We start from the raw sequence: 243,793 nt of genomic DNA on the forward strand, positions 1-243,793 counted from the left end.
GTTAGTCCTCCTCCAGTCGTCCGGCACCTCACCCGTCTTCCATGATTTTGCAACAATAATAGACAAAGGTTCTGAGAGTTCTTCCGCTAGCTCCTTCATTACTCTCGGATGCAGTTCATTGGGCCCTGGAGATTTGAACTCATTCAAGGAATTAGGTGTTCTTTGACCATTTGTTTATCAATCTCAAATTGCAATCCTGCCCCCTCAACTTCTGCTTCACTTTCTCCAGGGGGGGTCATAGACCCGCTTTTGGGAAAAGATTGAGGCAAAGTAGGAATTGAGCTCTTCAGCCTTTTCTTTGTCATCTGTTATCAATTTGCCATCCTCATTAAGCAGTTGGACCACCATTTCTTTCCTCTGTCTTTTACTACTCACGTATCTGAAGAAAGCCTTTTTATTTCTTTTAGCATCCCTCGCTAATCTCAGCTCATTCTCAGCTTTAGCCTTCCTGACACCATTTCGGCACTTCTGCGCCACCTGTCTGTACTCTTCTTTTGTAGCCTGGCCTTCCTTCCACTTCCTATATGTATCCTTTTTTTGTTTTCAGGTCATCTCTAAGCTTTTCGTGGAGCCACATTGGTTTCCTCTGTTGTCTTCTATCTTTTCTCCTTGTTGGAATTGTTTATAACTGTGCCTTTAAAATTTCCTTTTTTAAATACTCCCACCCATCCTGCACTCCTTTTCTCATTAGGCTCACTTGCCACGGGACCTTACTTATCATAGTTCTGAGTTCATTAAAATCAGCTTTCCTAAAATCCAGAGTACGTGTATGGCTACACTCAACTTTTGTCTCCTTCATAATCAAGAATTCAAGTATGACGTGGTCACTTTCCCCCAGAGTTCCCGTAACTGCCACTTTATCCATTAAGTCATCCCTATTGGTCAATATCAAGTCAAGGATTGCCGATCCTCTAGTTCTTTCCTCCACTTTCTGTAGGAGAAAGTTATCACCCACACGTCAGAAATTTCTTGGAAGGGACGCTTTTGGCAGTATTTGTACTACATGTGAGCAATTTTCGGTCTGAAGCAACAATTTATGAACACCCCATTCATAAATTGTTAGTGTGATGTCTAAACCCGAACACTTTGGGTTGTTCATGGGTTAAACAGTCCAAAGCTGACCCTGGTTAGCTCTTTGGATAAGTTTGGGCCGTTAAACACACAAATAACCAAAGTGTCCAGATTTGGACATCACCATAACAATGTACGAATAGCACATTCTTAGGTATTACTGCAAAGGTATTACCTCACATCCCTGCAAATCATTAATTAACCCATATTTACCATAGAATGCCACCATTTCATACAAACGTCCCCATAGTGGAGGAATTCAATAAACCAGCTACAACAGTATGGGTTTCAGCAAAGTATCCACTGCTCTTCATAGGAGGATTGGCATTTTATTTTATTTTTAGAATTGAAGAAAATAGTACAACTGAGGATGCTACTTGGATCAAAACTAAATACTTCATTTCAAACAAAAATACGCACAATGGGTTGGATCCAGACTCAGCCATATTTAGAGGAGTCTCATTGAAAGCAATGAGGCTCCTTCTCTGGGGCCTTCTCTGCTGTGGCACCCCAGCTGTGGAATGAGCTCCCTAAGGAGGTTCGCCTGGCATCTACATCATATTCTTTCAGACACCAGGTGAAGACCTTTTTATTCTCTCAGCATTTTAACAGTCTATAAATTCAATTTTAACTTTGCAGTTTTAAATTTGTACTTCTGCACTGCTGCTGATTTTATCCTGGTTGTGCTTTTATATTGTATTTTATATCATGTTTTTATACTGTTTTATACTTTGAATGGTCATTTCCCATGACTAACTTGCCCAATTAATTTTAATTCCTCTATTTAAGCATGACTTAGGCTAGATTCAAACCAATATGTTGGTCCAGCTGTAATAATGGGTATTTACAGCAGAAAAATCTGAAGACGTGTTGTGAAAAAGACATGACCAAATGATACACTACAGTGCAACTCTGTACATGACTACTCAGAATCAGGTTCTATTGAGCTCAATGGAGCTTACTCCCAGATAAGTGGGTATAGGATTGTAATCTAACTATTTGATTTGTATCAGATCTTTCCCGCAAGAGTCAAGTAGTTAAAGCCTATTAATTCTGCCTTACAACAAAAAGCAACAGGTCCTAAATAGGTTTCCCCTTTGCTGTTGATTCCTTTTTCAGTAATCAAACTATATAAGTTTATATACACTGATAGCCCCATTCAAAATTAGTATGTAAATTGAGTCTAGTATATTTGCAATTCTCTGGGATTAATTTGCAGTGTTAGCTACTGACTTGTTAAGTGTGAATTTCTATTATCTTAGATCTAGGTCGACTCTGATGTTTGGTTTTATATTTTTTAAAAAGTATTTCCTGAAGTATCACTGCTATGCTATTAGCACATAAGCATATGTCCAAAGCAATCCTAGGTATAAAATATTTGATTTAAGTCACTGAATAAAGTTTAGACTCATCATCCACAAACTCTAACAGCAGTATGAGACTAACTTACTTTGCCCTATGCAGAAAATGACAATGGTCCAATTAAGATTTCCCTGTACTATTAAAAACGGGGGAAACCCTTTCTTGCTATCTCTTTTGTTACTGCCACGTGCCCCTTCTAAAGTCACAAGTACCTCAGTTACATAGACTAGCTAGAAATAACAAAGTTTTAAGCATATTGGTATCGCTATCTAAGCAGCAACACATTAAAAATAATTTTCCATTCCTTACTAGGCACTAAGATAGCAGATAAGTACCAGGCATGTCGAAGAATTTAGGAGGACGAAAGAGACATTTCAACCATGCAGAAATTACCATTATCATCATCTACTGTGTTGAAAAGAATTGGATTTCTCCCAGAAACAAAAATAATAAACTCACTCACACTGCCATCTGTGCATTCAGCTGTTGTTATTCATATGTGGTGAACTCTAAGACAAAGCCACTTGTTCTGCCTCAACTTTATTCATGTTCCAGCTTTTGCTACTGATTTTTTTAGTGTACTAAACATAGGAACTTCGTAGATTCAACCTAATGGATTCCTTACTTTGATCTAAACTCCCAGTTATTCAATAGTTTTGGCCACATTTGTTGAGGGCAACCAGACGCAAACGATGACATGGCTCCAGAAGCTTTACGAGCAGAAGAGGCATTTCAGCACAGGCGTCTTTCTTCCTGCAAAACAAGGTAATGCTGCCAGAAATTCTTATACTATAGAATTCCCTGTCTTTAGTATGGTGTCACACTCTCTTCTTTGCCCCGACTACCTCGCAGAAAAATCTTACTTTTAGCCTTTCTACACATTTGAGTCAGCCCATGCCAAACAGAATTTACTGCCTTACATTCAAAAATGGAATGAAAAGAATCATGCCCACAGACTTTTAGACATGTTCCATGCTCTTCCCATATCGCTTCCTAGCCTTCCATTTATGGGGCATCTCCAGCCTAGTGAGTTGTTACTTTAGAAATAGCTGCTGCTCTGCTAGATGTACCTTGCTGACTGAATGGCCAGTCATATTGTTTTGCCTGTGAAGTGTTGTGAGCTCCATCTCCTGCCACTATTCCTGAAGTCTGTAATGTAATCCCACATTTCCATTTAGAGATATTTCCTTGACAGTGATGGCATTATTTTAATATCTCAAGTCACTCACCTGACAGCACCAAGAAAATTAGTATAATTCACAGAGCCATTTGACAGCGAGGAATACTTAATACACACACACATTTTTGTAAGATTTAGTTCATATTTTTGTTAAAAATATTGGTTGCAGTACAATAATTTGTCGTACAGTATCAAGAAAATGCACTTAATTTTACATGCACAAACCAATAAACAGTACTAACTGAACTTGATAGAATTCAAAAATGCAGACTATTGCAACAGCTGACATTTGGTTTTTGTTTTGGTTCCCCCTTCAACAAAAAGTATGGGATAAAAATTTAGGTGCTCCAGTCAGCCTGCCAGGTCAAGTGACACACAGTTGATTACTGCCTGGATGTTTTATCACCACACAAATACCATATATATCAGGAAGACATGGAGGGCGGGGGAACCATAAGCACTTTTTGTATTTTAGAACACTCAGCAAGTTACTTCAATAGGAGTTGAAGCCAGAACTATTAAATGTATGCTCAACATTCAATACCCAATACGCAACTGTTTGAAACCATATAGGATCAATTCCAGCAAGCCCCATATCTTTACCGCTTGACACTGAATCTGGGGATTCATTGAGCTGTCATCTCCCTGCTCTTCCCATATGTTGTAAGCATGTGTGTGGGAACTCTTCCTGGAGAAAGGCAGTGTTGAATGGGAGAAGCACTGGGGCAGGCCAGGGGGTAGTTTAAGGATTCCAGCTTCTCCTTCCAGACCATGGCCTCCCATTCATCCCTTTTTAGGTGCTTGGGATTCTTATTTATGCTGAGGTCTGCTGCCAAACAACTAGTCTGACCCTGAAAGCCAAGCCACATCTAGGTTATCAGCATATCAGCAGAGTTCCATTCACCTAGAAGGTATAATATAATAAGAGAGTAGTCATTATAGAGGATGGCCATTCTCTTATTAAAATCATGATTTAAGCAGAAAGTTCAAACTGTTAGAGGACAGCAGAAGATAGAGCACATTATTTTACAACTAAGCAAGGAATTTAGGTCTCTCAAGACGTGTATTTAGTTTGGAATGGCAAGATAAGAGTGCAGATCTCTTTATTATATTCATTAATCCTTAAGTACATTTAGAAATACTGCTATGTGGTAATTTGTAGACAGCTTTTGCTTGGGTTGCCAACTTTTCAACTAACCTCTATAGCTGTACCTTTAACATAAGCATGATGTGCAGGCCATTTTGGATATGTTTTAACCCCACTATTAAGTATGAATATTCTCAGGGCAGCTAAAAATCTAAAAGAAAAAGATAAAACTATCAAATCAGTTTACAACAGTAAAACACAAATAGCTGCAACTATAACCAACAAGAAAGTAAAAGATCTAATAAAATACAAAGGTGTGGCATTTGAAAGACCAAACTGTAAACACCAGGGGAGCTTTGTTGAGAGGACATTTCAAAGGTGGATTGTCACAACCCAAGAGGCCCTTTCTACAGCATCCCCTTACCTAACTTCTGAAGGCAGAAGCAGCTGGAAAAGGGCTTTGGAAGACTATTTAATGTACAGGCAGATACATGTGGAAGATGAAAGTCCTTCAGTTGTTGGGTTTCAAGTTATACAGGGCTTTAAAAAGGTAAGCACCACATTAGCAGGTGGTAATGTATCTGCATGCAATGGAAAGTTTCACCTACTGATTTCTGCAGATCAAGTTTCTGTTAAAGACACAAGAGCAAGCCAAGCAGCTTTTTCATTATCAGTTGACAACCTGTGATACAGGGATGAAAGTCAGATTCCAAAGCTAGCTACTCTAGAACAGTCTTACTGAATTATTTATTTATTTATTATTATATTTTTATACTGCCCAATAGCCGAGGCTCTCTGGGCAGTTCACAATTAAAATTATGTGCTCAATCCTTACTATGCTTACTCAGAAGTAAGTCTCACTGATTTCAATGTGATTTGTGGGCTTTCCCACACTAGAGGCATTCAAGAGGCAGCTGGACAACCACCTGTCAGGGATGCTTTAGGGTGGATTCCAGCACTGAGCAGGGGGTTGGACTTGATGGCCTTGTAGGCCCCTTCCAACTCTGCGTTTCTATGATTCTATGTTTCTATGTATGCATCCTTGAGATTGCAGCTTGAACATGTCAATTCCCAAAGATATAGGAATAGGGTTGCAAATCCATGTTCCTGGCAGCCTCTCTTCCACATCTTACAGCTACAAACAAGCTATGGCTCCATAATGTAATGCCTGTCTGTAGGAAAAACAAAATCTAGGATACCAAAATGAAAAAAGTTATAAAATGGTGGTACAAGGTCTCACTGTTTTTCTACAGTTAGACATTCATTCTTAATTGTGCTATTTGTTCTATTTTAGGAAGTTGGATATTCAGTGCTATAGCTCAAGTTATAAATTCGTCATTTCTAACATGGAAAAGATTAATAGTTTCCACTTCAGATATCACACACAAAGCAGGACCAGAAAATCAATGAAGCAAAATGGAAAGAAATCCCTTATATACTTCTAATAAAAGTAAACTTCTTTATTTCTGTAAGTTACATTCTGAACAGAAGATCCATTCATCCAGATCAAGTCAAATTTAGACAATCAAAAGGCATTTGAGACACATCCAGATTAGCATTCCTACCCAGTTAGTATTCAAAGAGACAAGGACACTAAAACTATTACTTTTGAATTCCTAAAGCAGAAGTGGCACACTGAAATCTGTTTCACACTGAAGGCAACACAAATTAAAAGACAACATCCTTTCAATATCCAACCTTACTTTATTCTCATCCTAGACTCTCCTAGACTTATCTTAACACCATTCCCTTGGTCACTTGCACTCTATGCTGCTTTTTCTCTGCCTCTGCTCATCAAGTGAACACAGTATTGTATAAGACCATATTGCTTTTCAGCAACTAACAGAACCTTTATCTTGTTGCGGGTTTCCCAAATGCCTTGAATTCAGGAATGAAGTTCAGACAGATTGAAATTACGTTTGTGTGTTTCTTCTTTTTGGCAAGAGCGGGGAGGCAAGGAATGATAGCAGCACATACATGCCAAATGGAACTAAGCCTGACTTTCAAAAATACTGTTGCAAAACACACAACACAAAACTGGGTGACAGGGCTCAGGACTGAAAAGCCAAGTAAGGAGACTGACATGATTTTCCAAAGAGGCAAGATGTTTTGCACAGCTTTCCAAATCCAGCCACTGGGCAACCACTACCAACTTTTTTTTCTCATTATAGTCTAATTGCACTGCAGTGAGCTACTGAGATCCCAACTTTTATGACTCCCCAGATCTACGCAACCCTAAATAGGGACACATTCTGAACAGAGTCTACGGAATTTTGAGACTGAGGCAGCACCTGAAAATGTAACCAACCTAGAAGTGGCTTCACACAGTCACTGTAATTGCTTCACTGGTTCAACAAATCTCTATCAGACACTATTTTCAAGTTCTTGTTTCAGGCACATAGTGTGCAACTAGTGATTCAGGACAAATAAAAGCCACAAGTGAGCCAAGACATGATATCTCCTAAAGCCACCTGTCACCTAGCTTTACTAAAAGTCTGGACTGAAGGGTCTGATGAGCAGCAAGGGCAACTTGTGTCATGCATTTTCATATGCTAAGTAAATATGCAAAACCAAGACCCATACAGTACACTGATGGCAGGCAATTAAAAATAGTAATCCTGGTCAAGGATACAGGCAAAGAAGGGGAGGGGAAGTAAAGTCAACTGCCAGTGTAAGTGAAACACACACGTCAACACTTTACATTTAAAAAAGGAAAACCCCTTATAAAAAGATGTACTAAGACAAAGCCACAATAAGTTAGTGTTTCCATAAAAGAGCATGCTGTTTTGTTCCCCATTCTATACATTATTACTGCCTGCTAAATCCTAAATATTTCGACAGCATAGTTGTATAACTGAGGTACATTAGTTTATATGTATATATATATATTTATATTAAGCATTGTAAAAAGATTATTTTTGTCCTTCCAGTTTTTTTTCTTCTTTATCTTCCAAGAAGAACAATGGAAACATTCCTAAAAGGCAGCCAATGGTCACTCCAATAGCCTTACCCTAAAATACAAACAAACAAAAAATGGGATGTTCAGAATGATCAACTATGGGTCAGTTTCAATGCTTGAAAATCCTAGTGACATCTTTTATGTGGTTCAGGCCCAGGTTTTCAGTTTGCTGGCTCACCACCTTACACAGGAAGTATTGTATGATGAGGCTGATTTGTAATCCTTGTACCTCCCAAAAGTCTATCCATTATCTTGCCACTGATGTAGAATTTACATTCTTGTGAGCATCTACTTCTATTTTTTTAGAAGAGCGTATTCCCCCAAACATAGACTAGAAATATTTAGAAACATACATATAGTACCTGCACAATTTCTAGAGCTCAGAAGAAATCTGGGTATAGGAGTTGGTATTTCCCTTGCTCATGGCCATATTTCCCTTACAGCTGCCATATACTTACCCAAAGCGGCAAAATAGAGAAACAGTTGAATGCAGTTTTGGAAATATGTAACTTGTATCTATAAAAACTCTACTATGGCCATCCTATCTGCTGAACAAGCCAGGAGTTAAATAAATGCCCATATGCTCATAATGTTCTGAGAGCACTTGGTTTCTTCCAATGATGGATTTCAACTCTGTTCTGAGGTGCTACTGTGCACACATGCGCATCTACGTGCGTGCACACACACACATACACACACGCACACACTTATACTTACAAAATGTGCACTAAGACGTGTTTGCCACATGTCAGCTTGTTTGGGTGTTAATTCAGGAATGGAGAGGCCCAACCTGGAGGCCACAGCTTCAACATAACCTGCAAGTCTTGGAGGAAAAAAACAAGTATTTTGAGCACAAGAGTATGAAATATACCAGTTGTAGCATTTTGTTGGTTGTGCAGAAGCAGTGAGCGATTAAAGATTCTTTCCAAGAAAAGCTAGATTACCAAACCAGTACTTTGGCAAGCCAAGCCAAGCGTATAAAGCTGGATAGCTAGTATTTCAATGGTACTAACATAAAATTATTCCATGTACTTTTTAAGTGCACTAATGCCCTACACTCAGCAGAAGAATCTCTTCTGTACTGCTTCTCCCAGAGCAGTAATTTGGGGACATGACTACTGCAAAGTAAAGACTGATGGTGTTTTTCCAAAACCAGAGAACAACTCTGCCAATAGTTCCACACCATCACTATACCAGACTTACTTAAAGCATAATAGACATACCAAAAGTTTCAATTCTTCTGCATAACTCATTTGACCTTCAGAGCCATGACTGGTAAAAGTGACAACATTCATGTTTGAGAGGCTGAGGTGTTAAATGATTAGTGATTCAGACTTCTCTATGCAATTTTAGACCACGTTCACTGAGAAACATGGGCGTGAATGTTCTGTTGCACTCATATCCTGCTTGTGCGTTTCCTGTGGGAAGATGGTTGGCCACTGTGTGAACAGAATGCTGGACTAGATGACCTTTGGTCTCATCCAGCACAGCACTTCTTATGTGACTAAATGTTACACCACCATTCAGAGAATTAAGCAACTGTGTGAATGGTTTTCAAGTGAAAACAGAATGCATTGGTGTCTCTATCTAGATCAAAACATAGTGGGGAAGGGGGGTCCATGTGGCTATTGTCTGCAATGGAAGGAAAGCAAATAGGAGCCTTCCTTCCTGTGAAATAGCAGGTGTATGGCAAGTGACAAAGGGTTAACAACGCTTTCACTCACCAGTGTTCTGATCACACCATGCCCCCTACCATTTACACCATTTACTGTATATAATCATTAATTGCTTGTATGGTGTAACCTTCAACTTGCATAGAGAATATCTGAGCCATCAAGTGCTCATAATTTTAATACCTCAGTCTCTGAAATTCCCCCAGTTCACTCTACTCTGGGCAGTGTTCGCATATGTTGACCTGTCCTCCTATTTGGCACCTGGCAGGCCTCCATAGCACTGACATTCTACATATGAGATCTCACATGAGGACACCATGCAGCAGCCACTCTATCTCCGTATGGATAACACAGCAATAATCCATGCTCCTAGAGGTATGGTTCTTTGCTTAGTGTGGTCTGTAAGACGTTTTGATTTCTGTGTTCTGGAGCATACAGTTTCATTGCGGTCAAAAGTAGCTGAGCTGGAAATGCATTACTTCTATGTTCTGAATAGCACCATGCCCAATATTGGCATATGATGTATTACATAGTACTAGCTTTCTTTTGACTCAATTTTTTATTGACTTTTGTTGCTCTCTACTAAAATTAAGGTTGGGCACTAGACAATACTTAAAGCCTACAAAAATATAATAAAAAAACTTACCCCAATCCAGCTAAGTCCGAGACCAGATTTCCCAAGGCAGCAGCTAGATATTGGAGAAACACAAACGTTATATGAAGTAATCTACTAATAAAAGAATAAGAATGCATACATGCTAAGGGCTTTATTTCTAAGTCCTGTATTGCTCAAAACCAAAAAAAATCTGAAGACTATTATTTTCGGCAATGTATATCCCAAGTTTCTATAAAATATTCAAGGCATGCAAACATAAAAGAATATACAGTAATAATGAAAGTCATAAATAAAATAGGAAGGCTAAAAAATGCAGTATGAGCATATCACAACTTAAGGATGGAAAGTTATAAAATCTGAATGCAAGCAGCTAAGGGGCTAGGCAAATGTCCACTGGGAAGGAATTCCAGATAATGGGTGTCAGGACTGAAAAATCCCTTTAGAAATCACCTCACTGGCCCTGTTCAGAAGATACCATAAACCACAGCTTTAACCACAGTGAACAAAGCAAAAAGCCTTATTCACCATGGTTAAAGCCATGGTTTAAGGTGTCTTCTGAACACGGCCTGGCTTTCTGGCTTAACCACCATGGTTAAAGCCATGGTTTAAGGCGTCTTCTGAATGGGCCCACAGTATTTCTGTCAGATTAGGGTACCTGAAGAATGGCTTCAGAAGACGAGAAATGTTTTCAGACAGACTCACAAGGAGGAAGGCAATTCTTGAGCTATTCTGGCCCCAAGCCATTTAGGGTTTTTAAAGCCAATGAGTTGAATCCAATTGTGTTGTTCTGATGATGGAAGCAGTTCCATCAGTGGAACTCGGAGGGAGCAACTTGCCCTCCTCCCTGCAACCCCTTGCATACCCTCAAAATCTGTTCCAGAGAGCAGGGAAACCCTATGGAGAAGATTTTTGGGTGATGCCCAGGTGTGTATGGGGGAGGAGAGAGGGAAAACGTCATGTCGCATTCATAGATTTCTGCTAGCACAACGTTAGATCAGGCCCTTCAATTGAACCCAGAAACTAATTGGAAAATTGTGAAGTTAGTACAAAGTCAGTATAATTTGATTTGATCAACTGGCTCTAGTCAGAAATCTGGCATCTTCTAGTTTTGAACCAAATGAAGCTTCCAGACTCTCTTCAAGGACAGCTCCATATAGAGTGCATTGCAATTGTCAAAACTGTAGATGCCTTCAGGTTCATTGTCAGCTAACCAACCATATTGGATAAAATACCTAAAATTCAAGAGAAAACTATTTCAAATATTACTAATCTTTGGTTTTCTAGAACATTATATGCTACCATACTTTAAACTGAAAAGAAGGTATTTTACTAAGTGCAATGATACAACAATAGATGTTTCCTTGTTGCTTTACATACTTTAATAGCAACAATTTAGGTGCCAAAAAAGTGAAAATATGTTTGCGGAGTCATTTTAAGCTTTAAAAAAAATAAATAGAGGAAAGTAGGAAAGAGGTGTCTAAAATTATGCATGAAGTGAAGAAAACAGATAGGGATAAGTTTCTCTTCTCTCAGAATACAAAACCTGGGGCCATTTACCAAGGCTGAAAGGTGGGCCATTCAGGACAGATAGAAGGGTATACTTTTTCACAAAGGGAAAAGGAAAGGAACCTCTTGTGCAACCACTGAGTCATTGCTGACTCTTGGAGGGACGCCAGCTTTCGCTGACGTTTTCTTGGCAGGCCTTATAGTGGGGTGGTTTGCCGTTGCCTTCCCTGGCCATTATTACCTTTCCCCCAGCTAACTGGGTACTCATTTTACCGACCCCGGGAGGATGGAAGGCTGAGTCAACCCGAGCCAGCTGCCTGAAACCAGCTTCCGCTGGGATCGAACTCAGGCCATAGGGAGAGTTTCAGCTGCAGAAACTGCTGCTTTACCGCTGCTTAAATAATGGAATTCACTGCCACAAGATGTAGTGACGGCTACTAATTTGGGTGGTATTAAAGGAGGATTAGACAAATTCATAGAGGATAAGGCTATCTACAGCTGCAAATCATGATGGCTATATATTATGTCTAGTACTAATCAGAGCCAGCAAGATTTTGAACACAAGTGCGAGGATGCTATTGCATTCATGTCTTGATTCTGGGCTTCCCAAAGGCCACTGGTCAGCCACTGTGGGGACAGAATGCTGGACTAGACAGACCCCAGTGCTGATCCAGCACACTTCTTAGAGGTGAAAGCTAGGTCAAGATCAATTTTCTTCACAGTACGCCATCCTCTAAGGTTCGAATTACACAGTAGATACAGTTTATTTTATTTAGAGAATTTATATCCCTCCTTTCTGTTTCTCAAGAAATGTTCAAGGCAGATTACTGTACAACATAATGTCTGGGTTCGGACGATTGCAGCGGGGAAAGCAACCATCATGCCTGCTCCACACGTGTGTGACCACCATTTGCATTATTCCTCTTGATGCAGCATGGGTTGGCATGCCATCCAAACCTAGTGTGTGGCAGGGTGGATGTCATACCCGTTCTACAACCACAAAATGCAGTATAGGTTGTAGGATGGTTATGAAACCCTGGCCGTGCTGTGTACCAGCTCTGAACGACACACTGCAGCACGTGGAATAATGCAGATGGTGGTTACGTGGGAAGCAGCCATGATGGTCAGACACAACATGCCCCAGCCTGCTTTCAGTTTAAAAAGAAGAAAGAATCATGGAGCTCTGTTTAACATACCATTTCAGTTAAAGAGCTGAGTTTTTATAATGGTGACAAAGTTTCCATCTGGCACTACTAATATCAAACATTTGCTTTCCTCCAGCACCAGTAGCAGTTTGTTATATATTCCCTTGTGCACACAGATTCAATGATGGATTTATGAACTACAGCAAAACCCACATAGATAGTCAAGGAACATAGATTACTTGCCTGCCATAGTAGAAATTCCAAACACAATTCCTATTGATAGTTCTATTTGTGTGCCCTAAAAACAAATAAGAGTATTTTAACAGAAAGCTTCATTACTAGCTATACATTAACAAAGACAACATAATTGGTGTTGTTTATATATATAAAATGAAGATCTTAGGGACAGCAGGCTTTTTCTATTCGCAGTTGACTTGGAAAACCCCAAAAGGTAGCATGCACAGTATTACATCTAAAGAGTGGTATGTTAAGACGGAAGTGAAAATAAATAAAAGCCTTCCTGAAACTATTACTGTAAAAATATAAATATAATCCCAGACAACCCAAGTTTGATAACAAAGCGTTTCATGACTTACCGCAGCAATCATGATTGCATTATCAAAAAATCCAAATCCTACAAAAGGTACTGCATTGTGGAAGAACACTAGAAGAAAAGCAGAAAGATGTGTGAGAACTGCTTTTACAGGTTTGCAATTCACACCTGCAAACCACAGCTTAATTCTCTGAATTCCCCATTTATGAAATAATTCAAAGAAGCCTCTATATGAACTGAGATACGTTTAAGATCACAGGAATGGACATGGATTTTTTTCCTGAATATAATTCAGCAAACAGATGGCCCTTCAAGTTATCCTGTACAAAACGAACTCCTGGCCATGTCTGCAAAGTGCGGCAGATGAAGTTCATTTGGAAGTTTCTCCAGATAGTTCCATACATGGAGGGGATCATGTTTGGGCGGTGGGGAAAGCCATCTACATGTAGAACTCAACAACAATCACAAATGTTTGAACGGAATAGGTCCTTCCTCTCATGGTCCCATTCCATTTCTGCTCCTTCACCCCACTCTTTACTTCACTGATAAAGAATTGCTTTTGTACAGAAAGTCACTTTATGAAATCTAATGATTGCTGTAATTGATTCATAATTTGGGGGAAGGAAAGAAGAGGAGTTCTAGAATATCCTGATTAAAATGGCCCACTACGTCCAGTATATTCAGCTCCATAGAGATGTGAAAGCCCGGGAAAAAAACGGAAAAATTCGGGGGGAAAACGGGTTTTTTCCGGGGGGGTTCCAAAAAATTGAAAAAAATGAAAAAACGGATTACTGGATGTTTTATTTTAGCATGATGAATAAAATGTTTAAGACAAGGTGTTCAGATATTTACTTCTCGAAATGATTTCTAAAAACTGTACAGTATCAGATTATTACAATGTCTGTGCACCAAGGACAAGCAAGTCCTAGGTTGCAAACTGAGACTACAACTCTCAAACGCAAGAGCAAGATGTTTTTCTGCCTCTAGGGGGCACTGCCATTGAAGCAGAGTCTGAAACTAATAGTGATAGCTATAGGTCAGAAAATGAGTCTGATTAAATTTCATGCATATTCATTGAATCTTGGTTCCCCCTTTTTTCACAGTTCTTTTTATCGGAATGGGTGCTTTATGTCTTGACACTGGAGGACTAGAGGAAACATAAATAATTTTCTTTGTTACTAATGTTGGTGGTTTCTTCTGTTGTTGTTGTTGTTTTAAATTGATTTTTTGCCTGCTCATAAACTGGCAGAACCAAAGAAGTTCCTTACAATTCAGGTGTTCCTAATAGTTCAGGAGCTTGTAGCTCCATTTGTTACCAAAAAAAGTAAAAAAGTAAATTAAATTTGTAATAATTGTTTGAATACACTGTACTTTTAATATACAAAATGTAATACGTATGCCAAACCAACTTGGACATAACTACATTTTATGTTGCTAAAGTAACAAAGTGACTTTCAATCTGTAAAAAGTGCTAATATTGCATTATTTCAATTTTCCAAAAAATTCCGGTTTTTCCGGAAAAAAACCTGTTTTTTCCCCATGGCTTCAAAATTACCGGAAATTTTACATCTCTAGCCTTCCACTGGCTCCAGAAAATCCTCTTTAGACATGTCTTCCACACAGTTAAAGCTGCAGTTCTATGATCCCTGTGAGGACATTATAAAGGACTTCAGACCTTCCACCCCTGATGAGGGCCCAACTGAGTACTTATTATCCCTCCCATTAGTGTAAATGGGAGGGGGGAATATAATGCAGAACATGGAGGAACCTCACCCCTAGAAAATACAGCTCTGATTATTTTATTATGATTATTTCACAGTTTACACACTTAGAACACCATCTTGCGTACGTTTAGATAGAAAAAGTCCTACAACTCCCAGTATACTCCTGCCAGCAATGCTGGCTCAGGTATGCTGGGTGTTGTCGGATTTTTTCCCCTTAACAACTTACCATGTTTCAGCTGTCCAGTAGATGGTGGTGCAACCTCCAATTTCTCTAGATAAGTAAAAAAGATGATTGAACAAAAATATCAGCACATACATAACGGAACAGTTTACAATTGCATATATAGTTTTTTTAAAAAACAAAACAAAAAACAATTGCATATATAGGAGATGAAATACTAATTTCCCACAAAAAATGTTATTTTCATATTGCGCTTTGAAAAGCTACTGCATAAAAATCTGCAGCTAGGCAACCCATTTAGACTTCTGTGACAAATATTAAACCATGTTATGATTTAATTGTTCTGCTAAATCATGCTAGTAGTACTATTCACACTAGTAACAATATCCATCTCTTATGCATATTAACAAAGTAACATTTGATAAAACGTTCATTAATTCTTGTACTTTTGAGGTTGAAAAACTCTAACACAGAGGTCCATACTCACCACGCCCACACCTAATTCATCTTCAAAAACTCACTCTTTGGTCACAGAGTATAATAGGGTACTTAAAGATGATTTCATCACCTTTATTAAAATGCCACAATTGAAGTTCGTGGTGTTTAACCTATTTAGGGCACAATCCTATGCATGTTTTGGATGCATCCTGGGAGTTGTAGGGCTTTTTTCTGTCTAAGGATGCATAGGATTGTAGCCTTAAGGAACTTACCATACGAAAAGTATGGCTAAGATGTAGACTGTCCAGATAAAAAGACCATTTATTATCCTTAAGTGAGCCTGATAAAATCTATCCTGCGTCAGGGAAGGCAGAACTGTATGGGCCATGAGCTGAAGCTTTAAGCAACACCACAAAAATAGGTTATGCTGCTTATATGAAGAAATCTGTAACATTTGTTAGTGGCATTACTTGGTTTCCTGCCAACGTCCAGAAAATTCTTCAAGCAATGCTCAGCAATTTAGATATGGTTAATTTTATTTAGAGTAGAGTGAAATTATATTAGACTATAGGGCTTACTTAACTAGTAACCTACTGCTGCACAGTTAGTAAATAAAACATTAAATCACCATTATAAAAAGGAAATTGCAGCCTATGAACACACACAAAGCATTTTCAAATAATCCAAAAGCAGGAACTGGGATTGCAACATTAGAACATACTTTTAATAGTGACTGTTTGAAAAAGAATTTATTTATTTATTTATTTATTTATTTATTTATTTATTTTATTACTTTTATATACCGCCCCGCAGCCAAAGCTCTCTGGGCGGTTTATAACAATTGGTGACACAAGTGAGCTGGAAGTCACATTGTACACAAAGTACACTCAGTATTGTGTAGGCTATTGAGCGGTATAGAAATGCAAAAAATAAATAAATAGTTGATAAAGGCTTGGCTTGACTTGGGGAGACAGTTACCAGGTGCCCTGGGGTCAGTCACTATGCCTCAGCCCAACCTACATCACAGACACAGGGTTATTGTGGGTACCCTGTATATTCCTCCCTGAGCTCCATGGTGGAATGTGATACAACACAAGAATGTTTTTCTAGTCCAAAACCACAAAGCACAAACCATGATGGGGGGAGGACTGCATTTTATAAACAGTAATAATAGAAAGACAACTTGCTTTAAACAGATTAGCCTACATATACAGACTGAAGGATCATCTTACCTTAAGTTAGTTTCTGTGCGTCAGATCCATCAGTTCAGAACACAGTATATACAGTAGGTAGTTTCTCTCCAACCTGCCTGTCAAGGCAAAGCCAGCAAGTCACTTGCCAAGATACTATCAGGACAGTGAGAGTTTTAAATACACTACATTGAACAAATTATATTCCTGTCTGCATTAAAGAGGCAGCCTTTATTCAAGAATCCATAAAAACAAATTGCACTACGTTGTAGAGGACATCTGGACTGGTGGATAAGATGCACAGAAACCAGATCAGGTTAATTTCAGCAATTTATTGATTGAATAGATTTGTATACTGCCCAACTGGCAAATGACCTCAGGCTGGTTTACAATCATCAAATTGATTGAAAGGCGATATTACAATTACAGTATGAGAACTAGTTAAAGTTTTACCCAAAGGGCGAGTCTCGTTTCCAGGTTTTTCCACAAATAGCTCTGTAGTTAAAGCAAATAATCTATATTCAGTGAACATCTATTGATTCTCAAATGCTTGGTTTCTATTTTTCCTGTTGAAAGCTTTAGTAACAAGAAGAACTTTATCTGTGCTTTGTGTTGTACTTCATACAGATGTATCCATTTAACCCTCTGCCATTCTCCAGCCAAAGGTCCCCCCAACTCCATCTGCTATTTGCTCTTAACACCTTATAGGGTAAATAGCAAGTTAGTTATTATCCATGCATAGAAGAGAAATCTTGGGTGTTCAAATAACATTCTGGCTGGAAACACCTAAAAAAAGGGGGGGGAATGAAGCCATCACAAAATGAATTTATTACTTTGTACTAAATGTTGATGAGTATTTTTGATTGAGTATTGTTTTGCTTTAATATCTATATTTAATTTATGGTAGTACACTCTTTCCAATAAATTTATAGTGTTTGAAAAAAGTATCCATTCACAAACCAGCTGAACTCATGCATTATTAATCACCCTCAAGGCACCACATAAATAATTTGAATGGAATGTATCCATAACCATGTCAGGACATTTCCAGTTGACATACCAGCACTTCAGCTACTTTATCCATGTATAAGATCAGGTGTTAATATTTTAGTAACTATCTAAACTAACCTAGGTTTACCACTCCATTCTTATGTAGAAGAATGATATAGTAACTCCGTTCCAGCCTCTGAATAGGGGGATTAGAAAAACACAAAGACAGCATTGCTGCTCAGGAACTCCCTGTTTTCAGGGTCAATTTGGACTTTGTCTATAATACATTCCTACATGCATACTGCTTTCACAGGATATCATGCCTAATAGAACCAAACTACATCCTATGTTAGTAACATGTTTGAATATCATGCTTAGAACTGGGCAAACCTTTTAACATCTGCTCCTTCCCCTGCCATTCCCTTCTCTACATAAGGGATGTATGCGAATTTCACTGTAGTTTGAAAACAGCAGAATCCCAACCACGCTTGCAATTTTGAGCATTGATCTCAAAATGCCCCCTTTTTGAAAAATGTGCACCTTTCAATCATATTCCCAAAAGGAATAATATTCCCAAAAGGAATAAAACATAAATACGACAAAACAGCATAAAACAGTCACTAGGATTAAAATTGGTTTTTTAAAAAATTTCGGAAAATAAAAAAGTCTTTGCCTAGTACTGAAACGACAATAAGGTAGGCAAACGTCTTTGAAGAGAGCACTCCACAACTGGGGTGCCACCACAGAGAAGCGCTTTCTTTGGTAGCTACTCATCTCAGATGGCAGGGGCACCAGCACTGAAGATTTTAATGCACAGGTAGGTACAATTGGGAACAAGCGGTCCTTCAAGTATTCTTAAATTGCTCATCCTTATTGTTTGCCGTTTCTGCTGCATGAATTAGATTGGCACAGACTGAATTAATTCTGTCATTGAATTAGCAACTATTATCTGGTGAATACAAATAACTATTTCTACTATAAAAAGACAAAAACCAGTTTTTTCAGCTATTCTGTTTCAGAGTTTGATGCTCTCCTTTCAAAAATATGTAACTTTACAAGTATGTTACATAATATAAAAATGCTATTCAAAATATGTAACTTGGAAAGCCTTGCCAGAATTCGGAGCCAATTTTTTAATCATATTACTAAGTCCTACACTACAGACTTTCATTTAAGGAACTAACTTTTTTTTTTTGGATCTAGTACAACTCTTTAATATACAAATAACCAAGAGACAATTATTATGACAAAAGTATAAAAGAATCCAATTAAGAAAATAAAAACTATGCCAGCCAAGACGAGTGGCAGACAGACTAGACATTTGTGTGGTAGGATCCGACTGAGATTGAGGGGAGACATGATAGCACTCTTCAAATACTTAAAAGGTTGTCACACAGAGGAGGGCCAGGATCTCTTCTCGATCCTCCCAGGGTGCAGGACACGGAATAACAGGCTCAAGTTAAAGGAAGCTAGATTCCAGCTGGACATCAGGAAAAACTTCCTGACTGTTAGAGCAGGAAGACAATGGAATCAGTTACCTAGGGAGGTTGTGGGCTCTCCCACACTAGAGGCATTCAAGAAGCAGCTGGACAAGCATCTGTCAGGGATGCTTTAGGGTGGATTCCTGCATTGAGCAGGGGGTTGGACTCGATGGCCTTGTAGGCCCCTTCCAACTCTGCTATTCTATGATTCTATGAAATCAGACAAATTATTAAGCATCTCAGTATTTAGACAAGTAAATGCCCACTTATTGGGGAAAGCTCTGCAAAATAATCGATACCTTCTGGATTAAAACGGAGTTCACTGAGGAAAAAGATCAAATACACCTGATCAAATATTCGCTCTGAAAGTCTGTTAACACATTCAGACATCAAAAAGTTAGTTAGAACACAGAAAATATGACACATAACTCAACAGAGAAACAAGGCATGCCCAATTACATAATTTGTTTGAACACATCAACAACACTAAAGGCACTGCTAGAACTTTGTGCTTTTCTCGAGATTCTCTATCAAATATTGCCTGCATTATTGATTTACACAGTTATTGCCATATTACTATTTTTTAGTGTGCAACTAAGATTGCTTCTAAACAAAGGGCTCTTATCGCTAACAATCAAAAGGCATTATGCAGCAATACTGTCTTTTCTTCCTTAGTGGATTTTTTCTGGTAAGAAAAAAGATGGAGGAAATAGTTGAAAAACATAGGTGTGCTGCAAATTGAAGATGACATTGTCTGGACAGACACACAGTAACGTCTTGTGAACGAGGCAATGTGACTGCACAATAGGTACCTCGTCTGGAAGCACCCATATGCCAAGAAGCAAGCTCTGGTTTACTAAGCACCAAATTAGTAGCAACTAAAAATGTTGTGGTATGTATAAATTGGGATCATTTTTCTCCTATGCTAAAAAATATACATTGCTTACATTTTTTTTAAAAAAAAACTAGTTCAATAAAAATATAGAAGTCAACCACATATATCATGGCTCCACATACCACCACAAAGGAAACAATATTGACATTTAGGCACAATTCAGACAAACACCGAACTATGGCTTAGAGCTAAATGTATGAGGACATGCACACTATCCCTCCCTTGTTAACAGCAAACCAGCTTTTCATTACATCCAAATGGCTTGCATTTTTGTACAGCAAACATCGCTTGCCTGTTTGGAGATCAAGCAGGTCTCTTCTCATGTTTCTGGTCAAACTATGGTTTGCCATTACACCTGAACTAAGCCTTAGAGTTAGACAAATGATGCCAGTATTTCAGTTTTCTAAATTCAACCTTTTCCAGCATATTAGAGAAAGTCAATATATTACAGGTTTTATCAGAACATGCATGATTTTAATAAAGTAATTCAAAAGCCATCTGAACTGGCACATATCCTCAAATAAAAACACAAACACCTTTGACTCAAGTGGGACAACACTAATTTAAAATCCTGTTTAAGAATTTGTCCATGAATATTCCAGGGCATTTGTGTGGACTTAAGATCCTGGTCAATTGCGGTAATTTTGTGCCTGTAAGGGCACAAGCATCTCACCTCCTCCAAAACCTGCTGTGATCATGTATTGATGAAAATGAAAATGACCGTAGCGATTTCTATTAGGGAAACATGCCAACTTAATCAAACAAAATAGAGGTTAGCATGTTTATGTGGATATTTTTATGGAGCAAATACATCTATGCCAATTGCACCACACACTAGATCATGGTTCAAGCAGCATCTACTCAAGTCATGCATGCTTATGTAGCAAGTAGAGAAGATTACTGTACCCCAGGTACTAGTTGGCTCTGGTGGTGCTACCTGCTTCATTGGCATCTCAAATGGTACCAGTGGTTTAGGAAATCTGGATGCTAAAAGTTTTTCAAACATAAGAAATAAGTCATATTTCCAGTATTCAGGGTACTTAAGATTTGTGTATCAGTGTTTATATAATTAATACAACCACGTAATGTGCAGCACAATCCTATGTATGTTCACTCAGAAGTGAGACCCACTGAAATAATAGCGCTTTCAACTGTATAAGTATACATTCTCAGCTTATTTCTCTGTTGTGTTGTACCACTGGTAGATTTAATGTGTGGGTTGAGATATTAAACCGAAACAGGTGCTAATGTTCTGCCCTGCTTGTTGTGATTTTTGGACTCCCCATCCCCCAGCTTAATCACATTTAGCAGCAGTCTGATTTAGCCTGATTCAGTGTGGTGCAGTGTACTTTATATTACTTACATAGCATTATCTGTAGCCCCAAAAGGAGAAAACAGCTTGGGGTGTATGAGATTTGGAGCAGGGCAGAGATTATGCACCACCAACCCACCACTTCTCTCCTCCAAATTCCAAAGCAACAAGCTCTGGTACACGCTTTTATAATGTTTAGTATAGAGGTCCCTGACCTTTTTGGAAATTTGGAACTATGCTGTGGGCACCACTACAAAATGCCTGATTAGTGGGTTGCTACGTTGGAGTTTACCTGTTGCACCTATGGATCTTATGCTGCGTCTTATTCAGCAAAAACTTTTGTTTCATGTCTATTGGACACAATCTCTCTTTAAGTAGGCAATATCTAATTCGGCTAATTGCTGGTGGTGCAATACAGCTAATGTTTCTTTTAAACTTATGTTTTGTCATGTCCAGTAGTTGCTTCTTTTGGGGAGGAGGTCATTACACAGAAATTTTTGTATTGTAATAGTTTTTAATATTTGCTAATATACAAGCTTTTAAAAATTATTTACCTGCTTCATGGAAATTAACAAATGGTCAGCATAAATGGATTCTCTGCACTCTTTTGACAGCTAAAAGCCTGATAGTACAATATGGGATGGATAAACACTCACCTCGTGCAATGCAATGGATTAAGGACCTTACAACACTACCAATATTTGAACAGGTAGCATATAGATGCCACCTTCAAATGGATAATTATTTGGATATTTGTTCCACTTTTGTTGAACCTCATGTATGTGCTAGGAAGTTGTACACCTTTCATACAAATCTGTGTGCATATATTAAAAATGGGAAATTAAAAAAAATTTAAAAATGGACACCTGTGAGCACCATGCTGGGCACCCATTCTCAGGTGCCATTAAAGATGCCTATGGGCGCTGCATTGAGTACCTTTGGTCTAGTTACTCCATGCCTAACTAAACGTATTATGGGAGGAGTCTGGGGTAACAATAAGCAATTGATGACTAGTCCTAATTTGTAGCTCTCTTCATCTGTACCATACAGATATGCATCCCATAAGGAGCATGTGCCGACGTTCACAAGTTGGAATAAGGAAACAGATTTTGCAACTTCCCTGTACATTCTACAATCAACAAATTATTTTTCAAACCAGTATGTGTGACTCATGTTCTCCCAAAACATTACTTTAAGTAATGAAGTCAAGTAATTTCAGGGACATTGTAGGATTGCATTTAGCATTTAATTCTCTCCTATTAATCTAGCATAATTGGCATCACTATAAGAAGATAATTACTGCAACTTTTTTTATAATAACTATACATATGTCTGATATTTTGAATAAGGTACTATTGCCAAAAGAAAGAAAGAAACAATACAATATTACGAAATTAAGAGGTTTGTTAGTTGTATAATCAAAATTCTTGTTCTGAGTCATTGTCATGTCATTCCCAAAATAGCAAACTTTCATGAAACTGCAACTGTTCTCATTTTTCATGCTCAGAATAAGTGTTATTTAAATCATTTCTGAGCTAATCTAAATTAGAAATCTTTATTTCATGTGATCTGTTTTGCTACTCTTTAGTTATTTTGAGAGAAAATTAAAGATTTTATGGAAATGGCTGTGCAGCTTTATACATGCTGGCTAGCAGTAATTATATCCTACTTTAATCCCTTCATGCAAATGTGTTCAGAGAGATATGAATGCAGCACAGATTATTTAGCCAAATATCTGCCAGATAATCACAAACTCTGAAAAAGGTAAAAAACAAAAACCAACCCTAAGGTAAACACTGCCAGCTGCCCCCATCCCCCAGCAATTAGCTGGGTTACTGTGATGTCAAAGAAAACTGGAAGTTCAGCTGCCAATGTTTTAAGCTATATTTAACTCCACATACCCACTAACAGGGGTAGTACCCTCAGTACCAAACAGATTTGTACTTCAGAAGCCTTTTACTTGCTCAAACAGCTCAAATATTAAGAACAGAAGTTCCTTATGACCAGGAGAGAATTCCACTGCTTCTTACCTCTCCATACCCACATAAATGACGTAAGTCCCTGCCTCTTTCTTATGTCCTCTGACATGCCAGAGGACATGGGAAGGGGGTATTAGTGAGCCTATAAACAGTTGGCTAGGACACTAAGCCAACACTTGTGGACTCTCCAAAACGAACTTTGAGAATTTTAAGCATGTTCCCATGAAAGAAGACCAGTGATTTCACGGTGAGAGAGATGTAGAACTGAGACAGAGTTTGACACAGTTTCCATTAGAAGGAAACTGACGCCAGATCTCTCAGCCAGGATCCAATAATGACAGCCTGAAGAAACCCCTAGGGGAACAAAAAAAATGCTAAAAGCAAACATCAAGATGAAAAGCTCTTTACAAAGGCCATTTCCAAGTTCCAGCTGTGCTACATCGGTGCTGGAAGGAGGGGTGTAGACAGTACACAAAGCCTGGCTTGTAAATGTAAGTCAGGAATATTCTTTTCTTTCCTTTTTTTAAGTTTCAAGCAGAAAATAATTTATAATTGAGATTTTGGAGTTTCTAGGAGAGCTTAAATTATTTCAAACCTTTAGTTACAAATCTAGTAAGTAACACTTTCAAGAGATTCATAAGGCACAACAAAGTATAAATACAGCTATCTTGCAATTTATTTACTTACACATACACGTATCTGGAAATGGAAAAATACCTTCCATTAATACCAATACTTGTTTGTTATTAAAATATTTTTCCTGGAAGTACAAACTATAGACCATGCAGGGTGCCCTTTTCAAGGACATATTTACATAGACCAAAGATGATCGGAAGCTAGTTTCTAAATGGGTTGAGTAACCTCAGGCTTTAGCCATAAAGGCTTGCTGCTAATAACCTATAATAGATTAAGAAAACAAAGTTGCTGATTTAGCATTTGATTATTTTTCCATTTGAAAAGCTGAAACAGCTAGAGAATTGCAACCTTTAAACTATCAGACAGCTCTGGGTTTATCAGCTGGCAGCTTATCAACCACATACATGCATGCATACTGGAATTCATAACAGCTGCTCTCATTCACTATTGAAAAAGCTGAATGGACATGTTCACACTAGTCTTGTTTATAAAACAATGTTCCAAAACAAGCCATTTGATGCACTACTTCAATGTGATGGAATAATGTGCTGACATTGCAAATGGTTAATCATACTGTGCTAATTTAGACACACTATAAACTGAAGTCACAATTGTACATAAATCTGTGTAGATAATAGCAGGATCTCTAGAAGTTCCAAGTGTTCTAAGGTTTTCTGCAATTTCTTCCTAGTTTAACTCTGCCTTCACTTATTTTATTTATTTATTTGATTTGTACCCCGCTTTTCTATCAAGGAAAATGACACTTGAGCTGAGGCACTTTCCTCACTTCCTCTATTGCCTTCTTGTGTTGGACTATATACATAAACGTTCTAGGTAGGGACCTGTTCTCTTGCACTATGTAAAGCATCATGTCATTGATGATGCTATATAATAAAATAAACATTCAATAGGTTATATCATGAGTAATAAAAATCTTGTTATGCCTTTTCTCTTGTAAAAAGAGTTTTTCATCCAACCTATTAACTGAAGGAGCCAACATAAGCTGTAGTCTCAATCAAGCATGATCTCTTATTTCAATTCTACTGCTTCATTTCTTTGCAAATATACAAAGTAAAAACAAGTGTCTAAGTTCATACTTCATCCTCCACCCCAATGGTCAAGGCATTTACAGATTAAGAGTTTTGCATGCAGAAGATATGTTGAAATAGTGCACATGTCATCTGTTAGCCTCACAAAGAATCTAAGTAGCTATCAGCACAGAGAATTTAAGCAGCAAGAGAGGAATAGTCCAAGTTAGTGACTGTAACACTCAGCACCAGTGCTACTTGGTACCACTGAGTTATCTCCCCTTTCCCATTTTAGTACTTCACTTCAGTGTTACAGTCATCGAAAGATGCTGCCTTCTAGATACAGTCTCAGAAATATGAAGCAGATAGATCTAATCAGTTAAACTGAGGGCATGTAACCAACGTTGTCAATGAAAAACATCAATGCTGTTGTAACATGTACATTTCTGCTTGCTTAGAGAGGAGATGGCCCAGGAAACTCCCGAAAAAAGATATTTTTTCCATTCCCCTTCCCGCAAGACTTTCACATGCCTATGCTTGCTTCACTGCCACTATAGACTGTAAATATGCTGTCATGAATATACCTCTCATTAAGAGTAAACATTGGTTGCCTTTAATACCTAATTTAAACTGATTGACCAACTTTGTCAATACACCACAGTTCCATCAACCCAAATGTCACTGATTAAAATATCAGCAGGTGAAGTATCTCGCAGGTGAAGTATCTCGCATCTTAATTTATCATAATTGTACTCCTAGATAGAAATTTATCATGCCCTGCGTGCTACTTCATCCTGAACAACATCAGGCACACACTGCAAGCTAGCAGGATGGCAGGAATTGGGATCACACACATACCCACAGAATATGAATAGAATGCACAAAGTCTACTTGAAGACAACTGGCTCAAGACACTGGAAGTTAATTTTGAAAGATTTTACACCTCCAGAAATCTTTTTAGTAGTAGTAGTAAATATTCTTAAAAAGAGCCAGCCAGATTAGGAGTTGAAAATATACTTGCACAATCATTTGGCATAATCATAACTGTAACAGGACAAGTGCATATGAGACCATGCATGTTATCATCCAGCATGTGGAAGTCAGTCCAGCGCAAATGCTACCTTGCCAAATGCTCAAAAAGAAACATGGCCAGCTAAAAGCCACATCTGCATGCGGCGGTTGATACATGCAACCAGCAGCTAAGGGCTATACAGCAATAGCATAGGCCCACCATCACTAACTGGCAGGCCCATGTTGGATAGCCACACCATCTGACCTGGAAGTCTTCCCCTAACTTCTTGAGCTTAAAGATTGGGGTGGGTGGTGGGTTTGGCCACAGGTAGTGCTGTGTAGAGCTCCCTGTGAAATACTGGTATTTGACACAGCATTTGATTTTACTGCCTCAACCTGGAAACTTTGGCTTCTGCAGAGATTAAGCAGCTTCAGTGCAGCAAAAGATTTTATCAGCCTCCACAAACTTCTTTCTCCTCCTCTACTTTAATTTCTCCCACATAGCTGCAGGCAGCAAATCATACAAAAAAAGAGGATTAGTACTATGTGACGTTATGATCCAGGACATGCTGGAGCTTTTAACTATGTTTTACAGTTTTAAATGAAGAAAAAGCCCTCAGCTACCTCACTTTCTTCTAAACTCCTCTGAACTGCTACCCCTTTGAAAGGAGCCTCTTAGCTTGGGGAATTCTCTCTCTACCCCATCCATTTCCAATCACCAGTCTTCTTTTCCTCTTCTTCCCTCCCCTATACTGGTTTTTCTTTCTCTTTATTCCATCTAGAGCATATCTTGTGGAATTCTCCAGAGGGGAGGGTGGTGGGCAAGAGCAATCCTGATCTATACAAAAAGACAAGAGGATTTACTTTTCGCTTTCTCCTCCTCACCCAGGTCTTTGATTCGCATGGTTGCAGAGGAAGAAATCTGGGTTGTTGTTGTTGTTTTAATTACCATTATCCAGCAACAGGAAGGACCCTAGCTCAGTGGTAGGCCACATGCTTGGCATGCAGAAGGTCCAGGTTCAATCCAGTTTCTCTGGATTAAATTCTGCCTGAAACTTTGAAACGCTGCTGCCAGTCAGTGTCAACAATACTGACCAAGGGTCTGATTCAGTATAAGGAAACTTCCTATGTTTATTTATTTATTACATTTATATCCTGCTTTTTTTCCTCCCTAAAGAACCCAGGTGGCGTAAATAAGCCTCCTTCTTCTCCTTTTTATCGTCCCAACAACACTGCGAGGTAGGTTGGGCTGAGAGTCTGTGACTGGCCCAAAGTCATCCAGTGAGCTTCCATGGCCAAGTGGGGACTAGAACCCAGCTCTCCCGACTCCCAGTCCAACATTCTAACTACTACATCGCATTGGCTCTATGTTGCTCTGAATAGAAACCTTAAAAAAATAGGTGTTACTTTTGTGGTGGAAGTGAGATAAATACTACTCACTTATACAATTCTATGTATGTCTACTCACAAGTAAGTCCTGTTATGTTCAATAGAGCTTACTCTGAGGAAAGTGTAAATAGTATTCCAGCACAAGTTACTTTTCCAGGGAGTTTGTCTGTTTACAATACAAACAATACAATACAATACAATACAAACATGCAGATCCAGGGATCTGCATGTTTACTCAGAAATAAGTCCTGAGTTGTCAGTGTGTTAGAGCAGACTGAATAATAACAATAACAACAACAACAAGTGTGGTAGTGCAGATCCCATTCCAATTCAGTGAACTGACTACTCTTTCATCCCAATCCTATGCATATTTGAGTTCCCCGCCCCACTTTTTACATAGATTCTAGCTTCAGTGGGGAAGGAAAGGCACCTAGTACATGCTCAGAATTTTTTCATAACTTAGCTATAGTTTGAAAACAGATTCCTTCGCTGAATTCTTATGAAGTCTTGGCACAAGTTAAGTTATAGGGAGAATGAGACCTTGCACATAACAAGGAGCAGGTAGAAGAGAGTTGCACAACACAAAACCAAAACATGCTTTAATGGAGAGTTGCCGAAAGATAGGAGGGACTTTTCTGTGGAGGGGAACAGAATAGGGTTGTAAGTGCTCAGTGGTGAGAGAAAAGCATTCTGTATATGCTCAGAGCCACACTGCTAACACTGGTGAAATGAAAATGAATTATTAGAATTCCAAATTTGCATGCATATTTGCATTGAATTTGGTCAATGCCTGAAGCCTAAGCAGAACCAGGCAGACTTTATATCTTGAAATAACATATTTTGGTTTACTTTCTCTAAATGGTACAGGAGGAGGGAAGGAGTGTGGTAAATCACTGGCAGATCCACCTTCTAATCGTAGAGCACATTTTACAAGGGATTCCAATCACTGTGTTTTGTGGGATTCTTCCAATGCCCCCATGCTTTACTATGAAAACCCCTTAAACTGAATTTCATGCATCAATATTCCCTAGACCCTGCTCCTATTCTTTTGAAACTTCATCTATATGACCTGTGGCATTTTCATTTAAAAAAAAAACCTGTAGGAGGAGGGAAAATTAGAGAAGCCCCCTTTCAGGGGAAGTATCCAATGATAGTGAACCGCACAGAGTTAGAAATGTAATAAATAAACAAACAGTTCTAGGCCCATTCACTTCAAAGGGTCTATTCTGTGTAGGAGTATCATTGCATACTGTCTCAGGTGAACAGCTGCATGTATCCTTCTGAAACTTCGTTGATTTCTTAGAAACACCATTTTGCTGCCTGTAATTTTCAGAAAAATGGTCCCTAGGGAAATAAGTACGTCCTCTTTGGAGACCCTCAAAAGGTCAAGGCTCCTTTTGCACAACCCCCCATGGCTATCATTCTGAAATTGGCAGGTGTGATCCCCTCAGTTCGAGCAACCAATCCTGAAATTTTCATTCACTTCTGCCAAGAAATAAAAAAAAGTTATCAACAGTTCCCTTTAAAAGAAAATCAAAATTTAAAGGTACATAGCACAAAAAAAACTGCATCTATTTTTCTGACCTTCGGCAAGCTTAATCCCCTCTTACTATGCCTATCATCCAATTTTTGGGGGGAGGGGGATTGTGTTTCTTACTCCAAAAAGAGGGGGGGAAGGTTTGTTTGTTATTAATTTCCCATGATAGTCAATAGGAAGCAGAACGCCATAGTTTTCCAAACCTTGACTCGGGATTGGTACCATGTCAAAGCGGACTGACACCAAAGTGTTCCGAGCAGAAGTTGGATATTTTTCAAAGCATCAAATCAGAGTCGGAGCAGAGGAGGGAGGGATCAGTGGACACCTCCTATATATACACACTCACTCACTCAGTCATACACACATAGGCAAACTTGTGTTATGGGCCTGTTCCCTGGTTCTTTTTAAGAACCTAGCAACGTCCCTGAGGCTGGCAGTGGTTACACAGCATCCCAAGAAGGCCATTCTGCACGTGTTCAGAGGCACGCCCTTTATATTTCGTGGGTTTCCAGGGCTGTGTGATTGCAGCGAGGTAGGAACAAAGAGGGGACTCCCTTGGCCAGGGTTTGCTCGGTTTCGCGGCAGGGACGGGCTGCAATCGTAAGCAGACTTACTTGGCAGTCAAGTGCCGTTGAACTCCGAACAAGTGTGCCACCGGATCGAGGTACACGGAGGCACAATCAGGTCACGGGGAGAAGCCGATGGCGGGTCTCCTCTCTCTCTTTCTCTCATATACACACACTCACACGCCATCACTGTCCTTCCCTCCTTCCTCTCCCAAATGCCTCTGCCTCGCCTTACCTTGGGCGATGGCGATGGACTCGAAGCGGTGCAGCTCCCTCAGCAGGCAGCTGCGCTCGGTGGAGTGAAGGCTGTAGATGAAGTCCCGGGCTCCCTGCGCCGTGTTGAGCGCCTCCATGGGCTCCTTCTTGGGGTGGGTGCCCAGCCACCGGGGCAAGCCCGAGGAGGAGGAGGGCGAGGAGGAAGGCAGGAGCCGGGGTCTGTCTTCGGGGCTGGGGCCGCGTCGGAAGGTGCTGAGGCAGCGGCGGCGAAGGAGGCAGCAGCAGCTGCCGAGGGGCCTCCGCGTCGTCGGCGGCGTCTGGAGGCACAGTCGGGAAGCCAGCGCGGAGAAGCAGGAGGAGGAGGAGGAGCCGCCCGGCCACCCGGAGCCCAAGCGCAGCGCCAGGCGGCAGCTCAGCCACGTCGGAGACGACATGCCGCCCCCCTCAGCGCCCGGGGCCCGGCGGCACCGTCCGCGCTACCGGGGCTGGGGAGAGCAAGGGCGGCGCTGCCCTGAGGAGAGGCAAGCGCCGCTCATGGAGTCTCTGCCTCAGCCTTCCCCGCGCTCAACGCCTCTCTCCTCAGCGGCCGCTCCCTGTTCTCCTTTCCTCCTCCTGCGGCGGTCTCGGGATAGGGGAAAACAGACAGGAGGGCGAGTCAGTCACAGCGCCGCCTCAAGAAGGCTCCGGGCAGCCGCGGCATCCTCCTTTCCCCCCCTCGCTTCTCCGCCTCCAAAAGCTGGGCGGGTTCAGCGACGACCTCCCGGCTCGGCTCGGCTCAGGCAGGCTCGCTCGGCGGCAAAAGCGCAGCGTGTGAAAAGACGGGAGAACGGACCCTGCGCAAGCGCACTGGCGCCCCTCCGCGTGACAGACGGACTGGCGCCGCCCTTTGCTACTCCTCGCCCTCCCCCTTCGGCTTATAGAGAGAAAGTTCCCCCTCCCCGCCTTTCCCAATCAACGCGATACGGTTAGGGACAAGCCGTGGCTCCGCCTACCCCCACCAAGGGGCAGCAACGGCTATCGGACCCCCGGACTGTTCTGACAGATCTTGAGGCAACCAATCGAGGGAAAGGGGCTGGCAAGAGCCCGGCCTTCGCCTCAACGGACCCCCTCAATGACGATTTCCTCTCACAAGCACGCATGCATTGCCCTCTCAACCACCGTCTCTTTTGACTTGAATGACTGGATGGCTGAGTTCGGACGACACGCTAATCAACGGTTGTTTCCCATTATGTTCCTATTAACTCGCCCCCCCCCCCCGGTTGATTAGCTTGTTGTCCGAACTCAGGCTGCTACTTTTTAAGCCAGGGTTCATCAAAGTTCATTTCTTCTCATGAATTCTGGGACTCAGACCTCAACATCTAAATGAAAACGAATAATTTGTTCTGAGCATGTGCAGAGTGCATTTCCTACCTCAATACTTTTTGTTTGTTTGTTTGTTCTCCTAGACCTTTGAACTTCTTTTTTGATCCTTACGGGCTTTTGGTCATTTTAGCGCCTGTATTAAGGGTGCAATTCTATTGTTTAGTCAGATAAATTCAGTACGACTAGCTGGGGAACACTGGAAGTTATAGGCCTTTTTTCTGTCTAAAAATGCAAACGATTGCACCCTAAGAGATTTTAGTGCTTCGTTGGTTCTACAAGGACTAGTGGAAAATCACTTTTGAACAAAAAAGTGAGACCTGCAACAAAATGTTGCAGTGTGCAGTGATCCCCTACCCGCTTTTTCGGCCCACCCTACCTCCAAACAAAAGCACTGTGAGGCCACTGAGCCTCTTTGGGACAATTATGCTTCTTTGGGGCAATTTTGCCCCCTTAGTTTCTCTCTCCCTCCTCACTATTTATTTATTTATTTACTGTATTTAACAACATTTTCAGGGCAACTGGTGCAAAAAGTAACACAGTTTTAAAATCTAGAAGTGTGTTGAAGTTTAGAGGAATTTAGGGGAATATGTACCTAAAAGTACGGTGGAGGGGGTTTCATTTGGGAGAACTATAATTTCCACCCTGTGGGAGTTAAATTGCAGAGAACTGTGTTGTCTAAAGATTAGAGATGGGAGAAAGGTGTGGCAGGGTTAGGCTTAAACATGTACTCTTCTGAAACTGATGATGCTTGGCAAGTATGAATCATCAAAAACTTCTTCACTTTGTTATAAAGGTGGTTACTAAGCTATTCTCAAAAATGAATTGCTTGTTGCCCAAAGTACTTTTTTTGTTTAGCTATCAGTCCTGTAAACACTGAAAGGGGATGCTCTGCTTATTTCATTAGTACTTGCAGGAAAGAAACCGGATCTTAAATTCAATGAACAAAAAACCTACGGTTTATAAAACAACGTTAAGGATGTACACTTTCCCACCAAGCACCAAAAAACGGGGAAATTGGAAGTTAAGGCTCTCCAGCCTTAACGCCACATCCTCCCTAAGGAGGCAGAAAGTACCAGTGAAATTCTCATTCTGCCAAAGCAGATAAACCATGAGGACAGGATGGAGAATAGGATATGCAGAGGTGACTGTGGGGTTGTGGAAAACTGATGACGAACAACTTAGAGCCACCTACTTCTTTTTTTTGTTTAGAGCAGCCCTTCCCCAACCTGGTGCCCTCCAAAGGTGTGTCTCCTGTAATAACAGTTGTGACCCTAAACAAATCGTGTCTCCTGTAATTACAGTTGTGACCCTAAACAAATCGTGTCTCCTGTAATTACAGTTGTGACCCTAAACAAATATACACGTACAAATGTGTGTGAACTGTCTTAGACATATGTTTAGCTTTACTAACGGTGCAACCCTACGGTTGTCTACTCAGAAGAAAGGTCCAGTGATTTCAAAGGGATTTTATGTGATCCTATTCCCAATTACCTGGGAGTAAGCCCCATTGAACTCAATGGGACTTGCTTTTGAATATACACATATAGGATTATACTGTCAAAGATGTATATGATTCCAGCAACTCCTGCATTGAGCACCAACCAGAGTTTGTAAGGACTTCAGTTCTATAAATATCAGTCTTCTTATATTTTTCTTTTCTTTTAAAAGTTTATATACAGGAAATAAGAAATAACGCTTTGGGAGTTATCAGATAACCACTGAAAACAGCATTTTAAATCCAGTTTAATGGACTCCCTTCCCCGCTTCCTGATCCTATGGGATTGTTTATTTTTGCAAAGAAATGTCAAAACATGCACCCTGAGCCGATGTCATTTACTTAAGAGCGTCACTAATTTCAATGGGTCTTACTCCTTACATGGGAGCAAACCACATGCTTATATTTCACTGCTAAATTATAATTCCCAATTATCTCCTCTCCACTTTGGCAAGAGATAAAGAAGTTATCAAACTTCTTAGGCCCCAATATTGTTATTTTCTTTCAGAGCTACATTCATTAAGAAATCCTTGGAGAAACTTGGCTTTACCTTCTATAAATATTGGATACTTAAAACAGTTGTGTCACTAGCGTATAATCCAAAGCCAATGAGCATCCACACAATGTCTAGCCTTTGACTCCTTCTCTTCTTCTGCTACAGTCTGTGCTTATAAATTCAACACATACAGCTTTCCTATCATGGAGGTGCAATATAGAAAAGATCACACCTATTGGATTTCTGTCTGTCAAGCTACACAGAGGGGCTGTAAGGAAAACAGCTTCACACATCTGTACAATTCTCTAAGCATCTGGATTTTATTTATACATCACCATGATTTGTTTTATTTTTGAGTTCTTTAGAAAGGATTTTGGAGAACACACAGCCCATCCAGACGGTATCATCTTCAACAACTTTCTGCTGCTTTTATGGCCTTACATTTCTCATTTCACTCAGACAGATTCAAAGCACTGACTTTCAATCCTGCAATGGCATTGCTTTTTTCTTCCAAGTGCAACAGCTGCAGCGAATTAATACTGTGGATGTCACAAGCACTCTTTTTAAGTGGCTGCTGCTGGTAATTTTTCAGCCTTTGGGCTGAAAAAAAGAATGGGAGAAAAATAGTGGGTGTTGTCCTATGGCATCTTGACTTGAAACAAGTTTCTGTCAGGTACTTAAGTGAATGCTGGTTTGAAATGACCTTTTATATCACAGTAATCCATTTTTTCCAGCTCTGATTCTCAAACCATGGAGTTCAAGCCTTTGGTGATATGCCTTCATCTTTTTGGCATGTCTTTTCTTTCTCTCACAATACAGTTCTCCATGGCAGCTTTTGACTGCACTAATCTCTCTTTTTAATATATATCTAGGGAGATAGATAAGCACAATTAATAAGTATAATAATAATTTCTCCAACATAATTACCATTAATGAAAATGATAAAAACAATAATGCTAATGATAGTTGTAGTAACAGCAATGCATTGCATTAAAATTGATTAAAACTATAACATCAAATTTCATTTACTAAAAAGTGAGGTTGAGCTGCAGCCTGAGCTTTATTATTTCAATAATGAATTATTATTATTTATAATAATTCAATAATAATGAATTATTATTATTTCAATAATAAAGAGACTCAACTTCTCCATAAATTGATTATTCTGTTGCCTCCATTCCCTAACTTTTATCATGTTTATAAATCCGTTTTGTTGGAATACTGTGGCCATTTGCAGCCTGGGTACCTAAAATAGATGTCTCTGACTGCCATACGTGCTTGCCATGCGACAGCGTGGGATTCTTCTTTTTGTGTTCTAGCCTGCTCAGCCAGCACTGCTCTGAGATCTTATATAGAGGCTTGCTTGATTCTCATACATGTTATTTTCAAGCATTGTGTTAGGACAGGGTCAGTAAACCTTTTGTCCCCCAAGGGCTGCATGGTGCATGGATGGTGGGTCAGGGCCTCATGGGTGGCCTGATCCAGGGCCAGAAACCCCACACCCACACACTTTCACACACACAGCCTTCCCTCCACTCTCTCTCACACACAAGCACACAGCTAGGTGAGCCATGTGTCCTCACTTACAGAGGACAGTCCTCTATTTGAAGGCATCCTGGTCAGCAGACTGAGCAAGACACACAAGTCAACAGGTCAAAGTCCTCCCTGCTGTGAGGAGACATCCTGTATTTCTATTTCAATTATAGTATTTCTACATGTGCATCTATACATATAAATTAAACCAATGCAAATATCATGCAAATTTGGTGTCCTCTTTTGCAGGGGAGACTGGTGGCTCCGATTTCAGTGGGGCTGAGTATTCATTCTGGGTTTTAGGCCATAGCTAGATGGGGCTTTATCCCGGGGCAATCCCCATGATCGTCCCTGTGCGTTCACATGACGCACAGGGGATCCCAGGATCAGGGAGGGATGATCCCTCCCTTGCCCCGGGATACAGCCCTACACTTTAGGCCCGCCTTTTCTGCAGTCTCGGGATCATCCCGAGACTGCGGAAAGGGTGGCCCACTGTCACGGTTTGTCTGGGCTCCTAGCGGTTACTCGTGAGGAGCTGGGCATGGGGCACAGAGCTCCTCAGGAGCTCTGCACCCATCGGGGGTGGAGTGGGGGTAGTGGGGAAAATTAAAAAAAACAAAAAAACACTTACCTTTTGCTCATGAGCGTTCGTGCACTCCTTCCTCTTTAAAAAAAATGGTGGGCGCGATGTCTTCTCCTTCACGAGATCTTCACTCCTCCATCACGATAGATGGTAGGTCTAGCTGAGGCCTCAGTCAGAACCAGCCAGACTTCTAAAGGAGCTCTCTAAGGTGCTGAACACTATCCCCCCTCCCCAAATAGGTTCAGTGCCTTGGATAACTCCTTTAGCCAACACCCCTTACGTCCACCTCAGCTTGAGCTAGGGAACTCTCAGACCTTACAGGACACTCTTGAGGCTTAGGAAATAGGGATTTAAGCCACCATACCCTATTTCCAAGCCCCAAGCCTGAAACATTAAACAGTAGCAGTTAACCAAGTAGAAGGCTCTGAATTTAGTACCAAGACTAACCTGAAAGGAAGCACACACAACTTTGGAGGTAGGTGTTAAATTTATTTACAAGGGAAAAGCAGAGGAAGGGATGAAAAGGCACACAAGAACCAGAGTAACATTTGGGGGGGGGGAAACACTTCAGGTAAAAAATAGCAAAAGTTACCTTTAAAAAATGCTTTGTATTATCTAAGCATGGGTCTTCAAATAGGACAGGACGCAATCTGTGATCCAGACAGTCACAAGGTCCGAAGGCAGGATGATGTTAGAAGGTAAAGACAATGGACACCTACAGTCCCCTCTTTATGCTCAGGCCCCTGACAACTCTAAGGAGATCTCTGTTAGCAAATCACAGGCTGGCTGGAGCAGTGTTCTCAAACACCTAACCAGGGAGCAGGGGGAGAGTACCCAAAGGAATGCCGTTGAGATCATTCAGTCAAATTAATTGAGCCTCACTCTGGCCTTGGTGCTGGAGATATCACAAGATAACACACACCAAAGTGGTTGTATCACACTACATGCAACTTCAGCCTGGCCAAAAGGAATCTTGCAGACAGAGCAAGGAATGAAAATGGGGTTCTTGACAATACTGATCAGCGCAATCCTTAGCTGTTCCCAGCACCAACCAGCATTGAGGAAGAGCAGATGCGATGGATAGCCATGGGCTACCATGGAGACTTCTGCAGGCCGCATGCCATCAATGGACTGTGGTTTCGCACATGTATATTAGGAGGCCTGTTCTGTGGAAAGATTTTGGCCTGGATCCTAAGATATGTTAACTTAAGAAAGTTCAGGGAAGGAAAATTTCCCACTCTCTCTTCCCCCTGAAGCTATCTGTGCTCACTCACTCAAAGCCTCTCCAAAGAATCAGGAAGCCCTCCTGACTGCTGATTTTAGAGAATTCTCTCCTCTTCCAGAAACCTTCTGTGCCTCAACCTACATTGTTCGAGAGGGGCCCCATTTCCAGAGAGCATTTGCAGGTGGCTGCACAGTCAAGCACAGCTATCTCAAAATAAAAACACTATGAAGCATTCCAAAATCCATATAGTGCAATAGCTTTATCAGGCTAACTCAAAGATCACAAGAAATGTGCAAGCTTTCAAAAATGTTTCCTCTGTACTCATCAGCATATAGTATAGAAGTTTATTCTGGCACAAGCCTTGCTAAATATTAACCGTGAGTTCATGTACATGTTATGTACCTGCATGGGGCAAAGTTGGGTATTGGTTTGGCTCAGTTATGGCGCTATAAGAATGTCCAGGTTGCAGAAGATTAATCTTGAAGGCAGGGATGGGCAACTTGTGACCCTCCAGTTGTTTTGGCCTACCACTCCCATCAGACTTAGCTAGCATAGCCAATGGTGAAGAATGATGGGAGTTATAGGTCAAAATACCCATAATACAATAAAAGATGGATACACAGAATACACACATTAACCCTCAGACTAGTCTTCATGGTTGTCTTGAGAAGTTCTTGTGTCCCTCCATAGGTATAGTCTTATAAATTCATACCCTCTCCCCAAGAGATACTGTAAACATTGCTTCATATGTTATATAGGAACAAACTGCTGTGGGCTCCAGTGATGGTCTGGGACATCTGTTCTCCCTCTTTGGCCAGGGAATGAAACATTAAACTTACTTGCAGTAAGCCCCATTGACCTCAATGGAACTTCCTCAGACATGCACAGAATCATGTTGTAAGGATGACTTTTTATATGGGAAATGCTATTTGACTAGTACACAGCAAGAGCATGAGGGATCATGGTAATTCTGCTTCATGCACAGGGGTTGAAGGGTAGCTTTAGTAAAACTGTGACCCACAATGTGCTGGGAAGTGCTGAATAATCTAATGTCAGCACCCAACATCCAAGGTGTAATTAATTTAAGAAAGCTAGCGCTCTTTCCATTCCTTACCACCACTGTCGCTGAGGGCTTTATTTGTAAGCAAAGATGAAAGAATCCTCAATTGAGGGTACTGCCTTTAGGTAAGACATAAAAAGCATCTGCACAGATTAAATAAAAAGGTTACTCTGCGCAGCAGCAAATAAGCCCAAAAAGTAATTACCTTTTCCAGATGGAGAAATTTACCTTTAAAAATAAGATATTGCTTTTTTATTTCTTATATTTATGTCTTGCCTTCCTTCAGCAAGCACTGAATTGAATGGCACCTTTGTAAAGTCTCATCATAATGATATATTTTCCAACATGAAGCTGCTGAATGATTTCCAGAGAAGGATAGTCTGGCCAGGGTGATCCATACTTTGGTAACCTCCCGATTAGATTACTGTAATGTGTTACAGATGGGACTGCCCTTGAAAATGACCCAGGAGCTCCAATTAGTGCACAATTTGTCTGCCAGAATTTTTACTTAAAGTGCCAGGTTGGTTCACATTACTCTAATTTTAAAATAACTGTGCTGGTTGCCTATTTGTTTCCAGGCCTAAATCAAGGTGTGATCAGTTGCTGAACTTTAAAGCTCTAAAGTGTTTGAGACCCAAATGCTTGAAAGAGCATCTTCTGCCATACCAACCTGCTTGTGTCTTAAGATGTTTCATGGAGGACATACTCTAAGGGTAGAGTGACCAAACCATCCAGAAAATCCCAGTTCGACCCGGTTCTGGGCTTCAGAACCAGGGCTCTGGGCGGAGATTTACTCAATAGACAGTCCTGCTCTCCAGGTGCTAATCCTTGATGGACCTCTTCAAGACCCGGGTCTCCCTTCTTATGGTTCTTTTACTGAGCTTGGACTAGACAACCCTTCAAACAGAGGAGTAAATTATGACACATGGCCATCTCACTTCCTGGTTCATGGAACATAGACACTGGCATTTTCATATTACAAAATAAATTCACAGAAATTCATTGGCCGTGTGTTGTATTTTTAAAAGGACAGACCTCTGTTTGAAAGCATGCTCTGTTTGAAAGGTTCTCAGCCAAGTCCAATTGAAATATAAAGAATGGGGCTGCCCTTGAAGATGACCCAGGAGCTCCAAGTAGTGCAGGATAGCAGGGTCCTTAACATTGCCCATCAAGAGTTAGTAACTGGATAGCAGACTGCAGAAGCACACAGGCCACCTGGTTTTCCCCACTACAGTGAGATGTATTGTTATGTCTATTTAAATTATAATAATTATTTCAAAAGCTGCATCCATACATATGAATGAACATGAGCCAATTCTATGCAAATCTGTGTCCTTGTTTTTGGTGATGCATAAGTGGTCGTCCTGACATCCTCATACAAGTGTATATCAGCCATTTTAAGATCTGAGAGTTCTACATAAATTCAAGAGAAGCACCTTCAAACTCTGCTTCTACAAGGCAGCAATTTCCAGAAGGGTAGTGGTTAACCGAAACTACAAAGATACTAATAGCACCCTGAAGGTCTCATAAATTAAAGCTTATATTAGAAGAAATTCGCAAGTTGTTAAGCTGCCTGCCACAAGACTCTGTTGTTTTTGCAACAAAGTAACAGGAACTGCACATTACTATGGGCATTAATTCCATCCTAAGGTGATAATTAAAGTTCTCATTTAGTGACAGGGCATCCACCAGAACAAACTCTTGTATAACTGTGTGGGAAGCGTAGGTAGGGAACACCATATGGATGTAACCTGGTTGTTCTTTAACACCTCAAGAAAATCAGCACTTCTATAAAGAATCTTTCTCCTTTCCTCCTCCCCTGTCTAAAAATATGCTGTCGTTTAACAGGAGCACCAATGTGGACTTACGGTCCATATGATTCAAGTTTCGGGGATGGAGCTAGTCCACTCTTACCTTCCTACAGTAGAATAAAAGCTTTAGGAAACGCCCCTGCCTCAAAAGCAGCCAAATAAGGACTGAGGATGCTCAATGGCCACTGGATGCCACTGGACAGTAAAGGAAAAAAGTAGAGATGTTGGCAGAATCTGTCCGGGGGTGGAGCTTGCTGGGCTTTCATCAATTTGGCCCCCCAGACTTCAGCTTGCTTCCCCGTGAGCTGGGCCAACTTGATCTGCATAGAGTTGAATGAGCTCATAGAGTTTCCATTGTTTGTTTGTTTTCCATAAATAGAAAGTTTAGCAAATTGTGGGTGGAATTTGAGTGATTTCTGCAAATTTGCATAAATTCTAGCCAAAATTTGCAGAAATTACACAAATTCTGGGTGAGATTTGTACAACTTCCTATTTACAGTAATAAATAAATAAATCCTGGATTTCAGGAAAACTTGAGGTTTGGCCTGCAGATGCAAACTGAGCCAGTTGGGCAATGGAATTCTATCAGGCCCAAACAACGGATATCCTTAGAAAAAACTAGAAAACCAGGGATGGGGAATGGAATGGAGTCACTGGAATCCTGAATGGGAAGCATTTCGCACAACAACATTTTGCTGAAGGTCCCACTTGAACAATTATATTTTAGATGGATTATTAGTCAGGCCCATATGTCTCGCATGCCATTTCTCCAGAGACCCTCTTGCCCACCCTCTTCTCCCTGGTCTGTGCGGCCAAACCATTGGTTTCTCTTGCTCAACCAAGATTTCAGTTTCTGTTTGTTTGGATGCAAGGGTGGTGTTGTGGGTAGCGTGTTGGGCCAGGGTTCAAGTCCCCACTCAGCCATGAAGATCACTGGGTAACTTTGGGCCAGTCACTGACTCTCAACCTAACCTACCTCATAGGGTCGTTGTGAGGGTAAAATGGACAGGAGGAGGATCATGTACGTGGCCTTGAGGTCCTTGGAAGAAAAGGAAGGATATAAATGTAACAAATATTAAATAAAACAGTGAGTGACATTAGCTCTTCAGGGCAGGGCTGGATCAAGACAGTTTGCTGCTTGAGATGAAAGACAAAATGGCATCTCCCCTCCCCCTTCTATGTACAAAAGCCAGCTGGATAGGTAGTTGTTTCCTACTTCAATGCTGGCAACAGGACAGTATCGTCAACAGGAGACAGCAGGATTACTTATGGGCAAATCCAGCTTTATCCACTCCCCACCCTTCAGCATCTGCTTCCAGAGGGAGTTGCCTCACACTGCTTAACAGCCATGATCTCAGGCTAGGATTTGAGGTCCCTTTCAATGCAGATGTTAGGGACTGGATATTGTGCATTCAGTGCTTCAGCTCCTCTGTATCTTCTGAATTGTGGGAAATTACATTCACTTGTTCTTCTTGAGTGTGCTTGGGGAGGGAGCATGTAGGATGTCATTAAATGTTTCCTTTGAGTTATTTCTGTAGCGTCTTATGAGTATGATTTGTCACCTCCAATAATCTGAAGTTAATTTCTTTCACTGATGGTAATCCTATATTTCTCGATGGGCCTGACGAGCTCTGATACTGCAAACAGCCTCTGGAGATGTAGTCATGTGACTCAAATGGCTTCAGATATACCATATATTTACTATGCAAATGTGTTGCATCTAATCACTACAGCCATTCATCCTGAATGTGAAATTCCTGTGATGCCTGAATCTGTAGCAGAAGGATCACTGTTGATTAACAGGTAACATGATTGCTTTGCTTAACTATGTTAATCCTAGGATAAAATTGGGAAAACCCTCAAGGCTGACCTTGTCCAGCCTCCCCACCCCCCACCCCGAAAGAGAAGGACTCCCTAGAATTAATCTAACCATATCAGGCAGTCAGGGCTACTGGACAGATACAAGGAAGAATGGCTACTGATACAGGGTAATGGCTACCTTACCCTGGGCAAGGGAAGTGCACATGGATAGGGCACAAAGAAATACAGAGGGGCATTGTGGGAACCCATCATAGGGATGAATGTATAGCTCAGTCAACAAATCTCAAAGATTCAAGATATATGGGGCACTATTCAATGCTCCCTTTGCACTAGTGGGAATGGTGGCTAGTGCAAAGAGATGCTAGCAGTAGATAGGACAACTGGAAATTTGCTCAAACAAGTATTCCAGAGCTCTGCTGACCTTCCCTGTTCCAGAAGCACTGGGTTGAGCTTGTTTCTGGAGTTGCGCTATGACGAGCTAGCTGTTATCCCATTAGCGCATGGGTTCTCAACAAGGGGGGAATTTTAGGGTTCCCGGGGGGGGGGATTGGGACCACTATTCAGCAAAGTATGATGTCCTGTAGATTATGTCTTTCTACACATGTTATTAAAAACATCCCAGAAAAGTGTCATGTGGTCTGCAAAAGCTAGGCCTTTGCTCTCTTTTCCCTCCCTCCCTCGCAATCCTAGAAGTTTCAAGCTTCCCATTTAAAGGGGCAATGCAAAGCATGGGAGCTGAGAATCTAAAAGGGGGCATGCTTTGCGTTGCCCCTTTAAATGGGACTAATATCGAAAAAAATAAAAGATTTTCAATATTATATGCATATTATTTGGAATGCACCTTTTGAGTTAGACTATCTTGAGAAGGGGGGAATTATATTCTGAACAATGGTGAAAGGGGGGAATGGAGCAAAAAAGGCTGAGAACCACTGCACTAGCACAACATGATTGGTGCTGATGGATTGCCAGCATTAGATACTGCCCATGGTTTAGAAAAAGGCTCTTCCTAATATTATTAGCTGCCACAAGTGGTCTTTGAAGCATGTGGTAGGATATAAAGTGAGTGAGTAGGGCATTATTGTTTGTTAAACTTAAACTTGTTTTTTAAGCAAGCAGCCCAATAATTGGAGCAACAGAAAATGAAACAGAGAAAGCAAAAGTTGCAACAAACATTTTTGGATACTGAACATGTGAATGGGGAACCATTTAGAGAGGGCATGGCGTTACCAAGAATAACCCTGTGCCTTTGAAAAATTGGGGAAAGGGACGCTCATCTTCTGAATCTTTAAAATCTGACCATCTCTGGATGCTCACTATTCCTAAAATATAGTTTATTATATTATTTATTTTTATTTGTAACATTTATATACCGCTGAATATAATAGAATCTCTCACCGGTTCGCATTAAAATACAATATATAGTTTAGTCTCAAATCATAATCTAATTAAAAAATGTGGTGTTCATGATTTCAAGAGGTTTGTTTTGTTTTTAGAAAGATAAATCATTCCCTCTGCTGTATGTTCATAGCAAATGTTATTTGCTGACACAAATTGCGGGAGGAGGGAACCTATGTGTTCTATTTTTAAAACAGGCCTTTTTTGCCCTGGCAAAATGCTGATGTGTAGAGTGGAGGCCATCAGTATGTTGCAGCGAGCAGACTTACCATAATATGAATAAGGTATAAAATGCAGATAAGGTGTAAAATGCAGATTGTGTAAGCAGTAGCCATAATCCTTTCTATTTATTAGGGTTTATTAAATGGTTGCCGGCCATTTCACACTATAAAGAATTGTCAGCAGAAAGCACATATACACTGGAAATGTTTAAGTGATTCTATAACTCCTGGAATGTTGATCTTGCAAGGTGATAATCGACTGTGCAGATAGGAAATGGGGAGTAAACTATACTGCCCCTCTGCTCTTATATCCTGATTCATTGGGCTTTTTTAAACAAGCATTTTATAGCATGCTTGTGACTAACCACTCGCAGATGTTCGGGGGTCATTTTAACAATGCTGTGAGCCTCATGTGCATCTCCTGCCCCTTTCCCGTTTTATCCTCAAAAAATAAACCTCAGAAAATCCAACTCTTCTGAGATATGTGGGTTTTGTCAGGATTACCTGCTGTATGCAGACGAGGTTGCACTATAAAATGCCCACTTCAAACTCATTCTCTGTGTACCTCTCGTTCTGTATCTGTGCTGTTTGCGGCATGACTTCCTGGAATCATTTCATCATAGCAAACAGAGGAACCTGGGCATGGCTAAAGTGAATTGGTAGTCAGATGTCCACTTATAGACTACTAGGAAAAATATTGTGTGTGCAGATTGTACCGTCTGGCTGCTTCTGCTATCATTTGTGATCATAAGACACTTTCAAGACTTAGGTTATAAAACACTTCCCAGTTATGCATGTAGCATTTATTTGCATCTGCCTGTATTATAAGCACATTCAAACATGATGTACCATAATGAGACCATCTTTGTAGCAATAATAAAAAGGATGTGTTCTGTCAATTGGTTTGTAGGTATTAATAATGAAGACTGATGCCAATACATTAGTCTGGAGACACTAACGTAGGGACCTGCAGCAGCATAATCTTCTGTTAGGCAGGGTGGTGATATGCCAAATTAGGGAAATTGAATTTTTTGAAAAGAGCTAAAGCACATTTTCTTCAGCTCTGAAAGTGGCAGATGGTGACGAAACATTTTTTGTTTTTTTAAAACCTTCTTGGTGTTGAGAGCTGTTTGGGAGTAGAACATACTGCCTCAGGAGGTGCTAGGCTGTTCTTTGCCGGAAGTATTTCAGCATCACTCAGGGATGTTCTGGTTGCATCCTGCATTGCAGATCCTGCATTGAGCGGTGGTTGGATTAAAATGTAGGGGCCAGGGAAGGGGGAATTGCCATTTGGAGAACTTCAAACAGCTGGATTGGGATCCTAGGCCTCAGGTTCTGTCCCGCCTAGCTCCCTGAACTTCCACTCACTGGCACTGATGTCTTCATCAGGAAATCCTATACACAGTATGGGCAATTGCTTATGCATAAACTTCCACGTGATCAGAACTCCTATGGGATTGGGAATTCCAACCGCACAGAAGCCTACACACAAGCAAACTGTTCACACGGACTTTCGTGATGCAGATGTTTGCACCTACATAGGAGCACACAAAGTAATGCAGTAACACAGTTACGCTAACCCTTTTCCCCATGTGTAGCTTCTGCATGTGGTGAACAACTGAATCAGTGACATTGGCTCAGGATATCTTATTGCCACTTCTGTTCTCAGTGGGTGTACCAAGATCTTTGAGCTTGAGCGATTTTGTTTTTAAGAGGTGATTCTGGCATTAATTTCCCTGCTTGTATCTTTAAGACATATAAAGAAAAATTAGGATTGTAAGAAATGAAGGGGTTAATTGAACTCTAAGCTGCCCTTTGTGTTTTCTGTAGACCCTGCAGGAGGAAGTGGCTGACTCACACATTCCAGAGAGATGTGGAATGGCAGGGAAGGGAGATGGGATTAGGTAAAGGTATCCTGTTTAGCCCACTCCTCTCACACAGGTTTTATAATTGTATTCCACTCCCCTTTCTCTTTGTGCATCCCACCCCCTTCATTCCACTCCCCTTTTTCCATTGTCAGCTGACCCTATGTGAATAAAAGTGGTGTGCAAGCTCCGATCAGGGTCCGACCCTATTCGAGTCGCACCTCAGTATACTGATACGTGGTGTCCTCTGCAGTGTTTTTCTACGCTCGTCTTTCGTACCTAAGGTCAGGGACAAGAACCTGCCATATTTCTAACAATTTCTGGTGCCGTGACTCGGATCCGTCCCTGAGTGGGCTGCGGTAGTCCAAAGCTGCGAAGGCACGGTGGAAGAGAAGTCGCGACCGGCTGAGTTCAGCTGTCTCTCCAACGTGGGACCGCGCTTTGGAGCTCCGTAGAACCCACTGGTCGGAAACGGGCTAGGCTCGAGCCACTGCAGATGCGCCTAAAGGGTCGGCCGGGGGAACGGAAGGAGTGCACCGAGACCCGGTGAGTGTGATCTGTGAAACGCCAGACACATAGAGGGAGGGCAGGGTCTGCTTGTGTAGAGTTGATTGAAGGACACTAAGGAGACCTTCCGAGCAGGGTCCGACGGTCCGAGCGAGTGTGGAGCTCTTAGCCGCGGTTCTCTGATTGCAAGCTGAAAGGCGGATCAGGGCCGGCGAGGAGCAAAGCGATTGGCAAGAGTGTTTGGGAGCAGACCCTAGGACCCCGTCACGATGGGTGGTGCACAGTCCCGTTCAGGAGGGGCAACGCCCCTAGGATGTTGTTTAAAGAATTTTAAGGCTTTTTGTGGTGATTATGGTGTTAAGATGAAGAGAGATAGGTTGCAGCACTTATGTGAAAAAGAATGGCCTGTTCTGTGTCCTTCTTGGCCAAAAGGGGGGGTTCTTTCTCCCCGGCACTTGTTAGCGCTGTTCATGTTGTAGTGACAGACACAGGGAGACTAGATCAGTTTCCTTTATTAATCCTTGGCAGACTGTGGTCACCTCTAAGCCACCACCCAAATGGGTGTTTGCCTGCAACCCTGTCATGGTGATCCGTAGAATAAAACCTCAAGAAGAATCATTGAAACATTCTGTGAAAAAGGAAGTGTTTCAGCAAGGAGAAGATGATGATCTTGTGCCTACTCCATATACTATGCCCACGGCCCCCATGGCATCCGCGTCAGGAGAGTGAATCTCTCGCTGGTACCCACTGCCCCACATGGCATGACTCCCAAACGCTCCTTAATTCTTGCCTGCCGGAGATTAAGTCCACGATATTGGCAAGAGCAAGAGTGCAGTTTCTGTCCGGGAAGCCTGGGGCCACTGAAAATGAAATTACAGCTGCCCTTCCTACACAATACCCTGGTTGGGACGTGAATAGTGATGCAAGAAGAGAAAGGCACCAGAGATATTTTTCTCTGCTACTAGAAGGAATGCGAAAGTCAGCCAGGAAAGCCCCGAATCTCAGTAAGGCCCTTGATATCAGGCAGGAGAAGAATGAGACTCCAGCTGCCTTTTTGGAAAGGCTGAAGACAGAGTTCGAAGAAGAATATGGACCTTGATATGAGCCTACCAGAGAATTTGCATTTAATGACTATGCAATTTATCGGGCAGGCTGCCCCAGATATTCAGAGAAAGCTCCAAAAGACTCCAGGAGCTCTGAGATTGCCCCTGCTGGCCTTACTAGAGATAGAAAGGGGGGTGTTTGAGAGAAGAGACGAAGAAGAAGAAAGGGCGAAGGAAAAGAGAACTGTGAAGATGATAGCAGCATTTTAGAAGGAAGGAGAGGGGCAGAAGAAGGGACCAGGTGAATTGTGAAGCCAGACCTTGAGATGTTTGTGGATGGATCCAGCTTTGTTAAAGATGGACAGAGATATACCGGATGTGCTGTAATCATGATTAAACCTGCTTGAAAGTACCTAGAGAAATTGCCCAGTAATATTCAGCTCAAGCAGCTGAGTTAGTGGCATTAATGAGAGCCCTTGAACTTAGAGAGGGGCAAGAAGTGAACATTTATACAGACAGTTTGTATGCATTTGGGGTTTGCCACACCCATGCTAGACTTTGATCCACTCGGGGGTTTGTGTCTTCAAATGGACAGCCTGTACAACACCAGAGTTTGCTAGAACAACTGCTTTTGGCTGTCAAGCTTCCAGAAAAAGTCTCCATAGTGCATGTGCGGGCACACGAGAAGAGCACTGATCCATACCTTCGAAAAGGAAACCAGATAGCAGATGAGGCAGCGCAAAAGGCCGCTAGAAAAAGAGCTGACCGTGACGGACCTCCCAGATAGAAGAATTTGTATCCCAGAGGCCTTAGTACACCCCCTTGCTGTAATGATTCATGCCCAGTTGGGGCACCCAGGAATGACAGCCCTGATTGAATATGTTAAAGGGCAAATGTTTTGCCCAGGGATCACCATGGCAGTGAAGCGGGTCACCCAGAGTTGTCAAGTATGTCAGAAGGCTGGACCTTCTGCAAAGGAAGTGCCACCAGGTGGTCGTCCGCTTGCATATTACCCTTTCCAATGAGTGCAAATTGATTTTGCTGAGCTCCCGCCCTCCAAGGGATATAAATATCTTTTAGTTATTGTTTGCCAGCTTACGGGGTGGGTAGAAGCGGTTCCTTGTAGAAACTGTACAGCTTGCATTGTGGTTGTTAAACTGTTACAAGAGATTGTCCCCAGGTATAGAGTATCTGAATGTTTAGAGAGTGACTTAAGGTCTCATTTTACTTCAAAAGTAACACAGGCTTTTGCACAAGCTTTGCAAATTGAGTGGAAGCTGCATGCACCCTGGAGGCCTCAGGCCAGGTTGAGAGAATGAATAGGACTCTGAAGAGCACGTTGCAAAAATTACAAATAGAACTTCAGATGTCTTAGGTAGAGGCGTTACCAATAGCCCTGACAAAAGCTTGAATCATGCCCAGAAAGGGGATGGGGGTGTCTCCCTTTGAGATGCTTTTTGGATTTCCACCCCCCATTCCCCGGCCACATTCATTTGGAGTTACATGGGAGATAGGAGACAGCCAATTACGAGAACATTTAACTGGCCTTCAGTTATGTCTCTTACAGCTTCGAGAATATGCAGTGACAACCCAGACACTTCCCTTGGACACCCCCTTGCATCAATACAAGCCAGGAGACCGAGTGTGGCTGAAGAAGTGGAATAAAGTGACTTTGGGGGAGTCTTGGGAAGGGCCATATGTGGTTGGACTGGTGACGCATGCCTGTATAAAATTGCTAGGATCGGCTAAATAGACACATTGTTGTAAGTTAAAGCCATACATCCCTGAGGACACCAACGTAGGTCCCTCTGCCACAGTACCGGAAGCTGACAGAGGTCCCCACACAAGAAGCCAGCAAGGAAAAGACATACACGTCAAAGCACCTTGGGAAGGCTAAGCTTAAAATCTGTACCTATGAACAGTAGCACACAAGAAAATCTATTGGGGTTTGCAATTGCGAAATCATGAGAATGTGGGCAAAAATTGTGTTGTTCCTTACCATTCCTTCCCAGGTATATGCTCTTGAATATGAAGAAAAACATCTATGAGAGAAAAATGCATATTTTCAGGATATTAAGCAATTGTCAAAAACCCTAAATGTATCTGATTGTTGGATGTGTCCGCATGTTCCACCGGGAAGGGGGGGAGTAAAAGATTGGTAGTGCATGCTATCCCCTTTAATTATTCATCATAGGTCACAATCAAAAGAAGGCTTCGTAATCGAAGGGAACTCTTCCTTAAGATTTAATTGAGGGACGGAGGTTGCTAGAAGAATAATTCCAGGAGTGGGAGTTGCCTTTAATTATAGAGACTTACACCTATTATCCAATTGGACGGAGAGTTTGTTCAATGATACAATTTCTAGTGTTAAAATGTTGGCCAAGGAACAAAGTGAAATTAGGAATGTGGCCTTACAAAATCGCCAAGCCCTCGATTTTATTTTAGCCGCGAAAGGAAGTGTGTGTGTTTTGATCAAGTCCCATTGTTGTATGTATATTTCTGATTATGCACCAAGTATTGACCGCACTATCCATCATATGGAAACGCTGATTCAAGAAGGCCCTTAGAAGAACGAAGGAAGTGATTCTATCTTTTCTTGGTTATGGTCATGGTTGCCTGATATTAGATGGCTTCGCAGTCTAGTTCCTATAGTGCTTATGGTGTCATTACTGTTTCTTTTATTGCCATGCTGTATTCCCTGCCTTACTGTTTTGATTCGTAATGTGTCTGAGTCAGTCACTCAAAAGCAAATAAGAGTTACCTACATGGCCCTAAGCCAGCAAGATCGAGACTCGAGAAGAAAATACACCATGATACCTCGTGAAAGTAAAACAGATAAGTGAGACTTTACATCATTTTAAAGAAGAAGTGAGTCTCAAAGGGGGGATTGTAAGAAATGAAGGGGTTAATTGAACTCTAAGCTGCCCTTTGTGTTTTCTGTAGACCCTGCAGGAGGAAGTGGCTGACTCACACATTCCAGAGAGATGTGGAATGGCAGGGAAGGGAGATGGGATTAGGTAAAGGTATCCTGTTTAGCCCACTCCTCTCACACAGGTTTTATAATTGTATTCCACTCCCCTTTCTCTTTGTGCATCCCACCCCCTTCATTCCACTCCCCTTTTTCCATTGTCAGCTGACCCTATGTGAATAAAAGTGGTGTGCAAGCTCCGATCAGGGTCCGACCCTATTCGAGTCGCACCTCAGTATACTGATACGTGGTGTCCTCTGCAGTGTTTTTCTACGCTCGTCTTTCGTACCTAAGGTCAGGGACAAGAACCTGCCATATTTCTAACAAGGATCAAATCGGGTGGGCAGAACAAGACGACGTCTGGAAGTCAAACATGTTTTTTCTTCCAACTTTTCTACATAGAACAAGTAGGGCAGAATAACTTTGGAACTGTCCCTCATAACGTAAATATAATTAATTAATTAATTAACTTTATTAAATGCCTCATGAAATAAACGTCTTTAGGCATTTTGCAATATTGATAAAAAATAAAAATAAAACCACAATAAAATCAACAATATAAAACTAAAACTAATAAATTGCCAACGCATCATAACATACAACATCACAGTGCAAGGACTAGAATAACAAAACACAAAAATACTCAATTTTTTTAAAAAAAAAAGTTTTTGAGATTGCCAAAATGAAATCTCACTTTAATTTCTAGAATCATTTTTATTCCGTGTAACAAGTATGCCACCTGGTGGCAAAACAAAACTATAAGGCACACGGCCACTGCATGGATTACATTATGCTTTTGCATGCAAGATTTGAGTGTTGATTTGTTGGTTTCTGGGGGAGAGAATGGGGCTGGATCTACACTACTGCTTTAAAGCGCTTTATAGCGCTTTAAAGCAGTTAAAGCGCTTTATAACTGTTATAAAGCACTTTAAAGCAGTAGTGTAGATCCTGCCCACGACATCTCTTTTGGTGGTCATAAGAGCAGAAATGGGAAAGATCCATTTGTACTATAGCTTGTTTCAAATGTTTTAAATCAAGTTTTTAAAGGCTTTTAGAGACTCAAGGTCAGCCCTACTTTGCCACCTTCCCTCACAATTTATTCAGTTTTGAACATCATCATCATTATAATACCATTTCATGACTTTGATGCATGATTTCTTGTTGAATGGGCCCTGATGCTGTACATTATGAGCTCCATCACACCAGCATTTAATCGCACTTTCATCCTGCCTTGTTTGCCATTTTGCCCTGTGACCCTCACATGATGTCATCCCTGTCCTGCAGTCATCTCACCTCTTCCCCTCCATTTTCATGGTTTTCAGGAACAGGGAAAGTGCAGTATTTTTTCTCCACATGGGATAGTGTGTGTATGGGTATGCACATGATCTTTAAAGCATCAAACAATTCCGCAGACAAATTTGTTTTGGATCCCAGAAGGATGCAATTTCTCACATGCAAACACACACACACACACACACACACACACACACACACGACTAACAAAACAGAAATCTTAAGATCTTAAAGCAAAAAGTTTTGGCTTCCACATTCTTCAGCTGGTCGAATATGAAAGAATGCAGAAGCCAAACATTTTGTGTTAAGGGTTTAATATTTCTGTTTTGTTAGTCACTCACTCATAGATACATTTCTCTAGGCATTGTACAAAACATAATAACAACATAAAAGATTCAAATAAAATCACAATAAACTGTCAACGATATCAAATTAATAAACACGCTGACACAACTAAGTGTTACAACCATATTGCAGGGAGTAAAACAGTAAAACCTGAAAACTAATACCTGACAGCAATGCTATAATCCCTAGACAATGTCCCAGAGCCCATTGGATTGTGTGGAAAACTTCCTCTGAGGCCATAGACACAGTTCTGACATCAGAATCCTCATTTTGGTTCTGCTCAACCACTGCAGAGGTTTCCACAGTGGCTCCTTCTATGAGGTCAGATCTTCAACCTCGTAGGGGGAGGAAGGCTATTTCGGGGATGTGCCAGTGGGTAGGGAGTGGCCAAGGATCTCATGGGTCCTAAGCCCTCCCCAATAAGCCCCCATTCCCAGAAAACATTTAGACATGCTCAAGATTGCACCTGTAGACAGAAAAATAATAATACTTTAAGCCATGCCCCTCTCTCTTGATTTCTGCCCTGTTAGCAAGAACTGACAGGGCACAGGAAGGACTGGAGAGTTCCAATCTTAGAGCGCTCCACGGAGAGCATAAGATTACTCTCTCAGATTACTAAAATACTTTAAAAGCATGAATATATGTGTGTGCCTTCTCTGCTGTGGCACCGCAGCTGAGGCATGAGCTCTCTAGAGAGGTTCACCTGGCACCTACATTATACGTATTTCGACTCCAAGTGAGGACATTTTTATTTTCCCAGTATTTTAACAGTTTACCATCTTTGTCTTTAAACTTTGCTATTTTAAATCTGTATAAATCTCTGCATTGCTGCTCAGTTTTATCCTATTTGTGCTTTTATATTGTACTTTTATATAGTGTTTTTATATTGTGGTTTGTTTTATATCTTGAATTGTACTCAATGGTTTTAATTTTTGTGAACTGCCCAGAGAGCTTCTGCTATTGGGTGGTATAGAAATTAAATAATTAATTAAATAAATAAATAAATAACACACACACACTCACATACAGGACAGATATATTAAAAAATCATGTGGATATTCCAATCCAACAGATTATCCTTTGTGTAATAGGATTCTTGTAGCATCTGAACTTATTAGTGTCTGCAGGAGTCAACAATTTTGTCCCAACAACAAAAATAACATAGATGACTATAGTTATAGTATACTATGCATAAAGAAAGTTGAGCCTCACTGATTGACATACAAACTAATTCACAAGGTTATTGAAGAGGTTAGGGTATTCCACAATGAGCTAGAGCCCTGAAATTTGGTGCACACATCATCCAAGATCACCATGTACTAGAACAAACTGAAACAGGATATTTGTACACCTCTCTCAACATTAGAGACCAAGGGTGCTCCCAATGGCTAAGGTATGTCCACCAACCTACCCCAAAAGCGAACATTTGAAATCCCTGTAAAGACACTGTCCCAAGATATCGCATATACCAAGATACACTGGGCTCATCTACACCAAGCAGGATATTCCACTATGAAAGCGGTATATAAAAGGCAGGAGCCACACTACTGCTTTATAGTGGTACTGAAGTGCACTGACAACTGTTGGGGCCCATTGACACATATCATACACCAGTTTCATACCGCTTTCATAGGGGAATATCCTGCTTGGTGTAGATGTGTCATGGGTCTCAACAGTTGTCAGTGCACTTCAGTACCACTATAAAACAGTAGTGTGGCTCCTGCCTTTTATATACTGCTTTCAGCGAGGAACCTCTCAAAGAACTGAAGTTTGCCTATTATTATTATTATTATTATTATTATTATTATTATTTATTGTATACATATCCTGTATTTAATGGTACACACCCCTAAAGGCAGCTTGCAACACAAACAAATACAAATTATCAAACAATAAAACTTTGCAAACAGGCCAGTAAGTTGAAACAACTAGAAAACATTAGTAGCTAAAACATGAAGCCAGTATAAAACCATAAAATCTATTTTAAAGATGAACAACCCATCAGAAGGGAAAGCAACAGGGGCCTTGAAGTTGGCTATCCACAGTTAACACATCAGATTGAGCAAGGCACACAGGTCACCCGGGGGCTGCCTAGACGCTCTGAAAGCCCTGCAGTGCGTGCGTGGTGGCGGCGCTGCATTGGTTACACAACGCAGCAGCCACCTCGAGTTAAAAAAAGTCGGGGACTTGACCTTTTTCACAGAAGCAAGGCGGATACAGCGCATCTGCCATCTAACCTTACTCTGGTGTCGCAGTGAAGGCATTCCCAGGCGAATGGCAACCCAATTAGTCGCCATCCACCCGGGCAGAGGACAGGCCCGGTGGGCTGAATGGTTGCCATAACAAAGTTTTCTCTGCATCGGTATTAGCCACCACCACCCTGCAGCAAAGCGTGGGGTTTCTTTAAACTTGGTGGCAACACAAGGCCATCTAGGCAACCGGTCTTCCCTGCCATGGGGAGACATATTGTATTTCTATTTAAGTTGAATTATTTCTAAATGAGCATCTATACATATACATTAAGCTGTGAATTTTGTCCTCTTTAAGTGGCCACCCTAGGGACCGTTGCCTTCATGCCCTGCTTGTGGGATTCCCCAGAGCAACGCTCACCATGCACACTTACTCATAAGTAAATCCCATTGAACTCAGTGAGGCTTGCTTCCCAAGCTAAGGCTGCAATCCTAACCCGATTTACAAGGAAGCACAGTGGGGACCTATTACTTTGCGTAAACAACGTGCTGAAAGAAGATTGTCCCCAATATTTAGCCTAACTTAAGCCCCATTCTTTTCAATGGGTCGACTCTAAGTAGGACCAACATTGGCTACTCTGTACAGCACCATGTACACTGATGGCGCTATATAAATAAATTAATAATAATAATAAATAACAGAGTGCACACTGGCACAGTAGACTTGTATTTTCGTTTTATTTCAGTATCCTGAGCTTTCCGTTAATTTAAAACGTGTGTCTGGGGGGAAGAGCTGACTGAACTTGTGAAGAAGTTTCGGGGTCTCTCAACGCGAGGCTCGCGTCAACGATAGGGTGACCAAATGAAAAGGAGGACAGGGCTCCTATATCTTTAACAGTTGCATATAAAAGGGAATTTCAGCAGGTGTCATTTGTATATATGGGGAACCTGGTGAAATTCCCTCTTCATCACAACAGTTAAAGGTGCAGGAGCTATACTAGAGCGACCAGATACTAAAGAGGGCAGGGCACCTGCACCTTTAACTGTTGTGATGAAGAGGGAATTTCACCAGGTTCTCCATATATACAAATGACACCTGCTGAAATTCCCTTTTCAATACACTGTTAAAGATACAGGAGCCCTGTCCTCCTTTTCATATGGTCACCCTAGCGAGGCTGGTCACGGATTGGCTGGACGGGATGAGGCAGGGCAGGCTCGAGGCTCGAGGCGCGGGCGGGGCGGGGCGGGGCGGGGCGGGGGGGGGGGAGAAGGCGCGCTCGCGCTGCCAATTTGGCGGGTGGATGTCTGAGGGGCGGTTGGTGGCCTCCTTTCCCCCCTCCCCTTTCGTCCTCCAGGGAGGCGGGGCATAGCGTTGTGACGTAGGACGCCGGGGCCCTGCCCCTCGCGTCCCAGAGAGGCCCGCGGACACCACGGCCGCCGCCGCCGCTGCAGGTGGTGGCGCGTGCTCGCTCGCTCGCTCGCTCGCGGGCGGCGGCAGAGGAGGAGGAAGGGATCGAAGACATGATGGCGGCGGCCTCGCGGGTGGCAGCCCCGCAGCTAGGATCCCGAGTGGCTCGGCAGGCGGGCGAAGCGACAGCCGGGCGATAAGAGCAGTCCCACACACACACCTCTCCGTCGTCGTCATCCCCTTTCTCTACCTTTTCCCCGCCACCCGCCCAGAGACGGACAGGAGGCGGCGGGGTCTCGGGGATGGCGGCCCCGGCCCCCCTTCAGCCGCCGCCTCAGCGGCTGGGCCCGCAGCTCCGGGTCGTCGTGGAAGTGGCCCTGCGGGCGCCCTGCCTCTTCTTCATCGACGCCATCTTCAACTCGGTCCCGGTATTTCCCGGTGACTCCCTGTGGGCCGGCCTCATGGCGGGGCTGCTGCGGCTGCTGGGTGAGAAGCTCCCCCCACAACCCCCCTCCCATTAACAACCCCTTTCCCCGCCTTCATGAGGGACCCTCGCGCACTTCCCCGAGGAAAACTCTTCTCTCTCCGGTGCCTTCCATTTTCTTTTATTTCTCTTTCTCCACCCCCCCCCCGCCAAAATTCTCCTCAGAATTACCCCAAAAGAGTGGTAGAAGAGATGCCCTTCCAATCTCTCTTCTTTCTGCCCCCCCCCCGCAAGCCATATTTCCTTTCCTTTTTTGAGGAACCCCCCCTCCCCGCCATATTAACACACATGTGTGATAACAGTTTCTTCACCAGTTTCTTTCCTGTATGACAACTTTCCTGCTCTTTCACTTTTTCTCCTTTAGCTGGTGGGTGGGTGAGAAAGAGAAAATAGTATCACTTTATATACTTCTCCTGGGCCCAATCCTCCCTGAAACTGGTTATCCAGCCTCCTTGAGAGGCAGAAACTGCATTAGGTCGGGCCCAGTTTTGACAAGGCATTATGGGCGCCTTTTCAAAACCAGATCTTTCCCAATCGCTTATTGACCCATAAATATGTGTTGAAATGGCAGGAAAGGGACGACCTATGTGTGTGACGAATTTGAAGGGCACTTAAAGGATGTTAAAGGGTAAAATCCAAAATAGGCTGATCTTGACTAGGCCATTATAAGAATCTTAAAAATATTTATATAAGTTAATATTGTTGATTGTTGTTTTACTATTTTTATACTACTTGTCAGTCTTCTTGGAAGGTTTTGTGAACCACCCAGAGAGCTTCAGTTATTGGGCGGCATAAAAATGTAATAAATAAATAAATAAGGATCTGTAGGCAGGATAAAAATAATTGTAATAAATAAATATATTATGTAACATACATTCTCATCTCCCTAGCAAAGCTTTTCTCTTGGAGCCTTCCTGTGAGAGATTTACATGTTGTTTCTCTTTAGTCACTTATTTTGCTAAAACTCAAAAGAGGTGTTGTTTATTTAATGCTAAGCCTCAAGTCAGTTTCCCTGGGATAAAAGTTAGACTGACCTTCTTAAAGTTGCTATCAAAAGAACTGTAGGCAACTCTTCTTTGTGGCTGTTAAGACGAGGGTTAAAATTAGACTGCTAAAAGCCAACAGTATGTAATTACAGTTCTGGAGTCTTCAATTTTGTACATTTTTAAAGATACTGGTTACAGCTTGACATGATTATTTGATTAAGCTTAAAATGACCTTTTATGGTCTTGTCTTGGTTGAACTCTGCCATTCTCAAATCTCATCTCATCTGTAACTTAATTCCTAGGCCTAATCTACACAAAGCAGGATATAGCAATATGAAAGCGGTATATAAAAGGCAGGAGCCACACCAAGCAGGATATAGCACTATGAAAGCAGTATATGGTATGTGTCAATGGGCCCCAACAGTTGTCAGTGTACTGCTATAAAACGGTAGTGTGGCTCTTGCCTTTTATATTCCAATTTCATAGTGGAATATCCTGCTTGGTACAGATTAGTCCCTAGTGTTTCAGTATCTTTGCTTTTTCCCCTAGTATAATCATTGTGGGTCTGCTGCTGATTAGATAATTATAGATCACAGAGCTGTTAACATGTTAGAACTTTGTAAGGCTGACAATGTGGGCTATACCAACCGTGTTTATTAAGCATTATGACATGGATATGAAAGCTTGTTCTGTTGACAGATTTAGAAGGGCTGTTCTTCAAAGTCTTTCAGTGATAATTCAGTATATTGAATGTTCCAGGTATGCTAGTTTACCAGTCACTGAATTTGGTCTGTACAGAGACTCTGAAGTAGAAAGGCAACTCCTTTTCTGTATCTGGTGTTCTTCTAGTGGCCATCTGTACGGTTGCACATCCTACGTTCCTTCCCTGGGTGTTTCTGGGGATTTTCATGATTGGGCAGAAGGAACTTAGTGTGAAGGTATTTCTCTCTACGCTCAGGAAGTGGGGGGGGGGGGCAAGAAGCATCTTTTTAATCTGGCTTTTAAAATTGTTACAGTTTAAGGTTGCTTTTAACTTTTTATTATGTTTATATTTTTTATTCTTGTCTTTTCAGTTCTTATAAACTGCCTTATTTGGTTACAGAAAGGTAGTATACAAATGCAATAATTAAATAAATCTTGCGTCAAACGTAACCAATTTCCTATATTAGATAGCAATTGTGTATATAGAAAATAGTATTCAAACAGCATGTAGATAATGTGGTTGTTGCACAGGTGTCTGTTACACTGTGTGTACATTTACTGGAAAGCAACAGCCAATTGCATCCACACACCAAAATAGAAATGTGCGATTGTCACATGTGATGACACTGTTTACATGTTTTAGCCTGCATAGAAGTGCTATGTGCAAATAATATCACACTTCAAATGGCCAGTAAACCAAGCTTAAAAGTATCCATTCATTTGATTGCCTGTGATAAGAATCTTCACCAGGTGACCAGATAAAGTAGCTTTTGTGGATAGGACATTGGATTCTCTTTTTTCTTTAAAGTGTTTACGTGCCACAAAACTAACATCATGCACTTTGGTAAAGAGGAAAAAAAAGTCTGCAAATATTTTTTTCTAAAGCTACTGTAAACAGCCTCTAAATTCTAAATAGCTATGCTTCAGAGCAGAGTTTAACAGAGATATCTTGATCTATCTTCTTTATTACTTCATCTTTGGTATGACACATTCATAAGTATATTTGAATGAATATACCTGTCAACTCCAATTTCATTTAGTGCAAAAACTCAGACAGCGTTGTCTACATGTTGAGTTTGATTATAACTTTATTAGCCTGACAAGATATGCTGCTGTGCCTAGAGCATGTTTATACTGTAATGGAGAAAATAAATTTCCTTTCATGAGATTTGGCATTATGTTTCTCTTGAGCATGACTAAATCATGTACTGTGTGTTAAAACTATTGGTGTTTCAAATCATCTTCAACTTTCTCCAGACCTGGTGAGATGTATGTCCATGTGAGTTTATGATTTTATAAAGCACGGAATGAATGAATTGTATGTGTAAATAATAACAAAATTACATAGAACGATAAGATCTGGAATTGTTCAAAAACTGGCCCATAGAAATACTTTCACCGGCTCCTTGTGTCATTTGCTAGATGTCAGAAATATCAACCAGATTTGCACAATCAGAGGGAGAATTAAACCACTGCGGCTTATTTCCCTCACTGTCTGTGATGGGTGGGTTTGCATAATTACTCTTGCTGGTGCAGCTTGCTGCGTTGTGCGAACCAGTGGCTTTTGGCTTTAGTTAACAAGCCACCCCAAAACCCTAACATAGCCCATGGGTTATAGGTAGCTTACTAACCACGGGAACAAGCCAACCTTGCCGAGTTCGCATGAAACAGCAACCATACCAGAGAGGGTAATTATGCAAATCCCCCTGGCACTTGACCCGCTCTGACTTAGTCTCCCCCACTCCATGGTGCTGCAAACAGACCCTAGTGCAGCCTATGGCTTAGTTCCTTTATCTTAGAACTTGACAGTAGACTGAACTCAGGGCCACCCCAAAAAGACAGTGTGATTCTGTAGTATACATGTATGACTCTATCTATGAACTTTTTTGCCCCTTTCCCTCTGTTGCCAGAATACTCTGGAGATTAAAGTGTGACTGAATTGTGATATTGTTACAAGTAAACACTAGATTATTGCTAGGATCCTGATATTTCTGCCAGTGATGTGGCCAGACATAATGATACTGGCATGCATCCATCGGGATAGGTACATCGAAGAAGGGCAGATTAAGGGTGCAATCTATGCATGTTTAGACAAGAAAAAAAGTCCTACAACTCACAGTGGCCTGGTTCAGACAACACGCTAAAGGGCCAGGATCTCTTCTCGATCCTCCCAGAGTGCAGGACACGGAATAACGGGCTCAAGTTAAAGGAAGCCAGATTCCAGCTGGACATCAGGAAAAACTTCCTGACTGTTAGAGCAGTATGACAATGGAATCAGTTACCTAGAGAGATTGTGGGCTCTCCCACACTAGAGGCATTCAAGAGGCAGCTTTACAACTATCTGTCTGGGATGCTTTAGGGTGGATTCCTGCATTGAGCAGGGGGTTGGACTCGATGGCCTTGTAGGCCCCTTCCAACTCTGCTATTCTATGATTTAATGCTGTTTAACCACAAAATGGTTAAGGGGACCATTTTGTGGTTAAGCAGCATGGTTTAGTGTGTGATCTGAACCAGGCCAGTATGTCTCAGCCAGCCATGCTAAGAGTTGTAGGAACTTTTTCCTCTCTAAACATACATGCATAGGATTACACCCTAAAAGGTTTTCAGCACGAAGCTCAGGCTGAGTAACTCCCACCAAGATGACTGATCACTCAAAATAGGGTTGTATCCAGATTGTTATACTTAGAGTAGAACCCTTGGGCAAGTTAGTCATGACAGAGGCTCATTGATTTCACTGGTTCTACACTAAGCATGACTATGTCTAGATTCAAACCAGATCTTTAAAAAGAGGGATGAGATAATTTTCAGGTTGAGGCTTTTCGGTACTTTACTTCGGTTTCTTCCAGCAGTTGCCTGTAAATGAGGAAGAGGTGATGGTAGAATTGTAAACTTCACCAAAACATGCCTCATTTATCCTTTTACAAAGATACATCGGAATTAAGTGCTTTAAAACTAATTCTTCGTAAATGAGATTTGGCAGTTCTGTTACTGGATGATCTCTGTTAAAGAGTACAATGATAAGATTAAATGATTACGGCTATGTTTAAATGGATACTTTGCTGAAAGGATTAGGAGATGAGGAGGGTCTGAATTTTATTTGAGACTGTTCATTCCTTATCTAATTTACATGAATCATCTTTCCTATGACGTTCATAGGGATTAATGCAGTGAGGAAAATGGGTGCAGCTTGTTTTGATGGATTTCCCCCCTTCAGTTTAAAAGGTTTCATTCACAAAGGGTAGCAATGATTTAATTTAAATCAAGATTTTAATTCAGCAAGAAAAGGGTTGATTTAAATCAAATTTTCCACTGAAATTTTTAAATATTTTTCCTGAACAATGGTGCAAGTCTGACCACTAATCCATGTTAATTTACAACTAAGTAATATTATTTACACTATTTCATTCTTATAAGTAGGCTTTCTCGTTGCCTGATTTTGCATGCTTTCCTTTTTATTTATAGAGGGAATGTCTTTAAAATATTTCCATAGAGGGTCTTATGACCAGCAGCCATGACAGTTTGAGGTTAACAGCACAATCCTATCTATGTCCCTCATAAACTGGTTTAATTAAGTTCAATAGGTTATTCTCCCAAGTAAGTGTGTATAGGATTGCAGCCTTAATATGAGAATACAGGAAGATGCATACTGAACAATTTTGTCTCCTTTTTTTCTTTCCAGTGTTGCTTCTTTCTACTTCATTCTGTCTTGGCTTGCCATTGCCCTCATAAAAAAAGCACAAAGTATCAAACAAAAATAGAATGGCCATGACTAATAGGTCAAAGCAAGGTTTGATAGTTACTGGGTTGAAAAAAAATCCAATGTAAATCTTTTAAAATCCATTTTTTTAAAAAAGCATCGATTTTTATGCAGTTTGCTATATGGTCTTTCTGCCTTAACTAAGTCCTCTGCATTGCTTGACCCAACTCCAGCACCGTATGCACAGAACAGCAAGCCTGTCTAGCCTGTGTCTTTTCACATGTGATTTTAGTTAAATTTATTTATTTATTGTATTTTTATACCGCCTGATAGTCGAAGCTCCCTGGGCGGTTCACAAAAATTAAAACCATTCAAAGTATAAAACAAACAGTATAAAGACATTATATAAAATACAATATAAAAGTTAAAGAAACTGAAAACCCTGAACATTCAAGGACCATGTGCTGGACAGAGGCAATTTCATGAGATGAAAAACTGAAAATTATGCCCATGTTTTATTAGTGGGTAACTTCATTTTTATGAGCCTGTAAATGTAGTTGTAGCATGTTCATGAGTTTTAATTGTAACAATGCTATTTTTAAGGTAGAGAGAAATTTAGTGTTTTATTTATGCTTTGCGTTGTTGTTTTTACTGATTTAATTTTTAAAAAAATCAGTTTTTATCCATCCTGAAGAGGAAGCCAATGTGTGGAACTCCTATATACTTTTGGAGGTTTGAAATGGTTCCTCTTCCTACCTTCCTATTTTTTAATATATGGAATTTATCTTTGATTATCTAGCATTAGTTGGGTCTATATTACTTACAAGGAAAATATTAAAGGTGCTACAGAGGAAAATAGAAAGTGCCATGAATATTAATATAATTTGCTCCATTAAATACCTTTACATTGGGACTTATGGTGCCTAATTTTGTTTTTGTTTTGTTGAGTATTTTCAATTAAATTGAATCAAAGCAGCTTGATTTTCTTAAAAGGTTGGGCCTACAACTCCCAGAACACCTTGGGTGAAGCTCCCAGCATGCCTTGGGCGTGAGGCCAGGCTTACCGACCTTTGGAATCCATTGTGTGTGGGGGGCGGGGGGCAGGTGGCCACTGCGTGCCTTTCACAACCCAGACTCCTAAAGTCAGTCTCAAGCAGTCAACCCAATTCCACATAAAAGGAAACAACCCACATGGATGGGCTGCGTCCATTTGCCATGCATTCTCACGCCCACCGTGTGTGGTTTTAAAATCATAACTAGATACAATAGCATGACTTGGAGAGGCTGAACTCTGAACATGCTCAAAGGCCCCCCTCCGGATATCACTGTTTTCTCAGAACCTGGGGGATGTGCACCACAGCCGCCCTTAAGAGAGGGAGGGAGGAAGAGGAGGCACTCTGCGCAAGTGCCCGGCCCTTCAGTACAGGCTTCTGATGGAGAACTTGATGGGCAAGAAGTGCGGGCTGAGGCAGTCCCAGAAGGACTTGGCTGGAGCTGGGGTGTTCACTGACAGCCACTTACTTCCCCTCCTCAATGATGCTACTCAACTCGAGGAGAGAAGCGCCTCTTAGAGGATGCGGTCACCTGTGGGCTGCCAAAGGCATGCTCGGAGGTGTAGTACTGGCATGTAGAGGGGCTGATTTTAAATATGGGTTAGCAAACCAGGTCACTGTCTCTCAATCCTAACTCCGCTCCCACTTTCCTGACCTCTCACTAACTGTCTTTGTTCTCCTTCTCCCTGAATTGCTCCACCTGCCACTAAGATCACCCGCCATTCCATTCTAGCTTCAGATATTCTAGCTTTATTCCTCCATTCACTCTTCTGTTTCAATGGTATAGTCAGGCTTTTACAGAAAAATCATAAACTTTATTCAGTCATTCCTGTATCTGTCTTGGAATGTTGTGGTTTAGCTATAACAAAAAAACAGAACGCAGCATAAAAAAATCTCATCAAGTTAAAAGGCCTTGTGGGTGGGATTCACTTGGCACTGGAAAGCCATTCATGCAGTCACTAGGCAAGCCTGCTTGGGGAAAAAAGAAATCCATTAGCACTGTGCCACAGTTAAGAAGGCCTGCTCTCCAGTTGTCTCCCAGCACACCTCAGATGGTGTTCAAAGATTAACACTTTATTCAGGGACCTAGGCTTTGAGCGGGAGGGAAGACTTACTAGGCTTTGGCAGCCATCATCTAGAAGTGGCTCACCATCGTGGGCCTGAAGGGAAAGCGCCTGAGGCCGGCTGCCTCGGTCATTAGGCACCATCGGAGCGGGAGGGAAGGAGGGTGCAGTTCTGAGCTGGTTGCCGATGGCAAAGACAGATATAACTGTCAGTCAGTCAGCCAGCTGGCTCCCTCATGGCGTACTTATGGGCACCAGTTGCACAGTGCAGCATGGACTGGCTTGGCCAAACTTCACATCCCATGAGCTTCGGCGGCAGGACTCCCATTGGGCAAGTTGGGCACTAGGGCGAAAGGCATGCCAGGAGTTGTAGTTTTCATTTTCTGCAGGGACAAGGAAAATCATGGCAGCTTCTTCCTTAGGCCTGACAAACGGGGCAAGTGCCTAGGCTGCCGGAGCACTTGGTGGACGAGAAGCGTGGACCAAGGCAGGAGCAGGCCTTTGACCTGGCCACCCTCGGAAGCTTCCTGGAACCCGCCAACAGCCCCGAGCAGAAGCTGGTTGAGCCGGCAATGAAAACCTGTGGCTTCAAGGTGGCCTTGGCCTGCGTAGGGGGAGGGGGAGGAAATGAATTGAATTCGTTTTAGTTACCTCACAGGCCTTGCATCATGAGGGTAAGAGAGGGGGAAAAGAAACTAATCAATATATTCAGGCTACTTTCACCGTAAAAGTTTCAGAACAAACAACATGTGACATTCCTAATCCTTTCTTGTGTCCCAGGGACTACATTTTGATCCAAATCCTTGTTCTCTGGAAATATTGTTCTCTTCAAGGCTTATAGGAGAGTTGCTTATGTTCTCTTTGTCCTCTTTCCTGATAGGTTTCTTTCCTTGATCCAATTTGTTACATTGCTAAATGTGTTGTAGAAGTGGCTTCTTACTACTTCTCTCCCTGTCAGTATAAGTTTGCCTCTATTTTCAGTAACTAGTGTAAGTGAAAGGTCAGTGTTATAAACAAGTTATTTTAAGCCAGAAGAGGAGGTGCTGTCTTCTCATCAACTTGAGCACATTTTAGCCATTTGCCTGGAATGCATCAGAGGGTATTTAAGTTTGTTCCTTCACCCGTCAGGTGGTACGGAAATGTTTTGGCTCAGTAGTCAGTAATTGAAATCCAATAAATATCCTTCTTAAATGTATCCAGTTCTTTTGAAACTAGGTTATTTGTGGGAGAATATCTTGTGTCTCTAAAACCTTATATCTGACCTCAGTTTATTAACAGAAAATGTGTAAACCTTAGTTCTACCAAATAACTTTCTTCCCCAATATATTTCAAAATGTTATCATACTGCCTTCTGGATAAAGACCATTTAAAAATCTATTTTTAGATTGTTAAACAGATTTATTTATTCTTATGCATTACCTTCAGTACAGTGACTTGACAGTATGCTTCAATAATAATAATAATAATAATAAGCAGCAGCCATATGGACTAATCTCTTCAGCTCTGCTGAGTAGCCTCAGAACATTGTAGTTGCTCATGCTTGTTCCAGTTTGATTTAATATTTCTTTATGAGAGGCCTCAACAATTTATGATCCACCCAGCCCAACAGGGGTCAAAGACCTGTTTTGGCTGCCTGCCTGAGATAGCAAAACAATGAGGGCTGTGGAATACCTGGGAAAACACTAGACAGCTAGTGGGCTGTGTCCAGCTTGCTGGGTCACAAGTTGTATGGGCCCACTGATACTAAGAATTCTCTGTCCTTTCTGAGATGTCTTTTCCCACGATTCAATAGAATGTTGTTTTTTGCATCTAGCCTGCCGTCAGATATTGTGTAATAATCCCTGTCTTCATGAACACTTTTATCCATAAGCAAAAACTTTTTAAAAAAAGGTTTAATTTTTTTATTTTATTGGGGGGGGTATGTGTGTGCACATGTAACACCTTTTACACCCTCTATCCCACATTTATTTATTTATTTATTATTTATCATATTTATACCCCGCTCCTCAGCCAAAAAAGGCTCTCAGAGCGGCTTACACTTCGCAAACAAGACAGTCCCTGCCCTCAGGCTTACAGTCTAATAAAGACATGACACACAAGGAAGAGGAGTTCAGGAGGGAGGGAGGTGGGGAGGAGAGAGAGAGAGTCCAAGAGGAGCAGGCCATGATGTTTCTTCTGCCTGCTCCTGTCCCCTTGCTCTTTCTTCTTCCCCACAGGGCCAAGATGACAGTTTGCCCTGTGGGGGTGGGGGAAGAGTCCAACAGGAGCAGGCCATGATATTTCTTCTGCCTGCTCCTGTCCCCTTGCTCTTTCTTCTTCCCCACAGGGCCAAGATGACAGTTTGCCCTGTGGGGGTGGGGGAAGAGTCCAACAGGAGCAGGCCATGATATTTCTTCTGCCTGCTCCTGTCCCCTTGCTCTTTCTTCTTCCCCACAGGGCCAAGATGACAGTTTGCCCTGTGAGGGTGGGGGAGGAGTCCAAGAGGAGCAGGCCATGATGTTTCTCCTGCCTGCTCCAGTCCCCTTGCTCTTTCTATTCTGTTCCATTTGAAAACATTGTTGATCACTTCCATCATTTTGAGCCTTCATTGCCTCCCCAAGTAGGCAAACTGTGCAGCCTCAATTCCATATATATATATATATATATATATATATATATATATATATATATATTTATTTGTAAGGCATAAATATCCATTAAAAGCCTGTACTTTTAAATGTATTCTTGACAAAAGCCAGCAGGAATTCTTGTCCTGAACTTTAAACCCAAGGTATGTGGGTTTACTGCAGGGGTGGGGAAATTGTGGCCTTCCCGAAGTTGTCGGATTCAAGTTCCTATCAGCCCCAGCCAGCATGGCCTGTGTGGTCAGTGATGATGGAAATTGTAGTTCAATCTGGAGAGTTGTAGCTTCTCCACTGCTGGTTTATTGGCTAAACAAAAAGTAGTACCTAGTACCCGAAAAGTAGAATGAAATGATCTAATAATGGGACTTGCCTGATGGCATGTTAGCTCTGTCATTGATATACTTTTGAATTCAGTATTAAAATACCAAAATAAATGTATGGGTCTTAATCTGCAGTTATAAGTATGATTGGATAAGTGTAAAAGCATACAGCCATGGGGCTGGAAAAACAAATGTTTTTAGTGTATATATCTGTTCTGTATATTCACAGAAATATACAGAATCGGATAAGTAAATCATTGAGGAATAACAGGCAATTATTATGTACAGTATGTTCCTGCACAGTATGTTCCTATTTCCAAAGCAAATTGTATGATATATGTGAGTGCAGTCTGTTTATGATAAATTTGCTGATTTTTACAAGATTTCTGCCAGTCTCAATTAAGGTTTTTTACAGATTACAACTCTCTATTTTGTAGCATTTGACTTCTACAAAAACACTGTATTTGCTGGGAGGTGGTCTGAGGTGCTGCAAAGGAACAGCAATAATGTCATCCAATATATATGCTTATTCAGTGCCACAGCACTCTTTGTCCCTAATAGTTTGGAAGGTAGCGCATATGTACACAAACATATTCTGGGTTGCAGCAAATTTGTTTTTATAGGGATTTATACAGCTTCAGTAAAACGAACTGTAGATCACTTACAAATGACCTAAAACAGCTGAATTTGTTCAAAGTGAATACATATTAGTAACTGTCAGTCTCTTGAGTATCTGTTAATTGTAACGTATACATACAACTGAACTATGTATTCTTTTTCTTCTAGGTGTCTTTGTATCCAGTGTTGTTTTGGTTCTGCCACAAAGAGCACTTTTCAAGTTTTATACGATCAGCTCTGCTTTTCTGCTAGCGGCAACATCAGTGTTGGTGAACTATTATGCTTCTTTGCACATAAATGACCACGGTGCCTATTACACAACAGCTTTTGGAGTTCAGCTCCTCCCTCATAAAGGACCTTCCTTATGGATGGCACTCTCTGTCCTTCAGCTTGCCTTTGGAATTGGCTATGTTGCACTGTTCAATATTGAGTCCATATACTCTCAACTAATCATCCTGGATTTATTGATTCCTATTGTAGGTGTGATCACTGAATTACCTTTACACATCAGGCAGATCTTAGTCTTTACCTCAGGCTTCATTTTGACATTATACACTCTGGTAATTTTAGTCCCTAAAATGAAGTGGTTCTACTACTCTATAAGGTATGTCTATCTTCTTATAAGGCACATGTATCGCATTTACGGATTACAATTGTTGCTGGAAGATACATGGAAAAGGATTCGTTTTCCAGATATATTGCGTGTCTTTTGGCTAACGAGACTCACAGTTCAAGCCATTGTGCTAACTTATGTTATCAAAACAGCAGAAACTGATCCAATCATGAAATACTATATGATTTCTTGGGACAATTTGGGGGAATTATTTTGCAGCCTTATTATCAGTGGGTGTGATTCTACTTTAACTGTATTAGGTATGAGTGCTGTAATTTCATCTATAGCTCACTATCTGGGGCTTGGTATTTTGGCCTTTATTGGATCCACTGATGAAGACGACAAGAGGCTTGGTTTTGTGGCACCAGTTTTATTTTTTATTTTAGCCCTGCAGACTGGTTTAAGTGGGCTCAAGCCAGAAGAGAGACTAGTCCGCTTAAGTCGAAACATGTGCCTTTTGCTCACCGCAGTCCTACATTTTATCCATGGAATGACAGACCCTGTCCTGATGTCTCTGAGTGCCTCCCATGTGTCCTCGTTTCGCAGACACTTCCCTGTGCTTTTTGTCTCAGCTTGTCTCTTTGTTCTTCCAATTTTTCTCAGTTACATCCTTTGGAACCACTATGCACTAAATACTTGGCTGTTTGCTGTCACAGCATTCTGCGTGGAACTCTGTCTAAAGGTTGTTGTTTCTATCACTGTGTATGTACTGTTCATGATTGACGGCTACTATAATGTCCTATGGGAAAAGCTGGATGATTATGTCTACTATGTTCGATCAACGGGCAATATTATTGAGTTTATATTTGGAGTAATCATGTTTGGGAATGGTGCTTACACCATGATATTTGAATCAGGAAGCAAAATCCGGGCTTGTATGATGTGTCTACATGCCTACTTCAACATTTACCTGCAAGCCAAGAATGGTTGGAAAATCTTTATAAATCGCAGGACAGCTGTTAAGAAAATCAACTCACTTCCTGAAGTCAAAGGAGAGCAGTTACATGAAATAGATGATGTGTGTGCAATCTGCTATCACGAGTTTACCACATCTGCTCGTATTACTCCATGTAATCATTACTTCCATGCACTTTGCCTTCGGAAATGGCTCTATATTCAAGACACTTGTCCAATGTGCCATCAAAAAGTTTATATCGAGGATAAGGAGAACACGAATCTCTCAAATAACAATGACTTTGTTGCACTTGATGAAAATGAACCTAATGAAAATCCTGCACAAGGAGACATAGCAGCTGCTGGTGCTGAAAATGAACTAAATGAAGATAATGAAAGTACTGAGAGTGAGGAGGAGGAGGAGGAGGAGGAGACACAGAGCTCGACTCAGTCTGGTGTCATAGTGCCCAAACTTCCCTCTGAACATTGAGCCTCAGTTTGTGCAGGTTTAAAATGTCATGTACTGAACACTGTGGGTGTTTGTTAATAGTGGAGTTCAACAGTGGAATAAAAGCTTCACTTCATCAGTGTGTAAGCACAAGAACAGTATCTTAAAATGTTAAATCTGTGAATGGGTTGTCTATTTACTGTGATGTGCTACTGTAAATATACCTCTAATTACTACTGGTCTCTTTTGTGACCACCTTAAACTTTATGTACATTATTGTACATGGAATAAAGTGTTTTCGCATATTTTTTTAAAAAGTTGAACAAAACACTTCTTAATTGATAATAAAATTTTAGCGTGTACAATGTTTCAAAACGTTCCCACAGTTTGGTAAACCTAAGCCAGTGTTTTTTTAGGATATTTTGAAAATTAGCTGGTGTCTCAAGGAGGCACCCTTTAATAACATTCATAAGAGTAACATACTCTCGTTATTTACAAACCCTATCAAAGCACCATATTCATCTTGACAACTAAAAATAAAATTTTAGGTTTGTATAACTGCTACCATTCCTGCTAATATTTATGGAGAAGAGCAGAAATGGGGAAGAGAAGGAACAACTTTGTTCTTTCTGGAAGTGAGTTGGTCACATTTTTTTAAACAAATGGTTAGTGTAATCTTTTCCATAATGGTAAGGGTATGCTGAATGCAAAGTTAACTGGGTAGCACAATAAACTGAAGTAAGTACTACAGGTGCAATACTTTTAAGAACTGATATTCTAGAATCTGGTATGGCAAAAAAAAAAACCCTGAAAATTTCACTGCAAAATAGAATGTAAATTTGTTAAGCTTCCACATAAACAAATATATATTTAATCGAACCATGTTAAAGAGCAAGCATACTTCTAAAAATATTTTTTTCAGAGTGGAAGCAGAGGAGACTTTCAATTCTTTTATTTAAAAGAATTAATGGATTGTACCATAATACATACTGCTTTACATATCTGGAAAGAAGACTTTAATACTGTTGTTATACATAGTGTTGGCCAATTCTAATGGATCTTCTTCACGTACTGCTGCTAGTATTTCCAATATTTGGCTAAAACGAAACAAAAAGTTGTCTTACTAGAAGAAGCACAGCTTAACAAAGATGCTGGTGTCACTTTACTGTTTATGTTCACAACTAACTTGAAAACTTTCGATCAAGGTGATTAAAAGTTTGAATAAACAGTTTTTCAGATTACAAGAATCATTCTGGCTCAGTCTCAGCAGTTAGGTGCAACAAAACTGCAGTGCCTGAATAACAGCCGTCATGCCAAACTATTGTTTAGCAAAGCTTGAATGAGTCTAGCCTCCCCAAGACTTGACTGTTCTCTCTTAGAAACTTCTGCTTTTGATTAATCCCTGTTTTCTGTGTCGGATGAACCCCAAACTGTGGTTAAACTTAACTGGTTAGTTCAAAGAACCCAGCTTCATAAACCAGAGTTTGAAGTTGGCTTGTTTGAAATTAGACATAAATTATGATTAACCACAGATTGCTGGGTTCATATGACATAACAAGGTGTGGTTAATCAAAAGCGGAAAGAAAGGCTTTTAAAGTTCTTGCAACTGTACCAGAAGAGGAAGGGGTAAGAAACCCAGGAGCCTGGAGAGAAGCTTGGCTCATTCACATATTGCTGAACCATAGTTTGCTTACTTAAAATACTTGTAGTTTAGTGTGAGGCTGAAACACAGGAGTGATACATCTTCTCAGCTGCATTGTAATACAATACAACACATTCCCATTTGCATAGCAATGGTGAAGGGGACAACATGAGTAGATGCATAGCTGTATTATGTCTACACCAATCCCTATGTTGACTGCTGTGCACAGGTCCAATTGCTGGATACATTATTTATAGAGTATTTTTATCCCGCACCTCAACCAAAAAGGCTCTCGGAGCGGCTTACAATTGATCATTAAGAAGACAGTCCCTGCCCTCAGGCTTATATTCTAAAAAAGACATGACACACAAGGAAAAGGGGATGGGGAGGGAAGAGGGAGAAAATAAAAAGAAATTAAGGAGACTGTTCAGGCTGGTGGGAAGGCCCTGCTCTTCTCTCCCAATGGAGGGGCAGATCAACAGCTCCTTCCCCACAGGGTAAAGATGACAGCCCTGGGGGGAGGGGTCCAACTGAAGCAGGCTCCGATGGTCTCTGCCTGCTCCAGTCTCCCTCACTTCTTCCCGTACATGATCTAGCCACTCTTTGGAGGGGCATTTTTGGGAGGGGGCAATACTGGGGAGGGGAAAGCTAACCTTTCCGCCTTGCAAGAATGCAGTAACTTGCCTTTGAAAATTGCCAGTGGAGACTTAAAAGTTGAATTGTGTGTCCGTGGGGTATTTTGGGGAGGCATTTGTGTTTGAGTTCTGTGTGGACGTGTGTGTGTGTGTGTGTAAGTGAGAGAGAGAGAGAGAGAGAGAGAGAGAGAGAGAGGGGAAAGAATCTGGGCAATCACAGTGGAGGTGCCATCTAGCCCCTGACTGCTTGAATGGAGCCAATAAGGCTCTTGGGTCAAAGAAACTTCACCACCCATAGAATAGACCCCAAAAAAATCAAGCTCTAAAATCTGACTATTTTGGTATTTAAAGCCATTTGCCTCAGTTTAGCATTGACCTTTCATTGTGGCTTATTTCTAATTTCTTCAATGTTTTATTTCAATACTAGTCATATCACTGTTATTTAACTAAAAGCCATCAGTGTCATTCAATAAGTTATATAAGCAGATTGCTACAATAATTGGTAGCCTTGGTCTGGTACAGCAAGGCAATTTTTACCTGATTATGTACTGAAGGAATTGAAGTTCTGTCCCCTATGGGAAATTCGGAAAGTATACCTGAACCCAAGTGGTTTTCTGCCAAGATTAGCAGGCCTGCCTTGCTTAATTATGTTAATATACAGTAATGTAATATAAAATTCTTTGGCTCTAGTCCACCTATGGCAGTCTTCTCCAACCTGGTGCCCTCCAGATGTTTTGGACTTCAACTCCCATCAGCCACGTAACATGCCCAATGGTCGGGAATGTTGGAAGTTGTTGGCAAACACCTCTGGAGGGCACCAGGCTGGAGATGGCTGACCTGGGTCAGTCATGACTAAATTCCATTTAAAGCAATGAGTATAACTCATTTCATCTAACTCATGTCATTGGTACATAGTCATGCCCAACTTCATACTTACATTATATGGCAAGGTTCATTTCTGTCCTTCAGGCAGTGTCCCGCTTCCCACTTTTTCTTGGTAGGGAATGTAGTTTTTATGTATTTTGAGCCAGCATGTGTATTTTTCACTCCACACCATGGAGCATCTAGTTTGATTTAAGGAACAACAGCGGTTTCAAAATTGATTAGCTTTCTGTGGATCTTAACCATCTCACACATTTCTTCCTCTCCACATCCCGATATACTTTCTAACAATCTAAATTTAATTTGATTACTTTAAAAAAAAAAGGTTATTAATCTAAAAGTGCTCTCCAGACGTGAACTAAGTGCAAAAAGCAGCAGAACTAAAATTGTTTCCAAAGATTTTGCATACTTCCACAATACAAAGTTTTGCAGTAGATTACTTCAGTAACAGATACTTTTATGAGTAAGGCTGCAGTTCGTTGCTAATATGATTTCAGAAGTCTGAAACCCATGGCAAGTCCAAAACACCAAACTCCTTAAAACTTCTTCATTTGGAACTAGAATTTTGTAAGATTCCATCTATTATAGAACAATCAGTGAGAAAGACTCCGTCCAATAAAATGCAAACCCGCTCCACTATAACCAGTACCACTTTTGCTCTCTCTGTTCTCCCCTAATCCTGAACATTTGCTGCCAAGTAACACTGTTACTTGGTATTTATTTTGTTCGGTATTTATTTCGTTCAGTATTTATTTCGTTCAGCAATCATAACTGCTACCATGGCTTTTAAGCAGGGCTTTCGAGGATACACTGAACAATCTAACTCCCTATATATATTTAAATCGTTCTACTTTATTTGAAATAAATATGCAAAACAGCTAATTTAAATCCTCATAGGAAAGCATGCCCACACAGACTGAGGACGTTGGAGGTTGCAGTCTAGTTCATATGGAGAGCACCAAGTTGCAGAAGACGGAGGTAAAGCTTGTTCTACTTCGCTGGATCCTTGGCAAGAGCTGTACTATTTTTAACAAATGACCAGTGGAGGGGGGTGGGATGACATTTCTAGTATGTTCAGACCTTACTAGACTGTAGGGTGCACAACAGTGGAAGTGCGGCATGACCAATGGATAGACAAGACCTTTAAATATAGAAAAGAATTCTCCTTCGTTAATGAACGTAGGATGTTGCCATATACTGAGTCAGACCATTGGTCCATCTAGCCCAGTATGGTTGACTGCAGCTCGCCAGGGTTCCAGGTGGGATTCCTATCCTCACCCTACCTGGAGAAGCCGGGGATCGAACTTGGGACCTTTGGTATACAAAGCATGTGCTCTATCACACTGAGCTATGGCCCCTCCCATACTACTTTTGTATTTGGAGCCTTTCCCTCTTTCTCTAGATCCGCCTTCCCCAACCTGCTGCCCACAGTATGACTAGGGATGACGATAGTTGCAATTAACACATCTAAAGGGCACCAGGCTAGGGAAGGCAAACCATGCTGAGGTAAGTTTGTCTCTGTCTGGGTGTGCTGTCTAAAGATTGCAACCCAAATATACTCCATTTCTGAAATACTTTAAAAGGAATATATTGGTGAAAGTGAAATACAAAATAGTATTAGTCAAAATACCAACTTACCTGTCTCTATCATTAATCTCTCACTGGGAACTGACTTCACGGTTTCTAAGTTGGCTTCTGTTTTCAGTGAACTGGAAATAATTTTTAAAACACCGCTTTGAAGATGAAGGTTGCTATGAGTTGTTGAAGCTGTATACTTCATGTGAAAGACAGGGCCCTCAAGATTCAAGGAACACTACGTATACCTCGACCCAACATCCACACTTACCCCAAAGCTGTGTTTCTAATCTCATGAACATCAATGTTACAAGCACGTAACTGTTTAAACCCTGATGAGATTAGTAAACTGTCCAATCCAATTCTAAGCATGTTCACTCAGAAGTCAGTAAAAGCACATAAGATTGCTGCTTTGATCAGGGGGTTGGATTCAACAGCCTTATAGGCCCCTTCCAATTCTATGATTGCTACCTTAGTTTCTCTGGATTGTGTCATGTGAAAGCCCAACTGAAGCTGAAACTAGGTATTTTGTGAAGTGACATTTCTCTCCATATTGTTTTTACTTTGAGGGGGGTGGGGATAAAAAGCAGCCGGGGGGGGGGGGGGCTGCTAGCTGCCCAGAGAGCTTTGGCTATTGGGCGGTATAAAAATGTAATAAATAAATAAATAAATAAATAAATGCACATTTTTCAACATACCTGCACATAAAATGACCGAGTCAGGGCCAACATACCTAGACTGGGGTAATGTTGCTACTCGCATTTACTGTTGGATTCAAATCCAGTATTCAACCCTTTGTAGAACTTAATCAGATCTAATGTGGGCCTGCAAACCAAGAGTAGTCCGCCAGCCATGTATAGCAACCCGCAAGGAGCTTCATTCCCCCACCCCACCCCGCTGCCTGCAAACATGGTGTGTTTGTGTCCGTTAACACACCTGGCAGGCCACAATACATGCTTGGTTCACCTTGGTGAGAAAGAAGTTGTGCAGGTCCTGTTTAAAGCATCCGTCCCAAATTCAAAATAAGTTCTTTACACCTCAGCATCCTATATTTAAAATAACTTACCAACCATTTACTCCTATATAGAGATCCAACTCTAATATAGCTGCTGCCTCTTCTTTGGTGCCATCAAAAGAATGCACCTGTAAAAAGTAATTATATGCATTTATAAGGCAGAAGAAACCAAACACATCTAAACACCCTGTCTTCATTTTTAGCAGTTTTACCTCATCCCCACCCCCCACTTCCCTAAGCCAATTTTCTTGGTCTTTTTGATTGGCATTTGGCATCAGTGTACATTTATTTATTTATTTTATTGCATTTACATCCCACCGTTTTTCCTCCAAGGAACCCAAAGCGGCATACATAATCCTCCTCCTCCGCTCCATTTTATCCTCACAACAACAACCCTGTGAGGTAGGTTGGGCTGAGAGTCTGTGACTGGCCCAGTGTCACCCAGTGAGCTTCCATGGCTGAGTGGGGACTAGAACCCGGATCTCCCGACTCCCAGTCCAACACTTTAGCCACTACACTGGCTCTGAACGCTGTAGGAAATTTTATTAATAAAAATGGAAAAATGAATGACCATTAACTGGTAGGAGTCAAACTGTGAAGCATGTTTTGTGGCCTGATCTACAATTTAGTGAAGTCAGAGTACTTTATTTAATTAATCTAAGATAACGGGACAAGTAGCCTGATTCAAGGTACTTAGCTCAGGTGACAGACTACTAGTCTCCTGCTGGAGGACTTTGCGCAGCTGTTCTGATCCCTGCTATTTTACAACAGTGTCGCACATGGGTCATTACGCCACCTTAAGAGATATGGATACATTCCTAAGGCTGCAGTACTATGACCCACATAGTTAGGAATAAGGAGCACTGCCCTGCACATACATTCCACGCGTAATTACGCAGGGACAAATCCAGCTTTCACATGGAGTGTGTCCTTAAGAGTGAGCAGCGGTTCCCAGTTCAGTGTGTGCCCTTAGTCACGTTCACACTATGAGAAAGGGGAAGGAAAGGGATTGCCAAGTAATGAGAATCTGCTAGCTCAACCACTTCCCCTTCTTCTGGAATAGGATTGTGCTTCAGTGGCAACAGAAGTAAGGCATGACTTGCTCAGCCGTCTCAGTCCGTAGAACAGCCTTCCTTCAACTAGAGCAGCCTTCCTCAACCTGGGGCGCTCCAGATGTGTTGGACTGCATCTCCCAGAATGCCCCAGCCAGCTGAGCTGGCTGGGGCATTCTGGGAGTTGTAGTGTTAGCAGAAGTCTCTCCATTTCTAAAAGGAAACTGTAAAGTAGCCATCATATTGCAGGCAAAATGTCATAATGTCATGTATGCGAAAATATCTCGAGTGCATCCTTGCATCTGTCTTATCTAATATAAACAAGAGCTCCGGCTCCAGTCCTCCTGTGTCAAAGTTAACTCTCTGTAACTTACTGTAAGGCCAAAGGGATTGTTTATAGAACAGAGAGAATTGTTTAGCATAATTAGCTATGCCCCAGTGTTATGTTCTGATTGGTTAATGCTGCAACAGGGCCCTGCCCCTTGCAGGCTCAAATGCTGTGCTGAATTCCCAATGTCTTTGTCTGATTGCTCCCTTTGAAGAGACCAGACCAACACATCTGGAGCGCCCCAGGTTGAGGAAGGCTGAACTAGAGCCTTCCAGAGGTGTTAGACTACAACTCCTATAGTCCCCTGCCAGCTATGGACGTTATAGTGTAACACATCTGGAAGGCGCCAGGTTGGGAAAGGCTGCCATACAGTGAGTCTGCTCTTCTGTTTCATTCCAGGCACCCTAACTCAAACGGGTTGCCAACTGGGCAATTTCTGGAGTGCAGCTAGTAAGTATTCTGACATAATTTGGGGTCAGGATTAAGTTCTTTATGATATATAGATCAAATACCATACTGATAACTGTAAGTTATTGAGAAACGGATGTATTAGGGCTCATCTACACCAAGCAGGATATTCCACTATAAAAGCTGTATGAAAGCGGTATATAAAAGGCAGGAGCCACACTACTGCTTTATAGTGATGTTGAAGTGCACTGACAACTGTTGGGGCCCATGACACATCTACACCAAGCAGGATATAATACTATGAAAATGGTGTGAAAGCAGTATATGGTATGTGTCATCGGTCCCAACAGTTGTCAGTGCACTTCAGTACCTCTATAAAGCAGTAGTGCGGCTCCTGTCTTTTATATAGCACTTTCATAGTGGAATATCTGCTTGGTGTAGATGAGCCCTTAGACTCAGTCCAGGAGGAAGGCTTTTGCCTTTCACCAGTGTTAGGTTTGTTTCACCACTGCTTCACCATAGGAAGCCCTTTGCTTGGAAGTTCTCACAGAAATCGATGGGATTCTGGTCCACACAAAGTCTTGCTCAGCAACCTTTTAGGAAGGACCACTGAGGAAGAGAGAGCAGGGCAGCAGGTTAGGATCCCACCCATCAGTCCTTGAGTAGACTACCATAGTCACCCTCTGTTCCACGCACCCCTTTTTACTGGGTCAGAAACTGGGCAGCCAGGTGGTATTCTTCTGGGGGCTGGATTGGATCTGAGATTTCTAACTGCTGATTGGTAACACAGTTTAGCGCAGGGGTGCATAACCTTTTTGGCCCTCGGGGCTGTTTGCGATACAGGCTTGGGGGCCACACCTGTGCCCGCACTTGCATAGGCACTCATGCACCCACATATCCTAGCAGCCTTGAGACAGATAATTAGTAGCAGTGGTGGGGAAAGGGCGATCTGTATCAGAGTCACTGGGGAGTGGTGTGTTGGGGATACCCCTATAGGGAGGCATACTTATGGTCCTGGGGAGGGTTTAGGGTCAGGGCACAAGTCTACAGAGTTATTCTACTGAGCCATCTGAATTGACACTAGTCTGTCTCGTACACGGCTCCATTTCAAGTCAGGATTTCCATTTCTTGGTAAGGCAAGCCGAGCTGAATCGTTAAGTTGACAAAGAGCAACTCTCCCTCTCTTTCTCTCTTCCCTCCTGAACTCCTTTTCCTTGTGTGTCATGACTTTATTAGATTGTAAGCCTGAGGCAGGGACTGTCTTTTTTGCTAACTGATTGCAAGCCGCTCCGAGAGCCTTTTTTGGCTGAGGAGTGGGGTATAAATATGATAAATAAATAATAAAAGAGCGCGGAGGCCAGTGCAGAATTGAGAGGGGCAGGCCATGCTTCAGAGCACTTCATTTTGGGTCAGCAAGCCAAGAAGAAATGGCTGAAGTCAGGTGCAGATTGCAGACTTCCTTGGCTATTTGCCCTCGCAAGGATTGTTTTGGATAAGGAATGAGAAGCAAAAGATAAACAAGCAATGTATTTGCTTGCAGTGTGTTAGCAACAACAGAACGCTACGTCACAGAAGGGATGATGCTGAAAACAAACACGGCCAAGTATTTGTTTTACACTTACCACTCCTCCCACGCACCTCTCTCTGTTTCGCCTCATGATATCTGTGTGAAGGGAGAATATTTTGATTTTAAAATCCTAGAGATCTTCACTTTTCTCTTCTCTCCAAATTCTAAAAATGCCTTCAATTTTCTAAGAGAACCTACCTATGAATTCTGGGTGTGAATTCCTGCAGTGCAGAAACATTGGTAATTTTGTTTGCTCGGATAGATCAAATTGTTTTTCAAAATACCTGAAAGGAAATAAATCAAAAAGGTCCTAATATTAAACACTAGTTTGGTTGTAGAGACAAGGTCCTGGGAAAGAACGGAGTGGTGATTATCATTTATTTATTTTAAAAAGAAACAGTGGGTGTGGACACAATCCTGCCAAAGTGAAGCAGCTTATCGTCCCATTATATTCAGGTGGAAGGTTAAGCACATACTTAATCCTTTGAAAGCAATAGGACTTGAAAGTGCTTCCTAGTAATTAGGTCAGGAGGTGTTTTTTTTTCCCCAATCACAGGAAAAGTGGCTATAGACCATGTAAAGCTAAAGCAAGGAACTGGTCTACTGACAACACACACACACCACACACACTTTCTTCATCCCCCCATGCTGTAATTAGGCTTTTACCCAAACAACAACAAAAAACACCTTAACTGCTACCTGAAGAGACATTTGAGGGGGGGGGGGACATGCTAATAAGCCTATAAGAGGAGACATTTTTACAACCCTAACTACAGCATAGAATCATAGAATCATAGAATAGCAGAGTTGGAAGGGGCCTACAAGGCCATCGAGTCCAATCCCCTGCTCAATGCAGGAATCCACCCTAGAGCATCCCTGACTTGTCCAGCTGCCTCTTGAAGGCCTCTAGTGTGGGAGGAATGGGATGGGGGGGGGGGAGGAAAGTACGTGTGCACATGAAAGTGTTTGAAAGTGTGAAAATGTGTGTGAGAATGGCTTTCAGGCTGAACATAAAGCATCCAAGGTGTACTCACATGATACTCTCCCATACCCTACAATGCCAATCTGCAAAATTATCCTGTGGCTCTATGCATAGGCTGCAATGTCCTACGAGAGCTGCTACTTTTATGCCACAATGTTAGGATTACACATTTGTAGAGACTCTCCATGGGGTGATCAATAAAGAAAGCCCCTTTCAAACATTGCAGACAATATGTAGAAACATTTTCAGTGGCCTACCTGTGGCTGCTAAATAGTTTTAGGGCCAGATAGTCTTTCCATTGAACTAAATAAAAAAAAATCACCTCTCTAAAACCTTTAGACCACCAAACAACCTAAACCGGAGATGTAAAAAGGTAAACAATTGATGGCTGGTTTTATTAGCTCTTCTGTAGCACTTATTACGAAAGCAATGTTGTTTGAATATGATCTTACAACAAGAGGTTCTATTTGCACAGTGTGAAGTGTAAATGTCAGGCTGAACATTACGGAATTGTAGTTTACCTTTGAACTGTGAAAGGCTCCTAACTAACCAACTGTGCTGCCGTGACTGACGTTGGTTCTCGCCCTATGCAGAAGAGCATAAATATCATGTGGATGACCGTCAGTTTGTCAGAATAGTTTTATGATCTGCCATCGAAGAGGCAAATATTTGGACAGCTAAATATATTCTGTGAATCCGGCTTCCCCAACCTGGCTGGGGAATTTTGGGAGTTATAGGCCAGCACATCTGGAGGACACCAGGTTGAGGAAGGCTGCTGTGAAAGATTTTAGACATGACAGCTAAATGGAGCCTCCCAGTTCACTATGCAGATTGGAAGCTAGATGCTGGGAGCAAACAAGAGGTGGCCATCAAACTCCTGCCCTGCTTGTGAGTGTCCGCAGGCATCTGGCCAGCTGCTGCTGAAATGCTAGACTAGATGTCCTGATTCCACAAGCCAATCATCCTGTTCCTAATCTAAGGACAGTGTTCCGTACACAATAAAAATAAATTTCCGTGGCAAAAATGTCCTTTCACTTTAAGTTCTTTGGCTTTTGCTCCTGGTTCTGTACCCCCTTCCATTTGACCTACAGCTTTCCTTGGCCAGCATATTCCCAACAAAAGATACTGTCACAGTGCTCTCGAACCTGGCAAACCTGCCTTTTAGCTTTCCCTGCACTAGCTGAGGCAGAGACTGCCATTCAGTGTACACCACCCTGACACGTCTTTCGCTGGGCTCTTGGATCCACAATCAAGGGGCCTTTGTGAGATAACTGTGTCAGCCAGGGCTGTGCAAAGCATCCTTTAAAAAAAAGGAAAGTAAAAAAGCTAACATCTTGCTAGCCTCATCTCTCAGCCCAGCAAGATGAAAACTTAACATCTTCCAATGCCCAATGGCTAATTCCATAGGGGCTGTCAATCAAAGCTACCTGCAGCCAAACCTACTAAATGGACTATGGTTCTCTGTTTCTTTTTCACTGGGGTGCATCCCCTCCTGCCTCTGGACATTCCCTTTAAGAAACATTCTCACTCACTTTGAACTGGAGGTTTGGAGTGTGGGACATTCTGAGCAAACCCAAGTAAATTTTCTTCCCTCTCTCCCCTGCCCCCGTGTTGCCTTACCACTTAGCAACACTGCCAGAGCATTTGGAATTGTGTCTACGGTGGGAGGAAGCAGGGCACAGGCAAACACAGGCGCTTCCCCACAATCCAGGCAGATAATTACCTTGGAGTCTTGGCGTCCCCTTTCTCCAGGGCTAGCTGACAAGAAGAGGGGTGCTGGCAAAGGGGGGGAGGTGGGGGGAATAGGACAGTGCTATTCAATGGAAGGGTAGAAATTTCTAAATCCTGACATTCCTACATGCTGCTCAAAAGGACTGGTTCTTTGGTCCGAGCCATCAAGTTTTAGGATGATATATCTGCATCCGGAATCAAACCCCTGGCAGTCATTGTATGCACCCAAGAACGGCATGAAGCAGGTGATGCAATGGGGAAACAGAGAGGTTCAGGGAGCTATGGAGAAGATTTAGCACAGCCTTCCCCAACCTGGTGCCCTCCAAGGACCATGCTGGCTGGGAATGATGGGAATTGCAGTCCAATGCAATGGAAAGCACCAGGTTGCGGAAGGCTGCTTTAGTAGGTCTGTTGTGACCTGTGTATGCCATTTATGGACGAGCAGGAGAACAGATGCTGTTGCTCCTTCATTTTTTTCCTCAAGTGTGGCAGGAAGAACAATTGTTCCATGATTTCTAATGGAGCGTGTTCAGAGGAGGGCAACCAGGATGATCAGGGGTCTGGAAACAAAGCCCTATGAAGAGAGATTGAAGGAACTGGGCATGTTTAGCCTGGAGAAGAGAAGATTGAGGGGAGACATGATAGCACTCTTCAAATACTTAAAAGGTTGTCACACAGAGGAGGGCCAGGATCTCTTCTCGATCCTCCCAGAGTGCAGGACACGGAATAACGGGCTCAAGTTACAGGAAGCCAGATTCCAGCTGGACATCAGGAAAAACTTCCTGACTGTTAGAGCAGTACGACAATAGAATCAGTTGCCTGGTGAGGTTGTGGGCTCTCCCACACTAGAGGCCTTCAAGAGGCAGCTGGACAAGCATCTGTCAGGGATGCTTTAGGGTGGATTCCTGCATTGAGCAGGGGGTTGGACTCGATGGCCTTGTAGGCCCCTTCCAACTCTGCTATTCTATGATTCAATGATCATCACTGAGAGAAAAAAAAAGCAATATCGTTGTAAAAAGACATTGTGAATGATAAAATGTCTCTGATATGATAAGTAAATCTCTCTTACTTGAGTTGGGTGCCTTTAGGACAAAATTCTAATCTGTCAAAATCTGAAAGCAGAAACAGACAATGAATTGTCTTTGGAAACGATGTCAAGAAAGCACAGTTGCTTAAACTAGGGGGCTAATACTCACCCAGGCCACACTCCCCGATTGCTATCACCTTCCCTTTATTTTTCTCAGCTAGATCTTGTAACTCCACTAGGTACTGGTCAGGGTTACCCTGCTCAAATTCTCCACAGCGGGTGGGATGGCAGCCAACAGTACTGTAAAACATGCCTGAAAACAAGTGACATGAAAAATTTAATTATTGCTACAGCATAATCAATACACGTGGTGCATTACAACGTAAGCAGCAGCAACAAAATTATCATCCCCTGCCCCAGGGAGCTCCTGATGGTGGGGAGAGGAAAAAAAAAAAAAAGGGTAAATGCAAGCAACCGCCATTACATATACTTAGGATCCGGGGGTGAAAACTAGAGGAGTCAAGAAAGGCTTCATGGAGGAGGAATTCAAGGAGAGAATCAAAGGAGAGTAAGGGGATACCATGTAAAATGGACGGGCAGAAAGTTGATCTCCCGTGTTTTTTTGGACTTCAATTCCAAACATTCTTGACCATTGGCCATGGTGGCAGGGGCTTCTGGGAGTTGAAGTCCAAAACATCTGGAGATCTGCCTACCCCCAATGTAGGTGATCTGGGAGGAAGTTAATGAAAATTCTGCATAATATCAATAGAAACATTTGCATAACTCAACTTCTGAATTAACTTACTCACTCTTGAATCAAGTAGTTCCTTATTCCACCTGGGGTTATGAGTTAGCAAACTTTCTGGTTTCATGTAACTAACCTTAGAATAGCACAATTAAACATGGGACCACAAAGGAACTAGATAGCCAGCAGGTGGTGATTACATTCACTCTGCAAAATCCCAAATGCAATTTACCACCCAAATCACCATCTCTCATGATGGTGTATTCCAAGTTCACTCTGCAAGACACCAGCCTATGGATTGGGCTGGCACTAAGCCAATTTCCTCACAGGAATGTGTGTAAGAAGGGTTCCATTGGGCCTAATCCTTATGTTACTTGTTGACATAACAAGGTGGTTTTACTATGTTCATTTTTGTGCGCTACATATTTTACTGCATGCACCCTTGTGTGGCAATTGCTGGCATCTGTGGTGTCTGCAAAAGCAACTGAAAACTAGAATCTGCTTTAATGGGCTAATACACACTCTCAACAGATGAGGATACATTCAAACAAATGATTCACGACACTAAACTAAGAAGTGGTGAATCATTTGTTTGAATGCATCACCTTGTAGTGGCTTTATCTCATCGAGACACAATGAACAGCAGACCTTCAAGTCACATGATCAATCTAAAAAACCTGGAGACCTTTGCATACAATATTCAGGACATGTTTTTTAGACTGATCATGCCATTTGAATTAATCAGAGTTCTGTTTTTTTTAACCATGCAGAATCAATTCCTACTCTGTTCAATTACTCCCCGGCCCCGCCAATAGGAATATTAGTTTCTTGCACTACCTATGGTTTATTCCTAAAAAAGTACACTTTTCATATTTTAAATTTAAACATCTGTTTAGCACAGAAATGCTTTGTGACTTTTATACCATTCATACTTTCAACAACCCTGTGAAAAAGGCCAGTATTGTTCACATTGTATAAATGGAGAACGGAGGCTGAAAGAGGGCACAACTAATTCCATTCATTGGAATATAATGGCTTTACAAGTTCACAAGAATTTGTAGTGCCCTATGATGATATATTTTTATGATAAAACACACATACAAGGAACTATATCTATTTGATCCTAATATACATTCTTCATCTATGGGACACCCATATTCTAATTTGATTTTTAATTAGAACCACTTTACCTACTATATTTTTATATACCCATCTTAACATTTTTGTATATACCTAAAAATGTTAAGGGTGTATGAAACACAGTTGTATTCAAACATATACACACTTATACATTTGCTACAGAGCTGGGATTGGTTGTGTCTCCCTGTTGGGTGTACATGCTAGGACAAATGCAGATTTGCAGCTGTGTAATGTGTGAAACAGTTCTAGCTCCAGATGAAATCTAGAAGGAACAACATCAACAAAGATTTTTATTTCAATTATATGTAGACAGTACCCAAGGAGGAAAAAAATCCAGCCCAGGTTAAGTGACTGAATTCATTTCCACCCAGTGCAGACAATTAAGAATCATCATGTTTAAAATTCTAAACTGGGTCCCACCCCAAGACATTCTTTGCAATCAAATACAGTAGCTGCCTTTCTACTTAATTTTTTTTAAAAAATAGGGTATGATCCAAAGGTATTGTTCCAGGAAGGGTGTTCAGCTCATGAAAGCACTGCTTTACACTTTGTGCTAGTATGTTGAATAGGGGGAAAGCTGTTGTTCCACTTGTGCAAGGTTTTGCACAAGTGAAAGCATAAGAACTGCTAGAAATCCACCTTACCCATTATAGCAATGTGCGAAGTCTTCTACTTAGCACTTGGAAAGGTGCTCACAGAACAGCACTAGTGGCTATTTCCCCCCCAATTCATCATGATTCTTTGGATCCAACCTATGGATGCCCAGTGTGTGTGTGTGTACATGTATATCTATATTTATATTAGTTCTGGTCTTTCTACGTGTGAAATATAGGGTAGTGAAAGGATTCTCTTTAAAGATATATAACATAAGGAGACAAATACCATTTGTTTGTGCCAGCTTCACTGCATCCTTACTATCTTGCAAACTTCCACCTGTAATCATGAACTGGAATAAAGAAAAAAAAATTACTGTAAGTGCAAGTCTCTGAATATCAGAAGACACATTTATCAAAAGCCAACAGAAACAATTAAAGTTTAAAGACAGCAAAAAAATTGGACTACGTATTTACCTTTCTAACGCCAGTTTTAACTGCCCTGTCCACTATATCCAAGAAGTCATCTGCAAAATGTATATAATTAAAATTCATATTTTAAAGTATCATTATGGTCCGATGTATTTCTGGGAACCCCAGCGGACTAGGTGTGCAGCAGCTCCAGCAATTCTCTTCTTTTGACTATAACTTCACAGTAGTATCTGTCAAGCATAATGTGTCAAGCATCTTGTGTCATCTCTATTAAGTACTATGGATACCTTTATACACCAGTAAGTCTACAGCTCTGATCCTCATGGCCCACTGTCCGCCAGCAGTATCCTACTCAAGAGATTTGAGGATAGTGACAATTTTCCTTGATAAATGTTTTGGCTATGTACATATTCAACATAAATAAGCAAGCACCACCACATGTATGTTTCAAAAGGATCTCTACAAGAGGGATTCCTTAAGACAACTATCTATGCACAATTAGACCTTCATAGGCATGGAATAAAGCTGTTTGGGGTATTCAACAGTTGCCCATCAACTGCTGAATACCCTCGTCCTAGAGCAGGGGTGCAAAAAATGTAGGCCGCATGTGGCCCCTGCAAGCCCTGTCTCGGGGCCCGGGGGGTGGGGGGGAGGAGAGGAAACATGCTCTAGGAATGGGCTCAATGGTTTCTTCCATAGATGGTCCATTTTTAGTTTCCCAAAGTGTCCTAGGAAGCAGCACTCAAAGGCTCATGCCTGCTTCTTAGTACGCTTTAGGAATGGGGGTTTTATGGCAGGAACCATAGAATCTGTTCCTAGAGCATTTCTCCCATGTTTTCACTGAAAATGTTCCCGTTAATAAAGTGTGCGATGTCAGTCTCTGTCAGCAAGTGGGTGGATTAGAGGAGAGAGAAGGACTAGGAACCAGGGTTCCTGAATGCTTTGAGAATTGAGGTTTCTGAGAGGAGTGTTATTTTTATCTGAGTGAAACAGGTGCCAGGCCTCCGAAATGCTCTTAGGCAGGGGTTGGATTCAAGTAAGTGAGTGAGGTGTGTGTGTGTGTGTGTGTGTGTGAGTGAGAGAGAGAGAGAGAGAGAGAGAGAGAGAGAGTCAGTTGTGTGTGAATGTGCATGCATATATGTGCATGTGTGCACCGACATATGCAGCCCCCACCACACCAGTACATACTGGATGCAGCCCATGGGACCAAAAAAAGTTGTGCACTGCTGTCCTAGAGATATACCCACACTCAGATCTGACAAAGCAATAAAAACATCTCGACTCAGCAATAAATCCCACTGAGTCCAACAGAGCTTATTCCCAAGTAAGTGTGCATAGAATTGAAGCCTTACAACACAATCCTATTTCTACTTACTCAGAAATAACAGACCCATGATATTTGTTAGGGAAATTCCCCTAAACTGATAGGGAAGGAACGACTTCACAACTGGTCCAGACACAGAGATTCTTTATTATCTGTGTGCACAGGAGAAAAGCCCCTTACCTCATACAAACTGACAGCAGAGACTCTCTGACCATCATCCACATCAGCATACTTTTATACTTCAAGCTCCTCCCTCCTGTGACTGATCACAAGTCCCATACATGTTCCATAAACAGAAACCCATTCTTCCATAAACAATGCCATATTTTGGTAGCCTAGGACCGGTACAAAATGTTGCATTCTGTTCTTGATAAGCACCTCAAGGAGAGATAGAAATTCCAGAGTATGCTTTGACCCTTAGAAATGCCTAATCAGAGGGCTTTCAATTGTAAATAGATGACACGATGCGCCTCTAAGTCTATGTTGCTCAGCTTGGTTCCTAAACACAAGTAGATGTGTCTCTCGAACAAGTAACACGTAACCCTGGCAGATAAGGAGCCAAGAGGTCGATAGCCTTGAGGCTTTCTGTGCCTCTCTTCAGAGGCACGGAGGTGGGGGCTAGAGGGAAAGTGTCAGGAGTATGTCCAGAGCAATTTATTCACATCAAATTGAGGGGCTTCAACAGGGGCATTTTCAGATTTCTCTGTCAATATTCAATGACACTTAATCCCTGGTTTAGGATTGCAATCTAAGCCTTATAGTACAATCCTATAATTACTCAGAAGTAAGTCTTACTGAATTCAGTAGAACTTATTCCCACATAAGAAATGTATAGGGTCTATGCAAAGTGGTGTGTATATAATTTTGGGAGCCAGAAAAAGTGTAGTAGGATGGTCCAGTACACCCCCCTCCAAATATCTGTGAATGGGAAGCCAACAAAGTAAGCCAGTAAAGAAAGAAAAATTACCTTGATGTTTCTGAGTACCTCTGTATATGCCTCTGAACATAGGATCAGTTAAGTTAATACCAATATCTAAAGAGAGAAAGAAAATAATAACTTCAACTTCAGGCATATTGAAATGTACACAAGTACAATTGTATTATGCAGAATATGGCCTGTAGCAATGAATTTAGCAGCTTTGGAATTTCAAGCTGTTCACTGCAATCACCCTACAGCGTACATCTACGTAAAATTGGATTGTCTGCAAGAAGGAGGCTTAAGAACATTTTTAAAAGCCTTGCTGGATCCAACCAACCATCTATCTGGACTAAGGACAGGCAGCTGAAAGCCCAGGAGCCAAATCCAGACTCCAAAGGCTTCCTTCCAAGTCCCAAGCACACTGGCAAATATCGGGGAGCAGGGAAGTGCTTAGTGTGTGCAGAAGCAAAATAATCAGGGGGAAGCAGAGAATGTTTGTTTGTAATACATGCAAAATGCAAATTAAATAAAGTGCCACAGACTACAAACCTAAACACACTATTTAATACCAATTGGACACAGCCTTACTTCTGAGTAAACATTTTACCTCACAGGAATGTTGTGAGAGTAAAGTGGGGAGAGAAAGAAGAAACATGCACGCTTTCTTGACCTCCTTGCAGAAAGGATGGGATAAAAAGATAATAAATAAATGGGTAATGGTATAATTTCTGCAAGTGTAGATGGCTTTCATAGATATTCATGGTGGGTAAGTCTAGGTATCCAACTTTACAGAGAGACTCCTCTATTTGAAGGGATGTCGGATGAAGGGCTGTTTGGCCCAAGTCTGATTGAAAGATAAAGAACCTTAAAAAGTACGACAATGGAATAGCAGTACGACGATGGAATAATTACCTAGGGAGGTTGTGGGCTCTCCCACACTAGAGGCCTTCAAGAGGCAGCTGGACAAGCATCTGTCAGGGATGCTTTAGGGTGGATTCCTGCATTGAGCAGGGGGTTGGACTCGATGGCCTTGTAGGCCCCTTCCAACTCTGCTATTCTATGATTCTAAGGCAGAGCTGGGCCTGGAATTCATGTATCAACAGCAACACCTTGACAGCAACAGCAGGTCACCTGCTCACAGTCCTTAAAACCTAGTTATTATTTGTACATCTGCATGTGTGCATCTAAGTTAGCAGATGCAAATGTTACAAACTGTGGCCCTGTTGACTTTTTTTTTTGGCAATATGTAAGTGGCCATTTTAAAAAGTAGACCAAGTATCCAAATAAGTATCCATTTGAAAGTGACATCTATATGCCACTCTTTCAAATATTGTAAGTATTTTAAGGTCCTCAATCCATTGCATTATAGGAGGTGACATCTTCCCAATGTTGTAATATTAGTCTTTTAACTGTCAAAAGGGTGCAGAGAATCCATTTACCCTGATCATTTGTTAATGCCTATGAAGCAGGTAAATAATTTAAAAGAGCGTATACATCAGTGAATATTAAAGACTGTTCCAGTACATTTTTTCCCTGTGTAATAACTTCCCCTCTCAAAGAAGCAGCTAGTGAACATTGGCAAAACATGTTTTAAAAATGCATTAGCTGTATTGTAATGTCAGCAATTAGCATAATTAGGCAATCCCTTATTAAAGAGGCATTGCGATATCCAACAGACATGAAGCAAAAGTTTTTGCTGATTAAGACACAGCCTAAGATCCATAGATGCAAAAGGCAGACACCAAAGTGGTGGTCACTAATGAGGCATTTTGTGGTGAGGCCCAAAACGGTATCTCAAATTCCCAGATGCGCTTACTGGAGTCCAAAAGGGTTGGGAACACCCGGACTAGTGAGTCTCACTTCCCAGACAACATGATCGGGGCCGCCCTTCGTCCGGTTGCAATCTCATGCAGCACCCTTCCCCAACGCCCTTCAGACGTTTTGGACTACATCTCCCATCAGCCCCAGCCAGCATGGGCAATGGCTGGGGATGTTGGGCGTTATAGCCCAAACTATCAGGAGAGCATCAAGTTGGGGGAGCTGCGTGCCATATTGACTCTCTAAGGCTGCAATCCCAAGCACGCTTTTACAAGGAAGTAGGCCCCATTCAAACGAATGGGGCTTACCTCTGAGTAAGCATGGCTAAGGTGGCGCTGTGGGACGGCTACACGACGCAGCCCTGGCTGAGCCAGACTCCCCACCCCCATCCCCACGGCCCTTCATTTGGGCCCTGCCGGAGTCAGCCCACAGACGCCGAATCCACCGCCAGGTCCCGGTTGCTGAGCAACCGCCCTCACCAATGAACTTGAAGCGGCTCATGACGCCGGCGACCGAGGCCCTCGCGCCCACGTTGCACTCTCCCTTTCCTCGCTCGGCCCATAGAAGTGCGGAAGAAAGTGAAGAGTTACGCGCAGCCATCACTTCCGGTTTCTATTTGAACAGCTGCCCGTATGCGGGGGGAAGGAGCATAATGCAGAACGGGAGGCCTGCTTCATCCACCCTCCTAAATCTTTGTGGTCCTCTAGTACTGTATCCTTGTAGCAGCAGCAAGAACGCCTTTCCTCTTAGGAGCTCAAGGCAGTGTACATGGTCCTCTTCCCATTTTATCTTGACAACGACCCTGCGAGGTAGACTAGGTCCAATGCTGGGAATTGTAGGACTTTTCTGTGACAAACTATAAGGACGGGTCTTAAAGGCGTGATCCTATGCCTGTTTAGACAGGAAAAAAGACCCACAAGCTCCAGCATTGGGCTTAATCTACTTCACAGGGTTACTGTCAAGATAAAATGGGAGGCCTGTCATGTACACTGCCTTGAGTGAACTTCATGGCTCATTGGGGATTTGAGTCTTGAGGATTCTAAGCCCTAGTCAGACTCTGTAATCACAGCACCACTCTGGATTTCCTTAATTTGTCCAGAGAGGTATATCCAGATTAATTCAGAATTGGTTGGAGATGACTAACTCTTTGTCTAATTATGACACTTCCTAGTTCACATTAAGAATGTCCCGAGTTGTTAAAAAGGAAAATCGGCTTGCCAACTGATTCTTATGTTTCATAGCTAAATAAATAAATAAATAAATCATCTAAGAGAAATAGCACAAAAGAAACCGCACCAACTCCTTCCTGTCTTTCTTTTTCTTTAGGAGTGGGGATTGGTTAAGAGAGGGGATACACTTCAGCCCAATGGATTGATCCATCGGTTCCTATGGACAGCTGTCTCTTTTACCCTGCAAAAGAGAAAATTATATATAATTAAATAAAACCTGCATTTCAAAGAACAGAAATTTCCCTGCTAGCTTTTGTTACGGGATGGGCATGCATGCTGGCGCCCACAATTATGGTAAAATCTTGGATTTTCTACATTATTTTTATGTGCAGCTCTCATTTTTGCTCTGGGACACATTGAAAAGTGGCTCCAAAATCCACAGCTAGGGATCAGTTTTATTTGGAGCAACCCAAATGCCACAAAATAGCAAGCAAGCTTTCAAGTTCTATTCCATGACATTTTGGTTGGTCCAAATAAAAGAACTGCCCAACACTAGATATTGATATATATTTTTATGGACTGATGCAACTACCTCTGTGTTTTCTTGAAAATTGGCTTTTCCTAGCAGAATTCTGATTCCGAGGCTTTGGGGGCAGGGCACTAATAAACCATCTAATCCAATCCCCTACTCATTGCAGGGAATCCAAAAGCAGAACACCCTCACCAGATGGAAAGACCAGCCTGTGCCTGAAGAGCTCCAGCAAGGGGGAACCCACCCACCCCTTTAGATAATTGGTTCCACTGCCAAATTCCTCTTGCCAACAAGGTATTTCTCCTAATGTTCAACCAAAATCTACTCTCCTGTAACATAGGCCCATTAAATTTAGTCCTGCCCTCTGGAGAAGTGCCCTTTTCTATGTGACCCTAAGCATGTTTAGAGAGGAAAAAGTCCTACACCTCCCAGCCAACATTCCCCAACCAGCCAAGTAAGCTGGAGAATGCTGGGAGCTGTAGGATTCCCCCCCCCCCCCGGTCTAACAATGCATAGGATTGCACCCTAAGAGTCTTCCCTTTTCCAGGCTTAACCTACACAGTTCTGCTTTAAAGCGCTTTAATTGCTTTAAAGCACTATAAAATTGTTATAAAGCGCTTTAAAGCAATAGTGTAGATCTGGCCCTCCTCTCATAGGGTTTGTTTTCCATACCGTTGAGCATCTTCGTGTCCGTCCTCTGAACCCATTCCAATTTGTCTACATTCTTCTTAAAGTGCGGCACCCAGAACTGGACACCCAGGTGAAGTCTGGCTAGTATAAAATAAAGTGAAGCTATTCCTTTCCGTGACTTATACATTATTGTTCTCTGAATGGACCCTCAAGTATTCTATACACAAAAGGAGATGCGTCCCTCTACTAACAATATCTCTATGGTTCAAGGTTCGGCTAAGGAGGGAGAGGAGAGAGAGAGAAATCAAGTCACATCCTACGGCTATCCTCATTGGCTATCCGGGTCTATGATGAAACTGTTCTCACATAGCGGTAGCGGTTTCACCATAGAGATAGAAAGAATAGAGGGGCGCCACTCTACCCTCCTATCGGGAATTATAATCGGGATCAAGGGCCGCCTTCAAGGAATGCCGGAACTTCAGCTTGTGTGTCACTCTATTTCTTTCTGCCTCTACAGCGGACGGGAGTCGGAGCAGGTCGCGTCCCTCCCCGCACTCCCATCATCCCCTGCGCAGAGTGGCGGCTTCCTCCCGCTCCCCGCCTTTCGTGGTCTGCGTGAAGGTGAGGCTGCGGCCCAGCCAAGATGGCGTCGTTTCTGACTCACCAGCAGAAAGTGCTGCGGCTCTACAAGCGAGCGCTGCGGCACCTGGAGTCCTGGTGCATCTTCCGGTGAGGCCAAGGCAACCCCGGGACCCTCCCAGCCCCCGAAGCCCCGTTACTCCCAGCCCCCGAAGCCCCGCAGGCGTCTGCCGCCTTCGCCCGTTGTTGTTAGTGGGGGCCCGGATGGGCAAGGGCACGTCGTGTTTCCCCCCTTCTTCATCGGGCAGCTGGCTCCCTGTGACCTCCGTCTTTATCACGCTTCTATCCCGCCTTTCCTCCAAGCAGTTCAAGGGGGCTTCCGTGGTTCTCGCCTAACCCCTCCCCCCGCCATTTTGTCCTCACAACAACCCTGTGAGGTAGGTTGGCCTGAGAGGCGATGCCTGCCCCAAGGTCACTCTGTGGGTGTCAGAGTGGAATGGAGTTTGGCCTTACTCCGACACTATACCGCACTGTTGTATTTCGTGGGCTTACTTCTGAGTAGGTGTGTATAGGATTGCATCCAATGTTTGTCCTACTTGAAGTAGACCTATTGAAATGAACAGGACTTCAGTTAAGCCCCATTGAATTTAGTGGGTCTACTCCAGTGGTACCCAAACTTTTTCAGGTAACCACCCCCTTGGTTCCACAAAGTCATGCGCAGTGCCCCCTATAAAAATCATTATTCAGAATAGCGGTTTTCAACGACCCACTAAGAAAGATAATAACAATAAAATTCAAAACAGTAACAATTAATTTAATATTTATTCAAAATCCAATTACATTTTTTTTAGTTTATTCAATTAAACATAATTGATGAACTTGATCCAGTGATATCATCTTTTCAAAGTCTGAGGAGCTGAGAATGAATGGGAAGCACCCGCTGCAGGCTTGCCAAGGGAGGGAGGGAAAAGAGAGCAAATGCCAGTGTTTTGTAGCCGGCGTGGCGGTGCACACCAAGCAGGGTATGTCTCTTCATTAGCTTTTTGGTGTTTTTGAAACATTTCAATTCACCGTTAAAAGGACTCTACTTAAACGGTATCAATACATGTGTGGATTCTTTCCCTATATGGCTTGGGTCCAAACTACCTTCTCCCATAAAAATGTCCCTGGGTTTTAAGTCCTTCTGGAGAGGTGCTTCTTGGAAAAGACCACCTCGAACGTCCCTTGCCACTCCTTTGCCTCTTAGCGCCCCCCTGCTGCCCCCTTACCTCTTGACGCCCTCCCATGCAGTCTCTCCGCCCACTTTGGCAACCACTGGTCTATTCTTAGCAGGACATTGAATACACTCTACCGTCAATATTTTATCTATTAGCGCTCCAGATAGAAGCATGATGCATCTGCCACCTTATGTATTTTCAACCATTCAGATGGAACAAGATTTTGCAAAATCTGCTTCTGGCATGGCAGTATTTTACTTTCTTGTGTTTCTGGTACTGATATTAACCCTACCCCGCATTTCTCTCTGTCTTCCCCCTGCCCCCTTCTTCTTTTTTTAGATTGTTCACTGTTTGCAAATGTTTGTTAATCAAGTAGGATTGGATGGTCAAGGGTGATTAGGTGGGGCATGAACATTTCCTTCCAAGGCTGACAAAGTGGGTGGGTGCAAAAGCAAGGTTTAATTAGAACTCAAAGGACCGATAACATTTTGTATAGGAGGCTAAACGTCTTTGTGTCCATGTTAGCTATATTGCTTATCCTTAGCTGTGCCTCCTGACCACATTATTCCTCAGGAGCACCTATATTTAAAAGTAAAGGGCTGAGCAGGTCAAGTTTGCCGATGATTCCATATGATTCAGGATGGTGAAAACGCAAGCAGACTGCAAAGAACTCCAAAAGGATGTCTCCAAACTGGGTGAGACTGGACCAGAAAATGACAAATTAGTTTCAAAGTAAATGTAAATTGGGGGTGAAGAAATAAGTAAATTCTAATTTCGCATGTACACTGGTGGAGTGTGAACTGGTGGTGACTGAACAGGAAATACATCTTCGGATAGTGGTGGACAACTCAATGAAAACACCAATCCAGTGTGTGGCAACCTTGAAAAAGACAAATTCCATTCTAGAGATCACTAGGAAAGGGATCAAAAATAAAATTGCCAGTATCAATACTTGATATCCTATATACAGTTCTGGTTGTTACATCTCAAAAACCACATGTAGGGCCAAGCAGTATGACCAGGGGTGATTCAAGTACTTGAAAGGTTGTCCCACAGAGGAGGGCCAGGATCTCTTCTCAATTATCCCAGACTGCAAGACACAGAATAATGGCCTCAAGATAGAGGAAGCTGGATTCCAGCTGAATATCAGGAAAAACTTCCTGACGGTTAGAGCAGTACAACAATGGAACCAATGACCCAGGGAGGTCATGGGCTCTCCCACACTAGAAGCATTCAAGGTGCAGCTGGACAGCCATCTGTCAGGTATGCTTTAAGGTGGAATCCTGCATTGAGCAGGGGGCTGGACTCAATGGCCTTCTAGGCCACTTTCAATTCTCCTATTCTATTAGGGCTTCAGGAGTGTCTAGTCCTCATTCTTGCCTAAAATGTGATTCATGGCTATAATTATAGGCATGCATTCCTATATTTAGGTGATAAAACAACAACCAGACAGATGATGAATCAACTAAGTTAATTTTTAAGTTTCATGTCTGAAATGCTTGGTGTAATTCAGCCTATTTAATTACTGGACACGTTATTCACACTTTAGGTCCCTCTAGTGGCCATTCTATAGAATAGTTCTATTTCTACTTTGATTTCTTACCTTGTATGCTAGCAACCTAGCTAAACAGGTTCCTTCCTCCTTCCCCGTTTTTGAGCTAACCATTAAGGTTATATGTGCACCAATTTTAATACTTAACATGGTTCACTCCATCCAGACTTGACAAACCTAGTTCTAACCCTGACTGCTAACTCTGGTTTTCAGCTATTCATGATTAGTATTATTTATTATTTATTTTATTACATTTCTATACCGCCCCATAGCCAAAGCTCTCTGGGAGAATTTTGTACATGAGAATGGAAGAGGAGAAAGAACTGCATGAGCTTGACTGGTTCTCCCAGTCTCCTCAGGCCTATATATAGAATCTTTAACTACAAGATGGTTATATTTCTCTCTCTGAATATTCCTGTCCTTGTATTCTCAGGGATAGGTATCGATACTTTGCCTGTCTGATGAGAGCACGGTTTGAGGAGCATAAGAATGAAAAAGATATGGTGAAAGCAACCAAGTTGCTGATGGCAGCTGAAGCAGAATTTTGGGCAAACCAGCATCCTCAGCCTTACATTTTCCCTGATTCTCCCGAGGGCACATCCTATGAGAGAAATGACTGCTACAAGGTCAGTAGGTGGCAAGGCAGTTTATGAATAACCTCCATGTGTTGCAGATGCCGTTATGCTCAACCTTAGGAAAGTTGAATAATACATATTTAACTAAATATAAGGACTGTACAGAATTGCTGTGCAGGGCTAGGGCAACTACAACTCTTAGAAGGAAAAATAGAAGTTTTGAGGTATCTGTTAAGATAAAACGGGTATGTTCAAGAAGACACATGTGAGGCATAGGAGACAGCAATGCTGGGTGGAAAACGTTGCCAAATGCATCTCCCCCCCCCCCCCCCAGTGCTTTATATTTCCATGGAAAGTTTTCTGTTTCATGAGTTCATTAGTAACAATGAATAGATGCCAACTTCAAATACAATATTGGAAAAGCTTCGCCGTTTCAAAGTTGTAGATGAGTGGTTGTCAGCATATCATGCAGTCCTTTTCAAAATTGCCAAAATTTATTAGTGTATCAGCTGTTTTAGTACCTCTGTGTGTGTTTTCTCCATCAAACCTTTCCGTTGCGTAAGCACTTCTGCAAATAGAACTTTTGTTGGTTTTCCCTCTTGCACATAGTTTGGAAGCTAGCTTCTGCTAGCAGAACATCATTGGCATTAATAAAATGGCACCATTGAATACTGCCCGTTGTAAGAGACGTTACATACTATTAACTTTGATTTTTTCCCAAATATTCCAATAACATTTTCTACATAATATAATGCGAATCATATTAAGTCTGCTTTAATTTCCACCCTCAAATATTTAATGTCAAATACTTGTATGATATTGGTACAAAAATTAAACACTGGGTACTCTTTTTTTTTTTTTAGCTTGTAGTTGCACAGTACAAAATGATTAGTGGAAGTCAAGCCTGAAAACAGGGTGGCTGCATTTGAATTCTAGGACTTCCTCTTTCATCTAGTTTAAACTGCACATAACCACAATTAATGTCTAAAAACGGCCAAGTCATTTTAAATGACCCTATCGGAAAACTCTAAGCAATGGAATAAATGGAAGCTTTATTAGAGAAACATTATACCAAGCCGTTTTGCCCACTCTGTGATATAGCAACACTTACATTCTGGCCTGCTTTCCAATCTGACAGGTACCTGAATGGGCCTTAGATGCGTGGCATCCTTCAGAGAAAGCAATGTACCCGGACTACTTTGCCAAAAGAGAACAGTGGAAGAAGCTGCGGATGGAAAGCTGGGACAAAGAGGTTTGTGCCGCTTCTTCTGCAGTGAACTAAATATACTATATATTGTAGAATTCTTTCCTGTGGGACACTTAAAGGAAATGAGAAATGGAAATCCCATGAATTTAGGCATTCTCCTTGGCTTATTTCTGATCTTTAGGCTATGTCTCTATTGTGTGAGGCCTAGATACATTCTTCATGGCTTTGGAAGCTCATTTTCAATTTGCAAGCTCGCACAACTCTGTTTGAGTGGCTTGTTGACCTCTTTTGCCCTGAACTGCCTGGATAGCGTCTCCTCTCTCATCCTTTTTCATTGAATCAGTCACTTTGTTTAGGTTTCTGAGCTCTTAAGTCTGACTCGGGATTTGCTCAAGGACTGGTGACACATTCTGCAGACTCTCAGTACCATTCTAAGAATACCATTAGCTAGGAAGGTTACAATACAAGAGTCACCTGAATGGGTTGTATTCAATATTGGGCTCATTCAAGCTGCCTCTGCTCAATTTGGAGCAACTTCTACCTCCTACTGCAGTCCTGTGTTTCGTTTTAAGCCTTTCCTGACGGTCTGGTGATCCTCAGGAGAAGCTTTTTCGATGGTGGGGGTGGGGAGAAACCCCCCTTGCACAAGCCAATGTCAGCTCGTGCAGCGTTGGATACAACCGGTTATCTCTACTTCTATAACGTTGCCGTTTTTCATGTTAGATGGGGGGCTACTTATGACTAGATGGAATCCTCTGCCTCCATGAAACATTTTAGTGACAAGAGAGATCTACTTCTAATGAAAGTGTTTAGAATACCAGTTACCATCTCCATGTTATCTTGTTTCTGATGGTTCTTAAAACCTGGACTCACGCATGTACTATATTCTCTCCTGCTGATGAACGAGCATGCTCTCTAGCCCCCCACCCACCCACCCACCGTGCATTAACACTGTCAGCTGAGCCAGGGGCTGAATTGCCACAAACTTCAGTATTCCAGCTGTGGCTCAACACTTACAGACCGCAAACTGTCACACTAAACAACTGGAGAAGAATCCTTAATTAAGAGCTGTCCTCCTCAAGCCTGGTCTGTTGTTGTTTTTAAACTGGAACCCTGCTGGTGCACTTTTGTAACAGAGTAGATTTCACTCTCGTTTCTAGGTACAGCAGCTTCTGGAAGAAACCCCAGCAGATGGCCCCAGGACTGAAGCCCTGCCTCCCGCTCGCAAGCCTGGACATCTGCCTCCTCTGTGGTGGCATTATGTAACTAGACCACGTGAGAATCCCATGTAAAAGCTTCTTTCTGGTTAAAAAAAAAGAGAGCACTCTTCTGTAAAGAGTGTTATGATCTACCTGTTGAGAATCGATATGTGTTACTGTACTAAATGTACACAATAAAGTCTGTTGAATGTGAATCAGTCGTGTTTGAGGCTGTGTGAATATCCAGTACTGTAGACTACTTCAGTGTTACTTCTGCAGTAGTATTTAAAACAAGTTAGAGTTTCAGTGTGGCTCTGATAGAGATCCCCATGGTAGTTGTCCATATTAAGTATTCAATCACGTAGCCGTATTGCCCTGCATCTGCATGCATTCTGCAATACAGCCTCAGGCCTGTACTATGTACTTTTATTAAAATATGGATTCCTACATTCCTTTCCCAAAATTGTGCACAATGTTTTGAGCAAGTTTGAGTCAAATTGTTCGTGTACAACTGCAAATCCATCAGCTCTGCCTAACACAGCCACATTCCACAAACAGTTCTCTCCAAAGTAGGAACATGTTGTTTTCAGTAGCTGCCCCATGCTCTGTTCTAATGTGCATTTGTCCTGTTCTGCAGCAGAGGTATCCCTCCTTATTGTTGGGAGCCATTGCTCACCAGCTACCAGTGAACTAAGGATTTTGTTCCCACCAATCCAAACAAGTTTGGGGACCCCCTGATTAGGAAAAAAAAAGACTAGACAACTAAAAGAGGTTTATCAGCAGGTCTTTATTTATAATATAGACTGAAGCAATCATTACAATGTAGAAGGGCAACACAGTTAACAGCATTTATTTATTTATAGCCGTTCAGAACAAAAACGTTGCATGGGAGAGAGGTCAACTCTCAGTACAAACTAGCAACTAAACCACAATAACTTACCATTAGAAACATTTTTTTTTAAACGGTGACACTGCTTTTACAATAGGCAAGGAACACAAAATAAAAATAAAAATTAAACCCAACGAAACTATTCAAAGTGGTTTGTCACATAATAACATTTAATTTTGGCAACAGTTTAATCAAAAATTTAACTTGAGTGTAATTCTAGTGTTTAAAGAACTAAAAAGAGGATGCACTTCAGAGTACAGCTGCATCCAAAAGGTTTCCTAAACATACATTTCCGATGCAATCCATGAGGAATGTCTCCTACACAAGCCCCCACTGAAACAAATGAGAATTAAAACACAAGAGCACAAATGAGCCCTTGTGAAACATCCCATTCATTTCATAATGAAGCTGGTCAGGAAGTGATTTTGACACCCTGCATCCTTTTTATCCATTTATTTTTCCTTAAAAGTTTGTTCGTTGAAGGGCAAAGTCTTGAAGCATCATTTGCTGAATGCATCCGCAGTTTCATCAAGACTGGTGGGCTTATATCACAGGCACCGCTGTTTTTATGTATGTTTTGTAGTAAGGAGGCTTGTTTTTCAAAGAAAGGAGAGATTATCATTTAAGGATCATGCTTCTTTTTTCTTTTCTTTTTTGGCTTCTGAAGCCATAACATAAAAAGTGTTAAGCAACCACAGCAGTGTAAATGTATATAGAACACAGTGACTATAACAGTTTTACAATACTTCTCACATCCAATGCAGTTATGTATTTAAAGCATAAGAGGTTATGTAGGCAAGATGGCAGCCAACAGGAGTCTCCACAGTGTCCATGGAGGAGTAGATTGTGCGTAAACACATGACCCAGCTCCTTCCACTGTAGCTGGTGCATCTTCACAGCCACGAATAACACAGGTCTGTTACCTATAATTCCGCTTGGATTGCCCATATAGAGATAAGGCAGACGGTATCCTTTGAGACTGCAGAATGTTTAAAAAACTCACAAAACTGGAACACCCAATGGCGCCTGAGTTATGCACATTTCTACCGACCCCATGAAATGGATATATCACAGCAATTTTCATTTTAAGAAAAGAAAAAACCCTCTATAAATTTATTAACAGCTTCCCCCCAAAAGACATTGCTGAGAGTAATTTAAAAAAGAAAATAGTGGTCAGCCCCTCCCCCCTGTAATAAATAAAATCAAACGCATATTCCCCTCCCGCCCACAGCCCCAAATCTTGTAGTATTTAGGAAAAGCCAATCCAAAATGCCAGTTAAGAAAAACAGGCCCCTTAAAAGAAATGTTAGTCGTTTCACTGGAATTCCCAGCTGGATGCCCATCAGATCTATGAGTTCCCTCAAAACTATTGGGGGCTTTTCCTGTTTATTTGTTTGTTTAGCTGCCCAGCCTGCTGGGCATAGCCAGTTATAAAGTGATAACTAAGAACTCCCTGGTATTTCTTTTTTATCTTTACACATTTCTGCCTTCATTTATTCAACTTTACGCTATTGTAGAACTTATTTTTTTTAAAAAAAGGAACAGAAAGCAAAGGGAGAAAAACAAAGTTTCAAGTCTACCTGCTTTAAGATGGCATGAATTGACAAAAGAATGTTGCTTATGTAGTCCTGAAGAAAAGGAAATTCAAAACAATCCACAGCTTTTCCTGGGCAAGAAATCTTATACAGCCCCAACCAGATGGTTCATGGGACTAGCACAGGAGACACTGCTAGTGGACAGCATCCAAAAGTCTTTAAACACCCTACTTAAACAAACACTGCAATCCAATATGGCTTATTCGGATGCATTTACCATGAAGCTACTGCTAGGCTACTTTTGTGCAACAGTTCCCTCTCCTTTTCCTAACCCCCTAAAGACGCTTAACCAATTACAGGCTCTTGCTTTCTCCCCTCCACTATATATTGCTTTAATCAATCATCTGCTGTTTCCTGCCTTTCGAACATTAAAATTCACTGTACTTTTAAGTGAGGGCCTGTTTCTTGCCATGACCTTTTGTTCAATAAAATAAAAGTTTTCGCATCCTCACTATCACAAGGTGCTTCTGCAAAAGCCAGCAAGAGTAAGAATGCATCACAACCCCTCCCCTACACTACTTGACATTTATTGTAATCTTCTTCCTATGTGTGTAAAACTTTTACAAAGAGTTATAAAAAAGTTACATGGGATTTGGCACCTTCAGGGGAAAAAAATTAAAAGGGAAACTCAGGTTTTAAAAAAATGCGAAAAAATAATCAGCAGTATTTACAAAAAACAAAACAAAAAACACGTCAGGAAGATGTTGCTCCTTAATCAATTTAGTTGCTAAATTCCATCCCTCTCCCTTCATTTTATAGAACTTTTCCAGCGGTCTGTTACTGAGCATCCTACAAAATCTTGATTGTACAGTGGAATGGACAGAGAGACAAAAGACGATTTCATCAGGTAGTTCAGTCTCTGTGAAGGTGTTAACTCTGGCCAGCATCTAAGAAATGCGGGGTGCTGAGCGATCATTCGTGGTGGTCTTCTTCAGCTTCACGCCCCGGCGTATCGCATTCAGCATATCTTCGCCTTGCGGGGCTTCCCCGGGGTTCTGCCCGCCCACCAGAGGCACCGGCTGACATGGGGGGGCGGCGATACTTGGGTTCTCCCTTTCGCTTTCCTCCCCCTCGCTTTCGGGAGCTGCCTGTCTCTGCTCCTCGATGGCGGTCGGCTTCTGGCTTGTGGGTGGAGGGTTGACAGACGCTTGACCACTCCACACTGAGGATGCACCGACTTGATTGCTGCTTCCGGCCTCAGGGCTTCGCTCGGGGCTTTCCTCAGCCCCGCCCGGCACACTAGGCAGCCCTCCCGGTATATCTGGTACGGTTGGTGTTTTGACGGGAATTACAGGCGTCTTAATGGGGATCGGCCCCGCCCCAATGGTCCCGCGCCTGACCGCTGGTTTGGTGGAAGGGGTCCGTCGGATGGTGGCCACCCCAGGCGTGACTACCACAGGCCCAAGTGTGGTCGGGAGGCCTGCAGTGGAAGCAGGACGCTTGGCGTGAAACATCCGGCGGTAAGACTGACTGATGTCGCTGTTTCTCGGAATAGTTGAAGACTTGTCGAATTCTTGCTGCTCTGGCTCCTGGTCACCGCTGACGGAGAAGTAGTCATAGTCTGAAACTGGGGGTGGGAAAAGGCAAGTTAGGACCCTACTAGAAAGGTTGCTGCCATCTTCTTGCTGCTATTCCACACAGCTGCAGCAGAGGGAGATGCGGGACAGCAGGGCCCGTTCCATTGGCTCTGCTGAGAGACCGGCTGCCATTTAGCTCCTCCCCTCTCTCTGAAGCCAGTCATTTAAAGAATTTTGTTAAGGATTTGTGCCTACTTCATTTGTTTCCTCTTCCCTCCCCATCATTCCCTCCCTTTTGTGTCGTGTCTAAGGGCCCTTCTTAGGGCCAAAATATGGTATTAAAACATTCTTATAAATAAAAATAAGTATATGTCTTTAGACTTTAAGCTGGCAAGCTGGTATGGTCTTATTTGCCACCGATCTTATGAAAGCCGCTCCGGGAGACTTTTCAGCTGAAAAGTGGGTAAAATGCATCATCATCAATATTAATAACGATAAAGCCATCATCGTCAAACCCACGTTTAACAGGAGGAAAAATTTAGGGGCTAAATTTCAAGTCTAGAACTTGCGTGTGACTATTCGTAGTGATCACACTGGGAACGAGTCATGCATTCACGAGCGTGACAATTTGATACCCTTTCAAGTGGACTTCCATTCTTATTTTTAAGCTCTTTACCTACAGACTGACCATTTCTCAATTTATTCTTCTTTTTAAGCATGTGAAGAACAGGTGACACTTTACAAAGTTTAGGAAGCTTGCAACAACATTCAGAAGGTGTGAGAGGTATGGTAAGGTACAGCAAAGGTGGCTACATGAACAAATCCGTGCCTTACCTTGGGAGGGAATGGTGTCCTCTGAACAGCAAGGTGTGGTTGTTTGGGTGCTGTAGCCACTGGAGCACTGCAAGGAATCCCGGCTGCTTCGCTGGGTGTCCAGCTGTAGCCCTCGAGTTAGAGCCAGGGCCAGCTCTTCACATGCCTCCATCTCCTCTCCTTGCTACAAACACAGCAGAGGCCTCTCATAAGATGATGGAACAAGACACTTGGGCCAACCCTACAGATCCCTTGGGCCATTTGGACCCATTGCTGTGATGACCCTTTTCAATTTGACTTGGCCTAGACCATACCTAGGGTAGACCAGAGGTACAGAACCTCTTTCAGCCTGAGGGCTGAATTCCATTTTGGAGAAGCTTTCAGGAGCTGCATTCCAATGGTGGGTGGGGCCGGAGCCAAAAGATCAAAAATGCCAGCCTGTTTTAGCTTAATGCTCTTGCTGCCAGTAACTCAGCTGTAAGACAGGCATTTCAACCTTTTAAAATGGGGTGGGGTGGGATGGCACAAAAGCTGGGAAATGTAACTATTGGAGGTAGGGGCAAGGGGGATGAGGGCCTAGTCATCAAAGGAAACCCAGAGGGCTGGATTTGGCCGCTGGGCCTGAAGTTCTCCACCCTACATGTAGGCCCACTGAAATAAATGAGTCTATGTCAAGACTAAACCTGCATTCCATCCAACATAGTTTACTGCAAAGGTTGCCTTTGCATTTCCTTATTCAACTATTGTCAGGGTTCTCTCTGCTGATAGCCAGAGAGAAGCCTGATGGTGCTACGGCAGACTCTGTCCTCAAATAATCCTTATCGTACCTCGCCCTAAAATCTAGTAGGATGAAGGGGTGTAAGAAATGTTTTAACAAACAAATTAATAAACGAAAAAAAATATGAGCAAGAAAACTTTTGATCCCATGCACTCAGCCATCCCTGCTGTCTGAAGTGGTACTGACAAGGAAAGATTTGTACTACATGCTGTTTCTGCATACTTGATTTGTTTTTCAAGCGAACCCTTTTACTTAGCAACCGAAATCATACAGCACAAAGCCTGTGGGTTGTCCGAAATCAAAAAACACCTCTTGTGGTCAAGAGGAGTTCTGGAAGAACAGTTTTTCATGCCACGTACATCTGGGCAACTAAGGAGACAGTCAGTGCTAAGGATAGTGCATGATCGGAACCAGTTTGGTACCAATATGTCAACCAGAGGGAGAACCACAAAACACACGTCTCACCCGTGGGGCAGCTGATACCGTCATGCTCCGGGGTCTTTGAGCTTCCTCCGTGGGCAGAGGGGGTCCACTCTGGGCTCCCCCAGCAGGATCTACTTCTCGTTTCTCTTTGCGGCGTTGCAAAGTGTTTACCATGGGCTGGTCATAAGGACCTGGCTTAGCCCAATCCTACGGGGAAAAAATCTATTAGTCTAGGCTTATACAGACTCTGTATACTCTCTGGGGAACAGTAAAAATGGGGTCGGGGTCCTTTTTTTAAAGAAAAACATAATTTAATTTTGAAAGGTTTTTTTTCCTTCCTCTGACCCCACCTCTAACTTTCCCCCTTCAAATCGAGATGCAATAAATACTTTTGCAAGTCTCTCAGGTGTTACACATTTTAAGGTCATGTCGACTCTGTTGCAGGAAGCAGCAGCACCAGAGAATGGGCCAGTTCAGACGTAACGATCCCAACTAGCTAAGCCATCGCTTAGCAAGCCGGGAATGAGTCAGGCCCATGTGCTCCTCACTTGCCTTGACCCTCTCTATCTCTCTTCACAAGTGCTTCAGTCCTGGTTTGTTTAAACCAGAGTTTCCCCAGTATGTCCGAAACTGGGAACTCTGGCTTCATGTCTGTTTACTAACCTCTTTGGTCCTGGTTAAAGATTGGGATTAGTAAACAGATATTAAACCACAGTTCCCCATTTCAGACATAATGGGGAATGAGTTTAAACAAACCAGGATGGAAACAGCAAAGGCAGTACTCCAGTAGAAGACACGATGGGGGAGTACATGGGTGCCAACCTTTGTTCCCAGCCAGAATCGTTGTATCTGAACCAGCCCAAAGTATCTTTTCTAACAGGAATGGTGTGGCGTTAGATGATCCCGTTCCTGAATGCTCCCCTAGCATTTTTGACCTCATTCTCAGTACAGGTCATTTAAATACAGATGGCATTCTGCAAGCAGAGGAATATTCCTGACTGCTCTCTCCCTCAATTCAAACATTACTAAAGTATATGAAATGGGAAAGCCCATACATGTGGCTTGCTTACTCCATTTTCAGGACTATATTCCTGGCTGCCACCCAGAGTAACCCATCCCCAAGCAGAGAAGCTGTTTGAAATTGTTTGCCTCACTTTCCATCCCATCTATGTTTTAGTTTACCTTGTTATGGCTACTGTATTTCTCTCCCAAGTTGCCAGGGAGAGTGCTAAAAAAAAAAATTCTTCAGACTTCGGTAGAAATCAGGATGTATTGAACTAGGTTTGCACCAGAATTCAGCTCTCTCTCTCTCAGGGAAATAGCTTAAAAATGCCATATGCACCCTCAGAAAGAGAAGCCCAAGCATCTCTCTGTTAATTCATCTCTTTGTCCAAAGAACAATGCTCCCAACCAAGGAGAAGGAAGCCTCACCTTGCTTAGTTTTGGAGGTGAAACTTCAATAGTAATAGGCAGACAGTCATGCAAGCCAATAATATATTATACAACCTGGGACTGTACTGAAACCGCCTAACACCCAGGTCAACCTTCCCCAATAGAGTGCCCTCCTGATTTTTTGACTACACTACAACTCATCAGCACAGGCTAACATGGCCAATGGTCAAGGATGGTAGGTATGGTCCAAAACATCTGGAGTAGGGCACCAGGTTGGGGAAATATACCCTAGGCAATCTTTCCCAACTTGGTGCCTTCCAGATGTGTTGGACTACAACTCCCATGATTCCTAGCCAGCATGGCCAACCATGAGAGTCGCAGTCTAACACATCTAGAGGGGTCACTAGGTGGGGGAAGGTTGTCCCAAGTGTTCGGAGTCCAACATGCAACATCCAAACCTTTTACCTATGGGTCCCATGGAGCTCAAACTCCAGCTGAGCCCTGCCATGAACTCTCCCTATTCTCTGACCCCCATCGCCCACCACTTGGCACACCCATGCATATTTATTATTTCTAGATGTGGCTTGCAGAAAGATGACTGTGGTGTAATTGACCAGTCAACCAGACTGAGAGGGCTTCCGTTTCTTGCCAAGGCAGAGTAAGAACTGGCCTCAAAGAGGAGGGGAGGGAAGAGACACCTCCTTGTCTTGTCCAGGGGCTTGGCGATTTCTTTAAAAAGCCTGCCCCCTATTGGCCAGAAAAGGAAAGCACTCAGAGAATGCGCTGACAACCCTTGACAAGTAGAGAGGGCCCATGTCATGTGCAGTTCCCATAACTGAGCCACTGCGGTGGATCTCCTGGTGTGTTGTACACAGAGTTTTAAGGCAGGGACAAGCTATTGCTTGTTCTGTATTATAACATTGGGAAACAAAGGGCTTGATTTGAGCTACTGAGCCCTGCTGCAAGTTACCGTCACCTGCCTGTGGAAGAGCAGAAATGGCGTCGGCAGAAGTTGCGCGTTCACATTTTGCTCTGAGCGTCTGAAGGGTGGGGCTCAAAATTGCTCAGAGGTGGGCCTGGAGCATAACTACAGGTTTTCATTTTGGAGAGATAAAACTACCCTGAATTCTATTTTGTAGATGTTAAATGTTACTCTAACTCTGTACCCATGAATTGTGTGGTTGCCATCCAATATTAGCTTGTACAACAGATAGGGATTTCAAGTGGAAGACTCTCCCCTTTGCTGGGAATTTAAGTCAGTTGGTTCTTCCCGAACTGTGCTGGTCCACGTGAGCAGTGTGTCGCCCAAACAATATCAAAGACTCCTGCCCATTCAACTAGGACTTACTGGATGGAGACTGAAATTTACTACCAAAATTTGAGAAACTCTCCCATCTTCAGCTGCCTCCACTACCCTCATCTGCAATAAAGGGGTGCTCATCATACGGGGGGGGGGGGGGGCTTGCAAGGCAGTTGTAAGAACTGCTGAGAATACATTTGAAAAACTCCGAACAGTTAATGAATCAGTTAAAATGATTCAAGCATTATTTTGTAATTAATGCTTTCCATAAAGGGAAGAATTCCTGCTATTGGTATAGGCCCTATACCCAAAGCTTCTTTGGAAGCAAATAAGCAGGGATTAAGGGAAGAAAAATACTAGAAAGTTACTATTCTCTCCATTTTGGGGAAATTCTGCAGCCCCGGACATCAATGAGCAGGGTTGAACTGACACACACCACTCCCTTGGGGCTTGACCCATTATACAGATTCAGCTAAAAACAGCATATACCTCCTATCCATCCACACAAAGTAAGCTCTGTGTATGTGTGGGGGTCCCCATTTCGTATGGTGGAGCAAAGAAAAAAGTACTTTAAGTTCAAAAGTACTGGAAACTTAGCTTCAATGTATGTATGTTGTTTATATGAGCACTCTCAGGGCAGTTTCTCATGCTGTAATTTCTACTTAGGTACGAATACACAAGTATAACACGCCATGCTTTCCCCTTTAAAATAAACTGAAATAAGAGCCCTGATTGTTTCTTAGTCACTGCTTCTGTGTATTTTATATAGAGCAAAATGCACGCATCCTTCACAACCAACATGGGATGCAAGTAGTTTGTACTCTGGTATCTGTATCTAAATTCCCAGGTCAGAGAGATAAGGATATGATGCCCAGAGCATGAGGGTCCATGCTCACGTTCTCTCTGCAGTCACTGCAGGTGCATTTCCCCCCCTTTTTCTCTTCCCAAATGTGCTCCTCTTAAAGCACTTAAAAAAAAACACACAAATGAAAATACTCCCTAGCTACCAACTGTACATTGACAAATGCAATTTAACAGGCCAGTTCTCTTATTATGTTTGGTGCTAGCAGGAGGACCTTCTTCGCGTGATCCTATGGAGCGTGAGCACATGGGAAAAGTTGCACTAGCGGTTTCCTGCCAAGCTTTCCCAGGGATGAAGCCACGAACAAGATCCAACAGGAAACCCAAGGCCCTGCTCATGGAATCACCCCTGTAAAAAAAAAGATAATGCAGATAAGAAATAAACGCATTCAGTTTAACACACGCACACGCTCCATTAAGTCACGTCAAAAAGTTCTCTCGAGAGCACCAACTACTGAATTGGATGCATCTCAAACTCTTGATGCGCTGCATAGATGGTAAAGCTGTCGACATGTTCGTTCAGATAACACCACGTTCTCTTTATTTGTTGATTTCCTGGGGTTACAGAGCAGGGGAGAATCCCCTCTCATGATATCAACAGCTGAAAAGGGGGTGGGGGGGAGAAAAATCAACCAAGAATTCAATGATATTTGAGAAGCAACATCTTGCATTAGAGATGGGGGCGGGGTCGGAATGGAAAGGAGAGAGTGACAGAATCAAAAGAAACACAAACCTTCCAGCTAGGGATCTTAGATGATGGTAACATGCCTGGCCCAATGGTGTAATAATGAACGTAGTCTGGAAGGAGGGTGGAGGAGGAAGCCCGGGTCCATGCGTGAGAGACAGACGGGATATGAGGGAAAGGGCCTGCGCCAACTGAGGCGAAGGATGGGCCACTGGACAAACTACAGTGATAATAGCCATTAGACAACTGGAAACAAACAAAAATAAAAATTGAAAAAAAGGAGAGAAATTAATATAAATAGGACAAAATATGGGGGGGGGGAATACAAGGTGAATCAGGCATGCACTGCTGGGGAGAAAGGGGGGGGGAGCATACCCCATGAGGTCCTGATAACTTTTGCAACCGAACATCCATACAGTGCTTGCTCATGCTTTGTTAATGTCATTCAAGTATGCAATAATGTTTAAATAAGGGGAGGGAATCATTTTCAGGGGCTGAACAGCCGTACGCAACTGTGCTACAGAGGCTACCCTCTCCTAATATCTGCCTGTGTTAAGTACGCCAGGTAAACACAGTGAGCGGAAGGGATGCTCTATCACCCAAGCACATCAATCAGAAGCTTCCGTTCAGGCTCTGAAAGCAAGAAGAGGCAACCGTTCCAAAGCTGTTAATATGCCTTTTGGGTTAGTGTTTTCGCATTCCGTTGACGTGAGAGCAACAGCAGCAGCTGCTCAGCCTCAGAAAATAACATGTTCCAGGAGTAACGTAATGATAGGGGGTGAAGGAGGGAGCTAGCGCCAGATGAGAATGGATCCGATCAATCACTCGCTCTGACCGAGGTCGGAATTTACCCAAAGCTTTACTCTACGATGCTTGGGAGATGTGCACACAGCCAGAGGGGCTCCCGGTTTATAAACAGAATTTGGAAAGTGCACAAGGAGAGATTTGGACAATGCAGTAATTAGACACCTGAAGGCATATAGTCCCCAGGTTTGGTCTCACTTATTAGAAAAGCCAACTAGGGCCAACTGCAACGATTGTTATTTTTTTATCACAGTGGCACCGCAGTGGGCAAACTGTTATTAACACAGCCGGCCCCTGCCGAAAAACGCCTTTGCAAAATGTCTGGCAAACGGTCTTGAGAACGCTTTAAACCTGCGTCTCAATCACGGCATGCTATGCCTTGGTGCACCCTCTTTTAAGGCCTGGCAGGCTGGGTTCAGAGCAGCAACAGAACCAGTTACAACTCCCAAATCCCTGAACTGGTGGCGATTTGGCATAAAAAGTGATAGTGGGAACAGACTCGGAATGCGAGGCTTTATTTCTGCATTCTTCTAGATCCCTTCAGGGAGCGAGGGAGTCTTTCCATTCTCATCTGTGCATTCGCATCCTCCACTGGCACTCCTGGAACTATTGTGGCCTGGATGCCGTAGTCCCTGGGAAGACCAAAGAACGTGTCTAAGAGATGGACGCCTTTTTCACCTTCTCTGTGGAGGCCCAAGCACCCATGGTGGAGCCGGAGCTGACTGAGGTGGGGGAACTGCACTCGCTGACTGACTGGCAGGTTTCAGAGGCTTCAGAGGAGGCCGAGCTGGACGAATTCTGCTGGTTTGTTTTTTAAAACAACAACAACAGCACCACAAACAAAGCAAAGAGAAGAGGAAAAAAAGACAAGCCGACAAAACAAACAAAACGAAAACCAAGAAAGCACAGAGGGACAAATACATACACAGGAGAAAGGAGGAGAGAAGCAAAGTGTTAGGGGTTACGGGGGTGGAAAAACAAATCATTAAAAACAGCTGAAAGCTTTCAAGTGCTGATCAGTAAGGGTGCAGGAGAGACGAAAGCAACGACTTCTAAAACGGCAGAGCCTCCTGACGTCTCCGTTTCGACGGCAGGGCTGCCGTGCGCCTAAGAGCTGCATGTGCAGAACGACCTCAAAAGCAGAGCATCAGAGGGCTGGGATGCTGAAACGATGGCGCTGACTGTGCAAGGCCACAGTCCCAAAGGCACTCTGACCGGGCCTTCCTTTTGAGGCTGGTGGGCACAAATGCTACGCAGAGATCCATGAGGAAATGCTTGATGTCAGAACCAAAGATCCATGAGGCTTTGTCAAGGAAGCACCAGGAGCAAAACACCAGATGCCTGACAGCTACACAGGGATTTTTCTTGGAAAACCAAACCAGTAATTTCCATTCCGACGTAATTCTTTCCACATGTATCCCTCCATAGGAAGCAGTCAAAACCTATCGCTGTGTTCTGTTGACAAAGCTCCTTCAAGGAGCTTAAACAAGGGATACTGATGGTCAACGGACTTCCTGTCTATCCACATGGATTCTATTCATAGCCTTACTGTGCTCTTCACAAGTCTACTGCCCTATTTATATCATGCCATAACGATCGTTGTCATAACATCCTGAGAATTGTGGGAATCTCAACACTGTGATGACTCTAGATTAACACTTATTGTAGGGCTAGGAGGGATGCTTTTCCAAAGGAGAGCAGAATCCTTCTTTCTGTGCAGAGAGAGGCACGGAGCTCTATTCCTCTCTACCTGGTTGGGGGTGGATCCAAATGATGTCAGGGAAGAGCTTCAGGGCTAAGACCCTGCCTCCCCTGATGTTATCCATCAACCAGATTGGTCCAGGGGGGAATCCAGCACCCATCCGTGCCCTTGACTTCAAGGCACAAATCTCTACCCTTTGCCTCACTTCTACTGTAGACCACAATTTTCCATACTGTAAAATGACCCACATCAAGGTTATTACAGTGGGTAAGCAGCTTGTGCTGCCATAAAAAAGGTGGAGGTCAAAACTTCAGCAAAAGAATCTAAATAACACTGTTGTAGAAACAATAAGCCAATTTCAATGCAAGGTCTGCATAATTTATTCCGAGCGTAGAATTGGGAGTTTCTTGGCTCAGGAACTGGATGTGTGTGTGTGTGTGTGTGTGTGTGTGTGTGTGTGTGTGTGTGTGTACAGATCTGACATTGTACTGGATGAAGTCACCCCATCTACCCTTACAGAACTGCAACGCCTCGCTATTTCATAAGAAGCAGATCTCAATGCCTACTTTGGGTTAAATCAAATTACTTTTGAACACAAGCTAGATTGCTCTCTAGGAAAGGAAGACCTAGGCCTGGCTCAACCTAGTATGTCGGTTGTACATGTGGCAAGGTGTGGGAATGAGCCTTCTGGTTATGTGTGTGTCCCAGGCCCCCACGACACAAATAATTTCTTATATGACTAGAGCCTGCACAAAGTAGGCCCAGCTCATGCATTCCACATGCTGCCAAGAAGAAGAAAAAGGAGGAGTTTGGAAGATTGCAAAAGCAAGTGTTGTTCTCCTGGGTGTTTACATACACGGACTGTGATTTACACTACAGTTAATATGTGAGCTCTAGGCTCACACCTGCACCCCACTACCTGTACAACTTACACACAAAGGTATATCTGACCTTTTTGTGAAGATAAAAAGGGGGGTGTTCTACCGGTTCTGGATGGGATTGCACTCACCCTGAAGGAGCAGGTTCATAGCTTGGGGGTTCTTTTAGACCCATCATTGTCACTTGAGGCTCAGGTGACCTCAGTGGCACGGAGTGCCTTCTACAAACTCTGGTTGGTGGCCCAGCTACGCCCCTATCTAGACAGGGATAACCTGGCTTCAGTTGTCCATGTTAGATTACTGCAATGCGCTCTACGTAGGGCTGCCTTTGAAGACGGTTCGGAAGCTGCAGCTCGTGCAAAATGCAGCGGCCAGATTGATTTCGGGAACCAGAAAGTTTGACCCTATAACACCTGCTCTGGTCCGCTTGCACTGGCTGCCTGTATGTTTCCGAGCCCAATTCAAGGTGCTGCTTTTGACCTGTAAAGCCTTACACGGCTTGGGACCACAATACCTGATGGAACGCCTCTCCCGACGTGAATATACCCGGTAACTACGTTCAACATCTAAGGTCCCCCTCCGGGTGCCTACTCCGAGAGAGGCTCGGAGTGTGGCAACAAGGGACAGGGCCTTTTCGGTGGTGGCCCCCAGACTGTGGAATGATCTCCCTGATGAGGCTCGCCTGGCACCAACGCTGCTATCTTTCCGGCGCCAGGTTAAGACTTTCCTCTTTGCCCAGGCATATGGCGGCACATCCTAATTACCCACATGTTTAGTTTTTAATCGGTTTTAATGCTTTATGTGTGTATGTTCTGTGTTTTAGAGTTTAAATTTTGTATACTTGTTTTTACCTCAATTTTAGAATTTCTGTAAACTGCCCAGAGAGCCCTGGCTATGGGAGCGGTATATAAGTTTAATAAATAAATAAATAAATAAAAACAGCAAGATGCTTTGACTCCTTTTGTAATGAAGCTTCTCTCTCTAGCTCACTAGCTTAAATCTCCAAACTGTCCATAATATGGGATGATTTTGATTTGGATCATCCCAAAACCTCTCCCCTTCCTCCTCATGAGAAGAGATACATCAACTCTTCATTGCATTCTTTTGTCCCTCAGCGATAGAGAACAAACTCACATAAAACAGGGCACTATCCATACATAAAAAGCATCACCAACAAAATGGGATGTTTGCTTCATCCATTTCAGTGTTACTGTTAGAAACAGCATTCCGCTTTCGAACATGGCATATGGCACTGTGAGGATATTTCTCTCTCACGTTGCCCTTAGAGCACAAATTCCAAGATGAACGTCTGTCAGTTGGTTACAAACACAAGACACATTGCACGTTAAACAACTTTTTGAGAAGCTTGTCAACACAGTTACTAGATACAGCTTGTGAGTAGTGAGACACTGAAGCAAAACGAAAATATCCAGGCCCAAAAAATGGTCCACTTCACGCCCATGCTGAAATTATGCTAAGGACCTCTGTTTGTTTTTAAACAGATCTGCCGTGGACCTTCTATTCATCAGTGAAAGGGTTAAGATAAAATATATTTCTCAATATCCTCTGTCTACAATGAGGCTTAAAGTGTTTTCAGACAACCAATGTTCCAACTGAGCAGTAATTCTTTATACTAGTAAGCAGAGATCCACATGGGACTAGGTCAGAATGGAGAGGTCCAACTTCTACCCAGCTCTGGATAGAAGACTTTCTATTTTGAAGCTTGTTAGTGTGGTGGATAGACCACCACACTTTAACAAGCTTCAAAAATCTGGGTAACTAACAGTGATGGTGAACCCAGTGAGTACTTGTGCGCTGGACCTCTTCATACAAGCTAATGCCAGAGGAACCCACCGTGCAAAGGAAGATGTAAACGGTAACAGCCCAGTAGGACTTTTGGTGGCTTGGGCCATTTCACACATTCCACAGAGACAAATAAGGGTTTGCCACTGAGAACGCATTCTGCCAATCAGAGCTCCCTGATAAGTGTACCTGTATTATGCAAGTGTTTATAAATACGTTTGTATTACACTCACAGTAAGATAGAATCCAATGAGGTCCTTCCATCAGCGGAACCAGGGAATGGACGGGCATTCCCTCTCCCCACTGCAGGCCATCAAAATGTGCTCTAGAGGGTTGTGCTACCCTCTACATTTGTTTTTAGACAATTCTTAGTGCAAAAACAGACTTTTGCTAGGCTTCCTCCTTATGTTTTAAGTGTTTTTTTAAAGTGTATTTATTTATTTATTACATTTATATACCGGCCCATAGTGCCCCAAGTGTACACTAATACAAGTACTATATGCAGTCCTCTTTAAAGTGTGTGGAATGTGGATCTGTGAATTGGTAACTAAAGAATTCCAAATCAAAACAGATCCAAACATTTACTAAGGATTGTGTGATGTAGTCCTTGTGGGACTGTTTTAATGTACATGTGGGAGGAATTGCACATCTGAATAAACCGCCCACAATAGCAATTCAGGGAGAAGGTTTCCAGCCTATCCTTCTTAGCTCTCTGCTAGTTTTACATGTACAGAGAAATTTTAATACATGCGCGGGGGGAGGATTCAGGCAAGTAATCTCTGCCATGTGCATTTGAAGTGGCATATTCAACCTTCTGCTGAAAATATGGCTCTGCTTTCAGCAAAAAAAGAAAGCCACTTTTTGTAAGTACAGAATGATTCCCAAAGTATGCTGCTGCACAAACATTTTGCAGAAGCTGTATTGCCTTGGAAAGAAAAGGAACCACGGGCAAAATCCAACAGGGCACTTCTGCCCCGCCAATTCCCTTCTGCCCCACCAATTCTGTTGCGCAAGCGGCCCCCAATGATTCCGCAATGGCAATTTAGCACTTCTGGGGCAACCCAAAACGAGCGGAAATTCTCATTTCTGGAAGGAGTTAGATTGGCTGAACTGCCTCCTTCCAGAAACAAGCATTTCAGCTCGTTTGGGGGCTTCCCCTAGGAAGCATTAAATGTCCCCTGCACAAGCACTGGGTCTCGCTTGCTCAATAGTATTGGTGGGACCCCACGCATGTAGAAGGAAATCAGTGGGGCGGAAAGGGAATGGCAAGGAGGTAACCACCCCATTGGATTATGCTTATGGATGGAGCAAGCTTTTTAGAAAGGAATAGTTTGGGATGAGGTGTTATTAATTAGGGAAATAACATGGTTGAACTACCAGGAGGAAACTGGCATCTTGTGCAAGAATTCACAGATCGGCAGAATATATGGCAGCCTTTCCCAACCTGACCTTCTCCAGATGAGCTGGACTATTTACTCCCAGCATGCTGGTTGGGGATGCTGGGAGCTGTAGTCCAACACCTCTGGAGAGGGCCAGGTTGGGGAAGGTTGATATGGCACCCTAGCTAAATTTCAATTCAGCAGATTATTCAGCATGACTGAATAATCTGAAGAGAGTCATTTCCAGCCTACACTTTGTCACCATCAACCACCAATTAAAACTAATATCGTCTCCAACGATCACAGCTGAAGTCGTGTCCCCATGACTTCACAGCACATCTTCTAAATATTTTTTGTGACATCCTGAAGGGGTGAGGAACACGCACACTCAGAAAACACCACTTGTGGAGTCTCAGCTACAGGCAACTCTCAGGCATGCGTTTCCCAGTTGTTTGCACGCACAATTCCTCCAGATTCCACTTCAAAATGTTACAGAAAAGCTGCAATCAGCTCGTTTTGAGGGTGCTTCCAGACGAGTCTTTTTAATCATGCCATCGCACTGCCTCGTTCAGGAATATTGCAAGGGGATCCAGAAGACGTGGTCTTCCACTTGTAACTCCTCCACCCCTACCCCACTGCAACATCCACAATTTTTTTCATCACAGAAAGTCCTTCAAGGGGAAAGAAACAAGAATAACTGCACAATTGGTAGTGCCAGAAGCCCTCTGTCTGGAAGCACCCTGAAACACGGGGCAGGAAGAGGGAAGTATCTTTCCTGTAACACGTGAAAGAGCCCTGCATTATTAGCTTTTGGCTGTTGCAACAAGAGGTAACTGCAGGATTACGTTCTTGGTGGCTACAAGCCAACCTCTAACTCAGGGGTGTCGAACCTCTTTTCAGCCTGAGGGGCCAAATTCCATTTCAAGGGAGTTCTGGCGGAGGGGGAGGCGTTCCAGCAGTGGGTGTGGCCAGAGGCAAAAGGGTTGGCGTCAAAAGCACCACCCTATTTTAGCTTAAAGCTCTTGCTGCCAGTAACGAAACCCTTAGGAGAGACATGTCAACCTTTGATCCATTGATTTATTTCATTTCATTTCTATACCACCCAATAGCCTAAGCTCTTCCGGGCTGTTCACAAAAACGATCTTTTAGAATGTGGGAAAACTGCACAAAAGCTCAAAAAACACCCAATGATTGGTGTTTGGGGGAAAGGAGGTGGGGGCATGTGGGGAACCCTGGAGGGCCAGGTTTGGCCCTCAGGCCTGAGGTTCTAAACCACAGCTCTAAGCTATGCTTAGATACAATTTGCTACAGGGAAGGGAGAATGAGAAAGCAGCTGCAGCACACCAGAACAGAAATGTAGCAGTCAGGAAACCAAATAAGCTGGGGGCAAAGGCCGTTGTAATGGGAGTGTTTATTAACATTTATACTGTGTCTTATTTTCTAATAAAGTCCTTAATCTCTTGGGGATTCCAAAGCTAAGTTTCATTTTTCCAACTGCGTATTTATTTTTAAGGGGACATTCATTAGCAGAGAAACAGCTAATGCAACCGTCCCTGGACATACCTGGGTGGGTGCTTCTGGAGGCATCGGGGACGGTGACTTGGACTGAAAAGCATCCTGGGACATGAATCCGGAGTCATGCGAAGACACGCTGGAAAGCCTCATCGGTGCCTGCTGAGGCAGATTGGAGCTGCGGTAGCGATAGTGTGAACTGGGTGAGTGAGAGTGCGAGCCGCTGGACCGGGAGTCACTACTGTTAACACTGTTCAGACTGCTGTGAGGTACAAGAGGAAGAGAGATGGGGGGGGCAAGGGGGCAGGGAGGAGAAGAAACAAAAAAGGGGGTCGGGGGAGAGACCAGCACAGTACAATTAACATTCCATGGTTCTCCAGCGAAGGCATGCAGCACAAATCATAAAATGGCGGAACTGGCGGGAGCAACTCGTGGAGTTGTAAGAAGCTGCAGTATCCTCAGTAACTAGGTGGAAAATGGCAGATCTAGAATCCTATACTACACCAGACTTGCAAACAGTCACATGCCCGGCTGCCTGTGGCAACTTAGAATGTCTTCCAGGACACCAGGCAAGTAAATGGAAGGGGGCTGGCTCTTTTCTCTCTCTTGCTATCAACACGCAACAAGGTGATGGAGGCTTGGAGGCAGCTGGGCTAGGGGCTTTTACAGAAATATTTGCAATGAAGAATTAGATTCCAGAGGGGTCTGGAAACAAAGCCCTATGAATTGAGACTGAAACAACTGGGCATGTTTAGCCTGGAGAAGAGAAGATTGAGGGGAGACATGACAGCACTCTTCAATTACTTAAAAGGTTGTCACACAGAGGAGGGCCAAGATCTCTTCTCGATCCTCCCAGAGTGCAGGACACGGAATAATGGGCTCAAGTTAAAGGAAGCCAGATTCCAGCTGGACATCAGGAAAAACTTCCTGACTGTTAGAGCAGTACGACAATGGAACCAGTTACCTAGGGAGGTTGTGGGCTCTCCCACACTAGAGGCATTCAAGAGGCAACTGGACAACCATCTGTCAGGTATGCTTTAGGGTGGATTCCTGAAATGAGCAGGGGGCTGGACTCGATGGCCTTATAGGCCGTTTTCAACTCTCCTATTCTATGAGATGCCAATTAGAACTGGCTCAAGATGTTTAGGTGCCAGAGGTGCAGAATTGAAATGGCAGCCCCCAAAGAAAGCTAATTAGCATGGGGCACAATCCGCTGGGAAGCTCTCCTTGCAAGAACCACAGAAATGAATGGGAGTGATTCAAAAGCAGTTGTTTGTGTATTGCAGCAGCTCCCAGGGCTTAAACGGGGCTTGTGGAGGAGAATTCTGTCATTTCACTTTGTGATGGAGCCTATCATCAGAAAAGGCATGTGCGGCCCACTGGGCCCTAATCAAAGTTTGTAGCATAGTTTTGAAACGCCCACTAAAAGCAGGGGAAGGGGGATGCTAGCAATTAGATAGGCAGGCTGCTTTATACTTTGAGGATCCTGCTACTTAAGGAGTTGCTTTCAAATGGAGGCGGTATGGGTGCAACTAGACTAGACGAGACCAGCAGGAAATCCGTCACGGGATGCCTTGAGGATTTCTTTTTAAATGCAGCCACTGGGACCTCTGACTTACAATGGGGTGGGGGGCACTGTGGCTTCATTTACTGTTAGAAAACAGGGGCTTTCATCACAGATCCCTTGCTATCTCACTAGTTTGGCCATAAGACTGTTAACTGAGATTGTATGGCCAGCCATTTTCCTTTTCCTTTTCAGGATATTGCATTTTTTAAAAGCCTGTGCTTACTGCTGTCAATGTAAATATCCACAGACCTCCTGTCTATAGATACTATACATATGCATGCACAGCTAGCTAGCTATGGAGAGAAATGCAAAGTCATCCTGGCCTACCATGCCATAGGATGCTTCAGCTCTCCAATCCATGTGGATTTGGAAGATAAGCATTTTTTTAAAAATAAAATAAAATAAAATAAGGTAAGAGGCTAGAAAGAAAGGCAAGAGGAGAACACATGGCAGAATGTCTTCCTTTTGTTGGAGAAAAGGAGAGAACAGGATACCAGTGCGCCTGGGAGGGAGCAGGGAAGAGGAGGTGCATGCTGCCAAACTGTTTTAGCTGAGAGAAAACAGTTTCGTGGAGGAGGTAGAAAAGGTATCTGGGTGTTCCAACACACGCAAAATAAAGGGGGGGAGGAAACTGAACTGAATTAAGACAGTGCTGAACAGTTAAGCGCTATTGCATTTGACAGTAAAGAATTTTATTCCAACAGGCTGAATGACTGCCAGCAATTAATATTCCCCACAAGCAACCATATATTCAGAAGGAGAAGAGCACAATTCATAGCTTATTATTATTATTAATTATTATTATTATTATTATAGTTCAGGCACACGCCAGGACTCCACAATCCTAAATACAAAATTACATTGATGTGAGTCAAACTAAAGCTCAATGCCCATGAAAGGATGAAAGGCATGTGATGTTGAAAAAGTGAAACCGGAGTGGACCTCATTAGTGCTTGGATGGTCACTGGGAGGCAACGCGCAAGTCACATTGCGCAAGTCACATTGCGCGTTCTGAAGGAAGCATGGGATCCAGGTACAACACATTGGAAAAAAAATAAAGCTTCTAGATGCGTGTTCAGAATTTAATATTGGGATCCCTCAGAAATAGACATTTGGCTTTTCTGCTTACCTGCAGACACTGGATTTTCTGGACATGGTGGTACTGGGAGAAGATGGAGGAGTCTGATAGGACCAGCCATAATCAGAACCTTTCAAATCTAGAATTACCTGGAGAAGCAGAGATAGCCACACACGGCATTTACATCAGCGATTTGTCAACGGAGCCTGAAGTTAACTGCTGTCAGAACCACCAATTATCTCAGGGAAATCCGTTGAGCATGGTATATTTCACTAGTATCTCAAAGCACTTATTTCTAACATTACAAACCAAGGGTGGTCTCATGACATTAACCACCACCCTTCATTCAGGAACAGGTCACTTGTGAAGGCTATCAATGCAAGATACACAGCAACTTTCTAAATCTCATAGCAAACTTGTGGATCCTTATGTAGTCAAAATAGCGCCATCCGTGCAAAAAAAGGGAGGTATCAGCAGACTTGGGGGAACCTCATGTTTTGCAGAAATACAAAAAATATTTAGGATAAAACCGTAGGCGGTCAAAAAAACGCAAACCTCTAAAAATCAGCCCAATTAGGATGCTTTGCGGCCATGGAATGCTGACTGGGGTGTGTGTGTGTAATGGAGTATCCTGAAAGAAGGCGTGGCTGGCACACTGAACAAAATCACTTCACACTGCAACTTTTTATTGCGGGTCCCACTTGCCGAATATATTTCTAAGCCTCTCCATCTTACTCAAATGCAAGAAAAGCATTTTAAAAACACACACGCTGCAAATTAAAAATAGAAAACACACACACGCACACACACCAATTTGTCATTTATCAAACCAGCACTAAGATGTACGTACACATAGATCCCACTGAAATCAGTGGAACTTCACCATTCAACTGAGTGCAGGATTGCAACCCCTCTCCCTCTCTCTCCTTCCCCCCTCTCACCCACACTTTTGGAAAAAAAACCAAACCACAGTAACACAGCACAACCCTTTTTCAAAACACAATGGTTACACTCAAGATCCTGCCAATAATACTACAGTGCCTACCTAGATCAGGGATGGACAACACACGCATTACAGACTGCATGCGCCCCTCCCCAGCTGGCTGAAATTCAGCAGCGGTGACAAGCTAAATACTGTATTTTTGGGTCTCGATAGCGGCTTACTGCCTTTTTTTTTTTTTTTTGCTGCCATAGCCGCTGAACTAATTTCAGTGGTGTGGGGGCGCCAGCAGGAATACAGGACCCCCAGGAGTGTCGGGGGCTGGAATGTGGTTCTGAGATTGCCTAAAGCTGCCCACCCCTGACCTAGATTGAAGCCAAAGGCACAGGGAATCCACTAAACACAGTGTATATATTTAGGGAAGTCCTCCTGCACAAACCCCAGTTAGATGAAGAAGGGCTCAGCAAGAGAACTACTTTTCAATGGGTTGTGCCCCAAGCTTACCTGCTTGCCTATATCTAGCAGATTTCCAAGTGTTGAACAGGAAAAAGTCACATATCTGGCCTGGCACATCTTCTGAGTGTAGTAGACACAGTAAATAGAATAGATTAGCTTCTCCTCAAACTAACCTGCTCACTTGATTGTGGCAACTTGTGAGGGTCCATGGTCAGGCTCTTCAGATCTTCTGATATGGTCTGTAGGTGGGTTATTTCTCCCAGCATTGATATTTCTTCTTCCTAGAAGATTTTTTTTAAAAAAAAAAAATCTAGAAAATTAGCATTGTCCACATTGAGTTTTGTTGTGCACACAATTTTGGTCAACTTCAACAGTGTAAGCTGTGTCCGTTTACTGAGAAATAGCACAGTCACCGCTGGATGCATTAAACATTCAAAATTTCAGAAAGATTAAAAGCAGCTAGTTACTTATGACTTGAGAGATGGAAATGCTGACAAGGTAGATGTTAACATGGCTTCTATATTAAAAAGAAAAAGAATTGGCAAGAGGTTCTGACTCCCAATGGTTCTGACAACTAAATGGCTTCCCTACCTGTTAAGAGTAGTCTAATGAAGAAAGCTGTGAGGGTGGGGAAGAGAACCAAGCATGAATCAATCTGTGTGTGTGTGTGCGCATGAGAGAGAGAGAAAGAGAGAGAGAGAGAGAGAGATGGGGGAAGGCAGTGGAGGCTGGTGACTCCTATGTCAGTGGGGCAATGAATCCGCTCTGGGTTTCAGTGAGAGACAGTCAAAACTCTAAACCTTGGCTAGCTCCTTTGGAGTTTTGACTAGTTCTGACTGAAATCTGGAGCAGAGTCCTGTCCCACTAACATCGGAGCCACCAACCTCCACTGATAAAGGACTGTGTTCTAGTATGTGTTCTAGGGCTGAACATGTCCTCAGAGGTACCCTGCTCCTTAATTCTAAGTGTAAAATGGTGGCTCAGAGGGTTTTTTGTTCTTGAAAAAAAACAAAGAAGATCTGTCAAGGCAGCGGTCTGCCCACCCCTCTTCTGTAGCGCACATATTATTTTGGGCTTCAAAGCCCCTTGCTTTCTGGTGCTTCCGCTCGACACAAATCAGGTGTGGGCACCAAATGAATGAGGGATATGGAGAGAACAGACCAAGCCTGAGTTGAGCAAGCCCAAACAAGGCAATGGGGTGTGTGGGGAAATATTCTCAAAAAGTTTCACTCTCACTTCTGTGTTTAGAAAAGGGACGGGTCCATGTCTCCCAAGGACACCCAGCCACAGGCCAGCCCAAGACTGCCAGTGAGTGATCTTGTGGCTTTGTCCAGTTGTTTTAAGTACAGTCCTGGGCAAGTTTACTTGTAAGCAAGTTCTAATGTGTTCAGAGGGACTTACACCCTGATAAGTGTGTTTAGGATTGCAGCCTAAAGTTCTGGTGTGAGTGTACATGATGTTCTGACCCTGTCAACTTTGTTTTCTCAAGTACCTATTGATAAGACTGGTTAGACTGACATGCTCAAAAGACAAGGCCTTCTCAGTGGTGGCATCAACACTGTAGAACTTCCTTCCAATGGACTTACACCTAGTCCCTTGTACTCGCATTCAGATGGGCCTTGAAGACCTTGCTTTTCCTTGCTGCCTTTGAGATCATGAGCAACTGACATGTCCAGAGCAGCGTTTTCAACTATTACGTACATTTGTTTTATATATACACTATTTGCATTGTACCTTGTCTCGGTCCATTTGTGCACTGCTTTGTAAAAACATAGCTTTAAAAAGCGGCTGAAAATACTTAAGAAATAATGAAGGTTCAGGATTAAAATACATTATGTCAGGAACACTCTACTCTCTTCTGAGATTCAAAACTTATTTCCATGCAAGTGAACCACAGAAAGGCTTGAAACGAAACTCACAATCACAGGCCGCAGCATAGAAATGAATGCACAGAATCTGCCACGTTCCTCAATTAGGGCTTTTCTGACAGCCTGTTTCTCTGTTTCTTCAAGGAGGAGGTACTTATCATTCACGTCCTGTAATGCACTGTCTAGCTGAGGCTGGATGTCTCCTCTACCTATTCGCAACAGAAGAAAGCAGAAGTCGTTTTAGACCCAAGCTGTTTAAGCCCGTGAATATTTGGATCTCTTATTCCACACAGCCAAACTTACAAGCAGTGAAGGCTGGTAGCTCTGATGTAAGTGGGGCGAGTGAACCTGCTCCAGCTTTCACTCAGAAAGGCGCTATCCTTGGATAGCTGCTCTACAGTTCTGACTGAAACCTAGAACAGATTCACTTCCCCACCGACATCAGAGGCCTCAGCCTCCACTGCTCACAAATGAAGCAACCCAGGAGTACATAGCAAATATATTTCTATGTTACATGCAGATTCAATCAAGCTGATAGCACAACACCAATCCAATTTCAATTAACCCCCTGCCCGACTATTAGTGTAAATTTGCCTTCATTTTTGGTTTAAATCAGAAGTATTCTAACGAAACTCTATACAAATCAGTTTTCTTACATTTCATATTAGACCATTCAGAAGAGACTACATAGATAAGTACAAGAAGAGAAAGAGAAAAAAAGGTTCAGGTTCAAAGACTGTTTTTTTGACAAATACACAAGACAAGATGAGAAGAATTCAAGCTATATTGAATCATAGAATAGCAGAGTTGGAAGGGTCCTACAAGGCCATCGAGTCCAACCCCCTGCTCAATACAGGAATCCACCCTAAAGCATCCCTGACAGATGGTTGTCCAGCTGCCTCTTGAAGGCCTCTAGTGTGGGAGAGGCCACAACCTCACCAGGCAACTGATTCCATTGTCGTACTGTTCTAATAGTCAGGAAGTTTTTCCTGATGTCCAGCTGGAATCTGGCTTCCTTTAACTTGAGCCCGTTATTCCATGTCCTGACTTAGACTGGTATTCAGGGGGCCTTTGGGATTCTGCGGCAGCTTATTAGGGGTGCTCCTTAAGGATCAGGAATAGTAGACATTCTTCTCAGGAGACACGATAGAGGCATCTAAATTAGGCACAGTGTGGTGGAAGTGAAAAGAGAGACAGACAGAGACAGAAAAAGTTTCTTTCTCTCTTTCTTCTAATATTAGAACCTAAGGTTATCCACTGGATATTCAGGACAAACAAAATGAGGCACTTATTTCTACACAAAGCATATAGCTGAACTGTGGAATTCACTACCACAAGATGTGGTGATAGCCACTAATGTAGATGGCGTTAGGAGGGGATTAGACAAATTTGTGGAGGACAGAGTGCCTCCCCCATTAACTGCTACCTGAACCTTTCAACAGGATTGAACTCTGGAAGTTCGCCATGCAAACCAAGGGCTGTGTTACTGAACAATGTGACCGTGCACCTGAGAACATGTCCCTGAATCTTCTGCAGGAGTTCAGGAGCAGATGCACAGGGCTTCATGGCCAGGAAATTGATGTGAAAAGGGTTGCCTGAAGGTAGGAATTATGAAGACTGATTTTTTTATATATTGAAGTTGTGAAACAACTCGTCAATGGATTCCAAGGACTCACCAGCCCACTAAGAACCAGTTTGTGCTCCACCACAGTTCAGTAGGAGGCCATTAGCTCTCCAATTTAAAATCAACGCAACTTGATAAGCAAAAGTTAAACAGTATAGGGAGAGTCGGTATTTATACACAGACAAACGTTTCACAAACAGGTATTAAGGAGAGAATCAATTTTGCAAAAACAAATAAGCAAATCGATTCAATTCAAGCCATGGAATCACAAATGATCAGGAATATTTCCATTCAAATGTATGCACAGCTCTGATCTCCTGCCAAATGCATTTCAGCAATATGGCCGCCACCGCCACCATATTACGAAGCATCTTTTGAATTCCCAGTCAAATACTGAATCTTTAAAGTGCTGTTTAGTACTGAAGTTGATAGAATTCCCTGGAGAAGCTGCTATAAAGAGGCATCAATAAAATCGAAGCTGGCACAAGACAGCAGCTGATTAAAGCAATACATTTCTCTTGACGATTTTTGAGGTTGGTGGAGTACCCTAGTATATATTTCACAGAAAAACAGCGTATGAAATGGTCCAGAAGGCTTATTGGGAGGGGAGGAGGGGAATCTTGATACAAAAATACACCTTGACGTAAATGCAGCTGAAGCTCACAGACAGTAAATTTTACACACAAAAGCTTCTTTGGTATAAATACGTACGCACAGAAAATGCTACTGCACGAGATAAAGTCTAACAGGCATGATAGATATTCCTAAGCCCAGTTACATGCGAAGGCTTAAAGCCTGCATCTGGCTAGAGGAAAGCTGCTGTAGTGAAGGGACCTGTCTGCTTTTTTCTCCCCAGCAACCCTCTGTGGTGCTGGAATGCTCTGGAGGAGGTTTTGAGGATGTGCGAGGGACTGCAAGGAGGAGGGAAGTTCATCACACCCACACCCACACCCCAGTTCCACCGATGGAACTGCTTCCATCAGGAGAAAGCCCCAATTGGATTGAACCCTAAGTGTTTACATGACCAAGCATCATAGGACAGAAGTAGCTTTATTTACCTCCCTACAACCCTAAACTACTACCTCCAACTGCTACGTCCCCACTACTCCTCTTATATTAAGAGGTTTATTAAGGACCACGGTTAGTGCAAGAGGTTGATCGTTTGTAGCACTTGTCAGGGCCTTGAACCACTATCGAGTCCACCTGTCAAGAGCCAGTCCTGCCATTTCAGTTCTCACTCGGTACAAGACATGGCAAGCATCGTTTCAACCTCGACTTGGTCTATTTAACCTAAAAATGCTACCCAGAATCCTCTAGGTTCATGTATCCTACACCCATAATCACCCATGCTTCCATTCCACCCTGTGTGATGGCCTCTCCTAGGTCATGGTCCCCAAAGCCTACCTTCCTCTCTGCCCCTCTTAAACTCATTTAAAGTCATTGTTCATGCTGGAAATATCCCCTCTCTGCAAACCCATTTATCCTCTGAAGGTTACTTGGGAGTTTCCAAGACCAGAGTTGCCTGGCCAAGGATGTATCAGCTTTGAACTGCAGGGGGGGGAAATAAAAACTCAAATCCTGAACATTGGTAGGAAGTACCTGTCTACTCAAGTGCAATTGTGCATGGCAGAAGCTTTTACTAGAATACACTAAATCTAAATTAAATCCTTAAACCTACTTCTGCACATGTTGAAAGATGCCATACAAGTGCAACCAGGAGCGCATTAAAGCAGAAAGATCAAATCTATTATACAATTCTGTCTCCACGATTTGGAATGCATGCCAGGAAGACACCAACCTCCACATCATATTTAATATCAGTAGCACTCCAACAGGTATACACTGGGGCACTCTTAACAGGGACCTTGCACCGTAACAGCTCCCCAACAGGCCAGGTGCTAGCTCCCCTTATGCTTCCATGCCATAGATGGGGGTCAACCAAAACACAGGAAGATTGTTTTATCAATGCGCACAGAGCACTGTGTGCCATCAGACAGGGTTACATACATATTTGTCACTACGTGACTTGGCACTTTGCCAAGTCACACACCCACATGTATGCAGCACATGTTTAGCAGGGAAGCCACTCAGAGTACCAGGAGAAGGAGGACGAAGAGGAGGAGGAGGAGGAGGAGGAGGGTCAGATGTTAGAACAACACAAGGCCTATGGACAGCAGTCCCTCATGCTCAATCTGGAGGATGGGTTCTCCAGTCCAAGTTCCGTTAGGCCAATGTTTGCAGCCAAGGCTGACAGTTTAACCTGGAAGCTGCAGCAAGGAGCAAGTCTTCTTATGGACTGGTAACTTAGCTCTCAGGGTTTTGTTTTTTTGCAATTTTACCGGATATTGAAGGACAGAGAGGTACCAGGAGTGCCTAGAAGCAACAGGACTATAGAAAGATTTGACATTTCAGAATGATAAGGCCTTGCACAAAGGTCTTTTTGTAGAGACCCAACTGATCCTATAAGATCTCTTTGTGACCTTGGGATACTGGTGATAACTCCAGGGAATCTGGTAGGAATTCCTTAAGTTCTACACCACCAGCAGCATTTAATGGATTTTTCCTGCTGCAAGCCTTCTGAAGATCACATCATTCTAGGATGCACGACAATCATTTTCCATTCCCAACAGCCTGATTCAAAGTCAGCCATCTCTAATTCAACCCATAATTGGAGAGCCAGTAATGAAAAGTAGCAAGAAGGAATTCCCAATATATAGAATTCATATATCAGGCATAACATGCAAGTGATTTTTTTTTTTAGGGAGAAAGGGGATTTTTAGGGGCGAGGGGTTACAAACACTAATGATGTTAGGCTCTAGACTTTAAAAGATGTGAATTTAAAAATATCTTATCAGTGCCCCCCAATCAAATTGGAGGCCACTTGGACACCTGACCCAGTTCTGAGCCAAGGTATGAAAGTCTGCCACTCCAATCCTTTAGAAATCACTTTGCTTACAAGAACTGGGTTAGAATTCTAACTAGCATAGTCTAACTCCTTTCTAAGCTAGTAAAATGTGCAGCTACTTTCCATCGTACACACGCCATGAAAAAGAAAGAGAGATACACACTAGGATATCTGAACACCCTTAATCAGGATGAGAAAATGTTCCAAGCATAGATAATATTGTTTTTTAAGAGCTTGAAAGTATTTGAAGGCAGGGATGGAACTTAAAATTTTGATGCCAGTGCTAAGGGGCCCAAAATATTTTCCGATGCTGGTGGGACCATTAGTGGTTTTGAATCCACCAGGAGAAGAGCCTTTAGTGTGGTGGCCCCTTCTCTGTGGAACTCCCTGCCCCTGGAGGTCAGGCAGGCACCAACACTAGGTTGCTTCCTGCCCCTCCAGAAAACAACTGTTTCGAGAAGCCTTCCTCAATTGACTAGCTGCTGTTTTTCTGGTTCCTTTGTTTTATATTGAACAATTGTTAATTGCTTTTTTAACTTTCCTTTTTACTGTTTATGCGTATGTTCACCGCTTCGGAATCATATTGAGCGGTATATAAATATTGTAAATAAATAAATAATAAATAAATAAATAAGGAGGACATGGACCTTAATACCTGCTCTTGGATTTCGAGTCCAAAAGGTATGGGTTTTTTTTTTTAAAAAAATCAAAATTAAAGTCTAGGCAGCTAGACAACCATAAAGAGACCACAGCAAGTGTCACACTGACCAGCCACCAGGGATACAGCACAGCTCAGACTTACCCAGTGCCTCAGCTGTCGAGAAGGTGAGCATGGTGAGAAATAGCGGGATACAAAAATTGATACAGGAAAATAAAATAAAAGAAGTCAAAACCAGTGTTCTAGCACTCCTAGTGCTTATTCATCATTATTAGCTTGGAGAAGCGAAGTGATTCCATTCATGTTGTGACTTCTTTATTCTTTCACATTTCAAAATGACTGTGGTTGAAGTGTTATTCACACACACACACCAACAAAACTTGTTGTATTCAGACTGTTTTAAATTTATTCGCCTTTGCTAGAGTTCCAACTTCTTCATGGGGTCTTGAAAGCTGGTCCTTCAAATGTTTAGATGATAGATCAACATGATACAACTTGGTGATTTAGATTTATGACAATGGTTCATATTCTGATTTCAGTATCATGAAAAACCATGGTTTGGAGGACTGTTAACATGGCATTGGTTTGCATGCTCCCTCCTCGATTCTCACACATTCTCTTCTTCCTCCAATTCCATGTTTATTGTCCTCATGAAGTTGACTATGACATACAAACTGAGCAAATTATGGTTGTTGCTAACCTCTAAACTATGATTTGAAAATTATCATTTGAAGTGGCTTTGCAAACTATGGCTTAAAGCCAAAATTGCATGAGCGGACTTCTACTCGCAAAATGGGACTTGCATGCCCCCCAAGCTTGTGCCCCCAATGCTATGGAGCAGATTAGGAGGGGACTGTAGAGCTGAGGGGTAAATAATTCTGTGAGTAGTTTCCATTCTACTGGTTGAAAAACACTGTTGGATCCAGGCCATTGGTTTCAAATTGTAAGCTGGAGATTAGCGTTAATCACAGTTTGCCTGATTCAGATGTCAAGGCAAATTATGATTACAGGAAAACTGGGAAAAGGAAAGGAAACTGGGAGATAAGAGGGAAAGGGAGAGGCCATGAACCCACAGTTAACCATGGTGGTTAAGCCAGAAAGCCGGGCCATGTTCAGACGAGGTCCTCTAGGGAGAATTTATTCCAGTCAGCCAAAACTAGGCTGACAACTGTTACCCAGATGACCCAGATGACATGCTAAACCACGATTTTTAAGCATTTTGAGCTAAACATCCTGCTTAGCGCGTTGTGCGAACCATGATTTAGCAATGTTGTGTGAACCATTCCTAACCATGGTGGCTACATAACCACCCTCATTAACATTTGCTGCAAAAAGTTTAGCAGCCTAACCATGGCTTAGTATGTTGTCTGAACAGGCCACTGTCTAAAACCATGAGAATCCACTATAACAAACCTTATTCAATGATCCAAAGAGGGCAAAATAACAAAGTAAACTTTAATTCCACTATCATCTCTTGTTGTTCAAAGTGATTCACCGTGTTTTATACTCCAGCATGATTTCATTTATGTTATGAAGAGGTAGGGTAGAATCCCTGGGGTGAAACATCACTTAAAAGTTCACAAATGTATAAAAATGGATCAAGCAATGGAAGCCGCATTTTCCTCTTGGAAATGGTGTTGACCTCAAAATATTGATCCAAGACTACTGAAGTGCTTCCTGTACTGTTGATAAACAAGTATGGAAATAGACACAGAAGATAATATAGTATAGCAGAACATTAGGGACTTAATGGAACTGCAATTAAATTCAAGACCTATGAGGAAAAACAGTTTTCCAAAGAAAAAGCCTCTTCATACATTCTGTTTAGCATCATGGCACTTATACAACTATCTATTACCATCTTTATCACAGCTTGCATGTAAATGTAAAACTAAAATGTAAAATGTAAACTAAAATATAAAAACTAAAATTTCAGCACATCCAGAAGAATTCAAATAAAAATTGGCACAACAAATCTAATAAATCCAAAGCCATTTTTAGCCAGCTGGAATTATGAAATACAATCTAAAAATCTTATTGTGTAATTAAATCTCAAAAGCTCTTGCTACCTTAAACATCCAATCCCAAAGGGGACCATTTCCCAGTGTGGTTCTGGGTCATATTACCAAGAGAAAACTTGTAAAACTATTGGCCCTATGCTTCACTGTAGAACAAGAATTTTTAGGGCTATGCCTCCATCATTTAGTTTTTAGCTATTTTTTATCGTAAGCTGTTTTGTGAGGGCTTGTTGCAAACGAGGGGGTAAAATAACACCACTACCGATCCAAGTACATCACAAAATAATGCTCAAACAAGTTTGTGTGTGGAGAACTGTATTAATTCTCTCTCTCTCTCTCTTTTGTAATTCCCATAAACACGCACACATAAAACATGAGGGACAGGTTTCTCTTTAAAACAATTCTCCATGTATGTAGGCATGGCAAACAAAAGAGACTATGACAAACAGGTAGTTGGACAAAGAAAACATGGTTTCCAGATAAACCATCTCAGTGAGATTACAGAGAACCAACCACATCCATCTCTGTAGGCCAAAAACAGATTCTTCACTTCCCGCTCTCCCCATGTCATTCCCATTCTACGCCATTTTGTTCTATCCCATGTGTTCATTGCTACTGTGTCAGAGAAGGATACGTTTATTGGGTACTTCAGAGTCTACAACGGCTTTCCCTTTCTTCCTCCCCCCAACCACCCCTATTTTAATAACGTTCTAAAAATGCAATTAAAATACTGCCAGGGGAGGCAGGAAGACACAGGGCTAAAAACATACCCCCCAGAAAAGAACAGTGTTAGGTTGCCCAAACAACTCCTTAAAATAAATTTTGATTGATACTAGACAAAGTTTCTCAAAAGAAAAACCATGACGAAGCAATGTCATGTTTTGGATGCAGATTTATTCAAATATATTCTGGAATTCTTCACAAGGTTTCCCCAAATACCATTTGGGACACTACAGCTTTAGACCTTGTTCTTCACACTTTTTGCTAGTTTCAATTTCTTACATATTATCTTTGTTCAATTGAGTTTTTTTAAAAAAGACTCAAGAGTTTAAAAACTACCGTAGTTCTACATAAGGACCTATAATTTTATTATAGTTTTATAATATAGTTTTATTATGATTTTATTAGAATGTAAGCCTATGCGGCAGGGTCTTGCTATTTACTGTTTTCCTCTGTACAGCACCATGTACATTGATGGTGCTATATAAATAAATAATAATAATAATAATAATAATAATAATAATAATATAAGAATAACATAAAATCAGCCTACCATAAAATATAGATGGGTCAGATGTTTGGGGGAGTACTATGGCTCCTGCTTTTATGTTTTATTGGTGTGTGTTTTTACATTGTCTTCTCAATTTGAAGCTTCTAATTGTGTGTTAAACTGGGAGTTGAAGGCCAACACATCTGGAGGGCACCAGATTGGGGAAAGCTGCTCTATTTCTTAATTACTATGGAAAAGTATAAAACTGATTGTCACTACAGCTGTCACTCTGTTGAGACTTATTATCATTATATTTAAAATGTATACAAGAAAACATGAATAGAATCCTTCATAAGGACATAAGAGCCATGCTGGATCAGACCCAGGGTCCACTGTACCTACAGTGGCCGACCAGGGACCCACAAGCAGAACACAGTGCAACAGCAGCCTTCCACCCATGTTCCCCAGCAGCTGGTTTATATAGGCTTACTGCCTCTGATACTAGAGCATAACTACAACTACCTTTCAGCACGACTACAACTACCATTACTTTAAATTTGAAGGGAAATCTATGATAAGGAAGTAAAAATCAAAAAGTGAACTACCTCTAAAGAAAGGCTATTCCAGACTATTTGAAGACTCTAGACGAGAGCTCAACTCCAAGAACACACCAGTCTGAGACCTGTTATCTCTGAAACCTTAAATGGCCAATTAACAGTACCTGTTGCTAATGCCATACTCCAAACCTTGGAGTATAATCTCAATCAGTTCAGGATGAGAATACCCTTGCAGGACACATTTCAGAACAGTGTCTAGCTGCTAGGGAATTGCTTCTTTCTACCCCAATGTCTTCAGAATTGGGAAGATGGCTAGCTGGAAGCACAGAACAGAACCGGTGACAGTATGAATGGGGTAGAAGAGACTGGACAGCTAGGCACAGAGGGCTCCACACAAAACACACATCTACTCCTGAGCTCTGGACAAACATCACTAGGAGTTCAGTGGGCAAGATAACCCGGAACCAAGGTTTTTAAAATGTATCAGTGGTTTGCATATAGAAACGTATCAGTGCACCCACATTAACTAGTTCTACTGCCTTATCCAAACGTTTTCCTCCTCCTAAGCACAAATAAATGCATGTTACAACCAACAAAACAAGCAATGACTGTAGGAGTTCTACCATCTGAGGACTGAACACAAAAGGGGAACAATAACATAATATCGTAATTAAATTGTCCTGTGGTAATCAATACGATGGCTCAGGTTCCAGTATATTTTTAAACACTATTATATAACACTGAGCAAAATTTGGTAGATTGTCAAATTTCCCAGAAAACAAACGAAGGCGGATTTTAGAACTCCTTATATTAAGAACAGTTGCACGCCAGTCCAATCCACTAATGCAACGTTTCCGAAATTGGAGATTGGACCCCAACTGTGCGTGCAAGAGCAAAACCTGATTGTGTGTAGCTGGGAGGTGGGGGGTCTAATTTCCTTGCATTGGTAGTAAGTCAATAAGCAGGTTATGCGCAAGCTTCCAAATTATATCTCATGGCCTCACTGGAATTGTCGAATTGTAAGAGAGGGGTTGCACATCCCAATAAGCTGTCCGGCATGTTTCAGACCAATTGTGATTATTTCCCATTGGCACATATACCCCTGCTTGTTGCAAGGTGTCATGGATACGCACAGCTTTCAAACTTAAATAGATCCAGAAGCAGACCTTCGAATCTTGCTTCAAATCTTGTGTTCACTGCCTCATGGAGGGGGGGGGGCTGTGTAAGCAATACATGGAGGGGCTATCATTTGCTGTTGGTCTAGCAAGTTTAGAAAGGGGTGTGAATTCATAAAGTTTGCTCCTGGGTGGAGATTAGGTGAGGCACTGTAACAAAACCCAACTATCAATACATTCAAGGAATTATCTATGTATACAGCCATAATGATAACAGAGTATTACTGTGATCAAAAATGGAATCTCCAGCGCAGCACTTCATCAAACACATTAAAAAAAACCCATGGGGAAATTTACCTTTCTTTGCTTTCTTCTGCAGTTTCAGCGTGTCTGAAGATTTCTTTTTTATCTCCTGGCGGGCTTTTTTGTATTCTAAAGAGATACGCACACAGTCAGTAATATCAGCACATTTTATGTTTTTGCTGTGTTATGTGTTGTAAAACTCAGGCTAAGCTTGATGAAACTAGACTAGACAAGCAATGTGGGAGAAGAATATTTACAGTGTAATTGCATACAAGTCTACTCAGAAGCAAGCCTCGTTGAGTTCAGTGGGACTTACTCCCAGGAAGGTGTGCGCAGGATTGCAATCTAAAGCACTTTTTTAAAAGTGTCCTAATGCATTTCATAGGACCTTGAAAGTTAGCATGAAAGAGTTATGCAGGACAATCACCTGCAATCAGGGAGGTCACAAGAAATTGAAAAAGGATCTCACAAAAGCAAGCTCCCCTGTTCAATTACTCAGAAGGAGAAATGTGATTACAGGGCCTGGCTCACAGTCTGCTATAAGCAGGACTCTCTGCTTGACTGGCAACCTGAGTGTCACTCACTACCTCTGTAGCTTACACACACACACACACACACACCAATAAAATAAAAAGCAAACTACAAACTTAAACACACACACACACACACACACAAATTAAGAGTAGTAATAATTAAAGACAGCCAGACAAGTTGCTCTAGGCAGACACAAGTTGTATGAGTGGCAACTTGTGTTCTGTTGTGTGTGTGTGTGTTTTACTTTATTTTGTTTATATTAACAATAACATTATAAACTATAAGGGTTCTCTTAATTACATGGAACTATTTTCTATTCTCTTGAATTTAGTATAAACTGAATAAAAAATATAGTTTCAAAAATATTACAGGTCTAATGGTGAATTCAGAAGCTGATTTTAAGAAACCACTGTTTTTTGTGGTTGATATTAATATAATGCACCCCTATGCAGTAAAATGAGGCACACGTATGGATTCCATCTACTAACACTTGTCAGGGACCCAAATTCTGATTGTACCTCTCTCTCACCACTTAAAGGAGTATTTAAAACACACACATAAAATCACAACTCAATCACCAAAAGCCACCATCGCCACTAGTAATCTCATGGCTGAAGATCTCTGTATAAAATGAACACAACTTTTTGCTCTTTTTAGAGCTGGTGATTTCCTCCCTAAGCAAAGGCTGATGAAGATGCAACACTGGCTCCCTCTTATCCATGGTTAAGAGATCAGAAAGCAGCTGCAGTATTACACACTCCCTTCCAGGAAATCTCTCCCATTTCTTGAAAATGTTAGCCCTACCGCCTGCCTTAGGAGTGAATGTTACATTGGCCTGGTTCAGACAACACAGTAAACCATGCTGCTTAATCACAAAATGGTTAAGGGAATGCATTCCCTTAACCATTTTGTGGTTAAGCAGAGTGTTGTCTGAACCAGGCCGCTGACACAAACATTAACCACTATTCGGACTAACCACGTTCCCATTCAACCAGGATTTGAAATCATCATTAAATCATGGTTTCATAGGAAACCTGGTTAGTTTCAACCATGATTAACATCAGTGCTAACATGACACTTAGCCGTGGTTCAGACAGGAAGGGGAAATTTTCTGCCGATATAGGAGGGAGTAAGCAATTCCCACTGTCCCTTCCCAAACTCTTGCCTGCAGTTAAGAGGGAGCAAGTGCTGTGTCTGCACCAACCCACGGTGGCCATCACCACCTTATCAGATGGTCAGTTAACCCTCGTTTCATCAGTATACCACACAAGAGGAAGAGAGCTGGTTTGCACAGAATGAGGGTTTATTAAAATAATAATAATAATAATAATAAATAATAATAATAATAATAATAATAATACATTTTTGCATCTGTCCATCTTCCCCATTCCACATAACTACCTTTTGCATGGTCTTTATCCAGTTGATTGGCCACTTTCTTCCATTCTTCCATCTGCTCTTGAAGTGGGTTTATCAGACAGTCAATTAAAGCACTAATTTTGTTGAGAAAACACAAAGAGGAATCAAATCCTGCAGGAAAAAAATTGATCTGAATCTACTCTAACCCTTTTTTGGAAGCCCGTGAAATCCCTTCCTATTTCTTAACAGCTGCTTCACATTTATACAGATGCTTTAGATTGGACCATAGCATTTCAACATACCTGACCTCAATGACCTTTCCAACATCCCTGCAAGATAGGAGTCACATTATTCCAGATGAGTCTGAAACACAGTGGCTAGCCAAAGGCCACTTAGGGCATAATCCTATGCCCCAAGGCTGGCTGGGGCATGCTGGGAGTTGTAGGACTCTTTTCTGTCTAAACATGCAAAGAATTGCTTCCTTAGGAAATGTGTTGCACTGTCTACATTTGCACCAGGGATTCCCTAATTTGTAGCTCAATCTCTCAAATTCACACAAGAGAGTTACCAGGACCCAGAGCAGGCCCAGTCAAACATTTACTTTTGCAGCAATAGCCCAAGTTCTCAATACTTGGAAGACCTGCCTTTTGGCATTCTTCATTCACTGCTGAGCTACAGTAATGCCAGGGATAGGAATTCCTAGTGTGTAAAAGAGGCTTGAGCCACCAAGCCTGGTTTCTCAGGTTGGGCAGTTAAATCTTCCCCTTCCACAAAGCCCAGTTTGTTTGGTGTGAGAAAAGGGGAAGGGTGTTCCCACAACAGAAAGTCGGAGGTTAGCTGGAAGCCAGCCCCAGTAAACAACTTAATGTGGCCCTGAATGAAAGGGGCAGTGTACCAATTACATCTTGACCACAGTCCAGAAGCTAATGAAGAGCGATTTCCAAACTCCTGTCAGCTTAGTGACATGCATTACTCACCTCGAAAACTGCCTGAGCTTGGACTCTATGCTTCTGTGCCTCATGCACATTCTGGTCAGAGCAGAGCCGATTTCCCTAGTCGCTCCTGAAAAAGAAGAAAATGGACTTATTTAATAAAAACTTCCAAGGAGTGCAAGGAAGGAATAAAAACAGTATTTAAAACAGAAATTAGAATAAGGTGTCAAACCTAAGGACTAGGAGTCGTCTCAGGCCCCTCGTCCACCGCACCATCACACAAATTCCTAAACCATAGCCAACATAAGAGACAGATGGCCTTTGTAGGGCAAGAAGATTACTCAGCAATGGCCGGTACTGCATGCCCTAGAATTAGCCTAAAAGAGGTCAAACTGAAAGTTATGTGGAAGCGGAAGGGATGGTTTTGTGCCAATTTGGCCAGCATTCGCATTTTTGGAGAAAAATTATATGCTGCCCGCAGGGTATCTGCTGGGTGGGGAAGCTGTCCCTCCAAATAATTTGAGGTTGACGTGATTGGCAGAGACAGCAAGAGAAATGAGAACAAACGAAGAGCTAAAATGGCTAACCAAGCCTATATAAAACAGCAACAAGAGTTTAATCGGCCATTCAATAGAAATGCCTGGCGGAACCAGAAAGTCTTTAATCAATTACCTTAAACTAAAAGAAAGACAGGCCTCCCCAGAAAGTGCATTCCACAATTGTGGCCCCACGTTGGAGAAGGCCTGGCTTTACATCCCCAGGGACTGAATTTTACATTGGTCCAAACACTTAAGAGAGTCTCCTGAGTAGATCTTAAGAAAACGGGAGTGATTCATAGGGGCACAGACTTTCCAAATAAAGGTTTCCAAAGCCATTTTTAAACTTGCCCATACAGAATCTATTTATAAAAAAAGCATCATTGGCTGCTAACTGCTACCCATGCCAATGTACTGTCACTGGAGGCTCAGGATGGTGACTAGGAGTGCCGTTTACTAACTCAGCTGGTACGCCAGCTATAGACGTTGCTGGATAGGGGTAGTATGGCCACAATGATCCATGCTTGGCAACTGATTGCATTACTATAACATGTTTTATGTGGGGCTTCACTTGAGACTGGTCTGGAAATTGCAGCTAGTGCAGAATTTGGTGACTAGGTTGCTGACTGAGGCAGCACACTCCTTTGCTTAGAGAACTGCACTGTCTACCTATATATTACTGGGCCAGGCCCAAGATGTTGTTATTGATATATAAGGCTCTAAACGTTTTGGGCCCTAGCTACCTGAGGAACCGTTTTCTCCTGCATCAAGCAGCCTGTTCACTGAGATACAGAGATCAAGGCCTCCTAGTTGTTGCATCGCCTGTACATGTACATCTGAGGCAACTGGAGGAGGGCCTTTTGCGTTGTGGCACCTTGCCTTTGGAATTCTCTCCTCTGCCCCGCTGCAGTGCAATAGGCATGCAAAGCCTGTTAAAAACTCAACCGTTTACCCAGGCATTTGCTGGTTTGAATACTTTGCTTGGTAGCAGTTTTGTTTTTATTTTTGCATTTTATTTTAATTGTTTTTTAATGAATTTTGTACACCATTCTGTGATTTTGTAATGAAGGTCAGTATATGCATATTTTAAATAAAATCAGAAATAGAAATAAAATGAAAGTAAGGAAGACAAAAGGAGACTGGGAACACAGACGTAGTTTAAACATTATGAGAACATGTGAGAACATAAGATCTAGAGCAAAAATAGTAAAATACACATATCCATGTCTTTGACTTTGTGAATCCACACCATCACTTTTCCTCCCAGTGTCAGGAAACCTGCTGAACATCTTTCAGTAAAGGCTGATATAAAACCTAAGCTTGCTAGTCTCCTCCTGCAACCCAAGAAAGAGCAGCAAGCCTGTTCTGGATTCGCCAGGTGTCAAAGGCATATTATATCTACTCAAACATTGGAGATCCCCACTGCAAGGCACAAAAGGTTTCATTAGCAAGCTACTACAAATCCACAAATGTTGGGTGGCCTTAATAGTTGGGCAAAAATGTGTGCTGGTGGGGCTATGCCCTCGTGCAGAGGGAGAGGCAGGGTCATTCTTGACATCACATTGTGCTGAAGGCCCAATGCAATTGGGAGTGGGGAACCCCTGCCCTCCTTCCCAGCTCTGAGTTAGGAAGGCAGGTGGTGGCTCACGCCTGTTGTGTCACATATCAGAGACACTCAGAAAGAATGGAAAAGTCTTGCTGCTTTGCACATCTCTCCAAGGCTCAACACACTGTCACGGAAAGCCCTGGTCTTTCTCCAAGCTAAGAAGGAATACAGAAATATACCATGATGTCATGCTCATATGGTTAAAAGATGCATTACACCTCCATGTTCTTTACAAAGATGCTCGTGTTTATTTTTGTCATCCATGAAACCAGCACTCTAGAAAGGGACAATGGCTAATTGCACATCTGGGGGAAATTGCTTCAGATTTTCCCCAGAGCCAGTGCTTGCATCTCATCATGCAGCTGTTCCACATTTTGTGGGGGAGGAGACATAGGACTACTTTCTCAGCCACAAAATCAGCTCATAATGGCTCCAGGGCCCTCAACCATATTGTGACGCAGCCAAGTACCTGTGAATGAAATTCCACACTTGTGGAACACTTGAGTCACCAGTAGATGGTGCCATTTACACAGAATGTAACTGAATCAGTGTTGGGGCCCATCAATTTCAGCACTCTTGTTTCCAATGGAGGAAGAAGTCAGATGCCCTTGGGGAAACTCCGGAGATGATGAAGACAATCATCCCTTGTTGTTTGCCCTTAGCATCTGATAAACAGATATAGACACTGCTTCTGAACCTGGAACTACTGTGTATTCCTCCTTGCATCTATTTTACCTCTCCTAAGAACAGCTATGCTAGTGGCCATAACATCTCATCCCCATCCATGCATTAATGGGGGGGGGGGGGTGTCCATGTGATTATGGAACCAGCAAGGTCCCCCAACTATGACATGTGGTTTCCTCCCCCACCCCCACTCTGACATCCACACACTGAGCATAGATGGGGGTGGGCGGGCAGGGGCGTGACCCTTCAGCCCATTTAAACACGCAACCCCCTTCATATGATTACTGCACAAATTGGGCTCCTGTAATAATGAAGTCTATATGTTTTGTGTGAAATTATTTGACCTATTGTCAAGTTTCACGATGTGCCCAAACTCTAGTAATTTGAATATCAGGCCAGTCTCTATTCCTTTCTCCACATCAGGTATTTTAAAACGTATGTATGCGTAAATAGTTAGTCTTTCAGGAGCTGATGCCACCCCCACACCAAAATTCCCAAAGAGATCTGCAAACAACTTTCATTTTAAAGCAGTTTGTGGGTAAGACATATCTCTAGGCTGTGGCCATATTTTCCCATATTTTTTTCTCTTTGAAGAGCCTTCTTGTTGGATTTGAAGAAGTTTCAAGAACAGGAAAGCTTTCTTCTGAAATGTTAATGGCTGTATCAGATAATATCTTTGGACTGATTCAGTCCATCACATGAAGCAACCCATCCACACAAGAATGGCATGTCCAAAGCTGACCTATCAGTGTAGGCCTCAATCCTGTCTCATACATTTTCTGGGTAATTGAGTGCCAGTGAGGCCTAAACGTGTAGGCTGATTTCAGATATATCATCCCCATGTGGGGGAAGCTGATAGGACAGGCACACACTTGCTCCAGTTCATGTGACATGCTGGATATTAGTTTGTTTTTTTACTACTGCCATAGCTCAGTTGTAGACATGCTTTGTATTCAAAGAGTCCCAGGTTCAAATCCTGGTAGTGCTAGGAAAAAATTGTGTCTGAAACCCTGAAGAGCTGCTGCTGATACTGTAGACAATATTGAATTAAATGGACCAAGGGTCTGACTCTGCATAAATATAGCTCTGAATAGTCCTGAATATTATCTTCCAAACTAGAACAGAGAAAATGTGTATGCACACACAAGTGCTAGCCTCCGTATCCCAGCCTATCACTTTCACTGAACAATTAGGGCCCATTTACATATCGCTTGGACACGTGGGCTGAACAGATAGAGGCCCACACGAACTCGTGCCATGAATAGTGGCAACTCCATTTGATGCAAGCAGTCGTGAGCTTTGTTCTCTCCTCTCAAAGCTGCCTCACTCTTGGGAGGCCGCTGCCATCTTGAAACGCACCAGGGTGTTAATGGGCCCACAGAAGGGGGCAATCGGTGTTTGTTTGTACGTGCACACACTGAAGGGGCTGTTCCAAATGAGCAGGCATCTGCTGCAGTTTGAGGGGGGTGGGTGGGAAAGACAGAAGAGAGAGAAAACTTAATTCTTTCGTCAAAGCATATTTGCTGCAATAAAGAGGCTGTGCAGCCAAATCTCTTCTTTGAAAGCTAACATTGTTAAGGGCCTAATTAGAAGCCAGAGACGCAAGAAGTGCCTCAGCATGAATACAAGCTCAAGAGTTATCAGATGTAGTATTCAAACCGATGATATGGGATAGAGCTTAAGATAGAGCTGCCTGAGTTTTTGCTAGCCAGAGCAGACGATACAAGGCTAAATGGACTGATGGTCTGACTCAGTACATGGCAGCTTCCTAAAACAAATTCAAGCCATATTCTTTGGGTTTAATCTCCAAGACTGGCTACTGGAAACGTACCCAGAGAGCCTGATACTACAAAAATCATGCTGGATCCAGACTTAGTCACCCACCTTCTTCTCCTGGCCCATTTTCCTAGCCAAGGGGGGAAAAAAGTGCAACAGATGGAAAGAATATGAAGAGGCAGGCAACAGAAAACACAAACACAAAATAAATATAATCTGAATACATGCAGACATGACAGAAAAAGGATTAGGCTGGATACCACCTGTCCCTCCCGCCTTCCCTCCCACTTACAATATTGCCTGACTCTCTAAAAATATTCCAAACTCATGACATTTCTGTTTGTGAGGGTGTAACACACAAGCATTTTGTTTAACTGCCCCATGTGCTCTGCACACCCCACCCATTACATTTATTTAACTAGGAAAAGAGAACTTTTGCTCTTGAATTGCTTTTACACTGTTTGTACCTACAGCCAAATTGCCCAGTTATCAAAAGAAACAAAGTTATACTAATAATGCAGTCCTAGGTATGTTTGCTCAGAGGTAAGTCACACTTACTCCCATGTAAGTGTGCACAGGAATGCAACACAAGTGTGTTACTATACTATCACAATTTCCTAATGACGAGTGCATTGTATAGACAGAAATTACATTTTTAGCCGCTTCACCCAACTATCAGGCATACTTATTTTGACAGATTTCCCCTCCTTTGCTGTATGACAGTTTGTTTTTTGCTTCAATATACTACTACAGAAAAAGTATATGTATAATATATGCAGTGAGATACAGCAATAAAATGCAGATTCTGGTATTTCCACAGCTGGGTGACAAGCACATGCACTAAATTTTAGCTCGCATAGAAGTAACCTTATAGCTTCAACACTCCTCTCACAGATCCAGGGAGCAAGGCCCAAATGTCTTTTATACAGGGAGGCTCAGCTTGGGGCTAAGTGAGGACCGAAAAGCTCTCTGAAGGACCAGGGAGAGGAAGTTCTGGTTGCCTTCCTGCTCCGCCATGCTGGCCCAGCCACTCTGCCTAAAGATCTGGGATGCGTTGCTTGCTGTCTGGAATGAGAAACTCTTGAACCGGAGGTGGAGAGAGAGGCCTTATAGCACCAGCAATAGGCAGTCCAACAAATATTCAAGCTCTATTAGTTAGCAGACAGTTTATAAATCAGAACTGTGTCCAGAGACAAAATTATCTTGTACAACTTCGTGAGTTGATGCCTGTATATTCATATTCTTCCATGGTCGGTGCAGCCACTTTCAGAATCAGTTTTACTAATTTTGTTACAGCACTGGCTGCCCACCCCTCTTTAGCCCCCTCCATCCCACCCCCAGAAGAGCAGCTGGCTCCTTAAGCCTCATAAGCCCAAGAATTTGGTACATGTCTGACAGCAATGGGAAAGCAGCAGTGGGCCACCTGTCACGAAAAGAGGAGGAGGACAAAGAATTACTAAAAAAACCACCGAAGTATCTTTACTTCTTGGATCAACAGAGGCCATTAAAGCCCCTAGAAAAATCCCATCAAATACATATCGAAAGGAAGCTAAGAAGCTGCCATAAACCAAGTCAGACCACTGGTCCATTTACATCAGTACTGTTTCACTGCTTTTAATGTGCAGTGTATTGTTTTCTTTGTGCCCTAGGAACTGGAATCTAGAGCAGGCATACAGCTCTGGCTCCCTGTTAACCGTGGTTATCAGATCATGGGGCTAACCTCATAAATTCAGGCTTCTTCCCTGCCCTGCAATTAAGCAGTTTGTCGGTACCAATATCAACCACTATTTAAGCGTAGTCTTAACCCAGGATCTGAAGCTCATCTCCAACCATAATTCAGATCCTATTTTTCTGCTGAGCGATAACCCTGGTTAACCTGAACTGCTTTGCCACTGTTTGAAGGGGGAGAAGGGTTGCTTCAGGGATGGGAGGGACTCTGAAATTCCCATTTTGTTAGACCATGGTTACCAACAGGAAGCTCGTGGCTCATCTGCACCACCCTCTAGTTAATTGCTATATGCTTTTTGTACAAATGAAGCAACATGCCGCTTAAAAGATGAACAGGGAAGGAGGAAGTTCAAATTAGTTCAACCGTTTGTTCACTAGAATCTCTTAACCAGCACATTCAAGCCAGCAGCAAAATAAATAAATAAAAACTTTAAAAATCTTGCTGGCTATGCCTCAACCTTTGTTAACTTCTCCCTACTAAAATTTAGCTTGTATGCTCCTCTGGACAGAGTCATGTCTGTTTTGCTTATGTTATTCAGTAACCACCATGCACACAGATGGCACAATGATATTATATGCATAATTTCATTTCACCTTCATTGGCTGGCTGTTTTAAACTATTGATACTAGCCTTTAACATCCTAAATAGTTTGAGACCAGGTTATCGCTCAACCTGCCTGCTCGCACATAAATCTGCCGGGCTTTTGAGATTGATCTCTGAGGTCCTAATCTTTCCTAGAAAGGGACAAGACAGGGCCTTCTCGATTGTGCTGCCACAACTCACTCCCAGTGGAGACTCACAAGGCTCTTCCTTTTCCTGTAATTTGACAGATAGTTATTTTAAAAAAATTAGTCTAGCTTTTCATCAGTAACTTGCTGTTTTATGGTTTTGCTGAAGTTTTAATAATACTGTTTCTTGCTGTTTTACTATCAGTGTCAGCATTCCCTTTTAATGAGGTATTGTTTTATTATATTGCATTTTCTTTTTCTTGTCAGTCACTGTGGTTATTATTTTAATAGACAAAGCAGGATATAAACAAACTAAATATGTAAAACAATATGAACACAAATAGAGCAGCTATCACCTCCTTGCTGGAACAGTACATGGCAGGGGACAGGTAGATAAAATTACCACCATTTCCATCAAGTCAGCACCTGCCACGCACCTGCTATATTCTACTATATAAAGCCGGCTCCTTCTCCCTCACACAATGCGCTCGTTTGCACGATCAAACAAGCCAACTTACTGTGCGTATACATGGTTTTGCTATGGTTCCCTCTCTTCACCAATCAAAACAATATGACAGCCTCCTTCAGTGTGGTGCCCTCTGCACGTCCTTTAGCCATGCTGGCTGGGGATGATAGGGGCTGTAGTCCAATACATCTGGAGGGTGTGAGGTTGGGGAATGCTGCACTATGACTATGTGAAGAGACAAAAGCTACGGCTATTATCAACACAATAATGTTTACTTTTGCGGACTTTCCTTTTTTCTGTGTATGCCAAAGCTAGCATAGCCATCTTGCCTTGGCTATTATTTCTAAGGCTGTGGAGCCTTATTTATACTCAAAGAAACCTAAGCTTGGCCCTGATCAACTGACAATTCAGGAAATAAATGGGCTAAATTCAGCACAGGAAAAATATCATCCCCAGTTACTTGCTATTTCTGCTCAACCAACCTTTTGTTTTGCTGGAGGAAGTACCCAGCTGGTTTATCACCTATTGCCACTAAATTGTCTATTAATAAGATAAACAAGAAATTATCAGGTTAGGCTTGAGAGGCTTCTGATCTTGGCACTAAGGGCTCACCTGGTCACATTCAGAATATAGACTGCAGCTTTAGAGGAAACGCCTTTAAAAGATTCACCTGCTGTTTAGAATTAACTATTCCTGCAGGGAATGCTTTGATTTAGAGCTATAGTGCCAGGTTCTCACATTAATGATGGACTTGTTATTTGAAATGCCTCTTCTGTGTACGCAGCACTACTCTAATTCCACCTTGGCTCTTCTCATAAGAATCAAGTTCTTCTCCCACAAAGATCTAGATGCCTGCATGCATAAGAAATTCACAATTTCTAAAGCTCTATGAGGGGTGGAGACCCAGACAAGAAACAGGGATACCTAGCTCGATTCCTGAAGGTTTCATTTATCACTCAAGGGACTATGGGCATTTGCAGACTCCCATAAGCACAAATTAGTTGCCTCTCAACATGGTTAAACATTCCTTATGCCCTAGAATTAAGATTGGTTTAAGGGTGTTCAAGAAATAAACAATGACCACATTCAGTACATCTAAAAAGGTCCTTTCCTATGTCCCATTCCATCAGAGTCTTAGAAGAGTGTTTTATTAACAATACCATGCACGTGCCACATTCAGACATCAAAGCATCTGTGGAGAGGTGACTCCATGGCTGAACCACACATTGGGAATTTCGTCCATGTGGAAACTTACCAATGACCAAGCATCCCTGGAAAGCTGTGTCATATCTTTCTACCAAAGTGGTCTTCTGGATACATTGGGGGTTTAGTGCCTTTTGATTTTAATGAGATAACTAAATTTGAATGAAATGCCTATTATTTATTGATTTTAATGAGATAACTAAATTTGAATGAAATGCCTATTATTTATATCTACTATTTCCTACATTATTAAACTAAAAGAAAAACCAAATTCCTGCACAAGGGTTCATAGTATAGACCAGACTTCCCAAACCTAGCGTCCGCCAAACGTGCATGGACATGCATGGTGGCTGGGAATGATGGGAGTTGCAGTCCAACACATCTGGAGGGCACCAGGTTGAGGAAGGCTGGCCTAGGCAGATGCAAACACATACAAGGGTGGGAGAAATGAAGAAGCAATGATACATGGATTCTGTTTGGTTTTTTACAAGCAAACCATGCACTCGGGGGGGGGGGGGAATCCTATCACACTTTAATACTACCACACTTTTCAAATTAAACAAAATTGAATTTGCTAGTTATATATACATTTCCAGTGCAATCATATGCATGCTCACTCAGAATTCCACTTGAGTTAATTTTTCCAAGTAAGTGTACATAGGATTGCAGCCATAAAACAACGGCTCTGTGGCAATGATAAAGTTTTCCCGATACTCAGATTCTGTCCTATGAAGCAACAAATACATCACTCCTTTTCAGCAGAATTCTTAACAAAATTATTGGTGCGCTCAATCCGTCTATCTGCGGTTTAATGCAGCACTAAAACTGTGGCACACAGTGTATGTAAAACAAATGACACAATTAAGGGGGAAGACAGTCCCTTAAAACGACTAGAAGAGATAAAATAACTGAGTGGGGCATCTTTTTTACAGTATGAGGCAACCTGTTTGATAAAGCATTTTAATCTCATTGAATTGTAAGTATTTGTGGAAATGCTGCTATGCACTGCAGCAGAGGTGAGATGACATAGTGGCAGCAATGTATTTCAAGTAGTTCGGGGAAAAACATCAATTTTTTCTGAGCCTGAGAAACCAGGAGCTTTGGGATTTTCCAACCCTGAATCATTATCATGTGGTCCCTTGCTCAAAGTCATATGAACCCAGCTCTGCTTCTTGTTTTATCTTTCCAACCTTCATGATTGCAGGGCAGAATTTGGAAATCTCCTTCGCCACCCAAATGCAAAGGATAAATGCAAACCATAGGAATGTGCCTTATACCAAAGGGCTGTCTATATGCCCTATTTACCCTGTGGTGGCTGTGCGGTGGTGCTGCGTCGGTTATAAGATGCATGCGAACCGCCCAGAGAGCTTTGGCTATTGGGCGGTATAAAAATGTAATAAATAAATAAATAAATAAATAAATAAATAAGACACAGCTGCCAACTTGCAGCCACTGCTGGGATTTTCCCTGAAGCTGTGGGTATAAAAAGTCATGGACTTATGGGCCTTTTTGCTTTACTGCAAGGTCACCACTGTCTACCCACCATCTGTTGGTGGTGACCTCGCTTCGGCTTCGAGCCGTGGAATTCTGGGGGCAGATCGCAACCAGTGACTGGTCGCAGGAAGGGCGGGCCTCATGAGCCGAATGGCCACTGGAAAGTCCATTCTTCCTCCTGCCATGGGGAATAAATTCCCCCATACCAGAGCACGGGGCCGAAGCAGCATCATGAAGACACCCCCAAGTAAGACACCCTGACTGGTAACAGCTTTGCAGGGGTTTAGACAGGAATCATCTTCTCATCCTACCTGGAGCTAGTAGTGACTGAACCTGGGACATTGTACATGAAAGTCACGTGCCAGACTGACAAGATTCTTGCAGCCTCTGTGGCTGCAAAATTGCACCCATAAGCTGCCCATAATGATGTCTGTTGGACTTCACTCACAACTAGTGAAAATCTTCACTCATGTAGATCATGCAACGTGATGAGTTTTCTTCAGAAAGGGGAAGTGACGCCTCACCCATCTCCATCAACTTTAGCAGAAATCAAGCCAGGGCACTAATCTGTCACATGCCAGCAGAACCATAGCAACAGTTACGGGAAGATCCAGTTGTTCTATTCTACCTAATTTCCGTGTCTTTCCTCTGTGATTGCCCTGCATCTCCAAAGGGCAGTTGATAATCTGGTACTGCCCAAAGGCACTTTAGAACTGGGAAGTAGCAGCCATGTGTTCTCAGGATCGTTCACAACATGTGCTCTAAATCAACATTTGGATTTATTCCTCAAGTAATTAAGTGCAATCACGACTCCCTACCAAAGAGCAACATCAAAAGGGAACGTCAACTGTTTACATGGCATGCAGTCTCCAAGGCTGACTTTTAATCCTGACAATAGCAAGTTATTAAAAGGACCAGTCAGACTTGTAATGCTCCAAAATGTCCAACTTTGAGCCAACATGAGGCAAGCACAGTTACATCAAAAGGAAACCTCCAGGCGTTGCCCATTCATTGGCCCACATTTTTAAAAATAAGCTCCTTTGTTTACAGAAGGAAGTATTTCTTCAGCAACACCTCCAAGTACTAGGAGATGCTCTATAATTTTCTTGGAACACCTTATACTTCTAGAGATTGCATAGTGGCACTGGCAGAAAAGGATGACCCAACACTACAGACATCTCCAATGAATGTTGTGCAGCCTGCCCTACCTTTGGATACCCTTGTCATGAGACCTTTACAAACAGGGAAGTTCAGGGCAAAAAACCGCGTTCTACTGAAGCATTACTACAGAGGCAGATGCTCCAGGTTTATTACACTCCTGCTAAATTTAAATGCACAAGCATACAACTGCAAAGCCGGAACATTGTGACAAATGACCTGGCCCACAAAATTCCTTTTGTTAACGAATGACCCAGGACGATCAGTGGCTCGCATAATGAGAGCTAATTGTTAGGGGATATATTTCTTGAAATAGAGATGGCTTGCGTGTTTCCAACAGAAAAGCCATCAGAGTTCAGGGAGGAGGACTTCAAAGAATCATAGTTGGAACTGTCCTTAGATGTCATCTAGTCCAACCCCTTATTCAATGCAGGATCTGCAGTTCAAGGAACAACTATAGCAGCCATCTTCAACTGGTCCAGACACGAGACCCACCTCGGACTCCTAACCCGCAACAACATGGGAACGACTTTCACAATTGCCCAACATGGCAGCAACAGCTTTGCTGCAACTCATCTGGACTGGTCTCGCGACCCACTACTGGGTAGCGACCCACCAGTTGAAAACCACTGAACTATAGCATCCCTGAACAACTATAATCCACCCTCTACTTAAATGCTACCAGTAAAGGAGAGCCTTCCTCCTAATGCTTAACTGAAATCTACTTCCCTGCAATTTCTATTTATTGTTTCTAATCCTGCCCACTGGAGCAAAAATGAACAGATATTTGAAGAACACTATCGTGTCTCTCCTTAACTTTCGCTTCGCTTCTCTAAGTTAAACATAGCCAGCTTTTTCAGTCATTCCTCGTGGGGCCTAGTTTCCTACCTGCCATCTCGCTCTCATGGACATGCTCAAGTTTGTCAATGCCTTTCTTAAAATGGGATGCCAAGAACTTTACACAATACTCCAGATGTGGCTTGACCAGGAGGATGTCTATACACTTTGGAAGCCCCAGGGTAGCTCCCAATCCACGCTGCATCGGTTATATGACACAGCTAACGATTCGGAGTCACCCTGGGGCAAAGAGCTGAAGGTCCACAGTAAGTCGGGCACTTACCCTGACTTTTCCTGCCCGAGTGAGGTCAGCGTGGCTCTTCTGCTGTCTGTTCTCACTCTGGTGCTGCTCTGGGGGGGTATTCCCAGGTGGAAGGCGACATCCCATTGGTTGCTGGAAGCTGTGGGGGGGGCAGGCCCGGTGAGCTTAATGGCCGCCAGAAAACCTGTGTGGCCTCCCTCAGTGGGGATTATTCACTGCCACCCTGCACCAGCAATACCAAGGGGTTTGGCGGCAGAGCGGCTCATGGGCCAAATCCAGGCCTCTGTGGCCCCCTAGATGGTCAACAACCAACAATAATTTGGCTGTTTCCTGGCTTTGCGGCAGCTTTCTCCATTTTAAAAGGTTGAAATGCTGGTCCTAAGGCTTAGCAAAAACTTTAAGCTACAATATGCTGGCATTTTTTGTATTCCCTCACACACATTTTGCCTTTGTCTCTGGCCACCACTGGAGCATGCCCCCCTCCCCTGAGTTTCTGTGAAAGTGAACTCAGCCCTTGGCTGAAAAGGATTCAACACCCTTGCACTATGCTTCTCTTAACGCAGCCTAAGATTGCATTGCATTCTTAGCAGCTCCAGAGCTAAGAGGAGGGGAAAGGAGTGTGTGTGTATGCTCATGTGCAAAGAAACAAAAGGGAGTATTTCCGGGACAGAAAGAGGAGACAAAAATGGAGGACGAGAGCTGAGAATTAGCCGAAGGGTGAAGACACACTGAAGGTGCAGATCACTCTATGGGGAACTGCTATCTGGTAGGATTTCTTTCTTTCTTTCTTTCTTTCTTGTATTTTCATCCCACTCCTCAATGGAAAAGGCTCCTGGAGTGGCTTATATATAATGAATAAAAAGAAGACAGTCCCGGTCTGCAGGCTTACAATCAAACATGCCACTTTGCTATACTTGCATATTTGTAAATAAACATATTATAGAAATACAACTCCTTAGTGCTTTCTCCCCCTCTCAAAGGAAACTCAAACCTGGGTACCACTGCCCCTGGAACTTCACCCTGCTGTGGGAAGTGAGGAGCGTACATCTATATCTCCTCCAAAATAGATATGCACATGAACATTTTAAATGCCTTGCTTTTATTCTCTTACAATGCATCCAGGCAATAGTTTGACAGAGCACAAGAACAGAGGGCGTTTTCCAGTCTTTAGATCACATACCCTGGAAATATTGCAAGGCCCCTCCTACGTTCCAATTGTATGTTGGGCATCTTTCATTGGTAAAGAGCAAAAGGAAAAGCCTGAAAACAACACAACCCAGAAGCCCTGTTGATACAGTCCTTAATTGCATGGGGCCCAGAGTCCTTATAGTCTCTCTGTCCCTGTGCTCCCGGTCAGGGCCCTCAATATACCACAGATCTGTTGCAATCTCTCCCTTCATATCAGGCACCTGGGAAAGCCAGAAAGAATCGGCTGTGTCTCCTGCTTTTCTCGACACCTGTCACAAAGTGAGGGGTGAGCACTCTTGACTCAGCGCATTCCTTACCAGCCTCTTGGCTTGGGCAAGTGTCCAACCCCGTTGATCACCCGCACTGACCACACAAGTCAGTCCAAAGTGGCTGCCAACTAGGAGAGTGTGCTGTTAAAGGTGGCATAGGACTCAATACAGTGCCATTTCTTCAGCATCCACATTTTCATGCTCTGCAGGGATGCCTTTGGGGACAGAGCTAGCGAGAGAAAACAATGAAACCCTAGCAATTTTCATAACGATGACCTTTGAAATGCTTTAACTCCTGACCTATTATTTGTGGCGGAGGATAGAGCAGCAGGTGATTAGCCTCACTCTGAGTCACCACGTCTCCGTCGCACAATAATTCAATTAGATGCTTTTAACATCCTTCCATTTTGTTCACTGCAACCACACTCCTGCTGGCTGCAGTCTCGGCTGGCCTCGCAAAGCTTAGCAAGGTCAGAGCGGGTCGGAGTGGGGATGGGAGACTTGGTCAGAGGAAACGCTGGGAGGCAGCGGACAATTTTGTAAGTTATAAACCAGCGCTACGTCCAACTGTGCTCAGCTCCACTGTACAGTTTGAAGAAAGGGTTGTCTCCACCATGACTCAGCCCTTCAAGCCCCAAAGCACTGCAACTTGACACACATACAAATCCCACCCAGCCAAAAATCCCAATCCTAAACATTTTGTTTAGGAACCCGCTGGAATTTATACAAAGGCAGGAATATGAACCGTAAGATCTTTGGTCCAACTCCACATTCAATTCCATTACACATGAGAGCTCCACCCGTATCTTCTATGTTTCACCCAATGGCTTCTATCAGAAGTGTGATTCATTTCCTGCCTAGGAACTACTGTAACACAGTCCTGTCAAACATCTGCAAACCAACGGACAGCCAACAATTCAACCAGGAAAGAACACACACACACACACCTCTCCAGACATTTCCTCTTCTCGATTTTTTCCCCAAGCAGCCAAAGGTCAGCAGGAAGCAACTCAAGACACATCTGACACCCCACCCCAAGATGCTATCAGACCACCGTAGAAATTCTCCATGTTCAAACATATCCATCTAACCAATTATCAAGACTGACGACATTGGGAACAGAATTCAGTAACTGAAAAACCAATAGTTCCCCTTATCTTTCTAATGAACATGTGAAACTGCCTCACAGCTGAGTTTGATCATTGGTCTATCTAGCCCAGTGGTAAAAGCTCTCTCATCTCAGCAGGGGCCTTTTCTAGCCCATTTAGCTGAGGCCTTTGTAACGACAGATGTGGGGAATTGACCCTGGAATCTTCTACATCCAAATGTGCTCTAGCACTGAGTAATGAGCTCTCAATGTAATTCTTACAGGGGGGAAAGTGTTCCCACTGACCATCTCACATATTAAATGTAACATTTCCTAGCACTGAAGGCAGTTTTTTAAAAGCCTATTATTCACATGATTAGTAATTCATGCCATTCATTCATAAACGTGCAATACATTTATCCGTCTCTCTTTGAGTTTAGTGCAACAGCCCTGTGGGGAATGAAAGCAGAGGAAAAAATTACTTGGCCAACATGACACAGTTCGCAAAAATGGTTTCCTGAAAAATTACTTGGCCAACATCACACAGTTGGAGAGAGGAGGCAATTCCAAGCGTCCCACATCCATGTCCTGGTTTTTTATCCACCGGCTCTCATTAACACAATCAAAAATCCCACTGAGTCATTTAAACTCAGCCACACAAGTTGCTAATCTTACCACAAAGAATCCAAGCCAGTTTTACGTAATAAAGCAAGAGGAGATAATGCACGTGACCTTAATGCACGTTTTAATGCTGGTGCCATATGTCCTGACAGGGCTTCCCTAGCCATTATACTGGACTCTGCTCAGGGTTTTAAATGGCATTGCAAGAGCCTCCACAGAGAGCTGAGCTAGACCACCAGCAAAATTGGATGGTGTAGTTCTCACTGTACTGTGCCGCTTCAGCCTTCAGGTGGAAGGTTACAGGATGTCAGGTGGAAGGCAAAGCTACCCACCCACCATTGTTCCTGACATCCTAGAATGTTGTTGCTTTTTTTTTTAATGAAGGGGTGCATAAGAAGGGTCCATCTAGTCCAGTGGCCAACCAGCTGTCGACCAGGAACCCACAAGCAGGACATGGGTGCAACAGCACCCCCTCACCCATATTCCCCAACAACTGGTGATACATACACACATACAATCTCCCACCAGCAGTTCGTAGTCCAACACTGCTAGAAGAGTCTACTAATTGTGAAGCTCAGCTCTAAATTAGTGTCCGACATTCCAGTTCAAATAGGACATTCAGGTAGTCCTGTGGGCAACTGAACTCCATCAATAAATAGGCTGTTAAGTCAAAAGGCCAAGCTCCAGACAATGCTGGCTGTGGGGCTGCCCCAAGGCTTTTTACTGCTCTTTTTAGGAAGGACCAGTACTCAAAGGTACACCCCATGCCTTGCATGCAAAAAGCCATAGGCTCAATCCCTGTCATCTGCAGTTAGAGGTAGCAGATAGGAAGGGTCATGAAAAACCTCTGGCCACTCAGAATATGAATACTAGGCTGGATGAGCAAAGTGGTCTGTCCACAGATGTAAGAAAGCATCTTATGTTACTAACTGGGGTGGGTGGGTAATATCCTCCCATTATTTCATTCAACATGATCCACTGGAGCTGGGGTAAGGGGAGAAAATTAGGAATGTTATCCTTATTAGTGATGTCCAAATTGTGTTCAAAGGAACCTTTGCGGTTCCTTGGAGGCATATCAGAAGTTCCCCAAATGAAAAAGATTACTAACAGAAGGAGGCAAACTTGAAGCATCCCTAGAAGACATGCAACTCATAAGGATGACATGTGTATAAGGAAAACGATGATGTCTGTCAGGCCCGGCCTGTGCTCTGTGGGAGCTACCTGTGCAGCTTAAAATATGCCACAAATCTACTACAATACAATTGAGTTCCCCAACAGGTCAATGCAGAAATGGTTTCCCGAATATAAAAAGGTTGGAAAGCCACTGGGTTATAAACTTAATTTCATGGTCAAGATCTCAGCCTTGGGGAAGTAAGAGCTGGATTCTAACATCTAAGAAAGCCAAGAATTATACAGGTGTGTCTCTCATTTTCCTTAATAGAGCTAGTGGCCCCAGGATGTTGTGAGCAGAGGAATAAGGATATTAAGGAACCAAGTTTCTGTTTGTGATGGGAACACCTGGCAATGACTTTTCTTTCTTACCAGTGCAAAGTTACATGGACTATCGCAGCCAGACAGACACTTGGGACTTGACAGGAACTATTTATTCTTTTCCTCCTGCATTCACAAGGCTTGGAATGACAGGAAGGCAGGAGGGTAGACAAGACCATGAGAGAGAAACCATAGCAACACTTTGGAAGCATCTATCAGACAATAAGGCAGGGAATGTTTTTCAGCCTTAGATACCCTTTCTTCCTGCCTCCTGGGGAGTGAAAGAAGATAACCTCATAGTCTGAAGGCACATCACCAAAGTAGAGTGTTTACTTTCCATGCAACGACATCTCATTTAAATAGCCAATAGAGCAACAATGGAGGAAACCCGGCTGTCCAGGCTGAAAAATGGGCAGTCCTATGTCACTCTTTTATAACATATAATGCAACTCTAGTCTTGATATGCCTCAGTTACATTCCCCATAGAAGAAGTCTCTGTTTCATGTCCTATCTCCAGGCCTTAAACTTGCTCTGCAAAAGTCCCAATTCCCCTCCCTACAACCCATCCAAACTCCCTCAGGTCCCGAAAAGGTCTCCTCCCCCGTAATTATGTCCTCCACAGTAAATAGGCATCTGAAGCCATCTAAGGCCAAGAAAAGCAATATCTTCCTCATTTATGTGTTGGGGAAAGGGATCCAATTTGAAAAAGGACATAAACAGTCTCAACTCCATCAGGCTAGATTCTCCATTAAGAAAAATTACATTGTTGTGTAAGCTGAGAAGCTTCCTTAACAGCACATTAGAATCCACTGGTGGGAGTAAAAGTAATAAATAATAGCAGGGGGAAATCCCAGTAGACCCGTTATATTCGCCTTAGCACTGATGGGTTTACACACACAGTTTTAAACAGGAGTGATGCACAGATTCTCAGGGGAAATTAAGCTTCAGAGTAGGTTACATGGGAAAATTAAAACTAGCAGCCTTTATTCTGAAAGGAAAGGGCTTTTGGCAAGCTTTAAATTGGTTAACTGGTGAAATGAAATCAACTAAAGCTTTAATCTATGGTTAAAATTTGCTCCCTATTAATCTGGGAGCTGATAAAGGGGGGGGAGAGAATCCCTTCTGTGATTTGGGACTTTCACCACTGTATCAGCTCCATTTTACCAGTGCCATCGGTAAACTTCATATGCTTATAAGAACATCTTTACCTTTTTCTGTTATCCAAGCTATCAGATTGGAAAAATAGTAAGCTGATAATTAAGAGAATCTGTCTTCCTTCACAAGCCTCAAAGGAAGAATCTTGATAATGTAGGTTTTGCAATATATATGTTTATTTAGATACAATCGTCTGCTTAAAAGCGAGTCAGTTAAGAGATTAAAATAATCTTTCAAATGGTTCAAAGTACTACTTTGATTGCTAACTGGCCGTCCCAATGATGTAATTAGCCTAGGGCAAGGAGCATTTATTCCTGGCTGAGCAGGCAAAAGGCAGGCACTGATATCCTAGGCCAGGCACATCTAACACAGCTACATGCTTTCTCCGCTGTGGCACCCCGGTTGTGGAATGAGCTCCCCAGAGAGGTCCGCCTGGCGCCTACACTGTACTCCTTTCGTCGCCAGCTGAAGACCTTTTCATTCACTCAGTATTTTAACACTTAATTTTAACTTAAATTTAAATTATACTGTTTTAACTCTGTATTTTAACCTTATATCAATTTTGCTGCGTGGTTTTATCCTGGTTGTGCTTTTTATCCTGTATTTTGTATTTGTATTTTTAACTTGTTGGTTGTTTTATGATGGTTTTAATTTTTGTGAACCGCCCAGAGAGCTTCGGCTATTGGGCGGTATAAAAATGTAATAAATAAATAAATAAATAAATAAATATGCTTTCCCTCTCTCAGTCCATAAGACAATGACATCCAAGATCCGATAGCACCAAAGCACATATTCATATTAAATTAAAACTGGAGGTACGCTTTACTCTTATACCCAAGAAGGTTTACTTTTGGAGAGTGTGTAGGCATATGAATTGCCCACCTTCAGTAGAGCCCACCCCCTACTGCTTCTGCATGAGTTACTCTTCGTGGCATGCCTCCTGCTTGGAAGAACAGTAACTGACATGGAGACATAACAGGCAACCTCCCTAGAGGACAAGTAATTCTGCTGAATCACATTGAAACTGTCTGAGTTATCCTAACACTTGATGCAGTGACACAGCAGAATTAGAAGCCAACTGGAAAGGAACATAGGAAGAGCAGTCACTCATGCAGAGACATAACAGGGCAGTCTCTTCTGTGGGTGGGTACTTTGGTCTCACCGAACTGTATAATTCTTTAATTTATTTCTCAAGGCAAACTAAGAGTTCTCACAAAAACATGCAGTTGGGGAATTGAAAGGGGTTACAGCTCAGTGGTAGAGCACATGTTTTATATGCAGAAAGTCCCTAGGTTCAATTTCCTGCCATTTGTATTTAAAAAGGGTATTAGGTTGCAGGACTGCCTCTGCCTGGGACCCAGGGCAGCCACTGCAAGGCCATGACCGTCATCAGACGAGCATTTTATTGCATGCTCATTATTCCCCCACTTATGGATGTTCGCAGGTCCTTTTGACGATGAAGTCCACCTCCCGTGCGGCACCCACTCCTTTTTGTTACAAAATAGACCACTTTAAATCTGTTTTTTTATAAAAAAAAACAGAATGTTCTGCCATTTCCTGCTGTGTGCAGGAAAAGTGGTGTGGTAAAAACAGCCACATGGTCATTATTTACTTCCTCTTTCTTCTCCTGCGTGAAGAAACAGGAAGTATTGTATCACAGAAGCGGGGAGGAAAGCGACGGTAAGGAAACACGATTTCTCCCCATCTGACGATGCTCTGTATCACGTTGAGTAGACAATGCTAGGTTAAATGGACTGATAGTATGGCTCAGCTTTATATGTTCAATTACTACCCTACACAAATTCTTACACAGCACAGGGACTCTCCTAGCGTTCTCTAACCAATAACACACAACTTTGCCACCTTCATGTTATTACATGGTTGAGCTTTCCCAAACCTGATTATGCCCCACCAGAATGCCTATATTCAGTAATTGTGCATATTCACATTTGCATATATGAGGGGGAAAAGATCATGGGTGGAGGAAGCCAAGCACAGCCAATAGACAGGATTCCCCACAGTCATTTTATTGATACATATTGTGTAAAGCCTCATTGCTTCTGGTTATATCTGCCTTTGAAAGCAATGAGGGTAGCGAAGTGTTGCATTTACAAATCCACTTTTCTGGGTTTATATTTTTCCCCCTTCACCAATTGCTCTGGAGTTGTTATAAATAATAAGCTAGCAAGATTTTTTAGGCTTTTTTATTTATAGAGCGGGGGAGAGAAGTTCTTCCCCCCCCCCAATCCATGGCATATAGTGGCACTTAAACTTTCCTTTATCACACCGAAACAGTTTACCACTTTGTAGAATATGGGGTGACATTTGGAACTCAGTGGGGCTCAGTGGGGTCCAGCCTCCCCCAACCAATGTTTCAGGTCTGGAGGGGGGCAGTTGTTAGTTTGAGAGGCCAAAGATAGGTGGTATAATCCAATACAAGTCAGATTTCAAAAGTAGTACTAGCAAAGCAAGGCTTCAGGTGTCTACTCTGATGAATTACTCAGAATGGGGACCCTAGCCTGAGGTGGCAGTTTATATAACCCCAGGAAGCCCCCTATTGGCTCTCCGTATCACCTGATCTGGGTTGGCTGCTGTACACCCTCCAGCCATTATCAGGATGATGGTGTGGCATAGCCAGGAGCAGGCCAGCAGCGTCTTCCAACTCTTGGTGCAGGGAGCAAAACATCTGGGCTCTGCTAGAAGATACCTTGGGTTAAACATGCTGGCACCTTGTGAGGTTAAGAGCACTGACTTTGGACTGTGTTTCAACCCCCACTCAGCAACGAAGCTCACTAGTGGCCTTGTCTTGCAAGGCTGTTGTGAAGATAAAATGGAACAGCTCCCTGCACCCCATCCGTGACTCGCTGGGAGGACAGTCAAGAAACAAATGTGAAAAATAAAATGCACCCTAAAATGTTTGCGTAACTGAACTTAACTGGATGTGATTTTTAAGTAGATGGTGCCTTATTTAAGTGAAAGGTCATCGCCCCCCCCCTTGGCGGCACCAGATAAGACCAAAGCACACGCTCTTGCATTTAGTCACCTTAGTCATGACAACAACCAGATTTCTGTTGCTTCAAATTTAAAACAGCCTTTTGCAGATAAGATTTCCTACCCATGAAATAATCTTTGTATCTCTGACATGACCAACATGCATCAGAGCCCTATGGGCTAAAGCACTGTAGAATTGCTCCAGTTTGGTGGACCTCAAAGGTAAACATGGGGTGATGAAAATGAACCTTTGCACCTATGACCATTATGAATTTCTCTGCCCTAGTCTGACTAAGCTGAACCTACTTCAAGATGCAAGGAGGCTCAAGAGACACATGCATGTACTCTAATGCGACATATATCTCTTTCAGACCTGGAGCAAGTTCGCACTAGCTGCCAGCTGCTGTGCAACTCTCTTGGGGCTGCCCAGCTCTCATCGGGAGTCTCCTACATAGTTTTTGCATGAAACAGCTCCTCCATGTGCAAGCACACCCTACCGGCTGATAATGTGCAACTCTCAGCATCTCTAGAGAGGAACCTTTAAAGCATTCTTTATTAATGGATAAAAAAAAATATTTTCAGTCCCCCCCACACCCTGCAAAATATTAAATTACAAACTGATCTAGCTGGTTGATTATTCAGAGGGAATAAACCCACCTTTCCCAATGAAGGCCAGATCTACACCAAGAAGGATATAACACTTTGAAAGTGGCTTGAAAACGGTATATGGAATGTGTCATGGCCCCCAACAGTTGTCAATACTGTTATAAAGCAGTAGTGTAGATTCTGCCCTAGTACCCTCCGGATTACAGCTGTCATTATACCTAGCTAGCATCTGGGAGGCACCAGATTGGGGAAAGCTAGGAGGAAAACTCATTGGAAATGGAAAGAGGCTTTACTTGAAGAATGTCAGTGACTGTCTTGGCCTGTCAAGCTCCAGTGACATGCAACTACAGCTCATTAAGTCAGATGTCACTTATAAAGACAGGGCAGCTGATTGAAGGAACCGGGGAAGAGGTGGGGGAGGGAGGAGACACCTCTGTTACAAATCCTAAGGTCAGCAGATATTCCATATTACTTCCCAGTTCCATCTCAATAAACGTTAACAGAGTTTCCAGTCTAGAACTCCTCCCGAAGGCACCACGTGTGACATGATCGTTCCGACAGCTGTGACAAATTAGGTTCAGTCTGCCTGAGAGCCTGATCAGCCATGTTCATTTAGCTGCAATTATTGGCACTTCATGATCCCGTGCTTTGGAGAATGCACCCATCCAGCAAAAAATAAAAGCCATCCTGTACTCATCAACATATTTGAGTTATGAGAGCTTCGGCTATTGGGCGGTATAAAAATGTAATAAATAAATAAATAAAATAAATTATTTCTCCATTACCACATCAAGAAGACTGTTCAGGGTGGGGGGCACAGTCAGATAGACAAATTCATGTACACTCCTTCAGGTGTTTTGAAAAAGCTTTTCATTCTTTTTAACATGCTTATAAACAAAAAAAAGTATTTTTAATGCTTTGAATCATCCATCCATTCACTGGGATACAGAACGCTATTGTAAAATACCACCAATGGTGTTAAGATTGTAGGATAATTCAAGGACCACTTCCAAGCACGGCTACTCCATCACCTCTGTTGACAATGCATCTGCCTTTGGCTCTTCAAAACTAGTCCGCATTCATTCCATCAGGTTACCTGAACTATTTCTGTCCCAACTGTTCCTGATAAAAAAATTAACTCTTAAGAACTGGTTCCTGTGCTTGCTTTTTTTCCTCTTCCCTTCCCATCCTTTTCCTTGTGTGTCGTGTCTTTTAGATTATAAACCTGAGGGTAGGTCCTGTCTTACTACCGATATTGGTAAACTGTTCTGGGAGCCTTTTTGGCTAAAGAGTGGGTTAAACATGCTTAAAGTGAAGAAATGAATCACTCAGTGTGTATCAAATTAAAACTTTCAAAAGAAAAGTTTTGGGTAGATCCCTTACCCCATTTTCCAAAATACCATTAAAAGTAACACCATTGTCTGCATTACTAAAGCCTGATACACATGTCCTTCCAGGACTGAGCCAGGAGGGGCACCACCCTTTTCCCTCTAGGATTTTAAAATTTAACACCCCCCCCCAAATACTTTGCCAAACATTTAGCTCATTTCTAAACACCACCCTGCCATCAAGTTACTGTACCTACTGTTGAGCAATGATGTTACAGTGCATATAATCCTGCAGGCTCAGTATCAGAACACAGCATTCTTGGCCAGCTGTGGGGACCCCAACACCTTAGCAGGACCCACCACTGACGCCTACCCTAGCACCCTGTACCCTCAACCCACCCCGCCCATGTTCTGAGCAGAACTAAGCGGCATAGTCTGACCGTTCTCACTTTAATCTTCCACAAGGCCCTTAGCACTGCGCGCTCCAGGGTATTGTGGGAAATTGAAACGGTTCTCCCCAATGGAGGTTTGGGAGCAAAGATCGCCTCCCCAAAGGGATCATTCACACATCCAGTCATCCTGAGGTGACGACCCTTTTAAGAGTTGCTTCAGCTTCTGATCTGGGTAAAGCTGGAGCAAAATTCAAAGGAAGAAGAGATTTGAGGGAGAGATGGTTGGGATGGGATTTAGGAACCCAGATTAAATTCTCCCATTCAGCTACATAGAAAACTGAGAGCCCTTGGGCAGCTTTCTCTCTCAGTCTAACCAGCCTCACTGAGTTGTTGTGAAACTAACATTCCACCTGGCTGTAGCAGAGGGAAAGGCGAGACTGGCTGAGCTCGGCCCAGCTCCAATTTGGCCCCTCCTCTCCGAAAACCCTCTCCGTAGGGCCATTACACCGTGTCATTATGCAACCAGAAAGTTTCCGTACCTGAATTTTCTTGTCCACCTCTTGTTATTTCCTTGTGTATCTTACAGCTTAGGCTGTAAGCCTGAGGGCAGGGCATGTGTCACTTGTTAATTTATGTAGAGTGCCTAGAAAATGTTAAGTACAATAGTAGTATCTAAATAAACAAAGCCCTGAACTCCTTGGAGCAGGGGCAGAATATAAAAATACGTAGATAAACACCTTCAATTTTGTCAATGAATAAGCAATAAAGGGCTCCCCAAAATACTAAGCCTGTAATCGCATTATTTGCAGTTTAGAGGCAGGAATGCAGTGTAGGGCTGAACAGCCACTGTTGTTCAGGCAACCATCTGCTGTTTCAAACAGGTGGGTTACGGTTTCCCCCTCCCTTTCACAGACGAGCCTCCATGTTCCACCTCCTTAAATGAAATGGAAGACACATACTGGCATTTTAGAGTTTACTACTCTATTAATTATTACATTTATATCCTGCCTTTTTTTCCCAAGGAACCCAAGGCGGTGTACATAATCCTCCTCCTCTCCATTTTATCCTCACAACAACAACCCTGTGAGGTAGGTTGGGCTGAGTGTCTGTCCCAAAGTCACCCAGTGGGTTTCCATGGCCGAGTGGGGACTAGAACTTGGATCTCCTGACTCCCAGTCCAACATCTTAGCCACTATACCACACTGACTTAAGGTAACATTCCTCTGGTCAACAAGTTTTTAAAGTCTGACCCTCCTTTACACTTTTCTCTCCTGAAACAACCAAGTTTCATTGCATTTCGTTGAGATCACGTCTTCCTAGCCTTAAACCACAGCTTATTAGAACAGAAAGATTATACAAGGCAGGAAGCACCTATACAGAGTTTTCAAATCAGTGAAAACTGACTAGCCAATCCTTTGCAAAAACCTATCACTGTTTTTCATTAAGGTAAAGCCTCCGGCACAGAGCTGATGATGTACAGACAGGTGCACAACGTCTATGATCTCTCTTCCTGAGCATGATTATGCAGCTGCCCCGGTTTGCCTTAAGACAGATGGACTTGGGGCAAGTAAGAATCCCTTTAAAAATATCAGCCATGAAAACCTTTGGAAATCGGAAGACAGTTTATTCGACACAAAGACCAGGTTCGCACGATCAGGGAGGGGAAGTAAGCCACAGCGGCTCATTTTCCTGCCTCACGCGTGCTGGTCACAAGCCACCTAATCACCATAATTACAAACCAAGCAAGGGTGGGTGGTAGGAGTGGTTTGCAAACCACTCCATAACCCATGGCTTGTTCTAGGGTAACGGGTGGCTTGTAAATTCCTCCCCACCACCCATACCCTTGCCAGGTTCGGAGGTCACAACAACCCATGCCCAGCAAGGATAATCATGGCAATTAGTCAGCCTGCAGCCAGCACACATAGTGCAGGAAAATAAACCACCGTGACTTATTTTCCCTCCCGATTGTGCAAACCCACCCAGAAAGACAGACATTTAAAAGCCTGCAATGTACTATAAATGGCTAACAGGTATGTCTGGGCAGCGGGACCAGCAAATTTTGTGGATTTGCTTGCAAGCCTGCCTCAACTGCTGTTTACACCAGAGAGGTAGCCATACTAGCCTTTTGCAAGAAAAACAACGAAGAATCTAGTGGCTCCTTAAAGACGAACACATTTATTCTGGAATAAGCTTTCATGGATGCTGCCCACTTCATCAGATGGAATCCAATGAAGCCGACAGTGCCCACAAAAGCTTATCACAACTGATGTAACTTTATTGGTGGTTAAGAGGGGGAAGATGGAATTCAAGATCCAGAAGGGGTGGAATTCAAGATCTACAATCCACAGCCTACTCCCAAGTGCTAAACTGCACCTAGGCAAAACTGGGGGCATCACATCTGCACTGCCCCCTCCAAAAATAACAGCCTATGTCAGCCTTCCCCTGTCTGGTGTCCTCCAGATGTTTTAGAATAGAACTCCCATCACCCCTGATTATTGGTAGTGTTGTCTGGGGTTGATGGGAGTTGTGGTCCAAAATATTTGGTGAGCAGCATGTTGGCGAAGGCTTGTTAATGTGATTGTGTTGGCTTGCAAGTGTTCTTGGTCTATTCCTTCCATCCACATTTATTTTCAGATTTAAAGAGAGAGAGAGAGAAAGCACTGTTGGTTCCAAGTTATGTAGTGTCTGAAAAGGTTATCCCTCCTCCTATCCAAAGGTCTCACAAAAGGTTAACCTCCATATCTACTGAACGCACATCAGATGCAAGCATATAAGAGAGAGAGAGAGAGAGAAGTTGCAAAGATCTGAGCACTGCATGTGAGCCGGAAGTGTACTGAGAATGCCACGTCACAAACAAATGTGAACAAGTTTCTACAGAGAGAGAAAAAGAGTAATCCGACCAAGCCTAGTGAACACAGCACCTAAAATTACTGTCTTAAATCAACAAAGGCCCCACCTTAAAAGTGTGGTTTGGCAAGCAAACGTTTGGACAGTCAACTTACCATTAGACATGGCACTTCCTCTATTTAGCACAAACACAAATATCACGTACACACCTATCATATCATGCATTTAAAGGTAAGTCCCTTTCATTCAAGCACTTCAGAATAGTTGGGAAGCAACTGTTCTGCAAAGCCAATTCCCTAATGAACAGCACACCGAATTGTTTCACATATTCATCTGAACTCGCTTTTTTAAAAAGTGCAAATCAGCAATCCTCATGATTGCAAGGACACACCATGAACTGTTCCAGGCAGTTTGCGTATCCCATCTCCAACAGTAGCCAAAGCGAGCAAAAAAGCAACTACTATCTCGGAAGGTAATATATTATAATTAGAAGAAACTTTGGGTTAGTATAGCCAATCATCCACCCCAAGCAGGATTCTCCATTCTTTACCCATCAGTGAAAACTCAATCTGACTCCCAAGGGTGGCCACTTTAGATAGGTAGATGGCAAGAAGGGGAGTTGCAAACGTGCCATGAGCACAAAGTTTTTGGTTTTGCAATAGGGCTTCCAAGCTCTTGGCCACAATCCAGTGATTTGCATAAACCACATACTCCATGAAGCAGCTCACAAAGCACATTGCATGCACTTTTGAAACTTGGAAGAGGTTTGTGATACACCAAAAAAGGTACTGTTCAAAGAAAAGAAGGCCAGAACACTACACATGGCCATTGGCCTATCTAAAGGAACTCGGATCTAGGTTCTCCAATGAAGTACCCACCATTTGCTCATGAATACTTCTCTAGGACACAAGAAGAACCATGCAGGATCAGACCACAGGTCCATCTAGTCCAGCATCCTGTTGTTGTTATTATTATTATTATTATTATTATTATTATTATTATTATTATTATTATTATTATTATTTATTTATATAGCACCATCAGTGTACATGGTGCTGTACAGAGTAAAACAGTAAATAGCAAGACCCTGCCGCATGTTCATACGGTGGTGAACCAGCTGCCCATGGGAAACCCACAAGCAGGACATGAACGCAACAGCACCCTCACACCCATGTTCCCCAGCAACTGGTGTACGTAGCATACTGCCTCTGGTTACTGGAGGTACATAGCCATCAGGACTGGTAGCCACTGATAGCCTTTTGCTCCAGGAATTTGTCTAACCACTTTTTAAAGCCATCCAAATTGGTGGCCTTCACTGTGTCTTGTGGCAGCGAATTCCATAGTTTAACTATGCGCTCTTGATACCTGCAATGCTCCCTGCCCGTTCTGATTTTATTTAAGATTTATTTAAAAAAATTAAAAAAAATGGTTTAATTGGGAGGCTAGCATGCTGCAAAGGCAAAGTACTGCCCTTCACACTATCTTTATTTGTTCATGAGAGTGGTTTTGTGTTTGTAGCTCAAATCCTACCTCTGCCTTTTACTTACGCTCCTGGGTAAATTACTTTTCTTTCAGTCTGACCAATCTGCTTTTATTTATTTTTAATCGGCTATTGGGCGGTATAGAAATGCAATAAGTAAATAAATAAATAAATAGGAAAGTAGTATTTTGTGACCAGCGATGCCTACCAGATCAGCTATTTTATGAATGGGAAAGCTGAGCACTTTTGTGGTGCTCCCACAAAAGCCATTTTGTGGGAGCACCTGTGGTGGTCTATCAAAATTCCAAACACACTCACCAATCATAACCTCGCATTGTTCTATTTTATCCCAGTTATCTACTCTATATTCATTGCATGGATTCATGTATCCCTTATTGTCTATTCACAAGTTGAGAGACAGAGTGGCTTTACACAGGTGGAACGGAAGTGCAATTTACTCACTCACACACTCTCTCTTTTCCACACATTTTGGCAATATCCAATGTGGAATTTTCACAGCTGAGTAAGCACTTGTGGTGGGGACAGCTTGCACATCTTATCACGCAGGTGGGAGAACGAAGATGTGCAAGTTCCACGTTGCGCATCACAACAGTACATGGAGAACAGGAACCACAAATCCATTCTGCGTCCTATTCCTGCTGCGTAACATGAGATCAGAGTCACTGCAGAAGTCGAAAGACTGCTTTTTTTCTCCCTCTGAAGCTTTTTTTGCCTCTGAATTATGTATTAGTATTTTACTTCATTCTTCATAAGCCAATTTGAATGTATTTTATACAGAAAATGAGCCTCGTGTGGCGCAGAGTGGTAAAGCAGCAGTTTCTGCAGCTGAAACTCTCCCCACGGCCTGAGTTCAATCCCAACGGAAGCTGGTCGACTCAGCCTTCCATCCTCCCGAGGTCGGTAAAATGAGTACCCAATTAGCTGGGGGAAAGGTAATAACGGCCGGGGAAGGCAACGGCAAACCACCCCGCTATAAGGCCTGCCAAGAAAACGTCAGCGTAAGCTGGCGTCCCTCCAAGAGTCAGCAATGACTCAGTGCTTGCACAAGAGGTTCCTTTCCTTTTCCTTTCCTTATACAGAAAAGTGAGTATAAAATTGTTGTTTTAAATGATATTGCTGTTTATATGCTTTTAAATTTTTGTATATTTGTTTTAAATGTTCACTGTTTTTAACTTTTGTAAACCGCCCAGAGAGCTTTGGCTATGGGGTGGTATATAAATGTAATAAATAAATAAATATTATACTCAAGTTGTATAAAACTGTTATCTTTTCGGTGCCAGGTCAAGACTTTTCTCTTCTCCCAGGCATTTAACAGCATTTAACAATGCTAAGTTTGTTTGTTTTTAACGAAGCCCAGAACTGTTGTTTTTAAATGGATACCATTGTTTTTATACTGTTGTTTTTATGTTTTTTGGTTTTAAATGTCGAATACTTTTTAATGTTCACGGTTTTTAACTTTTGTAAACCACCCAGAGAGCTTCGGCTATGGAGCAATATATAAATGTAATAAATAAATAAATAAATAAATATTTTATGATTTTAATTTTTATGAACTGCCTGGAGTTTTGGCTACTGGGTGGTATATAAATTCAGTAAATAAATAAATATAAATAAAAACTAAACTAAAACTATTGATTGAGGGCAAAATCCCAGCATTAAGAGTTGTAGGCATTTTTTTCTGTCTAAACATGCATAGGATTGTGCCCTAAGTCACCAAAGCCTACCTGATACTTTTCAGATCTAGTCCAGAGACCTCACGAATGCAGATACATGCATTCCATGGTGCCTCCCAGGGAACAGAGCCGAGGTGAATTACAAAATAAATCCAGACACTGTAGAATTCAAACAAATTCTACAGAACCAGGTTCCCTTCGCCCCTGTGGATTAAGAGCTTTTACATGCATTTTAATAGATTTTATTCCAAGGAAGCTCTTCCTGTAGCAGTTACTTAGGAATATAAGATACGCTCACAGCAGCAGAGGCAACTCAAAGCTCTTTGGGGCATCTTCTAAAGGAACACCTCGGAGTGGAAAATCCAAATTCTTCCCCCACCCACCTAATCTCTGTATTTGTAATGAGGCTGCATAATCCCTATGAGGCAGCAGAATGAAAGTGGGTCACATATCTAATTATCACTGTTGGAGCGTGAAGTCAAAACATCCATGAAATTCTTTCATAGGATTAAAAAAAGGGGGGGGAACAATCTAGCTCTTTAGAATATTTCAGTCAGCTGGATACAGTCAGGAGGTTTTAAGAGACACACACTAGAAAGCAAGACTGCTACAATTATGAGACAGCATCATGTCGAAACAAAAATAAACATAGCACTTTTGAAGTTTGAACGTCTTGTGTTGTGAAAGTCGAACCTGAACGACCTCAGATTCCATTTCGGCAGTGAGCGTCAGGCGGGGAATTTGGCGGGGAGTTGTCTTCACAAAACTCAACATTTAAATGTACACAACACACTAGATTTTTGTAACACAGCTCAATTACTCTCCACGGCAGATACCGCAGTTTACCTTCCCCAACCTAGTGCTTCCAGATGTGTTGGACTGCAACTCCAATTATTCCCAGACAGCACGATGGGGGTTGCAATCCAACACATGTGAAGGACACCAGGTTGCTTATGGGTGCGAGAGAAGCAAAATGGCATAGTGTATGCCTTGCATGCATGCCGCTCCCGCTTTGATCAATAATGGCACTACTAAGAATATGTACAGCACACTTCAAGTGTTCAACGCACTTTGCACATATTCTTAGTATTCCTTTCAAACTGCCCTATAGAATAGGCCAGAATTATCATCGCCACATTTCAGATGGAATGCAGCTGATACAATATAAGCTTCCTAAGGCCACCAAATGAAGTTATGACTGGGGAGATTTGAACTGGGGGCTTTATGGCTCACACTTTACAATACATGCTTTGCCACCACTCTGCACTAGTAGCTCCTTACCTGATAAGAAGCTGTATAATGAGCTGAAAAGAACTGATTGTCACAAAACTCCTTTGGAAAATTCGAGTTTTGAGGAGCAAAATTTAAAGACGCCTTCCATTCAGAAAACATTTTGCCTTCCGAGAGCAACAAAAATGACAGGTCCCTGCCTGCCCCCAAATAACTTACAATATACGTTCTGACAGTGAGGAAGACAACAAGGCATGAAATGGGTCCAAATTCCTATTTATATAAACTTAGACTTGGTTAGCATCAGGGCTGAACTGGGAGATGAACTGGAAGCCAAGAGCCATGGGACAAAGTAAAAACCAAAGAGCAAGTCTGAACCCATGGATAAACGAGGAAGCAAGACAAAGGAGCAAGAAAGAATAAGAATTAATACATTAACACAGCAGAGTTCAAGTATACATTCTTGCTCGGGCAAGGCTTAACTAGACTATGGATCCTTATGCCCCTTCCTGTCCAAGAACACAATTCTCGCCCAGGAGCAGGGTCAGCTGAAGGGCATGAGAATACTGATTTACAGCAGCCTTTCCCAACTCAGTACCCTCCAGATGTGTTGACTGGGTTGACTGGTTGGAGCGATGGAGGTTGTAACCCAACACATCTGGAGGGCACCGAGTTGGGGGAATCTGATATAGATGAGGCTATAACCAGTTCAGTGGCTCATCACACAGGGCTGTCGCAAACCAACCCAAAGCCCCCAACAGCAGCACCTAACAAAGCTGAGGAGGAGGAGGAGGAGGAGGAGGATTACGTTTCTGGAGCAAATTCTTTCTTTTTACTCTAGTTCCAGCTCTCCATGCCTTTATCATAGAGGGTTGGGAGGAGGATGGGTTAAACAAAGAAATGCATTTGCTAACGTCTAGCCTGCTTCTAGTTAACACACATAAAAATGGGGTGGCGGAGCAATCAGTACACAGTGTTCCTTCAGCTAATCAAATAAAAGAAAACTTCTTGGACATAAATTCACAAAACACATCTAACGGCTAAATCACACAGTTCCAAATAATGCCATTTCTAAGAAAACAGCTGGACAGAGCTTATGAAGATGCCAAATTCCATGCTGTATACAGAAGACAGGGAAGACAGAACATTTATCATTTTGCACTTTCAATGCTTCTTTGTTGCACTCAATAAAAGATCTATACAGCAGACAATTCCCTACCCAATCTTTTAAGAAAAGTCACTACAATTTACTCAAAAGTATTTGAAGTATCCATACTTTAGGACACGGGTGGCCCTCCAGATATTTTGGCCTACAACTACCATAGGCTATGTTGGCTAAGGCTGCTGGAGTTGTATTCCAAAACACCTGGAAGGTCACAAATAGCCCATTCTTGCATTAGAACATTCACCAATCCTTATAAATAAGCCCACAAAAGTTATTACCCTGAAAAAAAAAGTTTAATAGCCTGCTAAAAGGTCAGTAGCCTTTTTCCATGACTGCAGAAGATGGAATCTTCCTCCTCATGACCAACATGGGGAAAATAGACTTCTAAGGGATGAATTTTTGTGAACCGCCCAGAGAGCTTCGGCTATTGGGCGGTATAAAAATGTAATAAATAAATAAATAAATAAATAAATAAATAAATAAATAAATTGCTCCATTTCCGAATCTGTCAACCCACCCCCAAATCCAGCCAATCCATGCTAGACTCTCCTTCCTTTGTTGCTACCATGGAAACTAACCATGTTGGTGTAGAAGGGATGGAGCAATCCACCATCCCTCTGCCAGCCTGAGCATTGACCTGCATGGAATTCCTGGACACCTGAGGTAACCAAGTGAACTGTCTAATGCAAGGCTGGATTTGCTATACCAAGAGCCCATCAAAGGTACTCAATCTGTCTCAGTAAAGGAACATAATAAACATGACACAGGACATGAGTGAACCATTTTTTAAAAAAGATTGAAGTAGCTGGGCAAGGGGTGGGGGTGACAAATTGGGGGTGTGGTGCTAGAAGAGGGGAGTTAACACTTCCCCCACACCATTTTTGTAATTAAAATGGACACTGAAGTGCTATTTGCCCCACAGAGGAGACATAGGCAGAATCTACACTACTGCTTTAAAGCGCTTTATAACAGTTTTGACAACTGTTGGGACCCAGGACACACTCCATATACAGTTGTCAAAACTGTTATAAAGCGCTTTAAAAGCACTTTAAAGCAGTAGTGTAGATGCAGCCATAAGCAACCTGCCTCACACAGCACACAGGTTCAATCTATTCTCCTCTGCCCCGCCCAATATTTCTGCCTTGATCTTTTTTTTTCTTTTCAACTCCTCAGGAATCCTGTTCACAGATATTCTGTGCCACTTGAAGCGGTTTGGTCTTGAACCACCCTAGAGCAAAGTTAATGAGGGTTCAGAAGTTTCCCAGGATAGCGAAAGCAGGACATGATGGACGGCTTCACCTGGCAGCATCCAGTTCTTCTTGTCAGTAATCAAATCATTGAAAGGGGAAAGCTGGCTTTAAAGTGGAAATGACCCTCGCCGACAGCACAGTACTACCCCACTCATCAACGCGTATTATCCTGCCAACTGCATTACGCTGCTGTGTTTGGCCACCTCCTATTGGAGAAACCCATCACAAAGCAAAAGAAGTAACCGAGAACTTCTAGGCTTGATGCGGTATGAGAGTAGTGCGGCAGGAGGGATCTAGCGATCAGGGCTGCCAACATTGCCTGGAATGGAATACAGGATGCTGCCAAGCGAACCGTCTGCCAAATCGATGGAAAAAGCAGCTGTTTGTTTTAAACTCCCAAGTCTCTCTTTTACTGGTAATGGCCTCCTCTCTCCTCTCTAGCCAAACTCATTTCTATGGGTAGTCTTTCCACTGCCTCTTTCTGCCAAGCATCGGGTCTGCGATTAGATCTGGTGGAGGGGTGGAGGGAGATCTGAAAACCACCCATAGCAAAGTAATCCGTCTACTAGGAAGATATGCCAAAGTGACAAAGTATCTCCTCATCACACATCAGCAGAATATCTAATGCTGCGCTAAATTTATTTATTTCATTTCATTTCTATACCGCCAAATAGCCAAAGCTGTCTGGGCGTTCCCAATATATAGATACATCCAATTTAGGTATCCTTTAAATGTTACAGTAGCCTTTATTTTTCAAAGGGTTCTTGTGAGGATACCATAACTGGTTTCCTACCGATTGGGAACCCACTTGAAAATATGCAATACAAACGTATCTTTGGAAAATGAAAGAGAAAGCAAGATAATGCTTTTATTGAATCTGGAAATATACTGGAAACAAACCTTTGAACCTCTCTCTCTCTCATACACACACAAGAACTTCTATTCAGAATAGGGTATTGTGCTTACAAGCTGAAGCTCTTAAAGAAGAACAGGAAGGTTAGAAGTCACATAAACCTTCCAGACCTGAACTCATTCCCCCTGCCCTTCCCCTGTCTTCTCTACAAAATGCTGCTGGATGAGAAAAAATCGAGAATGCTAACAAACAGCAGCATGAAAAGCAAAAGGCAGATATTAATGTTGACGGATACTTCGGTAGCTATGGAACTGCCTTGGAGGCTAGTGTGCCTTTTGTAGAGCACATCACGCAAGCAGGTCTGCTGTACCCAAGTGAGTTGTAGTTTTGAGATCTTCCTTTAGAATGTCCCTTTCCTCTGCTTATAGTAGGGGTGGGCAGAAAGTAGACCAGATCTATTATTGGTAGATCTCTCGGTGACTTGAAGTATTTTTATTTATTAAAACATCTGTATCCTGCCCTATATCACAAGGATCTCAGGGCTGTGTACAGATAAAACTCATACAGTAGAGCAGTAAGGATTTCAGACTTACAGCTGTTTAACAGTGGCAACAACCTGAAGGTACCCCCCTCCTCTCTGAATTAAGCCGCTGAAAAGAAGACAACTTGGGGGGAAACCAGGAATGGGTTTGCATGTAAAAAAGCCAAGACTGAAAACTCAGTTCTGCTACTCAAAGCAAATTCTTGAGCTGAGCATGTGTTCAAAGGCATCTTTTACTCTTCTTGACATCTGCCCTACTGAATCACTATGCAAACCCTAGGCTTCAGTTGTTAGATCTCAGAGATGTAATAAAAACACTAAATGGTTCCCTACATGCCTGACATCCCTGATCCAGAGGTCAGACAAAAGACACACGCCAACTGGTAAGAATTCTTTTAAAATTATGAACTTAAACACCAATGAGTTTGAGGCTGTTTCGACACCAGCCTGGGATAACTACTCCCTGGAAAAACGTGATTCTTCCTGCGGTCTCGGGATCGTCCCAAGACTGTGGGAGGTGTGTGGGCACCCATCCCAGCTTCATCCCACCTCCTCGTGTTTACTCATGAGGAGGTGGGCACAGAGCTCTTCAGGCGCTCCATGCCATCAGGGGAGTAGGGTTTTGTTTTATTTTTAAACACACTTCTGGTTGGAGCAAATGTGCGCTCATCTCCATTCTTTAATAGCAGGCACAACATCCCTCCTTCCTCCCAGGATGTCGCAGGCGCACGTGTGGACTTAGGGGACGATCTTGCGAGCAGACTATTGCGAGATCCTCCCTCCCAGAATGCCGGGAGGAGTAGAAAGGGCCTGCGAGGCCATCTGCTAAGTGAGATGAGATACATCCTTTATTTCTGCTTATCTTGCAAGGGCCCTTGTTCTTTAGAGCTTTCTTGCTCCTATCCTCACTTAGTGTATTATTGTTATGGTTTATTTGGCTCTCACTCCATGCGCAGGAGCCCAAGCAGAGTCTGCCTGTCACCACAAAGCAGGAAGTCAGGAGGAGACTGTAAAGGTGACTGCCTCCCAGCCCTGAGGGGTGGGGCCTTCCCCAAAACTAGCTGGCCTCCTGCACCTGAGAAGAGAAACCCTAAGCATCCTGAATATGATGCAATATAGTCTACAGCAGTGGTCTTCAACTGGTCCAGACCCGAGATCCACCTCGAGCTCCCAACCTGCAACATGGGACCCACTTCCACAATTTTCTCCATGGCCAAGATGGCAGCAACAGCTTTGCCATGACCCATCTGGAGTGATTTCGCGACCCACTTTTGGGTTGTGACCCACCAGTTGCAGACCACTGTTCTAGAGCTCACTGTGGTTTATGTGGGGCCTTACTTTTCTCCCTTACTAAAAGTGCAAATATCCTCAACACTATCCTATTACATGTGAAGTTTATTAATGAAAGGCAAGTTGTTTTGCGGGGAAACTTTCATGTTATGGTCCTTGCCAAGGAATGCCACTGTTCCTAGGAACACTGACTGAGAGCCACCACCCCATGCCTTCTGGCTTTAGCCTTCTTTTCAGGGTTTTTAAGTAGGGTTGCAAAGATTGGAAGACCCATGAAGCCTTGCAAACCTTGAAGGTTTTGTCCCTCTCTGGATCACAAGAAAGCTGCATTGCTGTTTTATTGAAAACAGGCTTGAGGGTTGACCTATCATTGCTCCAAGTTTCCTTTCCTTTGCTCTGCATGGCAGAACAGTCGCAGCTCATGACGGAACTCTTTCAACACTGGTATCAATTCATCCATTCTTCTCCCCATCATTGCAGATGTCAAAGGCATCCCTCCTTAACTGCTCTCTCCACAACTCAACAAAAAGTAATCTCTCCCATCTACTTCAGGCTGCAAGTGAGGAATTGCACTTTTAATATTCTGCTACACTAAAAACCAAAACAAATTCAATGGACATAGGAAAGTAGCACTGCAGGAAGTAGGACGGCTATGCTGCATTTAAAACAAAACAAAGAACTTGCAGTGAGTGTTCTGCATGGGGGAGCATTCAAAGATGGTGTCCCTCCCCACGTAGTCTGAAGCATTGTACCTTGTGATCTGCAAGAGGCCAGATTCCTATCCCAAAGAGTTTAGAATTTAAAGGAGTTTTGCAGAATCCTTGTTTTAACAAACCTATTTTTTCCAGACCAGATCCTTTCAATAGCATATTCATTCCTTTGTTTTTCAGCCGAAACATCTGAAGACTAAAACCATTAATGAGCCTTTGCAAAGTAGATATTAGCTATCTGAGAGAGAACACCATATTTTCCAGATTATGGGCTGGGTATCCAAATCCCATTAAAGAAAAGAAAGAAAACATCCAATCATTTCAGTGGGCTTTATGTCATGCCCTAACGAACACTGGCCCAAGGTGACAAAGAATCCTTGTGACCTGGCCAAAAATAGAACCCACAATTCCTGCCCCCCACAAATCTGAGCCTTTCACCAAAAGAACCAGCCATTTACTGAAGAACAAAAAATAGATTAGAGGAAGCCTTTCAGAGAGAAAATGCACTGCAAAGAGAAATTGAGGGAGCAATGGCTGTGTCAGCACATTTCATGGACAGTTCCTTTTATAATGAGGTAAATAGAGGACACTTCCAATGCATCTATGGATTGGGTGGAGGCAAAGGGGGAGGAAGCTATCTGAACACATGGAACTTAAGTGGCACACCAAAGCCAAAACCTGTAGGCAACATGAAAGTTCTTGTCCTTTCCCTTTCAAAGTTTCTTTAATCCCACATTGCTTGATAATAGAGATCCTATCTCAAAGGATATACACACACACACACACACACACACACACACACACACACACACACAAAGCTATGAGACAAATATTTGCATATCTGAATATATGGGCCGTGGGGGAGAGGGGAGAATCTAGCAGGAATGAAATGGGAACAAGTCACACTTAACACTGACACCAAGGTGGCCCAGAGCTATTTTGTAATGGCATTTTTCAAGATGCTTAATAATGGTGTCAACGTTTGGAAAGGGGAAGATTTCTGATGTACGTTGCCAAAGTTTTATCAGTTATTTAAACCACACATATATACACACACACACTACCCTACAAATCAAATAGGGATAGGATCATGGAATTACATGCACATAGCTTCCCTTTTTCCTCAGGAATTCCCTGCACCTCTTCTACCCAGTTCAAAGCTTTTATTGCTTATTAATAAAGGGTATATTTCTACTTACATTTTAATGAAGTGGGTTTTTTTTTCTTCCTTTGAAATTAAAGAACCAGGCACATCAAGGTAATCAGAGTCTGAAGAATCTTTGGTGCGTTCCCACTGCAGTTAATGCAGGAGGCCTAGCCTCTAAGAGGGTGCCTCTTCGCAGCTCATGGAGAGCTAAAGACGTGTGGAGATGGGTGGGTGTGCGCGCATTATCGGTCATACCAAATAGCAGAAAAAGTCCGATATAGTTAAGTCAAATGAGCTGAACATATTTAGTAAAAATACATTTTTAGGAACATTTAATACTATGTGCCAAGGATGCATATGTTTGTCAGCTGCCCCAATATTGTATGTCCATTGAGTCTGGTACTCTCTGCTCTGACTGCCAGCATTTCTCCAGGGTCTTAGGCAAAGGTCTCCCCAATCACCTGCTACCTGGCATTCTTTTAAGGAGAGATACTGGAGATTGAACCTGGGACCTTCTGCATGCAAGTTAAACATTCTACCACGAACCTGCAGCTCTTTCCTTATACAACTGCATCCAATTGTCAGAATGATACAAGTGGCTCTCTCTTTTTTATTAACCAATTGAGCTTCAGGTTTCCTCTTGGCTATTCATAAGCCAAGTTGGACGCCTCCTTTAGGTGATGGTCGGCATGCAAAGGATCACTCAATTGGTACTCGGAGCTGCTTCTTCATGAGTTGGGGGCCTGCACGCAAAGGAGCATTCGGCTGGTGCACAGAGGAGGAGCTCCTCGCCTCTTTGAACCAGCATGTGGCGGGGAATCCTCAATGTGATCTCTGCAAACAGAACTGAGCCCTGCACAGTCTGGATTAGGCCCATGGGCTGGAGGTTCAACACCCTTGCCATAAGGGAAAGGTCTGGAGACCATTTCTTTTATTATTATTAAAACTGAAAATTCAGGTAACCAATATGGAACACTGGAGTAGGTCAAGACCTGCAGAAGCCTCTCTCTTTGGCCACGATGCTGTTCACAGCTGTGCGGTAGTTCTGAGACAGACGACCTAACACCTACCAAGGGGCAACTTAAGGCACAGAAGCCTCTTTGGTTGAAAGGCAGCAACATTGTATGGGAAGAGACAAGGGCCTTCCGACCTCTAGATAATGAATGCAGCTTTGACTTCCAGTGTGCCTGCTCCTTGGTCACAAAATGGTGGCTTCACAGCACGCGTTAGCAGGCAGGCCTCATTCTGTGATTTTTGGATAAGCAATTCTGGGCAGGTAAAATGATGAAGACTTTAAGTGGAAGCTTATTCTAAAGTCACTTCCACATTAGGGCTGAGTTTCGTTATTTTAGGGTTTCATTTGTACATGGCCAGCGTGTGCCATCCTAGCCCTGGTATCTGGGTGATTAGCATGGCTCAGGGAAAGGCAGGCCCAAGATCACACACACAAAAATGTTGCACTGGTGCCCGTGTAACACAGTGCTTCCATTTTTCAGCCATTGCTTTGCACGTCATAGGGAGTTCCCATATGGATTATCCAGCGTCGTCAACCACTGCCACCGCATTATATACTTGGAGCGCTTGTTTTGCATGCTGTTTGATGCAGATAGCACCTGAGAATCGACTACCAACCACAGAGGCAAAACCAAGTCCAATGGGTTTCTGGATTCTATCACTAGGCAACTCCTCAAAGGGGAAAAAGACTGCAGCGTGCAACTTCACTGATAGGGAGCAGCAATATTATGACCCACAGGATTACTGGTAATCCTAGTGTGACTAAACAAGTTACGCTACCATGAAGGAGAGTTTGAGGATCACATTTCTCCCCTTTCCTGAAGGCAAATGGATTTGGAAGAATAAAGTCTCAAGGGGGGGGGGGATACTCAGAATACCGAATATGAATACATGTATGGTCTCCATATGGGGCAAGTTACTCCTACTATAAATTTGACAGTTTCCACTCAAATTAAAGTCAAGCGCCAGTTTGAGCTAACCAGCTTGCGCGTGTGCACACATACACGAGTCAAGCCAGACACCATACCAAGAAAACCTGGTAACTCAACAATCTTTTTCCCACGGTCAGACACAGATAGAATACACGTGGGGCAAACCTGGTCCCATAGCTGTCAAGAGTCGGTGCGCTCAGTTGAACCAAAAATGAAAAGGGAAGGATTCACACATGTGGGTGATGGAGGGAGAAGCATGCCTAATCATGGTTACGAAATTGGGCGGCACCATCACATCTAAACCAAGTCTAGGACATATCGGCTTAACTGGTTTTTTATTTTAAGGAAAGAAGCACATAACAAAGAGAAACAGGCAGTGGGGTATGTCATTAAATTGTTCTGTAACTTGTGTAGCTAAACAAAGCAATTCAGCAAAGTCTGAAGACAACAATTTCCAGGGTTACAATAGGAATCCGGCAAAAGATGTTCAATACTGCATGATGACCTATTCAATTATGAGGCAAATGAGTTTCCGATATCCACAGCAGGCCATTTAGTATAATAAAGGCTGGGCCATTCAATTGATCATATTTTCTCTGAAGCTGCTCAGTTTAAAGTAACATCAGCCAGCCAACAGCTGATGTGGTTCATTAAGCAGCAATTTTTAGGCTCTTCAACTGCACGTGCAGCATTTTGCATGGAACCTGATTCTTCAGAATGACAGGATGTTTCCACATGGTTCAAAGCCAGAGCCCTTCCATGGAGTCCCATGTGTACTGGCCCCATCCTTCATTTAAAGGGGGGGGGGGGAGGAAGGGGATCTGCTCTTTGGGGTAAGGTAGTCCTGTGTATCCATTCAAGCTTCCATGTTCAGAACAGGTTGCTGGGGTGGGATTGTCTCCTACAGCCTTCCCCAACCTGGTGCCCTCCACATGTTTTGGACCTCAGCTCCAGCCAGCATGGTCAATGATAGGAATCCTGGGAGTTGTGGTCCAAAACTTCTCGAGGGTATCAGCTCGGGGAAGGCTGGCCTACTAAAACACACCAGCACTCAAGCAGTAGCATGGAGTTCAGAATATGAAAATTGAACTAATTCCGGGCAATAGAGGACTGAGTTCTCTTGTATTCATTCAGTCCCCAACCCTCAGCGAACATTAGTAACCAAAAGAAAGAAAAGAGCCACTATAAGCTATTACTGTTCCAAAAACCTGCCCCACTAGGGAGTCAGAGCATGACTATCCATCATTAGAACCATGCAGTTGAATCCAAAAAACCCATGTTCAGTTCTCCTTTCCCTTACTTCATCTCTTGACAATTAGCCAAGAGTTTCCTTTTTCCTGGCACTGGCAGCCAGTGATACAGAGTGGTAATGGGGAAATATACAGAGCTGAGTTTACATATAATGCTAAACCATGGTTTAGCATTATGTGGACAAGGTACCCAAGCAAAGCATCAGGCTCATAAATTCCCTTCTCTTCCTGTTTGGACAGAAGGATGACTTGGGCAGAGTTACGTTTGGTTTAAAAACCCAACGTAGTACTACATTCGAACTAGGGATTAAAAACAAAATCTACCTAGTTTAATATGCCAGTTTCTGAACCTATGGTGTGGAGATGGCTTGTTCAGTAACTAACTAGAGTTAGTTTTAAACCAGGATCCCTGGTGCCCAAAGTAATACTAAGCTAGTCCCCCTGCCAGCCATGAAGGAAGAGGAAGTATGAAAACCAGATGCTTCATTTGGGCTTATTCAGGCTATTTCATGTAGCATTCAACCACGGTTTAGGGTTACATGCAAACCAGCCCAATAATAACATCAGATCACAAAGTAAACTGAACTGCATCTTTTGAGACAACCCCATAGTACAGCCCTCCAGATGTGTTGGATTGAAGCTCTAAACATTCCCAGCCTTCTGTCCAGCACATCTGAAGGACACCAGGATGGGGAAGGCACAACGCGGGTGAGGCCGCCCTAGTCAATGCAGTGGCTAGACTGCTCCAACCACACAACAGCCAAGGACGCTTTGCCACATTGCCCACACGGGACTTCCCCAATGGAGGAAGGGGCAGGACAGGCGAAGGTGCCCTGAACAAAGCAACAGCTGGAATGCTCCAGCTGCTTCCATAGGGGTCCTTTGCGCCACATGCTCTCTAATGTAGACAACTGCAGAGTGGGCGAAGCACTTAGCACACCACTCCCCCTAATTGGGATGACGAGTGGCACACTGAGGGCACAATCACAGCATTCCTCATGGTGGCTTGGGAATGCTAAGACTCTTTTCCTTTCTAAACATGAATGGGATTGTGCCCTAAGGGAAATTCTTATCTTTGATCAACGATCAGCGAGAATAGGGGATTCCCAAGCTCATGGTAGCTTCCAGGGTGCAATACCTGGGGCGCAGAGGAGAGGGGACGATGGGGGGCATTAGATAGTAAGGCTCTGCAGGCTGATCATTCCCCATCCCTAATATCAAAGGTATCCCTGCTTTATGCTCCCTTATTATTTCCTTCCCTCCTGTATACAACTTCCAATAATAGATTCTCACAACTATTCTACAGACTACTGAGGACTCACCAAAACCTTGCTTTGGAGGCAGCAATTACAGATGCAGTAACGACTTCACAGGGGCTAGGAGCGATACACTTAGGCACCATGAAAGTTTACTTGGAAACATGACTCAACAGGGTTAACACATAGATGGCCAGGATGTGGATATGCTTGATGGATTGTGTCACACTTCCAAGTTCCTTTCAGGAAATTCTCCTATGGAACTACAGATTATTCCCGTACCATCTGTAGTTTTATGCTTAGCAGGACTTAAAAAGAACCCTGTAGGTAGGACAATATCCATATTCAGCAAATCCAATGAGGACGTATTTCCTGACAACAGCATTTCTCCTCAGCAAATTTAATCCCTTCTGAGAGGGGGAGAGCACGGGAGAATTATTCAAGATTGATTTATGATGCTTCTAGATGGACAGTGCTACAAAAAACAGTCCGGTGATTCCATCTCTTCAACTGTTTTTGTTAATTTTTCGTGGAAAGATAGTAAAAAAAATTCTGTGAATTTGTTTTCTGAGTCACAAGGGAGGGCATTCTTTACCTCAGGATGGCACTTCCTTCTGGAGCTTGTAGGCAGAGTCCATGTCTAACTTCCTCTCTCCTAGACTGGACTGAAAAGCAAACGCTGCTCACCCTTTACTAAGAACAATGACAAATCAAACTATGCCAAGGGCGAGGTTTAAGAACAGACAGAAAGAAAGGGTAAGTGGACTTCCCCGGTTGCCCTCTTGGTGGTTAAGGCGGCCAGTTTAAGGAAAACAGAAAAGGGGAAATGATGTGGACAAGACTGATGATGTGGGACGGACTGATTCAAGCATCTTGTCCACCACATGTAAGCTTGACCCTTGGTCCATCTTGGCTAATTCGATCCAGCAGAGGTGGATTGATTGGGTGGGTCCAGGGGGTGGTAAATGCCTCCCTCTGTCAGGGAGTGGTGCCTGCTGCCTTGAAAGAGGCTGTAGTGCACCCTTCTCTTGAAGAGGACCTCCCTGGACCCAGAGGTATGTGAGAACTACCACCCCATCGCTAATATCCCCTTTCTGGGCAGGGTAATTGAGCGTGAGGTGGCTGGGCAGCCTCAGACGTTCTTGGAAGAAACTGATTATCTGGACCCATTTCAGACCAGGGCACAGCACTGAAACAGCCTTGGTTGCTCTGACCGATGACCTACTCCAGGTGAAAGACAGGGGGAGTGCTACCTTGTTGATCTTCCTGGATCTCTCAGCGGCTTTTGATACCATTAATCATGGTATCTTACTGGATCAGCTCTGCGAGATGAGAGTAGGAGGCACTGTGTTACAGTGGTTCCGCTCCTGCTTGCAGGGCCGATTCCAGAGAGTGGTATTGGGGGATTCCTGTTCTACCCCATCACTATTAAGCTGTGGGATACCACAGGACTCTATTCTATCCCCCATGCTGCTAAACATCTATATGAAGCCGCTGGGTGAGGTCATTAGGGGTTTGGCTGTCATCAGTATGCTGATGATACTCAGCTCTACTTCTCCTTGTCGTCGGAGTCAGCGGGGGCAGTGAAAGTGTTGGACCAGAGCCTGGACGCTGTTATGGGCTGGATGAGGGCCAATAAACTGAAGCTGAATCCAGATAAGACAAAAGCTCTGTGGATTGGTGGTTCCCGAGTCCTGGAATTGGGTAAGCAGCCTGTTCTGGATGGGGTTGCACTCCCTCTGAAGCAGCAGTTGAGTAGCTTGGGAGTACTCCGAGATCCATCCTTGTCACTGGAGGCCCAGGTGGACTCCATGGCCCGGAGTACTTGGGGCCAGCTTCGGCTGATCCGCCAGCTAAGGCCTTTCCTGGACAGGGACAAACTAGCCACAGTAGTGCATCCACTGGTAACTTCCCAATTAGACTACTGCAATGCACTCTATGTGGGGCTGCCCTTGAAGATGACTCGGAAGTTGCAGCTAGTGCAAAATGCAGCTAGACTACTGGCAGGCACATCTTACAGACACCACATAACACCAGTCTTAAAGGAATTGCACTGGCTGCCTATATACTTCTGGTCGGAATTCAAGGTGTTGGAAATGACGTTTAAAGCCCTAAATGGGTGTTGGAAATGACGTTTAAAGCCCTAAATGGCTTGGGACCTCGATACTTCAGGAAGTGCTGCTCCTTATATACTGTATGCCTGCCCAAGACTTGAGATCTGTTGGAGGGGCCCTCCTTCGCATCCCACCAATGCAACACATACTCTATGGTAGGCCATGGGAGAGGGCTTTCTCTGTGGTGGCACCCTGACTGAGGCCAACACTGACTTTATTCTGGCACCAAGTAAAACATGGCTTTTTAACAAAGCCTTTAATGGTTAAATTCACCAAGCTCGCACATCGTTTTAACTGTTTTAATTGTTTTTACTGCTTTTAAGTTATATACTGGTTTTAACTTGATTAATGGTTTAATTTGTTTTTAGCTGTGTATATATGTTTTATATTGTATAATTTTATCTGTACGCCGCCCTGAGATCCTAGTGATATAGGGCGGGATACGAGTCTTATAAATAATAAAATGTGTGATTAATTGAGCCATGTAACACCTTTTAAATAATGTGGAGTCTCAATGGCTTCATAAAACTTCATTTTATTTAAAGGTATATGTACTTTTATTTATTTTTTAATATTTCATTACTTCAATTTTAGATTTTTATGTTAGTTTTACGTTTCAAGAGTTATGCATTTACTGTTTGTTATTAATGTGAGCGTATTGCATTTGAAATGATCTGAAGACTTTTTCAGTGAAATTTGATTTGACAAGGCTCTAACCCCCTGGCAACTGAATCCTTAATGAGCACCCGCTTCACACTTCCACAGTCACTGGAGTAGATATGTTCCAGGATTGCGCTGATAAGTCACCCCTAGTACAGCAAAAAAAGATTGTTTACAACTGTTGAACAGCTGTTGAAAATTCCTTGTAAGCACAGAAGAACAAAGCTGGCCATATCACTCTCTCAGCAAACTGCAAACTGAATTGTTAACTTCAATGTCTATTCATATGCTGAAGCATTCCCTCGCTTTTATTAAATAAGCGTAGACCGAGAAGGACTGGAAGAAAATTGGGAATTGTAGAACACACACGATCTACAGCTACATCCACAGGTATGGATGCCTAAGGTGGTATTGGCATCAAGATACACTTGAGTGACCCAAATTGAGTATACTATCTACTGGCTGTTAACTGTGCAATGGGATCCTTTTAATCTCCAATTAGCCCAATTCCCTGAGAGCTTCGGGATGAAGCAAATCTAACATGATCTGCTCATAACCCCCAGGGATGTGGCCAGGTGCCCTCAGTCCAAGGCCAGCATGCCACTTCTTTAAGCCTTACACAAAGGATTCAAAGCGAGGATGCTGAAACAAGCTATTCCAGATACTACTGTGCTATTTTGAGCAATTCTATAATGCAAGTTACATGGAGAAATGTCCATTCTCCGGGATTTCAGTGTAATGCCATTTACTGGGTAACAATGAGTCTTCAAGAGGATATATGGCCTAGCAGACAGTGAGGCCTGAACACCAAATTGTGGCCATCGCCAGCACCAGGATAGAGGGGACAGGGCAGGCATCACATTCAAGAGGTCAGGCCAAAGGTCCACTTGGCCCCAGGTCTACAACTGGGCTGAGGGAGATCAATCTGAAGAGATCCATCACAGCCGAGGCTGAGCTGAGGAGTCCTTACAAACGAGGAGGCTGGGGAAGGAGCTCAGGCAAATGATAAATAGAACAGGAATCAAGCAGAGAGGCCCAAGAGGCAAGCAGCAAAGCACTTGGAGGAAGATTACAAGAACCAGACAAGCAAAAGCCAGAAGCTTGTCGTCGCAGAGAAAGAGATCCAGCACTCAGAAGTATTTATAACTAGGGCAGGTCAGCAAAGAACAAAGCTTTTGGAGCAGTGTTACGCTGGAGCCGCGGGAGGAGAATTCTTCTGCCTCATCCCAGCCGATTCCTTTGGTTGACTCATCACCAGAGGCTCTGCTCTGCAGACCTGAAGATGTCTGGCTGAATCCTGCTGATTCTGACAACCACAAATCAAAGTCCATTTCACAGGTAACATTCTTGCTACCCCAGGCACCACCAGTGTTACATTTAAAAAAAAAACTTGTTTTAAAAAAAAATCCATAAAGGCATGCAAATGCTTATTTTGCACAGCTTTCTGATGCCAGCAACCGCAGGATAGAACTTTACGCATTTCTTCCGACCTCTGTGTAAGCAACCGGCACGTGAGAAATGGCCCTCGCTGCATAGGTTTGAACATTTCAGTGTCTGAGCCTCATTTCCCGGTCCGTAAAACAGAAAATACTACCATTGTTTTTAAAGGCCCTAAAGCTTTTTAAGCCCTATATAAAAAATAATAATACACAGAACGGTCCCTTTCTGCAGGCTTATAATCCAACAGATGTGATACAAGAAGGATGGATGGGGAGGGAAGGGGGAAATGCACTAATTCTTCATGAAGTTTAACGGCCAGGTGGAACGGACACTGAGAGAGCCATGTCTGGGAAGAGAAGAGCCAAATGGCACCTGGTCTCAGCTGAGCTGATGGAGAAGGCCATGGTGACTTACCTTTCCCTCTCCTGCAGCAAGGTCAAACTGGTGCTAATAAAATACTGGTGCTTTATTAACACAGCTGCTTGCAACGGCAAATGTAAAGAACTTTATAAAACACTGTTATATGAAAACACACAGTAGTTTTAGAAGAAAGTATTCAATTTCCTCCAAGCCATGAAGGGATATAGCCGAGAAAAGTGGGTTACAAAGGAAGGGGGTAGTTTCCTCCTTCATGCAGTCTCCTCCTTTCAAATGCCAACCTCTCCATTTTGGGTGCAGTGCTCCAAGCATGGGGGCATTGTTCCTCCTCTACAGAGGGTGTGAGGGTGTCCTCCTGATATTCCAAACTTCCTTCCACCAGCAGTTACAGGGCCTTCGCAACCAGCACCAAATGAGGGCTGGACAGCCCGCAAATTCCTAACATACAGGGGAATAGCCTTTTGATCCCATAAGTAGTAATAATAAAGTCTGTGCGGGTAAATATACAAGTACTGTCTTGCCTGCAGCCACCCACAGGAGAAGTTTAATTCAGCCCAGCAGCCAAAGGGACACTTGAGTAGCTAGGAGGTGAAAATACCAAGGAAGAGACAGAAGGGACTATGTCGATGTTTAGGCATCTTTTCTATTCAAACACCCACCTCTTATCATCACTCTGGAAACTTATGCAGACTGTTAATGCCCTGTAGCAGAACAGTAAGACTAGAATATTCCAGGCTCCCATCAGCTGCTATTTGCCAAACTATGCAACAGTTGTTTGCCCTTGTCCAAAAAGACAACCCAAACTTGCTCCAACAGATAAATATAGATTTTACTTCTGTCATCCCCAAGGAATCCCATGCATTAAGAAGAATGGGGCGGAGATTATTTTAAAACCTAATCGTCTACTAGAAGATTTATTAAATCCTTTAAAAACCAAAACCAAAAAACCCCCACGTTATCTCTAAATAGACATGGAGTTGACAACTGGAGCTAGTTACACACAAAATGTAACTCCTGAAGCTTGTATTTCTACATGTCCTTGCTTCTGCAGAATGCAGATGAAATAGTAAAGCAAACAGATTTCAAAATCGAATTAGATTCAACTTGGGTCCATCCTCACGGACTTTGTTCTTTACCAAATCAATCGTTCATTCCAATTCAGGCTGACTGCATGGGGAAACGAAAGGCAGGTTGGTGGGATTAGGGTAGAGGCAAACTCACTCCGCACGTGAAACTCTTGGCTGAAGGTTCTGCTGATGTTCAAAAAAATAGACTGTGGCTAAATTTGATCTCCAATATAGGCTCAAAGAAAATCTGGCTCTTAGTTTTATTGCTCCGTTTTCCAGTAAAAGCAACAACCTCAAAACAGAATAGTTATTCCAGTTTTCAGTTTTTCACTACGCCCACTTCTCCAGACTATACTGGAGACAGTTCAAGAGCACGAGGTTTAGTTCAGAGCACTAATTACAGTTTCGTCTTGGTGTGTGCACCTTTTCATCTGAACAATAGAGTGCGAATTTAAACAAAGGATTACCACTTTCTCCTCCCTGTCATTTTCAGAAGCTTCCACCACCTACAATTTAACATGACTGTTGAATTATTAGTTACGTGCAGTCTTTACGGCTCCCAGTTCATGTACTGATTCACTGCGAGAGCGTTTCATCTGAAGGGTTCTTACGCCTGATGATGCCACACAGCATTTTTATTAGAAGCAGGAATATTCCAGAGTTTGCTATGACAAAACACACTTCATCAGCTCTGCATAGAGGCGGTCCTAACTCGAACCACTTTCCTTGCTAGAAGGCATTTTAACAGCAGGGAGACCTTAGCAGCAGGAGAGGGAATCATGATAGCACCAGGCTTTCGTGATGTTTTCTCTTCCAGCCCCTGAATGGCTTTAATGACTTCCAACAAGTAGAGGGGCTGCTATTAAGAACAGTTCTTCACACCTCCCCACCACCACAGCACCAGGACCTTGGGTTTTCCCAAAGTTCTGGTGAGGTGCCCAGTCACAGAGCTCAAACTCTGCCTGCACTAAAGTGTCCCTGGTTCAAACCCCTGGCATTTCTAGTTGAAAGGGTTTTAGGGAAGGATCTCTGCCCCAAGATGGACCAATGGTATGGGACAGAGGCTGTTCACACAACATGCTAACCCACACTTGGTGGCTGAGTGTGATTTGCTTTGAACTATAGATTGTTAGTTGAACTGAGGGTTAGCATGTTGTCTGAAAGCAGCCAGGGTGCTTTGTTAACCATACAGTGTGGCTTATTTTCTCGAACAAGCCACCTTAAGAACTCATGGTTTGTTGTTGAGTTGTTCGGAATATTTAACAAGCCACCCTGGCTGCAATCAGACAACACGCTAACCAACAATTCAGCGAACAACCCACAGGTCAAAACAACATACACTCAACCACTGAGTGTAGGTTAACATGTTGTGTGAACAGCAGTATAAGACAGCATCCAATTCAAAGTACTGGTTAGGGCCTATAAAGCCCCATATGGCTTGGAACCAGACGGTGGCCTTAGCTAGACCTACCTCTTAGTCCGCAACAGACAGGTGAAGATTTCGCAATGGTTATATCATGAGATCTCCCCTCTGTTTAAACGTTCCACGCGATGACCTCAGATGGAGAGGCGTCGCACCCGCTATTTTTTTCCAGTTGAAGGGCTAGCAGCACACAAACGCTTGTGCGCAAAAGGTAAGTTAATTTTTAAAAAATAATTACTTCCCCCGTTCCTCTCAGCCCCGATGGGTGCAGTGCTCCTGAGGAGCACTGCGCCGCATGCATGGGTCCCGGCTCCTCGTGAGGAATCGCAAGGAGCCAGGACAAACCGCGGTGCCCGAGACTGCGGAAAAACTGGGCCTAAAGGGGAGGGCGGGATCCCAAGGCAAGGGAGGGATCATCTCCCCCTGATCCCGGGATCCCCTGTGTATCATGTGAATGCACAGGGACGATCTTGGGGATCACCTCGGGATTTCGCCCCATCTAACTATGGCCTATGTGAAAGACCACATTCACCCAAATGAGCCTGCCCAGGTTTTAAGACCTTCTTGGGTCTTAAAACCTGGAGACACGTCTAGTGGCAAAAGAGAGGAACTTCTCGGTCACTGCTCCAGATTCTGACTCATTCTCTCATTCTTTGTTGTCCTCTGCCATCAGAAAAAAAAATGTTTTTATTCAAGCAGGCATGTAAGCTGGTCTGAAGGGTGTTTTAATGGGCTGGATGTGATTTATTATATTGCTGTCCATTTTGGCCTTGACAGAGTCTAGACCAACTTAAAAACTGGTACCAATAATGTTCTATAGATATGAATAATTGCTGAAGGCAAGCAAATGTTTTGCTTTTTAAAAAAATAAAAAATGGTAAATAACCACCTTGTTAACCGAAGAGAATGGCATTCTCTAATTGGGAGTAGTAAAAAAAAAGTATTTTGGCAAATAGCTGCCTTGGAAATATGGCACAGCATGATGTCAAAGGTGGCATACTGGATATGGGATGCAGAAGAAGTAGAGATACAAAACAAGTAAAGAAGACACAAGACCTTAGTACCTGAGTTGATGCAGAAACAGGCAGTAGAAAATGTTTTTTGTTTTTGTTTTTTGCAGATTGGAAACTTCAAACCGTTCAATAGGACCTGGCAGTTGGCGACATATTAATGCCACTTAGAATCTATCTGCACTCTTGGATATTTAAAAAACACAGATTTGGTTAATTTGAAGATCACACACTTCCCCCTCTTAAGTGCACTGCTCAAAAACAATAACTCTTACAGCAAGGGCTAAAGCAGATATGCTCCCAGGCACATTTCTTAGCCCAGATATCCAATATAAAATTTCACACACACACACACGTTTCTTCATTAGCTGTTTTCTCAAGAAGTATTTGCTCAATCCAGTTTTTCCAGAGATTTCAGTCAATTTGCTGCCAAAGCATTGCATTCTGGGGGTTTTCCTATTGTCTTCCTGCCATTTTCAAGTCCTGGTTTGTGGCCATTTTTGCAACACTCCTATTGCACTAAGCTTTCGTGTGTAGACTGGCAAAGAGCTTTTGACTCACCTGACTGAAGGCTGCAGAGGCCATTACTCCCCAACTCCACCCTGGGCTCTCCCATCCTGTGAGCAGTTTTAAAAATAATTATGCAAAGCACTGATGGGTACACATGACCTCAGGATTTAACTCCTCCTTCTGGGTGCAGCAACAATGTCGGAGACAAGGAAAAAGGGGCAGACGAGTGTGGAAGAGGGCAAGAAGAGCCACCACTTGATCCTACCTCTCTCCCTCCCCTTTCCAAAACAGGGCAGGAAAGAGAAAGACCTTTAGAGCTGTACATCGAGCTGCACACGCTGGAGAGACCTGCAGGAGAGCCCAGTCGCAATGAACTGCTGGCACCTAGATCAGCCGCTGTGAGAACTGGAGACTCCCTGTTCCTGAGCATCTGGGGCCACTTTCAAGAAGGCTGCCACGTGTTTTTACGCACACGGTTATGTGGCCCCCCAGCAGCGTGCACCACTTCCTCGGAATCCCAACAACCACCTTTTTTATTTATTTATTTGTAATTATTTATTACATTTTTATACCGCCCAATAGCCAAAGCTCTCTAGGCGGTTCACAAAAATTACCAACAGGTTAAAAACACAAATACAAAATACAGTATAAAAAGCACAACCAGGATAACTTCCTACCCTTCATCCTCCCACCCACCCACCCACCCACCCAAATGCAAATGCACTAACAGGACATAATATAAAAACGTGAGATACATCTAGAGAGGAAGAGGGTAGGGAAATGATTATTTAGAAAGCCAATGTCAACAGGGGGACATGAGAAGCAGAAGGCACTCTGCACATGTTTTAGGGAGCAACTCTCATTGAAACAAATGGATCTGACTTTTGAGCAAGCATTCTATAGGTCTACCATCATAGTCCAAAGCTTTTGCGGTGGGAGAATGGGCGCTGAAGTGTTGGAATCCAGTATTATATTCCAGTTCCCAGCTGATGGAAAGGATACCCCATCACTACCAAGGCCATTTTCAGCATTTTCATCGTCATCAACGCTATTTTAATGAATTCCACACTCAATTGTTCTACAAGTATTGAGGAATGCTGATGCACTTATACTTTTCCATTTGTACAGTGTCAATAACCAGAACCAGTGTTAAATCCTTGCTTTCTTCTATGCTCTGAGCTGCATGAACATTTTGCTGCAAAAGAACACGAACGCTTAATGGGGGCACTAAGGTCTGGCTGGAAATACAATGCTTGAAAGCATCTCGGAAAGCAAAACCATGGCTTTTTAAAAACGCGTGCACGGACGAGTGCATCCAATCTGCACTGTACCACGTAGTTTGTCTGTGCTGTAAAGACGCATCTATACTACAGACTTAAACTGCTTCCCCAAGGAACTCTAGAAACTTGCAAGGGCCCAACAGCAAAGTCTCAGCGCCTGCAACCAAACCTCACCTCCCAGGGTTCCTTGGGAAGCCATAGCAATTTAGCTCAAATAAATCAGTTTTGGGGTTTGAAGTGTAAATGTATTTCAAGACAGCCTTATCAAGTTACCAAATGCCAGGAGGAGCTAGAAAAGTCCCCTTGGCCAAGCTGTGTCAGCCTTCCTGCGGTAGGTAGGTACATAATTAGAGGTTTTATGATGATGCAGCATCAGCAAAGCAAACAGTTTGCCAAACACTAGAATAGTAGTTCTATTTGGAGATTTTCTTTGCATCCAAGAACTTCCCTGCAGTATGAGAGAACCTTGGCAATGGGAACTGCAGCTTCTCAAAAATATGACCAGATATATATAGAGTATGAATCGTAAAAATCCTAGATGCTAGGAAAAACAAGGCTGATTACTTATACTTATATACTTACTTATTGATTACAAGCAGACATCAGCAGCAGCTTTTAATTGTCAGGATCACAGAATAGTAGATTTAAAACACACACACTTTATAATGCTCTCCCCTTCTAACGTGAGCATTTTTGTTTCACCTAGTATGAAATTTCAATCAATATTATGTATAACTTATCATTTCATGCCCATTTTACTTTTGTAAACTGCCCAGAGAGCTTCGGTTATGGGGCAGTATATAAATGCAATAAATAAATAAATAAAATTCAGGGGTGTCCCCCCCAATTATGGAATGATCTCCCCAACGAGGCTCGCCTGGCACCAACATTATCTTTTCAGTACCAGATTAAGACTTTTCTCTTTTCCCAGGCAGTTAAGAACATATGCTGAGCTGTTGTTTTTTAATTGCCCCCAGAATAGTTGTTTTAAAAGGATATTGTTGTTTTTGTGTTCTTGATGGTTTTAAATTTTGTATACTTGTTTTTAAAGTTCACTGTTTTTAACTTCTGTAAACCGCCCAGAGAGCTTCGGCTATGGGGCATTATATATATGTAATAAAACAAATAATAAATAAATTTAATCCAAGAGACACCAGCTCAATTATGTTTTGGTGGCATTACTTGCACCCTGTCTGCCTAGAACTCCTTGCTCTTTCCCATATTGTAATGTATATTTTCTATTTCCTGCACTGCTCATGGGGAAAATAAGAAGATTCTTGTATATTAAGCACTTACTTCCTCACTTGGAGAAATATGGTGTCTGAGGAACACAAATTACTGCCAACTAAGGAGACACAGCCAATGTTTTATAAAGCAATTATACAACTATTTAAATTGCCTGGATGTTTAGAAGTCAAAATGCCATTTCCAAATAATCATCGCACTCCCCAAAAACTGTACTTTCAAGTTTTCATAAAGATGATTTCATTCCTACTCTTAACACCCAAACTAAAAATACATACATTTTTACACACACACACACACACGCGCGTGCACGCACACACACATACACACACACAGAATGAATACAAGAAGACTGGAGACAGATGACAGTCTGAATCAATGGCGACAAGGTAGAAGCGTCACTGCCCATGGCAGGCACATGTACCCCACTATCATTTTGGTTCACAGAGTGGAACCACAAGAAACAAAGCCTCCATCCCATTGCTTGTCAACTCAACTACTATTGTCTTATAGGCATCAACACATCTTCTACAACTCCTCCTTGATCTACATTCAGCATTCCAAACACTGACACACTGAATATTTCAGCCATATGGTGGACACACTCAACGTTCTGTGTTGACATTTGAAATCGCATATTATGAGTTGCCGGGTGGTTCTTGCCAAATGGTCTGTTAATCCTTCTGGGACTTCCTGAAGGGGCGGGGGGGGGGGGGGAACACACCATCGAGGAAATCATTCCTTCTCTACCAGTAGCTGCTACATTAGGCTCAGCCTTGCATTTTGTAAGCCGCCCGGAAGACTCAACTTGTGCACCATATGAATACAAACTAATAAAATAAAATAAAATAAATAAATGCACCAAAGTAAGAAGTTTCTCAATGTGCTGAGATTTGGGGCATGATATGCAACAGCTGCATTTCCAAAAATCCTTGATGTAAACTGCATCCATTAGGCAGCATAATTATAATAATAACAACAACAACAACAACAACAAGAAGCCATCATATAGTAAATATTTCGTGTATGTTGGGCTCTAACATACGAACGCTTCTATGCTTACTCTTAAAATATTTTTAAAGCGAAATAATTGCAACCCCCAAATTAATTTAGAAATTGGAAATGTTACCTGATATATTAATATATCCAATTTTAAAATTAATTTGGGGGGGATGCAATTTTTTTTCTTTAAAAAATACATTTTAACGGAAAACATAGAAGTATTCAACACTAGGGATGCTAGTGGAATTCAGGCCTTGCAAATTCTGATACGAACTGACCAGATCCCCACCTTCAGCATGAATGCACAGATCAGAATGATCCACCAGCTTCCTGAATGTTCTGACACAGTTCAAAATGCGTATTTTGGAGAGAAGATAAGTTTAGAAATAAATATTTAAATACAAATTTGGATTTGATTCTTTTTTTAAAGTCACAGATTAATGCTGAAATGAGATGGGATGGACATATGGAAAAACATATACAAGACTGACAGTCCAGCATTAGTGAACACTGGGTTATATTGAAATTTGACATTAAATTTCCCTCTAGAAGGCTAACAACAAGAGTAAAACTTACATTGAAAGATCTTGGGATTTTGTTCTTTTCCCCTCTGGGGCATCAGCAACAGACAAAACTAGGGACAAAACACTGGAAGATGTGGAGATATGTCCAATAAAGAAGTTTCCTTGGTATGTCCCTGTCAGGCTGGAGGCATCCTATTTTGGTGAGGCTGTGAACCCATTCCGGGTTTCACTCAGAACTAGCCAATACTCCAAGGGAGCTATCCAAGATATTGAACTCTATCCCCAAAACAGGATTGGCACCTTTGAGTTCTGGCTGGTTCTGACTGAAACCTGGAATAGAATCACAAGCCCACCGAAACCGGAGCCACCAGGCTGCACTGGTCTCAGTGGGTACATTTTGTTCTTACACATAGTTGGACTGATTACTATATCTTTGTGTCAGGAAGAAATGCTCCCCTCCCAGACAGGATGGGACGAATTTCCCACTTTGCCTGTCCATCACATTCTTTCTGCTCTCCAAATACTTTCTGCTCTTTGCTTGTAGACAAAGATGTGACCCCACACACACACACACACCATAGAAAAAAAGGGGGGAAACTGATGTGGATACAGGACAAATTGAAAGTTGGAAAATTAAAAAAATGAATGAAACTGAAACCAACAGGTTGATCCATCCCTAATTAGAGCTATATTATGGTTTCATCCATAGCCATATAGAACATTCACATGGGAAGATGGCTTAGAAGGGCTCCCCAAGGAAGCAATCCCAAACCCAAGATCCTTGCCATGGTCATTTGGGAATGAATTAGTGGTCATTGATATTCAAATAATCAGATTTACCATCTTTTTTTTCCATTTCCACTGAACCTGCCAAAGTACAAGATTAATTAATTGACAAACAGCGTCTACATAAAGCATTTAGAGGCTGAAACTGCATATTTATCTTAGGCTCCTGCCAAAATAACCATCATGGACCAAGAGTCATAAGCAAAAAGCACATTAAAAGGGTTTTAATACTAACATAATGGGAGAACTTCACAAAGAAATCCCTTATGAAACCTACCTACTGATCCAGTTAAGGGACTTGTTTTTCCATTTTATTTTATTTTTAAAGTCTTTAATAAAACGATAACATCATTTCTGTTTTCATATTTTATTTCAGCAACTGGAGTACTAAAAAGACCACTATCAGGAAGATTTAACAAAAATCCAAGAATCAAATGCATTGCCAAAACCAATTAATAACGCAGAATTAGGCAGGGGAGGGAGAGACTGGTTACAACAAACTGGAAAGTTAAGGAGTTTTATTGCGGCATTCAGAGTTCTTTTGTCTTCTCATCTGACAAAGTTATTTACTCAGGATATTTATACTTACAGGTCGGAACAGAAAGTTTCAGCGGAAGGCCAAGACCAAGGTACAGTATTAGCATGACAGTTGTTCCTCTTAAGCCTCAGCTAAAATATTCAGAACTCCCAATACCACCTTGATTATCATAGGCCTGTTACTGGAAGAGAGGACATAAGCCATAAAGTCATACCACTGGCACAAAGACACAACATCAAATCCCAAACAGATAGAAAATAGTTATTCATGGTGAGAAAATATTTGTTTTCTTTCCCCACATCAAGAAATGCCTGAAAGCACAAAATAGTAGAATACTGGGGTCATGCCCTGTACTCTGTGTCAACAATAAAAAAGCCAATTTTCATATCAAGGTAACCCAAAATTCCACACCAAATTCCTGCAAGCTACATAAATTATGCTAAATTATAAAATGTTGCCCTTGCTTAATATTTTTTTTAAAATGTCACATAATTTAGTTTGCTTTTGCTAATCCTTTGGAGATTAAAGGAGCTATGCGAACTGCTAAAGCCTCTCCAATCAACTATTAGAAAGCCTACTCACCCACCACCACCCCACTTCAACATTTCATCAGGTGACCACTCACAAACTTTCAAGCTTATCTTCACAGCCATAAACACCAGACACTTCAAGATATTCAGCTCTGCACTATGTGTACTCCCATAGAATCCCAAAAGGACCACAGTCTCCTGCTATCTCAAAGATAACTTTGGTCTGTAAGATACTCTTGATTGTTGTTTGAAATAGAGCTAACTCAGTTGTCCAATGCATTTGGCCCAATAAGTCATCTTTTGCACTTTGGGGATCTCTCCTCTCTATCTTTTCTTTGGAAGGAAGTTCACAGGCTGTGGGGGAAAAATCTCTAGATTCTTCACCAACGGAGAGCATGATGCTAAAACTACGAAGCTCTTTGTTGTTTATTCATTCAGTCGCTTCCGACTCTTCGTGATTTCATGGACCAGCCCACACTAGAGCTTTCTGTCAGACGTCGCTACCCCCAGCTCCCCCAAGGTCAAGTCTGTCACCTCCAGAATATCATCCATCCATCTTGCCCTTGGTCGGCCCCTCTTCCTTTTGCCTTCCACTTTCCCTAGCATCAGCCTCTTCTCCAGGGTATCCTGTCTTCTCATTATGTGGCCAAAGTACTTCAGTTTTGCCTTTAATACCATTCCCTCAAGTGAGCAGTCTAGCTTTATTTCCTGGAGTATGGACTGGTTTGATCTTCTTGCAGTCCACGGCACTCTCAGAATTTTCCTCCAACACCACAGTTCAAAAGCATCTATCTTCCTTCGCTCAGCTTTCCTTATGGTCCAGCTCTCGCAGCCATAGGTTACTACGGGGAATACCATTGCTTTAACTATGCGGACCTTTGTTGTCAGTGTGGTGTCTCTGCTCTTTTATCAAGATTTGTCATTGCTCTCCTCCCAAGAAGTCAACGTCTTCTGATTTCCTGGCTGCAGTCAGCGTCTGCAGTAATCTTTGCGCCCAGAAATACAAAGTCTGTCACTGCCTCCACGTTTTCTCCCTCTATTTGCCAGTTATCAATCAAGCTGGTTGCCATAATCTTGGTTTTTTTGAGGTTTAACTGCAACCCCGCTTTTGCACTTTCTTCTTTCACCTTCATCATAAGGCTCCTCAGCTCCTCCTCGCTTTCAGCCATCAAAGTGGTGTCATCTGCATATCTGAGATTGTTAATGTTTCTTCCTGCGATTTTAACTCCAGCCTTGGATTCGTCAAGCCCAGCACATCGCATGATGTGTTCTGCATACAAGTTGAATAGGTAAGGTGAGAGTATACAGCCCTGCCGTACTCCTTTCCCAATCTTAAACCAGTCCGTTGTTCCGTGGTCTGTTCTTACCGTTGCTACTTGTTCGTTATACAGATTCCTCAGGAGGAAAACAAGATGATTTGGTATCCCCCTACCACCAAGAACTTGCCACAGTTTGTTATGATCCACATAACAAGCTCTATGTTTATTCAATTCCAAGTATGAGTCTTTAAACACTATTCTCCAAATTTAAAACAGTGATCATATAAATTTGTTGTGTCGTGTTACATACATGTGTGGTTTTGGTACACAGAAGTTCTGTTTGGAAAGTGTATCAGTGCAGTGAGGCAAACATCTAGAACACAGGACGTGACCGAAAAAGGCAGATAACAGAGGGAAATGGTTGGTATTCACCTCCAGTCCTTTCAACCTTTCCATTTTACAGGCCTCGATGCAGTGAATCAAAGGTAAGCTAAACTGACTTGCTCCCATTTCATTCCATCCAACTTCGAAACACAGTGTTAATGTTTAATGTTTCATCCCTGTTGCTAGGGGAAAGCTTTTAACGTGGGAGGGCACTTTATATATATAAAAATTAAAGTAAAATAAAAAATTACCTGCTAGAGGTAACTTGTTACAAGTATTAATTTTCTTATCATATTCCTATACTGTATAAAATACAACTTATTAACAAGAAAGGTGTCACCAATTTTGACCGCCTAAGCACAGATTTGTAAAACCAGGAGGGATGTGGGGAAAGGAGGAAGAGATGGCTGAAGGGGAAGGCTATCATGCTTAAATCAAATGTTATATGTACTTACGTACAATTTTGGGGTGGAAAGCAAAAAGTTAACTGGGATACAGGGAAGTAATTAACTGTGACTTAAGAAGTCACATCAAATGCTGGCTCTTTCAATGCATCACTTTTGTCATCTTGAAATGAAGTTAATGTAAAGTACTTTGTGCAAGATAAAATGTACCAAATGGATGTTTTCCCATCTTTATAGAGTAACCATTCAAGGAGGAACATCATGCTACTGCACCCTGTCACTGGCTGGCTCTGCTGCCGCACTCCCACCCCTTACCCTTTCAACGCCTGCAGTGCCTTCATCAAGTTGACAAGCGTCCACCATACCCAACCTGGCTGGCAATGACAGGAGTCAATTGTCCCACTACAACCATGCTGCTTTGCAAAGCCAATGATTGTCAGGAGGGGAGAGAATCCACAGTGGAACTTCAAGTCAGCCAAGGATAAAGCCCTCTTCTTTGAGACTGAAGAAGAAGAGTAGGGAGAAGGTGTTGGGCGAGCCTAACGAAGGCCCTACAAAGCTGGCCAGCATGACGCCTTTGGAAGACCCAGAGGCTCGAATTTGAAGAACGAAGTTCTCACTAGGCACTGCCCCATTCAGAGACAGTATTCACTGACTCCAGAGAAGGGACCACATTGTAGGAGTGCTGAAAAGAAGCCTTATACCTTCTCTTGACTCAGGTCACGTCAATCCATGGAAAGGCTTCGCCAGACAAATTCTTCCCCCATCACCAGAGTACATGCAGAGATTCCCCACCCCACCCAGGTTTCTTTTTCCAACTCTCATTTTATGTTTGTTCTTACATATCTTCATTTCTTTGGAAGTAACAAAGTGATTGTTTTGGCTGCTTCCTGAATAAACTAGTGAAAGGTACACTCTCCAGACAGCCTACAGCAGCGGTTCTCAACCTGTGGGTCGGGACCCCTTTGAGGGTCGAACGACCCTTTCACAGGGGTCGCCTAAGACCGTTGCAAAACACATATTTCTGATGGTCTTAGGAAACTGTATTGACTGAACTATGTCATGTATCATCTTTTGCATTATTAAATCTATTGTTATGTATTATTTTCATTAGCAAACCATCCCATGACAATGAATCGTGTAGAGAAGAACGAAAATAATTTTATGGTTGGGGGTCACCACAACATGAGGAACTGTATTAAAGGGTCGCGGCATTAGGAAGGTTGAGAACCACTGGCCTACAGGGTTCCCCCCGCCCCCAAAAGAAAGTATTGGGCTGAACCATAAACTGGTCAGGAGACTTCTCTATAGCCTGATTCTGCCTGTGCAGCCTGGTCTGAGGGCCCTGATACAGGCATCCCTCTACAGTTCCTACATGTTCTGCATTGTTACTTGCACTTCTAACTTTGGAGACAGATTCAAATGACCCATTTTCTCAGTATGTCATGATTTTTTTCTTTAAATACCGACATGACAGGAACCACAACTATGTCAACTAAAAGAGGTTAAACCAAGATCCATCAAAGCCAAAACTACAGCTTCTGCTCCAGTGGCATATTTGTCCCTTTTTGGAAGTTTTGGGTTGCTGCAGATGACACCATTCAGGCATCCCAAACCATCATCTCCACACCATTAACAGATCACATGAACTCTGGCTCAACTTAATCAAGAGCCTTATTGGAATAAAAGCAACAATAAGCAAAAACGCCAATACCTAAGCCGACTGCTTGACAAAGCAATTTTCCCCTTAACAATGCTTTCCACCCCCTTAAAAGCAAGTCATCCTTTATTTACAGTATTATTTCAAAATGCACATTTCCCAATAGTTAACAGTACTGTTCTTCCACGTCTGCTCCACATAAGCCATATTTATTGGAGAGATAGAACAGATCACAATTCTGGACCTTAATAGCTTTGGGAAGCAACAAGTGACCCCACGTAGTAGGCCCAAGTGGCCATCATTTTAGAAAATTCTACCACACAATGTTTTGTTGTTGTTGTTTTTAAAAAAGAGAGTCTACCTAGAATGCCTCCTATATCAGTACTGAAGCAGAAACATTTAAACGAATTGTTAGAAAATGTGAGTACCATGAGGCATAGGTAAAGCACACAGCAATTTCACACATCCAATGGTACAAGGAGCAGGGACTGCTGCATTTGCTAACAATAACAGAAGAGGACTACTGCTGTCTTGTCCTGCTTATAGGCTTCCTAGAGGCATCCGGTTGACCACTGTGTAAAACAGGATACTGGACAGGCCTTTGGTCTGATCCAAACGGCCTCTTTTTATATTCTTCTATGATGAAGTGTCAGGTCCTACGCATGTTCAGTATTAAGGAAACCAAACGAGAACATCTGATTTTGATGTTTCTCATACAACATTAAATTATCACTTGGAGCGAAAATATTATTCAGCATTCTCTCATGGGATCACAATAAGGACCCTGTATGTTGGGTGTACATCCAATAGTACATTCATTCACCTGCCAATCATCAAGCCAGTCAAATCTAGAAACTGCGAAGGATCCAGGAACCTACACGGCCTACCAAACTAATCCCCATCCACAACTGCCAGGCCACGGCCAAAAAGAACTCTTACCATCACGACCCCATTAAAGTGCACATTGGTTATAGCAACACAGGATGTCGACCCTTTAGGGTATCTTGCGAGCCAAAGCTGAATGTGCAATGGTGACATATTACATTTTCAACATGCCCTTTCACCTGAGGTTCTGCTAAAGGACCACAGCACTAATATTACAACTGACGTCAGTGTTGTTTGAAGAGGACTCACTTTAAGTGTGCATTCTTCTACTACAGTATTACTTAAACAATGCAACTGGAACACCCACCTTTAATTTGCAGCCTGCCATTTCACCCATGCACCTGCCTCCCATATTAGCTGCCTATTCCCTCTGCACAGTGTTTTAGGATGCATTTCCAGTTCATGTATCCAATGGCAATGCCCAAGAGCCCTGGCCAAGACCTCCTGTGAATGAACTTTGTATCTTCAGATAAACCTCAGAAGCCTCTGCAACAGACCGAGTTCTGCAGCAGATGTTCAGGGTTTTCTGGACAGAAAAGTCAAGATGTGGAAATTGTTTAAGGAAGAATTTGGACTGATAAGTTATCACCATCCTGATTTTATTTTAGGTTGCAAAGGTCTTAAGTGTCCATCAAAAATCTTCTTTGCAACACACTCGTTCCCATAACTAGGTTACTAACCAGAACTCACAATTGAATAGAGCAGCTGGGGAAAGATGAATGCATGAACTCTTCACCTCTAAAATCAGTGTGGGTTTCCACTGCTGCTAACGGATAAACCCCACACCACACCAGAAAGCAAATCCATAAACAGAAATAAGATTTGTTGCCCTCTTAGCCAATTTGGGCAAATAAATTGAGCATCCGTAAAAATTAAATGTCAAGACTGTCCAAACTAATGAACGTTTCATTCATTTATTTACTAAGCAACTGCACCTTTACGTTTTAATTTATTTGCAGTTCATTCATAATCTAACAGGGCCTGCGGTGGGTTAAGATGTAAAAATAACCTTTGGAATACGAGACGATGCTATAGCGCTCGGTTCAGTGCCTCTAAGCAGAGACGAGACACTGCCTTTTTTGTGTGTGCTATTCTGAGACACACAGATAAATGAGATATCCAACACAGATATTAATGACAGCATTGTCTGGGTGAGATATTCCTTCCTTTTTTAGAGGAGGGAACGGCGGTTCTCTCTATTCTGATCTCTCACACACATATACTCCACACTGTTTATTGAGATGTCACAGACAGGGAAGAATTTGGGCCCCTCCAACTGGAATTCTTATAAGAAAAACTATGGAGGATGTGCAACAAGAGGGAACCTGAGCTCCACCGTCAACTGGGAATACTGTATTTGCAACCCATCTGTTGTCCTTTTGTGCTATAGTGAGGATATGGCCAGGGGAAGGGGGGGGAATCACCCACCCCTAGACTTGAATTTCAATTCAGGATTAGCCAAAATGATTTTGGAAGGGATCCTTGCGCTGGGTTTGCATCATCCTGCTTCATCTACAGCGATTGCAACGTGAATGCTTCCATAACAGTTTCCATCTATTTTGGAGGCAGCAGATGCCACACCTCTGCCGCTAAAACCGTATTGTGTTCCCTTCTTGGGGGAAGAGAAAGGGGGGGGGGATTACTTGCGCATGGGATTGCGCCATACTGTGAAATAAGCTCAGGCAGCTCCAGTGCTGAACTCCCAGTCAGCTCCTCAACATTAGTTTCTATAGTAACCAGCCCCTAAGCCCAGGCGCTCACAGCAGGGAATAATGCAAATTTTTCAATTTTGCTTAGAAGTAAATGCTGCAAGATGAGTGCAGGGAAACCATTCCAAACACCAGAGCTGGGAGAGATGCTGCCTCTCTTGCCCACTGCCAGTTACCCAGGGAGATGCCAAATGGCTACGGATTACTGCCCTTTCGTGTTTTTTAAAAGGGTATTGGCTATACAGCTGAAAACATGCAGCTAATTACAAAAAAATAAAATAAAGCCGTGCATTGTACGTTGGGCCTGATTCCTGTAAAGTGGGAACTCAGTGTTGAGGGCTATGTTGTTAATCTACATAAATGATCTCCAAGATTTGCAGCTTTGCATGGTGCATCTGTTGGTGCAATGCATCTCTTTAGACTGCAGGAGGAAGACTGAATTCTCACACAATTCCTTATGCAAAAAAAACCTCTGCGTATCAGGGAGAAGGCCAGCCTGACATGCTAATTTTGCAGTTGTTGTTGTTGTTGTTGTTATCATTATTATTTAATTTCTATACCACCCCAAAGTTGAAGCTCTCTGGGAGGTTTACAACAATTCAATCTGTCACTGGCACTCAGACACATACAATCCAGCAATAGATGCATTGTACAGACGTTCTGACCATGTAGCTCAGCTTTCAGGCATTACGTATTTGCCACTGCAAATACCTACTCCTGTAAGGAAGCATACTCAAAACCATCACCTATCATCCAAGCTGATGAACCGCAAAGCACAGGTTTATTGGGAGTCAATTTATGCTCTTAGCCCCATGTTGAGGCCACAAAAAATGACAGTACATGGTCACCCTCCACACAAGAAGGATGCAACATTTGTATTGGACTTACCATGCAAGTCAGCTCAATTGAATGGAATGTTTTCTTGCCAGAACCTTGTATCCCTGGTGGAGACTAGTCTTGGGAAAGGAACATTCCATGGAATTAGGTTGGCAAAACGGTGATGGCCACCAATTTGGATGGCTTTAAAAGGGGGTTGGATAAATTCCTGAAGAAGAAGGCTATCAATGGCTACAAGTCCTGATGGCTAAGTGCAACCTCAGAGGCAGTAAGCCTATGTACGCTATTTGCTGGGGAACATGGGTGGGAGGGTGCTGCTGTACCATGTCCTGCTTTGTTGATCCCTGGTCAACAGCTGGTTGGCCACTGTGTGAACAGAGTGTTGGACCCTTGGTCTGATCCAGCAGGGGTCTTCTTATGTTCTTACATTCCTATATCTGACCATGTGAACTGCCACTATGCAGAAATATTTCCCAAGGCTTCCATGTGGGGTGAACAGCATATGAATTGATTCTAATACAGATCAACTGACATTATAACAGCCTCTTGGGATTTAGGCTGACAATGGGAAAAGTTGCCACCGGTACAGTTACCACTGGCAGGATTATATTGTGTAGACAAATCCTCAGTCGGGTGGTGTTTCAGCACCAAATGCTTACCAAAGCAGAAACTTTAGACAACCTAATCCATGCAGTCCAGGTCAGAACATCAAGGATTGAATGCACAAAACATTGACTTAATACTTCGCTCTGACATATCCCTGAACGTGCCAAAAGACTGTGAGTTTGTCACTGCCTCTCAATCTTCAGCTTCCTATTTGTAAGATTCAAACCGTAGTTCCCTACCTATTATTATTTAATAATAAAAATAAGTAAATGCCATCATTTGCCTTGGTGTTTAGGAAGAGAACAAACATACACAGCGGTTGCTGTTCTAGCTGGGCTCTTAGCAACTTTCCATTTCCAGAGAGCTTTGGCTATTGGGCGGTAGAGCAATGTAGAAAATAAATAAATAAATTTCAAAGAAAATGGAACAATGAAGACCAACATTTCATCATTACTTTTACTAATATCCATCTCCTGAAATGGGAAAAAGAGAAGCCTTGCATGTATACGTGTGAGAATACATGAACAAAAAGCCACTTGTCTTGCCCAGACAATGCAATATGTCTAAAGCTATTTGACATTCGGCAGGCTTCTCCCTTTTGAAAGGGCTCCATTCATTACAGTACAGGTAACACAGAAACACACAGCAAAAAAAAAAGGATGAACACATACCAGCTTCAGAGCAGGTGGGGGGGAAAAAACTTGTTGTGACAAGTTGACTCTTGGCATGTAGCAACGGGACAAACCATTGACCTGGCTGCACCCAACGAAGTGGTGAACAGAAAAATGAAGTGGGCTTATTTTAAAGAAGAACACAAGCTAAATATACAAATAAGGGATGCATCACAACCTTGAGTCAACTGCTCCACAATGACAAACCTTGCTAGTTTGCATGCAACATACACAACACAAAGCAAAGCTGTGCTAATTAGGCAGAGAACACTTCTGCAACAAGAATGCGTTAAAACACACAGAGAGAGCTCGGAAGAGCCTCATCCCCTAGAGATAATTGGAACATCAGAGAACACAGCTCAGGCATCTCTCTGGGAGGAAGACACCGTCACAAGCAGGGCGGGTATGTGTGGGGGAAATGCCTAAGGAAGAACGCCAGTGCCACCGGCCATTGTGTTTAAGGATTAAACAGAGCTGTTTTGATGTGTAAACGTCAAAGTGGGGCTCTCAAAACTCTTAGTCTCCTGGCTTCTTGTGCCCTTGACCTTGCTTCTCTCTCTCTCTCTCTCTCTCTCACACACACACACACACACAGGATTTGCCCATCAAATTCAACTCTAGTGAATTAATCTGCATCCCAAACCAAAGGCCATACCAAAACTCAGCTTAAATAAACTTGCTCTATTACATGGAATCTGGCCCAATAAGGCAAATTTGATTTTTAAAGGTGAAATCAGACTGGTACTCATTGAGAGTCATTTTGTCGCATACTTTGTCATTCCAATTCTAGCTGGCATGTTTCCTTTAGATATGTGCCTCCTCTTCACGTAGTTGTGGCTTCAGGGGATTCCCCCGCCCTCGTGAAACAAATGCTGAACACTCACACCCCAATAAAACTGATGCAGGCTGCCAAAAGAGACAGGAAGTTATGTGAGAAGAGGCTTGAGAATGGACAAGGAAGTAGCCGGGTTCATTTTTAGGATGTTTTTAGGATGTTTTAACAATGTATATTACGTTTTAATTCAGTTTTATGTGTTTTATATATACTGTTGTTCTCCGCCTCGATCAAAATGAAGAGGCGGATAAGAAATAAATTTATTATTATTATTTTCTGCTAAAAGCAATTCAAGATATCACAAACACAAAATCAGCAGATACAAGTTGACTAATATCTAATGAGAATAAGAAAATGAATACAAAAGCATACGTGCAGTCTATTAATTTTTTTAATGGCCTTATGAAGGAGGAGGAGGAGGAGGAACGGGAATAAGAGGAACAAGACAGGAATTTTATTGGCATTGGCTGGATGAGATGCAAAAGATCTATTTGAGACAATACAGAGGAGATTGTGTAACAGGAAGCACATAGCACTTGCGTTTCCTGAGCCCGCCACAGTTCATAATGTTTGGAACCAATTTTAAGAGCAAAAGGAAACTGCATCGTTCTTAAAAGTCAGCTACTTACCCCACGCAATAGAAGCCTCCCCCGCTCAATACCTTCTACCTGAGTGGCTTCCCTTGCGGTTTCTTCCCTACAGCTTCCACTTCTAGTTTACTCTCCCATTAACCTACTTCCTTGATCGTACTCCTACGTATGAAATGTCAAAGACTTCTTGCATGGTGTGTTCATTGGATGATTTCCCTCTGTCCAAAGATGAGGCTGGAAGTGATGAAATCAAACTGAGCCTTGCTTCAACAGCCTGGATGCTGCCCTATGAACCATTTGAGAGTCTCAACCTTGACATGTCGGTATAGAACAGCGATTATCAATGTGGTGCCCGAGGGTACCATTACACCCCAGACACTTTTCCTGGGCTCTACCCCTCCCACTTTTTTAAAATTAACACATTTCTTACTAGTAGCTGGGACTGCTGTGAAATAGTTTAGTGCTGAAAATTGTGGGTTCAAAGGAACTGATTAGTGTGTTGGGGTTCAGCCCCCACTTCTGCCTTATTCTCAGTCTTTTGGTCAGGTTTCTTGTCCTTTGTCACGACATTTTGTGATGGTGCCCAGGATGGTTTCTCAAATTGCCAAATGTGCCCACAGCCTAAAAAGGTGACCTACCCCGGTATAGGAGAAGTCCTGGGTTACATATTATACCAGCTTAAGACTTCTTTCCATTTTTCTGTCCCTTCCCCCAATGCATCGTGACAAATGAAATAAATTAGAACAAATATTGATTAACATCTATCAATAAACAGCAGACAATCCGTGTCTTTGGCAACTGTTGCCATCCAGCGCGTCAGAGTCATGAAAAGAAAACCCTCTCATGTTTGGCTACTCGACTGTTGCCATGGCACCAATTACCTGGCTTCTAACATCAAAAATTGATGCTGAAACAGTAAGGATGCCCCGCTTTCTGCTGGAGAAACTACTAATTAAAAAGACTTTAAAGATTGGGTATTTTTCCTCTCATCTTTTAAAAATGAAGAAAAGTGTAGACATTTGAAATGCCTAATAATTTTACACTTCCCCAAAATGTAGATTTTAGCCCCCTTTGAACTTCCATTTTTATCCCTTTAAGACCCATTTTATGAAACCAGGAAATTGGGCCTCAGTGAAACGCTTGTCAAAAATGAGCAGCGAGGGCAGCCACGTAAGGGGTATTTTAAACTATTTGCCCGTGGGAAGGTTCTTGGAGCTTAAGGGTCTTCACTACAAAAGGCATACTTAATGCCATTACAAGGCACTGGGGGAAGCAGAAAGCTGCAGCTATTTTTAAAGGGTAAGGCATTCTTCTCACAAGATGTTTTGCTCCAAATGCAAGAAGTCCGGATCATGAGTGAACACACACGAACACACTTCAGAAAACACACTGCATTAACGGTGCACTTTTAGCCATTGCAGTTACAGAAATGGATAGCAGCACTACCCGGTTCACACCTACACTATTCATACAAATCCATATCTAAGGAAAGCTAGGTCAGCTCCCCCATAGAAAAATAAAACTACTAACGTGGAACAACAGGCTCTTATTTCCGAATAGAGAGGTGGAATTCAGAAAAGGACCAACTTCCTCCATTATACTATGGCCCACGAACTCAACGCTGACGATGCTTACAACATTCCATCTCATATCATATGATGCAAACAAGTTTGCCCACAACATCATAAACATTTTGCTTAAGAACTAACCTGAATAAAGAGTGTATTGCTGATGCGCCAGAGGAAAGACAAAGGATTTGACAGGTTCAGAAGACACGATAACCCATGATGGGTTAAATAATCCACGGTGGGTTATTTTAACCCATTGTAGATTATCGTTTCTTGTGGCAGGATTTTTTTAACCCACAATGGGTTACTTTGACAAAATAAGCCACACAAATAACCAACGATGTGCAAAGTGGGTTATTTAAACCAACACTGGTTATCATTGGTCATGTGGTGGCACCATGGATTACTTTGGTCACCTACAGAGTCGCTAGGCAAGAGCAAGTGGGGAGGGGGTGAGGAATGAATTAATTAACACACAAGTTGTTTAATAATCTACTCACAGTTGCTTATTTAACTGATCATGTGGGGAATAACCACAAAATAACCAACTGTGAGTTGCTTATTAACACATCGCGGTGTCCGAATGTGGCCAGCTTGTCTTGAATTAGGGGAGTTCATAGCTCATGCTTTGCATGCAGAAGATCCCAACTCAATTCCAGTCATCTCCAGTTTTAAGGATCATGTACCAGGGGATGGAAAAGACCTCTGAAAGGCAAGACAGGCTAAATAGGCCAAACGTCAGTCACGATATCAGGCAAGTTCCTGTGTTAGTGCTTCAGATTAGCAACTACCCATAATATATTCGATAATGAACTCATGAATGTTCTTCACTCCTGTAACCTCAACACAAAATAATATTTTTCCAACTGCATTGTGGTGCCTTTCCATAAAATGCACCTGCTTTCATACAAGACTGTATTTTCAAAGAAGGTGAGGCAAAAAAAATGTCTATGCATAGCTTATATACTGAATTTTTTCAAGGCCCACAGATAAAAACAGCCATGTTGGTTACCATGGTGATTATTTTATCTATGAAGCTGGAAGTACCCCACAGCAAAAGAGCACCACAGCAGCACTAATTGGGACTATATTAACTCCCAACTAGCTCTAGTTTCAATCTTAAAGGAAAAACATACACACATGAGTGAAAAAGAAAGCTGTACCAATATTACTGTTGATAGTTCACTCCCATGCTAATTAAGCTTAATGTACATATCTTATACCCAAAACCAAACAAAATGAGACACAGAATTCCGTTTCTCAATTTTTTTCATGAACTGCAGGTTAAAACAAAGCAAACTGATTTTCTTCCATTCTTAAACTCCCTCCCACCACCATAGAAAACTCAAATAAAAAGGTCAGGGCCATCAAAGCTGGGAGAATGGCAAGCTACAGTCTATAACTTATAGGTTGCTCAATTTACAAGTTCTTCCCACTTCAGAAATATGCCTCTTTAAGGTACTTCATTTTTTTCTAGTTATTAGTCAGATTCCACACACACACAAATAAATATGGGAAATGCTTTTGAGTGATGTGGTCCCATGCCACCATGGCATAGGCATGACTACCAAAACCATGTGGGTGAGGCTAAAGGTCTGAGACTTTCTGTTACCTATATTGTTTATACGTAAGAACGGCCTAGGGTTGTTTAAACCATGGGTTGTCGGGGGTGCCCAGGAACAAATGACTTTCCTCTCACAAAGTCGCCACTTCCACTTTGCATCTGCTTTCGATAATGTTTGATGCAACGTCTGAACCTGAAACTCCTGTGTTGCCCTTATATACAAAAATGGATGCAAAGCAGAAGCACCAAGCACATGGGAAGCAATGCACTCACACGCTACTGTGCAACCCCAACAATTCATGCGTCAAACAATCCATGAATTGTTATGTCAGTTTTCTCACTCAAATGTGGCCAACTTGGCCAGTCACCATCAAAGGCATTGCCATCATGTTGAAGGAAGAGAGAGGCAACTAGCAGCCCAGGGGCTAAATCCAAACCTGGGACTTCTTCTTCACCTGCCCCCTAGTCCTATTACCCTCCCACACATGTACACCCTTATTATGGACCTCAAATACATTCAATGGAACAAATCATTTGCTCCTGAGAGGGGTGGGGGAGGAAGGGCTTTCCTAATATAAACGTTATGTTCATATGTACTGGACTCTAGAAGTTTCCAAAGCGCTGCTTTGCGCAGATGCAGATCCTTCAGAGTAGGTCAAACAAAGACCACAAAGAAGGAGGTGTAGTACAACTTACCTGTGTCCTGATATCATGCATATTCACAAACCCCAAAAGCAGCTGGCAACAATGCAGTGAAAGGAACACATGGCACATTGTTACATCACGACAGAAATAAATTGTGTAAGAAGTTACAGAGAAGGGAACTAAACACAGAGCTGCAGTTTTTACTGGCACTTACATAACTATCCTACCACAGCCTCCTCCAACCTGGTACTCCCCAGATGTGTTTGACAACCACTAATATCACCCCGAGACAGCATGAGCCATGCTGGAAGGATCGGAGTTATACTATATATATATATATATATATATATATATATATATATATATTATTTGTATCCCACCTTTTGCCCAAAACTGGGCCTCAAGGCGGTCTTACAAAGTTTAGAACATACATTGGGGGGGGGGGGATTAAAATACACAACAAAATTATAAGTCATAAACATAATGGAGGGCCAGATTATTCTCCAAGGGCCTGCTGGAACAAAAAAGTTTTAGCCTGCTTCTGAAAGCCCATCAAGGAGGGAGCCAGTCTAGGTTCCCTGGGAAGAGAGTTCCAAAACACTGGAGCATTCACCGAGAAGGCCCACTCCCATGTTCCTACCAAGCACACCTGTGAAGATGGTGGGACTGAAAGAAGGGCTTCTCCAGAAGATCTCAAAGCACGAGCAGTCTCATAAGGGAGAATATGATCTTTCAAATACAGTCTTGGAGTTGCAACCAAAACATATCTGGAGAACACCAAGTTAAGGGAAGGCTGTCCTAATATATGGTTTCGGAGTCACATAGAGGAGGGAACTGTTACTTCACCATCAGCACAAACTCAATTCAAAATATGGCATCTTTTATAACTAGAGATGTAAAATTTCCAGAAATTTTGAAGCCATGGGGGGAAAAAAACCTTGTTTTTTTCTGGGGGGTTTCAGGGGGAAATGGAAATTTTCAGAAAAATTGAAAAATGCAATATTAGCACTTTTTACAGATTGATAGTCACTTTGTTACTTTAGGAACATAAAATATAATTATGTACAAGTTGGTTTAGCATAAAACTATTACATTTCGTATATTAACAGTATAGTGTATTCAAACAATTATTACAAATTGATTTTTTTTTAAAAAAAATTACCTTTTTTTTGTAACAAATGGAGCTATAAGCTCCTGAACTGTAAGGAACCGCTTTGGTTTTGCCAGTTTATAAGGACTGGCAAAAAGCAATTTAAAAAAACCAGAAGAAAAAAAATCAACATTAATAACAAAGAAAATTATGCATGTCTCCGCTAGTCCTCCACAGTGTCAAGCAGACATAAAGCACCCGTTCCCATAAAAAGAAATGAGAAAAAGGTGGGGGCCAAGATTCAATGAATATGCAAGAAATTTAATCAGACTCATTTTCTGAACTGTAGCTATCATTATCAGTTTCAGTCTCTGCTTCAATGGCAGTGCCCCCTAGAGGAAGAAATGCATCTTACTCTTGCATTTGAGAGTTGTAGTCTCAGTTTGCAACCTAGGACTTGCTTGTCCTTAGTGCACAGAAACTGTAATAATCTGATACTGTACATAGTTTTTAGACATCATTTGGAGAAGTAAATATCTAAATACCTTGTCTATGTTTATTTTATTCATCATGCCAAAATAAAACATTCCATAATCCATTTTTTCTTCATTTTTTTCCAATTTTTCAGGGTGAAAACCAAAAAAGCCTTCGAAAAAAATGGAGGAAGGGGGAGCGTGTTTTTTTTTTCAAATTTTTCCATTTTTTCCCGGGCCTTCACATTTCTAGTTATACCTAGTTGCCAGTCAGGGAGATATAGTTTTAATGTTATGTGTACGAAAGACAAGAATATCCTTTTGCAGGGCATATCAATTGTCCAAACAGCCACTGTGAATCTCTGTGTGATTAAGACCCATTCTAATTCTGGGCTTATCAATCAGTAGCACACATAAAAAGAAGGGAGGGGATTAAAAACACCCTTCAACAACAACAAAAGAGAAGAAAAAGCAAAACACCTAAGGGGGTGTTGAAACAGTCATTAACAATTGTACTTTGAAGATCAATTGTTTGCTCCAGGTGAAGCACGCAGCTTTCAAATAATCTTTCTACAGTTCTCTTAAATTTTAGACACCTGAAAATGCAAGACAGGAGCAAGGGAGAAGTATGAGAGGCAAAACTATTTAATACACTTCTCAGCCTCCCCCGTGAATATTTAATACAGCCAGTCGAAATAATGTCAACTTTATCCCAGAAGCTCCAAGACAAGAGCCTTGTACAGACATTCTCCTGCACAAGAGAGGCCCAAAACTGTGTGGGAGTGTATGCAAGCTCCACCCCCAAATGTCCCCAGGCACTCAGATACACTGGGAGCAGGGCCTACATATGTACCTCTGCTCCTTATAGTACTCTGGTAAGCAGGCTAAATGCCTGCATTTGGGCTAATAAGTCAGTGTGTGCTTCTCTTGAAATGCAAATAGCAGGTGGAGGGGAGGCTATTTTTGTCAGGATTACATCAAGGAGACAAGATTAATCTCCCCCCACCTATGCCCAGGTTGCTCAGGATTCCCCCTGGAAGCTATTTGCATTACAAAATGTGTGCACATTTAAGTCCCAATGCAGGCAAACTGGTGACCTCCAACTCACATCGAGCTGAATAGCAACTGCAATGTAGAATAAACCCTACTTGAAGTATTTACTGGTTTACCCTTTGAAGCACAAATGTTTAGTTGGCCTCTGTTAGGTAAAATTCAAGATCAAAACCTCCACAATCCAGGTTTGCTTTTGGTTTTCTTTCTTTTGAAGACAGACAATATCTGATACATAGCAATGTGAGAACAAGGACCATGTATGGTGGAGATGAGAAAACACTTGAATAATTGAACCTCTTGAGAACTTATTGCTTCACGGAGCTGCAATTTCCACACACACACACACACACAAATAAATCCCATGTTGAACCAACACTAGGCTTCCTTTTATCCAAGGCAGTCTGTCTCTCTTTCACTCATTGGAGGACTGGCAACAGAACAGAGTTTAACCATTAAACAGAATCATTCTATTGATACAGCTTGAGACAATTCACGTGCTAGACTACTCCTCTCTGCTCCCAATTATCCTAAGCATCACCAATTATCAGAGCACATGGCAGGGTACAAATCCTGCACGTCAAATGTATCATGTCCTTTTCAACTGCAGGAAACCAAACAATACACACGCCACATCACCTGAAGCGATGTTTCATCAGTCCAGTCAAACTGGAGTTAGAATTAAAGAAGACCTGGTTTTGCAGGATCAGCCCAGCTCCTTAAAAAAAAACATGTTCACAATGCTACTACCCGCCAAGTCTTCCACCTTTCGCTCTTCTTTATTGCTAAGATATGCTCTTCCCTCTTTTCCTGCAGCAACTGCAAAAGTTCCAGGTCACACTCTCATCATTCACTTTGTTTTCTTCACCAGGCCAATTTTCCCAGATGTGTGCTAAATCTTCATGTCAAAGTTTATCCATCTTGCCTGCCACTCTCTGCTCACATCTGCCTTTTCTCCCTTGTGCATCGGATGCAGAACCTTTGCTCCCACCTTCAAGTTATCATTAGGCGCTTCCCCAAGGCAGTTTCGTTGCTGTTGTTTCTTACTGCAAATTACATCCCCAACCAGAGAATTAAAGTTCTTGCAGCTTTAACATTTGAGGCTCTGAAGCCCTCCTAGTCAACCTCTGGTTTTACGGGATGATGACACAAAGGATGCTGTACGGAGTGACGGCTCTGTCCCCCCATCACCGTGCACCAATGTGGGTTGCTGGCCAATCCCAGCACCACATCTGCTACCACCCTTTCTCCATATGCCACTTTTGCTTTGGGGGCCCAAATTTGGAACATGGGCCACTACCTACTCATCCCTAACCTAAGATGGTCAAGCACGTGTTACAAGAGGCCTAGCACTCAAGTCCATGTACCAAAACAGGCAGCATATCCAGTTCTGCGACTGATGCCACCACATCCTCATTTAGCCATTCAGACACTGGCAGTCTGTCTGTCTTTTTTTTAGAGACTATCAAGTCTCTAACAGAGCAAAGTTCCCAGAGAGGCAACCAGCCAGGTGATCAAAAGAGAACAGAGAGGATAGGTGGGAACCTGTTAGGACATGCACAGTTAGGCAGTGGAGGAGGATTCCTGCAAAAAAAGCTTCCTGAACAGAGGGTCCACGCAGGCACAGAGCCCATCAGTGTGACGCACAGAGTCTACAAAGAAGAAATAGCCGTAACCATTTTAGCAACATCACAGTGAAGGCTGAAACTTAGACCAGTTATGCACTAATATCTCCAAACAAAAGTACTGATATTTCTGTATACAATACTGCCTCCTTTTATTTGCAAGTTTGGGGAAAGAAAACACCTTGGATAAAGATACTTCCGGAGCTAGAACGGAGAAGATACAGTTACCAGTAAAACTGTTTGATCCCAGATCCAGAAACTGAAATGTCTACTACACACATTTCTGACTTTATTATATTTTGTGTTTGTAAAGGGCTGGAAAGGAAGAAGGAGTGAGGAAAGCTAGCCATAGGACACTGGAGGTAACCCTAGCTTTCCATTTAGACGTGTTACCTTTTAAATAATACAGTCTGTGTACATGGAAGTATTATACACGAAGCGATTTTCTTCTTGCAAAGCGAGTGCTGATAAAAGCTCACGAGGACTATTGCTGACAGACAGGGATAAAATGCTTCCCTCAGCTAGACTGGCTAGGCCCTAAAATAGAATGCAACTTCCAGTAAAACAATAAGCAACTACAAGAGCATTCAGCTTTGCTTTAACCATGCCGTTTTCCATTAGGTTTACAAATAAAAAAATAAATAAAGATAGCCTCTTCCTTCCTTCCTTTTCTGCATTAGGCACAAGAGTCAGCATTTTGGTGTAAAGCGACCCACAGAACAGGATGCTTCCAAAGAATTAACTCAGGTATACAAATACACACACCTGCAACGTGTAGAATATATAGCCACTTCACACCCTACACTGTAAGTATACGCTTATGCATCTGCTGGCTGTTGCAATGCTTGTTGAAATGCTATAAAAGTATCAGGAGGTTCAGGTGGTAGTTCCCAGCACCCACACAGAGGATGCAACATGGAAACTAGTCCTTCCTTAAGGCAACCATATGGATCATTATGCAGAAGGCTGGGTAAAGGGGACTCTTTAGAAGTGGGGTTCAAACAGAAGAGAAGGCCACCGCTGCTAGTTGGGTGTTAAGTGCTCTCAGAGCAACCTCAACACCTTTGTGCTTGGGTCTCCAACATAGTGCCTGTGAACACGTCTCCTGGTACCCACCGGGCTCCCTACCTCTCCTAATTTTAATTTTAAATCTTAAGATTTTTGAAAATTATTATTTTTTAACTGGGAGTCTGGCTTGCTGCAAAGTGCCAGGCTGCCTTCCAGCACCAAAAGAATGTTGTTGTGTATTGTTGCTCAGACCTCACCTCTGCCTTGTACTCACGTTCTTGGGGAAATTACTTTTCTTTTAGTCTTACCAGTTTGTCTTCTGGGAAATGAGTGTTTTGTGACCGACCATGTCCATCAAGGCAGCCATTTTATGAATGGACAGTCCCCCCCAATGGCAGCCATTTTGTGAAAGTGCCCAGTGAGGATTCCTGCCTTAGTGCTGATGTAACCCTATGCTGAAAAATAGTTTCAGTAAAGCATGGGGACTTGTGTATCTACTTACAACCCATAAAATATCTGTGTGGGTATGAATTATTCATGAGTGCATGCATGCACACACAACCTTACCACCCTGCTTTATGCATCTGACACAGCGTGTGGCCTATGAAAGCCCATAACACAATGAGCAAGCAAGTCTCAAACAGACAATCTGCATCTGGAGCATTCATGTGGTGGTGCCATTTTTCTTAAGATTGTATTGGGCTGCACTGCAGGTGGCGGAATCATATGTTTGAGTGTTTCTCCACAAACAAAACCAAGCTAGCCTTATCCTTCCTGACATGCTATCAATGTCCCTGTTCAGACAACACGCTAAGCCACGGTGGTTAAGCATTTTGAGCTAAACATTATGGCTTAGCATGTCAGGTGAACCATTCCTAACCATGGTGGCTACGTAACCACGGTTTAGACACACTCACTATTTGCTGCAAAAGGGTTACTAGTCATGATGGATATATGCTACCTTCACTATCAAAGGCAGATGTACCAGTTGCTGGGAACATGAGCAGGATGGTGTTATTGTACTGATGTCCTACTTGTGGGATTTTCCACCTGTAGTCAGATGTGATACAGTTCAAAACAAGCCACACCTCAAAATTCTGCTGCCCAAGTCGGTCAGTTATACAATACCATCACCCTTTTAAAAATAATGAACATCCTCCTTGCCGACATTACAACCAAACAGCTTACTTAACCATCAGAGCAAAATTAACTCAACTCTCATTGCTCTTTTTCTAAACCAGCCCTTCCCACCCAGTGCCCTCCAGATCTTTTGGACTTCAACTCCCATCAGCCCCAGCCAGCATGGGCAATGGTCAGGAATGCTGGCAGTTGTAATTCAAAACATGTGGAGGGCACCAGGTTCAGGGAGGCTGAGCAAGGCGCTAAAAGCAAGTCGGTGTCAAACAGGCCTTTTTCAATACCACAAAAATGCACATTTCATCAATTTTTGTGTAGAACTTGCATTAAAAAAAAAGGACTGATTCAAAAAACCTTCTCCCCCTCACCCTAAACTCAGGTGTTATGTTATTCAAAACAATACAGAATGCTCCTTTTTACAAAACTAATGCTTTGTGGTAATAAATAAATGAAAAGTTTTGAATTTTGAATCTCTGCCCAGATATTTTTTTAACAGCATGCCTGAATGTCTTTCTCCCATCTTGACAGGGGGAGGAGGAAACCGAGATGCCTGGTAGAGTTTTAAAGGGCTCCTTTTGTCCAGAGGGGAATCTTTAAAACATTAGGTGTGGAGGGAGATGGGTAATGTAATTGGAAGCCTGAAACCACTATCTTTGGAATAGATGCTGATATTACTAGGGAGCAAAATACTGAGACATTGAGCATATGTCCAGTGAATGTTGTAACAATAGATATTTAAACAAGCAGAGATGTATTTATCTTTATTTGAAGGCTCCTAGAATGACCTACAAACCATCAATAAAAACAAAGCTCTCCTCCACAGCTTTGCAATCTAAAAGAAAGGACACAGGAGGAAAAGGGGATGGAGAGGACAAGAATAAAAGATGACTCAAAGTTAAATATCAGTTTTTATGACAACCAGCAAGAAACAGTTCAGGAAGAGGAGAGGTCTAATGGAGCTGGTCTTTCAGGGGTGTTCTGCTTCCCATGATTATATTTAGGATTAATATTTTAGAAGAAGCATAATTTAAAGAGCAACCAAGATGACATTCTTTCTTTTCTTTGAAAAACATTAAGAAATCCAGCAAGTTCTGCTAGAATCTGTTCCTATCGGGGACTGATGACAATAACTCCCTATGAAGATGACCTAACTCGAAGCAAAAGACAGGCAACTTGAGCCCAACGCATTCAATACAGTTTGGCATGTTTGCAGTGGCAAAGCAACAGCAGACTTTGCCACGTGATAATTTGCTCCAGACGGACAAGAGTAAAATGCAGGCGCTTGCCAGAGGGATTGATTTAAAAGGGGTGCCGTGGGGCAGCTGTTCAACATGCCCTGGCCCATGGGGCATGTACAGCAGACACACCTTCTCATTCTGAAACAAGTAGAGGTGGAGTTAAGGACTGTGTTACAGTCTAGGCCTGTAGCCAAAGGTTTGGCACATTATTTCTAAGCAATATGCAGACTTCAGACTTCCCTTTACTTGTGAAGCTCCTGCTCATTTGCACTTCTTCTCTTGGCCCAGTCTCCATGTTTGCATTCTCCTCTCAGCTTCCTCCTTCTGGCCTTCTACTTCACCTCTCTGTTCCAGCCTTCCTAGCGTGCCCATGTGCTTCCCTTGGCCTGTTGCTTTCTCAGCTGCATTGTATTCTTCTTTCTAAGGCCTTCCAACTCCGCCCACCCCTCCAGGCCCTTTTTGGCCTTCCCACCACTCTATGACGTCAGGGTAGCACAGCCAATCATTCAGAGGTCTCGTCCCCACCACAAAATTCCTTTGAGGAACACAACAGATTGGTATCTCCTGAAACATGGTCAATGCAATGCCAACCATAGTTCTGCGCACTGAGTGCCTCCACCCATGCCCACGCCTTACTCCTTGAGGGACTATGTAAAAGATGGTGGACATAATTTATTATTTATATCCTGCTCTTTTGCAGTCATGCTCAGGGCAGCACATGGACATGTCCCTTGGCTAGAATCTTGCAGAGGGGATATTAAAAAAGCAAGAACTTACACTTCCCATTATTTTGAGTGGCACACTCAAAATTCTTAAACATGTGTTTAAAAACAACAACACTGTGGCCACTCTCAACTAACTGTGGCATGTCCAAAATCACACCAAGTAGGGGCCCACAACCATGCACTGTAAAGCAGGAAACAGACCCTTGCCATAATCAAGACTGTAAAGAAAAGCCAAACAGAACATAGTGGAGAAAACATTCCTCCCCAACAAATGAAAAATACAGCAGAGGCCCCAGTCTATAAGTGTAAAAAGACTGCAATATTGAAGAGGGAAGAGTCCTGAAACACACTGGCCCTGTTCAGAAGACACCTTAAACCATGGCTTTAACCATGGCGGTTAAGCCAGAAACTCAGGCCGTGTTAAGAAGACACCTTAAACCATGGCTTTAACCACAGTGACTAAGACAAAAAGCTTTATCCACCATGGTTAAAGTCATGGTTTAAGGTGTCTTCTGAACATGGCCTGGCTTTCTGGCTTAACCACCATGGTTAAAGCCATGGTTTAAGGTGTCTTCTGAATGGAGCCAATCAGTATAACCCAACTGCATATCAGGAGTATTTAGTTCAGGTTCTAAGATCACACCTCCCCAAATACCAGGCTTCTAAGTAGCTATTCACCTGCAGTGAATCAATAATTGCCTCCAGGCGATCACAAAGGAGGCTTCTGTAAATTGAGAGCTAGTTTTGTTCCTTCCTTCAGGCTGTCAAAATGCCAGAAAAAGTGACTAACGCAGGCGAGCAAATAAATTGCGGACTTATTTGTGAAGCTGCAAAATATATTTGCCTTCTGCTCTCATTACATCCTCCAGTATATTTCAATAAATCCTTATCTAAATAAATAAATAACGCTGTTTTGTTTCAAACCAAGGACCCATTCAGATGGCAAATGAAGCAGCATGCCTGTTATTTACACCAATCAAACTTCAATGACAGGTTTTTGGCTTTTCGAATTCTTCCAAGCCGTCTAGTTTTTTGTTCGTGTAGCACATATTCACACTTGGGGGAGGGAGTGCTATTCCACAGATGTCTAGCAGACCTGGCAATAATAGCAAAATTTCAAAAGAAGAGAGAGGCGGCAGCTCCCACAAACGTTATAGACCACATACACTGCATTCTGTTGGAACTAAAACCTGACACATCTGCTTACCACGTGTGTTGGTCGCCATGTCAGCCACTTTCTGAAAGGCATCCAAGAAGGCAGCTGCTGCTACTACCGTCGTCCTAAAATACAGGCAGAGAGAGTAATGTTAGAAACAGCTTGTCACAGTCTATTTGGATCACAACGCACCAAAAGGGTGGTGGTGGTGGTGGTGGTGAAGTACTAAGGTTGTAAAAAGAAGCTAGCGGGTGCTTGTACAAGAAACAAAAAGAATGTGCAGCCAAGGCTGGTGTCAACAGTAGGCATGGCTGGTGGGCCAAAGGCCCCCACCCCTAACAAAAGCTCCCTGCTCTTCAGCACTGCTTGCTCACCTGCCTCTCGCATTGGCCCAGGAGAGAAGGAGCAGCAGCAGATGCCGCTGCCTGCTGGCTCCCTGGCTCTCTGCCTTTCAAGCAAGCAAGTGGTAGCCATGACGAGAAGGAGAATGAGGAGCAAGAGCAGCTGGTGACCACTGAGAAGGTAGATTCACTGAGGGAGGGTGGGGACCACTGAAGGTGACTGGAAACAAAGCCCTATGAAGAGAGACTGAAAGAACTGGGCATGTTTAGCCTGGAGAAGAGAAGATTGAGGGGAGACATGAGAGCACTCTTCAAATACTTGAAAGGTTGTCACACAGAGGAAGGACAGGATCTCTTCTCGATCCTCCCAGAGTGCAGGACACGGAATAATGGGCTCAAGTTACAGGAAGCCAGATTCCGGCTGGACATCAGGAAAAACTTCCTGACTTTTATAGCAGTATGACAATGGAACCAATTACCTAGGGAGGTGGTGGTCTCTCCCACACTAGAGGCATTCAAGAGGCAGCTGGACAGCCATCTGTCAGGGATGCTTTAGGGTGGATTCCTGCATTGAGCAGGGGGTTGGACTCGATGGCCTTATATAGGACCCTTCCAACACTACCATTCTCCCTCAAAAACCTGGAGCCAGCCCTGCATGTCGCTCTTCTCAACTTCCGTTTGTACCCTTTCCTTGTTTTGAGATGGTATCGAACACAGTAGGAAAAGGACTTTTTGCTCTTGCTTACGTGCTTTAGCACAATCAAAATAAAAGCAGCATCTCTAAAGCAGCATTTCCAATCTTGGGCCCCCAATATTTTTGGACTGTAATTCTCATCAAATCACTGGCTAAATTGACCGGAAACGATGGGAGTTGTAGTCCAATATCCACTAGGGACTCAAGTTTGGCAAAAGGCTGCTGTAAAGGTTTAATATGGGTAATAAAAAAGTTATATTTTTCTGGTACTTAGCAGAAAACATCAATGGAGTTTGTCTCTCCCTCCTCTCACATTTTTAAAAATGTATTCATCCAAGATGTTTTCAAGAGTAACACCTAAAAAATGTGAGGGGTGGATGCAAAAATCGTGTGAATCATATAGGCACATTGGTTCAGGAGTCATGATTGACTATGGCTTTCGACCAGCTGCACACCTGATGACAAACCCAAATTTGCTACTATATAATAGGGAGGGTGCTGCTGCACTTGTGGGTTTCGCTTGTGGGTTTCCCACTTGACAGCTGGTTGGCCACTAGCTGAATAGATTGCTGGACTAGATGGACACTTGCTCTGATCCAGCATGGCTCTTTGGTGTTAATATGTGGACACCCCTTCATAGAGTAGGAAAGGAAAAGGAAGGGGAAGGTTAAACATACCAAGTTACATTCCAAGCCGTTACTGAGAGGCATGTTTTACAACGAAACTTATGTTTGAATGCATGATTTATGCTCACATGTATGCACAATTGCAGTTCTCAAAACATTCTGACATTAAGAAAAGGGGCTATTTTAAAAGATGCTTTAGACCAGCTGGCTGGGAACTATGGGAGTTGTAGTCCAACACATCTAGAAGGCACCAAGCTGGGAAAGGTTGCTTTAGGCTGTACTCTTGCTACTGGTAGGCGCTTCAGTGACTCACAAAATCCTCTTCAATGCTGTTATTTCCAAAATCTCTGACCCAGAAATGGGAGGAGAGCAAGCTCCAGGGCTTAACAGGAAGCTCTTTGCTGTCCTTTCCATCCTTAAGGACAGATCCTATTCCGTGTTGAAGCTTGACTCTCCTCCATCTCTTTCTGAAGGCACACACTGAAAACACCCACATCTTATGATGTGAAGCAAGGCCACTAACACCACTGTAAACTGCAAAAGGTGGACTTTGGGGATACGGCTTATAACTCACAGAACTCTTATGAGAATAAAGAAAATGGGCAGAGAGTTGTGCATTAGAAAAGCTAAATAATGGATGGGACGGGGAGGCTACGTTCTGATAAAACTCCTCCAGAAGGGTCCTTGTATTTATTTGAGGGCACTGATCCCCCTTGCCTTTCAAGTCTTCTGACCATTTGCAACAGCACAATGTGGACTTGTCTCATACAACATAGGCTACAAAAGTACCTAAGTGTCTACCTATCCCATTACAGACAATCCAAAGGCACACAACTGGCCCACAAGGTTACAGGGAGCAGATCAACCCTAGGAGATCAAGAAGCCGTACATGTCTCTGGCCAAGACAGATCAGTTTACCCACAAAATGAGTAGACGTTGCTTAGAACAGCTTCAGATATGGTAAGGTGGTGGTGGTGATGCCCCTTTCCACGTAGTTTAGAACATCCCAGGAGGTGGCCCCACTGTCAAGCAAGTGAAACAGCTGCCTTGTGTAGTGGATATCTGATGCTATATTAAGAGCCCCGAAAGGGAAGGCAGATGGTCTAGCCCATAGACGCAACCCACCAGAAAGTTCTCCTATGAAAGCCCTGTTTAAATAGATGGGGTTTGCAGAAGAAGTAGATGAGGATAGATGGATGCCCTAGAGCAATCATGGCCCAGTGCATCATTTCAATGGGGCTTCCACTGGAGAACTTCCCAATGTATTAAACTCATATTAATTAGTAGGAAGGAAAGGTCACCTTTGGGGTTTCCAGTTAGGGCACCAGAATATCTTGGGCAAGCCCAAGAACACTCGGCCCTGAGCCTGCAAGGTTTCCCTCTGTGAAGTGATGAGTGTGCTACGTTTGCACCTGGAGTCCATGCACATCCCCGCAGAGGAAGAGATGCAAGTTCAGCTTTGAATGTTCTCACACATCCCAGCAGCACTTCTTCTGCTTAGTGAGAGCTTTATTACTGCCCCCCTCCAGCAAAGTTCACATGATGCACCTGTTGCTGAACTATGCCATTTCGTAGCATAGGCAAGGGAACCCTGTTTTTTTCAATCTTTCCTCACGTTAAAGAAAAATTCCCTGCACATTCAGAGCTAGCATCTCAGAGAAGGTCAGGGAGAACGTCCTCCCCAATATACTAGATCTGAATGTGCACAGAAGTGGTTTTCGGTGGTTTTATTTGCGGAACAGCATTCAAGCAAGCAATGTCCAACTAAGCATCTCAAGAGGTACAATCTAGCAACAGATAAATCCAAGGAGCCTGCTGATCATGTAATTTAGCTCTGAGCTGAAACTTTCGACAAGGAAATCAAAGTCAACCACACGTTCAAGCAAGAATCCCAAGGGAGACATCTCAGTTTGCAATTGATAGCCTTTTATTCCCTTTCTAGGATGGATCTACTAGCAGTAGGTCCCCAGCTTTGTACCCTCGACAAAAAATAAAATGTAGATCCGGACTTCCTAAATATAGCTGGCACTTCATGAATAAGTAGGTCTTAAGGACCCTGTTCACCTCAAAAGCGCACGCTGAAGTGTTTCCTTCTCTTCTTTAATTAATGGCATATTCAGATTTAAAATTTAAGAAATCTGGGACATGACATTTGGGATAAACTAAAAACAAGGACACACCGCAGCAGGAGGGAAATAAACCAACACAGCCGCCAAATTAAGAATTCTTCAAGAGAGAGCTAAACATTTGGGCGGCTGTTACTGAGGGGCTCAGCCTCACTGCCGTTTTAAGAATCTCATTAGCACCTTGTCTCAAGTTATCTCCATTTTTGTTCAGGGACTTGAATCAAGCAGAAGCCTGACGAACCAGGTCAAGATAATGAGTATGCATTTGTTGTCCTTGTTTTACAGTGTACAGTAGAAATGGCAAATCCTTGTGCTATAAAGAGGTTCCAGAACTCCAGATAAATGCAAATGCCTTACAGATTGATACCTACCTCATACTGTAATCAAACCATCCTGGATGCATCCTTTTAAACTGGCCAGTCCAGAGCATTAGCAAGGGAAGCAACAGATCTAAAACTGGGCTCTCTAAAGAGGGGGTTTAGCAATGAGAAGAGAGCCAGAGGTTAGAATAATCATGTATATAATGCATGACAAAAAAGAAGAGAATATGCATGAGGGGCATTCAAATGGGACTGGCGGCTATTTAATTAAGTCTAAGGGGCGGTATGGAATGGGAAGGCTGAAAGAGATGGATGGAGGAACCTGATGCCAAAGGAGGCGAGGGGAAGGCGAAAGACGCCAGATGGACACATGGGGATCCCAACTGGGAAAAGAGGAAGGAAACTGGGAGTGTGAACAATGTGTTGCTGAAAGCAATGTGGCTAATTTGCATGAGAGGCAGAGTTAATGAGAAATCAGGGACAAAGGGAAGAGGAGGAAATTAGAGTTCAATATCCAGAGCAGGAGGGAAAAGGGGAATGGGATGAGTGATGTGGGTCTGCCGGTCATACTCTTGAGTTGGACCACAGAAGTTCCCAGGTTCAAGCCCTGGTATCTCCAAGTAGGGCTGAAAAAAAATCTGCCTAGATCCTTCTGGGGGAAGACTGTAGGAGAGGGTAGCGCAAGCACACAACACATGAAGAACGTCCGTCAGTGGGAGGGAGCTTACTCCCGCAACAGACACATTTCCTAAATGGGGCCTTAACGGACATACATCCAAAGGCGTTCAAGCGATCCAAAGTTCGCACTAAATAAAAATGCAAAAAAAAAAACACACAGTCCAAAGGAGAAAACAACGAGGAGATAGAAGAGAAGAGGAATAAAAGAAAATAAGCGACACTCTTTTTCAGAAGAGGTTTCTCAAACACGTTTCGTCACAATGACGGTTTATTATGAACTGGGGGATTGGGGTGGGAACCCTTGGGAGAACGCACAGGAGGGCAGTGGGGGAGGGTTCCCTCCAAAACTGCCTCAGCTATAGAAGATTTCTCTGAAACGGGTCTCTGCACAGGCAGCAAGGCCCATATCTGTGATGCAGAGATCACGAAGAAGAAAGACTAGCTACAGGCAGAAGGCTGAGCAAAAACAACTTGTTGTTGTAAATCATTAAGACTTTGGTTTAGAGAAGTGACTTCTCCCAAAAGACCAAAAGAAGGATTAGGAGGTACCTAGGATATTGGTAGGGTTGCCACAGGGGTGGTGAGTTGCAAAACAACAGAATCTGAAGGGGGAAGTCTGAGCGCCAATACTGTGTGTGAGTCCCTAATTTTAAGAAATGCTAACGAGTGTTAATGTGCCTTCTGGCATGGGGCTTTCCCTCACCCCCCTGAAGTACCCCAATTCCTGCCCCTGCACACCATGACTATCCTAGTCTTTAGCCTAAAGACCCCGTTGGCATATGTTCCTCCTGTATGTACGCACATTCCACGCGTGGACGAGGACACGCAGTAACAGTGGCAACCCCACGTTCGCCACTGTGAGGTGTGCAGCATTTGCAGGAGAGAAACAACCAGCAGAAGAGCGATTAATCATTCTCCAGGAAACAGCAATGGGGTGGTAAGGAGAGGGTTAAGCCCCCCCCCCACTCATCTCTCTGCTGTCTCTCTCCTGCAAACAATCCCCCTCCTCAAACCACTACGCCGCACAGCAGCAGACATATGGATAGGAAATCCATATTTACCACCCAAAGCAAAGTTCACTCCACAGACTATCCACACCTTTGGGCCGCCAAACTGCCACAGAGAAAGGTTAAGAGACACAGCATTGTACAGGTCAGCTAGAGATTTTAAGATGCACATAAAATACCCCCTTCTGCAGCCACCTGAGCATCAAAAAAAAAGTCGTTAGTGAAGACCCGCTGTAGAGAAAATGGCTCCCTGCAAGAGAGGGCTTAGAATGCCAAGGAAGTGGGTCTCCTGGGGAAAGTTTTCATCCAATGTTCACAGCAGACTCGGACACTATTAAAGCAGCAAGGTCATAAAAAGTGTAGTGGGCAGCTGAGCTGCAAGCACCCTGCAATCCTGCCATTTCGTTCCATCTTCGATCAAGGATACAGAAGTGTGGGGAGGAGAGAATTGCAAGTGCATTACAAGAGGAGAGAAGGACCAATGTCAGTGAATCCTACTGCTTCAGAGAGGAGCGGGACGGTGCCAGTTAACCAGACACTCTAGATTTTTCTGTCTTCCAGCAGGCCTACCCAGATGAATTTTAAACCTAAGAATTTTAAGATGCTGTGATGGCTATTTTAATATTGTATTGGTTTTATAGGTTCTTTTAAGTAAATTTATGTATTATATTGTATTTAGTGTAGTCCCCCGCCTCGATCCAGAGGGAGAGGTGAGTAATAAATATATTATTATTTCTTTTTTAAATTATGACATCATCAACAATCACAAAAATCAACTGCAAAAGTGTGCAGAATGTGGAGAGGGAGGCATTTTTCTCCCTCTCTCAAAATACTAAGAACCCAAGGGGGTCATCCCATGAAGCTGATTGGTGGGAGATTCAGGACAAATAAAAGGAAGTACTTCTTCACACAGCGCATAGTTAAATCATGGAACTCACTACCACAAGATATAGTGATGGCCACCAATTTGGATGGCTCTAAAAGGGGGATGGATAAATTCCAGGGGGAGAAGGCTATCAACGGTGATTAGCCCTGATGGCTATGTGCTACCTCCAGTATCTGAGGCATTAAGCTTGTGTGCACCAGTGGCTGGGGAACATGGGTGGGAGGGTGCTGTTGCACCATGTCCTGCTCGTTCATCCTTGGTCGACAGCTGGTTGACCACTGTGTGGTCAGTGCTGGACTAGATGGACCCTTGGTCTGATCCAGCATGGCACGTCTTATGTTCTTATGTTCTAACACAAGATGGAATTTCCTGTTACTCACATGTGGCACAGGATTCAATTGAATAGATATTAAAACTAATCTCCCTCCTAACTTTGACTTCCTACTCAGCAGTTTCTCTGCAATCTAAGTAATGGCATTAACAATTAAACTAAACTGCATGATCCTGCATTAAATCAGAACAAAAACAAATCAAAAGCACTCCGTTTCCCTGCAAGCTTTACAACAAATGTGTATGTCAATCAAGATAGCTTCTCTAAACATGAGCTGCTACAATAACTCACATCTAAGGTCATGCAAGCATAACATTGGTGGTATCTACCTACTCAGACTTAACAAAATGCTTTCAGTCTTATTTAGTTCCAGTGCAAGTGAAGTATGAAGGAAAAGCCTAGATGAGGATTTATGAGTTGAGCAGAATAAAATCCCAACAGATCTAAAATGTAAATAATCTAAGACATAACAATGGGCATAAACTGAAACAGACACAGGAAGCAGAATTTACACCCAGCAAGTCAGAACAAAGGGGAATTCTAGTCTTTTATTTATTTATTGGTATGTTTGTTTGATTAAGAGTGCAGTTCTATCAGGACGGTTATAAGCTTCTGAACTCAGTGGCTTACAGCCATCTAATGTGGAGGAGGAGGAGAGACAGAGGGCGGGCTGGTGGGAGGGGAGGGGACTAGGGAGGCCACTGTATCCGCAGGCTGAGCAAATTCCCTTTGCCTACTTCTTGTCCTTGTTGGTGCTAATTGTGGGCAACTAAAATGATTAAAGGGCTGGAGTATCTCCACTAAGAGGGAAGGTTGCAACAGCTGGGATTGTTTAGCTCGGGAAAAAGGAGGCTAAGGGGAGACATGATAGAGCTGTGCAAAATTATGCATGGTATGGAGAATGCATAAGGGAGAGATTTTTCTCCCTCTCCTATAATTCAAAAGGCCAGGATCATCCCATGAAGCTGATTGGTGGGAGATCCAGGACAAATAAAAGGAAGTACTTCTTCTCACAGCACATAGTTAAACTATGGGATTCACTACCATAAGATGTAGTGTTGGCCACCAATTTGGATGGCTTTAAAAGGGGGTTGGATAAATGCCTGGAGGAGAAGGCTGTCAATGGCTACTAGCCCTGATAGCTCAGTGCTACCTTCAGTATCCGAGGCAGTAAGCATGTAGATACCAGTTGCTGGGGAACATGGGTGGGAGGGTGCTGTTGCACCACATCCTGCTTTGTTGATCCCTGGTTGATAGCTGGTTGGCTACTGTGTGAACAGAGCGCTGAACTACATGGACTCTCGGTCTGATCCAGCATGGCTCTTCTTATGTTAACATGTGCAGTGATGCTAACCATAGCTTTCGTTTAAACCTCAACTTGAAACTGCAGAAGGGAGGAGAATGATCCTGAAGCTGCCTCCTGATACGTAAACCTTAGATTGCAGGGAGACAGGAGTACATCTGTTCTAAGCCAGTTTATTGCGGTTCTGGACATAAGTAGTAGATTAAAGATGGAATGCCCTTGCATCCATATAGAAAACCAGATGGACAGAAAAGAGACAGAGACATGGAGCTATGAAAAGAACTTACCTAAGCTGAGACTGCAGTTTCCCTGCTTTGTTTATGAAATCTTCCCAAACCGGATAGCTTCCCTAGAAGAGAAAGAAACAAAAATACAGAAGAATGAAGTATCTTATTTTGATCAACCTTCTAAAGTTTTAAAGGCAACTGGGAGTAGCAGAAGCCAATGCAAATGTGCTCAGCCTCATTCCAATGATTTATTTAAAACATTTAGATCCCGCTTTCCTAAACAGTTCAAGGCTGCTAACATATGGCTGCTAATTCAGTTACAATAGGAACGCTAACCATTTTGAAAAACTTTGGATAGGGTATAACAGGAGCCTTCCAGAAACAAGCATTTCTGCTCATTTTGGGGCTTGGCCCCAGATGCGCTACATCGCACATGTGGGGACGCACATGTATCCGGGGGGCAGGCAGAACCGGCCACACGTATACCAGGACCGGCAGGGGCTGACCGTGTGCAGAAGACCCCAATTGGATCCTGCCCAAAGTTCCCCTATTTCCACTTGACACTAGGCAGCCACTATGGTGAGGTTTTCCTGGCAAAGAATTTGATCTATGTTTCCTCAAAACCTTTGGGAATCAAAGGCAGGGGAAAGCAAGCAAAAAGTGTGGGGAAAAAGGCGGCGGGGGGGGTGTCTACCAAACAGCTAAACACTGCCCCAGAGATAGCTCAGCAGAAACGTGTTTCCTTTAACCACTTCTCGAAATCGCATAAGGGGATTAGAGGGGGAAAGCTGTTTTCCCACACTAAAAAATGGTAAAGTGAGGCTGTGACGAAGGTATAAAACTCCTGGTTTAAGATTATGTAGACTTTCAAACTGCACGACCTTCTTCATCAGCTAGAATTGTCAACTGTATAAAGAACAGTTACATATTAACAGAAATGTTTTTTAGTCATGGAATTTTTAAAGAGATTTCAAGTAGGCTCAAAGAGCAATGCATGGACGAAAGATTACAGGCCATCTGTATAAACCGTTGTCCCCAGACCCGTAAAATTTCCAGAAATGTTGAAGCCATGGCCATTTTGAAAAAGCAAAACTGTGAGTAATACTAGAGAGAGAGAGAGCTGCAAACCATTGTACCATATACTAAGCCCACAGTCTTATTTCCCCCCCCTCCTTCTCAGAGGTCAAAATGTAAGAAACTCAAATTTTGTAGTAAACCAAAGCAATGATTCTGATAAAAACAGTCTCATACTTTTAGATTGTAAGCCATATGGCAGATTTTCTTGTTTTGTTTTATTCTGTACAGTGCCATGAAAATTGATGGTGCTTTATAAATATTATTATTATTAATAATAATAATAATACAATCACAATGTTAAGGGCTAGCAGTGTATTTAAGTATCGTTAAACTTTATAACATTGAAAACGCTGAACTCTTAAACATGTAGGATAATAATACACTATATTATGGCATATTTATTGTGGACGAAGTTAATCACATTTAAACAGATAAGCTGTAGATTGTCTTATCAAAATCTTTGACCTACTCATTTTGAGTAAAAGCTTATCTTAGGAAAAATTCCACTCATCACATTAAAAAAAAGAAAAGAATTTCATTAATGGTTTATCTAGTCTTCCCTCAAATTTCCAATTTTTTTTGCACTGCAAAAATGGAAAAGAATTCTAAAATGAAATGTCAACATCACCAAACAATGAATTTTCCACACACAAATCCTCAAACAAATTCACAGGAAACTGAAATCTGGGATGAATGCAATCAGAACTAGTAATCTCCCGAACCCATCCCACCAGCTAATCCTCTCTACCCTTCAGCCTCTTCCAACTATTTATTATTTATTTATTTATTTATTACACTTCTATACCGCCCCCATAGCCAGGACTATCAACTGACATAATTCCCATCACCTTCCCAATGGTCATTCCCTGCTCTCTTCAACTTCTCCCTTCGCACATACCTTAACATTGCATACTCTAAGTGATCTCCTCTCCTTCCTCTCCAAACACAAACGCCAAACATGGTTCATTAGCAGTACCATGCGCTGGTAATTTCGAGGCTCAACTTCTGCAATGCGCTCTACATAAAGCTACTTTTGTGCCTAGTCCGGAAACTTCAACTAGTTCAAAATATGACAGCCAGGTTGGTCACCGGTACACCTAGGGGTGACCATAGTATACCAACTTTAAAATCACTTCACTGGCTGCCAATAAATTTCAGGGCGAAGTATAAAAAGTTGGTTATTACCTTTAAAGCCCTACATGGTTTGGGTCCTGGTTACCTGCGGGATCACCTTCTCCCATACAATCCGCCCCGCACACTCCGGTCAGCCCCAACTAGGCTGACAATTGTTACCCAGAGGACCTTTTCTTCTGCCACCCCCAGACTGTGGAATGGCCTGCCAGAGGAGATTCATCGCCTTAATACTCTCTCTGAGTTTAAGACAGCCATAAAGACTAGTCTCTTCTGGCAGTCCTACCCAGATGAATTTTAAACCTAAGAATTTTAAGATGTTGTGATTGCTATTTTAATATTGTATTGGTTTTATATGCTCTTTTAACTAGTTTTATGTATTATATTGTATTTAATGTTGTTCCACACTTCAATCCCAGAGGGAGAGGCGGGTAAGAAATAAATATATTATTATATTTATATAAATATAAATAATATATAAATATATATTATTCCCATACTCAACATTAATTTCCAACAAAGCCTTCTTTCCAGGATCATTCGAAAAGTCAAATTCAGCCCAACTGGTCTATCTGTTTGCAAAAAGATGGAACAGCTTTAGGGCAACATAACATCTATTTGATCATTCCTGGGCAGTTACTTCCCAGGAGATACTGGCCAGAGACCTATTAAACAGACACCATTTTGTCAGGGATTAGACTGTAACTGGTCTGGAGCAGTTCTGCACTCAGTAAGAGACCTGTCAACTCTTACCAATAAAATACGTGAGTTCCAAGCAATTCACATCCCAGCCTCGACCTGTTATAGCATAATGACCAACAAAGCAGCAAACTATTTAGACATCATCAGATTTGTCTATCAGGTTACCTTTCATTGAACATATCTTTTATGCCCCTTCCTCTCTCACACACAACACTCACTGGTCATACAATGTTTTTCTCCAGCTTGAAATCAAGAGGTGCTTCCTTCATCAAGTTTCATTCTTACAACCTGAAACTTTTAGTGACCAATTCCATTACAATAAATTATTAGATTTATATAGGTCTGGGATAAAATCACTCACCGTTTGGAGGGATATTTCCAGCAATATACAAAAAAGCTTTCCCTTACAATATTTTTTCAGTATTGCTTGCGAAAATGTACTCAAGTCAATTCGTTTACACCAACTTCTTCCATCCTGGTGTTCTTCAGATGTTTCGGACTACAACCTCAGCCAACATGGCCAATGGTGCTGGGAGCAGTAGGAATAATGGGAGTGGAGTCCAAAACATCTGGCAAGCACCAGGTTGGGGAAGGCTGATCGACACATGTGACAAGGGGCCCTACACACATACCAATATACATGCATAGAATTCTTCCATGTTGGAGGTGGGGGAATCCTATGCTAATCCTGCATTCTTTTAATGTGTGATGGGGATTCAACTGAACCCTTATGCAGCTAAAACTGATTGGCCATGTGGTGCTATGACATCATCCCTTTTACTGTATGGGTTGGGATCACCCGGCGACGAATTCAAAAATAGTAACTGAGGTGGGGGAGAGACATAGAAACAGTACTGAAGCAGATGCTTCTGGGGAAATAATAGCAAATAACCGAAGTGTTTTTGGGGAGGATATAATATCCTGTGCAAGAATCATTCCAAAATTCAAAACTGGAAGATCTTCAGCACACCCCTAGATCTATAAAAGTGTTCCCAAATCCTTTAAAAACAGGAACCATCCTAATTAGAACGAAACAAATGTTGAAATTTGTCATCATAAGACAAAAGGTCAAGCTGTTATCCATTATGGCATCACTCTAGCTGCGTGACAGTACTGTCATTAACTGTGTAATACAAGCCAACGAAAGTATGACTACAGACAAACACACCCTCCTGTTTAAGGAAAGATCTCTCCTGGGACTAGCTTATTAGTCCATTGTAAAGGTACACAGAGCCTTCTGGCTTTTCCTGCCTTTACCTTTAACAGCTAATCAGCTATACCAACAAACGTGGAATAATAACCTTTTATTTCAGGTGAATTAACCTGTTAACAGCTAGTTTACTTTATTAACAGTCAGAGAAGTCAACTAGCCCCTTTATTAACAGTCACAGAGATCAGAAATTTCATTCCACACTGTAACTACATATTGAAGGGGTGGGGAATCTAACCTTTTATGCCTGGATGATAAAGGGATAACTAATCTCTTTTTTACTGTTTTATTTCTTACATTCACCTCTCCAGGGTCTATTTTAGATATGGAGTGGTATATAAATACAGTAAATAAATAAATAATCCAGATTAATTAATATTCCTCAAGCAGTCTTGAATATGCACAACATTTACTTTTTAAGAAATGAGATAACTGTATTTAACCAATCCACAATTAAAGCTCCAGAAACACCATCTGTGACTCCCTCCCATAAGGAGGAAACAGTTGTCCAAAATGTGTTTTGTCAAGCTGCTCTGAGACTCAGACTAATGAAAGTTTAGAAGAACATTTTTTAATGGACGCTGGACCACATGATAACCAGCACCCACTGCTTGCCCATTCCAACATCGGAGTTTTCCTATACATTTGAATAGGGGGGAAAACCTCCCACTTTGATAAAAAGAATCTACTTATAAGTGGCACTATTGAATCAGGGCTCTCCTAATCTTCCACACCATCTCCCTACCAGATGTGGCCAGTGGGGCAAATTAAAGGGCAGGGAAGTAACTGGAGGGAAAATTTAGAACTAGCAGTAATGGAGCAGTTACTCCAGGTGCACAAATTTGCCCTCCACTTACTTACCAGCCATTAAATTTGTGAATACTTTCCCATCCCCCCAAAAACTATGCAAATATTCGACAGGGTGGAAGAATGGAAAAGAGCAAATGGGATGCCTGCACTAGCAGTACTTTTACACACACACACACACACACACCCCTTCACTACACCCCATGCAGCCATCTTCTCAAGGTTTTTTTTTTTAAAAAAAACATTATCAGGGACCACCGTAACTGCAGCAGTAAGAAGCTCCATAAAAGAGCTATAAAAGAAGGAGGAGTTAATTTCTTCCCTTTCTGGAATAACTGGAGAGTCAAGGAAATGTTGAAAAGGTGGAGGACACTGAGAAGTGTCAGTTGAACACTTAAATCAGTGAGAGGTTCATATTGCCAGCAGTGAGATATTGGTTACCCCCTTTTGGTGCACTTAGTGCAATCACCTTCCCCACTCCTCCCATTTTCAGTGCTTTGAATTACACTATCGGGGCCCTCATTTCTCTTACTATTATTCACACACACACACCTGTCCGTCACAACTGTGCGCAAATTAGCCAATATGCAGCCTCATCTTTTCAATTTCCTTGTATGTTCCCTACTCTACTTCCTGCTCCCTTTGACAGATGAAATAGACAAGGAAATTGACCAGGCAAGACTATACATATGAGACAGCCCTAACAGCATGCTTGTCAAAGACCAACAAAAATATTTTTTTTAAAAACGTTGTGAGCCCAACTGCACATTTTTGAGGCACTGAAAAATATTTTTTAAAAAAACTGTGGAATCTGTAACGGGCCTTCCAAAGTGCCGTTACGGCATCGGTGGAAGAGCAGTGGCCTGGGCTTTTTGCTACCTTTGCCAATCAGCTGTGAAGCCAATCTCAGCAATCCACAATGAAATTGCTCTTCTGGGTTTGAATGACACAACGAGCCATCGGGGTTCAAACAACCCCTAGAACAGGATGGGTAGTTTGCAAAAAAAATAAGCCAACCTGTGGAAAGCAATAGAGGTTCACACAACACGACAAACCATCGTGGCTAGCTGCCCCACAATGTTATCATCATATTGTGCAGGCAATGTCACTGTCTTACTACTTTTTGCAAACTATTCTGGGAGTCTTTCTGGCTAACCCTAAAAAAATAAAGTACACGTATTTTCATTCATAGCATATCCATATGCACTAAAGCAATGTCATGCGTGACACTGACACGCACGGTGTCAGCAAGCAAATCTCTGCTGGATTATTTTCCGGGCTTTGTAGCCTCCATTTCTGGCAAGGAACCAAGAGGGGGAAATTCAAGACTGTTACCATCTAGCTGGTTTGCAACCTTTCTCCCTTTACCTCAGTATTCAAACTTCCAGCACTGAGTTAGCTGTAGTCACCCAAGTGCACTAATCAGTGCTCTACTGCACATAAAGATCCAGCACAACTCATTTATTTATTTATTTTATTATTTATTTATTTATTTATTTATTACACTTATATACCGCTCCCATAGCCAGGGCTCTCTAGGCGGTTTACAGAAATGAGTTACAGAAACTCATGGGCCCACTAGCGCAACTTGAAAACCAGTGCAATTATGTCCTACAAAAAAGAGAAAAACTTCACCGTGTCATGTCAGCATTTGAATTGACAGAGTAGCTAAAAGAACTAGTTTGCTGAACAGAGTGAGATTAAGGCCATAGCTAGACAGGGCTTTATCCCGGCGCGATCGCCGGGATCGTCCCTGTATGTTCACAGGATGCACAGGGAATCCTGGGATCAGGGAGGGATGATCCCTCCCTTGCCCCAGGATCTCACCCTACACTTTGAGCCTGGTTTTTCCATGGTCCTGGGCTGATCCCGAGACCACGGAACGTGTGGCCGGGCATCGCGGTTTGTCCTGGCTCCTCGCGGTTATTCAAGAGGAGCCGTGACCTGCGCAACCTACCTTTGAGCGCATGAGCGCATCTTCTGTGTTCTTTAAAAAAAAAAAAATGGTGGGCGCGCACTGCATGTAAACAGAGGGGGAGATCTCCCGATAAAAATATCGCAAGATCTTCATCCATCTGTCGCACTAGACCAGTAGGTCTAGCTGAGGCCTTAGTTTGCTGAACCAGAGTGACATCTATTGCATAAACATTCAGTCAATCAATAAGGGAAAAGGCCACTTGGCAAGCCAAAAGTACATGGCTACGAAGAGCAAACACCACTACATTCCCCAGCTCAGTATGTAGAAAGGTCTGCAACCCTGAACAAACCACCAGAACTCTTGCAAAATATTTTCCCCTCTCTTTTGAGGGAGGGGGAATTAACAGTTCAGTATGAAGTTCACATTTGCTTTTTTCAAAGTTAACCAGAGCTGAGAACACATAGAGGACAATGCGGGGTGGGCAGGGGAGAAATCACATCTTAAATTTACACTACTGAAGCCACAGTCCTATGCATATTTATTCAGGAGTCAGCCCTAATGAACACTGTGGGACTTGCTTCTGAGTAAACATGCGTAGGATGGCGCTGAAAGAAGCTTAAGTTTCAGCACAATTATGTGGGTTCTCCCAATAGGTTTTGCAGCAAGAAAGCGATCTTCTAAAACTCAGAACCCAATTTGAGCCATTCAATCACCTCTACTTGAACTAGATTACATTCCAATATACAACAGGTGTGTCAGGGTCCCTTCCCTGTCCTGGACCCCAGAAAAACTCCTTAAAGATCTCTTGCCTCCTTAAGAGTCCCACCTTCCTTTTTTCCTTCCCCTTCTCAGTAACATGGGAGTTAGACTACAGACATGGCGTCATTGACACACCAGACACTTTAGGTTTAATACAACAGTTTACTAGTATATTAGGGTGACCCATATGGAAATGAGGACAGGGCTCCTATATCTTTAACAGTTGTATAGAAAAGGGAATTTCAGCAGGTGTCATTTGAATGCATGCAGCACCTGGTGAAATTCCCTCTTCATCACAATAGTGAAAGCTTCAGGAGCCCTGCCCTCTTTTGTATCTGGTCAAGTGGGCAAGACTCCTGCAGCTTTAACTGTTGTAATGAAGAGGGGATTTCACCAGGTGCTGCATGCATACAAATGACACCTACTGAAATTCTCTTTTCAATACAACTGTTAAAGATGCAGGAGCCCTGTCCTCCTTTTCATATGATCACCCTAATTAAAGGAACCAAATTGCAAATAAAGGTATTTAGTCAATAGAGCTGAGTGATGCAAAGGCATTAAAACAGGAGAAGAGGTTGAAGTAAAAACGCATGAGATATTGCTGTGGGCGAGACATGAATAGTGCAATCCTACATAGATCGACGCAGAAATCAACTTCACTGTGTTCAATATGACTTACTCCCAGGTAAAGACTGCAGCCTAATCTACCTCCTCTAAGATCAGAGGCAGCATTCCAGCCACTGGAGAATTGATCTCTTGTCCTGCTTGTGGTCTTCCCATGGTTGACTTTTGTAAGTAACAGGATACTGAACAAGATACGCCTTTGGTCTGATCCATCAGGGCTATTCTTATGGGGAGTCAGAGAAAAGCCAATTTTTTTTTCAACGTTCTGATCCAGTTAGTGCTTTAGAACTACCATTACTTGGCCATTTCTTCCCTGATTTTTTCAACGGCCCAACCCTATTCAATATGCTTCATCTCCTGTAACAGCCAAGATATGATGAACAGATAGCAAATTCTTTGGTACACAGATCTATTTTACGCTGCTGGTTTTTATTGCTTTTCCCCCCATCCTCAGCAGCAAGTTGAGAAATGAATGAACTGAAGAAAACCACCATATGTTATGTATTTACCGGCATTCAGTACATAATTATACAGACGCTTCCTCCTCCAACACTAGTGCAACTGGTAATATTTTTACGCAGCAATGCACAAATTCATTCCTATGCTATGACACTTCAAAATCTTTTTTGCAGCACCTGTGGCATTGTGCTGAACTGGAAAGAAAAGCCTTTAAAGCAAACTTTGCTCAAGTAGGATACTCCCAAGACAGAATATGACTGTCCAAAACAAACAACTTTGTCATGTGTGCTCTTGTGGCTTCTGCTGAGAGCAGTATTGATGAAGTTGTTGGGCATACCACACCACCCCTCACTATGGCTTCAGGCAACCCCAGTTCGGGCAACACCATGCTCCTTCATAATACTGAGCAAATGCATGAACAGACACAGTATAGCGGTGAGGGTTCACCGTTTAATGAATTTATATACTGCTCTTCATAATAAATCACAAAATGGTTTACAAAGTAAGAATAAAAATCCAAAACACATGCAGTAATAAAACAATGCTACTTCAAACCCTATAAATTCAACAAACTGTTCACACACCCCAAAAAAGTACTCAAAAGGTCTCCTGAAGAACAGCAAACATCAACAGGACCAAAGGCCTGGATGAAGAGATGTGTTTTATGCAGCCAGTAAAGCTGAAATGCAAAGGCAAAGAATTCCATAATGAGGGTGCCACAACAAAGAAGGCCCTTGTATGGGTCACCACTCCTAAGGCATTGCCCGTAGGCAAGGCTACCATCAGGGGCCCCTCCAAAGATCTCAAAAGCTGGGCTGCTACATACATCCTGGGAAAAGCACTCCAAAAAGTACCTGGGTCTGAAGCCATTCTGTCCAGTATGCAAAAAGCTCCAGGTTAAGATGTTATCAGGTAACTAGGCTGGTGAGGGAAGACGACACACCCCCTATTCAAAACCTTGGAGCGAGCACTCTTGACAGTCCAGAGTAGACAGCACGGAGTGAAATGGGCTAATGATCCAACTCAGTGTAAGGCAGCTTCACACGTACATTATCAGGGACCTTGTACACAACCACTCAGCAAGTCATGACTCCTCTTCCATGCCCTGCGCTGCCAATGCACCATGCTTCCACTAGTGATCAATGCAGGATAGCATCCTTAGCTCAACAAAAAGGACAATAAGGGGGTGCAAGGTGGAGAAAGTTCTGCCTCCAGAAGTTGTCCTCTCCTCCTCAGGGAGCATGCCTCCCACACTCTGAGCAACTGCTTTAAAATCTAAAAATAGCTACCCGTTTACACAGCTATGCCACAGGTTTAAAGAAACCCCAATGTGCTGACAGCTGCTTGGTTGATTGTTTCCAAGATCAACACTCAAGATCAGAGGATAAGAATCAGAAGAGCTTTCTCCTCCTCCCCTCTTCCCAAGTCCGAAAAGAAACATACTGCAGCTGTTTATAATGGCAAAGAATTGCAGAGCAAGGAAGACCAGTTGGTTGCAGTTAATTACAAACAAACAAGTGAACAATCAGCTGTATTTTGGCTCAACACAATGTGCTGGCAGAAATATCTTCTTACCAAAAAAAAAAAAAAAGAGGAAAGGAAAGTGCAGAAAGCATAAAAACATATGTAGAACTCCAATCAGTGCCCGGAATAAGTTTTAACCAGACCTTAGCCTATGTGCAAGGCCTGCATTCTGTTGCATGATGGGGAGCCCTGCAGTTGTCCAAACAAAACAAAAACCCAGCGGACAAGGTGAACGAGCCCCAACTCTGGCACAAGACTCTCACGTGGCCGATTTCATATGGTCTTATGCATGTGTACTCAGCATGTGCTGTGTTCTCATTATCCCCGGGTAAGTATGGACATGACTGCATGCTCAGCACACAGATTAATCTCCCAAAGCATTTCATATACATTATCATGATCATCCTTTTGAACAGCCCCTATGTGACAAGCCTGCATCATACCATTAAGTTGCAGTTGGGAGCCTGAGGCTGACAGAGGGTTGCAAATCATGCTGACCTGGACCAGAGACCTATCTTGTCCAGCATTCTGTTCCTACCGTGGCCAGCCAGCTGCCTGTGGGAAGCCCACAAGTAGCACATGAGAGCAAAAGCACCTTCCTGCTAAGGCTCCCCAGCAACTGATATACAGAGACATACTGCCTCGGATACTGGAGGTAATATACAGACATGATCAATAGCCACTGATAGCCCATAGATAGCTCTATACGGTTCGGGTCCAGGTTATTTGAAAGAACGTATCTCCCTTATGAGCCTGCCCGTGCTTTGAGATCTTCTGGAGAAGCCCTTCTTTCAAGTCCAACCTTCTTCACAGGCACGCTTGGTGGGAACATGGGAGAGGGCCTTCTCGGTGGCTGCTCCGGTGCTCTGGAACTCTCTTCCTGGGGAAGCTAGGCTGGTTCCCTCCTTGATGGGCTTTCGGAAGCAGGCTAAAACTTTTTTGTTCAAGCAGGCCTTTGGAGAATAATCCAGCCCTCCATCTATGTTAATGTCTTATAATTTTGTTGTGTATTTTTTAATTGTTTGTGGTTTTGTTTCCCTCCCCCCCCCCCCCATGTATATTTTAAACTTTGTAAGGCCGCCTTGAGGCCCAGCATTGGGCAAAAGGCGGGATACAAATAAATATAATAATAATAATAATAATAATAATAATAACTGACTACCCAATGACTTTATGGCCAAGGTGTGGTTTGAACAGAGGACTTCTCTGATTACAGCTCTGTCTTTTAGCCACAATACTTCAGCAGTTGACCCGGCTGTGGCACGAACCTGCCACACAAGGATTCCTGCATGCCATCGCCCTGCTTCAAGGCATGCTAGAAACCACAAAGCTGCTAGGAAACTCAACCTCGCGCAAGCCACCACCTGTTTGTTCGTAACCGAAGTAAGACACGTTGAATGGAGTGGTTTTTTTTAAAAAAAAAAAACCAATGGTATGAGGGAGCTCTCCTTGACCTTGCAAGAGTCAAGGTCACACACACACCTGCCCATCTCATTCAGGAATGGGAAACCATGACACATTTCTTGGGCCTCCCTCACCTCTTCCAATAGCCACACGGGCTAGCTTCTACTGGTTACGCGCTGCAAATGCAGGCATAGGAACAAAGATTTAAGAGGAAGTATGTAGCCATAGAAGTCCAGAAGTCAGAACTACCACCAATTCCAATGCATTTACTGGATTTGATGGGCCTTATCCCCAGGTAAGCACATATAGGGTTTCAGTCTTGAATAATAATCCGATTTGACTAAACCAGCCTTCCCCAAGCTGGTGCACTCCAGATGTACTGGACTTTAGCACTCATAATTCCACAGCTGTGAGATTATGGGAGTGGTAGTCCAACACAGTCCTTCTTCACACGGTGCAGAGTCAAACTCCGGGATTCACTACAACAAGATGAGTGATGGCCACCAATTTGGATGGCTTTAAAAAAGGGGGGTTAAACAAATTTCAGGAGCAGAAGGCTATCAATGGCTACTACTACTGACAAGTATGCGCTACGTCCTGTATCATAGGAAGTAAGCTTATGTACACCAGTTGCTGGAGAACATGTGTGGGAGGGTGCTGTTACATTCATGTCCTTCATGGTCGACAGCTGGTCGACCACTGTGTGAAGAGCATGCTGGACTAGATGGATCCTGTTGTGATTTCAAGCCCTCCCACCAAGCTGTGAGACAATAAAGAGGGCTGCCATGCAATCCACGAAGCTTTATTCAATAAACAGACCTGACGGGAGTGTGAATGCTAGGAGCTATCTTCTAAGCTTACTTAGCCTAAAAAAGCAAGGTGGGTGCCCATCAACTAAATTGACAGTTTCCCTCAAGGCACAACAGGCTTTTACTAAATCCCTCCTTCAGGAAGGGTCTTCAAGTTGAAACTTCTGGTGAGTGGCTAACCTAGTGAACCACCTCCTACCTCCTTTCAACTCCACCCATTTGACCCTGTGGCGGACTCTGGGATCTGTCAACTCCGCCGTTCCCTCAGCCTACGACAAAGACTGAGTTTCCAAGGTGGGGAGGATGATCTTTGAGCCTGAGTGTCATACCTGATAAGCTCCTTGAAAGATTCTTCCTTGATTCCTGGCGAATTTCCTTCCCTGCTTCCTGTCTTGGCTGGCGTATTTCTCCTTCTTCAGCCTCCAAGTCCGATTCAGGCTCTGGAACCCAGTCCCCCAACATTAAGAGAATGGGCCTGATCCTGACAGAGGCTTAATCCAATGCAGGATGGCTCTTCTTATGAGAAAAGCTTGTCTGGACTAATTAATATTAGGCTGCCATTTGATGAGTCAGCTCACCATGTTTTTTGGACTGGTCAAGTGCCAACTCTAATAATAGGAGTTAGTACAGAAGAAGTGCCGTCCAAAAAATCATCCTCTCAAAATGTTGGGGTGCATTCTCAGAATAGCTTTGAGTAAAGAATTCATTTCCAATATACTTTAACCACAGTTGTGTGGGGTTCGCATCCCATGTCCCTCATTTAACTCATGCTTACGAACGCACTCACAAACTTGCGTTTATCAGTATCCTGGATTAGCCACCACCACCCCTGATTAAAACATTCTCTCCACCCTTTAAAACATCCTTTGGAAGAACAGAAAACGCCCAATAAACAAGATGATGGTTAAAGCACATCAAGCAATAACTTCCCTTATGAAGTGATTTTGGAATTGCCGTTGTTTTTTTGACACTGATCCAATATCAACTTTGAAAAAAGTAACAACTCAACTCCACAGCAAACAGAATGCACAAAGAAACCACATGTGGATCCAACTGGGAGCACAGCAGACATCAGTCGGTCGTAGTCAATGGCCTACGTACCAATGACGAATTTTACCAAAACTTCACAGCACATAAACTGGAATTTTAAAGAACTCCACACAGCACAGCTTCTTGGAACTTCCCCAACCATCTCAGTTTTTATTTTTTATTTTTAAATAGGCAGAAGAACATAAGAAGCACCCTGCTGGATTGGACCAGAGGCCTATCTAGCATCCTGTTTCCCCACAGTGACCAACCAGATCCCTTTGGGAACCTTACAAGCAGGACATGATTGCAATTGTCCTCTCTAGTTAATGCTCCCCAGTGACTGGTATAGGGAGGCACGCTACTACCTTTGACCCTGGAGGTAGAATAAAACCATCACAACTCCCATGGAAACTGGGGAATGCTTAATTAAAACTGAGCCATTAAAATCACGATGATGATGATGATCTATTATGTGTCACTTCCAACCACAAGAAGCAGTATCAAAGCGACTTACACAATACAGAAAAAAATCTAAATCAATATATACATTATTTTTAAAAAATTGGTTACACCTTATACACTGCCATTTTTCCTCTTGCAAGGAACTCAGGGAGGCTTACATGGTTGACCTTCTCCGCATTTTATCCTCACAACAGTCCTATGGTGCAGACTTAGGCTGAAAGTCAGTGACTGGCCCAAAGTGACTCAATGATCTTCAGCCCCATTCATTAATGGGGACTAGAACCTGTATCTCCTGAGTCCCAGTCTAACATTCTAACCACTACACCACACTGGCTCTCTTCCCCACCTCACAGCAAAGAACAAATACAACCTACAGCCCACAAGTAGGCCATAACTAATGTCCAACTGCCAAGAAAAGTAAGTACATCTTTGCCTAGCAGCAAAAATATGACCGTGTTGGTGCCAGGCAAGCTTTCCTGGGGAGAGCATAAACAAGCTATCACAGTAAAGGCCATTCCCAAAATGCCACCCCTATACCCAGAGCTTCTCTCAGAGGGGACACACAGAGAAGGGCTCCGAAGATGACCTGATGAGGAGGGTAGATTCCTACAGGAAGAGAGGCTATCCATACGGTATTAGAGTCCTAGGCACATAGAGCTTTTGTATGTTAAAACCAGGGCTTTGAATTTGGCCTGGAAACAAATTTGGCAACCAGTGTAGGAAAGCCAGGAGCAGACTTATAGTTTATTTCCCATTATTAAATTTGGAGTTAACTTTTTATTAAATTTGGAGTTAATTTTTCAATAACAAAATCTGTCATACTTAATGAACAGCAACTAGGGTTATCTGATTTCCTTCAATTTAAGAGGTTTTTCCTTGAACCTCTCAGCCACACACCATATAACAGATGTCGCTATTTCGGGAAGAGCCTCCAAAATACCCCTTCCCCCACGTATGAAATTGCGATCTGGTGACTTTTAAGATCAACTGTCAAATGTTGCCACAGAAGTCCAAGAATTTGGACAGCTGGCAGACTTTGACATCTGGGAAAACACAAGGGATTCTTTGGGATAAGCAGATCAATATTTCGACTTGTAGTGACAGGTTAACAGCAGAGGCCTTTTTAGGATCTTACGATCCAGACTGTCCCACATTAACATGCTATTGTGACAAGTAGTCATTTCAGACTGCTCAGAACTCTGACACATGGGCTGCTGAAGTCCTGGAAGCTTCCTCCGCACAAAAGAAATTTGCCCATTATTTCACAACAAGCAAACAGGTGGCAGCCTAACCGGAGCAGTTAAAACCATGTCCAACAAGCGTGGACAAGGACAAATTGTTCAATGGGATTTGTCCTTGTCTCAGCTTGCAGCTGAACCGGTGCTCAAAGCTACACCCACTGCTGACACCCATGCCGGATAATCCTTGAAGTTCTTGGTTTTTAATCCGTCAGCTGGAAATTCTCCCCACAAAACCAAAATCTGAAATATTTCAAGCTACATCCAAAAAGGGTCCCTCACATTTTTACAGCAACAGCATCCTGTTCCCCAAGTAGACTGTGCCAAAAAAAAGGAAGTTTTGGGGGAGGGCAAGAGAGACCTTTTTGCTGTGACTTTGGATTGTGTGCCAAAATCCAGTTAAGCAAGAGAGAGAAAGAGAGAGAGAGAGAGAGAGAACATAGTTCATGAATATAGAAAACCACGATTAAGCTTTCTATGAATATAGAAAACCACGATTAAGCTTCCTTTAAAAAAAAAAACCCAATGAGGATATGCTCTTCTTCCTGGATGTTTGCTAAACAAGGCAATACTTATACTACTATTGCTAGTAATAGTAGTATAATATAATAACATTATTAATAAAAGGTAAGTTAATAACTTATTGAGTTATCTTGTACCACTCATCTCAAGCACATACTTCACAGAACTTTTCCATTTTATTTCTCCCTGATAACCTACTAATAGTTTATCAGGAAGACAATGCTCAAAACATTTTTATATATTGGGTGTTTTAAAAAATCTTAACTTGGTTTTCTACATCTTTTGATTGCATCCCTTCTCCCTCTAAACACATTATTATTATTATTATTATTATTATTATTATTATTATTATTGCCTTTTGGTCAGATGCACTCCTATTTTCATTTATTTTATTTGACAATCCAGTTTCAAGTCTTTACACCCCAATTCTAAAGACGTCACAGCAAGACTAAGTCGCACAGTATGGGGCTTACTCCCAAATATACACAGGATTGTAATCTTAGTTGCATCACAACGTTTTCACAAGAAGCTGTTATATGAGAAATTAGATCAGGCACACAACCTGGTCTTGTTGACACATTTACTCAGAAGAAAACCCCAGTGAATTCAATGGAAGTTACTCTCAAATAAGTGTGTATAGAATTATAGCCTAAGTTGGCATTACTTCAACACACAATTAATAAAAGCAAATGACTAACAGCAGGTTGTTGGGTTGTTGTTGTTGTTTTAAAATCTGATTCATTTAAGGACTGGGTTAGAATTTTGTAAATAGCAAGGTTTGGCATTTATATCATGCATCCGATAAAGTGGGCTCTAATCCACAAAACCTTATGCCACGGCATAACTGCTGGCCTTTTAAGGTGCCACTGGACTCCTCTTTGTATTGGATGTTGTTAACAGCCTCAGACAGCTCCCCCTTTTGGAACTTGTTAGCAAGTTTTAGTTGACTGAACAACATTGCAAGATTGAATATAAAATTGATGTATCGTTTTCCCTCTTATCCTGAGAAGCTGTTCTGTAAAGTTAAAAAAAAAATGCTTCCACTGCTACAACGGATGGATGACTTGCTTCCTTTAAAACACATCCTCTGCTCTGTCCAGCTCTACAAAACTGATGTGCATTTAAAAGGAAGTGGGGTGGAAAGAGAGAAGTGTTCCAGGTGAACTCTCCTTCAACTGCAGGTAGCAGCTCAGTACAGTTTCCAAGATGTATCTGCTTCCGGTTGGAAAGAATAGGAGGATAAGTTCTGCTTTTAACGATTCACAGCAACATTCCATCTGGCGGAAGATGACATCTGCTAAAATGGTCCCACTGCTGAAGTGGACTTAATGAAAATGATTGCGGGTTTTGTTTCGAAGCCCCTCCTTCCCATGAGACTTGGAGGCCGCTCAACAAAAGAAGATCTGGAGTCCAATCACATCACAAAGGGTTCATTATGACAGGCTCCGAATGTGCAATGCCGCTCACATCCACCCACATCTAAAGAAGCTGCACTTCTAATATCTCCAGAGGTCTGCTCAGATGGAAATAGAACTAAGATTTTGTAAAAGACAACAAGCAAACAACTTTCACCCAAGACACACACACACATTGAACCAACCTCATCCACCTACCCTTCATTAATAGTTTCTTTGTAGTTCAAAAATGGGGCAAACATCCTGTGCCCACCTACCACTTCAGTCTTTCACCACCAAGTACCACCTCTCCTTTCTCCCCGACTTCTTTGCAGGAAAAGAGTTGTGGGAGGGGTCGGGAACTATTTTCTATGCTATCAAAAACTGCCACAAAGCACCCCAAGCATAAATTTGAGAATGTATGTTTCACCCCGTCAGTTGGATTATGCTTTGCATCTATTCTCCCAAACTAGTTTACGTCTTCCTTTCTAGCAAAGAAGCTGCTACACTTCTCCTTCCAAAACAAAAACAACACACTATCTTGCCCTTGCTGGGGAAAAAAAGTTCTCTGACATCCACCTCACCCACTATGGTCATACAACTACGCTGAGATGGATATCAAAATAAAACAAGCAGCAGCAACAAAAGCCAGCATTTTAAATACATAGGAAACAGACTTTTATTATTGAGTCAGACCCTTGGTCCATCTAGCTCAGTATTGTCAACACTGACTGGCAGTGGCTTCTCCAGAGTTTCAGGCAGGATTCTTCCAGGTAGGGCTACTACCTGGAGACGCCAGGTATTGGACCTGGGACTCCTCCAGTCCTCAAAGATGCATGATGCATTGAGCCCTTTTGCAGTTAATTAAGAATAAGCAAGGACCACATGGCACCCAACTATTAGCTGATGGTGTTCACATCTTACAGTAGGCAGTAGTTACTTCTCACTGAATAGCTAAGTTCTTGTACTTCCACATACATTTGTTCACATGAAGCCATCGTATATTAAGCTAGATCATTGGTCCATCTGCTATCAAAGACCCTTTTAAGTAGAAACATTGGGAAATGAACTTGCGACCTCCTACGTGCAGATTAACTGCTCATCCCCTGAGTTGGACCGCTCTTTCCATTTGCGACTAAAAGCATAATACGCACACAGGTCTTCAACTTACTACAAGAAAGCGAAAATATGGAGTGGTATAGAGAAAGCACAACACTGTTGAGACAGTCATCATTATAGTGACTACAAGCATAACATGGATATGCTGCCCAGCCTTACGTTTTATTCGCCTGCTCACCACAGGCAACTAGAGATTCCATCCAAGTGAGCGCACGGAACTCCATACAGAGGGGTGAGTAGGCTGGCAGAGAAAGGAAGGGCTGCTCTGGCCCTCCTAACCAACCCCACTGGGTTTCTGCACTGGCCACAGACGAAAGGAAGGCTGGCAGAGAACCGACAGCAGGATTTGTCCCTCTCTATCAGCCCATTCGGCAGAAGCCATTTTTTTTTTTAATTTTTACCAGCCTGCTAAAAGGCAAAAATCTGTTTCTAGTTGCAGCCTAGTTTTTAAACATGGAAGATTCAGGCCAGTAACTTTTCTGACTTTACATAAAAGACTGTTGTATGTGAAGTAGCTTCCACCTAAATCCCGATCAGCTTTAAGAACACAGGAATTGGCTAGATGCATCCCACCAAAGTCCACCATTCTGTTTTCCAACAGCAGCCACTTGCCACTGCGATCTTCCCAGAGAAGCATGAACCTGACGCCCTTTCCCCCCCCCCCCCCGTTTCTCCCTAACATCTGATATCTGCATATACAGGTTCCACTAAGGTATCAACACGAGAGCCGTAACTGTACTTCTAGGAAACACAGCTGCACACGTCAATTCACAATATGGGCGTTCAGGTGGCCTTGAAAAAAATGATTGCCCCTTGCCCACACCCCCATTTGTAAAAAGAAGAGCAGCAGGTACGTGCTTAGAAGAGTGAAACCAAAATGGTATTTGAAGAATGGCAGGTTTATACCCCCGCTCCAGGCCTGGGGAATTGGGAGGGGCAGAGAAGTGAGAGCTTCAGAGTGAAATAAATATAGAAAGTCCTAGTTTTTGATATTCATTGCGATATCTATACACAAACGTTTTCCCTGGTTCCAAACCCATCTCAGGGGAGCTTTGAATATGTAGCGTTGGCTCTAGAGTGGGTCTCCCTCTATTTTATAGTAATCATCATCATTATTATTCAATGGTTCTATTTAGACTATTAGAATAATCCCAAGGGACTCTGGGAAATCTTGGGCCCCGAAGGTAAGGGGGGGGTTAAGGGGGAGGAGATGCCAATGCACAGCCAAGAGAAAAAGAAATGCAAACAGCTAGGTAATTTCTTTTGCCTCCGACGGGGGGGGGGGGGAGGAGCGCGGGGGGAGCCGAGATTAAACAAGCAGCAGCCCATTGGGGAAAAGCGATCTGCAGCTGATGCCAATACAAGGGAGGATTCCTCCATCTGCATGCAACACACCGAGGGGGGCGCTTTGGTGATTCCCCTCCCACGAACCCCCCAGCAATCATTTCAATGCAGGTGGAATTTAGAGAGCAGATTCTCAGGCGGAGATCTGCCCGGTTCGGCCGCACCCCCCCCCCCCCGGGCACCTCGCGACACCACCACCACCACCCGGATCCACCCCTTCTCAGCCTTCTTACCTTCATGTCACTGATGGTGGTCTGGAAGAGTCCTCCAAGCGCGCTACATTCCTTCTCTATCACAGCCTCCATTTTCCCCCCCAGCTCCGAAGGACGCCGAAGAAACTGCTGCGGTTTCACCACCAATCTTAGCCCCGCCACCAAATAAAATATGTATAATCAAACCTCTCCCTTCAATTCCTACCCCTCGGGGGTAGGGGAGGGGGGAAATAAGAAAAATCCGAGTTTTCCTTCTAGCGAAAAATAAAAGAAGAATTCAGTCTCAAAAGCAGCAGATCTAAAAGCTAAAAAAAAAAAAAGAGCCCTCTGAAGCCCCCGGTGGTATTGGTTTCTAGCGCTTCCCACACAGCTCCTATTGCAACTCGACCCCGAGAAAAGTCCCACGGATGGAAAAGATCAAGACGCTTCTATCCCCCGCACACAAGGATAGCAACAAAACCCATCGTTTTCCATTCTGACTCATGCCCTCCGCACACAACAAGTAGGTAGGATCGCGGCTGGGATCAGAACTGGAGAAGAGCAGCAGCAGCAGCAGCGCGAGCTGCTTAAAAATGCATCGGATGCACCAGAAGGTCTGCTGCCTCCCACAACAACCCCCTCCCCCGCATCCAACTATTCATTTAACAGCTGCAGATCCGATCTCGCGCACACACACAAAACAACAATCCCAAACTCATTCGTCCGATCTGCCGCTTCCACTCTAAAATCAGGAAACCTTCCAATTAAAAAAAAACACCAACGCCTCTTTGCAAAATTAAAATTAAGCGAACACTCGCACGCGCCGCTATCCTCTCCCCCGGAAAACCCCTATTGCATTGAATGCATCAAACCTAACAGAGGGTGAGGACGGGAAGGAAGGTTAACATCGGTGCTTTTATTCGTACGCACCAGATCTGCTGCTTTTTAGACAAAATCCCCCCCAAAGGTTAGCAAATCAAAACACAAAGAAAGCCCCTTCCCCCAAAATGCCTTCCGGCGTGCCGAGTCCTGGGCTTGCAATCCCCTCCCCGCTCTGCTCAGCTCAGCGCAGCGACGCGCTGGCTGCCTCCACGACAAGTCTTTTCTCCCTCTGCTGTAGCGCGGAGGCAAAGCTGCACGCAAGCGCGCGCTGGTTCTTTGGAACCTTGTTTCCCCGGGAAGGCGCGTCACGAGCGCAAATGCCCGGGACGTGGCTCCTGATTGGAGGGAGATGAGAAGCGCTGGAAGAGTTGAAGCCGCTGGCTGGCTCGCTCTCGAGCGCCGCCTAAGGGGCGAGCGAGCGAGCCCGCTGGAACCCCGAGAAAAGGAGCGTGAGAGCGAGGTCGCCAGTTCGAATCCCCCGTACGGCGCCAAAGATTCTCTAAGCAATTAATATAATATAAAAGCTCTTAGGGAAGGGAAATGTAGTATTCTCTGTAAACATCTCTTGAGATATCTCTAACTCAGACAATAATAATAATAATTACAAAGACAAACAAAAGCAGAGTAAAATTGTCCAAATGTCATATAGTGTCTTATCTTTATTAGGCCAACACAATGATCAACAACAGCAAAAAGCCGTGCAAGCTTTCGAGATCTCCAGATCATTTCATCAGGCAAGATATTACAAAAAGCAGGTGGGGTGGAAAATAACTGAGTAGACGTTGGTTGCCTCTGTTTTTTGTATAACATGAAGAAATTCGTGGCTAGGATTCTTTTTCCTGACTAAACATGCAGAGGATTGCGTTGTTTACCTCTTCGTCCCCCTTTACAAACAAATATATAGGTAGAATCCACTATCAGACTTTATTAATCCAATCCAACAAAAATAGAATATTTTAAGGTAATTATAGTTAACGTAT

General features: G+C 42.6%; 5 protein-coding genes across 14 annotated transcripts; 2 read left to right on the plus strand and 3 right to left on the minus strand.

Annotated features, from left to right (window-relative positions):
- Positions 1 to 3,731: 3,731 nt before the first annotated feature.
- TMEM65 (transmembrane protein 65) lies at positions 3,732 to 30,488 on the minus strand. 2 transcript variants are annotated; one of them, XM_063131104.1, is made up of 8 exons: positions 29,745 to 30,488; positions 20,958 to 21,038; positions 15,103 to 15,147; positions 13,196 to 13,263; positions 12,843 to 12,897; positions 9,979 to 10,021; positions 8,377 to 8,482; positions 3,732 to 7,711 (listed from the first exon to the last, which is right to left on the minus strand). In XM_063131104.1, the coding sequence occupies exons 1-8, from the start codon at positions 30,157 to 30,159 to the stop codon at positions 7,613 to 7,615; spliced, it is 912 nt and encodes a 303-aa protein (XP_062987174.1). In that variant the 5' UTR covers positions 30,160 to 30,488; the 3' UTR covers positions 3,732 to 7,612. The 2 variants fall into 2 exon arrangements, with proteins under 2 accessions (XP_062987174.1, XP_062987176.1); XM_063131106.1 differs by lacking the exon at positions 20,958 to 21,038.
- Positions 30,489 to 54,381: 23,893 nt separating this feature from the next.
- Positions 54,382 to 68,212, plus strand: RNF139 (ring finger protein 139). The gene is made up of 2 exons (XM_063131107.1): positions 54,382 to 54,831; positions 66,061 to 68,212. Exons 1-2 carry the CDS (start codon positions 54,648 to 54,650, stop codon positions 67,887 to 67,889), a joined length of 2,013 nt encoding a protein of 670 aa, XP_062987177.1. The 5' UTR covers positions 54,382 to 54,647; the 3' UTR covers positions 67,890 to 68,212.
- Positions 68,213 to 68,784: 572 nt separating this feature from the next.
- On the minus strand, positions 68,785 to 88,240 carry TATDN1 (TatD DNase domain containing 1). 2 transcript variants are annotated; one of them, XM_063131108.1, is made up of 12 exons: positions 88,142 to 88,240; positions 85,893 to 85,958; positions 83,647 to 83,696; positions 83,459 to 83,522; positions 80,861 to 81,004; positions 80,734 to 80,776; positions 77,150 to 77,235; positions 77,007 to 77,047; positions 73,648 to 73,724; positions 72,645 to 72,715; positions 71,062 to 71,188; positions 68,785 to 68,944 (listed from the first exon to the last, which is right to left on the minus strand). In XM_063131108.1, the coding sequence occupies exons 1-12, from the start codon at positions 88,161 to 88,163 to the stop codon at positions 68,842 to 68,844; spliced, it is 894 nt and encodes a 297-aa protein (XP_062987178.1). In that variant the 5' UTR covers positions 88,164 to 88,240; the 3' UTR covers positions 68,785 to 68,841. The 2 variants fall into 2 exon arrangements, with proteins under 2 accessions (XP_062987178.1, XP_062987179.1); XM_063131109.1 differs by lacking the exons at positions 80,734 to 80,776; positions 80,861 to 81,004; positions 83,459 to 83,522; ... (1 more) ...; positions 85,893 to 85,958; positions 88,142 to 88,240 and adding an exon at positions 80,045 to 80,177.
- Positions 88,241 to 90,572: 2,332 nt separating this feature from the next.
- Positions 90,573 to 96,537, plus strand: NDUFB9 (NADH:ubiquinone oxidoreductase subunit B9). 2 transcript variants are annotated; one of them, XM_063131112.1, is made up of 5 exons: positions 90,633 to 90,722; positions 92,363 to 92,484; positions 93,775 to 93,967; positions 95,055 to 95,168; positions 96,284 to 96,537. In XM_063131112.1, exons 2-5 carry the CDS (start codon positions 92,420 to 92,422, stop codon positions 96,413 to 96,415), a joined length of 504 nt encoding a protein of 167 aa, XP_062987182.1. In that variant the 5' UTR covers positions 90,633 to 90,722; positions 92,363 to 92,419; the 3' UTR covers positions 96,416 to 96,537. The 2 variants fall into 2 exon arrangements, with proteins under 2 accessions (XP_062987181.1, XP_062987182.1); XM_063131111.1 differs by lacking the exon at positions 92,363 to 92,484 and having other exon boundaries at positions 90,573 to 90,722.
- Positions 96,538 to 97,090: 553 nt separating this feature from the next.
- On the minus strand, positions 97,091 to 243,092 carry MTSS1 (MTSS I-BAR domain containing 1). Of its 7 annotated transcripts, none has more exons than XM_063131120.1 (15): positions 241,974 to 243,092; positions 222,269 to 222,330; positions 213,721 to 213,794; positions 133,823 to 133,907; positions 132,888 to 132,979; positions 131,007 to 131,081; positions 120,614 to 120,771; positions 118,868 to 118,975; positions 117,350 to 117,447; positions 114,705 to 114,831; positions 108,058 to 108,180; positions 106,624 to 106,821; positions 102,380 to 102,544; positions 101,158 to 101,320; positions 97,091 to 100,373 (listed from the first exon to the last, which is right to left on the minus strand). In XM_063131120.1, the coding sequence occupies exons 1-15, from the start codon at positions 242,043 to 242,045 to the stop codon at positions 99,694 to 99,696; spliced, it is 2,280 nt and encodes a 759-aa protein (XP_062987190.1). In that variant the 5' UTR covers positions 242,046 to 243,092; the 3' UTR covers positions 97,091 to 99,693. The 7 variants fall into 7 exon arrangements, with proteins under 7 accessions (XP_062987190.1, XP_062987188.1, XP_062987187.1 ...); XM_063131118.1 differs by having other exon boundaries at positions 108,058 to 108,177; positions 114,705 to 114,915; positions 241,974 to 243,091; XM_063131117.1 differs by having other exon boundaries at positions 114,705 to 114,915; positions 241,974 to 243,091.
- Between the last annotated feature and the right edge of the window lie 701 nt (positions 243,093 to 243,793).

This window comes from Elgaria multicarinata, chromosome 7, assembly GCF_023053635.1.
Source record: "Elgaria multicarinata webbii isolate HBS135686 ecotype San Diego chromosome 7, rElgMul1.1.pri, whole genome shotgun sequence".
NCBI classification, from domain to species: Eukaryota; Metazoa; Chordata; class Lepidosauria; order Squamata; family Anguidae; genus Elgaria; species Elgaria multicarinata.

Excerpts from the sequence above, each read along its gene's own strand:
- TATDN1 (XM_063131108.1), bottom strand. The coding sequence starts at position 88,163 with ATGAGCCGCTTCAAGTTCATTG. Across the intron at positions 80,777-80,860 it reads AATCGGGGAGTGTGGCCTGG|ATTTTGACAGATTAGAATTT; the intron begins GTGAGTATTAGC and ends TTCTGCTTTCAG. Across the intron at positions 72,716-73,647 it reads TATATAGGAGTAAATGGTTG|TTCACTGAAAACAGAAGCCA; the intron begins GTAAGTTATTTT and ends AATTATTTCCAG.
- RNF139 (XM_063131107.1), top strand. The coding sequence starts at position 54,648 with ATGGCGGCCCCGGCCCCCCTTCAGCCGCCGCCTCAGCGGCTGGGCCCG. Across the intron at positions 54,832-66,060 it reads GGGGCTGCTGCGGCTGCTGG|GTGTCTTTGTATCCAGTGTT; the intron begins GTGAGAAGCTCC and ends TTTTTCTTCTAG.
- MTSS1 (XM_063131117.1), bottom strand. The coding sequence starts at position 242,045 with ATGGAGGCTGTGATAGAGAAGGAATGTAGCGCGCTTGGAGGACTCTTC. Across the intron at positions 131,082-132,887 it reads GGATAAAGACCATGCAAAAG|AATACAAAAAAGCCCGCCAG; the intron begins GTAGTTATGTGG and ends GTATCTCTTTAG. Across the intron at positions 101,321-102,379 it reads CGGTATCAGCTGCCCCACGG|CAAGGAGAGGAGATGGAGGC; the intron begins GTGAGACGTGTG and ends CTGTGTTTGTAG.
- TMEM65 (XM_063131104.1), bottom strand. The coding sequence starts at position 30,159 with ATGTCGTCTCCGACGTGGCTGAGCTGCCGCCTGGCGCTGCGCTTGGGC. Across the intron at positions 21,039-29,744 it reads GTCCATCGCCATCGCCCAAG|CATCCAGATTTCCTAAACCA; the intron begins GTAAGGCGAGGC and ends AAAAACTTTTAG. Across the intron at positions 15,148-20,957 it reads AGAGCCAACTAGTACCTGGG|AGAAATTGGAGGTTGCACCA; the intron begins GTACAGTAATCT and ends TTACTTATCTAG.
- NDUFB9 (XM_063131111.1), top strand. The coding sequence starts at position 90,637 with ATGGCGTCGTTTCTGACTCACCAGCAGAAAGTGCTGCGGCTCTACAAG. Across the intron at positions 90,723-93,774 it reads GAGTCCTGGTGCATCTTCCG|GGATAGGTATCGATACTTTG; the intron begins GTGAGGCCAAGG and ends TTGTATTCTCAG. Across the intron at positions 93,968-95,054 it reads AGAGAAATGACTGCTACAAG|GTACCTGAATGGGCCTTAGA; the intron begins GTCAGTAGGTGG and ends CCAATCTGACAG.